Raw genomic sequence first — 248,483 nt, 5'->3', positions numbered from 1 at the left:
GCTCAGACAGTCTGTCTGAAACAGGCATCTTCTGATTTGTTCTGGTATTGAAATGTTTGGCTTATTTTGCAACAGTTGTGGTCAGTTCACTCCACTATTGTCCCATAAGGCTCAAGGACATGGAACCTCTTCTTACCTCCTCAGAGCATTCCTTCCCTGTGTCTGTGTGGTGGATAGCCAAGGGGTCCTTGAACTGGTCACAGCCCTGTTACTACAGCAGGAACTGAGAGCCTCTTTGATGCTGACGAGATGCTGCCAACTCTCCTGAAGCTCACTGTCCTGATGAAGATAAGGAGATACAACCCGCACAGTCAGGCCACTACTGGGGGGCATACAGCTGTTTCTTTGTGAGTCACACCAGGCAGCTCCTCCATTAACTTACCATCTTTTCCCAGTCCTCATGCAGCATGGATGCCTAGAACCTGTGCCAGGGCCAGCAGCCAAACCTTCTCTGCTCCTGCACCTGGAGTTCCCAGCTGCCCAGAAGGAGGAAGGCAAGCAGCTCCAAGGCTTCTTCACACCATGGCAAGAGGTGGCTGTAACTTCAGCACTGGGAAGGAGCATGGGATCAAATCCATAGTGCCAGCAAGGTGGTCAGAAAACAGAGATGAGCAGGCAGAAGAGCCAAACGAAAGGGTGGAGGAGGGTGTCAGGATGCTTGCTAGCAAGCCACAAGAAAGCCAAAAGGCTTTGAAACTTGTGAGGGAGGCCAGCAAGTTCCAATGCTGCAGAAGGACTGCAGCAAGAGCACCTGAAGGAACAAAGACAGAAACTACTAATCTGGAAGAAACAGTGGCCAAAGCAAGGCCAGAGGATGAGAGTCAGGGAACACACTGATGGGTGTTGGACACTCAGGGCACACAAGGTCAGGGACAAAAGACATAGAGAGGCCCATGTGCAGGAAAGAGTGAGGGAGCAGCCATTTCCTTGTTTCCCCAGATAGTGAGAGGTCTGCGTCTTGCACCCCAAAAACTTCTTTCTCATGTGCTCCTCAAAATGTCTGTGGATAGGAATTGGCCTGAACTAGGTATCTGCAGGGTGCAGCTCAACTCTGCTTTTAACATGTCCAGTCAAGACTTCCCCCGTCTCTACATATGCTTAGTGCAACTTGATCCTCAAGTCCAAGCAAAATCTTAGGGAAAGAGGGAAAGGGTTGTGTTTCTTAGATGTGAAATAATGCTCTTCTGTTCCTTCAAGGCCTGTCTGCACAGTATTGCTAGTGAAGCCCTGGGCATAGAGTAGAAGCTTAACGCTTTCACCACCTGTTCTGAATGCTTTGCTGTGAGATGACCACAAGATGGAGTGTAACCTGGGCAGACTGCTGAGGATGCTTGCAGCATGCAAACCTGAAGACCTGAAAGGCAGTTCAAGAATCTGCCCCTGGACATTTCTCAGCTGCTGGTGAGTGAGCCACAGAGCTGAGACAGCTTGCCTTCAACTTGGTCTGAATCATGGTCTGGCAGCTGGTAGAGTTAGGGCTGGACAGGGGCAGCTTGATGAGCTCTCTCACTATACTGCTCTCTGGGCACCCGTCTGTTTGTGCAAGGTTATGCAACGTGGCTTGCTGCAGAGTGAGCCTCATACAAGGAGCAGACAGAGACCGCTACCTGCCTAGAATAATTTTCTTACACTCACTGTGTTGTTTAGCTCTGCGTAGGCAGCTGATGAGCTGTGGAAGCCTGGAGGAGATCTCACTGTGTTGAGTAATATTGAGCCCTTACTACACAGGTGGTTCTGTATTTGCCCAGAATTTTAAAAGGCTTGCACGTTCTCAGTAAACACACCAAAAAGTCAATAAATGCACAAAGGTTAAGGTAGGGTTTGGTTTGCAAAGGCAGCTGCTGTCCCTCTGCCAGTCTGAGCGGGTGAATGGACGTGCTCACCCAAGGCAAAGTCTCTTGCAGGCTTGCATTTCCGGGATTGTGAGACAAAAAGCCAGACAAACGAGTTTCACAACACTGACCTTATGTGCCTTGGTAGTCAGGTACACCACCAGCATCGGGCCTGTTAGGAAGTTTCTCCTATGAGAAAGGCACTTGACACAACTGTGTGAGAAGCTTCTTCTCCCAGCCCCCTAAGCCCACCATGGCTGTTGGACAAACAGCAAACATTTCCCTTGGACCTCAGAAGCACACAGGACTGAAAACTGCACCTACTGCAGTGCAGGTATTGAAAACTGCTGTCAGTGACAGTGCTGTACTAGTTGCCGAATTTCCCATAGTGCTGCAGCATTTGTGAGATTCCCTGACCATCTCAGCATGGAGCAATTGGCAGGCAGGTGCAGAAGAGGACATTGAATGCTTTTTATGACTGAAGCTTTAATAACAAGTTGAGACCTACACATTTGTCCAACACATGACATCCTCACAAAGAATGGGTTGAAGAGATAAGGACTTCCTTGGTCTTTTTCTTCTGGTAGGTGACCAACACATCCTCTCACTCTTTGGGGGGCATGCTGTGAAGCTCTGTTCACCAGCCCGTAAGTCTCTGAAGGGAGGAGGGAAGGATTTGAATGCCCAGCATGGCTGCTGCCCATTGCCATCTGGAGGTTTGAAGTGCATGTGTTCAATATGTGCTTCTCCTCCTGGGGACAGGAACGCTGTGGTCCATAGTTGAGCTGGGGCTGCGGTGAAGGTGGCCGTGGTAGAGGTTGTTCCAGATCAGTCCGTGAAACACATGGGACCCCCAAGGGCAGGAATTGCTGGGGTAAGGAACCAGGCGTGTGTAAAGACTGGTCTGTGCAATGCTGTGTGTATAGGTGTAGGTGCATGGGGGTACCTGTGTGTGAATATATGTGTGCACACACACAGAGACACGATCAGGTTTGTGAAGTGCTGTGTGTGCACAAAGTGAAACAGTTTGAGGAACGGTGAAGAACAGGACGTGATGCTGTGTGTCCTTGCCCGGCACCTGTGTTGGGCCATCGTGAACTTGGATGTGGGATGGTAGAGATGGTGTTAATGTCTGTGCACAGGCTGAAACATGTGGTGCAGCATCTACAATGTGCTGAGGGTTGGGATTTGTCTTCCTTTCGGACCTGGTGTGTCACCCAGGGTGGTTTCCCCTAAAAAGGGAACCACTGATTCTGCTTGTGTTCTGCGTTAGTTGCTGGGGGGTGAAGACAAGATGTTCACGCACATAAACGTGCTCAGTGTTGAAACTGACCCTGCATGCAGCAAGGCTTTGAGAGCAGGGCTGGTCCCAGGTTGTGAGCTGAGGTGAGCAGGAGGGTTTCAGGTAGCTCTGACCCTGCTTTGAAACCACCTCCTGTGCTGCCCTGCCATCCGAGGCAAGAGCCCTTGCTGGCAGGTTTCTGCCACCATTATGAGTTGCCATTCTGTTCAGTGTCACAACCCCTGCTTCCTTCGTACCAGGAAGTGTTCAGATATAAAAATACATACATTTATATACAATGCATACAATATGTACATAGCTAGAAAGATATGTATAAACGCATCTATTGCATTTTGGCATTTTGATTTATACATAGATAAATTAATTATGTATATACTTATAGAGTCACATGCATTAAATATTTAAAATTGTAAATGCAAAGGTATAAAGTGGATAAACCTGTCTTTATTTAGAGCTAATGTAACAATTAAATATGAATAAAATGTAATTAAACAAATGTAAAAGGCAGATTCAGACCCTCCCCTTTGCCTGGCTTCAGAAAAAGCATTAACCTGTCAGGGGAGCACCTAAGAGTTGGCATGGAGAGGTTAGGACATGCCCAAGGGCTACGAACCTCTCTGAGGTGGCCAGCCTGTGGAGTCTGTTGTGTTGGTTTGTGATTGAAGGATGCAGGACAGTGTTATAAAGTGAGATGGTGGGCCTCTGGGATGGGAATGTGAAACCAGTCTGTTCTCCAGTGGGGCCAAAGCTGTCACACCAAAGCTGTGTGGTGATGTTGCTGCTTCCTGGACCCATGTGGGAGCTGCTGTGGCCAGTGCGATAGGAAGCAGAAGAAGGTTTGTGTGGAGGTGACAGGCTGCGTGTTCAGGGCCATGACTGCAGGCAGCTGCTGTTTACCTCTTGCCTGCCTTCTCTACTTCAGCATCAGTGTTTGTGGCTCTTCACGACGTGCTCGACCCCAGCAGCTGCCCCACTGTGTTTGGGTGAAGTGAGATGAGGGCCGGAGCTGCAGTTTTGCTGGGTTAGCAGTATGTGCTGGTTTTCAGCCGCCTTTGAGCCTGTCTAATCCAGGTGGCTTACCCGTCTGCTTCCCCATCGCTTCTCTTTGTGTGTTGTTTTCAGCCGCCCTGGGCCATCAGCTGATGGTGGGGAGAAAGCGTTTGCTGTTCCCTCATTGTGGCTGCGCTCAGTCCGCTGGAGCTGTGATTGTGGTGGTAATCCTCTGCAGGTCACTGGGCTGGCTTAGCAGTCAGCCTGGCATTGAAGGGAGATGGCAGCGGCTGCTGCTTCCGTGGCGGCATAGCTGTGAAGCGGCATGGAGCAGAGTGAGGGCTTAATCCTGCCGTGGGGCCTGCTCTTTCTGGAATAACCCCTGAAACCAGGCACCTGCAGCCCCTGTCGCCTGCGTGAGTCCCGTGTGTGTCAGGCCTGGGTGCCAGAGGGGAGGTGAGGATGCGCTCAGAGCGCTGGCGAGAGCAGCATCCGCTTCAGCTTTTGTGCCCGCGAGCGCAGCCTTTCACTGATGGCTGGTAGCGCTGTCTCATAACCACCCCGCTGCTGGCAAAGTGCCCTTTGCAATGGCCGTGCTCTGCTGGTTGTGCTTTTGGGAAGTTCCCTGGCGTGCTGGTGGAGGGGCAGGCGCACCAGGGATGGGGAGACAGCCTTGGGGCTGCCGGCTGGATGTGCTGGGGCTTTGCTCTGGGGCAAGGCTCCTGTCGAGGGCAGGAGACATTCCTGGTGTCCATGGGCAGTGGGGCTGTGATTGTAGCAGCAGCTGTGTGGCTGTGCCCAGGCAGAAAGTTGGGGGAGCAAAGAGGCAGGTGGTGATGGCAGCAGGAGCCCACAGCTGTGAAGCTGAGGTGGGCGAGAGGAGAGCAGTGTTAAGAGCAGTAAGGAAGATGGAGGAGCTGGCAGTGGCTGTGTGAGGGGTGGAGGGTTTGGGGGTAGAGGTCGGGGAGGAGAGAAGTTCTGCGTGGGGCAGATGAGGGGAGGGAGGCTGGGGCCCCAGCAACAGCGGGGAGCCTTGAGATGGGCCTGTGTGCATCCCAGCTCCCAACGACATGAGTGTGGACTAAGCTGACCCTGTTCTTCTGCTCCTGAGTAAGCTGGGTGGAGTTGCGGTGGAGAATCATGCCACCAGCTCTGTGCTCTGTTTTGTTGAGGAGGCTGCTGCGCAGACAACAGAAGGGCCAAGCTTTCCAGCTGTCCAGGAGATATTTGTTCTGCAGGACTTTCTACCTTAGCCCTCCCTTGAGCCAAGCACTGTGGGACCAAGCCCTCAGACCATGCAGACCCTGCTCCACCAGCTTCCCCATGCCTGTGCACCCAGGGGCCTGACCCTCGGACTGTTGAGGTCTTTGCTCCTCACTTCCCTCCAAGCTGAGGCCCATGGTGTCTCTCTTGAGGTCGTGCCATCGCTGTCCACCACCATGCCCCTGTGCACAGTGCTACAGGGCCTGGCCTTTAGCCATGGTGGGGTCTGAATTTCAAGCTCCTACTTGAATAGGAGAGCTACGAGTCTTATTCTTGAAGGCAAGCAGGCCTTTGCTACCAAGGCTGCCCCCAATCTTGGCACACCGGGACCTGGCTGGGCTTTGTTCCCCACTGCTGAGCACTGGGGCTTGGCCCTCATGGTGTGAAATGCCATGATCCCCTGTGCTGGGTGCTGTGGGGCCTGGCCCCGCTGGCACTGTGAGACATGGTTCCCCCAGCCTACCTCAAGCCCAGCACCATGGAGCCTGTGCCTTGGGCTGTCCTGTGTCCTTTTGCCGGCAGATTTCAGAGAGGTGAATTCCTTGTGCCAACATTTCCGCTGCAGGTGATTAGGTCCCTGTGCCCTTCTTCTGTGGGGCTGCTGGGGACAGGTGGGCCACCCCCAGCGCACAGCTTGAAAATGCTTCCTCTACAGGTATGTTCCCCTCCAGGGGGGAATGGCACCTGCAAAGTAACACCCCACACCTTGCTGCTCCTCCTCCCAGCATCACTGCATGCTCCTCTGGGGCTGGACCACCTCGCTACCCAACGAGACTCAGCAAGATCCACTGGTGACAAACTTTTCAGCAGCAACAGTCCTTGGCAGGGGCATGACAAGGCAGCAGCATTTGAGGATGCAACTGTGGGACAAGGCTCATCTGTTTCCACTGAGGTGCAGCCCTAGCACCCACTTTCTTTTTGGAGAGCGATCAGAAGTCCAGGACATGCTCTTGATGCTGCATTATGTCATGGCACAACTGCTGCTCCCAGCACAGGCACTGGGTATCTGGGAAACACCCCGAGGTGGGGATGGAGAAGCCAACATGGAGAACACAGCAGAGGGACCATCAAAGAAACCTCTGTAGACACTGGGAGAGAAGCCTCAGAAACCTGTGCCCTCAACACCCTACCTTACTGCCTTTTTTTCATCCCCAAATCGATGATAATTTCAGAGGAAGATGACTTTAGAAAAAATAGAACAAGCTTTTTTTCCTACATGAAAAAGCAGTTATACCACAAGCATCTTTGCACAACTATAGTACACAGTTTCTCTTAAAATAATTTTTAACCCACAGCAATAGCGCACGCAGTTGCTGAGGAGGGCTTCCTGGAAGCCTTTTCTTAATCAGATGAGGGCTTTGCTATCCTCCATCAGAACGCAAGAGGGCAGCAACCTCCAGTTGAACATCGAGTACAGTTAACTAGACGGCAAAATCATGAAGATGTGCCCAGCAGCAAGTGGCCTTGTTTGTATATAAAAAAGAGTTGCCAGAACTAAGGCCCCTGTTTTACTAATGTGATACTTTAATGACACTGCTTTGTTTTGTGCCAACACCCAGCATAAAAATTGTCAGACTCCTGGGAGGATATTTGTAATTAACAGAAAACAAAGCAGCTCCCTCTAACAGGCAGATGTGACTGAGACTTTGGACAGGTTTTAGCAGGCTATGGTTTAAAGTTTATGACCAGAGCTGCTGACACACTACAGTTACAAATTTAAAGAGATTGAAAAAAATACTATGTTCACTTATAACCCAAAGAAACCTGAAAAAACTATTAACATGTTTCTAGAGAAGAGCAAATATGGCAAGCCATTGTGCAGAGGAGCAACATAGGAGTAACAAGGAGTCATGGGAAGGGGATGGCTCATGAAGGTTTAGGAGAAGGATGGAGGTATCAGCAGGAGCCAAAGGTTGGGAAGCTGAGGTGGAAAAGTGCAGAAAAAAACCTCGTCTCCTGTTCAACTGAAGCAGTCTCCTCTCCTGTAACAGGGCTGATGGAGGCTCTTCAGCTCTGGCATCCCCTAGGTGAGGTCTGTTTCCACACCTGTGTTGCAGATCTGTTGAGACTCTGTCAGGCAGCCCCCTCAGCACACAGAACTTGTGTTGGGACAGGAAATATCAGGGTGCGGCTGTGGGGACTGTGGTATACGACACTGAGAGTCGTAGGAGATGGTTGCCAGCACCTCTGCTCCATGTTTTGTAGAGGAGGCTGCTGCAGCAGAGGAGAGAATGCCAAGCTGTCTTGTTGTAACAGAGAGATGTGGGAGCAAGACCTTTGGTGCAAGGTTGTGTAGTGGCCTTTGTGACTGGATTAATTTGTTTCAATGTGGCCAATTTCAAGCAGGACTGGCAAGATCCATCCACAGCTGATGCCCTTGCTGCTGAGCATGTTTTGTGTCTGCAGAGCTGCTGTAGTTGCTTGTGCTTTGAGAATTGGAGGAGGGAAAGCTACTTTGAGCTGGGAGGTCTGACCTCAAAGCAGTGCCCAAATGAGCAGGGGTGTGAGCAGCATCCCCAGAAATCCTGGGCTCACACCAGCCTCACAGGTGGCCGGCACAGACTCTGGGCCACTGATCTAGCAGTGCTGCCAGCACTTCCTGTGAGAGTAGCAGAGCATTCACAGCACAAATTGGCTGAGGGAAGCTCTGAAGGTGACAGTTTGTCTCTGCCCCATTTCCCAGTCTAGGGTGAGGTGCTGTCTATGTGCAGCTGTTCTGGGTGTGTTTTCTGACACCCACCCTGACACCACTCTTATTACAAGGGCCCCATATTAAGTTAGTACGCAGCATTTGAAAAGACTTCACCACCCAGAGAGATTTCCCACGTCCTCCAGGTACGTGTATTTTAGCCACTGGACAGCCTGGCTGGCTCCTATAACTGGATATTTGAAATATGTGCTAGGTTACAACGTGTGAAGGTTGAAAAGAAGCACACACAATGTGAAGAGCAGTTTGTTTTAGTGTGCCACAACACCACTAGGACCTGAAGAAAGAGTAAGCAGGAAACACTACTTCATTTTCCCCAGTTAACACAGGGCAATTTTTCTTCCATTTTTAAGGCAAACTAGTAAGCATAAAGCATGGTTAAATCATGAACACTTCAGAGTTGTGTGTTTTGTGGGTTGGTTGTTTTTTCTTGTGTTTGTTTTTTCCCCTCTACGTGAAGGTAAGTATTTTGTTTGCTACTCCTCTTTTCCCAGAATAGTAGTCCTGAACTGAGGTTTTTCTATATATGTCTTAAAAATGTGGTTGTAGGTGTTCTAGAGCTGCTGATTTGCAGGTCAGCAAGGAACAATAAGGTTCACCCTGAGATACTATGGCTAAAACAAGCCCTTCCCTGTTCTGCAATCAGTTGTTGAACAGAGTGGGGGGAAGGGTTACTGCAGCAGGGGCATCCCAAGTGGAGGTGTCAAGCTGATGGATCCCATCAACCATGAAGCAGGCCAGGAGCAGATGGGTCTTGGACTCCGGGGGGGTGGGCTGTCCACCCACAGCGGGGCAGTTTCCAGCTGGGTTCTGCTCCCCGGACAGCCCTTCCTCTTGCCCCAGCTGACTCCCTCCAGGCCAGGGTCTCTGGCGTCTTGCCCTTGGGTTGTGCAGACCACATCCACCACTGCTCACCCAAGCCAAGTACAATGGGGCTACACAATGGGCTTGTTCTCCACAGCCTGACAACACCAGGTCATGCGTTTGCGAAGGAGTGCAAATAGAGCAAGCAATTGCAAAAAAACATCTTGGAAAATCTGGATCATAATTGAAGTAACTCACGAAACAGAAGTGCTTAACACACTATGGTGCTATCACAGAAAGATTTTACCAGTTAGAGTAAGTGCTACCCACAGAAATAAGGGTTCTAAAGGTGCTTGAATGTTGCAGAGGTCAAACTTACAGTGTGTAGGTGTCATCCTAGAAACTAAAACCTATGAAATAACACTGCTACAACACAGCCACCCTCTCATGAAGCCTGACCCCATCTCAAACAGCAAGGCTACACAATACCTGTAAAAGTAGTGCCTAGCTGAAACTATGTTTCTCTTTGCAGAAGTGTATTTAATTCTTTTTTTTTTTTAAAGCATGACTACTCCACAAATATCCAGGGTAGAAGAGATGTTGTATTTTTCACAGACAAATTCTAGTTATAGAACTCTGGAACTTGTAAATAATACTTAGAATACAGAATGTCAAATAAGTGCAAAATGTACAATCAAATTAAACACAAAACACATATTGCAAAATATATACAGAATTGTTCTAAGAACATAACCGAAGGACAAACAGATGTTTAAATAATAAAAGTCCATCTTTTATAAATTATCTTTTTTTTAAACCAGTTAGTACACTAGGTATGTTACTTGTAGACAAGTTACCACAGCATAGTGATTTGCAAGGCAGACATTTAGAAACAAGTCACGTTATTAGAAGCCTGTTTCTGAGACCAATCCACAAGTAAATGTGTGATAAGTCATTACTGGTTTGAGGCACACAATGTGGAAACAGTTTTCAACCACTTCAATGCTTGTATTTAGGCTTTTATTCTGAGAATTATTAGGCAGATGCACAAAGAATAAACATTAGACAATAACTAAGCTGTTCAGTGGTCAGCTTACCTTAGCTTGTTGGGCCAAGAGGATTTATAACCAATGTATTACAACATTCACAAGAAATGCTATAAGACATCTTAAAGTATCTTGATATTAAATTAGCATTTCATGAAACTGTTTGATATTGGATGATTTAAATAACCAGAGGTGAAAAACAAAGTTATTTAAGCAATAGTTAAGCAATAGTTTGAGAAGAGTTAAAATGTCACGGATGGCCCATAAGTAGGAGGGACATGAAAATTTATAGTGAATTACAAACTCTGTGATGCTTTGCATTCAAAGTGGAGTTGCTCTCTTCCAATAATCAGAACTTGCAGCTTCAAGGTATTGATTGCTATTATCTACACCATTGCTAATTAAACTATGCCAAGGACAACTTGCTTTTGGCATGTTCAGAAAGCTTGAGTTATACAGCTATTGCTATGCTACAGATCCCCAAAATTTTGCTTTAAAATAGCAGTGAAGGCTTTATAAGCACCTAAATTTACACAATAAATACTCAGTAATTCTTCAAGCACCTCTTGCTACCCAATTTGGCAAGATCAGCAGCACAAAGAAAGGGATGCCATGGCGAGGCAAGCTGTTAACTGCTTGACACAGGCACATTGATTTGCACCTTCCTTCCTTCAGAAAGCAGAAGGACTGACATGGGACTCACCCTGTGGACAGTGGAGGGGACTGTAAGAGCCCATCAGTCACCAGACTTGGAACATTCCTGCACTCAAGTGCAAGGGCAGGCTCTCTGCTCTTTAAATGACAGTAATTTGTATGAGAGAAAAACTCTGCCTTCTACACCAGATTTTGTATTAGAAGTTGCTGCCAGAGGTGTACTATGGGATACACACAATATACATGAAGCCACATCTTCTGGAATCAAAGTCATCTCCCAAATCACACTTGAGCTGTGTGTGCACAGTGACATGTTAAATGGGTGTGTTGTTAGGAGAGCTCAGAGGGATAACTACTATCAGTAGTAACAGTGCCCTATTAAAAAATACTTTGGTTTGGGATACATCTTAAATATCTACACACATGTATTTCAAGACTTCAGACCAACTTCTTCACCAACACTGGTCTGCTTATAAAATATTCTCATAAATTACCTTCACAAAAAATAAAGTCAATCTTTCAAAAACATGTTGAATACAACACTCGTATCAGTAGAAATTCTGTCCTATGAGATTATGGCAGAAAAATCATCATCCACATTTAAGTCTCTCCAAAGGGACATAACCAGGAATCTAAACCAAAAGGCAGCTATTTCATTAATTGACATGGGAAGCAGAAACAATGCTTCCAAAACATGGAAAGAGTGCACTGTTTCGCCTGACATGTATGGGTTTACAATCAATAGTCACTGTCCTGTAAACACTGAAAATCCTGGTCTAATTGCAGATTAAGGTTAGTAATTTGCATTCATTTCACTGCATTCCATACATATAATGGCTACACTGTAAAAATAAAAATACAAACAAAAACACCCCCCAACAAAAACCAAACCATTAAATAGCAAAAGGAACGAAGGCTTTGAGTTGGATCTCTCCTACAAGCCAAGTGTCAAATCAGTAAATGTTGACATTATAAATAAAACTTTAACATTACTTTTATGCATTATAAAATCAGTCTAATAAACCTAAATCTTAGCAGCCAATTTGTAATTGTTTAAAAATATATATGAACTTTCAGCCAGTCAGCTATAAATACATACTGCAATGGGAGGAAGATACCATCTCTCATTCCCAAGCAGACTTTCAAGAACACAGTACTAGAGATGGATGGAGATTAAGGAATGCTGCAGTCAGAGGAACTCCTAAACAGTTGCATTCTACAAACTTGTTTTATCATTACCGGAAAGTGCATCTTTGTATCTGTAGAATCATCCCCATATTTACAAAAAAAAGTACAAACACTGCAATGTTGCCACAACCTAAGCCTGTCCAACCTGCATTTTATGTTAAGTGCAAAAAGTATATGAAGTGATACACATACTGGTGCATACAAGGTCAAAGCCTGAAAATGAGGCAACACTGTCACCATGAATCCAAGGTAGTTCAGCAGCTGGTGAGTCTTTGCTGCACAGCTGTTAAACAGCTGAAGTAGAGATTAATGAACAGTCTAAGCCCAACAGCCCCAGCAGTGTTTTAGAGCAGGATTCCATTCCCCCACTCACCACACATATTCACCACCACATACTCTTGCCTTTGTTAACAGTTTCAGCAGAAAGGTGGGCTCAAACGGCAGGAAGGCAGAAAAATGCGCAATTAGTATGAAGGTTGTAAGAACAGGTACCAGTGCAGACTGAAATACCTGTGCAGCTGAACATGTTGTGTGTTCAACATAAATCTGTAAGTGTCACAACAGCTCATCTTACCTTCTCCTCCCACAAAATGATGCTGTATTTGATAATGACTGTGCCACAGAGTCATATGCACACGTAAATGCTTAGCAATTCCAAACAGCTGATATTCAAAACAAGTACATTATTTGCTTTTTGAAGAAATGCCATCTGTACAATACTTGGAAGAGGGTAACTGTGAAGATTAATGAACAATTGTCTATAACAGTTCACTTAGTTTTGTTCCTTATTGAAGTCTTGCAGTGGACTATGCTACAGCTTCTTCTAGTTTTTAAAATGCTACAATAGCCATTGTCACTGATTTTAGACACACAGACTTGACTAAAATCTAAAAAGAGAAAGAAGAGCTCAAACTGTACACGTGCAGAGACTGTACTCTAAACACAGTTGTGCTTTCGCTATATTGCCATCATGTCTTGTTGGAAAGCACATGTCCACTAGAAATACATACAAGCTCTGTGTCCTGTCCAAAGCTGGTGAGACAAAGATCCAGAAGTGAGTGCTGTCAGGATGCTGTAACACAGCAAAACCTGTACAAGTAGGCACTGTGAAAGGAAACACATTATGGACTGTTTTTAAAGGTTGTGTGCACAGGTATGTATACACATACATGTGCACACACACATATAAATAAACAAGAAGTTTTGGCAAAATAACTCAATCAACGCAATGAAAACATCAGCAATTTAAACTATACAAATCAAGTGTAAAAGCCATGGGGGAAGAAGCAGCAAATTTTCTGAAGTAGCACCTGTGTCTCAGGGATGAGCCTTCGAATTTCAGTTCTCCTAACTGAAGACAGAGGTAATGTGTTCACCCAGCCAAACAGATTTTAACCAACTGACCACCTTCTTGTGTCTGCAATAGTGGGTATGTGAAATGCACCACGATTTTCAGGACTCTTCTCTCCCCCATGCTGGCAAAGCCTCGTGGGACACTAGCGAAAGGTCAGGAGCACGTCTCAGCAGTGGAGCTGCGGGGATGCTCGCTGTGCCTGCCGTGGTTTGTAGGCAGGGTAAATAGGCTGGGCAGCAGAGAGATGATGATGAGTGTGCTCAGGATAACAATGAGCCTGCATTTCCTCCCTCTCTAGATTATGGTCCCTGTGTCCCTGATGTTGATTAACATGTGTCTAGACAGAACGGAGCCTCTTCCCCTACACTTGTTATTGTATTAAAGCCCTTGGCTGTGTGACCACTAGGTCCTCAGGCAGTGTTACTTAAAGACTCAGAGAATCATTTATCTGCCCACTATCATGTACATTATACCGCATTGCTTTCTTAAATGTAAAAGCTAAGTCAAAATGTTTTATCTTAACTGCAGAGAGTTATCTCCTCTCTTCAAGGAAGTCTTACATACTATAGAAGAAAACACTGAGCCTTCTCAGATACTATGTATGATGAAAATGTCAGAAAAAAATAATATAGTACCAGAAATGGGAACACCTTAATAGAGGGGTTAAATGGTGAGTTCCTTCTTTTAAAAGGAACACATTAAGAAGGACTTGATGAGAGAGACCTTAAGTGCCAAGTGTGTTTTTCTTACGATACATTTTCATTCCAGTGTGACACTAACGTACCCAGACAACATGTGGAAACTGGTTACTGGAAATGAAAAGGGAAAGAAAAAAGAAAACTCCAAGCCCATCTGTCCTCCACCAGGATCCCCTCCGGCAGTTGAGAGATCGCACTCGTAGCTGTGTCATCATGCTACCACAGCACTACCCTGAGACACGCTCCTGCAGGATGCCAGGGATGGAAAATCCCCTTGGAACTATATGCCACAGTAAGGGGCCCTCTGATTAAAATACTGTGGCCGGGGAGTTTCATATTACTTCAGATAACAGATATTGAGCAATAGGGAGATACAGCCAAGCCATTATGAGCCAAGAACATGAAACACTGTCAGCTGCAGGCTGCAGAGTGATATATGTCTGGAAAAACAGTATGACAGGTTTATTTACTTGGGCTGTAGAAGACAGTCAGTCTTAAAGCTTACGCATGTTTTCTGTAATAAAAAGTCAAGTTTTGCTCTCCACTGCTGAGTCAGCAATTAGAAAGCAGACCATGCATTCTTTCTGCTGCCCCGAGGACACAAAGCAGTTTCTCTGGCTTCCTGGACAATTACAAGCAGCAATCTATTTCAGATTTCCTCTCTAATTTGTGGGCTTCATCCTGAGGGCCCACCCTGAAATACAACACTTCACCCTTCCTACTTGTAATGCTGGTACCAGGATACCAGAGGAGCTCCAGCTGATCCTTCATACCCAGGTTCTGAAACAGAGACCCTTGCCCTTAATGATCAAGAGACGATTTTAGCTTGGTACTATTCACACACTGTCTTTTTCATAGTTGGAGTGTAGTTTGCAGATTGAATAAAAAGATAAGTTGTAGTTCACGTGGTGGTACCTTTAGAATGCCTCTAAAATTAAATTAACAATTTAAAAAAATAACAGGCTTCACTGAAAACAGGAGTCAGTCCTCCACATGCATCTCTATTAGAGCACTAGGAACTCACTGGAAAGTAGAAAGCACAGGTAATGATGAGATATTGCTGAAGCTGGCACAGTGCTTAGAGTACAGGCTGATCAACAAGAGCCAGCAAGAGCTGCCTCAGCACACAATTGGCTTCAACACAAAATGGCTTTTGTGTATTTCAAAGTTACACTGAAGTCCCCTGAAGGTGTTTTTCTAGACACACTGGCAGGAGGAATGCTCCTAAAGCTGCCACTTGAGTGATGAATCCACGTCATACACAGCTGAATTCAGTATTACTGTGCAACAGTGGGCAAAGCAAGCCCAGTGGCTGCTAAGCGGGCTCTGTCCAACACAGCTTAAGCAGCTGCAGCCAGCAGATGCATACAAGTGGCAAAACCATGCGGCTCCCTGCACCAGAGCTGGCTCAGGGGGCCTCTTGCGTGTGATGTTCATCTGAAGTGAAAGGTTCAGTCATTGGAGAACCACAGTGAGATCAGACCAAGCAGAGATGTGAGTGAAGACCAACTATGGCCATGGGCAGCAGACGCAGTGTGTGACAGGACCAGCACGTCTGCTCCAGCGCCTGGCAGGAAGCTGTGAGGGAAGTACCGGATCCCCTCATCTTCAGCAGATGGGTGAGCACAGAGATGTGAAACTGGTCTCACAGGAGCTGACAGAGGAACAGCCTCTGCAGAGCACACACTCATCCAAGTGAGAAAAGACAGTCACTGTGTCCCTGGGCACACACCTGATACAAGCACCCACCCAAGGGCTTGAGAAGGCTGGTCAGGTAAGCGCGTTTTTGTGGCAGCTATCGCATTCCCAGTTATCTGAAGCCTACAGTATGTTACATGCACACTACAGGCTTCAACACCTCCTAAGGCTCCTCAGGGAAGCTACACTGCACTTCAGTTCAGCTCTAACATAAGACTGTGCTGATTTACTTAAGTGAACACCAAATGGTTCTTCTCTTACTGTAATTAGTGGTTATTCTTTTAGTCTTTGAGCATGCTGTTAAATTACAATCCAACTGTGAAAAATTAATGAAAATTAAACTGCACAAGTTAAGAAGAAAAGGCTGGTGTCAAAGATAATGGTTTCAATGATAGAAAATGATCAGTATAATGTAATACTGCCTCAGGTATTCTTGTTCCTTTTTTAGCAGCTACCAGTCTAACATAAAATTCAAATGTCTTTTGAAATAGGCTTTTACTGAATAATACAGGAGAAACTAAGCTGCAGCTGACAACTTGCTCTACAAGCTGTTTCCCCTTCATTCATACTGTCCAAATACTGTTGAAGTAAACTCTCTGAAATATTTTGACTCAGTTATTCTAGTACTTTCTCTCTTCACAGTGCACAGGGCTCCTTTTATAGAAATAACCTCTCCTGTGTTTTCTATTTTTCTCTTTACAGTAGTACTGTTTCAGTCGTGCTATTTGGACTGATCTAAGGAGCTCTCAGCAGCTCATGTCTTTGCCTTTTTTTGGTTGGTAGGCAGTAATTTTAAGGAACACATTTTCACTTATGGAACAATGCACCAAAATTTATATATGGAATTATTTTCTTAAAAAAAAAAGCTGGGAGAAGGAGAAGAGTCTTTGTGAAAGTAGATGCACGAATCTCAGCATTTTGGAATCTCTGTTTGGCCTCAGTTTCTATATACACGAAAAACTGGAGAACGGCTTACGGAAAATCAACCCAAAGTAAACATTTTGGAGGAGACAAGTGGTACGTAATAGTTATTTGTAACAATGAGGCACTATCTTTGAAAAATGAAGTAGAACCCAGTACTATCAAAATGTAATGAAAGGCACACTCATAACCCTCTTCACCAGCTGTCTGCACTCGGTTTTACTGAACTATCTCGGTAGTGGGTGTGCTGCATCGCTGCTGAGCGCAGGCCGTCACTTAGCGTCCTCCTTCAGACACTGACACGCTATCCACTCTCATCTCTTTCAGGCTTCCAGTTTTTTTCTGCTTCTGCTTGGATTTTTTCAACATGTGGACCTACAATGGAATGTTTTAAAAGAAAGTGAGTATTGCAGTATCTGTAGTCACCTATAAGCAGATCTAAGGCAACTAACTAATAAAAAAGTAAGATGCTGGAGCTGGAACAGAAGTACCCCACTATCTGAAGCACCTACCCTTATAAAGCAACAGTATTAACTGTTTTGGTTTTTTTTTTACATAAACATATATACACATGTATGTATGTGTGTATAGATGTATAAGGATATGTATGTGTGTGCATACATACTCATGTACATACATACACATAATATACAGATAACACTATTAGTCACTAACCTGATAGAAAGATAGAAATATTTGTCACTGGAAGGACAAGTTAGGTTTGTTCTTTTCTTTTCCCATCTTTCTCTCAGGAAAAGAACAAAGTTTAACATATTCCAAAATTTTTGAGGCATGAGCCTCTTTTTCACCCATTTTTCCTCTGCAGGGGCCACTGTTCTGGTAGCCCTCCCGGTGGGGCTACATATTCTCCAACGTTGCCTGTAGCAACAAATTTCTGTGAGTTAAGAAAACAACCTTAAGGTAGCAGACAAATGCATAGGCTGGTGCACACCAGCATCAACTACTGCAAAATGGTTACTGTGGCAGGATGCAAACCCCCCTCTCTCCCCCTCCCTCCTTCAGTATGGAAGGAGTGGGCACATCTCCCTCCCTCTCTGCTACTTGAAGCTAACAGCTCCTTTTGTTTGGCCCCAGAGCACCCTGGCCAGGGCCATTAGGAGAAGGGAGTGCCGAGGCGCCAGTGAGCCGCTGGGCACCTGCGGCCAGTGTGGGGGATGTTTGGAGGCTTCAGGGGTACCCACAGACAGTGTGGGGGTGCAGAGAAGCTTCTAGAGTGCCTACAGTCAGATCTGATCAGCCAGTATAAAAACAGGATTCTCGTCGAGACTCCACCCTTTGTCGCGGGTCTCTCGGAGCATGAGCAAGAGGCTGCTGCTGACAGCCCCCTCCCCGGGATGGAGACTCCGCTTGTCTTGCCGCCACGGGTGTGAGTAAAACTTCTCGCAGGATTGCGAGTGTATTTACTTTCCGTGCACATTTGCACGCGTACTTTCCGTGCTCAATATGAGCACGTGTAAAATTAATCCTCGCATAATCGTGGGTGTATTTTCCTCCCGTGGTTCCACATAAGCACGTGTAATATTCCGTACACATTTGCACATGTATTAACCCTCACAGGATTGCGAGTGTATTATAAATTTACCCTCGCAGAATCGCGAGTGTACACTTCCCGTACTCACTACGAGTACGTGTATCTCTTTGAAACAATCCCGCACCGTGTTCAGGCAAGCGTGTACTCCTCCGGGACTCAGGGACGGCTCCGGCATCGTTTTGGTGAAGCCATGTGCATGCTCACTGTGGACCGCCTGTTGTATTAGTTGCTGCCCCTTAATAATTTTCCTCAACTGATATCCGAACCTGTATTTAAGTCACTTTTAGAGCGCTAAAACCTTGTTTCTCACTGGTTTAATAAAAGTTGTTTTGGACCCTGTTGTCCCTTAAACTAACCTCAGGGTGCCTCCATGACAGTTACTTCACAACTTCAGCGTGAGCAAAGAAGTTAAATTCTTAGGTAGCTGATGTGTTTTTCCTTCTACATATACACTGAGATACCACGGAAAAACAGACACCATTTATTCCAAAGTATTTTCTCAGACTCCCCTCCTCCATTAATCAGTTTTCTCCTTTGCTGGTCTCTGACAGACCCTCCCTCCTCCAGCACTGCCAGCAGACGCTTCCTACCCCGCACACTGCAGTTCTGCCACCACCCTCACAACCGTGGTCTGCTCCAGGACACTGCCTGGGGGTCTCAATATAGGGGAAAAAATTAAGTCACTAGGCTGAAGCTCAGGGACTGTTTTTTTAAATACAAGCCACATCTGAGCCGGTGGAGAGGGCCCTCAAACCATGCTGTGTAGAAACTGCTGTGTATTTATCCAACAGTTACCACACTGTGCCAACCAGTTTCTTTAAAGTTAACCATCAGAACATAACAAATAAGCAAGAAAATATCGTAAGATCTACTGATGAACAAAGTCAACATGCTAAGACAAACATACAGCCAGTACCTTTGGTCCTGCAGCAGAAATAATAATCTGGCCAGGGGCCTGAATCCAGGGCTCTCCATCAACTTGAACTGGAATTGGCTTTAGGAGTGTTACACGAAAATATGAGCCTTGGGCTATGCGGATTCCTGATCGAAAACCACCTTGGACTTGACCCTGTTACGAAGTAAAAGCCAGAATATCAGTCATCGCAACCAACAAGACACACAAATATTAGTTGCACTTAAACTGAGTGGACAGAATTTTATCCTCACCTGATATTTTAAGTTTCAAGTAAAAAGAACCATTTAGGCATAATCTGGATAAGATGCCTTTACTGACACAGAATTAATCACTTAAGTTAGTGCACGAAGAACTCAGATACCCCTGCACAGGTTGCTGGAAGCAAAACATCTTCCACACAGAGGTAATTCGTTTGCCCGGGTTGGCCAGGGAGCATGCGCTCACAAAAGTCATTTGCTTTACACTTCCCCCCTCCATAGCTTAGTAAACACATTTTCAGAACACCTAAATATACACACAGACTTCAGAACATGTGAAACTCAAAAGACTAAAAGCACTTTACTAAAAGGGAGAGTTTTCCCAAACTCAACTCCATATGCATTTATACATATGTATATAAACTCAATACCATACGTACCTACTCAACTACAACTAATGGCTGAGTGTTAACTGTACAAAGTGAAGCACAGTGAACTTTCTGCTGCAACATTCTCTTGGGGAACGCGTACAGACACCAAACATGGGAGTAAAAACCTTAACATAAGATCACAAAACCAGAGCACAGGTTTGTTAACATTCATATTCCAAAGCAATGGGTACACTCCTTGTTGCTTTAAACTTCACAAATATTTTAAGGATCTCTACCAAACCACTTCTTCTAATGGAATGTTGTATAATTGTCTTCCTTAAAAAGATCTAATTACAAAACTGTAAATCTGCCAACACCAAAGGTCGAGCTGCACAAACAATTTGAAGCACTCACCTTCCATTTTTGGTGGTTGTATGGATTAGTTGTCTCTAGTAACCTGACCACATATACTTTTTCACACGCAGATTTCTTAAGATAGTGAAAGAAATATGAGGAAAAGACAAAAATAACCTACCATCCCACAGGACCACATTGCTAACAGCAGGCCACTGTAAAAATAGGTAATACGTGGAAGAATGAAAGTTGCAGAAATTGAGTCATAATATTCTTTGCAGAACTCGCATACCACCTGCTTCATGTAGCATTCAGATCAAAAGCAGCTAGCATCAGATCCTCAGAGACAGGTGTCGGAAAGCCTGTGGCAGGTAATTACACAGCCACATGTCTAGAAGGAATCTTTGCCCTGGCCGTGACAAGGTATGGCAAGATTTTTTGCAAATACACTAAGTGAAGAGTGGGTGTTTTTGTAACGTTAAAATAAAATCCTGTTTTCATACCATGAACTGTTTGGTTTTGACAACATGTTACCTGTTATGAGAAAGTGAGTGCATTCCTTTATATATATATGTATTTAATATATATGTAAACATGTATGTTTCTGGCCTTGTTTCAAAGCCTACTTCAGACACGAAGCCTTTCACCACACACTTTTACCAAGTTCTTCACACTCCTATCACTTGTTCTGATCCAACCACAGGTCTCTTCAGTTTCCATTCCACCTGCTGCAGTCTGACCCCTAAGCACGGATCCTGAGGGCACTCCAATAAACAGGCAATGAGAAGGCCCTGCAGGCCATGGACAGGCCTGCCAGCTGCAGCGGAACTCCCGACATCCCAACGTGTTGTTCACAGCCAGCCAGCGCTGGTCTGTAACCCATTCTGCGTGGTGCAACAAGTATCTGAATAAACAATGGTATATCCTTAACATAAATGCATACTTTTTAGGACTGCACATTTGCAATGCTCTGTTTTTACTGGGACATCAGCTTACCATGTGAACCACACCAGTCACACCCACAACTTCCAGCAGGCCATCATCGATGCGTGGCTTCTCAAAGCGGTTATCGCTCTCAGACCCCCAGAGATCGGCTCCGGACCCCCAGCTGCGTAGAGAACACACCACAGTCACCACACACAGACCCACCTGCCACGGGAACCCAGGGCGCCCTGCCCCGAGCCCTGCGAGTGGTGGCTGCTTCATCAGACTTGAAGAGCTGGACACTCTGCTCCCCACCAGCCGGATGACACGGCACAGCTTTCCTGCAACGCAAAACCAGGAAGGGCTTTCCTAAAATTTGGAAGAATTCTGAACAGATATTTTATGAGTGAAAGTGGGAGTGAAATAAGTAGTTTCCATTTGAAAGAAAAAGAGTAGGTAACAACATAGTAATTCCAAAGAGTTTCAGTTTGCTGGTTACATTTACAGGTTACAGATAAACTAACCCTTAGCTTCCGAGACTGAAGAACTCCTTACTCAAATCACTCGCTTAATGTTTTAGTGTATCGACTGCTCAGCACTAATTGTGACCTTTTTTTCTCCACAGCTCTCATGTGCAGTGCATACTTGTGTGTATGTGCAAGTACACATACATGTGGGCACATGTAAATATATATTTCAATAAAAAGCTGAAACATTTTCAGACTAAATAGAAAGAGATAACAGGTACTTTAGAGGTGAGGGTGTACTTGAAAAAAGTAGTATGGCAGCACTAACTATCTGCCAGTTTTGTGCAAGCACAAAACCTGCCTCTACCAGCAGCCCACCAAAGGCAGCCAGATTTCCCACAGATTTGCCTTCCTTTCTTCCACAGCAGTAACTCCGGTTCTCTGCAGCTGCCAGGGCAGCCCCCACAACCCCACAAAAGGTGCCTGAACTGTGGGTTTTCCACAGCTACCCGGGGAGCGTCACTGACTCCACACACACCGAACAGCTGGCAGTGGGGCCTGCACAGCTTTGACAGTGTAATCCTGGCTGTCCTTCACTGCAGAGGCTGCTTAGGCACCTGGTCTCTAGCATGCCAGAAAGGGTGTGCAAGCTGATCATCCTTCTACAAGTCATGGTGAAATCCAGTGGACCATTCAAATAGCTTGGGCGAGGGGTAAAATGGTAGTGGACAGAAGCCACAGGCCTACAACCATGCCTAAAAAGCCAAGTTTTACTAGAAAACTGCTCCAAAAGAAGTCTGAAGACCTTTGGTGATGAAATCATTCCAAATTACTGTTAGGACACGGAAGAAATAGCAAATGGATGGGGGTCTGCACAGGGAAAACACGATAGTACCATCTTTATGTGGAATGAGACCACAACTTTAAAAGAATCAGAAAAACTATGTCAAAATGGTAAGAATAGCTGGCTCCTGAGGCACCATGGCAAAGCCAGCAAGTCAGGCAATAATCAGAAATACCCAGTAACCACCACCTATGTAGCGTCTTATCTAACCATTTAACATTTTGTGCTCAAATACCAAGCAGCGTGTCCATTCATACAGCCAGACATGCATTCGCACAGGATCCTTCATCTTTTTACCTGGGTATATTAATGAAAATGAGCCCTTCTATACTTGGTAACTCCACCTCGTGCTGGTCCACTTGAAGCTTTATGTCTTTGTGAAGGTTTCTGGTATGACTTATCTTCTGCAGCCCAACTTTGACGTAAACTCCTTTGTTGTGAAACCTAAGAGCAGACAAACATCCTGTAACTAAAAGGTAAGGCCCAGCACAGCGCTTTCTCACACACACAGCAGTACCATCCTCTAGCAGGTATGCTAAAGAGATTTTCCATTTAAACCCTCTCCAAATTCTTCTAGCTTTACGCAAAAACAAAGCGTAAGCCACAAACTGCTACTTCATATAACTTTTACTTAAAGGATGACCTGTGCTGTCAAGGCATGCAGAGATCTGTGAAATTTTACTACAGAAAAATAATTCCTTCTTAAAGCACTGCCTGAATGCAATGCCTCTTTGAAAGGTACACTTCTGGGCTAAAATACAGGTTTTCGGTTTTTTAACTAAGAGCTAGAAGTCTTCATGAAACATTTTAAAATGTTTTCTCATGCAGTGCTAGAATAACTAAGGCATAACAACCTTTGCAAGTCTTTACAATTGCTAATTCATTTGAAATACACTCAGCTGTAGAAACTTAAAACATGCTTAATAATGCTAACCTGTGACAGAGCTCTAACATCTCTAATTTTAGAGCTAAAAAAGATGAGAAAGATTTTATGGCATCCCCAGAAATGTCAAAATATTTTAAGAATAGCATAAACACATTTGATTTAAACACTATTTTCTTCAGTAATGGAAACCTTTGGATACATGGCCTTCAGGGCAACCTTAAAATAAAAAGCATAAATTTCCATTATTTGACCTGACTAGCACATGGATGTCATTGGAATCCAATTCTGCAAAATCTCTCAAGCATTATGTCTAAACGCTGTAGACATTTAAGTGGGCAAGACAAGTTTAGCATGTGGGTTACAGTCAGCTCTTCAGACAGACAGTGCTCAGTGCTCCTAATTTACTACAATGGGAATGATTAGACTTATAAACTAACAGTTTTAAACAGCACCCAATTAAAGGTACCTGATGTAACACCAGTTAACACATGCTTAATGTATGCCTCTACTTCAGACAATAAGACGTGTCTATGCTAAGACAGGTTTTGTCTTATTCAGATACAACTGAAAAATAACAGAATATTGGTAGGAAACACTTTAAATATCCCCAAGAAGTATTATTTTCTGTTAAATGTAGAAGGAAGCAAGCAGAAACTGAAAGAACATGACACAGTGCCACAACTGCGCACACGGTCCTGCATTACGTGACTTCTAAGAAGCACTTAGGGATCATGCAAGTCCGCCGGATCCAGAGAGATTGGATACAGAACCCTGTGATGTGCAACCAAGGGTAAATGGCAGAGATTTCACCCCACTGCTCCATTCTTGCATACATATTCCATTCATATATGTTATTAGGACATGGAGACCAAGTAAGAATGAATAAATCAGTTTCTGTGATGCTACCACGCCAGTTCCTACTCAGTGGTTTTGACGGTGTCTGAAAGGTTTTATGAGTCAAACGGCCAGCCAAGCTTGGAAGGGTGATCTCTGTACACCCACCACTAGAGAGAATCACCACCTGTCTGTCTGTGCACATCTACGCGTGGGACGTGGTTCGGGGAGAAAGTGCCAGTGGAAGCTGTCAGACCACTGTTAGCATAAGCCACACAGTAGACACACTTCCTTGCCCGCTTGGGTAGAACGAATAAGTATTTGCTAAAGCAAACCCCTGGTTAGATAAATTTTGCAGACAGCAGTTTCACCACAGTTAATTAGCAAGGTGGGAAGGACGAAGTTGTCCTTGGAGCAGTCTCCAACACCTTACTTGTGCTGAAGGAAAGCAAGGTTGGCATTAGGTGAGACTCACTGCAGTCCCTGCTGTAAATGACACTGATGGGGATGAGAGAGGCGGGCAAGGTGTCACCTGCAGGTCACCTGTCCCCATGCAGCCAGTGAACCCTTGCATCAGCTCAGCTGAGACACTTCACAGAATCACAGAATGTTAGGGATTGGAAGGGACCTTGAAAGATCATCTAGTCCAATCCCTCTGCTGGAGCAGGAACACGCAGATGAGGTTACACTTGCATCATTATTTCTTGCCAAAATTATTTGGAGGGCTCTCTAGAGTACAGGTATTGAAGTAACATCCTACTGCTCACAGGAGTTCGGGGACTTGACCTACACAGCTCAGGAATCACTCTTTGATTTGTCTTTCTACAAAAGACGCACTACAAGTAGAGCCAACATTCACACACTACCTGATGGCTACATCCATAAAGCTACATACACCCTTCATGAGGGACGTTCAGAAGGTTGGACTCATTCTTCAGTTTAGCTGTGTATTTCAGAATAGATTAAGTTAAAAAGTGATCCCATATATGACCAGTTTCATGGATTATGAAGTAAACTTTTTTTTTTAAGTATTGCAATGTTGTATTTATCCTTGATAGAGCAAACTGAAAAAACACCTTTACTCTTAAGAAGTCCCACAGACAAGTCTCCATAGACTCAAGGAGACACCACAGTGTCAATTTACACAACCAGTTTAATAATCTCAGTGGTTGCTTTGAGCAGCAAGCACATCTGGTGGCCCAAGGAAGAAAGAGCATCAGTAACCGCTCTCCAGGCTTTCATGAAAACAAGGCAAAAAGCCAGTACTCACAAGCCATGAAGAGGCGAAGTGAGCTGATGCAGAAAGCCAGTCTTCAGAGCTCTTGCCAACTGCTGCACACCCAGAAGGGCAGGTTTGGGAAACTCTTTTTTGAAGGTGATGGATAAGAAATCTGTGTGACAGGCCTTTTAAAATGAACTGCAGTTTCCCATGAGCACTTATAGATGGCTAGGTAACACACCTCAGAAGCAAACCCCTCAGAACCACAGGACACACAGCATGGAAAGCTATCAAGCTAAACAAAATTACCACCATTCATCTAATTCTGCAATTCAACAAGCCCACCGCTGGGGGGGAAACTTCCACTACAGAAGCTAAGAGCTCCAACCAATAATTAGTGTCTGGGTGCTTTTATTAGGGTGATCTTACTGACTGGGAAAGAACTTTTACCAGGTTCACATACAGATGGCCCAAGAAGCAAAAAAATAGTAGCTGTTGTAGTATTTTAAACCCCACAACCAACAAATTCAACAACCAATACTTTCAAACCCTCCCCCCACCGAGAGAGAAAACAGCTTTGTATCTTTGTAAAACAATTCTAAACTTGCTGTAAATTGTGCAGAATATTCTCTCTGCCTAACCTCACATCCAGGAGACTGCCTGCCACAGCAGCCTCCTGCCAGCCTTGGATGGCACAAACAGGATGTGGTCTCTTCGGTAACAAACAACACTGAAGACTGCTCCAGCATCCAAACGACCTGTTGGAGAGCAGCGTAGGGGAAAGGGACCTGGGGGTCCTGGTGGACAACAGGATGACCATGAGCCAGCACTGTGCCCTTGTGGCCAGGAAGGCCAATGGCATCCTGGGGTGTATTAGAAGGGGGGTGGTTAGTAGGTCCAGAGAAGTTCTCCTTCCCCTCTACTCTGCCCTGGTGAGACCCCATCTGGAGTATTGTGTCCAGTTCTGGGCCCCTCAGTTCCAGAAGGACAGGGAACTGCTGGAGAGAGTCCAGCACAGGGCAACGAAGATGATTAAGGGAGTGGAGCATCTCCCTTATGAAGAAAGGCTGAGGGAGCTGGGTCTCTTTAGTTTGGAGAAGAGGAGACTGAGGGGTGACCTTATTAATGTTTATAAATATGTAAACCATGAGTGTCAGGAGGATGGAGCCAGGCTCTTCTTGGTGACAACCAACGGTAGGACAAGGGGCAATGTATACAAACTGGGACACAGGAGGTTCCATTTAAACTTGAGAAGAAACTTCTCAGTGAGGGTGACAGACACTGGAACAGGCTGCCCAGGGGGGTTGTGGAGTCTCCTACTCTGGAGACATTCAAAACCCGCCTGGACACATTCCTGTGTAACCTCATCTGGGTGTTCCTGCTCCGGCAGAGGGATTGGACTAGATGATCTTTTGAGATCCCTTTCAATCCCTAACATTCTGTGAGCCTGTGGGAACAGAGGAATGATGGCAGATGCCCTGATCCTTAAGTTTTACAGTGTGAAAAAACCTCACATAACTGGGCACTCAACAACCATCACTGCCTCAACGTACATTATTTCTACTGCCCTGCGATGCAAGTTCAGCACTAAATTCCCTGTGGGAATCCAATCACCACTGCACTGTGAGCTGCCAGCCACAGGTACAGAGTCCTGAGCGAGTAAAGGGACTCACCGCATGGGACATTTCTTGGTTCAGAAGAGCACTCAAGCCCATTGTCCCTCCAAGGACACCTGCAACTTCTGTAGCCACAACTGAAACTTCCTGTTCTGCACTCAAGAGCAGTCAGCTCACATGCCAGCAGCTGCTGCTCCTGGCATTAATTTGCCACTCTTCTTAGTTAATTTACTGAAAATGATTTTTAAAAGAGTATAACCCTTAAATACAGTGCCAATAAAGAAAGGACACGTATTTGAAGTGCTGCAGCTTTCCAAAGTCAGAGTAGTATATTTTAAAAGAAAACAAACATAACTCTTACACTATATTAATTTCACAAATAAATCTGGAACAGTTTTATACACTAGAACAGGCAGCGCTGTATGCAAACTTATTGCCTGGTTTTACTACCTATGATGTTTTTAATCCAGTGGACTGAAAACATAAACCTGTGCCTAGTAGAAACTTATGTACCACAAACAGTATCCTGTATTATTAATTTTTTAAGCAAAAAACAGAAGCAATGCCTGTAATGACAGATGCAACTCTACAAGATGGGTGGGACTATGCATCATTACACTCATAACCAGTCAGAAAATATTTTTGATAGTTAGGATTTGAATATTGCATAGTTGTAACTTGCCGTAATTCTCTCTGGCTACTGAGGAACAATTTAGAGGACATTTACTCACAAACATAAGGGAAAGTAGATAAAAACTGTTTCTACAAGGAATTACTGATTAATTGCACAAATGTGATTTCTTTTTCTCATCAATTTAAGTGATTATGGGAAGAAGAAAAAGTACTATTATTGATTATTCTACATGCCAGAAAGGAGGAAGGTCTCTCTCCACACCTTTGTAATAACAGTCTGACTTGAGATACAGATATCTTTTCTTATCCTGGTTACCTGCATGCAGGTGCTACCACAGCACTAAGGACGGGTGGGAAACGTACAAAGAAGTTCTGAACAGTGTGTTTATTGTTCACGTAGCAGCCCTGCCCTCTCCCCCGGCTAAAGGCTTTGAATAAGACATCTCCAGTACCTCAGAATCTCACTGAACTCAACATTGCAGTTATTGGCAAATAAGTATGTTGAATTATAATGACAGAGCTTCCAAAATGGCTTTGGTGCTCTCTCTCGGTAAAGGGAAAACAAACAAACCAACCAAACAACGAAAAAACAAACCCAAAACCAAAAAGAAAACCAAACAAACCCCCTGAATTCTGTGTCTATGAATTCATAGATAACTCAATTCCTCCCTGTGCCAGTTCTGCCTCGGGCAATATTGCCTGTGGACACCTGTAGCATTTCAAGTCCATCAGCCACAGTGTAAGCAGGAAGTTACACAACACCGCACAGTTTGGTTTCCTCAGGATTACCTGCTGTTAAATTTCCCTGGTTCTTCTTCTCGGGCGTGATGAAAGTCCAAGCTCAACTCTGCATCAATGCCAAGACCACAGTAATTGTTCATCTGTACAATCTGACCAAAAAAAAAAAAATTGTATGATTTCCTCCTCATGTTTCTAAATGAAGAGATTCCAAAATTTTTCAACAAAATTAAGCTTTGCAGATGATCCCTCCAAGTCATTTGCATCTTGACAGATTCCAGAAAACATTTTCCAGAAACACTGCACTAAAAATAAAGCTGTATAGACAATTGTTGACGTGTGTAGTCATCATTTCCAAAGTATCAGAAACTTCAAAATCTAATCTTAATTGCAAGTAACAAGCATAATAAGGCAGAAATAAAAACAACGCAGAAATAAAACCAACCCAAGTTCTCAAAGTGATTTTATGCAATTACTACACAAGCTGCTGAACACTTACTCCATCATTATTTTTGGCATCAGCCATGGGTTTATCATGACATGGCTCGGAAGACCCTTCCCCTTACCTTGGAAGGTGACTGACTTAACCCAGATGAGTGGAGAACTTGACTTCACCTACTCAGCTGCATTTTAAGTAGCTCTCTATATGCCAGTCTCAAGTTTCTACAGATTTCAACTATTTTTGCAATTAATTCTTGCTTTGCATACCAGTTAGTTCCACAGCTTTTCTGTCCTAGTCCTTGGCTCTAACACCCTTCACCTTAAAAAAGTAGATTAGGCACTCAGGGCAAACCAGCCCCTGTCTTACAAGTGAAAAACATATGGAACCTGAGCAACCTAAAACCTCCAAGTGACACATAATGCCTGGGATTTTCCAGCGACTTGACTAAAATCTTAGATAACTGCTACTATTATTACAATTTCCTACTTTTCTTTTGACACTCCCTCGTCCAATTTCTTTCTCAAAAGATAAACAGAACCAGGATTCACATAAAGCTCTGAAATCACCATCTACAACCAACGATTTTTATTTTTCCTAAACAGAAACAAGTAATATGAACCAAGGGACAAGGACTTCCACTCCAAAAAAATAAAACCGTTGCCAATATAAAACAGATGCCACATATACAGACATGCAACGGCAGGAAGATGACAGAAGGATTTACTGCCTGTAAAGGCCAGCAAGTCATAGCCATTTTTTAAACTGTTAAAGACGAGAGTACTTTTTTTTGGAGGGGGTGTGTGTTTTTTGGTTGACACTCCAGTGTTACCAGTGTTCTGAAATTATTTGGCATTCCTTCAAAAAGCTTTTCTTATTTGATAAATAGATTTCTTCCCAAGTGAAGCAAATAGGTACACCATTGCCACTCTAACCTTTTGATTAACCCTCTACCACACAGTTTTTGCCAAGCAGCTATAAAGTGTGTTCTGCAGCCAACCAGTCCTACCAAAACTGAAGCACTACATCCAGGCATGTGCTGTGTTCCCTAAGGAGCAGCTCAGTAAGGCTCAAGCTCAAAGATGGATAAACCATAAAAGATTAAACTACATTAAAATCTATCTCCTGATTTTTCACTTGAACAACAGTTCCTAAGAATCAGACCCAAACGGTGTTCAGCTCACCTTTGGAGGCTCAGGTTCTGCAACACCATTCTCTGCGCCTTCAACTGGCTCTTCTGCGTCCAAAAGGATAGTCCAGCGATCCATGAGAACGTCGTCTGCCTCATCCACGGAAACCAAGATCGAGTAGGGGTCCTCCCCACTGTATCCAGCTCCCCAGCGCAAGACCCTCCCCAAGTCATTACCTAACAACAATGAAGAACCCCAAAGTATGACTGCATTTCTTAAGTTAGCTAAAAGCACCATAAAGTACATCAGCCTTGTTCTACAAATCAGATCTCATTAAGGTGCTCCAAAGAAATCACGGAAGTAGTTACACTGGACTGAAAAGTTAACCAGCAGAAAAAATGTTCCAGCATTGTTGTGGCTGCACATGTGCTAGTATCACATGCATATATGCTGTCTCATCTGAAATGTTTTCAGAAGAAGTGATGGAAAAAACAGCTATGGAGTTGAGAAGTCAGGGAGCAGCTGAGTTCACCGGTTTACAGCAATGGCTGATGCACTGGTGGTTGACAGGAGGAGCACAGTTTGCCTTCTCCAGCTCCTGCCCACTCAGACATACCCGTACCAACACCCCTGCTGCTCGTTTTCCCTTCAGAAAGCACGACTGACATTTCCTTGAAAAGCTGACATTGCATACGGAGTCACGGCATCTGTACCGCAAATCTGAGATGTTTGCTGGCTGGATAAATAAAAATAAACCTGGGAGGCCTTCTGCCCTCAGGAGAACGGTGCTCGCTGTGATTCTCACCTGTTCCTAAAGGTAAGATGGCAACTGAAGGCTCTGAGCACACCAGCTTGTGCCTGATCTCCTCCAGCGCACCAAGAACCCAGCCCACGGTGCCGTCCCCTCCGCACACCAGCACTCGGAACGAGGGGACTTGAGAAAACGTGTGAAACCTTCATCGGGAAACACGGCAAAGGGGAAAAGAAACGTTACAACGTAGTACCGGAAAAGCAAAGCCTCTTAAAATGCTATTTAGGATAACACATTATTATTGGATTTTTTTCTTCCCCTTTACCATCAGTTTCTGGATCAACTTCAACAAAATGAATGGAAAACCAGGAACTTTTAGATAAAGCTGGTTATAAAGAGGGAAAAGCACGTTCTTCCAAGATTCTTCACAGCTAGAGGTTAATTCTTAATCACGTCCTTTTTCATCAAAGACACAGAAATCTAACTTTTCATAATTTCAGTGTGAACATCTATAACTCTCTAAAACCTAGCAGAGATGCTGATTAGTGATGTGTGGTTTTGCTGTTGTTGTTTTTCGTGTTGGTTTTTTGTTTGTTCTTTACTTTGTCATAGGACTCTTAGTACCTTTTCTTCTTCATAGTACTATTTTCCTGGTCGCTCTTACCTTTTGTGGCTTTTCACCCTACGTACCAAGATACCCTGCAAAGGGATTTTTATTTCCCACTGCACAAGGAGGAATGAACAAGTGGATGCACTTTGCCATGAATCTACAGAAGGATTCCATGGACAAAACAAACCGAAAGCATTACTGAGGTTGCAGCTTGAACTGCATTAGAAAGACAACAGAGTCGTGCAGTTCTGACAAAAAACAGTTTGTGCAGCTTGTTCTTCCTGCCTCCTGCATAAGCCACATTTCTCCCATGAAAGCTTTTGCTTTTAAGGGCTTGTCATGACAGGTCTTCGTTACAGCAGTTCTGAAGGAATGAGGCTATTCTGAGTAGACTATAACCATCACTTTCAATTTTATGAAGCTGGTAACAAAGCAGTGTTGATTAAATCAAGTAATGGATTCCTGCCTCCCTAAAAGCACATCATGTTCTGTTCCTTGTATTTAGAGATGTCGCAGCTGCGACCAGGCGGGCCCCGTTAATTCTGCAATTGTGGCCAAGTTTCAAGACAGAAAATTTTATTACACTTTCCTGTTAGTTCCCATGAAACTTCAGAGGAAATAAAAGCAAAAATGAGCCCTTGTTGGGCAATGTGACATTTCTCTTTCCATCCCCATTCAATTATAAAATCCGTTTATTTTTAATAATTGTTAAATCTGTGTTATTGAAAACTGCATATAACTTTCTCAGGATGGGACTCCGTTAGACTTCATACAAGCATATACATCAGGAACTACTCTCATTCCCTTTTCTTTAGAGAATCTCAAAGTTTAAATCTGTTCTCACAGTGAGAACCAGTCAGAAGGAGTGATCCGCTGCTCTGGTCGTTAGGCACACAAGAGAAGCAATTTATATCTTCATAACAAGTGAATCTGATCCATGCTTTCAAAACATAAGAAAACAACATACATAGAATAATTTAAAAAATCTGATGACTTACCCAGGCAGTGGGCCACCATTGGTGAGTTCAAAGACCTGATGTGGGTTTAGCAGCTTTCTAAAACTGTACAGCAGATCCCGACCCTTCAGACCACCACTTTTTGGATTCACAAACACAAGAAGTGGGCAGCAGTTCTGTGGTATCTTGGAAGCCTGAAAGACATAAGAAAAAGGATAAGCCGAAGCCATGGCTAGGCAGGAAAAATACTGCTGCATCTTGGAAGTATCTCCTGAAGCTTCCTTGATGCTCAGCAAAAAAATCCAGATTGGATAAATAAAAATACCGAATGTCCAGGCAATGGGCAGGTTGGCTGCTGATCTTGTTTTACTGGGAACTGAAGTTTCCTTAACCCACTGAGCCCAACGTTAAAGACAAAGGCACTGCAAGTAGTCCTTCCTACACATTTTCAGTAAACAGTCTACGCCAAAGAACGATGTGAGGGAAAAAGTACCTGCCAGTCATGCACAATTCAAACACTCTCCTTGCAAAGAGAACTCTTCCCAAAACAACTGAAACATTTGTCTTTTTGTGGTCGTCTTAGCTTATATGTGAATTTACAGGGACAAAACATCTCACAACAAAGGTGTTTGGGGCAGACACTGGTGTGCCCCTCCCCGTGAAACATGAGGCTGAAAGCTTCTTTTAAAAATTTGTAATCAGGAGGATTTGGTGTCAGTACCTTACGATGCTGAAGCTGCTGGGGCAAGGGCTCTCGAAGCACGGCCGTGCTGCCGGGAGCCCGGTACCCATCCTAAAACTGCTCCGGAGGGAGACACCGCACGTGGCGGGAGGGCTTTCCCAGGGTCCTCTGTGGACTGCACCGGAACGGCACCTGCAGCCTCACCAGAGGCCAAAGCTCCCAGCCACCAGAAGCCTCCACTTTGGGACTTGTTTTCAGCCGGCCCATAAACCATTCCATCAAACCATTTGTAAATAGTTCTAGAAAGATCAGAAAACACCAGTACACCTTTCACCGGGCTGTGGGGCAGGTACGGGCCAGAAAAGTCCATCAGGCATTTCAGTGAATGCACTTCAAAACAGAAACGTTTGCTCCAGTCCCTAAGTTGTGGTAATTGGTATTTACAAATTGGACAGCATTCAGGGAACAGCAATTTGTCACGCAGCTGACAGGATGGACTCAGGGAACAGAACAACAGTGCTAAATATAAGTCAATTTAGACAAGAATGATTCAGGGGGAGGTGAGGCAGCAGCATGACCGCAGCGTGCAAACATGCAGAGAGACAGCAGCAGCTCCAGAGGGGAGGAGACAGCACCCAGAGAGACACAGTGACACCAGAGAGCGAAGAACAGAGAAATCAGGACAAATTAATTAATAACCTTGTAGGGAAGCAAACTGTCGTGATACCCCAGACCATCGTCTACCTGTGAGCTGACGTGGATGCTTAAAAACAAACAACTGTTTTGAGGCTTCCCAGTATTTGAGAGACTTCCTCAAGTTTTGCTTTCCTGAAAGGGCTGGGTGCTAATCCTCTGCACGTCACACCCTGCCGGACGCATGAGGATACCCGCAAACACATAAAAATCCTGCTCCTGTGTGTCACTGCCTGCACGGGAAATGCTCTCTGCTACTCCGTGTGACCCGCAGGCACAACCAGAAAGCGCACTGGGAAGAAGAACACTTCAGCAGGCATAAGGTTGGTGGAGCAGGAACACACTTCTCCTCTTGCCCCTTCCTTCCTCATCCTTTAGATTTTATCAGAGACATTCAGTTTGAAAACATGTATGTTTTCTCAAAAAAAAAAAATTAGCCAAACAGGGTCTATTTTGGCTGACAAAGATCCCGAAGAGCCTCAAAACTTGGTTTTACTGCAAAGGTTTCACTGCTGGCAAAACCATGAGTTTGGCAAGACAGGGGCTGCAAAGCTGTCCACACAGCTTTCTCCAGAGGAACCATCTACATGCTACACTGTGAAGGCTGCTAGGTCAATACAGCCCTGGCCTGCATATTCAGGCTCTATTGGAAAATGAGAATCAATTATTTAAAATGCAGCCAACACACAATGAGGGTAATATACTTATTTCTACTAAGCACCCGGAACGGATATTTGTAGCCAGCAAAGGAAATCTAAAGAAAACAATACATGCCACTGTCACAAAAAGGAAGGACTTCTTGAGTTGTAAGGTCAACAGCTCAAGGATCCACACATCCCAACATGAGAAGTGGATTTCCGTGGATTTCCTTCCCTTGAGCCATTGCAGGCGTTAGCAAAAATAGCAAGCAGAGCTCTCCTCTTCCAGCAGTAAAGCCCTTCTCATTAGCCCATTAGTTCCTGCACCATTATCTACCATAACCCATTGTGAAAAGTCCTTTGAAAATCCCACAAGCAATTAAAGTCAGAGCAGCTCTGAAAGGAAACACCGTGTCCTGGGGGTTACAGGGAAAACTGCTCCCTCCCAGGCTCCCTGTTCAGCCGCCCTCCCTCCCCTGCCGGCCGCTTCCCACTGCTCCAACACTCTTTTACGACCTAAATCTCCAGTCAGCTCAGCTTTATGAACAATACATGCTACCTGAAACCTCAGGCTTGGTTCAATGCACAGAAACTTTCAGGGTTTAAAAAGAGGGGAGTAAGGGGATAGATAATACACAGAAAAAAAAATCAGTTCTGAAGCTCACAGTAAACAACAACTTTTTCAAAAAAGAATAAGACAAAAGACACGAGCCCATCATTCAAGTCAAAAAAACACCTTACTGAAATGTGGACAAAAGCATTTGATTACCTTCTCTTCAGGAAACCAGTTTCTAAAAATACTGGTTTTGGACATTTAGAAGTGACAAGTTGAACACATGTTTCACATTACTTGCTTTTACAGGCAAGTTCTAACGCACTGCATTTAAAACCAAATAACTAAAATAATTCACAAGGAACTTGAGGGAATCACACTGATTTTTGAGATGTGGTAAGCTCCAAGGCATTCAATAGCACAGCTGTGTTTCAGAAAGCCAGCCGAAATCTTACCCAAGTAAATATATATTGTTGTAAATATTTATTTACAGTTTCTATGAACCACCATCTAGACTTCCTAATTGTCAAGTGTCAATATTGAACAACAAGAAAAAAGGCGAAACATTTACCCTGAATGCTACTAACAAGCAGCTGCATAGAGAATGCCTGGAGCTAAGAAAATATCTGTATGTAGCGTGAACTGAGCAGTCCTACCACACAAACCATCCCTGTTCAAGTATTTTCTAATGTAAATCCCTAACTATACTTATTTAGGAGTAAACATACCTATGTAGAATGAGCAGAAGTATCCTAGAAACTGCTTAGCTTTACAGTGAACTTGCTTCCCATCATCACTCTTCATTAAACTCAAAGGAGCAAGAAACGCTGCTAAATCCCTAAATAAAGGCAACCTTCTAAGAAAACAACTGTTTTTCAGTAGGGGTTAAAAACTCTGTGACCGTTTGCACAGCAGAGCAAGGCTGCTGCGTTGCTCTAGGAAAGTACAGCTCCATTGCCATTACAGATGGCCATAAGGGCAGCACTCTTGGGCTGAGGAACTTTTTTCATCCCTTAATAAAGCCGCAGCGGGACGTAGGAGCGAGTTGGTTACTGGGCAGAAGGGGATGATGACTCACAGCCTGAGGACTCCCCCCTTCAGCCCTGGCTTCGGTGATCTGCTCCAGCAGTGAAATCTGCAGAGGGGTTTTGTGTTGGCTGCCGTTCAGGAAGGAATTTATTGCTGGTTTCTTAGAGACAGCTGAAGGAGGCCGTGTGATTCAGACACTCTGACGGTCACTGTGAATTGCTTAATTTGTCAGGATTAGCACAGTGCGGCTTCAGGCTGGGGTAAAACACTTATTAGCCACAATAATCCCCTTTCTGTGGGCTGTACTCTGTGATCACATCTCACAATGAAGCAGAACAAGGTGTCCTGTGCCACAAGCCTGCCAGCACGACAACCATGGGGCATCTTCCAGGGTGCTGGGCTGTCTCCAGGAACTGCAGGAACCTCCAAGAGAGCAGTAAAACACAACTTCTGCAAACAAGCTGTGTGCAGCATCTCCCACATGCGAGGACTCAGGATGCCTCAAGTACAACCGTCCTGCAGCCTGGCCAGAAAGGAGTCATTGCATCTGATGAGGAATGGTGTGCAAGGTGCCTCAATGCAACTGCATCAAGGCAGCAGCAGCTTCAGCCTTTTCTTTACTTTTTGGGGAATTATAGCAGCAGATGAAGGGTGGAAAGTAACCCTTCATGGTGTTTTCGCTAATGGGGGGGTCACTAAACTATCATGCTTTTAAGTTGGACACATTTGTGTAAGGAATTAATGGAATTAATGAAAGTTTCACCCATTTGAGAAACTCCCACACCTTTTCCTACCCTTAAGGAACTCACATACAATACATCAGAGAGCACCTGTCTGGCAAGTGGCTTAGTGATGAAGCCACAAAATCTTGTCACCTTTGCGCTGATATTGGCGTCATACAACCCTCTGATGATTTCCTTGCTTGCCAGTACTGCTCAAGGAGTTCTGGTAAACCAGCTTTCAATTAAAAGATCCAGCCCTGCCATGTCTTGACGTGCACCTAAAGAGCAGGACCAAACCACCCCTGCGAGTCCTTACTCACAGCAGCAGAGCAGCTGTGTAAGACGCTGCATTTTTTCACAGTTCAACAAAGAGAGTATTTTTATTTATTTGCATACTGTGAAACAATGAAGATTCTGATTAATTTCTTAAGGGCCCGAGACCATGAAACAGCAGAACAGATCAATGCACCTGATCACACTAATTGCTTGACTTTCTAATTAGCAGTCAGTACAAATGGATTCCACATTCAAACTTTTCAGCAATGATAAGAGGATGAACAGCTTCTGGCAGACCTAAACACGTCAGACAAGAACCGGACCTCCTCTTAGAAGGTGTAGGAACACAGAGTAAGTGAATATCACCTTGGGAAAACAAAGGACTATCAAAAAACAACGTAGATGCTGATTACCAATTTAGTTCTGTGGTTTCACTGAATTTCAAGGAGGGTTGTTTGTGTTGTTTGTTTTAATTTATGAAGCAATTTGGAAAAATCATTCATTAACCAAAACACTGTGGTCATTATCACTCATTCTTCTTCTGAGACTACACACTAGCCTTTCATTCCCAATTTCTTTGTATTTCACCCACAACAGGAATGTCAAACACAGTATAAATATAATATTGTTCTCAGTGCTTGTGTAAGTATTTCCTGGTGCTGTATTTAAATGGTCACTTATATGAAGTATAAACAAAAGCTAGCAGTATCATAAGATAAAAGGATAATCAAGATTGGAAAATACCTCAGGAGGCCATCTAGTCCAAATGCTACCCAAAGTAGGGTTAAGAATCACTCATTAGTTTAGCCTGAGTAATTAGTGAGCAGTGAAAGCTGGGTGGCCAAAGCACAGATGACCAACACTTGAAGTATTATTTAGGTTAACTCTTGGCTCATATCAGTGAGATGACCCAATATAAATAATACATGCTGCAATAGAAACAAGATGTATGTGCACATGTAGAGCCCTCTCTCCTTCTTACATATTAGAAATTCATGTCTAGCAATCCCCTGAACTGAAGTTTCTAAAAAATACCTTGCACCAGATAACAGATTAGCATTATCTGTATTTTCCTGGCATCAAGTTCACTTCAGACATATCTAGTGTCAGAAAACCAGACATACGTAATCAACAGAGGGGAGTATGTTCCACTTCACACACTGCGCACCACATTTAAGCTCACAATGCATTTGGCTAAAACCCACCAAAAACAAGCATCCTAAAGGACTTCCATCCTCATGCCGCCTTCTGTTTCTGACAACAGAAACTCTGAAACCTCATTTGGACGCAGGGGGATCTTGGTTTCTAAGGATGTCACAAAACACAATGCCTCTGCATGCATAAGAACAAGGCTCCCACTTTTTTTGGAGGGGAGATAGTTTTTAATCTTGCCCGTTTCACATAAGCACTGCCACTGGTCCACTCTGCTCATATACAAATTTGCTTTCAGAAAACTTTGACATGCAGAGGACTCTCCAAAAGGTAAAAGCAGGCATGTAAGGGCAACTACGGCTATTGAACATGAGACACTTCCATCTAGAGGTGTTTCACAGTTTCCACTAGTTTTCTGGTTTTTTTTAAGTTTTCACCCTTTAATGAAGTTCTAAGAAGCCACACCAAGACCCTCATTTCACTTCCCATAATGCAACTCCAAAAGACAGCAACCGCAAGATTACACAGCAGCTCAGGGCACGGTAATTGCTGCTACACTCTCTTTTGGACAGAACCTACATCATCTTGGTTAAAAATCACTTTGCTGAGTGAACTATTTCCCTCTTTTCACCCTGAATCTGCTTTGTTAACATGAAACCTATTATTAAACCAACTGATTCAGAGGAAAGTGATTTGTAACCAAAAAATTAATAAATTAGAATCAAGCCTAAATTTGTGAAAGGACTCTTGCACTAAGTCTCTCAAAATACTGTTTTCCTCTGAAATCCACAAAGCAGCATCTAAACACAGCCAAACTCTCCCTGCTACAGAATGGGGGAATTGAAGATAATGTAAATGTGAAGATTAGCAGTAGTACTTTACCTCATGGTTAGCAAGGAAACACATTTCATCTCCAAAACAAAGTTTTTGTAAGCATTTCAAGACACACCAAATAAAACCTCACCTAACTTTTTGATCACTGAAAGAAAAAGAAGAAAAAAACCTTTTGTTTTACTCCCCTGTATAGTTATTCCTGACAACTCAACCGTAACAGGACAAGTCACTTAACTCACAGTGGAATTTCATATACACGAAGTACAGGCCCTCAAGTATTTTTTTCATCGCACTACTTACAGATGCTCATCACATGGCTCCAAAGGGCCACAAAGGTAATAGAAGAACTGGGAAGCCGCCACATGAGGAAAGGTTGAAAGAACTGGGCTCGCTCAGGCTTGAGAAAAGAAGGCATAGGGAAGACCTTATCACCATGTTCCAGTATTTAAAGGATGGCTACGAAGAAGATGGAGACTCCCTTCTTACAAAGAGTCACACAGAAAGATGGGGGCAATGAGTACAAGTTACTCCTGAGGAGACTCCGGTCAGATACAAGAGGGAAATTTTTCATGGTGAGAATAATCAGCCATTGGAAGTATCTCCCCAGGGAAGTTGTGGATTCCCCAACACTGGACACTTTAAAGATTCAGCTGGACAGGGCGTGGGGCCATCTTGTCTAGACGGTGCTTTTGCCAAGAAAGGTTGGACCAGATGATCCTTTGAGGTCCCTTCCAATCTGGTGTTTTATGCTTTTATGATTCACTTCCAGAAAAAGTCTTCAGGTAGTTGTTTTTCTTTTAAAGACTTATTTTAGACTCAAATCCATTTCTTACCATAACTTCAGGAACCACCACAGCATTCAGAGGCTTGTCATTGACAGTTGTATCTTTAACTAGCATATATATCCTTTCAGCTTCAGAAAAGCATGAAATTTCGAGTACAACAGCACCTGTAAAGAGGCATCAGAACTATTTTTTATATTTTCTATTATTATTAGGAAATCAGTATCATCATATCATAACAGAAGTTTACTCAGGACATTTTCAGTAAAAGTTACTCTGCAACACTTGTGGTTGTTTGTTTTCAGTGATTTGGGCTGTTTTGTTTCTTAAGCCTTCATTCACACCCCAGATTGTTGTTGAAGCAAAGCCGTTTGATACAAGACCCGCAGCACAGAACAGATGCATGTTTAAAGACCTCCTTTGGGCTTCAGAAGCAGAGCCTATTTCCCTACTTCTGTCATAACTAACATGCTGTTCTCATAATATAAAAGTGGCAAAGGTATCAGGTTTCATTTTGTATCTCATCATTAAAAATCCAGTAGTTCCATTCACTGACAATATCTCAGTAAGAATTAGTACAAGCAAAGATTTGGTTTGAGAATCACCAAAATCTTCATGTTGGCTTAGGTCCTGTATGGGGAAGAAGGGAAGACAACAGGGAAAAATAAAAGAAAAAATACTGACAAGTTTGAAGTAAGACAATTAATGAGGAGGAAAACGTGTCAGGACAAGACCAAAGTGTATAATGGACAGCATGTGAAATGTAATCTGGTGACATAACCTGGTTGCAATGAAAAGTGAGAGTCAGGAAATTATCAGAAACATAAAAACACTCAGAAAATGAAAAAATACAAAGAACAATGAAAATCACATACACACAGAAACATCTACAAACACAGGAAGGTAAACTTGGTTAAATGAAGCTGTGACAGGATGAATATCACAAGAACAACTCTTCTGCATTGGCAAATATGAAAAGGAGAGGGGACATCTGAAAGCTTTATGGCTTTCCTTACGAAAAGTAAGTATTAACTAGCCATGTGGAGACTGCAAATACACAAAAGGAGCATATATCAGTCTTCAAAACCATCCTAGAGGGAGATTCATTTAGCAGTCATGTGAAAGTTAAGCCTGCCAAAAGACGTGAAACCTCTCAGATACGGACACCTAAACGTACAAAAGAAAGATCCCGCACTTTTACCAAATGCGGATCTCCACTAAATCACTAAAGCTGCTCAGAGCTGCTGCTCCTCCAGCTCTCAGAAGCTTTGTGGCTTCTCTGACCTTGCTGAAACAAAATTTGTGCAGCGAACACAAAGCAACAGATCAAAGGATGAATGTGGAGATGAGTATACTGACTTTCTTCAGACTTCAGGCACTGAATCCCCCCCACGTAACACTGTGCTAGGAAATAGTGACTGAAACAAGCCCATCAAGTTCAAAAGCAGTACCAAGTTTCAGTGTTTATAAGTCAAAACAAAGACAAAGCACTTGAAGGGTTTTTAACAGTTCAGTGCTGTTAGACTATTCAGTTGAAGTGCAACTTCAAAACTCATTTTTATGATGAGCTATTACCACTTCCTGCTACACGAGGCAGGAAGCTAAGCTTTTCTTTTAATAAGGTAACACTAAGCCACTGCTCTTCATAAATCCATGTTACATTTTATCTGAAGGGCATTTTGCTTATGCAGTAAGACTAGCACACTCAGATCTTAGAGCCTCTAGGATTAGGCTGTAGTTTTGAAAACACAGTTTGCAAGACTAGAACTTGTAATGCTTACCTTGTGCTTGATAAACATGTTTCACAGATACTACATTTGCTGCAAAGGATAAAAATATAAACACATAAAACCTTGGGTACATTCAGAGTAAATATTTAAAATATTTTTTAAAGTTACAGAAATATAAATATTTGAAGTTATACAAATATAGAGAGAACCTTCAGATAACGCTTCACTAAGTTTACTGTGCAAGTTAGAAAAGGTGATTTTCATAAAAGGCGACTATGAATTCTTTAAAGTACAATTCCTCTTAAAGTTACAGAAAAGACTGGGAAAAATACTTTGTTTCCTGAAACAAAAAGTGTGATGCATTCCTGACACTGTTTATAGAACACGCTGGTTGAAGAGTATTACGAAAAATCAATTGCACTTATTTGAAAAAGAAAAATAAATTCTTTTCACTGAGAGCTTGTCCATGTGTGTGTGCACATACTGCTCATACTTCTCTGTGACAAGGCACAGAGATCACGATCTGCACTGAGGAGAGCCCATGCCAAAGAAGCCAGAGGTTAACAGAGGTGAGGAACAATCATGCACAGGGAATTAAACTGTCCTGCCGTAATTTGAATGGTGGAAGGTATGTCGGTTCACTTTCTAAAGTGATGCTCTTTTGCACACACAGAAAATTGTATGGTCCCACTTAGCTCAAGTAATGTAGTAATAATTCTGTGAATAATGAGCGCTCACATCGCTCATGCAACCATGAGCATGTTAAGATGAATTAAAAAAATGCTGTGAGAGTACAAGGCAGACTGATTTTTCAAATAAGGTCATAAAACGTTAAGAAAAAAATAATAAAAAAGAGCAAAAGATGCTACTGCATTTTATTCTGTACAGGTGAACATACCTCAAAATGCACCTGCCTACTTACTTTTGATAGCTAATTCATCCTTGAGAATATTTGTGTATTCTTCAGGGGAAAGCTGAGGTGGAAGGCCACCAACAAATAAATTTACTCGTACAATTGATTCACTGTTTTCCACAATGTAAAATCTTGTTTGATTCATCTGACGTATCGAAGTCTACCAAAATAAAGAAAAATAAATGACGTTACATTTGGCAAAAAGATACCGTGAAACAAAGCCCCAACAGTTCTGAACTTAGCAGTCAAGGCCTCTGTGCCTAGAGAAGCGTGAAGAGAAACAAATTTCAGTCTGAGCCCTTGGATTCTCTACAGATCAGACAGCTGAAGGGGCAACTGATGACTTACCTTTTCTGTAAGAAAGGGGACTTCCGACTTTCTACATAAAAAGATCGTATTTCTTTTTCAGATTTACCTTTCTTATGTCCTTGAGTCTATTAAGAATCAGTTCCTGATTGTCCAAGACCATGCGCTGAACTGGAGACAGCAAAAACATTAATCATGTTTGAAAGCACTGTAAGTTATTATCAGGCTCAATTAAACAAAAACACCACAAAAAAATTTAGGGAAAATACGCAACTCTGCATACAACTGACATAAACATTAAGGAGCACGCAGACCTGGACTACTCATTATCCAACAGAAAAAACACGTAGCTGCTTTGAACAGTTCGATTTTGTTCACAGTTCTTAAACACCACCCTCCTTTAAAAAAGGCAGAAACAGTTTGAAGCCTCTCAAAAGACAAGCTCTACCTTGGTAACAAGCTGTCTGACGAACGACTTTAAAACTATCCCTGACTTTAAAAAAGACTTTAAAAAAAATCCCTGACAACTACAGTAATAACAAACTTCTTCATTTTATTAAAATATTAAAACAACTGCAAAAACTTACAGGTAAAGCTAGGCTGTAAAGAAGCAACATCGCTTCTGATTAAATATTTCAACATGATGGTGAAGTTTCATTTGTGAAGGCATTTATTGTAAAAAATTAATTGTGACTGTGTTAAAAGGGAAAAAAAAGAAAGCCAGAGGATCAGCTACAGATGTGCTTTTGGCCAATGCTCCTACACTTACCTTGCTTACTGCCCATAAGCACTTCCACCAATTTGAAATTCTGGAGACACTCCGTCTGACAAAAGATACAATGTGTAAATGTAGCTTCTGAATAAAATATAATTTTGCCAGATGTTTATATTAAATTTATATTATACACTGCACACACAGAGCATGGAAAACTAAACATTTTTAAATCAACCACAATGTTCTTTCCCCAACCCACTCCTCCCGAGGTGGGAATAATCTTTATTTTACACACTCATACGTCCACACGGGGCATCAGGCTCCCGTTGTCATCCTTGCAGCTTCATGGTAAAGGGGCAACTGTAAAGCACGGCTAACTGCATCTCGCTTCAGTGACCTCAACAAGGATATTTCTGGAGTGTCCTTCCACAGAAAGTGTGCAGGACTGGGAACGCAGTTGCTCTTTGAGAAGACGGCCCAGGAGCCAGGCTTGGCAAAAGCCCCATCTCCTGGTACACCCCGCCACCACTGACAGAATGAAACGCTCTTCACACGTGCCACAGGCCCTTTTCCAGACCGTACTGCCAGAGAACACCCACGTCCCTCACAGCCGGATGAGAAACGATGGCACGGCCAAGAGCTGAACCATTCACTAGGATTACTGCAACCCTGGAAACAAGTGGCACTCAGGGTTGAGTAAGTCTCTTGATTTTTGGCATTGAGACTCGAGAGGACAAATTATCTTGCTTCACATGTCATGAGCAAGGATGTTAAAAGCCTCAACTGCTTACATCTGCTTGGCCTGAAATCTGATGAGTGTCTCGGAGAGGATCTTCAGCACAGGAAAATTCTGGATATTAAAAAGAGATTTCCTGCAAGTGAATCTTCATATAGAAAAAGGAGAAAACCACCAACATCAGAGAAATTGCAATTGAGCCAGTGAATTAAGTCTTTTACAACATAAAAGTAGCTTCCCAAATAGAGAGGTGTGAAGATATTTCCCAAACAGAGTACCTTACTATCCTGTTTGACAGTTGCTTTTTTCAGATGAGACAAGACCTCAGATGATATTGTCCAAGTTTTGTCAAAAAGTCCACAGCACTTGAGGAAAACGACTGAAACCAAATCCTAGAACCACCCTATGGCGCAGAAGGAGCCACAAGGACTACGTAGCTCTGTACAGCTAGACAGAGATCTACCATTCTCACCTACTGCAGGCAGCTAGCCACCTGTGCACCTTGTCAGTGAGCACAAAAGGCAGTGGTCACCCTCTGTGACCACAGCTGTTCCCCGGAGGCGTGGAAGTGCGCCCATCTGCTGGTGGGCTCACAGTTCCAGCTGCTGAATGAAATGTGTCCGTTAACAGCTTCACAGCTGTGAGCCCAACTGAGACTGTGAGTGCCTTGGCACACTTACAAATTGTACTAAGACGTTTCCTAAAAGCCATGCTATCCTGGCACCAGCTGTAAGAAAGACAGGTAGAGTGAAAACAGATCATCTTCCAAGGAAAACCTGTGCATCCTCAAGACTACAAGATGTATCTAATCATTTCCAATGAGGTGGGAAGGAATGCAGATGGTAAAGAACGTGGGTGCTGTTCAGCCTTCAGTCCTTCCTTGTAGTCCTTGAGGACTACAGAGAAGCTGTTCGCCACTGTGGGGAGAAAACGTGTGTGGCCACAGCTTGAGTTCAAGCATGCCTGCACTGTGAAGGACAACAAAAAGGGCTTTTTAAAATATGTTAACAGCAAAAGAAGGATCAGAAGTAACATCAGTCTTTACTTGATGAGCTGTGACCTTACAAACATGGACATAGAGCAGACACATTCAATGCCGCCTTCACCACCAGTGATGGGCTCTGGAACCCCTGGAGCCCTGTGCTGGAAGACTGTGATGGGGGGGACGATAAACTCCTGGGCAACTCTGAACTTGTTCGAGACTGGTTAGTCCAGCTAGATGTGTGTGAGCCTATGGGACCCAATGGGATTTCCCCCGGGGTACTGAAGGACCTGGCTGATGTTGTTGCAGGATCTCTTTCCATTATTTTTCAACCATCCTGGGAGTCTGGAGAAGTCCCAGTTTTCAAGAAGGGTAGGAAGGAAGACCCTGGTAATTACAGGCCTGTCAGCCTCACTTCAGTGCTTCGTAAAATTATGGAGAAGGTTATTCTGGAAGTTACTGAAAAACACTTTGGAGACAACACAGACACCGGTCCCAGCCAGCACAGCTTCATGAGGGGAAAGTCCTGCTTAACCACTTTAATTTCCTTTTATGACAAGGTCACCCACCTAGTTGATCAAGGGAAGGCATAGTGAACGTGGTGGGTTTGGATTTTAGCAAAGCTTTTGATACTGTTTTTCACAGTATCTTTCTGGACAAAATGTCCAGCGCAGAGCTAGACATGTCCATAACACACTGGATGAGCAACTGGCTGATGGGTTGGGCTCAAAGGTTTACAGTAAATGGGGTTTCATCAGGCTGGCAGCCAGTCACCACTGGAGGTTCCCCAGAGCTCAGTTTTAGGGCCAGTGTTCTTTAATGTTATTAAAAATGATCAGGATGCAGGAATAGAATGCACATTGAGCAAATCTGCTGATGATACTGAACTAGGAGGTGCTGTGGACTCCCTCAAGAATAAAGAGGCCTTACAGAGAAATCTGGATAGGCTAGAGAGCTGGTCAATCACCGACCATATGAAATTTAACAAGAGCAAGTGCCAGATTATCCAGCTGGGATGGGTAAATACATACAAACTGGTGTGTGAAAGGCTGGAGAGCAGCCTCATAGAAAGGGATCTGGAGGTCTGGGTTGATGGCATATTGAATACGAGTCAACAGTGTGCCCTGGCAGACAAAAGGGCCACCTGTGTCTTGCGGTATATCAAGCATTGTCAGCTGGTCAAGGAAGGTGGATGTCCCATCCTACACTGCACCGCTGTGGCCCCACCTCAAGTCCTGTGTACAGCTTTGGGCACCTCAACATAAGAAGGACATCAGACTACTAGACTGTGTCCAGAGGAGGGTGTCCAAGATGGTGAAAGGTCTTGAGGGCAAGACTTATGTGGAGTGGTTGAGGTCATTTGGTTTGTTCAGCTTGCAGAAGAGAAGGCCGAGGGGTGACCTCATCACAGTCTACAGCTTCTTCATGGGGGACAGTGGAAGGAGAGGTGCTGATCTCCTCCCTCTAGTGACCACTGATATGACATGAAGAGATGGGATGAAGCTGCATCAGAGGACTGGACATCAGGAGAAGGTTCTTCACTGAGAGTGTGGTTGGTCACTGGAACAGGCTCCCCAGGGAAGTCGTGACAGCAGCAAGCCTGTCACAGTTCAAGGAGAGTCTGGACAACACTCTTAGTCACAGGGTTTAATTCCAGTTAGTCCTGTGAGGAGCAGGGAGCTGGACTCTATGATCCTTATAGGGAGCTTCCAACTTGAGATACGCTGTAATTTCGTTTGCAGAGCAGAGCAAAGAAGTGGGAGACCAGCACAAACACCCTAACAGCGGCTGCCAGTTTTGCAACAAGGTAAGGTAAGCAGTGTAGTTACACACAAGTGTATTTTAAATATCTCAAGACATAAACAGCCAGAAAAAAATATACTGCATGTCAAGAACTATTGTGTTCTTGCCAGCAAATCTGCTTGACCCAACAAGACTGACAGTAACTTCCAGCATGGAGTAACCAGGTCTACCATCAAGACTGCAGAAGGTTTTGAGCATCTTATCAGTCACAAGAGATCATCCACCAAATATTAATAAGATTTGCATCAGGCACAAATGGACTGATCATAATTTTTCTAAAGAGAAGAACATAGACACCCCACTTCAGGGTCACTCAGGTGGTATGTGGACATCCTTATGATCTTTCATTTACCTGCCTTCCAAGTAATGGAAGCACTTCTTCAATCACAGTCTGCGTAGTGCTACTCTTATTTACTCGTAGAGAGACGTATGCCATTCCCACCCTAGAGAGAAAAGAAATACTTATTTTAGGACCTGACCTATCCTGTGTGTGTCTTTTTTACCTAAGTGGCACATTTCCTGTGGAGGGTAGGCAGAAATTTGCATTAGCTGAAGATAGTTGTTCACTGAGGCTCATGGCAGATGCAGCATTAACCCCACAGACCAGCAAAGACTTTAATCTCAAGGAACTGGTCATTGTGATTGTAGCACTGCAAATTTGTTTATTTGCAGAGAATTACCTTCAGGTCTTTCATAAAATTTGGCAACGTAGTTGCATTAGTAAAATTAACAAAGGTTTAAATTTTATCCCACTGCTGTTAAGAAATAAATAGGTCACCAGCCAGTCTTGTTTCCACTGCTAAATATGCTTAAAATACATATTGTCTCGCTGTTACATGGAACAGATTTTTTTCTTTTTTTGTTTCTTTCTGTTTCTTTTTTCTGTTTTTTTTTTTTTTCTCCTATTCAAACATCAGAAGTTACACTGAATTCTTCCTACTTAATATTTATTAAAAAAAAATAATCAAGTTTTCAAGTGACATGTGTGTCATTATTTGTTTACAGATGCAGTTAATTTAAAGGTGCATCTTCTTGGCCAAACGCACACTAACAGAATGGCACAAATTGCATAATGTGTTCCATGCATTAAAGAAACCCATGAGCATGTTTCCAGGCATGGATTGAATAACATGCATATTACTCATTCAGAAAAATAAACAGAAGAGTCCTGAAACTCAGAAAAAGCTACATTTGCTGTTATTTTATACTTGTGGAACTTCAATGACTGAAACACACTGGACTAGACTACAGAGTACAAATGCAGCCAAGCAGAATAACCTCATGATAAAGGAGAAAAACACTCACTTCAGCCAGGCAGGATAAATTCTGATCACTTCCTCATCCTTTGGTTTGGCTCTGATGATCCAAGCTTCAGGAACAGATTCTCGGAATACCGAGCCCAAGTTGCTGTCCTCTGCAGCATCGTTCCTGTTGATAACATCATCAGACAGCAGCGCCTGCTGCGTGAAGGTCTGGAGCTCGTACTCCTGCTGCTCATCATTGATGTAGTATGCCCTCAGAGCAGACTCCTACGGCACAGCAAGATAAATTAACATTTTCCTGAAAAGATTCCGTGAATACCTGCGTAGCCATAGACATTTATAAACACCTTACTTATGCAATCAACTTTTACGGCACATTATAAGCGCAGAACAGTGAACTAATAGCAATGGCAAAAAAACCAACCAACCAAACAAAACAAAAGCGAAGTTTTGAAAACAAATTTTGGTGGAAGATACAAGAAGAAAGCTTGAGATAGTAACAATTTGAACACAGCCCACAGTATTTTTGTCAAGTGACAGTCATTTAAACTCCATAGATCAAATGTAAAAATTCAGCACCAGTAAAGCTAACCTCACTGCATGCAAAACTTACTCCATGAGGAAAATGGTAAATTACACTTGATTGTGCTCAGGTCTGCATATTCAACCTTCTTGCACTATGGCCACACTGAAAACTAGCGAACGTTTCAGCCACAGCACTGCCTAAACCCACACACCTGTGAAAAGGTAAGGGCTGTCCTGGCAAGGTGTAAGCAGTCACAGGATTCTATATCTATTACTGGCCTGTGCCCACAGCACCTCTGCTGACACAAACACTGCAGTGAATACAGCCCAGTAAGTCACGACAACTGGTACTAACCTGCCCTGGTATTGTAAGTAGCAGCCTGATAAAATGTGCTTTAAAGGTAAGTAGCACTCCTAAACAAATGTGTTTTCAGCACTGTACAAAATTTTCCTTGAAAATATTTGACATGCAGAACACTACAGATCCCCTTCAAAACTCCTGTTGACTTTGAGCACAATATAAAGAAAAAAATCTTAAATGAGCTGTAGGTTTCAGTGGTCAAAATTCTGATGTAACAGACTCTGCAGGCTCCTGTGCCAAGTCCTTTAGGACTCTGAGTCTTCACTACTCAGTTTTGCTGTGCAGCACCCCATACCCCTTCTGGGCTTTATTTCTGCATAGCACAGCGTGTCTGTCCAACCGAGTAAATTCAGATCTGCATAGAACATTTGATTTAGTACTGAGCCATGTTTCCACCCCAGATGGAGCACTGGAAAAGCCAGGGAGTAGCCACTATGCAACTGATAATTCATTACTTTCACGGCCAACAAATGGAGGTAATTATGGCATGCTTCAGTCTGCAAAGCTGATTCACTCAAGTGCAATAGTGGTGGCTGTCCATGATAAACGTCAAACCACTGAACACTACAGGAGAGGAGCAAGGTCTAAGGAGCTGATTATCCAGTATTGCTCACATCCGAAAAATCAGAGTTCAGTGTCACATGGGGAATAAGAATGGCTGTTTAATGTGTGATATGCTGTGGTCCCCCAATATGCTATATTCTTCAAGTGCTCAAAAATAAGAGCACTACATCAAAGTCAAATCACACTGTAATATTATAGCCTATTTACAGATTTTGTTCTTCTTGAGTTACACTTGTAAAACTGTTAGCTTTTGACTATTGTAATATATAATAATATGTCTCTTTATCACACTAGAATATTGACCTTCACCAGGTATCTTACCACAACTTCTTCATTTTTTGCAATCCTTGGAACTGAAATCAGTCGAAATTGATTGCGTTTCACTGCATCATTCCCATCAAATATCTTTAACGTTTGTTTACCTGAATGAAAACAATTATTTTATTTCAATAACACACCCCTCAAATCATAAGGCTACCTGAATAGGAATGCAGCCAATAGGAATGCAGTACAATGGACTGTTAAAAACTTGCTTTTAAACACCGAGCCATTTCTTCATCACAAGTTTTGAGGCTGAATATTTTTGTTTTGTTAATGTTCATTTAAAATGGGTACAGGAAGGAGTATTTCAAGGAATCGTAGTTTTATCCTGGCTTTTGATGTAACTGTTATAACTATACAGTTTATGTTATCACTTCTTCACCTTCACCATTCAAGACTGCATTTGTTACAGGCAAGTTCAACAACATGAAAGCTGGGACAGAGGGCCATCACCTCCAGAACAGCTCCCCAGGCACTGCCAATTCTGAGAGCATCCTTCCAAAGAAAGTCCTTAAAGTAGCCGGGTAACTGTACAGACAACAGGAGAAAACACAGGAACAAGAGAAAAACTAGAAGAATGAAGGTACAGCAAATGAACTACAACTCTTTGTTTGATTTGACTACAGCCTTACCAAATCCATGCTGAAATCACGGAGCACTGGTTGTTGCACAGACATCTGTGAAAGGGCGAGGAGTTACGGATTTCAGGTTCACCTTTCACAAAGATGAGTTAGACTCACACAGTCCACTGTATGACAAAGTTTCTCTCTTATTTAAGTGACTATTTTAAGAGCAATCGCAAAGTGCAACCAAATTCTCATAGAACAGGCAGTTTTTGAAAGGTTTTAAGAACAAATAATATTATCAGTCCAGCATACGTGTCTTTACCACCTATGGAAAGAAATCATCAGTCCAGACCAAAAAAGAGACTCCAACAAGAGAGACCTCGTGTCTTCTCCTGATTGCATCCTTATGAAGAGACCTGACAGGGTGTTCAGATTTGCACATTCTTTAATGTACTCCCCAGAGAGCCCATGCTTTATAACACACATGACTATCCTTCATGGACAGAATTTGCCCTTTTTATTCCATTGTCACTCTTTGTACAGCACAATGTTAAGGACTCTGATCTCATAACAAATCTGTATGCCTGCACTCATCATAAAGTAATAAAATCACTTAGAAGCTATCACTTGCAGACTTGAAATGTTAGAGGTCTTAACTGAAAGCCACGTACATCACACAACTGATTAATCATGCAGTCTGTTATTATGCACTGAAAAGGAGAGATACACCACATGCTGGAGTCTACTTCCTCCTTTCTCTTACAGCTTGGAAATACTTTGTAGTACAGCAGAAAGTACTGAAAGCCTTTTGCTCTCAAATAATACCGGTGTTTAGGTTCGAAGAACCACATTAGCAAACGAACAATTGTCACAGAAGGATTAAAAAGAAGAGCTGGAACGGAAGGAGTAAAAAACCCGAACTATTCCTAACTGGTGGCTGAAAAAAGCAAGCGAGAATCCCAGGCAGAAATGTGGAACGAAGCTGGAGAGGGGTCTGGAGAACAAATCTGATGAGGTCTTAAAAATGCCCAAATTGGACACAACCCTGAACAAACTGCTCTGGTTGACCCTGCTTGAGCAGAGGGTTGGCCTCAATAATCTCCACACTGCCTGCAACCTCAGCCATGCTGTGACTCTGTGAAGGGAAACCTGTATGATGGTTGTAAAAAGGAAGAGAGAGACACTAACAGAATAAATAAGATAATAGCATCACAGAATAATTTGAGTTGGAAGGGACCTTCAAAAATCACCTAGTCCAAACACCCTGCCACGAACACAGACGTTTTTCACTAGATGAGGTTGCTCAAAGTTGCATCCAACCTGGCCTTGAACACTTCCAATGATGGGGCATCCGCAACTTCTTTGGGCAACCTGTTCCACTGTCTCACCACCCTCATCATAGAGAATTTCTTTCTTATGTCCAAACCAAGCCTACCTTCTTTCACTTTAAAATGGTTGCCCCTTGTCCTATCACTACAGGCCCTGACAAAAAGTCTCTCTCCATCTTTCTTATACAACCCCCTCTGAGTACTTGAAAGGCCCCAGTGAGGTCTCCCCAGAGCCTTCTCTTCTCCAGGGTGAACAACCCCAACTCTCTCAGCCTGTCCTCACAGCAGAGTTGCTACAGCCACCTAGTCATCTTGGTGACCTCCTCTGGCCCCTCTCCAACAGGTCCATGTCTTTCCTGTACTTTCCAGCTCCAGAGCTGGACACAGGACTGCAAGTGGGGTGTCACCAGAGCAGAACAGAGGGGCACAATCAACTCCCTTGACCTGTTGGACACGCTGCTTTTGATGCCGCCCATGACATGACTGGCCTTCTGGGCTGCAAGCACACATTACCAGCTCATGTCCAGCTTTTCATCCACCAGTACGCCTAAGTCCTTCTTGGCAGGGCTGCTCTCAATCCCTTCATCCCCCAGCCTGTATTTACACCAGGGATTACCCTGACCCAGGTGCAGGACCTTGCACTTGATCTTGCTGAACTTCATGAGGTTTGCATGGGCCCGCTCCTTCATCCTGTCAAGGGCTCTCCGGATGGCATTCCTTCCCTCCAGTGAATCAACTGCATCACTCAGCTTGGGGTCATCTGCAAACTTGCCAAAGGTTCACTCAATCCCACTATCTGTCACTGACGAAGGTAGTAAATAGCACCAGCCCTGGTATGGACCCATGAGGGACATCACTTGTTAGTGGCTTCCACTTGGACACCCATGTGAAAGTACAAAGGGTTTAAGCAGAAAGCAAAAGAACTAAAATCCTACATCCAAGTGACATTGAAGCAAAAATTACTGCCTTTCTAAGTGGTATCTACAACATGACAAATTTTTGGGCTCCTGGTTTTGCGGGTCTCCTTCTGGCTCCTGTCCAGAAGAATGGAAGCACAGCTCTAATTTCTTCTTTCCTATATGACTACTCCTCAGGGACTCTTTCGAGACCAGTTAGCTGAAACCTTTTACAATGTCTGTTTAGGAAATACAATCACACAATTTCCTCATGCAATGTACACTCTATACAGCAAAGGAGAGTAAATTATTCTACTGGAGAACTAAGCTTGGGATATATTATATGATACACTAGAACTATTCAACTGTTTTAAAAAATATGACAAGTAGTATTACCAGGTGGATTTGGCTTCTCAGTTTTCCAACTATCAACTCAGTGGTTGTGCCTGTTGTCTATTTTTTTTTTTAGTCACAATACAAGGAACATTTTAAATATTATCAACTCTCACTTCTAAAGCATCATGGAAACTCTATTGCCTTTGCATTGAGACTACAGCACGTCAGAAAGTGATCTGCTCCTTTAAACCCTGCTGGATTCATGTCAGAAAAAGCGAATTGTTTTAGAAACAGATTTCTGTCAGAGTGACTTTAGCACAGACAAATTTTAACCCAACGACACACTGTGTCCTGGGGGACCTTCGTTAGAGCTAACAGAACTTGAGAAAAAACAGCAAACACTGGTTATTGACAGCACAGCCAATGTTCTGCATATCAATTTTTGTAACACTCTCATAATCGGTACTGTTTTCTCTAGCAATTAGAGAGTAGACAATCATCTGAGTATAAAAATATTCATCCAAGTTTTAGTACTTGTTTTCATTCAAACTGCCTTTGTATTCTGCTCTTGTTAAGATACTAACTGGCCCAAAAGAATCAATCCCTAGTAATTTTAACTGGAGATTTTTTAACGAGCTCTGCACTTCTTATGACCAGCCAAATGTTGCAAAAAGTTGTCTTGACTCTTAAAATAAACTAGTTTGCAAGGAGGAGTTTAGATCCACAGACCAGTAGCAACGTCCTAAGCTCAAGTACATTCCTTAGTTAAACACAGTATGCTCGGTCCTGCTTTCCTTAAAAGTAATCTGATTACGTGTCATACAAAACAAGCTCAATTTATCAGTGAAAAATCATGTTTAACTTTGTCACTGTATTCCTCACAGAGGTCACTCTTACTGCAGCCTGATGAAAGATGGCTTTCTCTAACATGAGCTTCTGGGGACACTGTGGCAGGTGTGCTTCCTGCCCACTGTTCTACAACACCAGAAACACCTCAGCCTTCTTGTGCAGAATCGATGGACCCTGCATGGTGACTCTGGTCACATACACATCTTGACGGAGTGCTGACCATCACGTGCCAACCCAAGGGGCAGTGGTTATGGTCACGTATACTCCTCGGCTGGGGGACAGGAATGACAGGGATCTTAGGAGATGAAATGCCTCGGTCAGGAGAAGTTTCTAGACACTGAACATATATGACCACAGAGCAGATTCAACCTAGGTTATAAATGGAGCCCTGCCAGAGATGCCTTTTGAGTCAGTCCTCTTCAGAGCAACGGGGCTGCAGCTGGGGACTCTGCCCTTAGGCTGGGACACCACCCAAGGACACTTCCTCGAGGACCAAGTGCCCTCATGTTTTTGGTGAGTGATCATACCTTCTGGGTCACCCTTGAAGGCCCTTGCCCTGTTGGCAAGTGATTATATATTCTAGATCATCCTTGAGAACTCTCACCTTATTGGTGTGTGTATTTGCTGGGTTAGCCTTGGAAGTCCCCATCTTGTGAGTGGGTGGACACACGTTGGGAGTCCTCATTCCAAAGTTGTGGGGCACCCCCCAAGCCTGTGTTGACCGTATAGTGATTAAAACCCAACCGCTACCCTGAACCTGTGATGTCTAACATTGTCGGAGTGCTGAATGATTTGGACAAACCTTGTTTTAGCTGGTTTTCCTGCTGCATGATTCTGGTTAGAAAAAGTTTCCAGTTTGCTACCTGTCTGTCTTGGTTTTGGTGTGCCTCTATGACCAACACATTAACAAAGAACAAACAGCTACTTATCTGGCCACAACTAATCATCCAGAAAAACACTTCCCAACTAATTCAAGTGTACATCCACAATATTAAAGAGGTGTCCTATGTCAGATTGATTTGTCTAACTAGCCTTGGAAAGAAGCTCAACTATAATCACTTGTAAAGTCGGATAAAGCTCTTTCTCCCTCCAGTTCCAACTTTTAAATATTAGAAAATTATTCAATTACAGAAGTGAAGTCTGCATACCACTACTTAGTATAAAAAGTCTTCCTAATATGCAATAGATGAACATAACAAACTTTGGTATTTAAAGGAGTTACTGCCTGTTTTATAATATCAACACTTGACTGCCAAATGTCTTTTATCTTTTCTTGCTGGATCAGACTAAACAGTACCAGGACTTTCTCCTGAAAAACACATTACTTTTTTCCTTATAATGGGATAAAGTGTTGGAAAACAAAAAAACAGTTCTTCATGCTTATGCTTTTCAAGGGGAAAACAACTACAAAAAGGTCATCTCCAGCATAATTTACCAAACTCTGGAATTTGACTTTGGAGGCTAAGATATCACGTTTTCCTGGGAAAAGGATAAACGGCATTTGATGAGTCCAAAGTTCACATCCTTTGACTTCCAAATCCCCACAGACAAGACACAGCTTCTGAAAAGACTTGGGAGCGTCTTGAGGCAGAGACAACAAAATGATGCCGTCTTGAAGACAGTCTTTCAGAATTCCAGATTCTTCCTTTCTCCGGCTGTTCCTCTTCCAGGAGAGCCATCTGCAGGTGTCACTTCTCTGAACTTGTTTTCATGAGCACCTCAAATTCCTCTAGTTCCAAGACAGTTTTGAAGCACAAAGCTGTGCTAGTAGCCACCCTCCCACACTGTTTGCCAACTCTGCACCCTTCTCCTTTAGAGAGCTTAGCTCCTTTTAGAGCTTCTCCAAGCACCTGCCACATGTATCACCACTTGGTCTGGTTTTACCTGCTTCACCCTCTAGCTTTAGGGCTCCAAACCCACTGAAGTCATGTTTCAAAGAAACATGTTATATGCTTAGTCATCTGTAAGAACTTTTAGCAGAATGCAATGTCCCTTTTTATGAAGGCTGAACATCGTCCTAAGTATCTGTAGCGAAAAAAATCCCCCAAATCCACACATGCTGCCTCTGCTTTTTCCAGTATGTTCCTGCTTGCAGAATTACAGTGAAGGTCTTATCCACACTGTCAGCAGGTTTGGGACAAGACGTAAGTAAGCGCTAAGCCAACAATTTGGGTCTATCTACTACAAGAACACTTTATCTCCCTTACTCGGCAGGTGATCAGCTATCAGAGCAGAGCACTGCCTGGCCAAACAGGGGCTGTGGAAGGACATGCTGTGAAAAGCAGGTTTGCTGACAGCACCGCAGCCCCCATTGCTCTCATCAGACTCCTCTAAAACCTCCTTCAGAGGGTTTTCTCTTGACACTTGCATTTTGTCCTGCAGAAGATGGGCACACGCAGCAGCGAACAGTTCACATGCAGCCAGTGAGTGCTGAGGGACCCGCACGGGGCAGAGGGACCCTCAGATTGGGACCGTGCCCACCACTCTTCATGTGTCCCTGTCTGACAAATGGGTTCCACATGCACATGGACAGAAATTCTGTCGAGCCCTCAATACACCTCCTGAAAAGTGTCTGTACACGCTTCCAGCAGGCTGCTATGGGAAACTGTACCCAAGCACCAAGACAAGCAGGATGTTAAAGCATGTTAATGCATAAGCACAGAAACAACCCAAAAGCATGGATGTCCACATCATTCTTAAGTATCTATGATTAAATTTTAACCTGATAAGCTTTGTCATAAGGACCCCTAAGGAAGGGAATAGATTAACACTAGCTGACAGCATTTGTGAATTTATCTCCATAGTCTTCCAGCAATGTTGCTACAGAACTACAGGAAAACTTTTTCAATCTTTCTTCTTGAAGAGATTTTCCATAAAACCACTTTACATTTTCACAAGGCAGTTAAAAAGACGTGCTCGCCTTCCCTGAAGTAGACCCCAACTTGTAAGAGACATAAAGCATGAGGGGTGATGAGATTCAGGGAGCAAGAGAGAAGCAGGCAGACTGAAAGGGAATCAAGCCAAAGGGGCAGCAACACTGGGGAGTAAATTTAGTGCTTAGGGAAAGATGGAAACTGGGAGAAACAAGCTGGGGAAAAGCACAAAACACAACTTGGTAAGAAGCGAGAACAATACTGGGAAATATCGAGTGTCAGAAAAAGCATGTGAAGGAGGCTGAAGGAAGGAGAGGAAAGGAGAACATGTACAAGGGGGAAAGTGAAGCAAAAGAAAAGTAATGTGATTTTTCAGAACACCCATTTTTCTTTTCCCAGTAGTTACAGGCAGTTCCCCCAAGAAAAGGAACTACACCACTTATCCTAGCACTTAAACCACTAGTTCACTCAACAGTCAAGCAGAACCCTGTTGTTTCAAAATACCTTCAAATGCAGGTGAAGCAAATTGTCTTGGGGGAACTGACACCAGGTACAGCAATTTAACTTGTAAATGGGTATCTCCTGAAGTACCACTGAAGAGAAGCTTTTGTGAGCAAAGAAGTTGAGGACATGGAGAAGCAACATCCCTCAACCACTGTCAAAAATGGATAAGCTTTAAAATAAAAAGAAAGCTGCCTAGGCTTCACCATACAGTAGTCAAGTACCCTCAGTTTTTATTGATTCCCGGCAAGCAATTAGGCAGAATTTAACATATTCTCATGTTCCCAGATCCCTGCAGACTGACACACAAGTAAGAACTCTTAATAACTCATTTTTTATTTCAAGAATTACTGAGATAGCTCCTCTGGGGTTCATTTGTTGCATGTATACAATAAACCAACCTTTTTTTTTTCCCCCTCTCCGCTAAGTCTTCATATTACCATGAAATAAAAGGAATTATTTTCAAAGGTTGCCTTTGACTTCTCGAGCTTGACAGATTACATCTGTGGTTGCATCTTAGCCAAGACCAATGAATTTTGTCTCCAGGAAAACACGAATAATCTGTGCTGGTTGAAACCTAGTCCAACATCGCATCTCAGACAGGACAGGCAATGCACACCCCTGAGAGGCACCCCGAAGGAGCACTTTTAATCCCTCTCTGTACCTCCATCCCCAGCTATTTAAGGTCTGTCATTACTGAACAGTTTTATCAGTTACATATTCCCACGATGACCAAGAATTATTTTAGTATGAAGATGGACTTTGGGGCTCAGGTCACTCCCCAGGCAATACAACTACCTATACTAATAAGAGCACCCATATGATGTTTATCCTACTATTCCTTTAACATTCAATTCTCCTCAAGTTAATTTTTCATTGTGTAGACAAGTCCTTAGAAGCTGGCTCATGTTCTCAGGCACAAGGATTTATAGTGCTGTTCCAAACCTGCTCTGTAAGTCTGTTAAAGCTATCATCTCAGAAAGTGTAAGGTTGCTTTTAAGGTCATTTTATGCATCTGGCTTCAGTATTTCCATAGGCTAAATTACACTGTTGACCTAATATATTTAAACTCCCCAAACTAAGATATTCATCTTCTAACTCTACACTTCACTCAAAAAACCTACTACAATAGCAAAGAAACAAAAGGGAGTGCAAACCACTAATTCAAATTTCCTTCCAATATTAATCTACAGATTTTGCAAGCTTTCCTACTGGCTTCTTTCCTATGTAAAAGCATGTCTTTACAAGTCAATATTATTCAATTTGTTCTGACTTGTTTTCACTGTTTTTAAAAATATGCAACTCTAAAGCATGGAGAGCTGGAATTAAGAAAAGCCACCATATTCTGGAATGTAATTCTGTTCAGACACTCCTGGGGGACAGCACGGAAACATCCCAAAAGATGTGGCAGAGCTGCTGAGTCAACACACAGAAGCTAATGAGCAGGTCACTCCTGACTCATATCACAGAAATGAGATTACCTAGAGATCCATAGAAGAGGTCCAGCACACTATAACCATGCCTCTGCCATATTTAATTTGACAGGTTATGAGTTCCCACACACAGAGGCACAGAAGCACAGCGGCTGCCAGGTGAACCCCAATAATTTTGTTAGAGAAGCTATCAGAGAAGCCAGGCCTGCCCTGGTGCAGGAGCAGCTCAGTGGACCACCTTACCAAGTGTGGAGGTTGCCCAGGGCATGAGGCTCTGCAAGACACATGGCTAGAGCATTCTGAGATTGTACAAGAGTTGTTAGGAGATGTTTAGGGGAGGAACCAAAGGCAGGGGCAGGGAGGGATCAAGGTGGTTTGGGGAGGAATGAGTATGGGAAAATAGAGGGATAAGGAGATAAAAGCAGCTGGTCACAGTTAAAGAGGTTGCTGGTTGGTGTGCCTGCCTGGCCATGTCCTGCACCTGATCAGCACAGTCTGTCCTGACTTCCCAATAAATGGTATTTCTAACTCTTCTTGCAGGTGTGGTTTCTACTGCTGCGTACATATATGTGCATATGGGTTCCAGGGTGCAGCAAATGAAACTCCTGCTCATGCTCCACAGGTCACTGTGGCCCATGTGTCTATGCATTCAGCAACCACAGTGACAGCTGCTGTGTGAGCACCAGCAAACATCAGGCTGGACTCACCAGCACGCAAGGTGAGTGGCCTGGGAGCCACATGTGTGTGTCTCTGTGAGCGAGGCACCCGTCAGAGATGACCACTGGAAGGACCAGGAGGTCCAGGATGACTGATGGAGAGACCACGGGGGCTGGGAGTCCACCAACAGACCCAGAGGAGAGAGTGTGTGTGTGTGTGCATATATGTATGCACACATACATTCACAAGGCTGCACACACAGGTATATCTAAACATATTTATGTATCAGAATATGTGTATGTATAGACACACACATTGCCACCACCAGACCTTCATCCTGCTTAGCCACAGAGGGGACAAGATGCTGCAGCAGCTTCAGCTCTACTGGGTTACCAGATTTGGAGACCCCTAATCCCTAATATCATTAAACTAAAACTTTCAAACTGTTTTTTTTTGGTGAATACTTTCTTTTTAGAAGACATTAGAATCACTTCCTACCTACTGAGCTTTCTAAATCATAGCAAAGTAACTGGGCTCTACACTGACTTCTGTTTTGCAAAAACGCATTATGGGGAAGCAATTTGTTTTAATGCCACTGTTCTATTTAAAACACAAGTGACAATTCTGCACGTGAGCCTTGAACACGTACCATCTACTGCTGCTTCCTCCAGTCCATAGACACACACTGTGTACGAACAAAGGACATATGAAAGTTTGTATCCTGCCCCAAAATTCAATAACTTTTTTTGTTCTTTGGGGAAGGCTGTCTAAAGCTGAACTGTTCCGTACCAGTACAATCAACCAATCCAGCTGAAGTATCTGGATATATAATTTGCTCTTTGACAGTCATAGGTAAGGGAAATAGCCATAGCTGGTGAAGTAAGGAAGTCCAGACACACAACCACGTATGTCACTTAAAACACTGGAAAAAGTGAAAGTTTTTTTAGATAGAACTGCAGGTAGTCAGAGCCTGATCCCATAACGAGGCAGCGTGGTGGTGGATCACAACTCACAGTCATCAAGAGACACCAGATTCACATTTTAAGAAGGGAAACAAAAGCATGCTTGAAATCACTTCCATAACTGAGTTAATTATTTACAGAGCAGAATTTTTTAAAAAATCCAAACAGCATTTGCACAATTAACCTACTAATTTTGTAAGACCTATAGTCTATTGAAAAAAAAAGAAAAAATATTTATTGATCAGAAATTTCATTTTTTACAACAATCCATGCAGCAAGCACCATGGTAGCAAGTACTAATATGGATATAAGTGATGAGATGCCCTTAAATTGTGGTTGGTTTCATCTCCTGAAAAGTAAGACTTTGGCTAATAGCAGCCCCAGAAAACTCCACAAGCATAAGAATTCTAACCATGTAAGAAGTAATGACCCTTATCTCAATCCTGATGCATAGGAATAAATATACTTCTACTACAACATGCCCAAGCTGAAAAAAAAAAACCACCACGTAGTGTCTTCAGTAAGATTTGGATCCAGCCATCTTAAAAGAAAAAGTCTTTGAAAAGACTTGCTGTTTGCCTTTTAAATTGTTTGCTTATCTACAGATTGTTAGTACCTTGCTTTCTTTTTTGATTACCAAGCTGAGAGGAATTATCTGTTTGACAGGATAATGAACGGATTGTCACTTATGCCAATCTATCAGTGGAAAACAGAGAGCAGATATTTGTCATATCATCAACATATGTGTTGGACCAACACTTCGTGCCTCAAATTGATACCTAGCATTAGTAAAATAGCCACTTAATATTTTTTTCATAAGGCAAAGCAAGATTATAAAAATAAAGACTGGAATGGGTGATTATTCACCACTTACTAAAATTCTGCTTACTTGAATCTGTTGAAATTTGGACATCTTTTGCTGATCCCTGTGTTGACCCATCAACATCATCATCTTCATCTGTGAAAACAGAAACATTTTAAGGAAGGACTCTTATTAATTTGAACTAGGAAAAAAAAAAAAAGTGGCTGTCATTCAGGGATGGTTTCCATCAAGGAAGCTAACACAAAAGAATGCAGTCAGAAAAGTACTCTTTCTTCTTTGGCCTATTTTGTGATAATAATCGGTATTATAAAACCAGCACTATGAAAAACCCCAGCTTGCATTGTCATGTAACTGCAGTGAAGGCAGCATACCTGAAAGTCCTTCTACTATTAGCTTTAATATTGCAACTACTGTGTTTCATCCTTTGTTTAAGCTGTGATGTTTGCCTATAACCAAAGTATATATGGTTTCCACTGTTTTAAATCACCAGATTAGTCCAGGAATTGCAATAACAGCTTTCCAGTTAGAAGCGTGGGTATTATATAAATAATTTCCATAAGTGAAAAGTAGATTTGCTGACACTCAAAGACAAAGAAATTACTGTGCTCCAGAAGAGGACTTCAACAGCAGCTCATTGCTACCAGTAAAAGCTAGGAGCTTACAAGTCAGATAATAGAACAGCCTGCAAAATCACACACCAAATACTCAGAAAAGATTACAATAACAGCTACTAACAGTTATGTTTGCTTCTGTGAAGACAACATCCTGGCTGCATTCTCATTCCTGACTCGCAGGTCCGTACAGGAAGACTGGTGCAAATCCAAACGCGACAGATTTTTCATGTCTAAGGGCAGCAGCAGCGTGCAATGTAAGCCAACCCAGTGTGCTGACCATGTAACGGCTTTCATACTCCTACCCATTGAAACTCCCAGTCAGTATTGATTGGGATGCAGGCAAAGCTCCCAAAAGATACAAACCAGGCAACACCTTTATAAAAACTATGCCTTGCAGCTGGGGGAGAAAGCAGGAAATCAAAGTACAAAACAAGAGAGAAAAAGAAAATAAAATCAGTTAAGACAGATTTTTCAGAGCAAGAAAGTTACTGGGGAAGTCAGAATCCTAACACAGGAAGACCTTCCAAGAATCAGAATTACGGCATGTCAAGAAGGGTAATCAGCAGGAGTCCTAAACTGGAGACCAGGTAAATGGCTGAATATTCAGGTAATGCTTCAACTGACTACAAGAAAGACCAACACTAATGTTTCTGAGCCGAGTGTTCCAAAATATAAAAGGAGGGTTGAAATATCTCCCTTGTTATAATTGTCAGATGAACAGCTCAAGTTTCAAACTGGAGAGGAATCTAGACAACATGGTCTTGAAACACCCTGAAATAAATGGAAGCTGAATGCCTTCTTGAATTTCACTTCAGACAAAACCAAATTAAAAGAGTAATAAGTAAACACAACAACAAGAAATGAAAGAATTCCTGATTGCTCCCAACCCTTCCTTTTTTCTAAGTTTAGATGCCTGCACAACACATTCCACAGAAGTGAGGACAGAGGTGCTAATTATCTTCCAACAAAGCTGAAATGCTCCTTGTTCTCTGGAAATAACCCTAATGGACACACAGTCCTGAACAAGATCTACCAACCAGAGCCTATGCTTCCCCCTGGAAAAGCAGCGAAAACTCCCAGGGCAGCTGCCCTGAGCTGCTCCGTGATCAGAGGAGCTCCCAGCACATCCTGAAGAGCGCCAGGGAGCTGCTGCACCTGTGACATGTCTTTGGTAGCTTTCAGCACATACCAAGAGCTAGTGCGTTTTTGAAAGAAAATGCAGGTGTGTTCTGTGAACATGGGTAACAAGAAGGAAAACCAGGCGAGAACGCTGAGCTCCCTGGATGCTGGGTGATGTGAGAATTAGTTTAAGGCAGAATCCGGGCCAGGGGAAAGACCTGTTTAGCAACGGTATTCGGTGCCTTTGGCAGGAACCTGCAGACAGCTGATCACCAGCAGACAACTGAGAGCAGCAAAACTCCAGCAACAGGTCTTAAAGCAAGACTCAGTAGGATTAACCAGTAGCCATGCATAGAGGCACCAGACTTGTACCTTAACATCAGGGACCTGGCTGCTAAAACAGGTGTCACGTGCCATCACTGGCTAAAGAAAAACAGAACAAAACACTTTATGTACAGCACAGCGCAAGGCAGGTACCACACCACAAATACTATTGTCGATGCCTTGCGCTGAGCCACAACTGTGGCCCATTGACCATGAAGAAAAGATGCCAAGTGCTGGGGCAGCTGTCAGGTCCCGAGGTACACCTGGAAACAGCGGCAGGAGGAAAGGGGAGCAACCCCACGGCTCAGCCCCTGCTCCCCTGGGGGTCAGCACCCCCCAACACGGGAGGACGTTGCCCACCACGCGACAGGGAGCAGGAATTCTCACAGGCCACCAGAAAAGAGATCTGGTGTTAGAAAAGAGATTTTTCAGAGCTTCGCCATATTTTATCTAGGTATAGGCAAGCTGAGCACTACAAAAGCACATTCTGGCTTTCTGAATGTGGTTTCTTATATATTTTTCACATCACATTAAAGCACTGGAAATGGTCCAAATTAAGTTACTGAGTATTTCCCCTTCCCTGTGCGTTTGTTTCTACCCACCAGATAAAGACTCATCTGCACTGCATTCTCTCAATTCAAAGTACAAGACATTCATTTTAAATAAGGGAATGCAAAAATATTATTACTTAAAAAACTTGTGTGCATAACACAAATTCGTACACTTAGCGTGTAGCCTAAGCTCTGAAATGGAAAACCTTCCCCTCCATCATAAAAAACAATGAAGGAAGAGACTAGAAGGCACAGGTACAACATTGGATTCTTCCACTCAAGGTGCTCTGTGCTCAATTTAGAGGTGATTTAGAAACTAAAACCAGAAAAAGTTTAAGTCTGACATATTAAAAAAACACAACACTGTTTAAAAGACACTCAGTAAACACCAGAAAAGTCACATCTGAAGAGGGTATTTTAAAGGTTTGTGATTAACTTCTGTTAATAATAATACAACCTCATCTTCTGTTAAGCCTTTGGGACACTTGTAAAATACCTAACAATACACCTGGATTAAGGTTCGTAATGAGTCTTTCAGCAAAACCAGGCTCATCCAGATTGTTCATTTCTGGTATTTCTTATGTTGGATGATTAAATGCTCCACGACTTTCAAGTATGTGCTGTACTTCACCTTCCCCCACCAACAACCAAATTCATTAAAAAGAAAAATAACTCACTAAAAAAAAAAACTTGCCCACCAACAAAAGTAACATAACTGCTCCTCTCCCCTTCACATTTTTCTAAGTCACTTTGGTGTACACAGGTTATTTAGACTTCAGGTCATGCAGTTTATGCAGTAGCAGGACTCCTGTTACAGCTTCTGAACAAGAGAATGTGTGTCTCCTGCTAGTGACCAAACAGCACCACCAAAAACCAACCTACCTGGTCAAAGCAGAAAGCTCAAGAACAACCTGTCAGGTTGAGGGAAGTGCAGTTGCAAATTTTTAACCTCTACAACCTACATTTTGCCTACCTTTTATTTGCTTTCTTGTTGCCAAGCACCAAAATAACAGCTTCACAAGAACATAATAATCAAAATGTAAGTTAGAAAATAGTTCAGCAGCTTAAAAAAAATCCTCTTGTTCCTAAAGAGCTGTTAAACAAACATGCACTCTAGATGGCAGCAGAACATTACCCTGCTAAACACATGATTCTCTTTCAGCAGGGAAATCTGAAAAGGGCAGAGGCTTAATCAAAGAGGCAAATAAAAATATCTGTATGCATGATATGACAAATAAAAACCAACATGTGTATCAGCAAGTGTTTGTAGCAGTGGTAACACTAATCTGCTAAGCAAATTTTTTCATTTTAGCTTCGCACTTTCTGCATGCTTACTGTTTAAAGAACAGTTTTCAAATTGCCCTGCACCACTACACAAAACTTTGAACTTTCTGCTCACAGTGTGCATATAAAAATCTCTACCCTGCCCCAGAAATAGCAAGAAGTTAAAGTACTGCCACTAAAGCCAGTGAAAATCGGCAATCATATGCTTCAGTGAAACACAACACTAGGCTAAACATGCTCATCAGTTAGTTGCATTTGACTTTGAAGTTTTTACCTGATTCTGTTTGCAAATTTTCTGATATTCGAAAACAATGCAGTTTGCTGAAGTTGCGAGAAAATAATTGCACACAGCTTGGAGGAAGAATCATATTCCTTAGTCTTCCAAAAGTACATTCTGGTGTGACGATTACATAGCAAGCAGCATGAGCCTATAAATAGAAGTATCAATTAAGGACTTTGTGAGACACAAAGGAAAATAAAATGTTTATAACAAAAAATGCACTGGAACTGGAAAACGCAGGCTAGGACATATATAGACTTTCTGTAAATCACTTCATTTAATGAGTGACCCATTTGTCACTCTAGATTTCCATTTGCTCCATTCAGTTTTTATACAACCCAAAATGGTCGTTCATATTGGGAAGAAACTCTGAGTACTACAAACCCGGCCTATTAAAAACTAAGGGTTTTTATACAGCTATGTGGAAAAGTTTAAAGTTTTGTCCTCCAACTCTGGATCTTCCATACAGATATCTACTGGGGGAGGTGGGAAGGTAGGCACGTTATATGGAACAGCTTGAAAATAGCAATATCCTCTTAAATAGCTGTTCTCACTTGCAGATTCAAAGATCACACTGTTTGAAGTTTTATTGCAAAATATGACTGGCTAGTTTCTGCCTTCATACTGGTGCGAGATCATCTGCCATTATTGAACAAGCAAACCTTTGTATGTGTGGCCATACAGCAAGTTACATTTGTTAGACTCTGCTCAAAAACAGCCCCTTCCGCCTCAGATTAAAAATATAGCCCCCATAATATTAACAAAAAAAGAATTCAAATCATACCCAAAATACTGAATAATTATTACAGAGAGTACCTCATCTTGCATTAAGTGGCAAATGAATGATTTGTAACATATACTTCTCAGTTCCTATCCCATCTGGTGCTTACTTTGCACTTTCATATTTAAATAAGATGTAGCATTAAGTGGGTGCATCAATTGTTATCTACACAGCAGAACATGTGTATGTGCAAAGCTGTGGCTGTCATGATGATTATTGAAGGGAAACATCATGTTGCACAGGAATTAGGCACAAATCATGTGAATGGAAAAACACAGAAACCAACATCAACATCTTAAAAAAACCCAACCAGCCACACAGGTTAAGATCTATTCTACACCAAAAGAAGAATAAGCATATTAGAATGCTAAGTCTTTGACCTTGCAGAATTCATGTGATTTGAAAGAAATTCTGATTTCACACAAAAAAAGTAATGGCGGACTTCTAAACATAAATCTAAAGTGATTAATCCCTGTTAAATTTTAATGCAACTGGATTTATACAAAGTTCAACTGTAACTTTGAGAATTGCTCACTTTAATGACTAACAGGGGAGGATTTAAAAAATCAGATTTTCCATCTATCTCATAAATACATACATATTTATATAAACAAATGTATAAATTAATTGTATTTATAAAGCATATATAAAGTACATTTATAAAGTGCACAAAGTATATTTATACAAAGTGTTTAAGTAAGTAGGTATACACATATATATATATGGTTCCCACAAATATATGCAACAGCACAACATACCAGGATGCCACACCATTCACATCTCATGCCAGACAGCACCTCAGAAGAGCCACAGGTTTTTTTGCAAACTTCACAACGAGCATTCGAAGAAAGGTTTCCCTCCCTCCAGTGGTGGTGGTAAGTGTCCTGGGGAACAGATCAAGACTTGGTGTTACACAAAACAGATACAGAAGCATCTTCAACCTATTTGAGAATCAGCAATTCAAACAGCTCTGAGGAAACAGCAACACAGACTAGGGCATTAGTATTTTCTTACTATGAATATGAACCTGAACAATTTAACATTTCAGTGAAAGAAGTTTAACAAACTTTCAAAAAAATTATCACATAGTGCTTTTTCTTCATGGTCCACCAAAAACAATATTCTACAAAAAAAATTATAAAATCCAGTATTATGCATGTGTTTTACAGTGTGAAGCTGGCAGTCTTGCCTCAGACAGACTGCAGGAAGCCTGAGGAACCTGATAATGTTTGCCAGGGATGCAATGCAGCCCACAGCTCAACATATAGGAAGAAAACAGAGTTCCATGTCAGCTTCCACAACGCCTTTGCCTGTCCATAAGCAACAAAACTGCTTTGATAATTGGCAGCATGCAAAAGAAAAGGCCAGAACTCTTCCCCCTCGTCCAGCCCATGCTTTTACACCAAAAACACGAGACCATTTTCTGCTGCAGAGGCATCCGCACTTACCTGGTCCTGGTGCCCATCCTGATGGCACTGCCGGCAGTCACTGCAAGCAAACGGGATACAGTCTGTGTGCACGTGTAGCTCACAAACTAAAAGCATGAAAACAAGAAAACTTTTTAAAGCTGGATAACCCCATTTTTTGCAGCTCCTCCCTCCCCCTCTCCCTTCACCCCTCCAATACTCCTCCACTACCTTTCGGCACCATACTTTCTGTTCTCCATGCTCTTCTCTGATTAGCAAAGATAGGCAATAAAAGAAGTTTACCAGCATTGTCCTGTGTGCTGCTCCATTTCCTCTGTGTTACACTGATACAGCAAATACAAGGAAAGGCTGAGCTAATTTTGCTCACAAGCACTTGCCATATTTGCTCCAATACAGGAAGTTAAATTTGTATCAACTGTTTGGCTTATTACGGCTTTGTCTCACAGTTCCACATGAACCCCTGCCTACTCCAGTGCAATTATGACTGAAGTCTACTTTGATTTAATTGAATCCAAAACAAGTCAAATGTTAAAAGCATTAACAAAGTTCTCCTGCATCCAAACATCACCAAGTCTGTAAAGTAATGGTCCTCCTGGAACAACACTCCATCCCCTTTACAAACCCTTTTCCAGACGCCTTTCTGCTGGACAGCCTGTCTCTCCACCCCGTCAGCAGAGGGACAAACGAGATGAGGCGGTTGGGGTCCCCAGGCAGGCGGGGTCACTGCCGGGGCCCCATCTGGCTCACTGGGACCAGCCGCTGACCCGCGCTGCACACACGGGCTCGCTGGGGTTTGGGAAGGGGCGCAACACGAATTGACATCAGAACATGCAAAACGACTGGAAGACATCATTTTAAGGGAGACTGCAAGCGTGTTTTAATCAGAAATAAACCCTTTTCATCGTCAGATGTCAAGGGGTTTGATTTTAAACATGACCAGAATAAACTGGTATGTTAATCTCAGAGATTTCTCCATGTTGTGTCTGCGTATGGTAAATCACCATTTCATTGTCGGCAAAGTAATAAACTTTTCAGCGCACTCTCTTAAGCAAGCTTAACGCTGTCTTTGAAAATAGCTGTTAGATACTGTAACTGGAAGAAGTTTTAGTGAAGCCTATAAAGTTTGGTCAAGTTTGGTTTTGGATAAAGTATCTTCATTACTAAAAGCTGACTTGAAGTATCAGATGTGAAAGAAAAGAGACGCTAAAAACAAACCAACCAATCACCATCAAACACAACAGCTAAAATGTTACACTGCAAAGGATCAGTCATTTTAAAAAAACCCAAACAAACAACTAAAAGATCTGAATGCCTAGCTTCATTATGGCAAGAGTTAGGAGAGTTCTCTGTGGACCTCGTAGGCAGAGATGTAGGAAAAAGATCCTCTTCTAGCTGCTTTTTAAAGATGTGTGTATACAAGTACCCTGGGAAGGCATCCGATTTTCTGTCAAATAAATGAAAGTAAGAAGCAAGCGTCAAATTCTTCTTTTTCTTTTTTTCTGTTTGGCTCACGCAGGTTAATGCTCCAAGCACTCCACTGAAATCTGAAGACCTGAAGGTTGGGAGGTGGCAACTGCACATTAGCCACATTATTGGAAAGTACCTTGAAAACAATATTAAATTACATAGAGAATAATACCTTATTTTGAAATCACTCTCTGGCTCTAGAAAGGCGATCAGCACTAACTCTGTCGTATTCTAACCCCCCAGAAGACCATGATCTGCTACCACAGCAAAGCGAAGCCTCCTTAACCAGGGCTAAATGAACCAGAAGCTCTCAGTACAAGCTCCCATGTTGTGTGTCTCCCCTGAGCTCAATAATTTTTACATGAGGTTTGACGTTGTCCCTCCTCTGCTCTTATTTCTCCACAGACATGGCAGGAATATTTTAGTTTTGCCAACTCAAACTAGATACATCGAGCCATACCCTCGCTAATGGTAAAAGTTTCTGTAAACCAAATTATGGCTTCAGAGAATTAACAAAAGCACTAGGGTTTTTATTGTTAATTTTGCTAACAGGGTCACACACTGCCCTTTGCTACATCTTGTAAGAATACAGAGCTTTTCCCCAGTTTAATTCACATCTGCTGCTTCTAAAACCAACCTCAACGCAGAATTGTTATGAAAACGTGTGCATGTCAAGGGCGGGAGTGTCACAGAACTTAACGGTTAAGATAGTTACCCCGCTGATCAGAAAGTTTTTAGTATTTAAAGTCAAATCAGAGAGCCTACAAAAAGAACTTCCATCTTTATCAGCCCTTCCATAATCTACACACTTCTTTAACTCAGAATGACAGATCTCTGTTCAAGCTAGTCACGAAAGTGCTGTGAATTCCTAATTGCCAAAAGCCAAGGTGGTTAATTTCAGGTGCATAAACTTGGCAGAATAACATTTAAAAGATTAACTGCCTCCCTCCCCAGTAAAATCTGCTGCTCCTGGTTGATGCTTATTAAGAAACTTTCATAAGCGACCAAACACTGAAAAAATGTTTAGGTTACTCCCTTTCTTCTTTTTTTTTTCTTTCCAGGCCCCCTTCTTGGAAAGAAAAGGGAGAGCAACTCCCACCATCCTGTGTCCAGGTTCAGCTGTTGGAATTCTACAGCAAAAATAGCTATCCAAAGCACTTACTAATTGTCAGCAGAATGTGGAGGTCAAATATTATCATTTTTGCTAATTAAGTGTACGTACTTATCTCACTAGGAGTTTATATACATGCATGCTCATTTCTGAGAACAGAGGCCCCATCACACATCCACAGTGTTTAGTGTGTGTCCAAAAATGTCAATAAAATGTATTTTATTATAAGATTATTATAAGAGGACACAGAGTCCAAACCAAGTTATTTAAATTATTTTAATAGTATATCAATTATGTCAATCATTTGCTTAGAAAAGGAAACTAACTTCATCCCAACCTTCTTTTCAATCTTAATTATGGTAAAGACGGTAAAGATTCCAGGAAAAGTTCTTTAAATTCCAATATCAGATGAGAACATCATAACCACCAGTAGACTTGTACTATTAGGTGAAGTAATTAGAAGTAAGGAAGAAAAAAAAAAATAAGAAAATTCAACATCTCCATCTGGATTTAAAAGCTCTACAGCTTAAAAAAGCTGACTTCTAAAACAAATTCTGGAAGTATTTTTGAAGAGCCAAGGAAGAATCTTGTGCATTTTATGAACCTCAACTGCCCTTTTTAAGCTGCAGTTTGGAAAAGTATCAGAGAAACAAATTGCAGACTTACTGGTATTGAAAACAGACAGCAAACAAGTCACACCACACAACGCAAGAAAACTGTTTAATCCGTGCAAGGAATGAAATTCAGAACCTTCACTAAACCAGAAAAAAAAACGTCCAGGCACTTGTAATACCTAAATATAACATGCAATTTCACACATTTCTTGTTTAAGAACACTTAAATGGAAATGTCTGAAAAAAATAAATATTTCCTTAAAATGGGTACAATGCTAATACAGTAGAACTAAAAGAGTAAGAATATGAGAGCAAAATTTAGAAAGCTTTAACAAAAATAGATCACTAAACCAAAGTTATTTTCAAGGGTTACGAGGACACAGCTAGTGAAAATTTTATTTTCAAATTCTCTGATTATCTCACACCACACAAGTTCTGGGACTTAAAGACAGATCATCAGAAAAGACTCCGTGGTATCTGCAGCTCTTTGACCATTCCTCCAAATCATCCAACTGACATGGTAACTATATTAAGTGATAATATTCCCACTAGTCAGAAGAACATTAGTTTAGATTTGCTATGCAATTCACCAGACAAACGCAGAAACAAAACCACTGCACCACTGTAAGTCTAAATGCCTTGATCAAGAAGAAATGTTTCCCCTACACATACACAGAGGTGACCATATTAAATAAGACATTATCTTCAGCATAACAGCAATTTTGAAAGCATCTCAAATGCCTACAGAATTGGTTCTTCTATCAGCAGGATCTTTTTTTTAAGCAGTTCACAGGTGATATTCCTTTAAAATACTAAATTCTATTCAACCTCATAATATCAATTGAGCAACAACTACTAGACATTCAAGACAGGGAGAAACAAGGAAGAATTAAGGAGTAGCCCCACATCAAAATCAGTCACCTACTCATGCCAACATATATTTCAGATAACAGTTCTGGTGTTTGAGTGATTTCTCTAATAACCGTTTTTTCAGAGAATTCATGTCTGAACACCCAGAGCAGTACTATTTTGACAAATAATATTTTCAAATAATATTGTGAAATATCTTCCATTGAACGCACCTCATGGCTATTATAAGCAACAGATATCTGAGACCAGTAACACAGACAAGTTATATTCCATTCTTTTGTAGAAAAGGGGAGGATTTGGAACCATGAATACAAGTAGGGTTTTTTTACCTTCACATCGAAAGGCAGGTGACTCTAGTGACTTTCTGCACACAGTGCAAAACTTTCTTTTGTAATGTCCTGGGGGCCCAAAACAGTGTGCAACTGGAACCTGCCAATGAAGAATGCATAAGACATTAGCCACATCATTAGCCACAACTTTCAAAGTGCCAGTTACAATTCACTGAAACTGCTTAATCATGCAAGACGGGACAATATATACAACATAAACCTAACTAAGCCTGAGAACAAATATTCTCTCCTCAATAGCTGTAACAACAGTTTTAGCAAGTGTATTTAGCAAGTATACTACCCACTTATCCTAAAAAGGTAAGAGTTTTTTCCTTGTTTGGTGATTTATAATGAAGACTGGCAGTGACAGTACCAAAAGAATAACAGATGAAAAGTGAAGAATAAGAAACATACTTGAGCTTTATCGTTGTTCCAGAAACCACTCTTCCTACAAGACGCACACTTTTGTTAAACTGACGTTAACATCAAAAGAAGAAGCATAACTGCGTCTTTAAAATTCTAGAATCAAATTACTTCCATAAAAGTTTGCTGTAACTTAGGTATTTAGTATTACGCATCTCACATGCCTTTCTTGATATGACAAACATATCAGATTTATCTCCTGGTTCTTGCATGACAAAATAAAATATATTTCTAGCAAAGGCTGACAAACTGTTATTTAGGTGTGAAATGAAATTAATCATCCCCAGTAAAGAGCTGGAACAATGATTTAAGATACAGTCACAGATAGCTTATTTTCCTCCCAGTTGTACTACTAAACAATCCTCTGAAGTTATTGAGCAGGATTTGAGTTTTTCTCCTTTTATATTAGGGTTTTCCTGGCAAGAATTTGGTGACCCAGAAAGTCACTTCCAGTTATAAAGGTCTAATTCCCACCAGTGTTTCTGCTTCTGGAAGCGTGTGGACAGTTACACTGAACAATCCCGTACTTCGAGCATGTGCTGTGCTATAAGCCAGATGAAGTTTTGCCAGATATAAGGCAAGGAGAAAGGAACATTTCTGGAAGTTTAATCACAAAAAATCACTAACCCCCAAACTGCAAAGCATATGGTTCCTCCAGTCCTCCCTTGAATTAATCCCTGGGAGGTATAGAAGGAAGAAGAGATATAGAAAATATGCCCACATTATCAGACGTGAACAAGATTGGGCACGGCAGTTGATCAGTCAGGCAGATCACCAGCTGGTTGCCCCAGCAGACCATGTTGTCTGGAGGAATCCTTGGTCCCTGGCTGACCTGGAAACAGCCTGGACAGACCTCAGGCTCCCCCACCACACTGGGCAGACAGCCTAACTACCATAAGCATTTCATATCGGTACCTCCAACATCATACAGTACAAAACTTGCTTGCTTCCAAAAGCTTCAAATTTGAACTTCAGTACAAATTTGGGATTTAAAAATACAAGCAAACCATGCTTTGGGGCCTGTCTCCCAGTCTCATCAATCCGAACAGGAATTTCACTCTCTGTAGCCCTCCAGCTCCAACTGACACAAAGTCATGGTTGGCTTACATTTTTTTTTTTTTTTATAATCAGAATACTCTAGTCACATAATGCATGTTTATAAAAATAATACACATCCTTGGGAGAAAAAGGTCCCGGAGAGCCTGGGGAACTTTAATCCAACTATCTCAGATTAAGTTCAAGGTTCAGAATCCATGCCCACTTTTCACAGTATCACAGTATCACAGTATGTTTGGGATTGGAAGGGACCTCGAAAGATCATCCAGTCCAATCCCCCTGCTGGAGCAGGAACACCCAGATGAGGTTACACAGGAAGGTGTCCAGGCGGGTTTTGAACGTCTCCAGAGAAGGAGACTCCACAACCTCCCTGGGCAGCCTGTTCCAGTGCTCTGTCACCCTCACTGAGAAGTTTCTTCTCAAGTTTAAGTGGAACCTCTTATGTTCCAGTTTAAACCCATTACCCCTTATCCTACCATTGTTTGTCACCGAGAAGAGCCTGGCTCCATCCTCCTGACACTCATGGTTTACATATTTATAAACGTTAATAAGGTCACCCCTCAGTCTCCTCCAAACTAAAGAGACCCAGCTCCGTCAGTCTTTCCTCATGAGGGTGATGCTCCACTCTCTTAATCATCTTGGTTGCCCTACGCTGGACCCTCTCCAGCAGTTCCCTGTCCTTCTGCAACTGAGAAGCCCAGAACTGGACACAATATTCCAGGTGTGGCCTCACCAGGGCAGAGTAGAGAGGAAGGAGGACCTCTCTTGACCTACTAACCACCCCCTTCTAATACACCCCAGGATGCCATTGGCCCTCTTGGCCACAAGGGCCCGGTGCTGGCTCATGGTCATCCTGCTGTCCACCAGGACCCCCAGGTCCCTTTCCCCTACACTGCTCTCTAATGGATCATTCCCCAACTTATACTGGAAACTGGGGTTGTTCCTGCCCAGATGCAGGACTCTACACTTGCCCTTGTTATATTTCATTAAATTTTTCCCCACCCAACTCTCCAGCCTGTCCAGGTCTCTCTGGATGGCAGCACAGCCTTCTGGCGTGTCAGCCACTCCTCCCAGCTTGGTGTCATCAGCAAACTTGCTGATAGTACACTCTAGTCCCTCATCCAAGTCATTGATGAATATATTGAACAGTACTGGCCCCAGCACCCACCCTTGAGGCACTCCACTAGGTACAGGCCTTCAGCCGGACTCTGCCCCATTGACCACAACTCTCTGGCTTCTTTCCTTCAGCCAGTTTGCAGTCCACCTCACTACCCGACCGTCCAGACCACACTTCCTCAGTTTAGCTGTGAGAATGCTGTGGGAGACTGTGTCAAATGCTTTACTGAAGTCAAGGTAGACCACATCCACTGCTCTGCCATCATCCATCCACCTCGTTATGTTCTCATAAAAGGCTATGAGGTTGGTAAAGCACGACTTCCCCTTGGTGAAGCCATGTTGACTGTCCCTAATGATCCTCTTATCCTTGATATGCCTTGAGATGGCACCAAGGATAAGTCGTTCCATTTCTTTCCCAGGGTTGGGAAACACAAAGTTCACTGTATAGTTCACATAGCAGTTATTAGCTCAGCTATTCTGGAAGTGTGAGAGCTGTTTTCTCACTTTAACTGCTACAAAAAGAAAAGTCCAATCAGGCTTGGTGGGAGAAGGTCACTTGCCCCAAATTCATCCTACGCTATGGGTTCAAGTGGAGAAAGTGACAACGAGAACACCTACGCGTGCATGGTCCCAGCCAGACACGACAATTGCAAGGAGTACTGCAAAGCCCCGGTGGGTTTTTTTCTGCACATCCCAACCTGTTTCCAGGTTTCGAGTGTCACCTTCTGCCTGCCATCTGCCTGTCCCAGAACTGCCAGAGCCCCAGGCACAGCAGAGCAGACATTCTTCAGCTCTGGAGTGGTGAACAACCTGCTCTGGACACCCCGCACGAGCACCCGATCCCCTCAGCAGCCAGATGTGAACCAGAGAGCTTTTCCTTCCCTGGCCATGACTCCTTCTGCTTTATCTCATACCTGGCGCAGAAATGCAGGGTTTTCACTACTGGCAGAGAAAGGCATGACAAAGAAGAAAATGACACTCCATAGATCGAAGGATGAAAGTAGAGTTTTGTAGAAAAGAGTGTTTCTTTTGGGAAATACTGTGAGAAAGACTTTGGTAGCAGTCTAACTTACTCAGGGTCTGACTGTACTTATATAGAAGACTCAAGAGGAGGAGACCAAGTCTAAATTTTGCAATCGCTCAGATCCCAGTGACAATACTGTTAAGTCTCAAGTCACTGCCAAAAAGAAGGGAACAGTTTGCTGATTGAAATTATTGGAGGGCGAGGGAGGAAGGAAAAAAAAAAAAAAAGAAAAAGTACTCCTTCAGCTTCTTCCTTTCTGGAACAAGCCAAAGAAACTTTGTTTATTACAACAGATCTTTCTAACTTGCTTTAGCAGTGACAGGTATAAACGCACCACAGAGCCTGGTGGGAAATGGGATGGGAATAAGATGAAAAAAGAGAAAAGGTAAAACAGCAAGTACAACATAATGAACTCACCAATTGTATCTTGTTTCTCCCAGAGCTCCCTACATTTCTTTTTCTGCTGAACAAGTCCCAACCACCCAATACAGTTAAAAAAAAATCAAAACTCAGACTGTGAAAGCCAGTGACGTAGCACACCAGAATATCAAATGTTACATATTATTCTTTAATTTATATCTACCTCTAAAAGTACAGCAAAGTACAGACACATAACATGGCCTACAAAAAGTTAATAATTGATGAGAGTTTAAAAGCACTTTTCCATACAACTACTTAAATTACTTTATGGAAACCACTAAAATCAATTTCCGCAGAAAAATACTGAAAATTTCTGCTAGTAATAGCACTGAATGACATCTAAGTGCCCTTACAGTATTGATCAGAAGCCCATCAACAGAAAGTATAGTGGTAACACTCCTGCATAAGCTCCAGAATGACTTTGCACTCATGGGCAAGGTACTCCTAGTTCCTATTTTGTTTCCTGCCATCTGTTAAGAAATCCAAAGCATTACAGAATGTAGCACATTTCTGGAAAAGTTCATATCAGCCTACAATAAAATCTGACCAAACAGAAACCTAAAACATAGATTCTAAACCCTCCAGTGCAACCTGTGCAAGTGCACATCCATTCCGCATCACACAGAGAGAACAGCAACAAACTGCTCTCAACACCCAAACTTTGGAGGAAAAAGAGAAGGCAGAATTTTTTTAAACAAAATTGTTTTAAAATTGTTCCTCATCCTGAAATGCTACAGAGTATCGAGCATGTGGTCAACCTCAGATAATGCTCTTCCACTCAGGTGGAATCACTATGTATAGAGCAGCCCAGCAACCCAAACCCTCTGGTTCACGGACAGAGTCAGGTCAGGTCAAGTCTTACTGATCTGCAGCCTTCTGGAGACCTCAGCAGGGAAAAATACAGCTCCAGCAAGGCCTGTTATTCACCCAGCTGCAGTCACTTTTCTACCAGCTTAGGCTGAAAGAATCTTTTAGCAGTAATGCTGAGCCAAAGACTTCCAGGCTCAAAGATGAATGACAGAAATACAGATATACCAAATGCCAGAGTGACAGCTGCTGTCTTGAGCAGTCTTAAAAAAGAACAGCCTACTAAAAACTTTTCCTAGGCCTGTGTCTAATTATTATGTTGCTCGTGCATCTCCTTCCCCATCACATCAGAGAGACTCGCAGGACTTTGTAAAACACACCGGAGAGTCTGGACAAGCAGGGCTGCAGGACCTGCAGTAGCGTGGGCTGATCAGTTTCTAAGCAGGAAAGGGTAGACAGAAATGAGGACACAAGCATTCTCACAACAGCCTCCAACGGCTGAGCAAAAGGAATTTAACTTCAGGTCACCAGTTTTCCATACAAAACCACTGTGGTGTTTTAAGGATAAGTACAACCAGCCTGGAAGCAACCATCTTCATGAAGTGCGCACAGGGTTAGTCACACGGGAACTTTCACAAAGACTGTCAACACAAAACCAAAAAACAAACCGTCGCTGATACAAAATAAAAGAACAAGAATATCTTGTATGGGTTCTGAGGTTTCCAGTGTAAATGTACTTCCTTATCTAATGTTCCTAAGGTTCACTCTGACATCAAAGCCTTTGCTCTAGAGAGGTAAATATGGTGATCACATCTGAATACATCTCATTATTATTCTGTTAATTAAGCACCTAGACCACACCCTCTCAGAAGCAACCAGCTTTGTGATCCAACTTTTCCCATTATTGACATATTTTCAAGTACTTACTTATTACTCAGTAATCAAAAAGATCCCTTTTATTTACTTGAAACCTCTCTGCTTTAGCAGCAAAAGATTTCTGCAACTTTAATTTATTGCATGCACTTGAATGCACTCTATTTCTACTTTTTCCTTTTAGGGACAACGACTGTCAATTCTTTTTCAGTTGTGCCCAAATCTTCTGAGCACTTAATACATCAGTTTGTGTTAAAATGCAACTTTAAGTACAGGTTCCATATGGACTTTCTGAAATCAGATAAGAATATAAAGTGACATGATGTCTCAACATATCACAGGACAGGAGAGATGGGAAAACCAAATACTTAGTTATCAAAATTTTAACTGTGCCTAATGCAAGGGAATAATGCACACTTACATATGCAACCTCACCATATCCAGAATTTTTTTTATCCATCCTGCAGATCTCTGTGACAGGCCATTAGACCTTATCTACAAGCTCTCAAGGACCCTTTGTGATGGGAACTGTACAGTGAATTCCATACCATTTCAAATCAGGAATATATGATACTTCTACTAGAAAATAAAACTTCTAAGAGCTTTCCACCGCAATTAAGAGTTGCTTGGACAAGCAATTTTTGTACTGGAAAGAGAAAAAGATATGCAAAAGACAGTCACTCACTTTTATTGCTACAGAGGAAATCAATGTCCACCTCCTTTTATCAAGATGAAGATTAAGAATTTAAAGAAACAAACACAGTGACATCCCATACCACTTCTGAACCTGAAGAGTAATTGATACAGCTATGGGGCTCACTTGGGAGTTCACAGGTTACCAGGCAGTGTGCATCAAGTTTCAACAGAGCATAATTAGTTCTCTCGAGTTTATGAGCTGGGTGCTGCTAGCCCGTCCCTTCAACCTCAGGGTTAAAGGGAATACCACTTTGGGGACAAAAAGAAGTAAACTTCAGTGCAGTGCCAAGACTACCAGCAAACAATTTCACACCTCATTTGGCTTCTAATTTATGCCATGTGGCTGCTACACTCCAAGCAACTGCCTTGCTGAAACAATGCAGGCATGAGTCAAGTGTTGAAGAACTAGAGATGGACCTTCTCAGTGAAAGTGGTCAGTGCTATCCAGCAAGTGCCCAGGTAAAAATCATAGAATCATAGAATAATGTGGGCTGAAAGGTACTTTGAAAGGTCATCCAGTCCAACCCCCCTGCAATGAGCAGGGCCATCTTCAACTAGATCAGGTTGCTCAGAGCCCCATCCAGCCTGGCCTGGAATGTCTCCAGGGATGGGGCATCTACCACTTCTCTGGACAACCTGGGCCAGTGTTTCACCACCCTTATAGTAAAACATTCCTTCCTCTTGTCTAGCCTGAATATACCTTCTTTTATCCTAAAATGATTACCCCTTGTCCTATCACAACACGGCCTGCTAAAAAGATCAGCTTGAGGTTCAACCATTGTTAAGACACCCTGTGAAGAAGCCCTCACACCAGCAAAGCCTCTTTATCATGGACAAATAAATGGGGGAGAGAGAAGAAAGAGCTCTTCCAAACTTGTTTTTATAATATATAATACAAGAGCGTGGAAAACATTAAGCATGTAAAAAGTCCCTTGGTTGATGCATGCCAAATATACAGTAATTTGAGGATTAGATATAACAATAATACAACAATCAGCTTATTCACAAACACTGCATTTCATCCCGTCTTCTATGACAGTCTGCTGGGAGAAGCAGTAGAAGTTCAACAAGCATCCATGCAGAATATTTTAACCCATGCTGATATAAAATCTCCAACACCTGCAACTACTATCAAGAAATGATTTTCCAAATTTGGATTCTGACTTATTCCCCTATAGTCTCCAGAACTCCCACTCAATCCAACCACATCAAATTCTCCTTCCCAGCTTGCCAAGCTCTTTCCCATTTGTTAAAATGTCTATGACACATTTGTAACAGCATTCCTTAAAAGCTAATTCTCTGAGGCAGTCACACAAAAATCCATCAGACATTTCTGATGGCTGAATAAGATTGGGGGATTTATTATTCCAAGGCAAGTGAAGTCGTGACCAAACCTTGATGGTCTTTGTCTCGCACTTTGTTGGAGCTTCCCGTTGCTTTGTGGGCAGGGAACAAAGGGAGGGAGAGAAAGTAAACAGAAAAGAGGTTGTGTTCCAGTACAGAAGTCCTTCAGCTGCAGAAAAAAAAGAGATGCTGCTTTTGTGTATACAAAGTATGAAGTGTCTAATACAGAATAGATAATCTGAAGGGGGGTTAGATGGACTTAAGCTAACCTGGGTATCCTTTTTTCCTCTCTCCTTTTTACAGTTCATGAGGCCCAAATAACCACCTGCACATGGCTGAATCTGGCAACCAGAGGAAGAGACTCAAGTCAACAGGCAAGGGCAGCACCTGCTTGTCTGAGGAGAGACACCTGCAAGCACCACAACCTTCCCATCCACCATGACAGCAACAGTACCCACCCTCTGAGCTACACAGACGAGTTTTATTTTTAGCACAGAAAGCTTCAGGAGAAGCTGATGACCTAAACCAGCATTTTTCCATTTTAGACAACCTGGCTTAAAGCAAAAAGCACACAAGAAAGTTTCATGAGCAGCCTATTGACCCCTCTTGAAGCAGAAATGTTTACAAACCGTTACAGCAATGTACCAACACAACAACAAGGAAAAACAAGCACAGGAAATGCCTAACTTCACTAAAACCACTTTTAATATACTCTCACTGCCATTTAGTTTTGAAGTAACAGTTACATAGAAAACACACACACATTTTTATGGCAAATCTAAGGGATAAAAACTTGTAACACAGCTTTAATTCCAGCCTAACAAGAGAAAATAAAACTTCACATTTCACAGCCAAAGAGGTTTTCACTGTTATTTTGTTTTTTCTTGGGTGTTGGGTGTTTTGAGGGTACGGTTTTTGGCCATTTTAAAAACTCTGTTTGGTTAGTTTGGTTTGTAGTCTTTTTTTGTTTGGTTTTTGTTTTTTACACATAGAATGGTTTGGGTTGGAAAGAGCTTTTAAAGGCCACCTAGTCCAACCCCCTGCAATGAGCAGGGACATCTTCAATTAGATCTCACAGAATCACAGAATGTTGGGGATTGGAAGGGACCTCGAAAGATCATCTAGTCCAATCCCCCTGCTGGAGCAGGAACACCTAGATGAGGTTACACAGGAATGTGTACCACAGCTCCCTCTGCACCCGTGGGTGCATCCCATCTGGACCCATGGATTTATGGATGTCCAGGTTGCCTAACTGCTCCCTAACCTCATCAACCAAGGCAAACTCCTCCATTGTCCTGCCTTCCTCTGTGGCCTCAGGGGTACGGGGCTCCTCGGAACTGCCTCCAGCAGAGTAGACAGAGACAAAGAAGGCATTTAGTAACTCTGCCTTCTCTGTATCTTCTGTCACCAGGGCACCCACCTCATTCATCAGTGGGCCTACATTGCCTCTGGTGTTAGTTTTATCTGCCATGTATTTGAAAAAGCTCTTTCTGTTGTCCTTGACCCCTTGTGCCAGCTTTAATTCTAACAAGGCCTTAGCTTTCCTAGTTGCCTCCCTACATCCCCTGACAACAGCCTTATATGCTTCCCAAGTGGCCAGCCCCTCCTTCTGTGATCTGTAAACTCTCCTCTTCCACCTGAGCTTACCCAGCAGTTCCCTGTTTAACCACGCAGGTCTCCTGGCTCCCTTCCTTGACTTCCTTCGTGTCAAGATGCTCTGATCTTGTGCCTGGTAGAAACAATCCCTGAACACTAACCACCTATCTTGGGCCCCTTTACCCTTTCCGATGGGATTTCCCCTAGCAATTGTTTGAAAAGGCCAAAGTTGGCCCTACTGAAGTCCAGGGTTGCGATTCTGCGTAGGCAAATATTCATGTGAATGTAGGGGAAAGACAGTTTGAATCTGGAAAAATTGCCAAGACCTTACCAGTGAAACAAATCATATCCCCTGCAAACCACTGAAACACAAACTTGTTCAGAAGACAGATCCATGTCATCCTGTTTTGAAACATGACATGGATCCAGTCTGGAATGCTAAATGCAGGTGACAATGACTAACAACAGTGCAAAAACCAAAAATGCTTAGGGCAGCCTTAAGACTGAACTCATCAAGAATGACCCGAGGCTGAATGCAGTTATGGCACGGTTGTGAGTCCGTGGGCCTTTACTTGACCCTGGTAAATAAACCCTACTCTCAGGAATAAAAGTTTCCATGAAACATCTGCTAAAAAAAATATTCTCTGACAGTTTGACTTGGTGTCAAATGACACACTCTGATGAAGTTTAACAACTGCCATCTTCTCTAGATGATTAAAAAAAAATCTCATCTCTGTAACACACTGAATATTGACATAGTAGAAGAAGCTACGAGAAAAAAAAATTCACCAGTGTTGCCTCCTGTGTCAGACCTTTTCACAAAGAGATACATTTAAATAATCTGAAAGGAGAGCGGGGAGACTAAGAAAATAAACTTTCCACACATTCTATAAACGATTATCATTTATTTCTTGCTCTGTTATGTTTTTAAGCAAATGCCAAGTTCAATATTTACTTGGACAGAGGCTGAATGCAAAACGAAGTCTCCCATATGGCAGACTTAACTTGCACAGCAGACCAGGATTAATGCAGTTTGGATGACCATGTCAAGGAGGACAACACTGTCCAGAAAGAACAGCACAATCCAGTATTTTCAAAACATAACTATTATAGCTCAACACAGATAATGCAGAAGACTCTTTGCAGCTAAATACAGCGACACTGAACTGCAAACAGCCTTGAGCACTGAGAACAACACCCAGATAAATTCTACTCCACAGCAAGGTTAGATTTTATGTGTAAACAATAAGCAATTAGATAAAATTCACATGTTGACGCAGGTGGAGAATGGGGACTGGCAAAAGAAGAAAAAACTACACTAACATCCACAACTGATGCAAGTAAGTTTAAATGCAGGATTTTTACAATGCAAAAGCAAAGGAACAAATACTATTTTGAACAATAATTTCAATTTAGAGCAAATATACAAAGAAGCAGTCGCAAATGTTTACAATTCTGACAGTCTGAATTAAATCAATTAAATCAGTGTGTCCCAGTTGGGACCCAGTACCATCCCCACAAAGGTCCTTGCAAAGATACCTGTATCGTCTGACTCATCGGTCCTTTTCCCATGACTGACCACCAGAGTATTGAAACCACAGTAAATGCTAAGTGTTAGTAACAGCATATCTCTCTAACTACATGTCCTTTTACTGTGGGTTCTAAGACTTAGAGCAATATTTCTTCCTATTTCATTGACAACTTTCTATGCATCAGACACTCTTCTGCCACCTAAGTTCACCTCTCAAGATGAAGAGCATGTGGGGAAGAGGAAACATGTGGAAAAGCCCAACAGCATTATCATCTAGATAAAGCAAATTTAAGAAGAACAAGTGGCTAATGCCACTCTAACACAGTTCCTGTAACTTGAGTTACATACTGTTTTAAGCCTTCCTCTCTGACCCTCCATGTAAGTTTCCACAACATAAAGGAACACGTAAAGCTTTTTAAGATACATAGAAGGGAACCAGCTCCCCTTCACAGGTTCCCAGGTCCACACAATGTGTTCCCATAAACATGCTTTCAGTCAGCGAGGTCTGTAATGCACAGGATTATGATTCTACAGCCATGTCTCATTTGACTTTTGCATATGGCTCCTTAAGGTATTTGTAGTGTTTTACCCTATTAAGTTTCTCATCTCCTTCTTCCTTTTTTCCCCTTTTCTGTCACCCTTTCCAAGGTGGATAATACACTTAGTTTTCACCTCAATTTAGCTTTGTAATACCTTAGTTGCATTCTATAATCTGCTTTAAAATTGATTAATCTTCCACACCCTTCAAAAGCTCTCTCTTAAGCATGAAGTCTTATAAGAGAAAAAGTCACAACGCATCTGAAAGCTAGTACTTCATTAATAACCAAAATAAACACATTTGAATTATTATGATCAACTGAAGTACTGCCCTCTGATTTTTTTGGCTTTGAAATTCCATGCTTTTAATACAATGACTTTATTCTCTGGACACAATAAACAAGCAAATTCTTAAGATGCAGCAATCAATAGAAGCCAAACATAGTCCCTTTGCTAGGCAGAAAAGCTTTAGCATTTTCCCAGTAAGATCTAATTGCTGTAAAAGTTTGGTGGTGGACAGAGTTCTTCAGTATGACACACAGTAACGTCTTCAGAGAGCACCGATATCAACCAGTCACCCCAGCCCATTATTGTGAGATTCTTTGGTAGTGACATGCAAGTGAGAACATCTAGTAATATTTAAAGAATGCAAATAACTGCTCTTCAAAGACGGACTATCCACAGCCACCCATAGCAGGGACTTTTTGAAGGAAATGTAACTTTGCCTTTGAGCAGCTATAAAAGCCTCAGTGATGACTCACACAATCGATTTAAGCATTACGATACTAACAAGTCACCACTGCACTACAACTTGTTCATTAGTGATAAATTCGTGCTATTACCCCAAGAAAGAGACAAGGCTGTGTGTGCTTACTCACCCTTACAAGGCTGGGAGCAATACACGAGCATGGTATCTTGACATTCTTGAGGCACTTTTCATGAGACATGAAGTTGCAAACTACGGAAATAAAATAAGAACCGTTGAATGAGTCTTCACAAACAGACGTTGTGAAAAATTAACAAAAAATCATATGTAGTCAAATACAATTAGGAACACATATTTCTAAATGCATTTGCTATCCACTAGGTTTGAGTACACACACGACTGTCACACTTCTTGCAGTGCATGAACTCCAGTTTGTTTTGTTACTAAGATGCCAGCAATGGAAAAGTAAGGAGAGTTTATCCCAATGCATTACAGGCCTATAGCTAGTCATGCCCTCCCACGCTCTCTTTCCATAAGCACCCAAATGAGCTCTTACATGTCAAGAGCTTTTGGACAGCCTGAAGTCCAAAATAGCTCTTTCATGTAGCCAAAGCAGATGGACTTGTTTGAAAGTGAATTCTCTTACAAGCTGGTGCATGTTACAGGAATAAATGGTACAAAAATATAGTATTGTTACACAGTGAACTTAATGGATGAGAGAGACTAAATTAAAGGTCACCTGTTGCATGCAGCTTTGAAAGTCCAGAGCAATCAATTATTTCTTTTACTGTGGAAGCTACAGGTTTAGAACGCCACCCAAGCTCCACAAAGCAGGCTTTCAAGCAAGATGGTGGTTGAAAAAATAATTTCTCATGGGGGTGATATTTCCCACAGCTTCTTACCATGGGTTTACATGCCTTTAAGCTGTGCAAGGAAAACACTGGATTCTTTATTTCGTTCCTATCACCTCACATTAATTAGGAACTAAAAAGCAAAGCCGCTATGGCATTAGAGTCCTCCTTCTTTCAGAATTATTCTGTACCAGTTGAAGCGTGAAGCCTCACACAGATGCTGCGGCCCTGACCTCCCATGTGGAAGCACAGACCTCTCCCTGTGCCTGGGCAGAATATCACTTGCCAGAGGCAGCTGCTGCTGTTCACCATAGGCTTTTGCACATCCCTGCTTTTCAGAAGCACACTGTACCACTTGCTAAGTTTCACCCACAGCTGAAAAAAATCTCACGAGCTTCAAGTTTCCCATCTGCAGCCCACTGCTGTTGCCAATCCTATGTGCTAGTGTCATCAAAAGGAGACAATTTTCCTTTTCTTCCCTGTCCCCAGCTCACTGACTTCTGATTTCACACCACTGCTCCTCCCATGCCAACTCAAGCATTAAAATCAAAGTCCACATCTCTGTGCAGCTTACTGCCAGTCCACGCAAAGCAATGTTTGCTTTATGACCCCTTTCACATTGGCGCTCATCTTAATGCGAACAGCAGGCAGATGTTTGTTTTTCATTAGTCTGCAAGTCAGAAAAAGAACCAGCACTGCAAGTCACTACTGTGTACAAACGTGCTATTCATCATCCACGGTTGAACACGGAGTGATTACTGATGAAAGAAAGTGGGAACAGAGCAGATCCAAACCTTCTGCTGGGTGCTATGAAGCATTATGTGCATCTTTTAGCTTGACAGCATTCTTGGCTAAATGGGGCAGATAAGCGGTGGAAACAGTGAATAAAGGCATGATAACGCAGATTATCAGAGCTGAAAACACAGATAGCCAACACATTTAGAGGTGGTCACTGTGGAGGAAGGAGCACACAGCCCATGAACACAGAGGAGACCAAAGAGAACAAAGCAGTTGTCCAGGCAGAGGAAAGATGCATCTCCTGCTCCAGAGAATAGGTACAACCCCACAGAGTGAACTGGTGAATTCTTATCACACTTACGCATGTTATCACAAGACGGATGTAGACAGACATAAGCTACTCTCTCCTTAGGTCTCCACAACATTCCTAGTAACAGTTTTAGGTTCCCATGGCTCCAGCCCACAGAAGTTGACAGTAAGAAGCTTCAAACACAAACAGATGGCCTTCAAGAACTTCATAAACAGGTGAGAGGTGGTTAAGGAGAAAGCATCAGTAACTAATGAAACTCTGTGAAATGGCACTGTTTTCCCTCATTTTTCTGATTAAGAAGTGGGCAGACTAGAAATGATAGAAGAGAGCAAGGTGCTGCAGACTGTTTCCAGAAATTTTATCATCTGCTAGAACGAGCAGGCAACTGAAGTCTCCAAGACCAGTATCTCCAAGTGGCTACCAGCTTTAAGTGCACACACAATAGGTAAGTTAATCAAGCCCAACACAGACACCTCAGGGAATTCAGAGAAGGCAGGTCTGAATCAGCTGATAGAATTGAGGCTCCTTCCATGGGCATGGACTTTGAGAGACAGTCTTCGTTTATTCAGACAACTCAATATATTACACAGTAACACTCCATTTTCTCTTTGTGGTGACGGAAGCAGCAAAACATGGTCCTGCATAAAGACAGCCTCTCATGGTTCTGCTGAGGAAACACCACATGGTATACAAAACTGATGGTTTCAGTCCAGCTTGAAAGGCTGGAGTGTGCTCAGTGCATCCTTTAAGCATTTTAAGCACTGACAAAAGGAAAAATATACTAAAGAAGAATTCAAACCAGGAACTTCAGACAAGTAGTAAAATGAAAAGGTAAATGAAGCCTTCAGACAAGGAGTAAAATAGGAAGGTGCATAAATGTTTTACTCGTTTGACTGTGTATATACAGAAAGACATGTAAAATAATGAAATTACTAAAATGTCAAGGGAAAGATTTAAGCACTTTCACAGAATCAAATTAAGGAGTATCAGGTGACAAATGGCAGGAGATCAATGGTGCCCAAACAGAGACAGTAACATTCTCTGTGGAAGATTTCCACACATTTTTCAGGAAGCATTACACACCCTTCCCTCTGCTTGTCAGAGGCCTCAGACTCATCAAGAAGGATGCGCTGGGGCTACCTGTCTTTTTCCTTTTTGTCCCACAAAATTCATCAGGGGGTGAGCTAACTCTGATTTTGCTTTTATTTTCCACATTCCCCAAGGAAAGAAAGAAAAAAATGTCAGCAAGTCAAACTGAAACATGGACAATATTGGGGGGGGGGGGAAGCCTAAATTTGTATCAATAGTCCTAGAGAAGCAATATAATTAAGCCCAGACTTCTGACAGCAGAAGAGGTTTGATGTTTTTAAGGGTGATCTTTCACCATGAAAAACATGCTAGAAGATACTGTGTGAAGTTTCAGGTTAAATGCAAAATTTTGAGGAAAAAGCATTTAAGGGAAAAGGAAGAGGACAGGCTGTTCTATTCAGATGCAGAGGATTTCTTCATACACCCAAACTCAGTGACAAGCTAACAGCAGACACATCTATGGATTGTCTAAGTCAAAACAAAGCAATTTCAATTGCAGCTTTCAGATACTGTATACAAAACTGATGGTTTCAGTCCAACTTGAAAGGCTGGAGCATGCTCAGTGCATTTTAAGCACCGACAAAAGTATCTTACAGCATTGACAGAGAGACAAACACTTGAGGTATATTTGAGGGAAATGGTCCCTCAACCTTCAAACTGGGCTTTGAATACAAGGTGTCTATATCCAGGCCTAAGCTGCATGAAGCAATATATCATCAAGGGAAGACGAACATACCCGATTTCAAGAGACACTGACAGAAGCCACAAAATTGTGTACTCACAGGTTGGGGGGACTTCATGTGGTCTCTCTTCGCACCCAACCAGGTCAGGCATAAAGCAGCAACCACATCTGACAACTTTCCCTTGCTCCTCTCCCCTACTCAACGACAAATGACTCCACTCATATGAAAAAATAAATATTCCCAATGCACAGCAAGAAGTCAGGCAGCCATCAGGCACCACAGGACATCTCCCTGTCCCCATCGAACATGAAACACGGCTTTATCGCAGTCTCTGCCCATAAACCTTCACTTACCAGGGTCACTTTCCCTATCACATTTTGTTTGACTTGGTGATTTAATAAAGAAAAATGCAATGTGTAGGTAGGGTAACTAGCAGTGAACATAGAACCAGTAACCCTCCAATACACACTTGCAAGGAAACAGAAAACATCTCTTTCCATCCCTTCCTAGGAAGGCAGGAGATAAAAGCTGGGCATCACTAAAACCCTTGAGAGCAAAGCAAAGGCTATTTACACCCTTCAATATGCCACACTTTGCCTATATTAGCTGCCTTCTCTCTGTCCTTAAGACAGAATTCAAAGCAGATACCGAATGTGAGAAGAAGAAAAAGGTGTATTATGTCCTGTACAGGCTCTAGCAAGGTATCAGTGTTCCATGCAATGATGGCTGTGTGAGAATCACTTACGAAATACCAAATATAACACATAATCCTCTCCCACTTTTGAAAAGACCACCCAGTCCCGAGCAAAATCCTAGAAAGTATTGAAAATTACTTTTCTCTCCTCTCTGAGAAGATACGCACCATAATTCAGTTTTGCTGTTTCTCAAACCTAAATTTATTTGTAAATTTATATTTTAACATGTTATATTTTATTTTAACTTTAACAATTGTATTCATAAATCTAATTTGACATTCACTAAAACTTTTAAAAGCAGAGATACCAAACTGCTCTCCAAGGAGGATCAAGGAATATAAACACAAAGCCCAAAACGAGTTTGATCCTCTCCTGGAGTGTGATCAGTTTAACAGAGGCTCACTGTGGATCTATTCACGTTTGCATTCTTAACCCCAACGCAATTCTCTCATTTCCTTGAGCACCCATTTTGAGCTTAACAAAAGCAGCTGCAAAGGAAATTGCAATTCCTCCTCCCACACTGTGTTCTCTGGATTCGTTGTCCTGCCAGTCACATTCTGCCCCTCTGCCTCTGGTTCGTACACCTCAATTGACTTGCACCAGTACTACAAGCAGCACTAACACTCTCCTTCTTCCAATAATTCCCTCCTGTTGGCTTCACTGCGGGGTGCCAGGACCCATGGGTTTTGCAGGACATGGTCTGGCACTAAAATAGGAGCCATCCTGCCTTCTCGTTGCCACAGGTCACACTGAGGACTCTCAGAGAGACCTGCGGCCACGACAAGGGCAAGTTCCTGTGCAAACCTTGCAATAAAGCGCTGGTGCAGAGCAGAGACACAGCAAACTTCAGTAACTCCCAAGAAACAACATGCTGTTTTGGCCAGCACTGGGAGAACTTCATATCCTGACACGAAGTGGCAACACCACAACTCCTCGGTATCATCTGGATGACTTGGCAAATAATAGTTCATTTTATTTGGCGTTATCTGTGAATGCTGTAACTCACTCGCATTTTGCTTACCTGTACAAATTGTAACTCCCAGCAAATGCCTGCCAAAGTTTCTTCTAATCTTTCAACAAAGGTTACAGATTACTAAACGACTTAGTTGACCAAAGGGCTTGTTCTTGGTTTTAAAACAAACCATTAGCTCAGCCAGGAACAGCCTAGTAACTCGGATTGTTTGCCCAGCTATCAGTACACAATACATATTTCATTTCTGGAAAAACTTAAGTGCAATGCATTAAAGAACATACTCAGCTCATTAATGTGAATATTAACAAAACTAAATGAAAAGCAGTAATCTCTGGGGCATCTTCTTAAATGTAAGACTTGAAAGAAGTCCCTGCTTCAGAGAGTCTACTGGACTGCACAGCCTGATATATGTAAGAGAACTACATAAATAAAAACTCTCTATAATCCTCTACAAAAAGCCCTATAAATTTACATAGATTACAGGAAAAAATTACAAGGAGGGGAGGAGGGTTACAAAAAAAAAAAATAAAAATAAAAGAAAGTGGCTTATTGAAGGTCTAATGCTGCATGGAACTCCTATGGACTCGACAGTAGCTCAGCCACCACTTACAGACAGTACACGCACAGTGTGAGTTTATATCATGGCACAGATGTTACTTTTGTGCCATTCCTTCCCATTCCTTTCCTAATACCATCTAACATTCAATTTGCCTTTTTTTGACAATGACACACTGAGGACATGTGTCCCTAGACGCATCATTACAACTTTACCTTCATTTCTTGCCTGATCTGTAAAAGCTGACTTGAGGCTCATCAGCTTTTCAGAGTATTTTCCCCCCTTTATACACATTAAAGGTTCTTCTGCAATCCTCAGCAGCTGATGTCCAACGTGAACTCTCAGCTCACTCCAAGCCTTTGCAGGGTGGCTGGTGGGCTGTTAATGAGAGTTGAGTACCATACAGCCTCCTGAGACATTGCTGCCACGAATCCACCTGCAGCCTTGCTTGGGTTTGTTGCTTCCCTCTGTCACTTTTGTCTGCCACCCAAGCCCAGGCCCGCAGGCAGTGTGGCTTTGTTTTAGCATTTCACACATTGTGAGTGCCAGCTTTCAGTTCTGGAGTACCCTCAGTTACATCTGTCTTCTGCTAAGATGCTCATAAAAAACAAGACAAAGAGAAGGCTGTGGTTATGGCTAGCAACACACTCTGGCATTAGACCAGCCTTTGGGTGGCCAGGGGAATGCTGTCTACATTTTCTTGAGTGCATGGAAATTGTACAGGACAAAACAACAGAAAAAAGCTTCTGCCAGATTAAATACTGGGCAGCTTCTTTTTTTCCACCAAAAGGTGTCTACAAGTGTTATGGATGATACCTATCCAAACATACATAACCTCCAAAAGGTTATCTTTAAAGAAAGATGAAACACGATAGATGGAGAAAAACAGACAAAGTCCTCATCAGGCATCTAAAATGCAACTTTACTCCTCTTACACTGAACTGGAATGCATCCCTATACTCACATGTAATTTAGGCTTAGAAATTTGAAGTATTCATTTTAAAAATCAAACACACTTAGAAATAGTTTCCTGGACCAGATGAAGGCAGCACAGTTATGTTCTCCAAATCAGCAGCTTTATGGCAAATTACACACTTTATCATAAAGGCCCAACATCCCAAGATTGTCTCTTCTTCTTTTTCACAGGACAACCTTCACATCAAATAAAACTTGTCTGTAATCAGTTTTTTCTTTTTACATCTGTACACGTATCTGCAGCTGCAAGAGCAACATTTTCTGCCCATCAAAGGGGGGTACATCTCTGAAAACACAGGACCGTGCTCCTTAACGCTTCCCACCTCACATTTCCAGACTGAGCCACGAGAAGGCAGCAAAAGGCCCCAATTGCCCCGAAGTTTGATTGTCCCAAAAGAGGAGCAGTTGTTTGAAGAGGTACACAAAAAGTCCAGCTCCTCCAAGGTGGCAAAAGGATAAGAGCATAGACATGTACCTTGTGGTAACTTAGGTCAGAGCCCACATTGCTGGTGGATAGATCTCAGAACGGCTCGTCTCATCTCCTGGCTGCAAACCCAGGGTGATGAGCATTGGGACTACAACTCTGTGGCTGTTTCTCCAGGGAAACATAGGGGTTAGGGGGACTCCTTGGGAAGATGACAGCACAGGCACTTTTTACACTGCCACACACCTGGTGCAACAGACCACCTGGCTGAGAAATCAGAGCCGCCAAGTTCATCAGCAGTCTCAGGGCAGCACAAACGTGCAGCCTCCAGCTTTGTGCCTCATCGCAAATGTGACTATGTTTCAAACAAAACAGGAACTACAGGAAGAATAATGGCTCATGCAATTTACTCCAGAGGGATAATTCACTCCAGTGGAGTGAATTTTTCAATTCCTTTTCAGTACTTGCAGTAATTTTCATTTTCATTAGCTCCAGTAGAAAGCATTACTGTTAAAGAGTGCAGTACATCTAACTACATATTCTGAAGAGTTAGGGTCAGACTCTTGCATGCTGTAAATCAGCACAAGTCCTTTCAGCTTGCTAAAGCACAACAGTCTACAGAAGCCAAGATTCTTTTACTTCAAGTCAATACACCAGATTATAAATTAAATCATTTAACATCTATCTTGTTTCTAGCAAGATGAAAGAACAAATTAAGGGTAAATTTTACCCTCAAAAACATACCCAGGCTTCCTGTAAAGTTCAGTGACGAGAAGAGATATCCATCAGTACTTCTAGGAACATAAATATTTCTTTTAAACATACACAATTATTACAAATCTTTGTTCCCTACGTCACCAACTTATATAAGGCATCAATAACCCAGAACAAGAACTATTTGAATTTGCTTATGCTATGTAAAGCCATTATTGCAACCTATTCTGCAATTAGAGGTATTTCCTCTCCCCAAAATCAGAGGTATGGACCCTTGAAGGACACCACTTGTCACTGATCTTCAGACAGACATTGAGCTATTGACCACCACTCTCTGGATGCAACCATCCTCCAGCTAATTCATTTATTTAAAGCCTGTGTTCAGCCTGGCTATATTTCTATTTGCCATACTGCAGGGCACGGAAGTAGAACGGACTGCAGCATGTCAAGAGGGTGGACCCCTCTTTTTTGTATAGGCACATCTACTAGGGTGTCAAAGTTTTCTGCTGGCTATAGTTATGACCTAGAAAAGCCTCTTGAACCAAATGGAGATGGCTACTTTTGCTACTGTGGTATAGCTTGCTTGTGAAGCCCTGGTAGAACTGAGCACACAGCACAGGTGCCTTTGTCATCTCTCCAGCTGTAGGTGCTGTAGCTTCACCTGCTTCACAGAATTCAGGAAATGTTTTTCTGACAGGTGAAGTTCTGTTAGTTCATTTGTACTGGGCTTCTTGTACCAGGGAAGGTGGAGAAACAAGACAGTTTGTTGTTAGATTTCAGAATATTTAGAGCCTTACTAATGAGAGAGTGAGGGTTCCTTAGGGTAGCCTGTGGGCTTTGTAAGGCTACCACCATTCAAACAAACCTACTTTAACCAAATCAGTGCTTTTATGATTGACAGTTCATCACTGAGCTCATTTGACTGTTTCACTATTCAGTAGCTTCTCTTGTTTTCACTTGATTTGTTGCTATGTTATTTCCTAACAGCACATCTGACATACAAATGAACAGGAATTCAAATGTGCTGCCTTGAAATTACAGAGCTCGGATGTTACAAAAACATTTCTTTTGGATATCTATGCCTATAAATAAAGCTTGTTCTCATGTAGACTATTTTGAAAATACAAAGTACAATACAATCCACACTGTATGGGGGTGAAACTTCTTTATTATCAGACAGGGTATATGCCGGTATCTCCATTTGAAGCAGAGGCAGCTATGGCTACTTAGTTGGCAAGACCAGAGGGGTCTGCACAGAGAAAGGACCTGGCAAGTACAAGTCATATATAAAGATGCTCAGTAACTATTTAGAAAACCTTAACAGGTTTCTCATTTCTTCTGGATTTTCAGAGGATCCACAACATGGTCTCATTGAACTGTAAGACGAGAAAAGAATGAATGTTTCTCACTGCAGTAAGAGGAGGCTGGTTTTAATGCCTGACATCTTAAACCTTTCAGAGATTTTTCCATTCCTGTCTGGCCGTTTTTGAAATGTCCTGGGAAGTCCAAAGCTTCCAGTGAGAGCTTTGCTGCTGATATTTAGCAAACATTGCACAACAGACTTCCAGACTTAAACCAGGTTGTGTTTTCTTTCTGAGAGAGCACACCAGTATTGCATACAGGTCTTTGCATGTTTCTGCTGAATTGGGAAATAAGCTGGCAAGTTCCACGTCCTGCATCCAGCATTCCTTTCAGAGAATAGTCACAGTATTCAGGCTGGTCATAGTCCCAAACAAAAAAGCCAAATGTGTCTGTGTTGGCAAGCTGCTACAATGGAAAAGGAGCTCAAAGCTGTGTAACAAATGTAAAAATTAGGTCCCACAACCTTCCGGTGAAAAAGTCCCACTAATTTCCAGTGAAAAGAGAACATTGCTTTTAAGTTACTCATTAAAATAGCATCTCCTCCATCAGCATGAATGGGCCTGTCTGCATAAACAGTCTGGTAACACCATGCTTTATATAATAATTTAAAAACATTGAGTTTTTTTCTTTTAAAAAAAGTTGTTTTCTCCAATCTATGACTACTTAGCCTGTGGACATTTCCTCAAAGCTATTGTCTACTAATTATAAATGGATCTCTTCAGTGAACACAGAGGCAATCCTACTGAGAAAAACAGCCTGCTTGCAGTACCCAGGACAACTTCAGAAGTGTGTGAAAAAGCCCCTAAAGGGCAAAGGCACTGTAGGATTAAGCCTGTATTTTGGCTTTTGTCATGTCAGGCGCATGCTATGGGAGGGCAGGAAGAGAGGAGGAAATAACCTACTTAGTTTTGACCAAAATAAAACTTTGTTTTGATAGAGTTAGACTGACTTGGCCTGAATTGGTGCTGATATGCCCTTTAAGTCCCACTGATTCATTGTTTGGAAAGTAGAGACTGTTATTGTTTTCTTGCATAACAGCTTTGAAGCTTTGATTTGCTCCCTGGCTTGGGTACATTTCTTGTTTGTTTTGCTCTGTCCATCAATAAGCAGTTGTCCTTCCTCTTTCTGTCTTTTAAATACACTGCAGCAGCTACGCCACCTGCACTGGGCATCCTTGCCACCGTGTGTATGGGTGTACTTTCACTAAACTAATCTGAGCAAGTCAATTCTTCCATGTTCCGCTCTTTTGTACAGTCTTCCTTCCCCAAGTGCTGATAATCAGCCTCTTCATAAACCAGTGCTGCTGCTTCATGGTTGCGAGCCCTGGCAGAACTGAGGTGGAAGCACCTTTATAAATGCTGGCAAACAAAACAGGAGTTTTGGAAGCCCGTCCAGGTCCTGGACTTAAGCGGTTTGGTTGGGGATCCACCAGAAGGCAGGGGGTCCTGCTGCGTTTCAGAGTAACCCTGGCGAAATGGCTGGACTAAACAAATGTTTGTATCCCCTTCTTCAACAAGAGGGGTAATAAGAGAACATCTGGTTTTCACATATTCTAGCAATGATTGTCAGTGGTCTTAAAAAAAGAGCTGTTTATTCACTTGCTGAACACTTTTTTTTTTTTTTTGGTGAGGGAAGGGGTGAGAATATCCCCTTGAAAGTCTAGGCAAGACTGGCCACTTTATGTGTTACTCATTGTTCTTTCTGTTCTGCTGTCAGTAAGTGCCCAGAATAAACCTCTTTTACCTGTTAAAATAACCAGCACCTTGCCTTGCTGCAGAAATAGCTGCACCTGCAGAAATAGCTGCAAAGAGAAAGGAAAATAAACAGTTCTTCATTGCTTTAGTACACAGGGCAAGACATGCTGGACATAAGTTGTAAAAAGGAAGGTTTGGTTTGGACATCAAGCACCAGGCTGCTAACTGTAAGGACTCTGGAGGACATGGAGTCAGCTGTGCTGAGAGGCTGTGGGTTGTCTCTTCTGGGTGGGTTTTCGCAGCAGGTTTGGCTGACGCTTGTCAGGAACACAGAAGGACAGACTAGCTGAGCTCTTATGGTCACTGGCTGCCCAGTTTTCTGTAAAGATTAATGTGTTACCTACATACTTTCATTACAGTTACTTCTGGGCCATACTAAGATTCATGTCCAAAGTAGTAAATATATTTGTATAAATTATTTTGACAGTCTATATATGTGGCACAGAAATAATACACTGTCTAAATTATAATGTGAACGTTTGACATCAGCTGAGCAGAGTTGTTACTACTCTATCTTTCTGCTTGGAATGAGTTTTGGTTGGCAGATGTGAGAAGGATGAAAAGCCCAATGCCTCCCCAATCACTTGGGCTCAGGAGAGTCCTCATCTCTTCCTTCCAGCCAGCGTCTTCTCAGGAGCAAATCATGCAAGACCTCTGAATTCCCAGAGTCATTTGTTTGGATAAATGTCACGACTTTTCTCTCAGCTGCTGAATTTACAGCATTCTCAGGCTTTGCATCTGGAGTAGGGAAACATTTTGTAATTCTAAGGAACATTCATGTTCTGAAGAATAGCTCTGAGACCATATTGGCATCAGCACTATTTAATATTGTCAATGACATAGTGGGATTGAGTGCACCCTCAGCAGCCTTGTGGATGACACCCAGCTGAGTGGTGCAGTTGACATGCCTGAGGGACAGGATGCCATCCAGAGGGACACGGACAAGCTCAGAAAGCGGGCCCATGAAAACCTCAGGAGGTTCAACGAGGCCAAGTGCAAGGTCCTGCACCTGGGTCAGGGTAACCCCTGGTAGCAATACAGGCTGGGGGATTGAGAGTAGCCATGCTGCTGGGTACTGGTTTCATAGAATCACAGAATGTCCTGAGTTGAAAGAGACACAACAAGGATCATCCAGTCAAATTCCTGTTGGACATGACAACCCCACAGTTCACAGCTGGTGTCTAAGGGCATTGTGCAGTCTCTTAAATACTGCATACTGAATACTTGAATTCTTCAGAGAAGAGTCAGCCCACTCACAACATAGAGTTGCACAGTGAGCCTGGAGGACATAGCTTTTGCCCTCTGACCACTGAATTTGCCTTTCCACTGCATGATTCTAGCATGGTAACACATTACTGTGAAGTTGCACTCACGCAGTAGCCACAGACCTTTGGGATGGCTGTGACTCTCCTCCCAGTGAGGAGGAACCAGTTAGGGGGCTAGCAGTCATACTCAGTGATGCTGAAGATGGAGATCCTGAAAAGAGATCACCTCTGAACCACAGAAATCTGTCTATCTGAGGGCAAACAATTAAGCACTCCAGTAGCATTTCTGTACAGGCCAGAGGATAAAGGTTGCTCATACAAACCAGATGCCAGCCCATGTAACAGTCGTGGCTTTTTGCCACGTCTTCCAGACTGCAGCCTTTATACAGATAGAAAGGGTCAAACCAGCTTGAAGCCTGACAAAAACTTCTGATCACTCACACTGTGCCTGCAATGAAAGGCTACAGCTCCTAACACCCCTGAAGGGAGAAGAGAGGTCTGCCAATGACACCCAACTCTACATTTCAGCAAGATGCCACAACAGTAAGAAGAAAATCAAGTACCAGATGCCACTACAGGCAAGACTCTTGAAGACCATTTAAAATCAAGTCTTTTCCTCTGGCTCTGCCTTAAGTTCAAGCCTCTTGCCTTCTGCTGCACATTGCCGTGCCATCAACTGAACCACAGATCAAAAACAGCAGCTAGAGCAGAGAGGTACAGGTCTGCAGCATCTGTGAAATGGGACAGCAGGGTCAGAGAGTGACAAGGAAGACCCAGCTGGACCACAGAACCACCTACTGCAGGAGATGCACACCAGTGTCATGAAAGCTAAAGACATGGTACTTAACTCCCTGCAGCTGTTGTCTGCAACCGCTTCTCCAGCTCGCTGACTTCAGGGGATCCTTTACAAAGAGAAACTTTGTCAATTGTTTATCAGCACTCTCCAGCTGACTCACAGCTACTGGTCAAAACAAAGAGCTATAACTTACAGTATTCACAACAGAATAACACAACAAAAACCACAAGGCAGTCTGACCCAGCCCTCAATTTTAGGGAAAATCCACCAAAACAACTTGACATTTACTGCAAGCATCCTTATAACTAAAACTTCATCACGCTTAGGGAACCAACATAATACTGCAGGTTTCCAGTCCCCATGTACGTGTCCTCCTGCATCACTACCACTGGTTGCCCCATATAGGACACATAACTTCACACATCACAATGTCAATGTCATAATTTAATAACTAGTTTCTGAAAATCCAGGTGGACAACACAGATGTCTCCTACAAAAATCAGTCCAGTTACCACTTATGCAATTTTTGACATATTTAAGCCAAATGGCTCCCCACTTATAAAAGAGAAATAAAAGCAGAAAATCTTTAGCTTTGAAAAAGAAGAATCTGAGTTACACTTAAACAAACAGGGCAGATCATAGCAGAATTTAATGCACAGTAGGACTTCATAAGCCATGTCGGCATTTTGGCAGAAAACTGTGAGGCTGACACATTAGCCTGGAATCCCTCACAGTACTCAAAGATTTGGAGACATTCTCAACACTACAGCATTCACAGCAGCACAATGTAATCCTGCTTCTATGGGCGTATCACCAGGACACACAAAGTACACTGCAAATGCATCCCGCACACCAAGAGCTTTGATGAGTTTGCTCAGTCCTCTAGGGGGGAAAAACCCAAGAATTCCCTCTAAAACACACATAAGCCTTTGAATGGAGCAAGGAAGTAGAGCCAGGCAGTATTTTATGTAAAATGAGTCTCCTCTGCTCAGTGATGTAAGCAGGAGGGTTGCAGGCCCTAGGAGGTGCGCCTCCTTCTACCTTGCCTCTTAAAAACCTAACAGAGAACAGAGAGACAGAATGAAAAAGCCTGAAGAGACTAGAATAAAAACAACTGCTAATCTTAGCCACAATCGGGCCCACCTACCTCCAAAGCGCAGTTGTGATTTTAAAATAAATGCTGAGTGCAATTAAAATGTAGGCCAAATTATTGATATATATAACCCCAAGATAAGTGTTTCTCTTTTAACTGGGGTAATCTCAGCATTATCTAGGGCATCTCAACACTTCCTATCACAAAAGAAAGAGTGAAGGGAAAAAAAAAACCACAACAAAAACACCCCAGTTGTCATGGCAACCTCTACCTCATTCCTATAGGGCTTCATTTCCAAGCTGCATCACAGACAGGCAAATATAGGATTTGAGTAAAAAAGAGCTGGAAAGAAAAGGGGGGGGGGGGGTGGGTAAAAAAGGTGAAAAAGCAAAGAAACAGGGTCCTGAGCTAGCTCAGCAAGTACATTCAGTATTTTCTTCAACGTGGTTGCTACGAGAATATTGACATAGTCAGTAAACTAAAGGCAAATGATTCATACAGTGGTGAATCAGAGGAAAATAAACCACTCGCAAGGCACTATTTCCAGAAAGGCTAGCAAACTGAGGGTGCTAGTTCTTAATTTTATTATGAATTTCAAGCATTTTAAAAAGATACCTGTTAAGAATGAGTGAGAATTTCAATCCTACCACTTAGGCTTTAGCTAGTTATGAGAATCAGGACTACAACTATCTTGAATTTTAGGAACAGTCTCTGTCACATAAGATTATGTATAATTCATAAAACATGAGCTTTTACATCTAGAGAACAGAAGCCTGTGGTGTCAAGTTATATACACCACTTATGAGTACACCAGAACTTCAAAGGTACAATAGCTCCATTAACAAAACAGTAAAATTCAAAATTTACTCCCAAGAAACTATACATTTTTCCTAAAGAGGGACCAAATGATCTCAAGGTTTTGTTTATTTTGGTTTGTTCTTGTTTAGTGTGTTTTATTTAACCAATCTGACTAGCAAGGCAAGTTCTTGTAGCACTTGCTCATAATATACTATGTAAGATAATCAGCTATTAACTGATACACATGAATTACCACTGCATGCCGAAAGGCTCTGAAGGCTTCCCATAAGACCATACTTTAAAAAAAAGTTACATTGAGCAAAAGTACTGAATAAGTGTAATCCATCTCCATTATCTTTCCAGACTTGGGAAAAGGAAGAGGAGGAGGATCTAATTTTTAAATAATCTACTTGCTGTTCCTGAAGAAAAAGTGCTTGAATGAAAAATACAATAGCTTCAAGAAATCTCAAAGCACTTGCCAGACAGGAGCTCCTCTGGGGCAAGAAGAAGTTAAGAGGAACAGAATAAAAGAGGTCAAAACCAGAATGGACACGATGATACTTGGCTGTTATAAAGGGTAGTTTTAACATTATGGTATTTTTACCTCCTACTTCAGTTTATTGCTGAGAAAGGATTCAACTGTGGAAGCGTGATAGTCTCAGGTGCTGTCGGGAACACATGGTACTGGTTAACTTCTCTTCTTCACAAGAGAAACGACAGGCAAATAAGTCAATAGCACAGAAACCAAAACAGAAATCTTTTCACTTATTTTTTTTTTAAGGTTATGCCTTTGCTTTCACACCTCCTAATTTGGGGTCACATGCTCGGTTTCTCACTCAGCATCTTCTGTTTGCAGAGTTAAGTCTCCTCAGCATCCAGACAGAGAGTTGGAGCATCAAATATAAATTGCAAGTGCCATTTTCCTCAAGTTTCAACCCCTTCTGGGATAAAGGGGTTGTCATTACTTATGGAAGAGCAGCCATGACCACCCGTGATAACTGTCCAGCAGCAAGCGCAGACACACTGCACACAGCTCACGTGTACACCTGCCAGCCACAACTGTGCCAGTGAGGTACCATGCCACCAGCACACCCAATGGCATTCATGGCCACACAAAATTTGTCCATCAACTGGAAGAAGTGTCTTGAGACTTTCAAACACTCTAAATACTTGTGAATATCCAAGAAATCTCAAATTTGCTTTTCCAATCCTCTGTATCACTACTATTTTGAGAAGAGGTTTAACACGAAAAAGCAGTTTTTCCGAGGTCATGCTACTGAGCCCATAACTTTCTTTCAGGTCCAAGGGCTTCTTTCTATAACACATACCTTCCAGGACTGGTAGTCCTCATGAGTTTCCCATGAAAATTTGTATGTGCAATGACTTACACTCATTCTGGCATCCTAACTAGATCCTGAAGAAAATCTTTCCTCGCACAAGAGGCATTTTGGTTCTGAAAGAGAGGATCCACAGTCTCAGACAGGTCTAGCCTTTTCAGTTTATGCTCAGATCCTTCCCTCATGCCCTCTTCATGCTCAGAGGAATCTTAGTAATTTCCTTGTATTCTTCTGCCTTCTTTTGCTCCCAACCACGCAATGATTTCAGCACTGACAAAGTATTTATGTCTGAAACACTAACAGAACTGGTTATGGAGCACTCCTACGCTTGCTGGTTAACAAGGTGTACCAGTTCTTATCTCCACACACTGTAGGGAAAGTACTGCAGAAAAAGGACAGACTCATTTCCTGAATTACATCATAACAAACCAAAACATTAAAATGTGACAGCTTCTGCTGAGGAGAAAGAAATGAAATGAGGAACAGATTTTTTTTTATTTTTTTTATTTTTTTTTTTTTTTTTGCTACATATTCTTGCATTAAAACTGGAAGTCCTGTTTCCTAGCCACTCCAATCTAATATTACACTGCAGAACAAGACACTGCTCCTATTTTAACACCGGAAATTCGAATCATTCAATTTCACCCAAGCACACCTATTTAGAAAGTATTTCGAATGTCTCCAGCAGTCTTCTGTACCTAAAACCTTCACGGACAGATTAAATTGTGGCCATACACCATAGTTTTTATTCTCACTTCTAGTAGCTTTAGATCTCAAACAATAATATGTTTACATGGCAAGTGGCACGGCACTTATATAATACAAGTGTTATTCGAAAAGAAGCCAAGCAGGTGAGCAATATCAGCATGTTACATTAATAATCCTAAATATACTTCCAAATAAATAACATATATTCAATTTAAAACAGAGAAAAAACTACAAACATACATAAAAATACAAATGCATGTGTCCTTCACATATATACATATATGTGAATATATATGTATGAATATAGAATCATAGAATAACTTTGGTTGCAAGAGATCCTTGAGGTTATTAAGTCCAGCTATAACTCAACTCTGGCACTAAATCCTGTCCCTAAGAACCTCATCTAAATGCCAGGGATGGTGACTCCACCACTTCCCTAGGCAGCCTGTTCCAATGCTTGATAGTACTTTCTGTGAACAAATTTTTCCTAATATCCAATCTGAAACTTCCCTCATGCAACTTGAGTCCATTTCCTCTCATTCCATAACTTGCTACTTGGGAGAAGAGACCAACACCCTCCATGCTACAACCTCCTTTCAGGTAGCTGTAGACAGCGATAAGGTCTCCCCTCAGCCTCCTTTTCTCCAGGCTAAACAGCCCCAGTTCCCTCAGCCGCTTCTCATCAGACTTGTGCTCCAGACCCCTCACCAGCTTCACTGAGGTGCTGGAGAGAGTTCAGAGAAGGGCAATGTCTTTCATGTTGAGGGGCCCAAAACTGAACACAGGATACAAGGTGGGGCCTCACCAGTGCTGAGTACAGTGGCACAATCACTTCTCTAGTCCTGCTGGCCACACTATTCCTGATACAAGCCAGGATGCTCTTGGCCTTTTGGCCACCTGGGCACATTGCTGGCTCATGCTCAGCCGGCTGTCAATCAACACCCCCAGGTCCTTTTCCTCCAGGCAGCTTTCCAGCCACTCTTCCCTGAGCCTGTAGCGCTGCCTGTGCCCCACGTGCAGGACCCGGCACTTGGCCTTGTTGGACCTCATACAATTGGCCTCAGCCCGATGATCCAGTCGGTCCAGATCCCTCTGTATGGCCTTCCTACCCTCCAGCAGATCAACACTCCCACCCAACATGGTGTCATCTGAAAACTTACTGAGGGTGCACTCAATCCCTTCATCCAGATCATTGACAAAGAGATTAAACAGAACTGACCCAAATACTGAACCCTGGGGAACACCACTTATGACTGGTTGCCAACTGGATTTGGCTCCATTCACCACCACTCTTTGAGCCTGGCCCTCCAGCCACTTCTTTATCCCTCGCAGAGTACACGAGGGCCATGAGCTGCCAGCTTCTCCAGGAGAGTGCTGTGGGAAATGGTGCCAAACACTTTACCGAAATACACAACATCCACAGCCTCTCCCTCATCCACTAAACCAACGGATCCACTAAGTAATATATATACACGCGTGCACACACCCACATTCTTCCAGAGCCAAGCAAATAAAAATATTTAAATAAAAAGAGGAAGTGAAATTAGGGGTTGACTGTACTCTGTTGAATAAGAAGCTTCCACAAAGGAGACAAAAGTAGGCAACAATAGGGTTTAAAAGGAAGAATACTGTGTTGGCACATTCAGAAAAAAAACAGCACACTTCCACTTAGTTCTTTATCACATTGTGATACACAAATGTTAGTTTTTGCTCTCTGCTTGGGAGTGTTTTCTGACAGCCTTCTCTCAAAACAGAAAGGTGCTATTAAACAAAAAGGGTAGGGAAAAAAATGAACAGGAGGTGATCAGCACATATTACTTTACCATTTAGAAAGGCTTATATGCTATACATACATCCTGTTCTTTCCCCACTGGAGCTGAGTCAAATTAAATAGATGAATAAGCAGAAGGAGTTAAAAACCTGTGTTCAGTCAGGAGTGTATGACCTGGTGGCAATTCCAGAGACATGGTGGGACAGCTCACATGACTGAAACGTGGTCATGGATGGCTATGTCCTCTTCAGGAAACACAGGACAGCCAGGCGTGGTGGTGGAGTTGCTCTTGACGTGAGAGAGCAGCTACTATGCATTGAGTACTGTCCGGGCACAGATGAGGAGCAAGTTGAGAGTGTATGGGTGAGAATTAAGGGGCAGGCTGGCAGGGGTGATACTGTTGTGGGTGTCTGTTACAGACCACCAGATCAGGCTGAGGAAGCTGATGAAACCTTCTACAGACAGCTGAGAGTGGCCTTACAGTCACAGGACCTGGTTGTCATGGGGAATTTTAACTTCCCTGATGTCTGCTGGAAGGACTACTCAGCCAACCAGCCATGGTCCAGGAGGTTCCTCCAGTGCCTCAACAATAACTTTCTGATGCAAATGGTGGAGGACCTGACCAGGAGAGGTGCACTGCTGGACCTCATCCTCACTAACAAGGAGGGTCTGGTTGAAGCAGTAAAGGTTGAGGGCTGCCTTGGTTCCAGCGACCATGAAATGGTGGAGTTCAGGATCTCGTCTGGCAGAAACCAAATAGCAAACAGAATTGCAACCCTGGACTTCAGCAGGGCAAACTCTGGCCTTTTCAAACAACTGCTGGGGGAAATCCCATGGGCAAGACTGCTTGAAGGTAAACGGGCCCAAGATAGTTGGTTAGTGTTCAGGGACTGCTTCTACAAAGCTCAAGATCAGAGCATCCTGACACGTAGGAAGTCGAGGAGGGGAGCCAGGAGACCTGCGTGGTTAAACAGGGAACTGCTGGGCAAACTCAAGTGGCAGAGAAGAGTTTATAGATCATGGAAGGAGGGGCTGGCCACTTGGGGAGAATATATGGCTGTTGTCAGAGGGTGTAGGGAGGCAACTAGGAAAGCTAAGGCCTCCTTAGAATTAAACCTGGCAAGAAATGTCAAGGACAACTGAAAGAGCTTTTTCAAATACATGGCAGATAAAACCAACACCAGAGGCAGTGTAGGCCCACTGATGAATGAGGTGGGTGCCCTGGTGACAGAAGATACAGAGAAGGCAGAGTTACTAAATGCCTTCTTTGTCTCTGTCTACTCTGCTGGAGGCAGTTCCGAGGAGCCCCGTACCCCTGAGGCGCCAGAGGAAGGCAGGACAATGGAGGAGCTGGCCTTGGTTGATGAGGACTGGGTTAGGGAGCAGTTAGGCAATCTGGACATCCATAAATCCATGGGTCCAGATGGGATGCACCCATGGGTGCTGAGGGAGCTGGCTGAGGTCATTGCTGGACCGCTCTCCATCATCTTTGCCAGGTCTTGGGAGACGGGAGAGGTGCCTGAGGCCTGGAGAAAAGCAAATGTCACCCCAGTCTTCAAAAATGGCAGGAAGGAGGACCTGGGTAACTATAGACCAGTCAGTCTCACCCCATCCCTGGAAAGGTGATGGAACAACTTATCCTTGGTGCCATCTCAAGGCATATCAAGGAGAAGAGGGTCATTATGAGCCACCAACATGACTTCACCAAGGGGAAGTAATGCTTGACCAACCTCATAGCCTTTTATGAAGACATAACCAGGTGGACAGATGATAGCAGAGTGGTGGATGTGGTCTGCCTTGACTTCAGTAAAGCATCTGACAGCGTCTCCCACAGCATTCTCATAGCTAAACTGAGGGAGTGCAGTCTGGATGACCAGGTAGTGAGGTGGACTGCGAACTGGCTGAAGGGAAGAAGCCAGAGGGTCGTGGTCAATGGGCAGAGTCCAGTTGGAGGCCTGTATCTAGTGGAGTGCCTCAAGGGTCAGTCCTGGGGCCCGTATTATTCAGTATATGCATCAATGACTTGGGTGAGGGAATAGAGCGCACTGCCAGCAGGTTTGCTGATGACACTAAGCTGGGAGGAGTGGCTGACACGCCAGAAGGCTGTGCTGCCATCCAGCGGGACCTGGACAGGCTGGAGAGTTGGGCGGGGAAAAATTTAATGAAATATAACAAGGGCAAGTGTAGAGTCTTGCATCTGGGCAGGAACAACCCCAGGTTCCAGTATAAGTTGGGGAATGACCTGTTGGAGAGCAGCGTAGGGGAAAGGGACCTGGGGGTCCTGGTGGACAACAGGATGACCATGAGCCAGCACTGTGCCCTTGTGGCCAGGAAGGCCAATGGCATCCTGGGGTGTATTAGAAGCGGGGTGGTTAGTAGATCGAGAGAGGTCCTCCTTCCCCTCTACTCCGCCCTGGTGAGACCACATCTGGAATATTGTGTCCAGTTCTGGGCCCCTCAGTTCAAGAAGGACAGGGAACTGCTGGAGAGAGTCCAGCACAGGGCAACAAAGATGATTAAGGGAGTGGAGCATCTCCCTTATGAGGAAAGGCTGCGGGAGCTGGGTCTCTCTAATTCGAAGGAGGCTAAGGTGTCACCTTAGTAATGTTTATAAATATGTAAAGGCTGAGTGTCATGAGGATGGAGCCAGGCTCCTCTCGGTGACAACCAATGAAAGGACAAGGGATAATGGGTTCAAAGTGGAACACAAGAGGTTCTACTTAAATTTGAGAAGAAACTTCTTCTCAGTGAGGGTAACAGAACACTGGAACAGGCTGCTCAGGGGGGTTGTGGAGTCTCCTCCTCTGGGGACATTCAAAACCCGCCTGGACACATTCTTGTGTAGCCTCATCTGTGTGTTCCTGCTCCAGCGGGGTGATTGGACGGGATGATCTTTTGAGGTCCCTTCCAATCCCTGACATCCTGTGATCCTGTGAACATAACTCAGTCACCTAATTTCAACAGGTACTGCAAAAACAATTCCACAAAGGGATTTTTCTGAGCCAGCTCAGGATGGTCTTAATTAGCACCAAGCAGCCTAGAAGGAAGACAGATGAGCTGATGAATACAGTGTTACAAACAACTCTGAAAGAAACCAGCAACACAACCAAAAAGCAAAGGTCATCCAGGGACAGCTTGATTAAAAAATAATTCAAAGTTGCCACGTGAGAAGAGAGCTCCAAAATCAACAAGAAAACCAGGTTACTACAGGATAGTAAGCAGAAAAGCAACATTACAGATGAATTATGAAGAGCATGCCATCAAAGAGGAGACATCAGACGAGCAACATGGACCCTGCCCAAAGAGAACCCACTGGAAACAACGCAGCAAAATTCCTTATCCCTGGACAAGAGGGGAGGGGGGAATCAACAGAAACATCCGTTACCAACTGCCAAGAGGTGAATGAAAAGTGAAAACCTTGCATGTAACCCACCATGGCGCTATAAGCAGGAAGCCCCACCTCAATATTATAACCTACACTTGGGTAATAAACACCCATTGTACATGACACATCCCTTGTTACAACGCAATTGCCCATGCAAAGTGACTGGCTAATCACTTTTTTTTTCTTTCACATGGAAAACCCTGGGATACTGTCTATCCCAGGTATTCAGGTATATCAGGTATTTTATTGAAATAAAAGCAAGATCACTACTAAAAAAAACTGGTGATGACTAAGACTGAAGGAGGACAGAGCAATCATCCACAGAGAGATGCATTTCTGAGTAAGATGTGCTATATACTCTCTTAATACAAACCTCCACATCTATAAAGACAGAATGCAGACCATCTCTAGAGAAAGAGGAGGTGTTACCAAAATGTACTTGTTCCCAAAAAGAAGTCAAACCTGAACCAAGGGGAAATACACAGCTACTGTACGCAAACATCACAGAAAATACGAACAGGCAAGTGCAGTTTTAAAGAAAACATTGTTAAATGTCTCAGTACAGTGCTTAGAAAGGATTTTATGGTGAAAGCCTTAGAGTTCAATGTCCTTTGTTTCTCAGAAAGAAATAACCAGTCAGGCATTTATCTCCTACACAACCATGACAAAGCATAAAAGGCTTTTCAGACCCTTAGCACAGCACTGCAAGAACTAGATCCACAGGAAACTTACCAGAGGAAGACAGAAAAATTTCACTGTGAGATGGGAAGAATCAGAGGGTATTAGACTAGAAGATGGCTGGGTAACATGTGACTATACCAAGTCTAAGCAATATGAGATGAAAGATCATCTAGAAAGGAAACCTGCAGAAAGCCAGCTGCAGCCACTCCAGGCCATGATGGATTGATGCACACCTTCTTTATTGCTTTTGTCATTTACCACTGAGTCAGGCTGAGGTGGTAACACAGATGAGATACGAAAGTGCTGTGCAAAGCCTGGTATTGGATTACTGGCTTTAGTACTTTCTCTAGTAAGTTATTTCCTACATAATTGAGTTTCTGGACTGAAATCTGGGATAACACTATCAGCACAAAATATAGCTTCCAGCTACAAAAGCTGTGTGCATCCTTGCAACGGTCCCTGTCCTTTCCTCTGCATCACTGATGGTGACAATGATATTATCCTCTGAAGCACTGTCAGAAGGAGACAAGGAAAAGCATAAATTCTCCAGTACAAAATGAATTATCCTCCAAATCCAGACCAGTTAGTAGGGTGCATCTTTCAGTGTGTCAGTCAAACCTCCAAACATTTCTCCCAGCATGCTTCAGCTTGACCAGAACTGAATTAAGTTTCTGTGACAGGTTTTCTTCTGGGGAGTGGGGCTTTATTTGTTCCTGGGTTGTCGTTTTTTTCTTTCTTTTTTTATTTTCTGACAGTCTTTGTGTTTGTTACCAAGATGGATTCAGAGTCACATAGCTCAATCTAAGTTTTAACTCTAAGTGACACCCACTCAACAACACCTCAACCACAAACGCACATTGCATCTCAACATCAAACATTTTATTGTTGCACGGAAAGGCCTCGCCTCTGACAAGGAAGCCACTAACGAATAAAGTGAGCAAGTCTTGAAAACACAAACCGATCATGGGATACAAGCAAGATTTCGCTGCGGTTTTACCTTTTTGCAGCTTTTGTTTTTTAGTTCAAAATGCAGCAAAAGCAAGCCAAGCTCATCAGAAGAAGGAAGAGTTTGTTTTATTTCTGAATGGCAAGCATGAAGACTTTCTGAGGAATCTGATACACCATGATCTTCCCTCAACACCGAGCTGAAGGGAACCAGCAGGGTCAAGGAAGTTCCAGCTGCCTGTGCCAACAACCAAACTCACCAGAGAGGATGAGAATTCAAGGGGATTGTTCCTCATTGCTTTATTCCCTGATACCATTTCCAAATCCCTGCAAAATCCCTGTATGTCAAACTCCCAGCTTTAAACTAAAACACACCTTCCCTATCTCACTCCAGTTACTTAGAAGAGTCTAAACGGAGTGGACCCCATTCAAAACATGTCCAGAATGTGCATTCCCATCAGAGATGCTGTCTGAACATCTCCAGGTTCTCCTGTACCACCGAGGCACAACACAGCTTGTCCATGTCTGGGCAAGACAGGCCTGTATGAATCACAGCAGCTTCATGGCTGTCTTCTTTAAATTGGAGATTTATGGCATAAACAGAACTCCAGTTCACCATGTACATTTTATTCTGGAAAAGCTGCAGTGTTGTCAACCAATATCTAAACCAAATTAGGACAGACAAGGGTTTCTGTGTCTTGGAATAAGTTTGGAGGTTCTCCTTAGAATACAAAGCCTTAAAAAAACCCCAAAAACCCAAACCAAAACGAAACAAAAAACAAACAAACACAACACCACCGCCCCCCCCCCCGCCCCCCAGAAAACCCTACAGAAACCACAGAACACAAAACTACCACACCAGAAAAGAAGGATATTTCCCAAAGTATTATTTGACTTAGTGCCCTCATGTCAAAACAAGTACCCTACCTCTTCAAATGACATTTCCCTAGTAGAAACAGACACAGAACATGTCAAAAAAGTCCCCTGACAGTAGCTTCTAATAAGTGCTATAATTAAAGATATAAACACAGATAGATAAATAGATAGATATAAACCACCTAAAAATAACTAAACAATTGTGTCAAAATTGCTAATCTACTTGCTTAATACTTAAATCCCCCACATTTTACCTTTGGCTAAAATAAACCAAATCAAGTTCACATTAGAAAGACTTACAGCACTGAAAATCTTTATAGGCCCCAAAATGTACAGATTCACAATTCTTCCTACATTTTTTATAAAATACTTTTAACAAAAAAAAAAAAAAAAAAAAAGGCATTGTGAAAATAAGTGAAAAGATACATCGAATTAAAATATCTGATAGTTATTTTTTAGTGTACGAAATTGGTTCCTCTGTGCACTACCAATAAGAACTCAACTCTACTTCTTATACGGACTTCATATATTTAGTATTTCTCATTTTTAAAGTGCACACACACATGCACAGAAATCCAGACACACTGACTATTCCTTGACAAGCCTCAGGAAATTTAAACCCACTCAAAACTAAAATGACCAGGCTTTGGAAAGCAAGAGCAATATAAGAGAGTCATTGTTCATGTTACAATCTAAACATCACTTATGCTTTCACACACACACACTTATCAAAGGAAGTGACAGCTACAAAGAGTAAAGTGTTAAGAAAAATAAAGACTCATTTACAAAGGGTTTACGGAAAACAAATCTGTGGGGCGGGGATGGGAGGGAGAAACAAAAAATAAACCACAGCTGCAAGTCTGACTGACTGAGACTACGTGCACAAAAGTTCCATACGGTGGCATCTTCAGACCCAACTAACCCACACAGAAAGACTAATAGCTTCCCTGAAAAACTGCACTCACAAAAATACCTTGCAAATCTAGCAAAAGAGCTGCAATTCTCCCCAGGAGAACCCCATCCTGGACAAAGCACCAGCAACAGCAGTAGTAGTCCTGAACTGGAGAGGGAAGCAGTGTCTGACTTCCAGAGGGATTAGATCCAGGACACTTTGTGCCTTGTACAGAGAGCATCAGAGCATCTCTTCTGTGCATTTTTCAGAGTTTATGTGAAGAAAATGGAAGGACCACTCATCTTGGCCTGCACTGCCAGAAATGTGAAGTAATTCATTATACTTTCTTATGGTTTTGCTACACAGCCATGTAAGCCAGGTGGGCATGTGTCCGCCTGCTGAGTATTTGATAAGTTTACTGTAAAACTCCACAGACCTGATCACAAGGCACCATTACCCCAAGGTCAAAAGCGCAATCACAATTAAAACTCAAATCCAGGTCATTTAGGCTACTCAAATAACGATAGGCAGAAGGTTGGTTTTTTTCCTTTCCTCCTTTCATGAATTGATGGAGTCTTGTCATTGGCGTGCTCAGTTCCCTGTAAAGTTTGGAAACTTTCTGTTCTGATCAAGATCAGCTTCAGGGAACATCAACACAAACAGCATGAGGAGACTGAACACGTTGAACCCACAGATTTGGAACAAAAATCACTGCAAATTCACCTAGAAAAGGGACACTCAATGGCTTGACTTTGAAGCCTGTAGGTGATTTATCAAAGTCCCAACAAAGACAACAGCAAGTCAGCTGTAATTACACATGCAATCCTAGTCTCTCTGGGGAGAAGACAAAGGATTTGCTACCAAGTTCTTCCTGTCTGCTGCAAACACTTCCTGCACTAAAAGCTGGGTGGTTTTGCTTTGGGTTTTTTTTTAAATTTTTAACCAGCTTGGCACTCCTAGAGATCATTCTTTAATTACTTTCTAAAGAACAATGATCAAACTCCATTAGTTAAAGCACATGTGACAAGCAGGTAGGTATTAAATGGAATTTACTTAAAAGTTTATTCAAGAAATCATATCAGCATTTATTACATTAAGTAACTCGGAAAGAATGAGCTGCCAAGCTATGCAACAAGGTACAAGGGTGTATGCATGGCTATCAAAAGCAGCCACCATCAGCAAATGACCTGTCAGGTATTTCTGAAATTTGTTGTTTAGCAGTAAGTTGTTGGAAAAGACAAACACAATGCTGAATATAGCTGGTTGAAAACAGAAGAAGGAATAAAAAAAAAAAAGTCAGTTCTTCACCCAAAGGAAGCACTGAGGTGCCAGGTTCCATTACAGGATTTTCCCCCCACTCTGAGCAGGTTATGTTACCCCTAATAAAGAGCATTTCTCTCTGTCTCATTACCCCTCACTCACACTACTTGTTTGGGATGGAGGTTTCAGATGTAGGCTTAAAAGAGGTACCCTAACAGGACAGCTTGCAAGTGGCTCATTAGCACACACAGTCATTAGACAGTTGTGCTAACAATCCTTATCCAAAACTCAGCCTAAAAAGCCAAAGGGGAAAAACAATTCCAGACCACAAAATGTCAGCCCAGTTTTCAAGCTAGGAAAAGACCCTAAATTCAAGTTACAGCTACGCACTATGTTTATGTACATAGTATTTGAATGGGAAAAAAAAAAAAAGTCAGACATCCTGGCCTCTCACATTTTCTTATCTGTTAACATATCAAAGCCACTCAGCTCTTCAAGTAACAAAACTCGCACCTGAATGCCCACTTCCGTGACTTTTAAGGCGGTGATATAATAGAAGACTATAAAAGACTAGCTTTGCGCATTTTCACAACTTACGGAATTTTGACTCGAGTTTGGGTTTTTTTGCTGTAGGCAGTGACTTTCTGCTATGCAGACAGAACGACAGACACATCACTCAACAAAGTTTTAAGGAAATATAAAATCATTCTTTCAGGCCTTTTTTTGAACCATACAGGAACATTACTTTAACCCAACTTAATCACACACCCTCTTCACTCATGGCGATGACAAAAGGCAGGAGCCACTCGAAGCACTGCAGGGTACTTGCTCCGCACCCACAGCCTTGTCTGATACCATCCGAACAATGAGGTTCTTGACCAGCCCAGCTCCTCCAGATGTGACTTGGAGATGCAACCCAAGCCAGGTGGGCTGCACATGCTCAAGAAGGCATTAAGGTGCTGTTTGGAGTTTCTGGGGGAGCTTTTTTTGAAATGGCACATGGACAACTGCTCTTTTCCCTACGACTTCATTTGGTTTCACTGCATCAGAACAAGCCATAATTTTGTCACCTCCAAGAACCTCCACTGCCACAGGGTCAGCAAGGCGACCCTGCAATCCCTTGTCCCCTCCCTGGCGCATCAGCCCAGGTTTAAAGGTTCAAACTCCATGCAGGTTGTGGGCTCCCCTGCTGCACTGGGCATTTTGGCAAATCATGGCCCCCACAGGATGTCTCCACTGCAGGAGACTGACCGGCTGGGGTGGCCAGTGCTCACAGAGATCCCTCCCGGGATGGGCAGCGATGGACCACAGCAAACAACTGTGTCAGGAGCAGGCAGTGCCACACCTCCAATTTTTTACTATTATTGTTAGAAATGTTATTATTACTACCAGAATTATTATTCTTATTGCAATTTACTATCATTCATTATTAGAATTATTATAGTTAGAATTAAAATTACGGTTAGAATTTATTAGAATTTGTTATTAATGATAGAATATTTAGTAACACTGTTGTTATAATTTGTTATTGGTATTTGTTACTAATAGAATTTTTAGTATTGTACTTTTACAATTTTATTTTTAGAATGTATTATTATTACTAGAATTTTTATTTTACTATTGTTAGATTTTTTTTTTAGTAGAATGTAGGTGTTTAAAAGACATACAGATGAGGTTCTCAGGGACATGGTTTAGTGCTAGTTCGGTTACGGTTGGACTCGATGATCTTGAGAGTCTCTTCCAACCAAAGTGATTCTATAATTCTATTATGGTTTCTACTATCAGGATTTTTATTATTGGAATTTAGTTATTTTTATTCGTATAATTTTTCGCCGTTTTTCCCCGCCCGCCCCATCCCGCCCAGGACGCGGCGGCCGTTCCCAGCAGGTCCCGCACGACCCGCACCCGCCCCAGCCCGCTCGGCGCCCGGCCCGGCCCCTCTCCCCGGCCGGCTGCCCCCTCCCTCCGTCCCTGCCCGCCGCCCCCTTACCCTCGCACTGGTAGCCGGCCAGCCCCCAGATGAAGTCGGTGCAGTAGTGGCAGAAGGTGGGCTTGGTGAGGGTCACCCTGCGGAAGCTGTGGCCCGGCGGGCTGCTCCCCCCGGCCGCCGCCGCCCCCGCGGAGCGGCCCCGCCCGCCCAGCACCGGGCTGGAGGCCGGGCTGCCGCCACGCAGCGAGCGCGCCCCGTCCGCCATGCCCGCTCCCCGCGGCGCAGCACCGGCCGCCGCTCTCCCTCGCTTCCGCCCCAGGCGGTGGCGGCGGCGGCGCGGGGCGGGCGGGGGCGGGGCCGCCCGGTCAGCGCCTCTCAGGGCGGCGCCGCGCTGCCCCCTGCCGGCCGAGGGGCCGCCCCGCCGCCTGCCCAGAGCAGCGCGCCCGCCGCGGGCCGCCGGCCCCTGCCCCGCTCTGGGCGGCCCTGGCGGGGTCTCGGGTTGTGCCAGCCAGGCGCACGGCGGCTCAGGCGGGCGCTGGAGGCGCAGGTGGAAGGGTGCTGGTGAACATCATCGAGGTGAACCCGCACCCGAGGGACGGGCGTGCTTCAGCGCCCCACCGCTGCATTGCAACCGTGATAAAGCCGCCAAGAAGAAACGCGGAGGCAGGGAGGAAAGACTGAGCTGTGAGAAGGTCTCATCAGACGCAGGCAGTGGGTTCTGTTTGCAGCTTAAAGCTGTGAAACCTGAAAAGGCTTCTGCTTTCTTACTGTGACATCGAAGTGGATGGTTTCACTACCCTAGCCTCACGCGACTTTGGAGTGCACAAAGCTCCATCTCAAGAAGTTTTCAGGTGATGCTCTGGGAGAAAAAGATGGTTCACCATAGATTTTGCCTTATGTTCTCAACATCTCTGTCTTTATGGGAAAGGATTTAGGGTTCTGCCTAGCAATTTCTCTCCTTTATAACACATATTTTTTGTCCTTTATGTTCACTTCACCTTCTTATGACTAGTTTTGAAAACATTTAGACACTGGGATGTATCCATGTTGCTAGTCTCCCCTTCTGCATCTGAAATGCCTGTTTCTTCAACCGTTATTGCATTAGGCAGTGTGGTGGCTGGAGTAGAGAAAGGAGGCTGTGTCTCGGGATTTTCTACATAGAGATGTATACTGTCCACATCTCCACTTGCGTGATTTGGTACTTCATATTAAATAAGAATCTGCACCTGAGGTGTTTGAAACAATGTCCAGGTACCTTCATTAAACCATGAGAGACAATAAAAGCGTAGTCTAGACTTTCACCTTTGACTCTGATTTGTTTGTATTTTGGTGAAGGGTTTAATAAATCACCCTGTTGTCCTGCAGACCAACACTGAAGTCCTTCTAAAATGTCTTAGCATCTTCTAGTTTCTACCAGTCTTACTTGACATCTCCCTTCCATGCTGTTAATATGACCACATTTATTATCACGAGCAAGAAGGATTCAACTAGTTCAAAGAGAAACAATAAAAATCACTCAGATACTACAGAAAGCACAGCATGTCTTTTTATGGTTGGAGAAAGAGTAAGCAGGTAGATACAAAAGCTTTGAAATATTTCTAATTGCTCCTGCCAACATGATTTAGAACACATACCTAAGATGCTAGAGAGCTTTACAGAGTCCCAGATACACAAGAGAGTGGGGAAGAGGGAAGCAGTGTGAAACTCTCCCTTGAAGATGTGTGCCTGCTGAATACAGTGAATGAGCCAAAGCCCTTGATGACAAGTCCCGTCCTCCACAAACTCAGCCTTGCTTTGGTCTTTGTGAAGATCATAGGCAAGACCTCTTGGAACACATTTCTGGGCACATGGAGAAGATGATTATGATTATGAACAGCCAATATGGATTTTACAAGGGTCAGTGATGCCTGACCAACCTTTATTGCCTTCCATGGCAAAATGGGTAGATCTGTATAGGAGGGCAGACCAATGGAACTTGACTTCATCAAGGTTAATGACATGGTCTTCCTCTTGTATCCAAACTGGACTATTATGGTCCAGATTGGGTGGACAACTAGATGGGTAAAAAACTGGCTGGATAGTTGGGCTTAGCAGGTAGCAGTTAATGGGTCAAACTTGAACTCTGCCTGGAGGCCAGTAATGGGAGGAGAACCTCAGGGATCTCTCCTGGGACCTGTTGCATTTAGCACTTTCATCAACAACATGGAGAAGGTGATGGAGAGCAGTGCCATCAGGTTAGCACATGACACCAAGCTGGGGGGGAACAGTCATTACAGTGCCACCCAGAGGGACCTAGACTGGCAGAAGAAATGAGCAGACAGGCAGGGTGGCAGCACTGTGGAAAAGGCCCTGGGTGTCTTGGTTGACAAGGAGCTAATGGGAGCCAGCTGTGCACCCAGGCAACAACTGGGGCCAACAGCATCCTGGGCTGTACAGGACCACAGGCAGTAGACTGAGAGAGTGGATTATCCCTGTCTCCTCAGCACTCATTAGAGTATTGCATCCAGTTGTGGCTTCCAATACTCAATACACATTGACAAACTGAAGCAAGTGTAGTGAAGGGCCACCAGGATGGTCAAGGTCTGGAGCACTTATGCTCCAAGGAGAGGCTGAGGGATGGTGAAGAAGCCTGAAGAAGAGGTACCTTCAGGGGGACCTCATAGCATCCCCCCAGTACTGACACAGAGGTTTTCAAGAAGGTGCAGCAAGTTGTTCTTGCTGGCTGGACAAGAGAAAAAGGGCAGAACTTCAAACAAGGTGTTCAGGCTTGATATTGGGAGAAATTTTTTCACTCTTAAGGCAGACAAGCAGAGGAGCAGGTTACCTGAAGAGCTTATGCCATCTCCATCCTTATAAGTTTTAAAGGTGTGACTGGATAAGCCATGGCCAACCTGATCTGACCCTCATGGGAGACATGGCTTTGAGAAGGAAAATTAGACTGGGTGACCTCCTGAGGTCACTTCCAACCTGAATTATCCCACAATCCTATGATTTAAGATATTACACTCAGTCATTTCAAATGTGAATGGACCTTAACCCGCGAACACACACACACACATACAAATATCTTCGAGATCTGGCTATGCTGTCAGCTGGTATGAGCTGACATAGTGCCTTGAGTTTTACCTCTGTCTGCACCATCTGAGAGTGCAGACATTCAAGACAACACCTGAATTCAGAGAGATTGCAGGTGCATTTAAATTCCTGTTGAACAGAGAGAAAGGGAAACAGAGACCAACAGAAGCAGCCTGTTTGCCATGCTGTCTGCTTGCCTCAGCTCCAACATAGTCTATCACAGTGCTTTCAAACAAGCTGAGTTTGACTATATAATGACAAAAGTTGCAATTACATTAGAATTGCTGGTGTATTTTTAGATGGAGTTCAGTTTGCTTGCTAGATTTGTTGTTTGTGACATTCCTTCTTGTCCAGGAGAGGAAGCCCCTTCCCTATCTGCTTAGCCCATGTCATACTCTCACCTAGCTATAGAGACTTTTTCTCTTGCTTTTATTCAATAACTTTTATACCTACAAAGCATCTTCCCTCACCTGTTCCGTTGGCCTGTCCTGCCTTTCTTTTCAACATAGACTGTCCTCTTGAACTGCCTTTCTTTTGTATGGATCTAACAGTCTTTCCCCTCTAATGAAACAGAGACCCAAGAGCTGGAAAGCTGAAGCTCATGTGAACAAATCTTTCCTATGATTGGCGAAATATACTGAACTGCCTTATAAGTGTACCAGAATTTGGCCCTGTTTCAAAGCCTGAGGAAGCAATCAATACATCCTTTTACAGAAATGTGAAAAAGCATTCAATTAACAAGTAATTCAGATACATTACTGTATTATCTGCCAGTGCAGGGTAGTCACAGGGTTTCCTTACTAGAAGTTACATGTGGAATGGTAGTTTTTATTGTTAAGGTGTAAATGAACATGTGAGATTTTGACTATTTTGTAGTATATGACTCCCCAGATACATATTTATATGCTGTAACACATAGACATGTGTGACCTATACTTCTTGTCTTTACCTTCCCTTCTTTATCTCTGAACAACCAGTCTAACCAGTCAAAACAACCTAAACCATCTGGTGATTGTCTTCAGCCAAGTCTGCCGCCACCCCTGCTTCCAGCAGCCATGGAGTGTGGCAGCAGCTGAAGATGAGCCACCTTTTGTATCTCACGTGTATAGCAAGGATGTGGTCCCAGACAGCGGAAAAGAGCAGGGTAAAGAATTAATACCAGAGCTGTCACATTCATATATGTGATAGATCACTAGCAGGATTTGATATCAGTTCCTGACTCAGACATGGTCATCTTAACTACAAGGTTTCTACTGACTGTATATCTGCCCCCGGGATACTCAACAAAAACCAGAAAAAAAAAAAAAAAGATAGCTGGAAGCAATTCCAGCTTTTGGAAGCAAATTTCAGCTATTTTATTTTATTTTATTTTATTTTATTTTATTTTATTTTATTTTATTTTATTTTATTTTATTTTTTCCCTTTTATCTTTTTTTGGTGTTTTGTGGGCTTTTTTGCTATCAAGGTGTTCTTTATAAGGAGGGCGTATACTGATCTCTAGGCAAAAAACAAGAATAGATAAGTCTTTTTGAAGAAGAAACAGCAGTTTCTGTGGGCCAAAGAGGATGGAGTTACATGCAACTAGCATAACTGTCTGCATTGTCACAATAGCAGGAAGCTGTGCAGCTAAAAGGAATATAAGAATGAAAGCAGCTAGCTGTTTCGGAAGTGTCAAACCAGAAAAACAGACAGACTAAAGAAACAGTTTGAGGTGGCTGGATTACAGCAAAGCATGCAAAAGAGTCACTAATGGTCAGAGTCACAATCGTAGTCACAGCCCTAGTGATGTTAAGCTGGAACAGATTTATGTCAAGTCAGGCAATGTTTGCCTCTGACAGCTCTGCTGGGACAGAATTATCGTGCATTTTAAGCAGTAGTCTGCCCATGGATAGCAGCATAACTGTGTGTCGAGGGTTAAGATTGCGGGGTGACAATAAAACCCTGGCAGATGTATTGTTAACCCCCTCTCCCCCCCCCACTTCGCCCTTTTTCGCCCCTCTCTCTCCCCCCTTCCCACTCAGGACAGGTGATCGGGAGGAAAAGGACAGAGAGAAGAGAGTTGGAAAAATTAACAATGTTTTACTAATGCTACTAATAAGAATAGAGAAAATAATACAAAATATACAAAACCATTCTTGAAAGTCTCAGCAACTGCAGAGCCGGCACCCGAAGTCCTGGATTGAACTCTGCAGCCAACCGGAGCTGGATTCAGTCTCTCACTAGGCCTCAGTTCGCAGGGACGACTAGCAAGGTCCTCTCCTAATGTCGGCCATAAGCAGAAGGGAAAAGGGAAAAAGGGCCGAGATCCTCGTGATCTTCCACTTTTATATGGAGTATTCACGTGAATGGAATGTTATACACAGTTGGTCAGTTTCTTGGTCACCGGTTTCTCGTCGCCCCTCTCGCGAGATGTCCATCCATGCTTATCAATAAGTTTGCATTCCATTGCTAGGTTTACCCAAACATGAATCTGGTTCTCCAGGAAAATGCAGTTAATATGAAGGCTTTAGCTGACAGGCAAAATTCACTGAAAGAGAAACTTGCTTTTAACAAAACCAGGACACTGTGACAAAGCTGTGCTAGGTTGCCTGGGTCAGGCTATGTGAGGGGGATCATCCTCTAGAAACTGTAGTCAACAGTCAACTTTGTATTCAGATCTGCTTTGGAACTTGTTTCAGATAACCCAATGTCATCAACAGTCGAAGTGTAATAAACAGTTCTAAGAGTTAGAGATGTTTGTTCATTAAAGCTTCTTAAAAGGAAGCACTCAGGGGTTATTGTGCAACATGGGAAGCCCCTGCCCTTTGTTATGCAATTGCCTTAAATGTTTGATCCTCTAAAGGTGGGAGTGGGGCAGGGGTAGGTGAGAAGATAGGAGATTGACCGCCTGACAACAGAGGACACGTTTGCAGAAAGAACGAGTGACGTGGTACTCTGAGCAACGAACCCGGACCCTAGAAAAAGGCTGGAAGACGTTTTTCCGGCGCGCGCCATTGGAGAAGCCAATCTCATGGCCGCCCAGCGCTGTTTTTGCTCATTGCGTTGAAATCCATCGGGAATAAATTTCTGTTATTCAAGTTAATTTCGAGTCAAAATTTATTACAATTTGGTGCCGTGACTCGGATGAAGGATATTCGGTGGCAACCCCTCTAAGGGAGGCGCCCCGCTTCTTTTTTTAAGCAGCCCTTGTGGGACTCTTGTCACCGGATCTTTCACCGACGAACATTCTATATTGCAATAAGCAAAGTAAATGCCGGCAGCCCCTTAAACTTTGTGCACAAAGACCCGAGTGAAGACGCAGGACGCGTGAGTATAGGCCGGTTATCCACTGGGTTGGGGCTGGGATTACTGAGATACAACGGAGGGTATCTCAGAAGATGGGACAGAAGAAAAGTAGGCATTCTGTTCCCATGGGAGGGGAACCGCAGGAAAGGCTTCCCCCAATTCCTCCAGATAGTCCGTTAGGATTAATGATTAGGTATTGGGATGATTACCCCTCTAGGCAGGGTAAAAGCAAAACGAAAATGATACATTATTGAATGGAAGTTTGGGGTGGTAAAGAGATCCATAGAGACCACCTATATTGGCCAGTTTTCGGATCATTTGAGGACTGGATCTGTCAGGCTTTAAACATTTATGTTAATTCAAAGGAGCCTTTTAGTTCAGAAAAAAGCGAATATACATTATTATGGATAAGATCAGAGACTAGGGTTAATCTACACCCGTTAAAAGAAAAGGGGGGTGATAAACATGGCCGCCAGAGAAATAAGTGGCATGAGGAAGAGATCCCGATGACACCCCCACCTTATGTACCACCACCGCCTCCCCCGGTTCCAGTTCCTAGCCCAGTCCCTAGTCCACCCCCTTCGGCACTGAACCCAGAGGGTTCAGATGATAACCAGTCCATGGGGCCTGTCATGCGTAGCAAGACTAGGCAACAGCAACAGCAAACACCAGGGCAACTATATCCACTGCGACAGATCGCAATGGGAGGACCTCAGGCGGGAATGGGATATGTGGTGGTACCTCTTAATTCCAGGGATGTTAGAGATTTTAAAAAGGAAATGGGGAGTTTGCTAGAAGACCCGTTGGGAGTAGCGAAGCGGGTTGACCAATTTTTAGGGCCCAACGTATACACGTGGGACGAGCTGCAGTCGATAATAGAAATATTATTCACTGCAGAAGATAGGGGAATGATCTGTAGGGCTGGTATGCGGATTTGGGATGAACAGCATCAGCAAGGTCCTGCAGCCAACACTAAATGGCGGCTGCAAAGACCCGACTGGAACAATCAGGATCCATTACATAGGGGTCATATGCAAGACCTACGGACTATATTAGTCCAAGGCATTAGACAGTCTGTTCCAAGGGGTCAGAACATAGGCAAGGTATTTAGTGAACACCAAAAGAAAGATGAAACACCTACAGAGTGGTTGGAATGGCTCAGGAAAAACTTAGAATTGTATTTGGGGTTAGACCCTAGTACCCCTGTGGGAGAGGCCCTGTTAAAAACACAATTTGTAGCTAGATCTTGGATAGATATTAGGAAAAAGCTAGAAAAATTAGGAAATTGGCAAAATCGTGGGTTAGATGAACTATTGAGGGAAGCTCAGAAAGTGTATGTTAGGAGAGAGGATGAGAAAGAGCGGAGGACTGTACGAATGATGGTTGCAGCAGTCAGAGAAGGTACAGCCCAACAGCAATGGAAATCCAGAGACCGAAGAGCACAGTACAAGGGGCCTAGTCCTAAGGCAAGACCTCTTAATGACGAGACTGTAATGGAACGGGGTGAGCCGATAGAATGCTTTTACTGTGGAAAGAAAGGGCACATGAAGCGGAACTGTAGGAAGAAAATGGCAGATGAGAAAATGTTTAAAGCGGAATAGGGGTGTCAGGGGCTCTTTTTGCTGGGGACCCAAAAAGGAATAGAGCCCTTGATAAAACTAAAAGTGAGTCCTCAGCAGCAAGAAATTGAATTTCTTGCAGATTCTGGAGCAGAACGATCTACCATACAAACTTTACCCAAGGGATGCGAGATATCTTCCGACACTATGCAAATAATTGGGGCAAAGGGAGAGCCATTTCGGGTCCCTGTTATAAAAGGAGTAGTTATTGAAACCAATTTCAAAATAGGAGTGGGAAATTTACTTTTTAGTTCCTGAGGCTGAATATAATCTCTTGGGACGGGATTTAATAATTGAATTGGGTGTTAATTTAGAAGTAACGGGGAAAGAAATTCGGATAAGATTATGTCCTCTCAGGGTGGAAGATGAAAATAAAATTAATCCTGAAGTATGGTATACAGAAGACTCATTAGGGAAGCTGGACATAACACCCTTTAAAGGTAAAATTTCTAGTCCAGAAATACCCATTAGTGTAAAACAATATCCAGTATCCAAAGAGGGCCGAAGGGGATTAAAACCAGAAATAGAAAGATTACTAGAAAAAGGCCTATTCGAGCCCTGCATGTCTCCCTTTAAAATGGAGACTAGTACATGACCTGAGGGAGGTGAATAAAAGAACCATGAGTTGATTCCCTGTAGTGGCCAACCCGTATACCCTCCTGAGTCAATTAGGTCCGAATGATAAATGGTATAGTGTTATAGATTTAAACGATGCCTTTTGGGCTTGCCCGCTTGATGAAGAGAGCCAAGACTATTTTGCCTTGGAGTGGGAGGACCCAGATACACATAGAAAACAACAATTGCGATGGACTGTGCTTCCCCAGGGGTTTACGGAGTCACCTAACTTGTTTGGGCAAGCTTTAGAACAAATTCTGCAGGGATATGAGCGCAGTCCAGAAGTGGTACTAGTGCAATATGTAGATGATCTCTTGTTAGCAGGGCAAGACGAAGAAGTGGTTAGACAAGAAAGTATTAAATTATTAAATTTCCTTAGTCTACAGGGCCTCAAAGTGTCAAAGACCAAACTCCAGTTTGTTGAGCAAGAAGTGAAATATCTAGGACACTATTTAAGCAGGGGGACCAAACATTTGGACCCAGAAAGAGTAAGTGGGATCTTGTCATTGCCAGCCCCAAAGTCTAAACGACAGATAAGACAAATATTAGGACTAACTGGATACTGTAGACAATGGATCGAAAATTATACAAATAAGGTAAAATTTTTGTATGAAAAATTAACACAGGAAAAACTGGTACAATGGACGGAACAAGATGAGGAACAATTTGATGGCATAAAGAATGAGCTGATAAATGCCCCTGTTTTGAGCTTGCCAGATGATACGGAAACCATTTTATTTGTTCACTAATATAGATGCAGGGACTGCATACGGGGTCTTGGCACAAGAATGGGCTGGACATAAAAAACTGGTAGTTTATTTATCTAAACTGCTAGACCCTGTTAGCAGGGGTTGGCCAACATGCCTACAAGCAATAGTATCAGCTGCATTACTAGTAGAAGCAGCACAGAAAATAACATTTGGAGGAGAATTGCATGTTTTGACACCACATAATATACGAGGGGTTTTGCAACAAAAATCTGATAAATGGATAACAGATTCTAGGTTGTTAAAATACGAAAGTATTTTAATTGAATCCCCTAAATTAACCCTAGAAATTACTTCCTTGCAGAACCCTGCACAGTTCTTATATGGAGAATCTAGCAAACAATTAACACATGATTGTTTGCAAACAATTGAAGAGCAAACAAAAATAAGACCTGACTTAGAAGAAGAGGAATTGTCAGAAGCAGAAAAATTGTTTGTAGATGGCTCCTCTTGAGTCATTGAAGGGAAACGTAAATCAGGATATGCGATAATAAACCGAAAAATTAATAAGGTCTTAGAATCAGGGCCATTAAATCCTGGGTGGTCAGCACAAGCCTGTGAGTTGTATGCCATTTTAAGAGCCTTACAATGGATCGGCATGGGTAGTGGAACCATATATATGGATTTGAAGTATGCATTTGGAGTAGTACATACATTTGGTAAAATTTGGGAAGAACGAGGGTTGATAAATTCCCAAGGGAAAAACTTAATACCTCAGGAATTGATCACACAAATCTTGCAAGAAATAAGAAAACCTAGAGCAACAGCAGTGGTTCATATAAAGGGACACCAGAAAGGCCTGAATCCCATTATTAGGGGAAATAACCTTGCAGACGAAGAAGCAAAAAGGGCACCTTATTAAATCTTAAAGGATTGACTTGTGAGCTGCCAGATCCAAAGAGATTAAGAGAAAATTGCCCTAATTGCTATGAGTGCTGGAAAGAGTTCAATGTAGACGCTATTCCCTGTTGTCTTGGGCTAAAAGATAGATAGTGTCCTAGCCGTCCACGCTCAAATATATATGTCTTCAGTACTGTAGAAAAAGAAAAGCTAACCAAACTAGGGGCAAAGCAGCAAGGTGAACAATGGAGATTAGAAGATGGGAGAGAAGTAGTTCCAAAAGTAACTGCAGTCGGTATAATGAACAGGTTACATGATACTACGCATTGGGGAACACAAGCATCAGTAGATCAATTTGCCACAAAATATGCTTGCATAGGAGCATATAACATAGCAAAACGTATTGTTGAAGGGTGCCTTAGATGTCAGAAAGTAAATAAACAACAAATAAGGAAACCAGTGCCTGGCGGAAGGGAAGTCACATACCGGCCACTCTCAAGAATACAGATTGATTTTACAGGGTTACCAAAGGTCGGGCGATACCGCTATTTATTGGTGCTTGTACACCATCTCCCGCACTTTGTGGAGGCATTTCCAACAACTAGGGCCACTGTTCATATGGTAGCAAAAATATTGTTAGAAGAAATAATTCCCCGATATGGAATAACTGAAGCTATCGATTCCGACCGGGGCCCACATTTTGCATCAAGAATTACTACAGAAATCTTTCAGGCACTAGGTACTGACTGGCAGTATCATACTCCATGGCATCCACAAAGCTCAGGAAGGGTCGAACGAGTGAATGGAGAGATATAAAAGCAGCTTACCAAATTAATGATAGAGACTAAGATGTCATGGGTAAAATATTTGCCCCTAGCACTGTTAAACATAAGGACCCAGCCAAGAACAGACCTCGGAACATCACCCTTTGAAATGTTATATGGAATGCCATTCGATTTAGAAACGCCACAAGATCACCCAAAAGTGAGTGATTTTCAGATGAAAAATTACTTAGTGAAGTTGTTGAAGCGAAGGAAATACCTTTGGGAAAAAGGGTTGGTGGTACAGCGTCCACCTCTGGACATAAAAATACATACCCTAGAACCTGGAGATAAGGTACTCATAAAAACATGGAAAGAAACATCATTAACCCCTCGATGGGAGGGACCTTATGTTGTTTCACTCACTACAGAAACAGCCATCGAACTGCCGAAAAGGGGTGGACACACGCCAGCCTAGTTAAAGGTCCAGTCAAGACTAACGCCTGGACTGCAGAGCCCACAGACGACCCTCTGAAAGTTAAACTATGGAAACAATAAATGGACTTGGGCTTGTTGAATCATATCGTGCAAGTACAAAAAAACGATAAAGTTGTTTATGAATATCCCATTTGTAAAACTCATAGAGTTAGATGTATTAATATAAGTTGTAATTGTTATCCTTTTTATATGCTTTAGGTCCATAGTGTGCTGAAACAATTGGTGGTTGCATTGTATAGACGGTATTCCCCTAGAGGAATATGCAATCAATGTTATAATATAGAATTAGAAGTTACAGATTTGGCATTGAAATCAAAAGTCGCACGAAAAAGAGATCCAACCCGACAGTCCTGACTGGCGGTGTATATACACCCACGAAATACAGCCTGAGCGGTTTTGCTCTCACCCTAATGAACCAACCCCTCTAAAATACAAATAACAAGGGTGTGCTGTAGAACTACCATAAAGAAAATACCATGCCACTCTCCTATAGTCAAAGACTATAATTGGGAAGCGTATAAACAAAGGCATGGAGAGCAAAAGCATTCAGGGTTTCCTGAAGAATATTCTTGCTGCCAAGAAGATGGTTTACCCTGTGGCTCGAAGCAACCGGGTCGACGGGCGAGGCAGAAGAATAAGAAACGGTGGAAACAAGAGCCTGAGTGGAACTATGCCAAAATATTGGCCGAGCTACCACAATGTTAAGTGGCACACCCAGGCACTAGCTAAAAAGCAAGGAGGAATGAGCCAGAGTCAATGCAGCCCAATCTGGTACACTATGTTGATGTTGCTGTTATTGCTGAGCCATGGAGAAACAGTGCGTAGACCGTATAAGTGGACTTTAATTCAAGCAGAGGAAAGTCGTGTGATTGAAGAAAATGTAACTGTAGGTGCACCCTCATTTAACGTAACCATTTGTGATTTATTAGGACATTTAGGTTCTGGGGAAGACTGGAATTTTTGTCACTGCAAACCTCCACATTAAAGGGGAAGTGCAGTATCAACTTATTGGTGCCCTAGCTCCAATCCAGGAAAGGGTATTGCAACTATCCTAATCAATACTATTGTGCTTATTGGGGTTGTGAGACAATCTCTCCCATCGCTTTATGGTAGTTCTGACCCAGGGAATTGCAAAACATTAGAAATTACAGTCTTGCAACCGCAAGACCAGGGGTGGTCAACTGGCAAAACTTGGCGTGTAAGGATCTGGGAGACTAGGACTGATTGAGGGACACTTATAAAGATACAAAAAGAACCTGCCTTAGAAGGGAAATCCCAATCAATAGGCCCTAATGCGATAATAACGGGGAAATTAGAGATAAATAAAACTTCTAAGATACTTCATATAACAATGACAGATAGCTCTGATATAGATGCATTTACACAATTGGAAGAAGTAAACCCACTTTGGACTCTAATAAATGCGAGCTATCAGGTGATTAACAAATTTAACAGCAGAATGCTGGTTATGCTTAAACACCAAACCACCATATTTCGAAGCTGTTTGACTCGGCAGAGTTGGTACAAAACCTGGTTTAGACAATCACCTTGGCTTACAACCCGCCTCTCTACTCTAGCAGGGCCGTTGATTCTCTTAATGCTAGTGTTGATGTTTGGACCACGTATTTTTAATAAAGGAATAGCTATTGTGAGAAGAAGGCTAGAAGCAGCACATTTATTATTAGTTAAAGCAAAGTATGAGCAGTTACCCAACCAAGATGATACTGAGTTATTTGTATTAAGCAGCCAAGAATTACAACGCTTTAATAAACAAATTAAGTAGAGAAAGAAAAGGGGGCAATTGTAATAAACAATTCTAAGAGTTAGAGATGTTTGTTCATTAAAGCTTCTTAAAAGGAAACGCTCAGGGGTTATTGAGTTAGAGATGTTTGTTCATTAAAGCTTCTTAAAAGGAAGCACTCAGGGGTTATTGTGCAACATGGGAAGCCCCTGCCCTTTGTTATGCAATTGCCTTAAATGTTCGATCCTCTAAAGGTGGGAGGGGGGCAGGGGTAGGTGAGAAGACAGGACATCAACCGCCTGACAACACAGGACACGTTCGCAGAAAGAACGAGTGACGTGGCACTCTGAGCAACGAACCCGGCACCCTAGAAAAAGGCCGGAAGACGTTTTTCCGGCACGCGCCATTGGAGAAGCCAATCTCATGGCCGCCCAGCGCTGTTTTTGCTCATTGCGTTGAAATCCATCAGGAACAAATTTCTGTTATTCAAGTTAATTTCGAGTCAAAATTTATTACAGAAGTACATTATGGGGGAAAAAACATAGAATCATTAAATCATTTGGGTTGGAAGGGACCTTCAAAGGTCATCTAGTCCATCCTCCCTGCAATGGCCAGGGACATCTTCAACTAGATTAGGTTGCTCAGAACCCTGTCCAGCCTGACCTTGAACATCCTGATAAATGTCAAAAAATCCTGTATTTTCATGGATAAATATCCTGGAGGATTTCCAGTTTAGAAGATTTTGTGGAATTCCAGGAGGCCTTTGATTGAGAACCAACATTCCCATGTTCTCTAGCCATAGGCTACTGATATCCATGAATAGGTAAAGAACTAAACTCTACCTTTATGCTTCAATAATAAAATCTAGGGCTGACAGATATCAAAGGATTGCCTTTGTTAAATATTGCTTGGTGGCTCCTCCAGTCTTTATATATATACGTATATGTAAAATGATGAGATATGTATCATGTCTCTGGACTGTTTCAAAAGATTTGCGTAAATCTCCAAGCTGCAGTAAACAGGGAGATTTTGTTCATGTAGGAATTGTTGCTCTACAGACTGATAACTGAAAAATGGAACAAACTACCACTTCTTAGATAAACTTCTCCTTTTTTTTTTTTTTTTTAATAGAGAAGTGCTACACCGATGACAACAGGTAAAATTCTAAAAGCATACATTTTCTATTCTTTGACAGGATTAGTAGAAAGGGTCAAAATGTAATGCCTCTGGAAAAATCATTTTCTTAGTTTTATACCAAGAGAAACATTTTGCAGTACTTGTTATGCTATAACCTCATTAAATGTGAATAATACAATTCCAGGGCAGGCAATACAGGAAAATCCTCATTTTTACAAGTATCCTGGCTTGGTAGAGATGTATTCTGTAAACTGAGCAAGTTTTACACTTTGTGTCTTCTGAACCTTTTGTGACCTTCTTGTACTCTCTGTATCTAGGGAGAGAACATACTGTGACAGATAGAAAGCCTTTGATACAACTGAGAAGTGCAAGTTCTGGCATGTTACCTTCAGTTTATGTACAGGATCAGATTAATTTTATGTGTTCTCAATATCACATCATATTTTTTTTCATTTAAGTAATAGAGTAAATCATATCAGTGCTTTCTTGACACTCAGTATGATGCAATCCAGTTACTCAACTCTTTCAGGAAGCAATTTGTTTAAAAGCAAGCTGCAAAAAAATAACAATAATATGGAAAAAAAAAAAAAAGCAGCCTTCAACATTTCTTTCTGGTGTGTTAGCATTATGTTCAGGTTGAGAAGGCAGACTTCAGGATGGGATTTTAGGACAGCTTGCATTTGCCTGGTGCTGTAGCCAGAGGAAAGAGAATGTGAAATAACAGAGTGTAGATACTCCTTTATTAACCTCCATGTGAATACTTACTCCCCAACTGAGTTCTGTAGCCTGGGTAAGTTTTCTTTGCAAATGGACTAAACTAAGGACTGCCAGTATAATTTTTAGTGTGGAACAAGATCATCCAGGCAGGTAGGACTCCAGTGTGGAATAGCCCTTTTGAGTCATGGCCCTCCAAATAACACATTTACAGAATCTCCTAAAATACAAAATTATAACAAGAGCTGCATCAGGCCAATTCTAGATGCTCTTAGGAAGTGGATGTTCAAAAAGAGGCGTAGCCCTGGTATATGTTGAAAGCACCAAAGAATTAAATCTGTCTGTTAAGGAGCTATTTGCATAGAGAACATGATCAAATAGCTCATCAGTGTTCAGTAAATTGAGTTGCAGTGGTTGTGGTCAGTTAATATATTGCACTGAAAAAACAAGGTGAATGGGATTTCACTAATGGAAATGAAGCACCAAGAGCTTGGTAGCATTAGAATTAACATTCCATAGTAAGTCCCATTGGGTAGATTGCTCTTGGCACAACCACAGGTTTTGATTAAGATCTGTGGAGAATGAGGCAGTCTGTTCACTGAGAGAGAGACCAACCATGGTGGTGCTATTTGCACAATGAGCAGTAGTAGCAGATTGCCCACCCTCTCGGCATCTAAGTGTTGTGCTAAGAAACAGGATAAAAGGAAACACCGACCTCTGTCTCCTTCACTGTGTTATCCTCAGCTGACATGTTCAGCGGGTGTCTTTTTGGGTAACGCAACCACTGAAGTAGATCTTAATGAAGGCTTAATTGTGTGGGAAGATTTGGACTGCTTGCAAAGGGGAAAAATCCACTTTTTAAACAGGAATAGTATTGCAGTGCCTGGTATGAGATGCTTTTAGCTCAATTTTCGCACTTTTGCTAGGGTTCAGGGTATATCCTTCATGATGCACTATTCTCTGCCCTTGGAGACAGGAAAATATTTCAGAGAAATATTCAACCTGACTGTGCCATACTGTGAGTGATCTCGTTTGGTCAGGAAGCCTTGGAAGAAACTTAGCGGAAGATTCTTGAATTCTGTCTGCTGCTTTTATTCATAATGTTAACTTTCTGCAGGACAACTGATAAATAAAAAAGCAAAGTACTAATACAAGCATCCTGGGGAAAAAATAGGCAATATCCGACTTCTTATTGAAAAGTAGTTAAGAACAGTTAATCAGTCATGTTCAGGCATAAAGATAAGTGAAATGTTATGAACAAACATAGCCTACCATTAGGGTGCAGCAAAGGAATTTCTACTGCTTTTCTCTGCAACTTTAATGATATTTGAGCAAATCAAACATGTATAGGCAATATAAAATACAGATCTCATTTCAATAAGCATTCTCCCTTGCTTTCTATAATGTGCCAGCTGTTCTTTACAGCTATGATTAAGCATCTGTTTTTGATGTGGTTGTCAAATACTTAATTTCAAAGTGACAAAAGAATGTTCCCATTTTCACACTTTGGAGAAAGTATTAGAACTTACATCAGAAGTTCTGTTGTGAATATGGGAATGGGTAATAACAAGAAAGAAAGAAAGACCGGAAGTTACAAATTTCAGGTTGAAACCAAGATTTTCTGTCACCCCCCATACTTTAGAGAGATTACTGTGATTTATTTCCAGATGCTTCCTTGTCCTTCTCCTCCTTTATCTCCATATATGCAGGAAGCAGAAAAGAATAGTGAGCCTCAGATGTCAGCTTTAGTGCTGAACCTGGCTCTGCTTTCCTCTCCATTCTGGAAGAAAAAGTTTGGCACAACCTATGACTGAATGAGCTGTCTAAGAATTAAAATGGTATTTTGCAAATAAGGCCTAAATAAGAACTGAAATTAATGTCAGCGGGTGGATTAAATATGCACATAAATGAATGACACCTAAGGAAGTGAAATATTCCCTGTCTCTGTTCTTTTACCTTTCATTAGTAATGTAGTAGGCTTTTCTTTATTATTAGAGCAAGACTCCATTTACAGAATCACAGGATCACAGAATGTTAGGGATTGGAAGGCAACTCAAAAGATCATCTAGTCCAATCCCCCTGCTGGGGCAGGAACACCCAGGTGAGATTACACAGGAATGTGTCCAGGTGGGTTTTGAATGTCTCCAGACTAGGAGTTTATATCCATTGCCCGTTGTCTTACCATTGGTTGTCACCAAGAAGAGCCTGGCTCCACCCTCCTGACACTCAGCCTTTACATATTTATAAAAGTTAATGAGGTCACCCCTCAGTCTCCTCCAAGCTAAAGAGACCCAGCCCCCTCAGCCTTTCTTCACACAGGAGATGCTCCACTCCCTTCATCATCTTGGTTGCCCTGGGCTGGATTCTCTCCAGCAGTTCCCTGTCCTTCTTGAACTGAGGGGTCCAGAACTGGACAAAATATTCCAGATGTGGTCTCACCAGGGCAGAGTAGAGGGCAAGGAGAACGCCTCTTGACCTACTAACCACCTGCCTTCTAATACACCCCAGGATGTCACTGACCCTCCTGGCCACATGGGCACAGTGCTGGCTCATGGTCATCCTGCTGTCCACCAGGACCCCCAGGTCCCTTTCCCCTACACTGCCCTCTAACAGGTCATTCCACAACTTCTAGCAGAACCTGGGGTTGATCCTTCCCAGATGCAAGACTCTACACTTGCCCTTGTTATATTTCTTTAATTTTTTCCCCGTCCAACTCTCCAGCCTGTCCAGGTCCCGCTGGATGGCAGCACAGCCTTCTGGCGTGTCAGCCACCCCTCCCAGCTTGATGTCACCAGCTGTGTCACTTGCTGACAGTGCACTCTATTCCCTCATCCAAGACGTTTCTTAATATATTGAATAATACTGGCCCCAGTACTGACCCTTGAGGCACTCCACTAGATACTGGTCTCCAACTGGACTCTGCCCCATTGACCACGACTCTCTGGCTTCTTTCCTTCAGCCAGTTTGCAGTCCACTTCACTGCCTGGTAGTTCAGACCGCACTCCCTCAGTTTAGCTATGAGAATGCTGTGGGAGACTGTGTCAAATGCTTTACTGAAGTCAAGGCAGACCACATCCACTGCTCTGCCATCATCCATCCACCTGGTTATGTCTTCATAAAAGGCTATGAGGTTGGTCAAGCATGACTTGTCCTTGGTGAAGCCATGTTGACTGACCCTAATGACTCTCTCTCCTTGATATGCCTTGAGATGGCACCAAGGGTAAGTTGTTCCATTTAAGTACAATTATTATTGACAGGGACTTCAGAGGACATATGTTAATGCAGAGCCTTTGCTAAGGTAATAAGATATGTCTCAGAAATTAGATATAGGAAGAAAAACACTTACCAAAGTTTTGTGCTGTTCAAGCGCTGCTAGTGTGCAGAGGCAGTGGGAAAGATGGCTCTGTGACGCATGATTTAGGGCCTAGGCGCTAATCTCCCAGAGGCTTACAGTCAAGTTTTGCACATTATTTTGCACATTGAGTCCCTCACTGCAGGGCTAATGTGTTGCCTGAGCAGTCTATAGAAGTGAAAAGTGACAGCATGACTCGGCTGGTGTAAGTCACAACAGCTGAGCAGCTACAACAGCTCAGATCTGATCAAGTTGAACTCAAGACTTTTGAGTTTTTAGCCAGCACAAAAATACTTCAATATTTGCTGAAAGAATGACGCTGAACCTTTTCCATCATTTATGGCTACTATATTAACCCTTAGAGAATCTACCCAGAAGTTAACCCATATTTTTATGATAATAGTATTCTTTAGTTACGAATAGTTTCCTACTCATTTTACCAACAGTGTAGGTCTTGAATGTCAACACATTTTCTTTCTGGCCCAGTTTCTTCTTTTTCTAACCTGCTTTTATTCTCAAAGCATTCCTTGCGATTTGTTCTCACACTCTTCATTTGAAGGATCATTACATGGTGTTTATTTTTCTAAACAAACTTATTGCAATTGACTTCAAAATTATCTCATTTGGACTGTAAACAACCACGACTGTTCTGACATCACACTTGTGTTCTACCTAATACCTTCAAACTTCATGTCAAACTGCTTTTACATAATTTCTACCAGTGACAGCTTTAAAACTTCCAACCCAGTTGATTCAGAACACTGCAACAGTGATATTTAATGTATCCAACAAATTTATATTTTATATTAACACTTCTCGGAAAAGCACTCAAGTCAGCATAACAATGATAATTTGCTTCATATCTTAACTCACAAAAGGCTTAATGGAATGCAGAAGAGCAGACTCAGCAATTGTTATCCTCTATCTGGAGTTGCAGAAAGGCACATTTAATGAAACATCTAGGCCTCCACCAACCTGGGTTGCTACAGCGTCTAAGACTAGAGACCACACTGATTTCAGCTGCATTGCTAAAGGTGGGTCACAAAGGTCCCCTCGTCTCTTTGAGTGTAACCGATGCTTGAAAACTACTGTTTCTTAAGAGGAAAAGGCACAGGAGTTTTCAAGTTTGTATGGTTTTATTCACTTGTGAAACCAGCACATCACTTCAGCTAAATCCACACATTTATGCAGATTTTGTAAGCTGTTCTTAAATACCAGTTAAACCTAACCCAGAATTTACTTGTATGTACACATCATTATCAAATCCAGAATTTTGAATGTGAATTTGTTCCCACATCAGAGCAAAAATGTACATTAAAGCAAAGACAGAGTTATTGTTTATTCTTCCTATTCTCCTAAGAAATATCCTTACCATTCAAGCGGAGTAACTCCTGAATTGTGAGCTACAAAAAAGAAATTCACCATCAACTTACTCCTTAGAAGTGAGAGAACTCACTCGAACAGGCCCCACAGAAAGTATGTAAACCAAGTTCTAGACGTCAGGGCGACTATAAAAAATTACTAGTCAGTACAGGGGATGGAAGGATAGTGCTGTAGTGAATGCCCAAGGCTGTGCACTGACCTGTCACCAAATGCACAACAGCAAGCATGTAGTAGGAAACAGATGCCTCTGAGGTAGGGGTTGGAGACTGTGTCAAGTTCTTTAGGCTGGTACTGCTACGAAGTGCAAACAGGCAGCTTAGGCTGGCCGTGTGATATACAGTACAGCAGCCTGGGCTCTAGGGCTTGTTTCTTCTACCAACTCTGTGTGTTAGTTTACTCGCCCCTTCATTCCCTTTCAGCTGTATCAGATGAATAACATTTTCTGTCAGAGTCCTGAGCTCAGTAGGAGTGTTAGTGCAACTGCAATACAAACTATGAACAGCACATATCCAGCCTGTGTGCAAGGGTATTGTACGTTGCGTATACACAAACACTTTAAAGAATACTTTGAGTATGGGTTGTTTTAGGGTGAGCATGCCCAAGACCCTAGTCCAGGTTAAAGGCCTCTACACCATTCCACTTATGTTGTGAAATACACTGGTGGCTAGCAACAACGTCTGCATTTACTTCAAGTTATATCATTACTCTTAAAGGAGACGGGAACTACCACTGCTGTGGTGCACACAGCTTTTCTTTCTGATGCTCAGTACAGCAAATATAAACTGATTCGAGATTATCCACTTCTGAAGAAGTTCTGCAAAAGTGTTTACATAGTCTGGTGTTGAAGGCACAGTGCTGACACTCCAGTGACAGCAGTTTTACTTGTCTCAGTCTCAATTTATGCCTTGATTTTGAGTACATAAACCTGTTTTGATCTCCCCTTTATTCAGTTCATGAGGCAGAGTCAAACAAGTGCTTTTATTCTGCATGGTTTCTTGACAGTAAACCCGTGTGAATTTCAATTTAGGAGCAAAATCAGGATATGAACTCCCAAGTCAACGCCCTCTTATTGGGTACTGAATGACATCAAGTGTCTGCTAAACCACATGTAACCAGTAGATGGCAAGACTTAAATCTCTGGTTTGATACTGAACCTAGACTATGAAGTTCAGTAAGCATTACTGCAATTATATGAATTGAAGAGTCATTTAAAGAAAGACATTTAAGTAAATCAGTGCTAAGGCTGGAAGCAAATTACAATGTTTATTATAATATGCTGACCGCAGAATTTCCTTTGGGGGATTCACAATCACCTAATTAAAGATAGAGAAGCATCAAGATCTTGCTTATTTAAATAACTAGAACCCACTTTGGTATTTCTAACTGTCTTTCTGAGAGATGCTAGATTCTCTTTTCAGATGTGTACTACTGTTGCATAGTGACAATTCTAACAGCTTAAAACAGCAGGGTGTATGTGACTGATGAGGAAATCTGAGCATGAACTCCTTTGTAAGCTGTCAAACAAATGTAGTTTCCCATACTCAGAACAAGCTGTTTGCCATAATCTGCAAAACACCACTTCAGCAATTCCCAGACTTGTTTGCAGATGGCTTGCTGGAGTGAAACACTTTTGCTGAGTGCTGGATTCATTTGAAAATTTTAGTTCATATCACACTCTGCAGAACATTGTATGTTGTAGGATGTACTCTTAGGTGCTGCTTGTGGGGACTCACCACTCCAGAGCAAACCCCCTCAAGTGACTTCATTATACCACAGATAGCCAGGAAAAACAAGGGGGCAGCTGCAGATTGTGCTACTGAGAGACACTTCTTAGGGATGATTACTTCAATGGGCAAACAGCTCTGGGTGCCTAGGCTGAGAGCTCTAGGTTATTGTCTCCTCATCATCCCCGTCCTAGCCCAACTGAGACCAATGGCAGCAATCCTGTGATTGCTGCAACCTCAGTGATCAGCTGAGATTTCATGGAGGATTACCACAACACAGAAGTCTACTACCTGCTGTACAGTAAGGCTTTATTGACTGTAATGAGCTGAAAGCAGCCCCCTGGGAATCCCACATATTTGTAACTTCTTGGTAGGATCAAAATGACTGAAACATGTTGAAGGGCATGACAGCAAAGTCAGCTAGGGATTAAACAGATGTGATACACTCCCTGGACTTCAAGGACACTGCTTGGTGAATAACCTCAAAGAACACTCCAGAAGGAATTCTCCAGTAAGACAGAAAGGACAAAGGACTGACACACAGTTCCTTATCTACTGTGAAATAATTTCATGAAAAACCCTAAAAAACAGGAAGTCACAAGCACTGGGATGCTCATGACTGCAACATGAAAGGCATTGTTACTCCTATTTGTGTCCATCTTTGGTGTGAGAAATGCAAGTCATTTCCTTTAACTCTGATTCAGCATAATGCATGATTGCCCAAGAAAAGTACTGGACATCTATGCAATCTGACTTTAAAACCAAGAACCCATTTCAGTAACATCCTCCTTACAAACAACGGACCTAATGTAGTACTCACCTCCTAGCAGTATTGGGAGAGACAAACCCCCAAACTTCTAATCTGCTAAAGTAGCCACACTATTGTAAACTCAAGCCCTCTAAGAAAAATGACAGCCTCAAATACTTGTGCTGCAAGTGCCAGCCTGCGATAACCTTCAGAGACCACTACCATAAACCCCTGAATGAACAGCCTATCTTCCAATCCCATAGTGGCCTCTGTTCTTACCTACACCAGCAGATGTTGCAGCAGTGCTGCCACTCTTTCTGTGGAAAGAAATCTTCCCTCCCACCCCCAAACTGCGGGGCCTTCCCCTTCACATGGAACAGAAAATACAAACCTTGCAGGTACTTACTGGGAGCTGATGAATGGATTTGCCATTTCTGTTGCTGTTTCACCAGTCTTTGCTCAACAGATTTTAGGTCAATCAGATGTTGCAGCAATAGCTTAGGTAGCGAGGTACGAAGGATTTAATCAGTGATTAAAAACTCAGTGACACACATGGGCCTTGGAAGTCTGTTGTTAGAAACAACAACAAAATCACAATTCTATTTTAAAAGGAAATGTCCAAAAGAGTTATTGCAGGACTTTATCTCACCAAGAGGAACATACCGAAATGCTTTTATTACTGTTAACTAAACATACACAAAAATAAAAAGTCCTACCAATTAATGAAACATCTAAAGCTCTAAAGAAAACACTGTTGTTTTAGAAATTATCTGGATTCGTATACCAATAGAGACATGTACTATTTTGTGGTGTTTTGAGGAAAGCACGGGCCTTCTCCTTTCACTGCCAATCTACAAATATGGCTTTGTTTTGACAATTTCAGTCTCATTAACTTCTCTGGGCAAAGGTTTGAGCAGAATGAATGTCCAGCTTCATGTCCAAGTTAACCATTTGTTAAAACAAGTCATATGTTCTAAAAACTAATTTGAAAAGAGTTTTTGAGTCTCTAAAAAGAGAACTTAATGCATATGAACTATGCCATGAGATATTTATGCTGAAAATGGATCAATCTGGAAAATAATTTGAATGATAACTCAAATATACTGTATTTTGTAGTTGACAGGACATTTAGATGTATCGAGTCAGAAAATAGTAGGTTTAACTACAGAGGGGTCCTGGAAGTCTTAGTTGTACCAGAAAAATCAGTAGCAGGTGTGCCAAAGCCAAGATTTCACTATTTAGTTAAAAAAACAAAACAAAACAAAACAACCTGCACAACATATATTGTTTACCAGACCCTGATATCTTACCACTGATTTTCCCTGGTCTGCAAGTTCCAGATGGACAGTGTGCAGGCAGGAGGACCTGCCAGCACAGGTCAGTGTGCAGGAATCCAACCTCCAAACGTCCATGAGAGCCATCCTGGGCATTTTCTCGTTTCGTCCTTCCTTCTGAGCAGAGCACAGCACTTGAATTTTTCCTCTTTGCATCAGCTTGCTCACCTGAGACCTGCTCCTCTGGAGCAAAGCCAGCAAGTAGCCCTCTTTGCTCTTAGCCTGAGCTTTCTTCAGGGAAACCCAAAAACATTACTGGTCTTCTTTTCCTCCAGCTCCAATTCTCAGTGGTTAGCAAGTCTTGTAGTCACTGGTCTCCAAGACCTTCTCCAGACTTGTATGACACATCTACAGTCCACACAACTCCCCTTTCCTATTTATCTAATGATTTTCCTAGAATTAGATGGTTTTCAACTTAAATTATTCAGACTCAGATGGTACACTGCTCTGTTGTGGGCATGCTGGACACTCAAAACCACTCCATAGCACTTGGCTCTGGGGGTGATATAAATCAGGTCCTCTAGGGTACCCTGTACTTTGATACTGTTCTTCAATATTGGCATCATGACGTTAATCTTGACCAGTTCACAAGTAACAGGCTGTTCTTGTTGACAGCCAGGCCACTGAGCTCTCCCACAGGCCCAGAGAGTCACCCTGAGGTCCCTCTCCTATTGCACTGCCATGAGGAAGCATTCCTGTGTGTTAGACAGTGTCCTGAAAGAATGAGAACCGTTCAGTTCCAGGTCCTGGCCTCAGTGATGTGACTCTTGGACCCACGGCGAAGTCTGAGCAAGTGTGCAGGTTGGCAGGGCATGGAGCCCTCATGGCATGGACCTGTTGGAGAGGGGCCAGAGGAGGCCACAAAAATGATCAGGGGGCTGGAACAGCTGTGCTGTGAGGACAGGCTGAGAGAGCTGGGGCTGTTCAGCCTGGAGAAGGCTCCAGGGAGACCTGTGGCAGCCCCTCAATACTTAAAGGGGGCCAATAAGAAAGATGGGGACAGACTCTTTAGCAGGGCCTGTAGCAACAGGACTAGGGGTGATGGTTTTAAACTAAAGGAGAAGAGATTCAGGCTGGACATGAGGAAGAAATTTTTCACAACGAGGGTGGTGGAACACTGGCCCAGGTTGTCCAGAGAGGTGGTAGATGCCCCATCCCTGGAGACATTCCAGGCCAGGCTGGACCGGGCTCCGAGCAACCTGATCTAGTTGAAGATGTCCCTGCTCATTGCAGGGCGTTAGACCAGATGACCTTTTAAGGTCCTTTCCAGCCCAAACTATTCGATGGTTCTATGTGCAAAGCCCACAATGGCCTCGGCCCCGCTGCTCTTCTTAGAGCGCTCGTCTCTGCCTCGGCCCGCAGCACAGACCTCGCCCGCTCCGGCCTCGGCCGCGGGGAACCGCGCTGCCCGCCCTGTGCGCAGAGCACAGCGCCCTCGCTTCGGCCCCGGCCAGAGGCGTCGCCCCAGGAAAACAGCGGCTCTGTGAGAAGCGAGTGCGGGCCAGGGCTGCGGGCATGAAAGGAAAGTCCGGCCGGCCAGCTGTCCGTCTGCCCGCCTCCCCTTGCCGCCGCCGCCCCCCCGGCCGGCCGCCATGCCGCCGTGGCCGACCTTGAGGGCGCTGGGGCGGAGCCAGCCCGCCCCCACCACTTCGCTCTCTGCGCCCGTCGGCCCCTGACGGTTACCAGCGGCAGCATTACTGGCGGCCGGTTCCTCCTCGCTCCCCGGTGAGTGTGGGCCCCGCCGGGGCGCGACCGCCCAGCTTTCCCCCTCCCGGTGACGGTGGCTCGGGCTCGTGGTGTGGGGTGCTGCCGGGGGCCCCTCGGGGGGAGCTGAGGCCGGTGCGAGCCCCGGCGGAGGGCGGGGATGGGTGGCGAGGCAGGCCAGGCCAGCCCGGCGGCGGCATGGAGGGTTATGCTGGCGGCGGGGCCGGCTGGCCCTGGCTGCCGGGTGGCGGCTGGAAGGCGGCGTTGGGGCGGCTGGTGCTGCGGGGCGGGCGGGTCCCTCCCCGCAGCGCCATGGCCCCCCGGCACCGTCGCCCAGCGGGCGCGGCTGCGCTGCCAGGGGCAGGGAGCGCAGCGGCCGCCAGGCCCCGGCTGCCTGGAACTCGGTCTGTTCGGCTGTGAACCTGCTCACCGCGGGTGCCGGAGTCACCTTCTCCCGAGATGGGGAAGAACAGAGTTGGCTAGAGGAGGCGCGCGGGAATGGAAGGATAAGTTGTACTGCCCTGTTCTCATCTAGGCAAAGCCTTTTCATTGATTTTTCTACTGGAACAGCTCCAGCTTTGTTTATTGATATTTCAGTAATATCTAAGTAGTAGAGGATAGTGCGTAGTGTACATATCAAGCACACAGAAGCCCTGCTGCGTTGCAAAAAAACTCCAATAAAACTGCAGCGTAAGTAGGTAAGACAGAGAAGGGATGTAATAAAAGCATTAGAAGGTGAAGCCTGTATTAAGGGAAAGTGACAGGGCTCGATAGCTTTGGTCTTTTGGGTGACAAAATCATCTGTTTTGCTTTCATGGCACAGACAGCAGGTGCACGTGCTCTGTAACAGTGACAGTCATGGAGGCTGTATGATGAACACATTTGCCTTGTAGTCTCACCTGGCTGAGGACTGTGGCTGTGGAGATGACCAGTGTCAGAATATGGATTAGGTATATATTCGGATTAGTCCCTGTATATCTTTTCAGCACGTTACCATGTTTCATAACCACGGTTCCCTCTTATTTTTTGACTGCAGGTTGTACTTTGATATTTGGTTTCTAGCTCTAAATCTAGCATAGGTGTGAGGGGGAGAAAAGGTGGAGAGGTCTGGGCTTCATTATTCTTTAGTATCAGCAGGAAACTTGGTCTAAACCAGTTGGAAATGAGTTAGTATCTCTGAGCACTCTGCGGTGTTGCTGTTGTTCAGACTGGCTTATTATCAATCCATAATACTGAAGTAAAGGAAGACCACCCTAGAGAAATATTAACACTGGTATGTTTACTTAGTATTGCTTTTGCTTAAAAGCAATTGTGCTCCATCAGAATGTCCTAATAAACTTCTGGGGATTGTTGCTTCTTCGAAGAAAGTAAGAGGAATTTAATGTGTATAGAGTAGGAAGTACAGCTGATTCTTGTGGCCTCCAGTATCTGTGGTGTATGTGTGAGGAGTTATTCAGAAAATTGTCAATACTTTACTTTTCCTTGACTTTGTAAGATATTGGAAATTCCTGGAGTGGTTTTTGGTGTATAAAGGAGCCTGATCATGTAGCAGTGCTTTGCGGATTATATCTTGTAGACTGCTGCTGAATTGAAGACTGTAGGGCTTCCAAACTGCATTTTTTGACATATCTCATTTGTAATTTGGTACCTTTCTTTCCCTTTGGCCAGAGGATAATGCACTCCCACTTTGATATTATTTAATGAAGTTCTTGTAGTAACGGTGGAAGAGTTGAAACAATAATTGCAGAAAACCACAGAAGAAATAGTATTGCTATTTAAGTAGTAAGAACAACTGAAAGTCTCTCACTGTAGGATTTCATCACGTAATAGCTGGAAATTATCTCCCTTCCTGGAGTAATGATCCACTTAATATCACTGGAAGGGTAAGAATTGAAGAGGGGTCTCTTTCTTTCTCTTCAAACAGAGAGAAGGTAGAGAGGAGTCTTAATTTGCAGTCTGTTCTGTTTGTGTGAATAGGAGGGAAGAATTTTTCAGGGTTCTTGCCTTGAGTGCTGCCTTAGGGAGTGGCTAGTTCAGAAGATTTCCTCTAGGTGTTTGGTACTTCCTCACAGGAATTGGGACATCCCACGGTTCTAGGGTCAGGCCTCAGAAGCTTGTGAAAGAGGGTGTTTAGCTTTGGTTGGGCTGTTCTTGTTTATTCATTTTGTTTTGTTTTTTTCCTAGCCTTTATGTGGAAAACTGTTCTGAAAAAGCTAGCTGAATTAAAGATGTTTTGTGGAAATTCAGTTTGCCTCCCCAGAGAGCGTGGCTAGTAAACTCTGGTAACAGCTAGTTGGAACTATGGAAATCTTATCAGATATGGACTTGTTCTGCTTGCAGACTGAAGACAGGGGTGTCTGAAAGCTGGATTCATCTACATAAGCAATTGAATAGCTGCTAGGATTGTAGGCAGCATTTTTTGCTGTGAGAAGAGTATCTTTTATTACTTCCAGAACACAAATTCAGGATTGTTTTGAAATGGCATGAAAAGTTAGGACTTTTCCCCTACTACGCTAGATTTATTTCACAACAGTAGTAATCTCATTTCTTCATCCTTGAAAGGACTCCTTCCACCTACGTATCTTTAACAGCTCTGAAACGGTTCAAATGGCAGATTGCACAAAAGGAGTTTCAGGGGTGCAGAGGCAGCAGTTTGCAGAGCTGGCACAACGGTAGTGGCGTGAGTAGAAGGCTGATTCACAATGCTCCCATTCTATGTCACCTTCCCATGCACATCTGCAACATTCACCTGAGCCTTTGGAAACAAATAGACCAATACCAGCATGTCTTTTATTCCTGCCTATTGAAATTGAAACCAAATTTCAGACCCAACCTTTGTACACACTGAGAGGAGACTCTGTGTTCAGGACTTCTTGCAGGGCTTCCATGTTACCAGTGGAAACGTGTTTCTGTGTGTTACACTGGATTTTTTTTTTTTTTACTAACACTGAAAGCTGGTTCTTTGTTAAAACTGGTCTGTGCTGCGTATTTTTATCGAACATTCTAAGACTGCTACCACGGGGAAATGAGCAGCAAGTTTGTACAGGGCTATGAAGTAGGTTAAAGTTCAGAGTTGCTTTTTCAGGGGAAAAAAAAGTAAAGGCTTCATTTTTCTGTGTTGTGCAGCCTCCAAATAAGCTTCTCTGTATTCTCAGGCGTAATACTGCTCATTTTCCTGCAGCATAAAGAAAATTAGTCTCTACTTTTTAACTAGGACACTCAGTGGTGGGTTTGCTGACACAGCATTCTCTTAACACGTACGCCTGCTTAATTAGGATCTGGATTTTGTTAACTGCAAGGCTAGACTACGTTCCAGAGGCTGTCTGAGGATACTAGATACATGTGCTTGCCTGGGCCACCCAAAGCTGGGGAGATGTAGGAAAGAGAATTGTTTTGGCTGTCCCTGAAGCAGTTAAGTGAGCTGAATGTTGCGGTGAGGGAGAGAGCATTTGGCTTTGCAGAGGGGTGACCTGAGGGAGTTTAATATCCACATCTTGGAACAGGCCACGCATCGGAACGGGCCACGCATCTGAACTTTCAGCTTGCTTGGAGTTGGAGTAACTTTAAGAGCTAAAGGGTTGATTTCACAAGCTTGATCTCTGAACTAAATCTTCAGTTTCTAAACGTGTAGTACAGCTCTGCTGACAAAGTGCAATGGTCAGAATGCTTGTGACAGCCTGTGAAATACACAGATTACAGGAATAAGCACATAGTAACCTGTCCAGTGCACTGGAAGTGTAGCACATTATGGCTCTGAATAAATAAATATTTTAGCATTGCAGTCAAAGTTTTAGACCTCGGGAGAAAGCAGCGAAGTCTGCAATCCGGAGTCCTGTTTGTGTTCCAGTACAAAGTTCCTTTTGAGTGTTAAAGTTGAAAGGGGCTCCCTGCAGCTTTGCTTAGAGAGTGTTTAAAAAAACCACCTCCTTTATGCATTACTGCATTTTCTTCCAGTGTGGGACAATGGTGTGGTTCATACCAGCAGAAGAGTTGCTCAGTCAACAAATTGTTCGTGGACTTCTCTTTAAGGGTCTACATGGAACAACGGACTTCCCTGCATAATGAAGAAACAAAATATTATTTCCCCAGTTTCTGTTAGCACTGAAATCTTGTCACTGACTGCTTTACAGCAATGCAGCACTGTATATTTTTTTATAGAGTGGCATTATCTGTCACAGGTAATTTAAATACTAAGAGCTCCTAATGTGCAAAACAAGAAACCTGTGTTTATTGCAACAGTAGTTGTACTCATCTGTTCTGTGCACATCCAAAAGTAGTTATAGCTCGATACATTATAAAACAAGACTCCGCTTGTTCCAGTAATGGTGTTGAACTCTATCCAAATGCTGGGGGCATTTGTGATTTTTTTTTATTTGCCATTTTTTGGGTGTGTATTTGTTTTTTGTTGATGATTTTGTTTATTTTAAATTTTTATTTATTTTTTCCAGGGTAACAAAGATGTTTTTCTTAGGCAACTTGGATATTTAAACTATTTGTTTTTCTACTGCACAGAAACCTGTTCTTTTTTTTCTAAACCGACTTGAATTATGAATGGATTTACTTACCCAAGTTTTACTACTGCAGTCACCCGACTAATGTGGGAGGAGTTGTCCTTCCATGTAAAAAATGCAGACCTCTGGCCAGATGCTTAGCATGGATATTTTCCTTCTTTGTATTTCAGAAGGGTAGTCATACACAGAGCAAGCTGCATTTTAATAAGACAGAAGTTCCAGCATGCTGGAGCTGATAGGAGATATTTCCCACGTATTTAGCAGCTAAGTACAGATACACAATGTCAGTTGAGTGGACAAAACTAAGGGAAATAATGTGGGAGAGTAGGAGGATGACTTATAATTGCAACGGAAGGTGGAAGATCAGATTCGGCACAGGTGGAAAATGTGTTTTCCAAGCAAGCCGTGAGTGTTCACGGTGTCCTCTGCCGTGTAACCGGGCGAAGGATTTCATCGTAGCAGTCCTGCCAGCTCAGCTCTCCTTTTCCCAGTTTACAGCTGGAAGTTTCTTCACAGATTTTCTTCAAGTACCAGCAAGTCTGAGCCTTCCCCCTTTCCTTGATGCTTGATAAAATATCATAATTGCTTTGGCTAAGTGTAACCTTTTCTAGTGTTTCTAGCTTCTGGTAGTGTTCAAATTAAACTATTCCTTTGCTAAGTGTGTTTATTGGTGGTGGCTGGGAATTTACCCACTTCCCTGGAAAAAGAGCTTTTACTATTTGATATCTGTTTTACTTAAGCTATTAGGTGTTTAGTTCTATTGAACAGATGCTTACAATGAACTTCTTGTTAATAATGTAGGCACCCTTGTGTAATTTGAAGGACAACTAAGAAACCAAAGATAGAATAGAAAAGGCAGTGATGGAAACATGTTCCCTTTCCCTGAGTGAGATGAATATGTCTGTGCTAAAATGCTGAAATGACTATGCCTGTTCTGTTCCTACTTTATGGCCTGAACCTCAAACAGAAGTTGTCTCACCCAGAGGTTTTTTTTCTTATTTTCCCTTCTGCTGGCCAAACAAAATAAATGTGTCCTTGGTTTGACCTCAGGCATTTCTGTAGTAGTATCATTATTAGTAATCAGGGTTATTTTGTCAACACTGGTGTGTACCACAGAAAGAGCATGACTTAGTATCAGAATGTATTTTAGCAGAAAACCACTCTATGTTCTAAGGTTTTTTTCTTGTTCTGGATAGTGAGAGATAAGTGGGATCCCCTGAGATCCCTAAAAAGCCCCAAAATAATATTATTGCTGGTATTGATCTAGTACAGCAAATGTGATGTTTTTAGGATTTTTTTTTATTAGTGATATGAAAGGGACTGTTGCTTCTGGTCTGATAGCTGTATTCATTTGCACCTTCACGCTCTCCTGCAGCTTTAAAGACTGTCAAATAATACATTAACATGCAGTCTCAAACAGCTCTGGTGTCTTCAGATTCCCTCTTATGTGGAGTGGGAGCACACCTTTTCCATCTCTAGCCTGCATGAGATTATTTCTGCAAGGGCTAAGCTACAGGATATATCAGGATGCTTTCCCAGTTCCATTCATTTCAGTAAAATTTCAGCATGTTGAAACTGTTCCAAGTGACACTGCTGCTTTTAAAGGTTTAAAGTAGAGTCCAGGACCCACAGTCAATCAAGAACGTGCTTCAAATCATACCTTGAATGCTGGACTGAGTCCTTCTCCAGTAGATGATGTTGCAATGTGACTGGTACTGTGTATATGTTGGATACTCAGAAAAGTTACATCAGCATAAGATTTGAAATCAACACATGCAACGATGTTTAGATCTCCTGTAATTTTTGTTGTAGCTGTTTAGAGTGATTTTGAGTTACATACTTTTTGTGGAAATCCACATCAGACTTTAACATGCTTGAATATGTTTGATTTAGTTGTTTAACTTTTAAGAGAAAACAAGGAAAGAAGAGGGTACAGACACGTTTTTCCTCTGTCCTTTGGGTTTGTGCGTAATTCCTATGTAATGATCATCAAATGGTGTGGTCTTCAGGCTGCAATAGAGATCCACACACACAGCACAGCCAGTGGGCATTTTTGCACTGATGTTTTGTTGCTAGTGAACATCTGAGCTCTCATGGTAAAAGCTGAGTTCACAGACCCACTCAATACAGATGAAGAGTTAGAATGTTGTAATATAAAACTTGCCAGAGAAATCTGAACCCTCCTGTGTAATACCTGTGGATACAGACAGTATGAAACAGCTGTTGCAGCTAAAGGAAGGAAGGCCAATGGCATCCTGGGGTGTATTAGAAGGGGAGTGGTTAGTATATCGAGAGAGGTCCTCCTTCCCCTCTACTCTGCCCTGGTGAGACCACATCTGGAATATTGTGTCCAGTTCTGGGCCCCTCAGTTCAAGAAGGACAGGGAACTGCTGGAGAGAGTCCAGCGTAGGGCAATGAAGATGATTAAGGGGGTGGAGCACCTCCCTTATGAAGAAAGGCTGAGGGAGCTGGGGCTCTTTAGTTTGGAGAAGAGGAGACTAAGGGGGGACCTCATTAATGTTTATAAATATATAAAGGGTGAGTGCCATGAGGATGGAGCCAGGCTCTTCTCGGTGGCCAACAATGATAGGACAAGGGGTAATGGGATCAAGCTGGAACACAAGAGGTTCCGCTTAAATTTGAGAAAAAACTTCTTCTCACTGAGGGTGACAGACACTGGAACAGGCTGCCCAGGGGGGTTGTGGAGTCTCCTTCTCTGGAGACATTCAAAACCCGCCTGGACATGTTCCTGTGCGACCTCACTTAGGCGTTCCTGCTCCAGCAGGGGGATTGGCCTAGATGATCTTTTGAGGTCCCTTCCAATCCCAAACATACTGTGATACTGTGATACTGTAAAGAAGCATTCGTTCTCTGCTTTGAAGGACAAATGTTGCATACACAAAAAAAGCTTCCTTTTTTTATATTTGGAAAGTTATGACCTTTTCCAAATAAATTTCCACCCTCCTGGTATTTGTAGTTAGAATTGTGCTGCGCTTTTGTGTCTCTTGGGGAGAGAGGTTTTTTTACTGTGAGAGAGAAAATGCCAGAAATCTGACAGGGTAGTCTGTGGTGAATTCAGGGCATACCCTGATGAGAGATGGAGCTACGTGGCACAGTGCTATGCATTGATGTAACAAGGTGAGGGTAAAACAATGTTGATAGTTAGGGAGTGTAGATTTAATGATGAGCATTAGTCTGAGCCAGATTTTCAGTGTTCACAGAATTGTAGTAGTAGGCACTGGAAGGGCTAAAATAAAGCTCTTGTTTGGTAGACTTTATACAAGTCATGCAACTCTTGGAGAAGGTTCCAGTGATGAGATTCTGCTTTTATTTTTTTTTAAACTCCCCAGTTTAATCATTTTTCTAGATTTCAGTCAGCTGAAACACGTGGAGTCCTATGTCTGTGTCCAGAATTGCACAAACACTAAAGAACATGTGTCTGGGATAACAGGAGAGGGGGAGTAGATTGTGCTGGAGCTGCTGCTGTTTTCCAAGGCCAGGATGAGCTGTGTGTGTGGGTGGTTGGTGGCTGCTGCCATTAGAAACCTCTTAATCTGTACTTCTGTCTTCCTGAGGGCCACTGTGTGGAATCCCATTTCCCATTTCTCCGTGCAGGCGGTTTTGAGGTTGTCAGGCAGAAGACTGCGTGTCCTGTGTTACATGTGATCAGCTACTGCTGTGGTCCTGCAGTGTTGGCTATGGGCAACCTGTGTGACCCTGTGGGCTGTGCCCATCCCAGGCAGACAGATTTTGGCTACCCTGTCTGCTAGCCTGCTTGCATATTTACATTTCAGTGCCTGCAAAACGTGAATAAATATTCTGTGCTGCAATCACAAGTTAATCTGTATCTATTGCAGTGATTACTTAAAAAATTTCGGTGTACTCAGTTTGCAGAGTACTGTTCCCTTGTGTCTTTTTGGCAGGTCACTGTCTTGAGTTCTGCACTGTGGCCGCTTGATTTATAATTTATCGTCTGGAAGTAGTAGTTGGTACGACTGAGGCTTCTCCGGCTCTGAGAAATTTGGTACAGCAATGCTGGAAGTTGGCATTTTTTCTAGATACTCCACCTCTTTGTGTGGATTTCTAAATGTCTTGCAAGGTTGTGACAGAGCTGTTCATATCAGCATGACCAGGCAGGTGAAAAGGACATGTGTTTAGGCCTTGGTCACCCACAGTTTGGCATATTTGTGTAACTCACTGGTGAAAGCAGATTTGTACTGAAGTATCTCATACTGCGAACTAAAAAAAGCTGTGTTCAAGGAAGAAGGTGATGCCTGGCAGAGCAATGGTAACAAGTAGATAACATGTCATAGCATCTTGAATTGCTGCTGTGGTTTGGCAAGACGCTGACTTGGATAGGAAATGTTACAGCTACAGTTTTTGCTTAGATGAGAATATGTGAACTGAGTACAGTGGATTCACTATGGTCATATCAAAGTAATGATCCCCTGCTTTCTCTGTGAGGGGATATCCCAGCATTTTCCATCTTCAGCTAGCCATAGGCTTTCCCATGACAAGTGAATATGCATAAAATGAAGTTCACAGCTTGGGAGGCAGAAAATAAAGCTCATGAGGAGCGTAGCTGGCAAGGAGAGGAAGGAAGCAGTTTATTTTGATCATGCTCAATCGTAGAAGCACAGAGTTTGCTTACAAGAGGAACAGCTGAGTAGTTCTTGCTGTTTAAAGAAGGTGACACCTAAAACTAGATGGGCTCACGTGCAGGATGTGTATCTGCAAAGCTGGGAAGGGGTACCTCAGAAAATAACTCGTGTTGTTTGGAACGTGAGAGGTGATAACTTGTGTTGGAAATGTGAGAGGTGATACATGTGGGGAGGGAGGCGCAGGATGGTATTGGCAGTCTGTTCATTTGCCAACCTTTCTGTCTTCCCTGGGCATTCAGCTTTTTATCTACAAACTTTCATTGTTTTACTTGACAGAATTTTTGAATTTTTTCTTACTTTTACAGTATCTTGCTGCTTTACACCCCGGGCCTTCCTTTGTCACCATTTCTGCTGTCTCTCCATCTCAGTCTAATCTCTAATTTGTTTGCCATCTTCAAAATTTGTGAAATGTGATTTGTGCTGGAATACTTTAAAAATCCTCCATAAATGTATTCCCCATAATAGTATTCCCTGAACAGTCAATGAGAATGACAGGTGAGATCTATTAATTAACTCTTCAGCCTCGCATTAACTGTTCTTAATAAATACTGGACTTTGTGCATCCCTTTGCACCAAACAGTCTCCAAGGCCTGTCAAAGGATGTGCATCTCACAGCTTGCTGGGGTTTTTTGTTTGAAAAACTGGGCTAGGGGAAGATAATGATACTTGAGTGAAGACAGAACAGTACTGTGAGAAGACAACAGATCTGGAAGTTAGACCTGTGATTATCTCTCTTCTAAAAAAATTTTTATCATGACTGGGAATATTGCCAGGCACTGGAAGAGAACTGTCATTACTGTTAAATCGTTAGCTTGTTCCTTGGCATATGTTGGCCTAAGCCAGTGCTCCCAAAAGAGCCCTGGGCGGAGTTCAGGTTTTAAGAGTGTCCTAGGAATTGTTCCCTTAGGCAGTTTGCATGCAGTTAACCTTTTCTGGACATTGAGAGATATTTCTAGAATGAATTTAGGCCCCTCTATGCTAGCTGGCCTTGATACTGGGAATATCTCAGGGTACTTTAACTTACATAAGTGAACCCTAAAAGTCCTAGGTACCAGTAGAATGCTCTGTCCAGCAAAACCCTAGGATAGCAACAAAAACAGATCTCAAACCAAAATGATGTTTACAGTAGAGTCCACTTTAATTTTTATTTGGTGGTGACCATAATGAATCTTTCTGAAATCAGGAGAGTTCCTTGTGTCTCTTGACAGTCAGGGTTTGTAATCTTAGTCTATAACACTTTCTGGCTCAAGTGAAACTATTGTGTTTTCTGTTTTGGTTGAATTGTTTTCAGTTTTGAATGTGAATTCCTGTCTGTTTGCTTTAGACTGATACCACTTAAGAAATGACACCACATCATCATGGTGGTTTGGGGATCACAGAGGCTCAAGGAACTGTCTATAAGCAACATAAAGAAGAGAATAATGCAGACATTGAACTTTCTTTTGAAACCATGTAGTGTATCCCTATTTTTCACAATGCTCTTATCTTCCTGCAGACCTTTTATCTCTGAGAACTTGTTACAGCTAGATTTGTAGGGGAAAGGGCATGACTAACACAGACTGTGCTGTACCTTTTTGTCTGGTACAGGCCTTGTACATGGGACAGATACATTGTGGGACTGTGGGACATACTCTGTATGCAGGAGAGGTGTAATGAAAATGTCTTTTATTTTTCTTTTGTGTTTTAGGGAAACCAAGGTTCTCAAATAACCATGAGCAACCCTTTTGTACACATTGTGGAGCCCCTGGACCCTAAAGAGCCTCTGAAGAAGTTCTTTAATCTGAGCAAATTGGAAGATGAGAGATACGGTATGTTGGCAGCATAAGGAAAGCATTTAATTGACATTGATGTACAGAACCTGAAGAGACGTTGCAACATTAGATGATATTTGGTCTCTGGAGGGAACTGTAAATTCAAAAGGTGGTTGTTAAAAAGAAAATGTTAGCAAAATTTTATTCTGGGAATTTAGAACTACACAAGTACTGGCAAGGTCACAGTAGTATTTTCTTAATATGCTGTACACATATCAGTCTTGTTTTTCCTGAGTGGATGAGGAGAACTAGGCAAAACCAAGAGTTTTCTCTCATACTGCCGTGCTACTGGAAAGGCTGCAGAGTACCTAACAGTGATATGACTGAATCATCCAGAAAGATTGTTCAGCTTTAAAAAGAGTAGTAGCTAGAAAATCCTTTCTGAGGCAGCTTCTTCTTTAGTTTCTCTGGCACTTCCTGAATGTACTTAGGCATCTTTTATTTGGCACTGGTAAAAATCTTACGATCTCTGCTGCTGACTTAGTAAATGAGTATCTATAGCTTAGAGCTGTCTGTGTTGGGTATTTTTTCTCTTTCAAAAAGGAAATAGGCAATCAAGAAGAATTCAGGAAGCAAGAGGAGGAGCATTTTCTCTGAATGTCAGCAACACATTGCACACTCAGGTAGTGTGTAATTGAGAAATCAATTAATTGTGAAAAGCAGAGATGAATCTTAAGAAGTAGAGAAATACATGTATGGTATTATCAGTTGATCATTCCAAGATTCCAAGATCGATAAACTACAGATTCTTTAAAGAAAAAAGGATACAATGCACACTTTCTACCTGAAAAATTGAATAACTTAGCAAACGAAGAATGGGGCAGGGAGCAGAGGGAAAAGATTTGTAATACGCAAAACCAACAACAAAAACCTCCAAATGATTCTGAATGACTATGTCCTGAGTAATAGTTTGGGTTTTTTTTAATGATAGAAGTAATGAGGTCTCACTGTGATTAAGTAACTTTTGTGTCTTGGAGGCCGTGTGTAGAAAGTTGAGACAAACCTGAATGTAAATATTCTGAGAAGAAACGAAACAGCTATTGTTACAGTGGACCAGGGGAGGAAGGACAGTGAAACTTTCATTTTTTTTTCTTCACATCCATTGCTTGTAGTAAACCTGTCAGGACTGGTCTAATATTTTGTGTCATCTTCTGTAACTATTTCTGTCTTGAAGTAAAAGATTAGCAGATGCACAGTCTTACACAAGAGACTGCCAAGACCACTAAAGCTGTACTTTCCAAAATGTCAGGTAGAAAATTATGTTTTTCTGGTGCATTTATATGACTGTATTCAGTGTGAAGAGTGAGAGAAAACTGCAGAGAAACAGGGTGAGCAGAACATGTTTTAGGTTATTAATAGTATTGCTGTGGAGGATGGAAGAGATGTGGAAAAGAGTCCCTTCAGCAAAGATGTGTGCTCTCTCATAGGGACTGAGATAATAAGTCAGCTCAAAGAATTGAGTGGGACAAATCAGTTAGCACTGACCTCCTGGGAAAGCTGGAGGCCAGAAAAAGGAGTCTGATAATTTGGGATAAAGCCTTGTGAGAATATGGGACAGCACTTGTGGACACGTCTGCCTCAGGTGTGGAACTTTGCACTTGCTGACATATGCCCTAAGGTAAAAACTGAATTTGTTTCTTGCCTCTTACCCATGCAGCACGCCTGCCGTTTTCTATTCGAGTTCTCTTGGAAGCAGCAATCCGTAACTGCGATGAGTTCCTAGTGAAGAAGGGAGATGTTGAGAATATTCTTGACTGGAAAGTGGTGCAACACAAGAATGTTGAAGTGCCGTTTAAGCCTGCAAGAGTTATTCTGCAAGACTTCACGTGAGTCTGATGCTCTTCAAAGCTAGCAAGGGGAGCCTTGAAAGGGCAGCAATGCTCAGCTTGGGGTGCAGGGGATAGCTGAGGGAAAGAATGACCATGAAATGTTTGGAAAGACCTTTTTCAACTTTCCTGGATGTGAGGCTACAGGCAACACTTGGAGACACAAACACTAATGATATTAATAAAAGCATTACATGAAGTGTTTCTGGGGTGGAGAAATAAATATCTTCATGACACTTTTCAAAACAGAGGGGAAGAAAATAGGATAGATAAATTGCATCCAAATAAGGGAATCCAGACTTTACAGGTTTTTTTCAGAATCTGAGAATCACAGAATGTTAGGGATTGGAAGGGACCTCGAAAGATCATCTAGTCCAATCCCCCTGCCAGAGCAGAATGTCCCCAGAGAAGGAGACTCCACAACCCCCCTGGGCAGCCTGTTCAGTGTTCTGTTACCCTCACTGAGAAGAAGTTTCTGCTCATATGTAAGTGGAACCTACTGTGTTCCAGTTTGTACGAATTGCCCCTTGACTGTTCATTGGTTGCTACCGAGAAGAGCCTGGCTTCATCCTTGTGACACTCATGCTTTATACATTTATAAACATTAATGAAGTCACCCTTCAGTGTCATCTTCTCCAAGCTAAAGAAACCCAGTTCCCTCAGCCTTTCCTCATACGGGAGATGCTCCACTCCCTTAATGATCTTTGTTGCCCTACGCTGGACCCTCTCCAGCAGTTCCCTGTCCTTCTGGAACTGAGGGGCCCAGAACTGGACACAATATTCCAGATGTGGTCTCACTAAGGCAGAGTAGAGGGGCAGGAGAACCTCTCTGCCCTACTGAACACCCCCATTCTAATACATCCCTGGATGCCATTGGCCTTCCTGGCCACAGTGCTGGCTCATGGTCATCCTGCTGTCCACCAGGACCCCCAGGTCCCTTTCCCCTACACTTCTCTCTAATGGATCATTCCCCAACTTATACTGGAACCTGGGGTTGTTGCTGCCCAGATGCAATACTCTACACTTGCCCTTGTTATATTTAATTACATTTTTCCCCGTCCAACTCCCCAGCCTGTCCAGGTCTTGCTGGATGGCGACACAGCCTTGTGGTGTGTCAGCTACTCCTCCTAGCTTGATGTCATCAGCAAATGTGGTGATAGAACACTGTATTCCCTCATCCAAATCATTGATGAATATATTGAATAATATATTCATCTCTCAAGTACTGACCCTTGAGGCACTCCACATACAAGCCTCCAACTAGACTCTGCCCCATTGACCACGACTCTCTGGCTTCTTTCTTTCAGCCAGTTCACAGTCCACCTCACTACCTGATCATCCAGACTGCACTCCCTCAGTTTAGCTATGAGAATGCTGTGGGAGACTGTGTCAAATGCTTTACTGAAGTCAAGGCAGACCACATCCACTGCTCTGCCATCATCCATCCACCTGGTTATGTCTTCATAAAAGGCTATGAGGTTGATCAAGCACAACTTCCCCTTGGTGAAGCCATGTTGGTGGCCCCTAATGACCCTCTTCTCCTTGAAATGCCTTGAGATGGCACCAAGGATAAGTTGTTCCATCACCTTTCCAGGGATGGAGGTGCAACTGACCAGTCTGTAGTGACCTGGGTCCTCCTTCTTGCCCTTTTTGAAGACTGGGGTGACATTTGCTTTCATCCAGTCCTCAGCCACCTCTCCTGTTTACCACAACTTAGCAAGATGATGGAGAGTGGTCCAGCAATGACTTCAGCCAGCTTGTTGTTATTGGGGGCATTGGGTGGTGTTTTTTCCTCCCCTTCCCACCCTCCCCCTGGGGCTTTTGCTCTTACCGCTCCTTTCAAGTCTTATTTATAACTCACATCATTATTTTCTAATATTATTCCAAATACATTTTTAACGATTTCTCTGCTATATAAAAAGTGAATGTCCATATTTTCCCAGAAAGGTGAATTGAGACTTCTACCTAATGGGCTCTGGGACTTGTTATTGCAGTGCGTTTAGTTCCCATGTGTCAGCATGTGGTAATCCCTGGCAGATGTGGAAAGTCAGTTTTCAGGTGGAACAGTAGCTTCTAACTGTTTTTAATACAGCATTTGACTTGCAAGTCCACTGTCCTTTGTACCTTTGTCCTCTGCCCTTGTAAGAGAGCTTAGTTCATCCTGGTAAGCCTCATGCTGCTAACCTGTTTATTTTATTTCTCAGAACAGTGAAGTATCTTAGTTGTTGCACCTTCTGGTTTGCATTTTCCCAATGGTTGGCCAGGTGCTAGAGACCCAGTATGGCTCAACTCCTAAAGACATCAGGAAAAATAGGCAAAGCCTCAGTTGAAAAAAGTGCTCGTTTCCTAGCTATTTTTTACCCAGTGGCTGTTGTTTAAAAAACTGGAACAGAGAGGAAGCCAAACTCCCAAGCAAATGTTGTTCCCTTTGTTACTGCACTTCTGTCGTGCCCCTTACTCTCCTGCTGTGTTTTAAAAATTTGCCTGTAAGTCTGCAGAGCAGCTGCATTCATGAAAAACGAGCTCTTGAACAGGCTTCTGAGGGGGCTCTGGAAAAGGCAGCTTTGGCAACTTTCCAGAAGCCATACAACAATTACATTCATGTGTCCTGGATTAGAATTATCAAATTTCCTGTATCTGGTCATTCTGTAATTATCCTGAGTTCTAAAACTGTAGATGGATGTTGTGCCTGTTCCTTTTTGATTGTATAACATTTGTAAGCTGTCAGAGTAACTCTTCTGCTCCCTCTAACCCCTTCCCTCCCCAAATCTAAGTAGCATAACATAGCATTTCCTATTTTCCTTGGAATGTGCATATCCTAGGACAACAAACTGCTTCAAACTCCTCAGCAACATCAGTTAATTGTGTCAAGGTTAGACCATTTATTCAGTTTGTTTTTGTAACCACTCGGGATTTTCAAGGTAAAATTCTGTGGGAGTTACAAAGGCTTTTCCTTCTTCTGGTATTGTTTCCGATATATTTAAAAATTGTAATAGCTTCCTTGTAATCAGGGTTGAAAACATAAACCTTCACTGCTTTGGGCTGCTCTTGCAGGAGTGCAGTGTTCCCAGTGGGTTACTGAGTGATGACAGATCCTGACGAGCACATCACAGGCAGCACTTTTGGTTTCAGCAGCCAGCAAAGGCAGACAGGCTGGTTTTGCAAGCTGATTGAAAAATGTCATGCTTAGTACATATCTCTGTAGAAGCTGAGAATATATGTGCTGAGAAACACCAGAAGCTTTCTTAAAATAAATATGGAAATGTGTGTGATCTGTTAGGTAGGACAGGTGTTGAATTGCTTGAACTTATGGTTACTAGTCCTTGTTTACTTGTGACTAAACTGGGGTTGGAAGCAGAGGATGGACAAAAGACTCATGTGCATTACTTTGACCCACTGTATAGTTTACATCCCTCACTTAGAAAAGAAGGCTTGATTTAGGGATTTAAAAATAGTTTTGGATGAATGAGGCATACAGACATACAGAAAAAATCCTGTTAACTTTTTTTCTGAGTCACTTGAAGTTCAAGGGCTTGCAGGATTGTCACGAGATATGTGAGAAGGCAGAAATATGAATGTTGGCCCGTAGCCCGGAAACATGCTATTTGAATGCCATTTGTGATACAAGGTCTTTTGTCAGTGATACATACAAGAATTTGTCAGTAAAGACTAATGGTACACCTTTTTTCTGCCTTTTATGTTTGTCCGATGATCTGCAAGGAAGTTAAATCCACTTCTGAAAAAAAAGTTATTCTGCAAAGGTTTTTTGCAGTCATGTCTGTTGTAATGCAAGAAATCCGATGCCCTGCTCTGCCAGTTTCATTTTAAGTGTGGAAGATATTATACTAAACAACCCTGCTTGTGGAGGAGATCCTCCTGTGCTTTGCACATCTTGAAAGAAATGACCCTTGCCTTAAAATCAGGTAAATAAACATAGCAAAGAATCAAAGAAAGGACGTTGTTTCCCCCTCCCACCCCCACCACTTCTTTTTTAAACAAATGGGGGAAGAGAGAGAGGGACAGAGCAAAAGAAGATAAACCAGTTCAAGGTCCCAGCGGAATGCTGACTACGACTAAGTTTCCAGATCCCCAGCCAAGCAAGTTAAACTGCTTCTGTTACTTGATGGATTTTTCTTTTTAGCTTTTAGCTTTTCATTCTTAAAGTGCTCAGGATATAGATACAGTTCTCTCCCTTCCGTTTTTCTGACTTTAAGTTCCCAAGGGTACTGTCTGAGTGATGATACCAAGTCTCAGGGTGAGGTTGTGGTTTGCTTTGTATGGGATAATAGGTGTCTGTCCTGCATCTCAGGATCTCAGTTGTGTTTGCTTTGTTGTTGTTTTTCTTTACCAAATTGTTTCACCGTGCCTGTTTGTCTTCTGTTTTAGGGGGGTGCCTGCTGTGGTTGACTTTGCTGCGATGCGTGATGCTGTGAAGAGACTTGGTGGGGACCCTGAAAAAATCAATCCTATCTGTCCTGCTGATCTAGTGATAGATCACTCTATCCAGGTTGATTTTAACAGGCGGTAAGCATAAAAAATAACTCTTACTTCTTATTGGTAGTAAGCTGGATCCAGTTACTGATAACAAAGGTTCTTCCACAGGTGATATTCTTGGTGTTTGAACTGTAACATCCAAAACTCTAACAAGTGTTTAAATTAGACTGGTGTATCAGTTGCTGTGAGTTAGATGGGGAATTTTGTTTTTCCTGTGGTACATCTTGCAGCAGCACAAGCTTGAGCTAGGTGTTAATAGAAACAGACTCAGTCCAGGCCTATGGGGATCATAATTTTCCATAATAATACTGCATTATTATTAGTTGCTCAGAAGTAGCTTTTTTCCACGTGCACTTTTTTGACCCTGTAGGGCTTTTTGGAAAGAATAAGCACAGTGTCTTCTTTCTTCCTTATTTATATGAGAAGAGACCTGACCGGCCCTAGCCCAGCTCTGAGGAACTGTTTGCTGGTTCAGTGCCTCCATGCAGAAGAGCACAAGACACCGATTATATATGGCCCCTATAAGTACAGGAAAGAAACATGATGCTGTTCAGTCCTCAGCCTGCTAAAAGGAGATGAGCACTCACTAGACCCAAAATGAAGTACAAGACCTCTGCACAGGGGTCTTTCTACACTCCGTGGTATCTAAACGTGGGCCTACGGAACTATTCTTCCAAACAGATCCTGCAGCTACATGTAAGGAAATCAGCAAGAAACATCTTCCAAACTCCTGAAGGTTTTTGGTCTGCAGTTACCTTGCCTACATATTCTATGTATTTATTGTTCTCTGTAGGAGGCAGTTTTGAAGCAGGCTGCTTAAGTTATAGCATTGCAAAGAACAAAATTCGAAGAAGGTGGAAATTAAAGAGCATAACGAGCACTTTCTCAATGCCAGTATTGAGAAGCTTCTTTAGAATAAAAATACTAAACTGAGCAGAAATGTATTACAAAGCTTGCTTCATAGAAGAATGTTGCCAGACAGTTTTCAAATATAACCTTTTTCTTACTTTTTTTTCTTTTTTTTAACTATAGACTAGTAAGGATACAAATCCTCACTGATGGCATTTCTGAGTTGGGAGGGAAGAAAAAGGGCCAAAAGATGTGGACTTACATAACTGTTGAAAATCAGCTCCCTTTAACTTTTTTTTTTTTCCTAGACATGCTGTATCGTAACATAGCATGAGTTTAGAAACAGATGCAAAATTAGAAATAATAATCTAAAGATTGTTCTCTGGGGTAATGAGTGTTCTAGCACTGATCTGTTGAACTAGAAACCTAACCTTTTTTCTTTTTAATTTGCATCACAGCATTTTTAAGGTGTTTGAGAAACAGTGTATTTCTTTCTGAAAAATATATGATTCCATCTTTACCACAGGACAAAATCAACTATTATGATTCTTTTTCTGCATTATCCATTCATTAACATCCATTTTATGTTATCAGTTGTATCCAGGACTTCATTAAGATAATTTTTGGTAACAATGACTTTATTGTCTCAGCCTTATTTTATTTCTATTAGGCTCATATATATATGAAGAGAACATTGCCCAGCTCTATGCTTCAGTTCTTTCAAACTCATCAGGCCTAAGTTAGGCAGCAGATTCAAGTCAAAAGTTTGTTAGCCCTGTCTGCTTTGAAACACAGGGGCCTCAGGCAGTGCTCTGTCATCAGTGATAACCTCTTTTTAGCTGAAGTTGCAGGGCGGTTGTGTTCCAGTTCCCTTTAGTGCTGTGCTGAGCGCTTCTGATTTAGGTGTTGGAAACTTCACATTGCTCCAACTTTTCCCAAGCTACAAGTTTTAGGGCCGCCACGTATATAATAAGCAGATTAGCACTCACAATTGAACCAGACTTCAGGTATTATCTCTTAAGATTACTGAAATCCTTTTTATTGGTTGCCAGCAGTTCACAGCTGCAGTGATTATTAAAAAGATGAGGTTCATCAGCACTAACATTAGCTAATAACTCTTCTTTTAAACTTTGTGCATATCTGACCAGACATAAATTTCAGGCAAGTCCTTATGGTTCTGACATCTGATCATTTTCACTTGCAGATCAGACAGCTTGCAAAAAAATCAGGACCTGGAATTTGAAAGGAACAAAGAAAGGTTTGAATTCTTAAAGGTACCGAAAGAATTAATCCTATTTGCATGGAGAAAAGTGCAATGAACAAAAGTTCTTTCAGTGCTCCTGTGCATTGACTTTTTTTTTACTCCAATTCCTTCTTTTTCAGTGGGGCTCTCAGGCTTTTAAAAACATGAGGATTATTCCGCCAGGCTCTGGGATCATTCACCAAGTGAACTTGGAGTACTTGGCAAGAGTGGTGATGGATCAGGACGGCTACTACTATCCAGACAGTGTGGTGGGCACTGACTCACACACTACCATGATAGATGGCTTGGGAGTGCTTGGCTGGGGTATGTGCTTGACCGGAGTGTTCGTGTATTGTGAATAGTCTGTTGGCTGACTAAGCTGTGTTTCAGACTCTGGTGAGCTGACCCTGGCTGGCAGGTTAGCCCCCTCCCAGTTGCTCATTCAATCCTCCTGTCAGCAGGATGGAGGAAGAGAATCAGAAGGGAAATGCAAGAAAAAACTCATGGGTCAAGACGAAGACAGTTTAATAAGTGAAGGGGATGGGGTGAGTGGAAAGGAAAGTAAGAGATGCAAAGGCAGTCAGTCACCATGTCCCACCAGCACACCAAAGCCCAGCCAGTCCCTGGGCAGCAGCTACTTTAGAAAAATTCCACCGGCTCCCCATGTCACAGTTCTAATGATGACCGTGATGTTTTGTGGCGTGGTATATCTATTTGTTCTGTTCTGGTCATCTGTCCTGCCTGTGTTCCCTCCCACTGTCTTGCCCACCCCAGCTTAATTGCTGAGGAGCAGAGTGAGAAACAGAAGAGACATTGACACTGTAAGCACTGCTCAGTAATAACTAAAATGTTGTGTTATCCACACTGGTTTGGTCACAGATCTAAAACGTGGCACTATATGGGCTGCTGTAAAGAAAAGTTATCTCCATGCCAGCCAGACACAGCATACAGACTAACCCCAAATTCAAGGAACCTGACAACTCTAAGAGACTTTATTTAAAGACTTTGTAACTGAGCTCCCTGTTCTGATAACAACCTCAGATGATTTCTGGTGCATGTGGTGGTGTGGGTTATTTTTGTTTGGTTGATGGGGGCTTTTTGTGTGTATGTGTTTTTAATTTATTTTATATATTTTCTATTCTGCATTTAAATCACAAGGAGGCAGGCAAGGAAAATATCAAATAAGACTTCTGGCAGCATCTTAGTCATTTGGGAAGGCAAGGGAGTTGAAGCATCACTGAACATCCATTTGTCCCCTAGTCACTTAGGTGCTTTTGAAGTGTTGCCTTATAAAAAAGCACTGTAAATGCCCCCTTAGATTGAAGATGCTGGGAGTTGAATCTGAGTGAGTTAAATATAGCCAGAGAGGCCATTGTGAAAAACAGCACTATGAAGTAAGTTCTAATACCAGTAGTCCGCAGAGTACTTGTTACAGAAATAAATACAAATAATTCATTTTTTTTTGCTTGTAGTGGCGAACCACAGTATTTGAATTATTGACTAAGTAAGTAGGTATGAAATGAAAGTATTTGCAATCATCCCACATATGGTAGCAAGAATTTCAGTTGCACTTTCTGTCTTCCTGTGACAGGACCCCTATTGAAATAGGTATCGTACAAATACAGAAGACATTGTGGTTTTTAAACAGCAGTTGCTAGTTTTTCACGAAGATGCTCATGAAGTTCTGAGTACCACATGTGATAGAAGTAGCACATTGTGTTTTTTCTACCCTACCTATACTAGTGTAGCAATATTGGTCGACCAAGACTTTCTATCAAGGGTGGAAGAATTCCTCCTGGCTTGAAATACAAATGTAAACAAGTTCACTTTATTTAGGACTATGACATCTTTGGGATAAGAGATGTCTCTTTTATTTTGTATTTGGTTGCTCCTGACACATGGAGCTGTCATTTAGGTATGATGCAACACCAATAGCTGCTTGGAGGAGTGTTTTAGTAAACGTAGCCTCATTTTTCTCCAGAATTTGAAAAGTATGGCTGGACGTAGTCCATACCATACATGCTCAAAGTGTGCACTCTTGGCTTCAGCATTTCTTGCTAGTGGCTGTTAATGCTGAGCTTGCTTCATGCCTGTCTGTGGTAACCCATCAGTCATGTCAACTAACTGGACTGTTTGAAAATGATTCAACACCTAGTGAAAGGAGTCACATGATTGGATCTCTAACAGAATTACCTCTTTAATTAACATAGGTATATCATTTTGCATAAAATAAATCGGAAATTATTTTTCAGAGCCATTATTAGGTTAAACAGAAAAAAAGGAGTAGTGGTTTGGCATACATAAACAACTATTGCACACAATTTGTTCTAGCTGAGTATTAATTAAGCTAAACAGAAGGTAGAAGAAGGTTTGAAAGTGGAAGATAAACACGAGAGGGACTTCCTACAGGCAAAAAGTTAAAAAACTGCTGCCTGATGCCAAATTGCATCATGGTGGTTTAGATTGCATGTGACTCTACCATCTTGATACTCTACCTAATTAAATGAGCAAAATGAAGTAGTCACTTGAATTACATTCCTCTAATACTGAAGGTGTGTTTACACAAAGATTCCCAGCTATACATGCCCAATCCCTGTTGCAACTTAATAGACATAAGGAAGATATTTCTGTCTTAACATGTAGCTTTTCTGTTAGTATTTTTAGAGAGTCTATACTCTTGACTCTAATAACCTTTCCTTCAAAATAACTTTTAAATTTTTGCTAAGAGTCAGTCTGCATACATTCACTCACAGCATGCCACATTCAGTGCTTTATCAGTCATTCTTTGTTTATGCTTGCATGTTTAAGTCATTAAATAAAACTTTCGCATCTGTTATTGTAAAAGCCAAGCATCCTCAGAGTTAAGTTACTTGTTACGTAATATCCTATCTAATGGCTGAGCAATAAGGAACAAAGTATGGAACAGAAAGAAATTTAAAAGCCCCACCTTGCAGAAACTGAAGCAAGTGCCTCTTTGCAGAAGGTTAGCCCTCGGGCTGTCTGCCTTCTCTCCCCTTTTGTAACTTAAATAGAGTAATCATCTGTCAGTTATACTTTGGGGGTTTATCTTTGGATTTTATACTCCTGTTGCATGCAGGTGTCGGTGGCATTGAGGCAGAAGCAGTGATGTTGGGCCAGCCGATCAGCATGGTGCTTCCTGAGGTGGTTGGGTATAAACTGCTAGGAAACCCTCAGCCGCTGGTGACGTCCACTGACATTGTGCTCACCATTACCAAGGTAAGGAACATGTCTACTGTTTTGCCATTATTGCTAGAAGCTATGCATGTTCTATAGGACAGAGCTACTGTACTGCATGCTTAGGAGCCTTGTTTGTGCCTCCATGTAGTCTTTTTGGACTTCTTTTAAGCTCGATTGCTCTTTGTGGGTTGGAATTAGTTTCACAGAAGCCATACAGACTAGAACAGAGGGCTGATACCTCGTGTCCTGTTCAAATCTTCATGTGCAGACTAGTTTTGGAACAACAGTGCTTGTAAAAGGATCTTGTTTCTCTACCACCTCAAAAGAAACATGATGACTTTCTTTTTGAAGTCCCCACTTAAAGTAAGAAAATACAGCACTGTAGAACCTGATCACAAACATAAAGTGCTGCAGTCTGGCTTCTGTGGTCTGCAGGTGATTGGCTCACATGTCATATGTTTATAATATATTTATTCTCTGTGGATTGTGACTGAATTAAGAGTATTGTATGGTTAACATTGATGTTGTTGGAGCTTAAAAATCTAGTATGCATGTTCACTGTGGAATGCTGTCTTTAGAGAGAACTTTCAGTTGGGAAAAGTCATTGTTGTTTCTTTTTTTTTTTCCTGAGTTTACCCAGATGTGTGTGTTCAGTCATTTACAGTTTGATTCATGTACTTGTGTAGCTGGTTCTCCTTGCTTCCCCATCTTTCTGGGTTTGCTGGCTAAAGGCTGCACACTGTTCTCCTCTCCTTAGAATGTCATATTGAGGAAAATACAGTTGTTCTAAGATAGACTCTAGTGTAAATGAGAGAAAGACCAAGTTTAGAAGGACTGCACCCCTGGGTTGTATCTTGTTATTGAAACTGTACATCTTTGTGTCCTCATCTTTGAGATTTAGTTTTCCAAAACTTCATCATTTCAAATGGCTTTAGAAACCTTTGATAAAGCTTTCTCTGAAGTTGAAAGCTGGATTTCGTAACATACATACTCAGGTCATTTGGTATGTAGCAGTGACACAGGTACTGTATTTTTATAACAGCACCTTCGCCAAGTTGGAGTCGTGGGTAAATTCGTGGAGTTTTTTGGTCCTGGTGTAGCCCAGCTGTCAATTGCTGACCGAGCCACCATTGCCAATATGTGTCCGGAGTACGGAGCAACAGCTGCCTATTTCCCAGTGGATGATATTAGCATTGGGTACCTGATACAAACTGGTGAGTGTGAGAAAAGACCATGAGATAAATGTGTACTTGAAGGAAAGATTCTGGATATATATGGTGTAGTCAGCAATGGGCTTGAATCAGGTGGAGCCGTCTGAGCTTGAGAGCTTTTTTTTTCCATACTTGCTTATTCAGGCTGTTTCTTGCTCTTATGGTCTATGTTTAGGAGGTTTTAGACTGTTTTGCAGCTAACTGCGTGCTTAGCCCTCCCGGAACCTAGCTTGTTCAGATGACAGAAGCAGGAACCTAAGTTTCTGTTCTGCAAAAGCCACTAAGTCTGCTCAATCGCATTGTTTCTAGTGAGTCTCTAATACTGTTGCTGAATGGCTCTTGTAGTGCAATGTACAGTGTGAACAGTGAAATAACCTGTTATGCATTTTTTCTATTTTTCTGTTACGTAGTAATTCCTTAGTTTCATGTGCATTTTGTTTTTGCTGTATCTGACTTTCACCTTAGGCCGTGATAAAGAGAAAGTTATGTGGACAAAAAAGTATCTTGAGGCTGTGGGAATGCTAAGAGATTTCAAGAACTCTTCTCAGGATCCTGACTTCACACAGGTTAGAAACTACACTGTTTTCTAGCTCCTTGCTTTATGCCCTGCTGTATTTTAATGTGACAATTACCTGTTTTTCACAAAAACTAAGCAGCAGTCAGAGGACTCCTTATCCTTTGGCTCAGTCCACACAGCTGTCTTAAGTTAGGGTGTAGTTGAATGAGTCAGCTGTCTCTTCAGGTGTGAAAACTTGGGCATTGTTACAGATTGTCTCTCAATTGAGCTCTAGCTGGTGCAGATTCTGCAATTCGATTCGTGTATTAATAGTTTTGAGAAGTCCAGTCCAGACTCAAACCACAGCTATGAAGATAGTGTGGGTGCTCAGTTAGTGTCTGTGTAAGCGTTGTCCCACTTTTACCCAGCAGCTTACTTTACTGTGTGAGTCAGGGCACGTAGAAGCTCTGTGTGGGAACCACAGACCACATAAGGTTAGGCATGAGGATGAAATTTTTTACAATGCGGGTGGTAAAACACTGGCCCAGGTTTCCCAGAGATGCCCCATCCCTGGAGACATTCCAGGCCAGGCTGGACAGGGCTCTGAGCGACCTGATCTGGTTGAAGATGTCCCTGCTCACTGCAGGGGGGTTGGACTAGATGGCCTTTGAAGGTCCCTTCTCCCTTCGAACTCGAACTATTCTGGGATTTGCAGTTTTCTGTGCAAGAAAATCAAGATCTTATTCTGTGTCCTGGAAACTCAAGAATATTCTGGGTTTTCTCTACAGTAAGAATTTGTCTTGCAACTTATGTTCAGGTTTGCATGACTATTCAAAAACCTTAGTAAGTAACGAAAGATGCAGCACACTATAAAACCAAAGTTGAAACGTGGATGAGGAATAGAAAAATATGATAATCTCTGTTTCATGATAGATTGAATGTTTTTGCTAAGGCCAAGATGAATAGTCTGCTTTTGTTTATAGCAGTACCAGGATTTCTTTGCATCATTGCTTTCTGAAGAGTACCCTGCTGCTAGCATGTAAAAGGACATAGTTCTCAAAATAATCTTTATTGTTTAGATGCTTTAGTCACACATTTGGTTTTTAGTAACTGGAGTACTTTTGAGAGCCATACCTGGGAGTTGGCAGTGTCTGAAAATAGAACTGTTCCTTTTGTTTTGATCTTTCCCTTCTGCAAACAAACATAAAGATGTGCAGACAGCCTTGGTTCATCAGCAGAAGTAAGCATAACCTGTGGCTTAACTGGCTTCAGCTTGTCATGAAGTGCTGAACCACTCTCTGTGCCTCTTGCTGAATAGGTTGTTGAGTTGGATCTCCATACTGTCGTGCCTTGCTGCAGTGGACCAAAAAGACCTCAGGACAAAGTCGCTGTGTCAGATATGAAGGAGGACTTTGAGACTTGTCTGGGGGCCAAGGTACGGAATAGAAGCTTTTGGGCATACAAAATAATGCATGCTTCTAAAAGTTGTGTAGTGTTCAGGAGCTATATTCTGTGTTGTTTGTTTGCCCATTGAAAAGTAAATGAAGATGTAAATGAGGATGCTTGAATGCAGTTTAAAAGATAACATCAGCAATGGGTAATTTAAAATTGGGGTGATGCTTCTTTTACATGAAGGTGTTCATGTTGTATTGAAGTAGTAGCTTTTCTGATTTTAGATCAGTCTTAGGCCTAACGTGGTTTTGACATACACTACTGCATGTCTCTGACTCTTCAGTGTTGGTGGTAGAGGCGGGAAAAAAAGACTTGTCTCTACATCATCCAGTCAGAAATGGTCATTGAAAGAAGAGCAAGATGTTAATTTGAATTAATATGCCCAGACACTTAAGTTTCCAAAATCAGTTTGAATCCTTACCTGATATGGTAACTGTCTGTGTTAAAGGCATTACAGAACCCTGGTATGTAAATCAAGAAACTTAAACTACAGCAATACCCAATATTTCTTGTTTTGTTATGTGTTCCAAATTCCAGTAAATGATCTTATGCTTTCAGAATTCCAAGCATAATTTTTCATGGTGTGAACAGTACCTTCTTGCTCTTTGGTTTTGCTTATCTTTTTTTCTCGTACTGTCAGGCTTTTTCTCTTGTCAGCTCTTAGTATAAGTTTGAGCTGTTTGATTTTCACAGCTTAAAAATCCTGTGTGTTACAGCTAAAATCTCAGGACTAAATCGTGTAACAAGACTATATATGGTTAAGAATCTGGAGTACATGGGAGCAAGAAGCATCTAAGCAATCTGAAAGATATATTCATGCAGGAAAAATAATAAAATATGTTTGGCTGCAAAGTCTGCCTCTTTTACCAGTAAACAGAGAATAGGATAGACCCCAGAAAATTAATTTTGTGTGCCACTTTGCCTGGCCAGAGATGCAAGCCTGCAAGCATAAACGTGACTGACAGATGCTCTCACTTGGGAAATTCCCAGCCTGTACTAATTTCCAGTAAAAATATTTACATTAATCACATACTTTCAATTCTTACTTTGTCCTCTTACAGCAAGGATTCAAGGGATTCCAAATTGCCCCAGACCGACACAACAGCGTAGTCAAATTTAATTTTGAGGGCAGTGACTTTGAGCTTGCTCATGGTTCAGTAGTGATTGCTGCCATTACAAGCTGCACGAACACCAGCAACCCCTCGGTTATGTTGGGAGCAGGTAAGTTTGCTTAGTGTGCAGTAGTTTCTCTATGGCTCTGGCTGTATGAACTAAAGACACATACAACACTGGTGTAATTCTACATGCACAGTACTGTGTTGTCATTTGAAGTGCTAAAACTGAGCTTAGTTCCTAAGGGTAGCAGAAGGAATTGTGGAAATTATAGCTAGAAATGTGGGTTGAAGAAAATGTATTTTTCCTGCACTGGCTCACCTACAGGGCAAGCTGGAGTTAAGCAGCTCCTCTGACACTTGTTCAAATGCATGGAAGCTCTTAGATAGAGCTGAGAAGAGGCTATTGAAAGTCAGAGCCACAAGAAGAGGAACAGTGAAGAATAGTGGGTTTAAGTCTGAAGGTGCTCTGATCTGGCAGCAGAGTACAAAACACCGACCCAGCTAGAGGTGTATGGAGTTGTAACAGCAAGAGTCTGAGGGCATATAAAGGGTGAGTAGAGGAGGAAAACTTTGTTCTCCGGGATTGCCATCTTTCAGAGCCTTGCTCAGGTCCATCCTGATGATGATTACAGAAATAGAGCTGTATTTCTTTCTTCTAAGGATCAAAAAGTAGGTTTCCTCCAGGCAGACTGTCTTTGTTCTGATCTATTACCTTAGTTCTAGGTGGGTGTATCTCTCAGTTGTGCCACCCACCTCCTTAGGATATAGTTTCATCAAGTGTTTGGCTCCCAAGCCAATGGCATGCATTTCTGTCTCTCTGTGTGGCAGCGGGGATGCTGATGTTTCAGCCCGTTTGACTTAATAGCTTTGTGGGTTTAAAGTGTAGAATGCTCTGCAGATACGAGTAAAATTGGTATATTGGATGCGTTCACCTCTACTTAATACACAGTAGCCCGAAGCACATAGTCCTAAGGATCTCAGATTTAGTGGGTACTCTTACCTTTGCTGCCTGTCCTTACAGTGGTGCCTACGCTTTGACTTTGACAAGGAAAGAAAAAGTAATTTTGTCAGTCTCCAGTAACTGTATGCTACAGTGTTGAGAATCTCTGAGATACCTACAAGAAAAGTGATAATTTGGCTTTCAGAATAAGGTTTAAATGGAAGTAAATGGGACATACAGTGCTTCCACACTAAGTAACCAAGCTAAAAGAAATCTAAAATATGAATAGTTTTTTCAAGCTACCACTGTATATCCGGTGCACCAAATGATGTGCAGGGACTGTGTGTCTGTGGGGATAGTGAGTGCATGCTGTCCTAACCTTGACAGCCTAACCTGACTTTACAAAGGTGTTGGATTAAGATTGCACAAAGCAATTTAAGTTCGCACATTTCATTGCCACATTTTAGAGTTTGACTTTGCATTCTTTCCAGAACTGGTGTTAGCAGGAAAACAGAAGTCAGCACTTTCAAACAAGCTGTCAGGCTCTCAGGTAGTAGGATGATAATTGTTCATGGTCACCTTTTCAAAAGTAGCCAAGAGCTCCCATTTCCACAGCTTGCTCTGGCAGCTAAGGAGCCTCAGCAATTTCAGAAATAGGACTGCTTTTTAAAATTCACGTATCTACCTTTAGACCTCTAAATCTATCAGTGTAGGCCTTCTCACACAACACTTAAAGGTAGAGGTCCTGTCTAGCAGAGCTGTCAAACAGCTGGCGAAACCAAACCCATTTGATGATGTTTTCCTTTTGGAGATCATGTTGCATCGAAGCAGAGCTGGTGTGTATTTTCTTATGTAAGTGGATTTGTGAGAGGGAGAATGAAGCGTGGGAACATGAAGTTTTGCGTAGTTTGCATAGCTGCTGCTGCTTTTATGACCAACCTGGGAAAGGGCTGGAGGGGGCTTGTTTTCTGAACGTTCATCTATGTACGGACAATTCATTTAAAAGGAAGAAATTCAAGATAAATATGGTTCTGGTAACGTACGCTCCACTAAAACATCTTTATGTTTTTTACAAAACCAGGAGTGGTACAGCAGCACTCCTGCAACAAGCTGTAGATTGTGAGACAACTTGTTTGTGACAAGGGCCAGAGTGGTGCTCTCGTAGCCGTCTGCTTCTGAGGGCAACAGGTCATACGTTGTCAGTTGTTTCAGCACTGTGTCACTAGGCCATCGTAAGTGAGAAGTTAACTGTTCTTCATTGCACTTTTTCGTGAGACACTTGTCTTAAGAGAAGTGTTCGTTTAACTGTCTGAGTTTTGAAGGCTACATGTTGCCCCAGTGTGACTGCATCTTGTTGAATGCAACTTTCCACTGGAGCAGAAATTGCAGACTGGATCTACAGTTCAACAGAGCACCTGAGCTCCAGCTGGTTTTTCTGGGATTAGTGCTGTACCATTTCATTGCTGGAAATGGAGCCGTTTCTGATTTTCAATTATTTGATGATACTTCTCTTAACCTGTTGATCCACCAAACTGTCCTGCTTCCAGGAAGAAAAACTGTGACCATCCTTTGCATTTTTCAGGATTGCTTGCTAAGAAAGCTGTTGAAGCTGGTTTGGCTGTGAAGCCATACATTAAAACTAGCCTGTCCCCAGGAAGCGGTGTTGTCACTTACTATCTGAGGGAGAGTGGAGTTATGAGTTACCTTTCCCAACTAGGGTAAGAGTACTTTTCTTACTGTTTTCCTATGGCTGCATAACTAAAAGCATTGACAACAAGCTAAGCAGTGGAATAACTATTTCTCTGTACAGCTCAAAAGATACGACAGGTACCCTATGACATGATCTTGTATGGGTTAAAGCACTGCTGTTGTGCTGGCTGGCTTTGTGCCAGTGAGGGAGAAGTCCTGTTGCCTGACGTAGCTTCTTGAAGACTCATGTTCTTAAGCAGGAAAATGAGTTGTTTTTCAAGAGTAATGGTTTTAAAATAGCATATAAGATGCTATGTTGTTGTTCATCTGGCTGGATAACACATTTCCCAGATCTTCATTCTGTGTTTGCAGATAGTTGCTGCAGTGATACACATTGAACTTCTCAAAAATGATGGTTTCAGTAGCAGTGAATTTCTTAAAACAATACATCTTCTGAAAGTAACCCTAGTCAACCGCTAAGGCTTAAATGTTTTGCTCCAAAGTAGCTTTTTCTTCACTGTTGATTTTTGTGCTCTGTCTAGGTTTGATGTGGTGGGTTATGGCTGTATGACATGTATTGGCAACAGTGGACCCCTTCCAGAGTCTGTTGTTGAGGCCATCACACAGGTATGCAGCTTTTCCTGTGCAGCTTCTTTAGGTAAGCTGTTCTCTGTTGTGTGCTGGTCTCAGCTGTGTTACACTGTGCACTGGCTTTTCTCAGCTGTGTGCCATGTAAATTCAGTCTGTATTCTCTTTTCTGTGGGAAGTGCTTTGGGATTGTTTGGAAGGAGCCAGTTCTGTGACTGTCCAGCCATTGATATTACAGCACAGTGTAGTTCTGCAGACCTGCTGGGTATGTGAGGTTTGCAAGCATCTCAGCTACCTTTGTCTCTAACTGTCTTGCAGGGAGACCTCGTAGCGGTGGGTGTGTTGTCTGGCAATAGAAATTTTGAAGGACGTGTCCATCCCAACACCCGTGCTAACTACCTAGCCTCCCCGCCACTGGTAATAGCCTATGCAATTGCAGGGACTGTCCGGATCAACTTTGAGAAAGAGCCTTTGGGTAAGACAGTGTCAGGATGCTTCTTTTCACAGCTTATAAACTAAACTGGGAGCAAGCCCTTCAGAAGCATTTGTCCTAGGGAGATGCTTCAAATGACTGAGTACCTCTGGCATACAAAGCATGCAGTTGTTAAGAAACAGCAGCAAGGAGTCTGTATGATGGAGACAGGAAAGCCAAGCCTCACCAGTATTCTGATTCCACAGGGGCATCTCTTTGGTTGTATCTGGGTAGCACTTATGAACAACCTGGTCTGGCAGACTTTCTTGGAGCAGGTGGTTCAGACAGACTACTCTCAAAGATCCTTTCCAACCTAAATTATTCTGGAAGGCCATTGGAAATCACAGAGGAAGGCATATGTACAGACAGCATCAAGTGTATGAGACCCTCTTCTGTCAGACCCTTATGGGCAAAATAAAGTGTGTTTCGTGAATGTTGACAAAGATCAAAGGAACATATAGCTCAAGAACACTGTGATAAACCTTTTTGTTCTTTCTCAGTGGAAAATTTATGCAACAAACATAACAATAACATTTTCTACAGGAGTAAATGCTTCAGGGAAGAAGATTTTCCTGAAAGATATCTGGCCAACGAGAAATGAGATTCAGGCTGTTGAGCGTCAGTTTGTTATTCCTGGGATGTTCAAGGAGGTCTACCAAAAAATAGAGGTGAATTAATCCCCTGGACAGTAGTTGGATTGATGTACTGTGCTATTTTTAAGATGTTAAATAAGCTGGTCTTGATGAGGAAACGAACCTTTTGTTTCTATTGCTGTTGCTTCTATTCTGACAAGTATTCAAATAAGATTTTGTGTGTGTGTGGCTTTTGGTTAATTAATTAGTTCTTACAGTCATGTCTTAAAAATTGCTCCATGATGATATTTTCATGTAGTAGATAGATTATGTGTTTTAAACAGTCATCTCAGGCGGATATTAGAAAGTGAGATATTCCAGCTTCACGTATGTTTTTCTTTAGCTGACGTAATAATCTTCATTTGCATTACTTAATAGCATTTACATCAGAAAAGAATTTGTACTTAGTAGTGTCTACCTTCAAGCCTTTCTCAGGTATTGAAACAAAATATTCTTAAGGTTTACATGCTAGGAAAGTTTAAGATTACTGAATTAAGAATTATGAAGTGTTATCTGTGTACATAATACAGATTGTTGTCAGAAAACTGGATGAGCAGCTCTTCTTTTGTAATGAAGTGAGGCTTTTCCTAACACTCTTGATAGATAGAATCATTAAAAACCCCGCCAAACATAATGTGTATTGTTGTAAGTATTGACCAAACTGCTTTAAGATAGACGCAAGGCTTTTGCTGAAGTTAAATTTGCAATTTTACACAGATTCTGAAGTAATTCCATTGCTTCTGAAAATGAATGAGAGGTTTTTTGTGTTTTTCAGACAGTAAACGAATCTTGGAATGCCTTAGATGCTCCTTCAGATAAACTATATAGTTGGAATCCCAAGTCAACTTACATCAAGTCTCCGCCTTTCTTTGATGGTCTGGTACGTGTATGTTTTCCTTTTGAATCAAACCAAATCAACCTTGACAAATGTTAGAGGTGAAGCAAAGCCCCTTCAAGGGGCATGGGAGCATCCATCATAGCCTATTGAGGCCTTGGTTCTCAAATGCTAGAATTACACTATTCTGTTCATTTTAATACAAAGGCATGAGTCAATCTGAAAATTTTAAGGGTTGCCTGGTACTTCAGGGCTTTTGGAAAGTCTACGTTTCCTTTTAAGCTGGAGTATTTTTAAATAGTCACAAAGCAAGTGAGGGAAAAGGCCAGGAGATGAAACCCACAATTCTGCACCAAATAGTTCAGTGTTCAAATTGCTGTTACAGCACCATTTAAAAGAAAATGCAGATGTTTAGGAATCCTGTATTTTCGTCTGTGTTCTTGCATGTATCACAGGAAGCCTCAGCTAATTTTTTTGCCTCATCTGTATTTTTCATGTATGAACTTCCTGACAGCCGGCCAGGTTGTCGTATTTTGTTCAAGAATATGATTTTAATAGTTTTTTTTTTTTTCTTCCTTGTATAAAAAAGGAGGCTTTATTTTGCAATTGGCACTTTTGAGAAAGTTAAAGGAATTCTGTGTCATATTATAATGATTTTGTTTGTATTTATGACGGTTTAGACTCTGGCTCTTCAGACCCCAAAAACAATAGAAGATGCTTATGTCCTGTTGAATTTTGGGGATTCTGTGACAACCGATCACATATCTCCAGCTGGGAATATAGCAAGAAATAGTCCAGCAGCCCGTTACTTGACCAGCAGAGGGTAAGCACTAGTTCTTGTTATAAATTTGGAAGCAGAGACAACCACAAGTTACCATGTTACAGGCACATGTATTTGCTCTCTGTTCACTTATACTTCTGTATCTTGATGGTTATCTGGAGAATATATAAAAGAAGAAAGGAAAGTATTTATTTCTCTGCTATTTCACCAACTTTCATCAAGTGTAAGAACTTGCACAGAGTGTGCATGTCTATTACACTGGAGAGCTGAAGACCTCTGTATGGGGAGAGGGAAATAAGGCAACTTTCAGGCTAGTTTTTGTAGTAAGTCTGTTCATAAATAAGGGAACCAGGATTTGTCTCTCTGTCGAAGCAAAATGACTATGGTCCTTAGTGCCAAAAACTGATTTTTTTACTCAGTCTAGCTTGTGCAACTGTTTCACAGATCTAGGCTATCAGGAGCTACAGAATATCCAGAATTTTAGATTTCAGCACACCTGCAAAAACTGGCAAAGCTATTGTGGTTGGAGTACAGACTGCTGTAGAATGTTCCTCTTTTTCTATGGTCAGCATGTCAATTTAGTACTCTGGTTTCAACTTAAGGCAAGACTAGGACTTTACAGATGATAGAATACTTTTATTCTCTGGTTTAGCTTTTCTTACAACTTCAGAGGTGTTTTGAGGAACAGCAGTGACATTACAAAAGATTTTCACTAGCCACAACAATTCTGGAGAGGAAATTGATTAAAACAGTGTGATCTATGGAGAACTAACTGCTCTGGACTCTTTGGCTCTCTGCTGTAATAGCTGCGGTTTGGATGTAGCCCAGTGCAGACAATCCAGTTTTCTGTCACATTGCAGCACATTTTCTGTTTACTGGTGTCTTGTCATTCCCGTACCTCTGTTTGCAAATGAACATTTTCTTCAGTAGTTCTAACTTACAGCAGGGTCTCTCACTGCCTTGCAGATGCTTAGCACAGTGGTGTCTCTACCTTTGTTCTAGATGCTATGGTAATATAAATAATGAGGATTTTCCGTAGCCAGCTATTAAGAAAAGAATTCTATTGCATCTTCTGACCTAGCATGAACTATGTCCTTGCGTCACTATCAGATACTGTTTTCTGGGGCAAGGGATGAGAATACTATGGAAGCTGCGTTCTGTGACCAAGCTGTAGGCACACTTCTATTTTTTAAAATTATTTTTTTCCCTTCAAAAAATCCTAAAAGTAGAAATATCAGCTAACTGAATGCTACTGCCATGATGGGAACGGTGTGCATACCTGCCTCAGAAATACTTGTTCATTACTTTATTTTTTTAAAGCATTGAGTGCTTCAGTTTAAAAATAACACAATTTGCTGTATTTCGTTGTTTTCCCTTAATAGCTTGACTCCTCGAGAGTTCAATTCTTACGGCTCCCGCAGAGGTAACGATGCTGTCATGGCCAGAGGAACATTTGCAAATATTCGCTTGGTGAACAAATTTATTGATAAACAAGGACCTCAGACTGTCCATTTCCCTTCTGGGGAAACTGTAAGTACCCTAAATTGAGGCTCACTGACAGTAGATTAGTACTGGCTTTTGTTCTTACAGCTTAGTTAATTTACTTAAATGCCTCTTAAGTAAAACTAATGAGGGGACAGGAGCTGTATTGCCCTAGGGAAGCAGGTCACACATCCCTACTGAACAGTGGTGCTCTCAGTCATATCAGTGGGGAGTATAACCACTGCGGAATGGTAGTGGAGGGTGCGTGTTTGTGTTAGGAGTGAGATCAGGCTAGAAGCCACAAAGCACTGTATGGTTAATAACCTTGAAGTGCTGCTTGGTGGAGGGTGTGGGCATCAGCTGTTTGTGTGGGGATGCTTTTTTCCTCTTTCTGTGGAATTGTGCTTCCACCCTCAAAAAGTGTATCAAGTGTTTGGCATTTTTATTCCAGCTGGATGTGTTTGATGCTGCAGAAAGATACAAGCAAGCTGGCCATCCTCTGATTGTGCTAGCTGGGAAGGAATATGGTGCAGGAAGTTCCAGAGACTGGGCAGCTAAAGGACCATTCCTCTTGGTGAGTGACTGCAGTAAACTAAAAGGAGAACAGTACTTAAAAGTTGTAGAATGTCCTGAGTTCGAAGGGACACACAAGGTTCATCGAGTCCAGCTTCTGTCCCTGCATGTGACAACCCCAAAATTGCATTCATTTGTCAGGAAGACTAGCTCATCCTGGGTAGCTCATTCTCACTTCTGGTAGCAAGAGCTATTTTGAAATCTCAGCTGCCTCCAAGAGCCACAGTAGAGTTGCAAAAGCCGAATATTAATAGCTTCTGTTCAGACCAGAAGCCTTGACTGATCTTCAGCTAGAAACCCACAAGGCAACACCAGAAGGGCTGGTTTCTTTACTTCTGCTTCCCATAACGCAGTAAACTTTGGATCTCCTTCCAGCTGCCTCCTTCAGCTCACTCATCAGGGAAGACAGAAAGTGTAAGAGAACAGTAGTATCAGTGAAAATGAAATTTAGCATTGCTTCACTGTGCAAATCACAGTGATGCTTGGCTGTATTGTTATAGGGGCCTAACAGAAATCCATGCACAGTGAAATATTTGTTTAATTTTTTGTCTGTCCTCTCCTACACTATTTACTAGCCTGAACTCTGATTGAACTTTCTTGGTGTGGAATTTGTGAATGCAATACTGTGTATTATTAAACAAAGTTTTAGGAAAGTTGGTGTTTAAGATTAGATTTGTCTTATGTTGTTGATGTGGTGGGTTTTTTGTGTGGCTTTTTGTGTGGTGTTGTTTTGAGTGGTTTTGTGTTTGTTCTTTTTGTTGGTGATGTTTTGTGTTCTGGTTGTTGTTGTTGTGTTTTTGTAGGTTTTGTTTGTTTGTTTGTTTTTCCAGTGGTGATTTTTTTTATCTTAACTGTATTAACATGTAAAAATGTAGAAATTAATTAAGCTGCATCCTGGAGCTTGTAGTGTAGGAATGCAACACTGAATTAGCAAGAGTTACAGAAATGACTAGTGGTGCTCTAGGTAAGACACATTAAAGTATACAGGATTCCTGAGAAAGCATATGCAATTTTTTTACAATCAGATTTACTATAAAATGTTTGGAAGTTAACATATAATCAAGTTATCCCAGGCAGTCTGCTGTCAGACAGTCCCACTGACTCTACCAATAACTGGTGGATGGAGGGGACCACAAATGTACCAGTTTCTTTCCTATAAGCACATAAATGCTACCCTGACCATAAATATAACTATACCCATTGTGTATTTTCCAGGGTGTCAAGGCTGTGCTTGCTGAAAGCTATGAGAGAATTCATCGAAGCAACCTCGTAGGGATGGGAGTGATTCCTCTGCAGTATTTACCTGGGCAGGATGCAGGGACTTTAGGACTCACTGGACGGGAACGTTACACGATTGTCATTCCTGAAAAACTAAAACCGCAGATGAACGTCCAGATCAAGGTATGAGGCACTTAAAGGCTGAATTTTCTGAATCACTGTAATTTAACTCAAAATTAACTGTCTCTTCAAACAGTGTCCTTTCATATGGAGTAAGCCTTTGTCACTTGAAAAAGGGAGAGTTGAGTGAGTGAAGGGGATGAAAACAGTCATTGTAATAAGGATTTGCTATGATGGGATATAGAAAAAGCATGCCCAAACTGTTTCATTTTGCACAAAGCAGTTCTGTATTTTGGACCAGTCTTTCAAAGTCCACTATAATTTTTTCTATCTCAGTTAAATGTTTGAAGCACAACAGAAAGTGAACTGTAAGTATTAAATAAATAAAACTAATTTATTTAAATAAATTTTTATAAAATTCATTGGCAGTTTAACAGACAGAATGTTGTACACTGCACCATTCAAAGTGAAGTCTAAACATACCTAACATAGAATCTAGTTAAACTTCAGGCCCTGTATTTGAAAGAGTGCTTTCTGTCTAGCTTTGCCTCCAAACCTATGTCTATTTTTGAAAAATACTAGCATCTACTATAAAAATTTGGTTTATTTTTGATTGGAACATCTACAAAACTGACTTAATCTAATAGCATCAAAGTCTGCTTTTTTCCTGTGGTTAGCAAAACAGTCTGCTTATTGCATGTTCATTTAATGCAAGTGATCTCCTTGGATTAGTTGCTAACAATAGTTTTTTTCTGTGTGCCTCATTAACTACCCTGAAATGGAGAAAATATAGATCACAAGGAGCTGGTCAGCTTATCAGTCACAGGTGAACATTCATCTGGAAGTACCTGACTAGAGTCCTGCATCTGGGCAGGAACAACCCCAGGTTCCAGTATAGGTTGGGAAATTACATATTAGAGAGCAGTGTAGAGGAAAGGGACCTGGGGGTCCTGGTGGACAACAGGATGACCATGAGCCAGCACTGTGCCCTTGTGGCCAGGAAGGCCAATGGCATCCTGGGGTGTATTAGAAGGGGGGTGGTTAGTAGATCGAGAGAGGTCCTCCTTCCCCTCTACTCTGCCCTGGTGAGACCCCATCTAGAATATTGTGTCCAGTTCTGGGCCCCTCAGTTCAGGAAGGACAGGGAACTGCTGGAGAGGGTCCAGCGTAGGGCAACAAAGATGATTAAGGGAGTGGAGCATCTCCCTTATGAAGAAAGGCTAAGGGAGCTGGGTCTCTTTAGTTTGGAGAGGAGGAGACTGAGGGGGGACCTCATTAATGTTTATAAATATATAAAGGGTGGGTGCCATGAGGATGGAGCCAGGCTCTTCTCAGTGGCAAACAATGATAGGATAAGGGGTAATGGGATCAAGCTGGAACACAAGAGGTTCCACTTAAATTTGAGAAGAAACTTCTTCTCAGTGAGGGTGACAGACACTGGAACAGGCTGCCCAGGGGGGTTGTGGAGTCTCCTTCTCTGGAGACATTCAAAACCCGCCTGGACATGTTCCTGTGCCACCTCACCTAGGCGTTCCTGCTCCAGCAGGGGGATTGGACTAGACGATCTTTTGAGGTCCCTTCCAATCCCAAACATACTGTGATAGAGGAGTCTTCAGTGAAACAGTGGTTTTATTCACTTCATACACTTGTCTTTGTGCTTTTCTGATTCCGAAATACTAGGCCTCAAGGAAAGCTAATGAAATTAGAGTTGCTGTTGTACCTCAGCCAGAAGAATGACTACAGAGAGTGACTACATCAAGGATTAGTATAACCACTTGCAAGGATGGTCAGCTTTCATGCCTTTAGGCTTATATCCACCATAAATATAAATGAGGAAGCAAATGCAATGCAAGTAGACTCCACACTGTGTTTATTATGGTTTGTTTTAAACCACTTTCCCCCTAAGCAGCTGGCTGTAGTCTACTATAGAAAGAAGTGCTGATGTCCAGTGCTTGTTCAATTTAGCCTTCTGTCAGAGTTTCTTCACGTGGCAAAACCATCATAATAATATTTATTTTGCTATGATGTCATGTAACATGTCAATGGTTCTGCTGTTTGAATGATCTTCTTTGACCCCAACAGCTGGATACTGGGAAAACCTTCCAGGCCCTTATGAGATTTGACACTGACGTGGAGCTCACTTACTTCCACAATGGTGGCATTCTGAACTACATGATCCGTAAAATGGCATCCTAATCAAAAACATTAAGTGAACCGTCCAGGTACAAGCCTGCTTCTGGTGAGCGCAATAAAACCATGGTAATCATAAATGTGAAAGCGTGAACATAAAGAGAACAGGTTTTTTGTGGATTATATTAGAAGGCTTGTTTACAATGCTGAATTATTCTGTGTATCAAGAAACTGGACATGCTTGCCCAGTTAAAGAGCATTTATTATTTGTTTTGTATGCTGGTTGGCTTGACTTATCTTAGAATGCAGTGCAAAAGTCATTAAAATACTACTGGAATCTGTGGAACTGTTGAAGATCATGTGCTGATTTCATCTATTTCGTCCATTTAGTTTGAAGTTAAATGCTGTGCTTATATCAGTGGTCCAAAAATTAACTGACAGTATAAAAATGTTTATTCCTTCCTGATTACCTGATATTGACTTGCTTTCCTATTCAGTTGACCAGAATTTGCATCTAACATTGAAATTAATTATTTAGCTGTTTATTAATTTTTAAAAATGTGAACTTTGTTGTTTAAAATCTAAGCCTTTGTGAAAAGGTGGACCTATTGGGGATACTATTTCTAATGGATAAAATTAAATTTATTTTTAAGAAGTTTGGTGTTTTTTGTCATGTTATCCTCACTACCGAGATGCAGAACAAAGCTTTGACTTTAAACATCTTTTATTTTCTCTGTAGGAGAAGAGTCATACAAGTCTTGACTTCTAATCTTTTAATTCTTTTTTCTTTAAAAAATGTGCATGAGGCAGAATGAATACAAATACTGTCAGATACTGGCAATCCTTTGTGATCAAACAGAATAACAGTGTGATGTACTTCCTTCTGTTTTGTGATCTCAAGGAGACAATCCATCACAATTTCAAGATGCGTGTCAACAACTTTTATGGCAGTTAGCAAACACTTGTTACAGCAATGTGTTCATTGAAGTCAGTGACTGCCATATCCACAATACCACGTGAATCTGTTTACAGTGACAACAAATATCCTCTTACTCAGAGATAAACAACGTTATCATACTAATTCTTACTCTTAATTCTAGAGCAACTGCCACAACAATGAACATAGCAGAGAAATCATTTCAAAGTAATCTCCTAATGTATTTTTAGTGCGGTCAGCTCCAGCTGTACCTGGAAAACAATGAAAGTAGTTCTGAAAGAAGTCAAGAGTCATAAGGAGGGGATAGAGATTTCACTGTACCTGCAACAGGTTATTCTTGCTTAGTCCAACAAACACCTCCTCTGTGAAAACTTGTAGAGTCCTGCTAAGGTGTTCCAGGGTCTGAAGCATCTCTCATATGAGGAGAAGCTGAGAGAGCCAGGTCTGTTTAGCCCAGTGAAGGCTGTTTGTGTACAAATACCCGGACGGAAGGCACAAAGAGGATGGAGCCAGGCTCTCTTCTGTACTGCCTAGTGATGTGACCAGAGGCAGTGGGTGCAAACTGAAACACAGGAGGTTCCATCTGAACATCGGGAGACACCGGTTCGCTGTGAGGCTGATGGAGCACTGACTGGAAGAGATTCCCGAGAGGTTGTTGCATCTTCATCCTTGGAGATGGTTAGATGCTGTCTGCATGTGGCCCTGGGCAAACTGCAGTAGATGACAAGATGACCTCTAGAGGACACTCCCAACATCAGCTGTTCTCTGATTCTGTGAAACATCTTAACAGAGAGCTGTCAATATGGCGAGAATCTTGAGCACTAGTTGGTAATAAATCTGCAACTTTGGGTCCAATTGCAAAAAAAGAATGCAAAGATTCTCAAAGACCAAGTGCTGGTGTTCTTCCCCACCCTCCCATCTCCACTGCATACTGAAGGCAGGCTTGTTGTATCAAGTTGAATTCTTATTAATGTGTTACCTCATCTGCCTTTATTATACTAATTTAAGCTCAACTGCAGAGTTGTTTTAGTCTGAAAACCTTGCATTCAAACAACAGGGAAAGACTAAAACTCCTCAAATCCCAGTAGTTATTACTATAAGCTGTGAAACTTCAGACTGGTTATATTTTATGCCCAGAGTCCCAAAGTAGATGGCCCTTTCACACAGCTAACTCATACTCAAAGGCTGTGATTTTTCCAGTAAAAATTTCAAAGTACTAAATTAGCCTTTTAAAAAATATTTTTTCCTAATATTTTTGGGGGGAGGCATTATCCAGCCATAAATAATCTTTATCCATTCTTCTCTGATTCATTTTTGGAAGCAGCTATTAGAACAGCAAATTTACTAGGTAAAAAAGTAAGCACAGAGTAAGTTACTGTAGGACTGATATTCAGGCTTCCTGTACAGTACGGACAGCTCTCACCGTAAAAGGCAGGGACCAGGATGGGACATGAAGTTGTTTTGCTTTTAATGCCGTAGTTTAAAGGAACACCATAAGTCTCACTGATTAAGGTTTAGGTAGTTTAAAGTAATATTTTTACTCCATGTTAGGTTCCTGTTCATGGTGATTTATTTTCTTCAGAGTTCAAGTTTTTCAAACACATAATTCTTCCACATACATATCTTACCACACTATGAAATGCATAAAGTGAACTGAAAATATGTTTGATCCTGGCTACAGAAATATTGAAGAGTGAGCTTGGTGAAGAGATGAACAATCAACAAGTGCTTTAAAGTGTATAGGTTTAACAATGTTTTATAACTGTGTCTGTAGCAATTCCTGTTTTTTCTGACCTAAGTCTGGGATCTGGGTAGGGACACTTGTTCCAGTTCTAGATCAGCCCTGACAAGAACTCTGCAGAATGAATATTTGCATCTTAAGAAATTTCAGATGCCAATTCCCGAGACAAGACATCAGGGTAAATGCTAATCACCATCTAAATTGAACCTTCATCTATCTCACAGGGCACTGCCTGTCCCGCTTGGGGCTTGTTCAGTTAAGCAACACATAGAAAGGTGTCCATTCTGAAAGTGCTGGAACTGCAACATGACAAATGTCCAATGATAGAAGAAAACTGCTACCATTTCAATGCAGAAGATGCCTCCTCCAGGAAGTGTCTGTGAAGCCCTACTGCTTTTCTCAGACTGTTGCAGAAGTGTTCTCTATTAAAGATGGATTTAAAAGATGCCACATCTTCCTTACAGAAAAGTTACAGGACATTTTCTCTTAATTTTCTGTATACCAAAAACGCCTAGAGCATTAAAAGTAATTTTTGAAAAGCTTTAAAAGTAGCTAAAATAGTGCTTTAAATGTCTCATGCATAAGCCATTTTGTCTGCAACCAGAAGTTACTGGTAACAAAGAGGATTCTGATTGGGACAGAAATGCTTGATGTTGTGGCCTATCACCTAAAACTAGATGTTTTGTTAGTCATTCAACTTGATTTTGTTTTTTCAGACCAACTTTATCGTAGCAGCAAAGATTAGGATATAGATGCTTAGGAGCATGTTTGACCATGCTTATATTAAAAAGTCTAGTGAAATGTTTCATTATGTGGCAGATTTCTTGTAGTGGCCCTACTGGCCTTTTTTAATCTAGCCAGATGCTGGATGAGGCAGGCCTAACATGTCAGGCAGCACAAAGAAAAATAGCTTTTTAATACATGGAAACATCTGCTATTTAGTGCAGTAGGGTGATACATGCACTAAAATGCTGAGTTTAGCTGGATGTTTCTTCATCATCAAAATTCTTCCAAGAGAGATTAATAAGTTTCCATTTCTGAAAATCCATTTGTGTCCTGGTTTCAACATCCTCTACTACAAAGCTTTTGATTTTGATCACGGGTAGATTGTCAAACGTCTTGTACTTCACTGTGATTCCCCAGTCATGGTGGCAGTCAGCATTTTGGCAATACATTTTGCTCCTTTTCTCAAAACAATCAAAACAGACTGGCTTCTTGTGAGGCTTTGTCATATAACGCTCCTTGAACGCATCTTCTATGACAGTGTGATGAGATTCCTGAAACAACACGTGCCAGAAGTGCTTAATAGTTGAAACACCATTCCTCATTTTTCCTGACATTCCTGCTTCCCCTCACAAATACCATTTCCCTGGTAAGGTGCCTCCTGTCATTTGGGAGGCTCACCTTCCAACCCCCATGGCTCATTGCTCTTTCACCCCCATTCATTAAATACCTGGTACAAGAAAGGCACAGACCTGGGCTTGTCAAAACCAAAATTACTATATACCACCAGTCACCAGCTTATATGTATTTGAACTTACTTAGCTTCTCTAAAAATCATGCTTGCAGTATTGGAGCCTTGTGCATAAAACTAACGGAGTCATCAGGCCAACAGGGAACTTGAGAGACTCCTGTTACCCGCTCATTCTGTTTGACCCCAGCTTCCCATGAGGGGTAATGCAACTACTTTCAAGTGGTAGCAAAAGTAACCCTAACATGGTAAACAAGTTACAGTTGTTATTTGTAACATACATAAGCAAAGATTTTAAAATGCAACAACACAAGTTGAAAGCATATGTACCATTTGTGCTGGAGTCTGAAAATGCTAGTTCCTGGAAATGCAACTTTCAGTAAATATATAGGCTGAACTATAACAGAACTCAGTTCGTAGGGATTATTTAAAATATTCCAAGAGATTATTTGCAGAGTACTAAGCAAAAAATCTTTTTGAAGGGTTTTCTGAACTCTCAGACCTATTTGCACAGGTACAGGTGAAAAGGCAGTATCAGAAAATGGAGTAACACTCAGAGGTGCATGTTAGATATCCCTTGTTATTTGTCAAAGAAATAACAAGCTTTTCACAAGGCTGAGCTATTCCCAGCTCCTTGCCTGTAGACCTTCCCTGTGCAGAGGGGTAATGGATTGTATCTACATTCCAAAAACTGGAAAAACAAGATATTTTCTTGATTAAAAAGGGAATTGCATGAAGGCAGGTATTCTGTAATGCTCAGCTGTGGCCTGAAGCCCCTTGTCACATCACCACTGTGCTTTTCAGAGCAGTACAAATAGAATAAGCTTCAAAATAACAAATCTAAGAACTAAAATAGGCTCAGAGTGCCCAGAAAAGGCTCTCTTTCATTGTCACCACTTTCCACATATAGAGTATTGGCTTCTTGGGCCTACAGATAAATTCAAGTTCAGAAAGAGTACAATAAAAATGTCCACATAGAAGCAATGTGGACTACCTAAAGAATGGAAAATAAATATTGAAGAATTAAAGGGCTGTTCTTGTAAAATCATGGTTTGCCTTGCCTTTCAAAACAGAAAACTGGCCCATAAGCTAAGGAGCTAAACAGTGCTTTGTACAGATAATTTTCAGTCAGCAGGAACAGTGGTAGAAAACTGCAGGAAGATGCCCAATCTTACGCTAATCAGGAAAGAAAATATCCAGCAGTTACACTAGTAGGTTATGTCATTGAAGATCACATGGTTTTCCACAAAATTCATCAATAACAGAAGGGGGTTTGGGAAAATGGAACTGATTCCTGTCATATCACATATTTGTACACCTTGGACACCATCACCTACCATCATAACATGCTACAGAAGCAGTTATGGCTGGTCCTGTGCTTTACTGATTTACTCGGGAATTTTTTTTCTGCTCCAATTTGCACAAAAAAGCCTACTTTCCACACTGATAAACAGTGCTGTTGATTCAATAGTGCTGACTTCCTGGGTGTTCATGGATGAGGTTTCCATACAGAGTCCTACCTTTATAACTCTGATGTCATCTGTACTGCAGGCATATGCTTTGCATTTTCCACACAGAAGATTTTTTTTCCCTTCCGCTCCCTTAGGTCTTGTTTCTTTCTTCCTGGAATCTCGTAATACATTTTCCTTCATTTGCAGCTCTTGTATCTTTAAAATTAAAAAATAAATAAAAGCATCATTATAAAATTCAAGAGAATCCCCAGTGTCTGTCTAAACATGACCCAGGCTATGCATAAGAACACCTAGGAACCGATTACTTAAAAGCAAACAAACAAAACATTGCTTGTTCTAGCAACTCATACCAATGAAAGAACGCGATATTAATAGTTTCTCATCTCCCTGTCCACTATCCCAAGTAAACACAGCAATATTTTTCTTCCAGTGGACAGAATAGTTACATTTTATTTCTAAGCTGAGAAGTTTATATAAATTCTACCTCAGCCTCTAAGTTTTTTCAAGTTACAGTACAGATGGCATTCTGCAAGCTCCGCTGTACACCCTATCCTTTCTCTGCTGGTCTAGCCTTGGTCTGAAACCAACACCGCAAAGACTTTCCTCATGTTATTACTTGGTTCTAGAGAGCCCTAGATGAAGGGCAATACAGGTTATGCCTCTAGAGCTGAGTATGAAAATTCCACAGAAGTACACACCTTTCTTGCGAATATTGTTTCATCCCAATTCTGTAGGTTTTCAATAGCTTCGTTCATCATTTCTTCTTTATAACAGTTATGTTTCTCATTCTCAACCACGTCTGCTCTGCTCGTCACAAGGATGCACTTGCTGTCTCTTGCCCTTCCACGACCTACACAGAAACACGTTTATCCTCTTTAGTTACTCTTAGCAAGATGTGCAAAATCAGCAGCTATGCCATAAAAGAGCATTAAGGACTTTCTGTGTGGCTGCTTTTGTTTCCCATGTTTGCATTCAGATAATGCTGCTTCTAAACTGCTCTGTCTTCTTTGATCACAAACCAGAACAAGATGCCCATTCCAGGTATCTTCATGGATGTCCCTCAGCCAGCACTCTGTTGCGAACTTCTCTGGCCTGCCTTCAGTTACTGTACGTTATCTCGCTGCCTTCTTGCAGAAACAAAAGCCAGAGGAGAAAAATTCATCTTGGTCTTGCTTACTAGTTTTCTGCCGTGCTAATTGGTGTCTATTAAAAAAATAAAATCTATCACAAAAAACCCCTGGGGAACTGGAAATACAGTGCTGGCAAGAAAAGAGATAGCAAGAGCAAGTACCATCTCTTCTACTTGTCTGTGCCTACTGCCTGCCTGCTTTTTGCTGCTGTGACAAAGGCAAACTAAGAGCTACAGAGATCTCATACCAGTTTAGAAGTATTTCAGTTAGAAAAAACGATCACGTTCACTTTTGAGCTCTCCTTCCCACAAAATCAAGATTGTATGTTATTTTTAAACTGAGACAATCTATTTTCTTTGCATTTTTAATGACTTGTTAAAAAGAAACACTATCCTTTCACCCATGAATATTAATTCTGGGCCAATTATTTCATTATAAAACAAAAATAAGAAAATCACAAGACACAAACCCTGAAAGCAAAGGACTAAGTACAATGGAGATCACTTCCCATCCAATTATGAAGTTAACTACTCAGGTGTATGATAAAATACTGCAGATGCACCCTTGAAAGACGTAAGCAGTTTCCTGACATTTAGGAATGTTGAACAGAAACCAGTATTTTATATGGCTCTTCATTTCCCTCTACTGGCCGTATTGTAAAATCACCAAAATTCAAGACTGAAGTCTTGACAGATTTTTTTTAGATAAGCCAAGGCACAAACAGGGTTTCTTTTTATTATGGTTTGTTTTGTTTTTTTGGTGGATGTTAGAAGTCTGCACATGTGGAGGTTTCAGGTGCCGGTGAGCAGCTGGGTTGGGAATAAGCCACTGGGCAGGGGAAGTTCTTCAGAAGCCAAGGAAATGCATGAAACTCCATTGCAGCGGTCCTTTGTAAATTGTCAGTCAGAACGATTTGTGCTATTTCTGACTACAGCTTTTCTAGCCATTCTTCTGCTTGTATGTAGAATTATCCACTTGAGGGATTAATTCTCAACAGTTCAATGACCTTGTGCAGCATTGCTAATTTGTGTGGCAAAAGAAAAGTAACACAACATCAAGGACTCTGTTCTGTGAACAGATTTTCATGTCTGGTGCCATCATTCATGTGGCTTCAGCAGCACAGAGGAACAACAGCAGGACAAACACATACTACTGTAGTATTTCCAACCTGACACTGAGTAGCACTTTGTCAATTTCTAGGCCAGAACAGGTAATAAGTTCTAAATATTACTTCTAAATATTACTTCTAAAGTAATAGCTCTGAAACTCCATACCTCTGACTTGGATCATTTTGGTGAGGTTACCGTCGTATTCATAGAGCACAACAAGGTTGCACTCAGAAATATCGATGCCTTCATCAGCAACAGATGTAGCAATTAGCAGTCTGCTGTCCTGGTCCGTTTTGAATGCATCCAGTGCAGCCTTCTGCATTGGGAGGGTCATACCTACAGTACCAAGAAACTGTGTCAGGAATACACAATGAAGAGTTCCTTGAGCAAGATACCTGCATTTGCTCTACTGTGTCCTTTTGATCTAGAAAAGCAGTTTAAATTTTATATCCAGCTGGCTGTGTGCTCTGCCCACTGAGCAGGAATTCCTGTTGATGTGCCGCAAGAATTGTCATCCTGGGAAACACCATTTCAGACACAACACCTTGGTGATCTTAATTAGAGAGACCAATACAACTTGGTTATTTTAAGCCCAGGCTAACTCTTAACTTAAGCCATGCATAAGTAATTTCAACTGTAACTCCCATTCTATCTTAAAATGTCTTTGTGCCACCAAACACAAAATAAGAGAGGGATCTGTAAAAGGAACAGGGAAAATAACACTAGAAGTAATCACAAGAAGCCATGACAGTGAACAGTTTCTAAACCTCTTTTGAACTAGCAAAAGAATTCTGCAGCAAAGGGTCACTGACAGTGTTACTGCTGCTTTAACCAAAGGTTCTGGACAGAAAAAGCAAGTGTCTCCTCAGAGCTGGTTGAAGGTCTCTCTAGATAAGGCAGAAAGCATTGCATAGTGTTGCATGACTTTCCTGTGTGTAAGAGCACAGAAGATGAACACAGGAAGAGCACAAACAATTTTACCATTGTAGCCACCATAGGTCTAGCAACTGGTATTCCTCAGTGCAAACGTGTGTACCTGTTTTGTGATCTCTTCCTCCATGACCCATCAACACATCTGGCTTTATGTGGCTAAGCAGAGGGTTTGCTTTCATCCACTTCTTCAAAGCCTGGAAAGCAAATCAGGGAGTTAGGTCCCTGTCCAGATGAAATGCTAATTTGGGATAGATAGGTAGATCCTGCCCCTGCTTGCCTATTTATCAAGACAACACTTCCAAGAACCAAAAACAAAAAAGAAGGTGGAATTTATGCGTCAGGAGGGAACGTCTGTTAATAGGTGAGAAAGCAAGGGTCATGCCATGATGCCAGATCCAACCATGCCACAACTGAACTCTACTTTTCCCACCTCTGCAATTTGAAGGCTGGCTAGAGAGTGAGCAGCCTTTCACTTCTAAAAAGTATGTCTTTTTCTCTTATAAACCAACAGATCACTGAATACTACATCTCTGGGCTGTAAAGGAAATGAGTTGCTATTTACAAACAGCACTCTCACTGTGCAATGAAAGTAGCACCTTCAAACTGCTCTTACATAGAACAAAACTCAATCAAGATACAGGAGGCTTTTACATCTATAATGGAAAATTGCCAGCAGATACTTGGTATTGTTAGTCTGGACTTCAGGCTGCCTGTTATTTCTTTTCTGGTTTGCAATTTATCCAGCCTATCACAGTATCACAGTATCACAGTATGTTTGGGATTGGAAGGGACCTCAAAAGATCATCTAGTCCAATCCCCCTGCTGGAGCAGGAACGCCTAAGTGAGGTCACACAGGAACATGTCCAGGCGGGTTTTGAATGTCTCCAGAGAAGGAGACTCCACAACCCCCCTGGGCAGCCTGTTCCAGTGTCTGTCACCCTCAGTGAGAAGAAGTTTTTTTTCAAATTTAAGTGGAACCTCTTGTGTTCCAGCTTGATCCCATTACCCCTTATCCTATCATTGTCTGGCACCGAGAAGAGCCTGGCTCCATCCTCGTGGCACGCACCCTTTATATATTTATAAACATTAATTAGGTCACCCCTCAATCACCTCTTCTCCAAACTAAAGAGTCCCAGCTCCCTCAGCCTTTCTTCGTAAGGGAGGTGCTCCACTCCCTTAATCATCTTCGTTGCCCTACGCTGGACCCTCTCCAGCAGTTTTCTGTCCTTCTTGAACTGAGGGCCCCAGAACTGGACACAATATTCCAGATGTGGTCTCACTAAGGCAGAGTAGAGGGGAAGGAGGACCTCTCAATACCCAAGGATAAAATGGGAGTTGGTACTCTCAGCTGATGAATCTATTTACAATACCCAGACACTATGATATCTTGCAGTAAATGTTTAAGAGCTACCAAAGCTAATGATGAGCAGCGCACTTACTTCAAGCATGAACTTTTTCTGGCAACAAGGTATTAGAAGGGAGAACAAAATATCATCCAGCCTAGATCCTTGATCCTAGGCAAGTGTGATATAGACCAGTGCATCAGAGGTGTCCAGGGTCACATGCTCCACAAATTATTTATTTTTTCTTTATCAAGAACACGTGCTAGGGCACAGACCTCCTCTGGGCCCACAGTAATCCCCCAGGAAACGTGTAAATACCTCCTGACGTGCAGTCAGTGATAAAGAAGAGCTGCTGGTTTATAGCACTTCCACATCAAAGCAAAAAATCTTGTAAAATGTCTTGTTAAATCTGACTTCAGACTTAAAGCACAAATCTGACAGCTTAATGATTAACTATGGCATATAGCAAGAAGAAATGATGAAGGACACCACCCCTGTACTGTTGTTTTTAGAAAAAGAAATTTAAAAAAACAACTTTTCCTTTATCAGAGCATCAGTGCTTAGGCAGATACAGAATGATAAATATTTCCTTAGGAAGATGAAATACATGCATATTTTTCTATTTCCAGATCAAAATGGGAAACATAATAGACGTGGCATTATATTTTCTCACTTCCCTTTTTAGGAACTTTAAAAATAAATGTCTTACAGCTACTAAGGCTCTTGTCTTAACAAAGAGAAGAGTGCGAGTCTGTGGGTTGTAGCGGTATGCTTCATCCAGGATGGCAGCAAGCTCTTCCAGCTTGGGATTCTCATTTGATTGATCCTTTGAAAGGGCAGTCAGTTCTGGTTCTTTCTCTGGAAGTAAACAGCAGTGTCTTGAATAATTTACTTTCTTTAATGCAGAATTCTCACCCAAATCTACTGTCAAATGCCACCCACATTCTCTTTAGCATCTGTTTTTATTTTCTATACCATTCATTCAGATGCAAGTAAAGAAAGCTATTGGTTAAACAAAACAAAATCCCCAGAAAAAAAAAAAAAAAAAAATCTGAATCTCTCACATTTTGTAGCAAACTGACAGAAGAACCTCTGTGACATACTGTGCATCAAAAGACAGCAGGAAAACAAACTCAGTTCTTGCAAAGAGCAGTGCTATTTCTTCTAGGGAACAACTGACAGTAGAGGGCACACAGCCCAGCGATTTAAAATTGCAGCCAACACTGCAACACACCAGACCACAGGCTGGTTTATAGCACACTGTTACTAAATCAGAAGTTAGAGAAGAGTGCAACCTCTAACGTTTAATGAGGAGGGCACAAGGGCCACCTGCTTCTTCCAGAAGCCTGGGATGTGTGCGGGAGCACTGGGTAGGGGAGGCCAGGGAGTGCCCAGAGCAGCGTGTGCTGCTGCCTTGGCTAATGCTGCCATTGGAGAATCATAGAATTGAATCACAGAGTAGTTTGGGTTGGAAAGGACCTTCAAAGCTCATCTAGTCCAACCCCCTGCAATAAGCAGGGACATCTACAACTAGATCAGGTTGCTCAGAGCCCCGTCCAGCCTGGCCTTGAGTGTCTTCAGGGATGGGGCATCTGCCACCTCTCTGGGAAACCTATGCCAGTGTTTCGCCACCTTCACTGTAAAAAATTTCTTCCTTGTGTCCAGCCTGAAGCTCTCCTCCTTTAGTTTAAAACCATTATGCCTTGTTCTGTTACAACATGCCCTGTGAAAAAGTCTGTCCCCGTCTTCCTTATACTCCTTATACTTCCTTATACTCTTTTAAGTACTGAAAAGCCGCAGTAAGGTCTTCCCGGAGCCTTCTCTTCTCCAGGCTGAACAACCCCAACATCTCTGACTTGTGGGGCACACCCTTAAGGAGAACACTGCCTTACCTCCAAGTCAGGCATTTAAGAACCTACTACAGCATCTAGCTACAATCACTGCTACATCCTCAGCTCCTGTACTGGAAGCTTGAAGGCCAGCAAGTAAGTTGCCCTCTGTCCACCCTACACTACATTCACACCCACATGGACACTAGATCTTCTGTAAAGTGCGAAATTTCTGGAGAAACAACCACACTTACTCTGAAGAAAACACTTGAATCATCTTACCATAAGCCTTTTTCTCCCCTGCAACTGTCACAGATACTGTATGAAATACCTTGAAATCTGGCTGTCAGCTGCTTCTCTAATTCTGTAAATGGTCCGTTTTTGACATTTGTGAAAAATTCAGTTAGGTAGGCTAAAGCATCTTCAATACGGGCATCTTCACTGATGATGAGAGCATCATTGAATTTCTGCTCAGAGAGACATACACATTTAAGCTTCATTTGCCATGGGACAGGTGATGAGTGCAAATTTTATTTAGCTCGATTAAGTATTACGAACTTGTGTTGTTCTTCCATTTGCATGACAAAGCAAGCATTACAAAGTCTCCTCTGCACTATACAGTTCTTAGAGAGCATCTTAAGACACAACTCTTACATGCCATGCTTTAGCTTATGTCAAATAAAATCATTAAGCTGAACTGTTCCTATGTGAACATATCTGGATCAGAAGGAACAGGACGGTTTCACTTCTCTATGGAAGGAAAGAAGATAAACACTTACACGCAGGTGCTCAGTGCAGATGAAAATGTCTCTGCAAATGCTGCTCTCCTTCTCCTTGTCTGCCAGCTGCAACAGTCTGTATTTCTTCTGTGTGGTAACTATCCAGTGTTCATATTTCTGCGTTCCAAAATCATTCTTGTTCATTTGAGAGATATCATCTAGTAAAGAAGAAGGAAACAAAGAGGTTGGAACCCTACAGACAAGTATTGCCTTTCTTAGGCAGCTGTATCCTCTGGTGGTGCTCATGTTCCACAGATCCTCCTCTGTAAAATTATCTTAAATACCTCTCAGTAGGAAACAGGAAACAGACCTGGTAAACAGTGGAAATAGGGATACCCAGAAGTATAAAGATGACAAAATACTTATCAGAAAAGGTGGCCAGGGAACACCTAAAAATAACTCTGAGCACATGCAGAGAGGCCAGAGAAAATATGAGAAGTGTCAGAGCAGCAAAAGTGAAAGTAAATTTGTACTGAAATGAAGAAATTGCAACATTCAGAGTAACACCATAACTGAAACACTTTTTGTTTTCCTTAACAGAGACAGATTCAGGTATGAAGCATTTGGAAAAACGCTTAAATAAGAACATACAGGTATCCCTCATTAATGAAATCCATCTCATTGAATTTTGAAAGCAAGCACTTCGGTAGTTCTGTTTCAGATTCTTTAAACATTCAGAAAGATTTGACAGTGTCAAAAAGACACCATTCTTAGCTGCAGGAAGAAGGTTGAAATCTAAGCAAAAATATTTATGATTATCAAAGTAATCACCTATAACAGGAAACTAGTCAACGTTTATACCTAGAATCTCTTATTTAAGAGATATAATAAGCAAAAAGAAAGGAAGGGGAATTAAGTGGAAAAAGAGTCACTGCTTTAGCAGCCATGAGGCTTCAGACTGATATAATCAAAGACTGAATCCCAGTTACAGGCATATTACAGTATCTTACCCAGTGAGTAGATCTCCCTCATCCTTGCCTCTGTCTCAGACATGAGACCTGAAATAATGTCTGCAAAGTGATTCTGAAGTCGCATTCTAACCAGTCTGACATCTAGAGACAAGAAGTGGAAGTCAGTAGCCTGAATAAGTAAGACATTTCCCTGGGCAGCACAGAAAGTCTTCGTATGGTGCTCCATGCAATCATAATGATGTTTATAGTTAATGAGCATTATGGTTGCACAGAAAGAAACAGCCCCCAGTCTTCACTGGCAGAACTGCACTGGCTTTCCTGCCTTGATAAATAAAAAACAGAGACTGTGGAGGTCAGCAAAGAGAAAATTTGCCCAAATGGGCCCTGTGTCATTGTGGGGCAGCAGTGAAGTGCACACTCAAACTCCTTTCAAGCCAGAAGGAAGCAAAGATTCAGTTTAGTTTTGAACTTTTTACTTCACCTGACAAAAGGAGAATTGGATAGCTGCCTTAAGTACTTCGCATCTCAGAAGGGGAAAAGAAAAAAAAAAAAAAACAAGGATTCTTACCTGTCTCTGGTTTGTTTATGAATCGCTGCAGTTCCTCTTTGTTCTCTCTGACAGTGGAAATGGCCTGTATGTCAAGGTAGGAGCAGAGGGTACAGATGTGCTCTTCAGTTGTAGTGATGTCCTTGGCATTACCAACTCCAACAGAAGCAGTTAAACCTACAATCTGCACACACATATTAATAGCAATGATTGCTTGTCACAAACAAACAAACAAACAGAAAACCCAACTAAAGATGCTGTTACCAATTGTCAAGTTGTCACTGTCTTCAAAAACAAAGAAACAAAACAGGCAGCTGAACTAAACATGAGTACAAGGACTAGATCTTGAGAGCCAAACCTTGTCCCCACTCGTGCCTTCTTTAAGGCACTCAAGCTTAGAGTATCCGAAAATAAATCATCTACCTACTTAAATCTATAACCATCTGTATCTGCCAGTGCTCATCATACAAAGAAACAGCAAACCCACCCCCAGAACTGTCCTCTGCGCTCATTCAGAGATGTCTTCTCAGCTGGACCAAAACCTCCTGTCAGCAGAGGCAGTGGCCCCATTTTGTTTTTGCAGAAGACAGCAACAGAGAGGTGATAAGGAGATTACTAAATTCTGGGGAACATGCTTTCTTCCCAGCCCAATAATCCTGTTTGCTGTCAAGGACTCAGATCTCTGTCATGCTTGATCCATCCTTCTTGGAAGCTGGGGGAAGATGCAACATGGGAAAACAGCCTGGAGGTGTATGAGAAGAGCAAAAAGGTGTTCCAGATGCTACCGTTTCAATTTGCAGCCATTTTTAAATGGGAGTTTGAACTGGATTAACACAAAAGGCTTTGCTGACTGCGTTGCGAAATACATTCTCTAATGTTTCCACCACTGACAGGCTGGACCTTACCTGTGGCAGCTGGTTTGCAGAGGAGTCAAATTTTTGTTCCAGGTATTTGGTCATTAACACATTGTAAGGGTGGTTGCCCGTAGTGTTGTGGCATTCATCAAATATCATCAGAGTGAAGATGGAGAGGGAGCTAAGCGTTCCTTTCTTGATGGTATTCACAAGAATCTGAGGTGTTAGCACAATGATGTCGCTGTCCTGTATAACCTTTTCTACAGAGACATTTGCAACTATTTCACCACAAATTCCTTGAACAGAATATCTAGGAAGAAGAGGCAAAAGGTAAGGTATGAAAAATGATGTCTTGCAGGGCAAAAAGAGCTAGAAGGATGGACTTTTCAGCAAACTTTAACAGTAGTTACTAAGTTCAAAATGTCAAATTCTTTGGGCTGGCAGTTTGACCCACAGAAGTTGAGGAAAAAACTGCTGACAGTGAGTAACTGTATTTTCAATTCCCATTAAATAAAATATATTCTGTTTGAAGGGTAATAGATTTGTACATTTAAGCTGCATCTTTCAGTTCACATGTAAGGTGTATTTGGGGATGCTGTCCCTCATCCCTTTTCTGTATATGTCTGGCAGCATGGGACTGTTTTCTGTCCAGCAGCCTCATTTTCCCATAACTATAAGGATTCATGGGTGGATATGCAGTAATTAGTTCCTTCAAAATCAGAAGCTATAGGTTGTTGATACTTCCCTAAGAAATTTTCAGTCCTGTCTAAGAGGTGGACCCTCATTTTCTGACTACAAGTTGAAAAGCCAAAGAAGTTTGGGTCCTTCCATTTGGAGAAGACTCTGCCATTTGAGAATGCCAAGAGGAATCCCACTGCTGCTTCCTGGAACTGCCTCATTTTTGGAAGCACAGCAGAAAGGTGTCTCAAGATAGAACACGCTTCACAGTGGCACACACACACACTGGTGGCAAGCACAGGTATACCTTGGCCATGTCCATAGGTGCTGCACAACCAGTGCTTAAACTCTCCAAAAGCAGACTTCAGACTCTCCAAAACAAAGTCTACCGTAGTAACTTGCCATTCTCACCACTAGGAATCACCCTTATGGCAATGTCAAACACTTTTGTCACCAGTAAAGCCACTACATTCTGCCCTGGGCACAGTTGGCCTAGAGAGCAGTTAATTTTCCATGGAATTACACTTACCCACTTCTTCCAAAATGCTGTTTGAACACATTTTTCTGTTGTTCATACACTGGCACTTTAGTTGCAAGAAAGACAACTTTCGCCTTTTGTCCTGTGGGCATGTTTTGGAAATGGTGTTCACAAATCAGAATCGCCACAAAAGTTTTTCCAGATCCTTTAAACGAAGAATATGAAAGGTAAAGTATGAAAAGGCGGTATTTGTAAGCAGAAGCCTGTCTGGTATGGATGCCTTGTAACAATAGGGAGCTGACGAGGGAGCTGTACACATCCAGGCTATCTGGGGAGAGAGAGCTGGCTGCTTACTCAGGTGGACAATCATCTTTTTCTCTCTCACAGTCTCAGTTTGTAAAGACCATGTGGCAGTCACTGTGAAGGAAAATCCATGGGCAGTTTTAAGTTCACAGTATCACAGTATCACAGTATGTTAGGGATTGGAAGGGACCTCAAAAGATCATCTAGTCCAATCCCCCTGCTGGAGCAGGAACACCTAGGTGAGGTCACACAGGAACATGTCCAGGCGGGTTTTGAATGTCTCCAGAGAAGGAGACTCCACAACCCCCCTGGGCAGCCTGTTCCAGTGTCTGTCACCCTTACTGAGAAGAAGTTTTTTCTCAAATTTAAGTGGAACCTCTTGTGTTCCAGCTTGATCCCATTACCCCTTGTCCTATCATTGTTTGCCACTGAGAAGAGCCTGGCTCCATCCTCATGGCACTCACCCTTTATATATTTATAAACATTAATGAGGTCACCCCTCAGTCTCCTCTTCTCCAAACTAAAGAGACCCAGCTCCCTCAGCCTTTCTTCGTAAGGGAGGTGCTCCACTCCCTTAATCATCTTGGTTGCCCTACGCTGGACCCTCTCCAGCAGTTCCCTGTCCTTCTGGAACTGAGGGGCCCAGAACTGGACACAATATTCCAGATGGGGTCTCACCAGGGCGGAGTAGAGGGGAAGGAGAACCTCTCTCGATCTACTAACCACTCCCCTTCTAATACACCCCAGGATGCCATTGGCCTTCCTGGCCACAAGGGCACAGTGCTGGCTCATGGTCATCCTGTTGTCCACCAGGACCCCCAGGTCCCTTTCCCCTACACTCCTCTCTAATATGTAATTTCCCAGCCTATACTGGAACCTGGGGTTGTTCCTGCCCAGATGCTGGACTCTACACTTTCCCTTGTTAAATTTCATTAGGTTATTCCTTGCCCAACTCTCCAGTCTGTCCAGGTCCCGCTGGATGGCAGCACAGCCTTCTGGCGTGTCAGCCACTCCTCCCAGCTTAGTGTCATCAGCAAACTTGCTGATAGTACACTCTATTCCCTCGTCTAAATCGTTAATGAATATATTGAATAATATTGGCCCCAGTACTGACCCCTGAGGCACTTCACTAGATACTGGCCTCCAACTAGACTCCGCACCATTGACTACCACTCTCTGGCTTCTCTCCTTAAGCCTGTTTGCAACCTACCTCACTACTCTATTCTCTAGACCACACCTCCTCAACTTAGCTGTGAGGATGCTGTGGGAGACTGTGTCAAAGGCTTTATTGAAGTCAAGGTAGACCACATCCACCGCTCTGCCATCATCCGTCCACCTTGTTACATTCTCATAAAAGGCTATGAGGTTGGTCAAGCATGACTTACCCTTGGTAAAGCCATGCTGACTGCCCCTAATAACCCTCTTATCCTTGATATGCCTTGAGATGGCACCAAGGATAAGCTGTTCCATTACTTTCCCAGGGACAGAGGTGAGGCTGACCGGTCTGTAATTACCCGGGTCCTCCTTCTTGCCCTTTCTGAAGACTGGAGTTACATTTGCTTTCCTCCAATCCTCAGGCACCTCTCCCGTTTCCCAAGACTTGGCAAAGATGATGGAGAGCGGTCCATCAATGACTTCAGCCAGCTCCCTCAGCACCCGCGGATGCATCCCATCTGGACCCACGGATTTATGGATGTCCAGACTATTTAATTGCTCCCTAACCCAGTCCTCATCGACTAAAGCAAACTGCTCCATTGACCTGGATTCATCTGGGGTCTCAGGGGCACAGGGCTTCCCAGGACCGCCTCCAGCAGAGTAAACAGAGACAAAGAAGGCATTCAGTAATTCTGCCTTCTCTGTATTTTCTGCCACCAGGGCACCCACCCAGTTCATCACTGAGTCTGCTCCTAGCATGTGCTCCCACACCAAATCAGACCGTGGCACAGGCACCAGGCACTTTCGGCTTCCATCCACCCCATGCAGCCTTGCTCCTCTCACATTCCCTTTCCTTCAGCACTCATCAGGCTCACTGTCCAGGCCACCTGAAGTTCTTCTGTGTCCCTGCCTCTGCCACCCCACCTGCCTCTCCGGGGCTCCGGGGAGAATCAGGATAGCTACATGGGAAACAGGCAGAGAGAAAGAGCCGATTGAACTCTCTTCTGCTACGGAACTTCAAGCTCTTAACTCAGGCCTGAGCCACTGCAAAAGCTCCCTTGCTGTTCTGGTGTTGTAGGCATTGTATTACAGAAGACACAGGAGTCTCAGGGCAACTCACCCTACTTTTCTTTCAAGTTCCAAGCCAAATTTCACAAAGATCCACAGAGATCAGAGAGTGATTATAACTCAGAAATTCACACAAGGGAGTGAGAAAGCCAAGGTGAAAATACAGAAATCTGAATATAAGCACTGAAATGCCAAGAGTTAATTCTGTCTTGCTCAGTCTCTGTGCTGCACTTGTAATTTCAGGTTAGATCGGGATCTACTCCTGCAAGGAGGACTACTTTTAAATAAACATCTGGAAAAGTCTGACTCAGTCTTTACCATTTGCTATCCTTCATAGCCCTCTCCACGAAGAGAATTTTTCTAAGAAATGTGGTTTTTTACCTGTGGGAGCACATATCAATGTGTTCTTCCCATTGATAGCAGGCTGTGCAAGTTCAATCTGGTAGCTCCGAGCCTCCTTTGGTTCATAAACAGCTGAAGACTGATAGGTCCCTTTCAGGAGAGAAACATGGTTTTGTGAAGAACGTTGTAATGCATGAAATGTATTGTGCCACATACAGTTGCTATCTAAAATGATAGGCAGAGTCCTCACAGTGTACGCAGAGCATTCTGATGACAGACCTTTTAACTGAACATGCACACCAGACAATAACTTTGTGTAGATTTGATGGAATACTTTTGTTACTGTTCGACTGTGCTTCCTAAAATGAACTAATTTCAAGGTCTTGGCTGACAACTCTCACCCCAACTGGTCTTCCTCAACTCAGAGAGCAAACACAAAGGCTTGTTTTACCTCAAATATATGCCCAGTATTCCTTTTAGCCTTCTGCTTTACACACTTTGGAAGTTTATACTGTCTTGAACTGTGGTCTTGTGAGAGGGTTTGCACTTATGGAATAGGAAACAGAAACCACTGGTGGAGCAAAATTTGCTGTACAAGACATGCCAGCCACTGCACAGATCCTTCGCAGTCACATTCAGCTCTCTAAACCAGCTAATACCAGGTCACATGTGAATTAATAATATCAGAGAGAGATGCATCAAAAACAATCTGGTGTTTGAAGACATTTTTGGTAATGATGTGCTGACAGAACTTTGCACTAGAAATGTGGTAAATGAGGGAGAACCTCTAACAAGTGCAATGCCCAGCACAAGATTATTTAAACATTAAACCAGAAGACAGCTAAATGAAGTTAGGGACTCATACCAGCTTCTCAGTACCTTCCTTTGTGGCACACTGCTACAAACTTCCAGCTACAAACTATTTTAAGTTGCTAAGTCTCACCTGAAGCTGAACTGACATTTTCACTGAGGTTATTGTCACATTCTGCTTCTTCAGAAAATGTCATCCTGATTTCAAAGCTGCTTTCAGAGGCGTCTGCCATTTCACCGTCAACATCTTTGCCACGATCTGTACAATCCCCAAAAAAAAGGCATGTTATTGATCCTTGTGATCTTAAAATGTGTTTGCTGGGATGACAAGGTAAAGGAGTTTGTTGCTAGCATGCAAAGGCTACATAAAATGATGGTGCATCCAGGCTCCCTTTCAAGTAGCATGTATAGCACTGACAGGGTTTAGAAGATGCACATACTCAACACACATTTGTCTACCCCTTAAAAATCAAGGGAGATAATAAATTGACAGGAAAGGTATATGTGTTTAGTAACAAGATTACAGATTTAACACAGACATTAACCACAAGCATGAAAAAATACTTAGAAGTTCTTCCTTTCCCCCTACCCTTTGAAAGGACCTAGAAATTGTAAGACTATCTCCATCCTGTATTTTACATGATAATCAACGCTTGCTAAAATTTTCTTTGGCTCCTTAATTATTACCTTCTCAAACAACTGTCACTGGGATTTGCATGAAGAGTCTCATTGCAAACAGAACATTTCACAAAACACTGCTTTTGGAGAGGGAGAAAGAGTACATTTGCACCCTAAACCAGCTCCAGAAAGCACACAGTATCCATGATTAACTTCTACTGGCAACTCTTCTTAACTACTGGCATTAAAATTCATCCAATATGGAGAACTTTTCTTCAGTAGGCTAACATCTTAAATTTTAAAAAGGGGTTTTATTTTTAAACAATAAACCATGTAGTCTGATTTTATGCTTTTAAATTAGCCTAATTATAAAAAAAAAAAAAAATACTGTCTGGTAGAATAGAGAAAGAGCATCATAAAAACAATTTGCAGTTTACCTTCTCTAATGCCCCACAGTTCACTTGCATTGTAGTATCCTGTGTTATCTAGTGCCAGCTGAAGGCTTTTCGGCCAGTTTTCCTTGTCCGATCGACAGAGGCATTCAATGAGTTTAGTTATCCCAGCTGCTTTGCTTCTGTATTCACTAATCTGAACACACAACAAACAGAAATTGCCGTAGCTTCTGAGTGATCGAATCCACTGTTCTTTAACTGATTCTGTTTTGATTTGTTTTGTTTGATGCTGTGCTGGAAATACCACTATTTTTCTCACAGGATAAAAGGTTTCCAATAAAATTCAGTTATTTGCCTACTACTGCTGCCATTCTGCCAGCCTAGGCGTACACTAAACTTAGCTGGACTACATCAACAGGTAGGTTGTTTGCTTAAGTATTCATAAAGTGTGAAACATCGTGGGGCTATTCTGTAAATTTTCATCTGGCAAGGTCCTTGTAATAAGCCATGTCTGCCATAAATCTCAAAGGGCAAACTGATTTTAAAACATCCCAGAATAGCAAAATGCAAAAGTATAAAATTTATGGTATTTGGTTAGATGCAATAGCTTTCCAAAGATTGTGTATCTCCATAAAAACATACCACTTTGAAGTTAAAATAGCTGCAAACAGTCCTTCTAAGGAGTCACAAGGAGTGCGAACACCTCACAGACTCCTTCACACAGCATCAATAACTCATTATTAACCAGTCATAAATGATGAGTGATTGGTACTATGACTTGTTATCAGTCATTGATAATGACACTGAGCTAGAACTGGGTAACAGTACAGTGGATTCATATCCAAAGGCTATGAAAATATTGTTGACTTCTGTCATAGAAAATTTACCTAATGACATCAGACCAGAAGTTTGATTCCACCCTACAAGCATCCCTTTGGAGGCTGTAAAAAACTCAAAGAGCCACCCACAGTTTCTAAGGGTTGCCATAGACTATGTCAAATCCCAGGACAGACAGGAATCAATTTAGGCAACATCTAAAAGCCACTTTGCCTATTTCCTTCTGTATTTTTAGGAGCACTAAAGCAGAATAAACACTCCAGAAAACGGTCTATTTCAAAGGCATAGCAAAACACCCATTTCACTGTAATGTGGCACCTTCCAGAGCCCCTGAGGTCTCTTCACAGGAGTCTGGATTCCCCAAAGATATACAGCTGAATGGTGCCAGTGCCAAAGCCACCCCATCCCACTGCCCTGCCTGCAACCCTTTCACATGTCACCTTACGCACTGGGCCAGGGGGTGAAGAACAAGACGTGCAGGTGTCACAGACAGTGCTGCTGTGGGAAGCTGCTGCCACAGAATCACAGAACAGTTGGTGTTGGAAGAGACCTCTGGAGATCATCTAGTCCAACCCACCTGCTAAAGCAGGTTCGACAGAGCAGATCACACAGGAATGTGTCCAGGTAGGTTTTGAGTCTCCAGAGAAGGAGACTCCACAACCTCTCTGGGCAGCCTGTTCCAGTGCTCTGTCAGCCTCACAGTAAAGAAGTTTCTCCTCATATCCAGATGGAACCTCCTATGCTTCAGTATGTGCCTGTTGCCCCTCATGCTGTCGTTGGACAGCACTGAAAGGAGCCTGGTCCTATCCTCTTGACACCCACCCTTGAGATACATATAAACATTTATGAGATCCCCTCTCAGCCTTCTCTTCTCCAGGCTTAACAGACCCAGTTGTCTCAGTCTTTCCTCATAAGAAAGATGCTCCAGACCCCTCATGATCTTTGTAGCCTGCCACTGGACTCCCTCCAGTAATTCCAGTAACACCACAAAGCCTGCTCTAAGCAGAAAAAACTCAAGTCCCTGCCCAGGGGACCATGGCTGCCCATCCTCCCCACTGAGCAACCTGAGGGATGGGAACCAATACACCCCACAAGTGAAACAGCCAATACCTCTCCACAGTAAAACCAGGGAAATACAGGGATTTTATAGTTAACCATACCTGCAGGATCTCATCACACTCCCTTTCTATCAGGCAGCTGTTCATGTAGGGCATGAGTGCTACTGGATCAACTTCCAGCATTGTTGCTTCTATCCGCTTCAACAGCTGCCTGTACAACTCCAGTTTTTCCAGTTTGCTGAAGTCCCAGTTTTCAATCGCTTCTGCTAGCCCAGTATAACCTTTCAGAAAAAGAAACAAATTGTTACTATGAATTCAATCTCTAGCTAGAATAGGCAGGAACAATCTAAACAACAACAACAACAACAACAAAAAACACCCACAAAAACAAACAGAAACAAACAAAACCACAAACAAACAAAAACAAACAAAAACCCAACACTTTCTCAGCCACATTGGAGAAATGAAAATTATTTTGGCCTGTAACTGACAAAAATCTAGGTGAACTGCAAAAAATTTTTATAGATTAAGTGACTGTTTTCCTTTACAGCACTTGTGTGTATAACATGAAAAACCCTATGGTAAAAGATCAGTAACACTTGCAAAAAGAAAAAGAGAGCTACACAATATCATAGCTCACATCACCCAAGCAATCAAAACAACCCCCTTCCTTTGATCCATACTATACTTGGAGCCCTGCGGGCCCTTATGGTCTTCCACAGGATTTCCCAGAGCGCAGGACACCACTCAGACACCACCTTTGATCCTCTTTTCTTTGATTTACCAGCCCTTAGCTTTTTAGTCCTGTCCTTGGCTCCACCCTCCTTCAAAAATCCTTATCATACAGGGCTCAGGTCAGTCCCTGGCTGAAAGCAAACCAGACACCTGCAGCCCGGACAGTCAGCAAACATCTGGAAACACTGTGCTGGAACAGTGGTGGGGAATCATATGTAGAGGACTTGTGTGATTTGCTGTGTAGGCTCCAGAGGTGGAAGAAAGCACGTCAAAGTCCCGGAGGAAATGTGGGCAAAGACAGGGAATCTACCTAACTTTTTGTTTTCTTTTGGAGGAGCAGGAGGGAAGTGTGGATACTTACCATCACAATGTCTTTTACCTAATTATCCCCTGTCTCTGCATCTGCAAATACAAGAGTAATGCTATACTCTAGTCTCAGACCCAATTCAGACGTATTGGGATAGCCCTCAAAATCAGCATGTTAACTTTTTCAGATTTCTGCTGCAGATACATCAACCTAAATGCTATTAACATGTTCAAGGAAGGTATTCTGGCAATTCACAAATTAGGACTATCACAGGCTTTGGACCTAGTATTTGCTTTAAAGGGAGGGTGCACTACATCCCAGTGGTAAGAAATTTTGTAATAATTGCTCATGGAGATACTGTAACTATACATATTTTATAGTGAGAAAAAGAAAACAAAACTGGCTTATGCTATGAGATTTTGGGGTTCAAGATATCTAAGAAACCACCAACAACAATCTATGATAGAACCTACACGTATAGAGGAAAGCTGGCAATTCCCAGTCATTGTACAACTTCAAAATCTCTTCTGTCACATTTTGGAAAGGAAATGACATTAGGAGGTCACACATCAAACAGTCATAGTTACCAAGGAACAATAATTTCATTCACAAACTATTAATGGTTACTTACTTCTTTACACATAAGACTTCCAAAGCCTTTGAACAATTTTTAAAAATCAGTTCCCAATTTAAGACTTGCTCCTTGAATGAAGTTACCCCACACTATCAGTTAACCCCCATGCACACCCTGAAATGCATTTAGCTTTCACTTCCAGAGGATTTAGCTTTTTAAATTATATTTAGTGAGAAAAATGGCTCTTACTACTCTAAACGCTCTGAGACAGATAAGCCTCCTGTCAATGATGCTTTATTCAGCATCCCTTAATCTTTCCTTGACTCCGTCCATAACTGGAATTGTTCCAGCTGCTTCTCAGGTGGGTGTTTCCCCATGCCTTTGAAGAGCTTTATTTCTACCCTCTCTCAGCCTACTTTTTCCTACCGCATATCATCTGATGTGACAATACCCAAGGATAACAGAGCGATGCTTCACATCCCGGGTGTGCTGGGCTGCCCAGCTGAAGCTGCGGCTGTGGCTCTGGCAGGGAAAAGGGGAAGCGGAGGAGACCACGCTCACGAGTGGGAACCCACCTGCTGCAGCCAGGGCGTCCAGAAAGCCCCGGAGCCAGCCCTCCGCCTCCAGCTGCAGGATGATGTCCAGAAACAGCGCGGCGGCCGCCGTCACCCCCTTCTCCTCCTCCTTCCGGACTCTCTCCTTCATCTCTAGCAAAAACCCGAAGCAAGCACAGAGTGAGGGAGGGGACCAGACGTGGCGGCGGGGAGGCGGCAGCTCCCACCGGCAGCGGGAGGGACGCGGGCGCAGGGCCGCGCCGGGGGAGCGAAGCCGCTGCCGGCCCCTCACCGTCCGACAGCCAGTCCGACATGTTGCTCAGGATGTAGACGGGGTTCAGGCTCCTCTCGATGTACCGCCTGTAGCACTGCAGGCTCCTCTTCTCCTCCGCGGTCATGGCCAGGCCGGCTTTGAGCCGCCGGGACCGTCGGCACCCGTTACGGTTCGGTCACGATCCGGTCACGGTCCCGGTCCCGGTCCCGGCTCCGGCTGCGTGCGGGGCGGCGGCGTCGCGCAGGCAGCGCCGTGCCCGAGCTCCGGAAGAGCTGGCGGGGAGCGAGAGAACCCGCCTCGGGCGGGGAGCAAGCGGGAAACAGAAACTTGAGGCCCGCGTGAGAATGGAAACCGAAAGCGGAGGAGGAGGCCGGGCCGCCGGGGGAGACAGCGAGACGAAAAGCGGTAAGCATGTGCGCACGCACACTGTTGCATAACCTGTGACCAAATGTTTGTGGTGGTCAAGATGGGGGAGAGCACAGCGAGGTAATACAAATAAAGGCACCGCTCGACCCCTCTACCCTTTTGCCACCCCTTCTCCTCCCCCAAACCCTGAACTAGATTTACAGTCTGCATCCTGGTTTTTGAAAGACTGAAAAAACAATTCTGCAAATGTAGGCAAGAACCCTACATGCTCTGAGCAAGTGCTTTCCCAGCTGCTGCCATTAGTATAGCTTGGGAATGTCAAAATGAGAAGATCTGTCTGACCGGCCTCTAGAACGGGAATGAGCATCAAAGCTCACAGAGGAGGCCGGCAGGTTACAGAGCTGAAAGCACCCACAGCTCAGAAATGCTGCTAAACATGACAACTCCATATGCAAACCTCCCTCTAACTATTAATCTATAGAGTGGGTTTATCCAGCTGTTTGCAGCTTCATAAGTCTCATATTCAAAGAGACAACTAACAGGTACTGGCCCAGTTCAAGACACTTGCTGTCTAAAGCCATGGCAGCGCAAGGCCACTGAGAGATGGGCTTCCACTGAATGGGTGTGTGGAAAGAGGCAAAAGAAAGAGCTACCATTATCATCACATTTTCTATTCTATTCTGGTCCGTCTGTACTCTCAAGTATTTAGTGTTCCTTCTTCACTTTGTCTTGAGTCTTTTTTTTTCTGTCTATCCCACCTGGTTCTAAAGGGATTATAGGAAATCTAGTTTGAAACATTCTCTGTACCACCATGATGTAGTGTAGTTGGCCATTGTCCTCTCAAAGGCTCCTAGGATAGGAAAGATCTGCATTTGGGCCTTTAGTATTAACCCTACATAGTGAAACAGACAAGGAAAATGTCACACTCAGCTGAAGGATATCCACCCCTAACTGGGGAAATGTCAAACAACTGAGAAAGTACAAATGCTATGGCAAGAAAAAGATAGATGTATAAGCCCTAAATGGCAGCATCACTTACCTCTCCATTCTTTGTACTTCCCTCCTGTGTGTCTCTCCTGTGCTGTGAACAAAGCAGGAGATCCTGGACCTCACTGTGCCTGAGCTCAGCTTCCACAGAAATGTACATCAGCTCTCAATTACAGAAGAACAGAAATAACAGCTGGTGAGTTTAATATTAAAATGGGCAGACGGGTTAAATTTTTTTTTATCATGCCTTGTGCCCCCTCAGGGAAGCCTAGATTTCCTAAAACCAACAGCTCAAACCTTCTCCTCCAAACCCCTCAAAACTATTCTTCTCCTTCCTCCCACCTGCAGACCTGATATTTCCAGGCAGAAACCTGGGCCACCTTCCACCTTAGCTCTGTGCATACCCTAAAGAGCCACATCTACACAGTGTTCATCCAGCCTGCTGCTGTAAGAAGATCTCTTAGGGCTTAATTTCCTTGTGTGTGAGAGGGTGTGTCAGCCTTCAGACTAGCCACCCAGCTCACCCTGCCGTGTGCAGCTATCAGATGGGCTGGTGACAGACACAGCAGAGAGTGATTTCTGCTCAGCAGACAGCTTCATGTGTGCCTGTTGCAGCTTTCACTCCACCCGTGACAAGTGATTTTAGCACTCAAGCTCCATCTAGCACAGAGAGAGCATGTTTGGGGACTCAAAAATCAGTGTTGCAGCTGGATACGAAAGAAGCTGCTGTGCGGAAACCCAGTCCTTCGTCTGAGGGCAAGAGGGAAACAATCTCCTTGCCTGCTGCTTTGCCAGCCTTGCAGGTTGATGCACTGCTCTCAAACAGATCTGGCACAGGAAAAAAGTACCTGCATGCAGGAGGTGGAGTGACACCTGCTGAGCAGGGTGGTTCCAGGCTGAGTCCTGCAGAGAGTGAGGATCGGTCCCACCAGGCTGGAGATGCACCTCGTGAAAGCAGGTGGCTCTCCTGGGCTTGTGTCTGGCTTTATGTGTGCAGGGCAGCAGCACAGGGAGCTGGGCTGTGGCCTGTTGAGCCTCTCACACTCGTGTCTATTGGTGGCTGTTTTGTGCTGCACTTGTGCTCAATGTCTCGGCACTGCAGTGCCAGCAGTAGGTTGCTGTGGCTGGGAGGCCGCTGCATTGTGTTGCATGAGAACAAGCCACAACTTTGGCAATGCCTTAACCTGCTCATGCTGCTGTAAGTCATGGTGCTGAGCAGTTTCCTGGAGATCTTTCTAGGTCAGACTGTAGGAAAAGTGTTAGTTTTTCCCTCTGAAACTCTCATGGTGCTAGGAAGGATGCCCAGGTGGTTCCTAAGGCATCAGAAAATTAAGTAAAAATGCCTACTGAATTTCTTAGAAAGTTTTCAGCTGAAGATCATCCGTCATCCCTAAAGCACACTTAAGCCTTCCATTGCAAAATAATTGTTCCATACATCAGTTAAAACAATTTTTAATGCATTTTAACAAGTACTGTTAAATACAATCTTTTTTGTAAGCCATTAATGCTTTCCTTCTGCTTGGATAACTCCTCTGAGACTCTTGGTAGATATACTAACTGGCCAACAGTTAAAAACAAACAAAATAAATGCAGGTGTTTATTGAAGCTCTATAAATACTCATAGAGGTGCGTCCACTCTTTTTTTTTCCTCTACTTGGAACAACAAAAGCAGCTTGACAGTGTAGTGATTGCTGAATGCTCAACAGCCCTAGAGAGGATACAGCTTTGTGTCTGTAGTCTTGTAACAGCTTATGAGCACACAACTTAGCTCACACAAATGCTTCCATGGAAGAGGATGACTTATGCTGTTTCCCCAAAAATACGACAGAGTCTTATAGTAATTTTTGCTCCAAGACTTATTGCTTTTTTTACACATGTAGCTGCCTGGACACTACTTAAATTGACTTTTTAAATTAACAGTAACTAGGGCTTATTTTTGGAGCAGGGCTTATATTTTGAGCATCCTCTAAAATTCTGAAAAATCATGCTAGGGCTTATTTTTGAGGTAGGTCTTATTTTCAGGGAAATAGGGTAACAGGCAGAAAGCAAAGTATTTGCATGACACATGTTGATGCACCCTGCCTAAGAGCCATTTTCAGTAGTTACAGGGGTTTCACCCAACAGCCTCAGTTCAATGGTGTATTAGGGAGAAAAAGGGAAAGGTAGCAGACATAAATCCTTTGCACCAACTTTTTATGCTGATAATTACTCTTCTTGACACACATTTTCGTATGTAATACAACCAGCCGTAGCTGGGAACTCCATAACTTGTTAATGGAAGAAAAATTCGAGTACCAGGGCAGAAGAAAAACCTCCTGCCCTCGCAAATCGACATAGGGCAGAGGCGAGCCAGGATGGACAGGAGGTGGCGCTCACTTTCTATCGGCCAGGGGTGTCCAACTAATTTTCACCGGGGGCCACATTGGCCTCGCCGTTGCCTTCAAAGGGCCGAATTCGGCAGCCGCGCCGCCGATGTGTCCCGCGGTGAAGATGGGTCGGACACCCTTGCGTAGGTCTTTCCACAACACAACACGAAATGTATAAACAAAAATGCTTTAAAACGTTGTACCGTCTCAAGTTATTTAATCGGCAACAAAAAAAGCCTAAAGCAGACCTTGAAGTACAATTTCTGACCAAACCCAATGTCATACTGTTCTTCAGAAACTGAGATTTCTGCTGAATATCTGCCGCATACATCCTAAGTGTCAGGTACTGGATATTCTTGATCAGAACCCCAGTCAGCCTTTCTCAGGACTTGTCTGAAGCAGCCACTTTCGTAGTTAACCCTTTCCTGACTTTTTTCCTCCAGATACTCCTGTAAAGTTCCAGTGAGTTATCAGAGGTGAGGGTCTGCCCCATAATATTTTATTACCTTGCCTTTTCTCATTGAAATTGAGGTGAGAATCAGGCCTGAAATCAAAGTGGGATTTTTTTGTTTGTTTTTTTTTCCCCTAACTAGACCTTAGACAGCAAAAAAACACTGATGAAACTCACTAATATGTTGCAATTATGGCAAATACAAACCTTAATAAAGGATAGCAAGAATAAATAAATACTGTATCAGAAAGAAATGTTGGTAAGATTTTCCCTTTGTAGATAAAATATGAGAAGTTTGTAGTTTTATACAAGGAAACTTGCAATCCAAGACACAGTTCAGTACTATAAGGGGTTAAGTGAGTTCTGCAAATCTTTCCCGTACTGCTCAAAATAGGGGGAAAAAACCTATATTGATTTATTAATTTCTAAATCAAGTGTTTCTGAATAATTAAGGAAATGGTTCTGTTCAGAAACGGTATATACAAAGGAATAGATATATACTCTGAGTAAAAAGTACTTAAAGTGGCACGAAGGAAATAATTACTTGGAAATATGACTTAGATAATATTACACATATGAAAAAGCTAAATATCTTAATAGAGAGGCCCTACTAGGAGCTCACAGCAGAAATGAAAAATAAACCGTGGACTTCACAATTAGAAACTTTGAAATGTCATTCTGATACTTCAAGTTTGACAGACCAAACAGAATCTAGATCCTGGTGTTCAGAAAATACATCTTCAGAGCTTTGTGAATTCTCTTGTAATAGATACCCAAATCACGGCAGCCAGCCTTCCTAATGTCTTCTCCACATCTTCACTCCAGTTCCTCAGCCTTGAGGTTAGCTGTGTCTCCCCTTCTCAGCCCTTCAGATTATTCCTGTAGATGTAGATCCCTGAAAAATGGAAACTCAGTTTTTTGGTGTGTTTCTATAGAGTGACAATATTTAAATAAATATTAGAGGGGCTAACTTATCTTTAAAAAGAATAAGAGTAACGATTTGAGGAACTAGTGTGAATCAGGTTAACTTAGTTCAACTTATTTGGTGAACAAATACGCTTGAATAAAACTGAAGAAAATATTTTCAGAAGTCTCTGGAAACTAGCCTGAAAATTAATCCTGATCTGCCTAAATAATTTGAATAGAGCTAGATTTAATAGGTGAACCGTTCAGCATTTTTAAATGAAACTGGCTTAAACGAGTACTTAAAATCTGTGCTCATCAGTAATGAGGATGATTACAAAAATATTCCAATATTTACCCATGGAACTTGCCAAGGGAAAAAACAGCAAGGGAAAAAATACAGAAACAGGTCAGAAAAGATCAGAGACAAGATATATTGAAAAGGTGTAACGAAGCATTTAAAACTGCTGCTATTCAAAAGAGAATTCATCTGAAATGTTCAGGGTGGGCAATAAGAATTTTACACATTCTGCAGCCCAGCATTTGCCTGCAGATGCTTGTAATTTGTTTAATCATCACACCACAAACATGCCATCTTCATTTGGATTCCAGCTTTTTGCGGCAACATACCGCCTGCTCAGGAAAGCTCTGGCTTTGCTCTGGTGAAGTCTCTGCTCATTTCAGCATTAGTGATGGCAGCAGCCCCTGCAGAGGGTGCCCAGAGTCCTCTTCCACAGCTGAGCGGGACAGTTGCTCCTCAGGTTTTGTAAATCCAAGGGAAGAAAACACCTGATCAGCAACAGAAACATGCTGTTGGAAGGAAGAAATTCCTCCTCCAGCCCTGTGTCTTGCCAGCAGAAGATCGTTTTAGCAGTTTGAGAAAAGCAGGCTTTGTAAAGCTTGCAGTATAAGAAAATGATTTTTTTTAAACTGAGCAATGGAAGTAGAAACCTCTTCTTTTGTTGGAATACAAATACACTCTTACACAGATAAATATGTTTATTTTAAAGGCTTCTGATATTTTTAATCTCCATAACCAGGGAGCAGCCAGTATAGCTATGTGGCAACAGTGCCTGAGTCATCCTATTCATTTTCCTATAAATCACATTTCTGTGAGCTTAAACTTTGCTGTTGTATGAGAAGATGTGTTGACTGAATGTCAGAAGCCTGGCAGCATTAATGAGTTGGTTAAGAACTAAGTATTTCCCATGTGTTTCATGTTTTTGGAAGCCTCAGGAGACTCTTTTCTGTATGTAACATTGGTCAGTCTTTGGATCAGGTACTCAAATAGTCTGCAGAGAAAAGGGAGACTGCTGGGGAGCATCCTATTCCATGTTCCTATAAGGCAGATAAAAGCAGGAGAAGAGATAATCTCTTTTGGATACTAATTCATGTAGGTGAGTTGTATATGCTTCTAACGCATTGCCTTGGGAGTCCATGCCCAGTTGCTCTGTCTCCAACTTCTTTCCCTTGTTTCCATGGTGCAAGTGGCCTACACAGCTCTGTGAAACTGCTGGGGTCTCATGGCAGTTTATTAATAGGGCCACCAGAGTCCAAAACACATGTTGATGGTCTGATCTTTCTTTGTCCTCTGTCTTTTGTGATCTTCCACAGAAGAATTTCCTTGAACCACAAGGCCTTTAAGACTTAGCAGCTAGTTGCAGATGCCAAATGAAAGTGTAGGATGAAGGCAATCAAACAACACTGCCTCTCAGGTATTACTCTCCTGGCTTCCAGCCACCTGCACCTGGGACTTCTTTGCCAGAGATGGCATCTCTATGTTTTATAGTATTTAATGGTGGTGGGTTTTTTTTGTTTGTGTTTTGTTGTTGTTGTTTTTATTTCTTTAATGAACTTGTCTAAAGCTCTTGAAACTCTTACTACACGGTTTCATTGTTCACAACGTTTTGTGGCCATCACTTCCACAGACTGACAACATCTTGTGGGAAAAATGGTTTAATTCCCTTTTGAACATGACACCTTCTGGTTTCACTTGCTCTTCCCTTGTTCCCATACATGAGAATTTTATTTTTCTTTTTTTTCCATCCTGTTCCTGGTTTTGTAGATTCCTACCATATTCATTCCTTATTGTCTACTTTTTTCAACCATAGTCCGCTTTTCCTAGGCAAACAATCCCCAAAATCTGAGCTTTCCTATTGCCACTCTGAGAACTTGAACAAACATGTTTTCTTAAATGCGGCTTCACCTTTTTGTAATGGGGTGAGGGGTCAGACCAGCTTACAGCGTTCAAGAGGCAGGCACATCATGGAGTTGTACAAAGACATAATGAAATTCTCTGCTTTATTCTTTACTGTTTTTCTGCTAATTTCTAAAATCCAGGGTGGGGGGTGTTGACTTTTTTCCTGGACACTTACCTACTTTTTTCATGTTGGTATCTATTAGGTGAGAGATCCTGACATTCTCATTTAGGTTTGGCATTCAGTCACAATTTGCTAGCCCTTGGCCCTGCTCAAACAGGGCGCCTGAGCAATCCAACTGCTTTCTTCAAGAGAAGAAAGACTGCACCTTGACAGCACTGGCAAACTGGTGTGGAGGCTGCTGGCCTGTGCAGATACTCACCTGTGCACAGAGGTAGGGGCTGCCAAGGCTGCCCTCCCTGGGCAGCCCTGGAAATTGGGCATTTTTTAGCTCCCACATACTACAGGAGCAGGGAACACAGTGTGGCTCCAAGGTGCTCCTCACTCCAGAACTCCTGGTGATGTGATGTTTGTCAGGTATCGGTTACAATCACTATTATCAGCAAGGCACTTGTAAGTGCAACTGCTGAAAGAGCAATGCAATGAGATGGGGCCAGGTGTTTTTTGTAAGAGTTAGTTGAAATAATATGACATTAGAAATCCCAACATGCACATCAGTCTTTGGTTTGTTTACATTTCATCCTCATGTCATGATCTAACACTTCACTGGGACCTCACAAGACAGGCAAGGGAAGTGCACAGAAAAGGAGATTCCACAGCAATTTATCATCCTGGGCTTACTAAAATGTTTCAGTATTTTCCAATACAAATTGCAAAGGAAGCCTGCTGTGAAAAGTTTTATGTTTGTTTTTGTTTGAAGACCCAGTTAACTATTGTTTAACCTTCAGAGGTAACAATGACTCTATGCCAACAGAGAGATGCTCACTGTTGGTGTATTCTTGATTGGAAGGAAAGCCAAGCCAGGATAAACTAAGTTTACTTCCTCCCCCATGCTGTACACAGCCATCACTAACAACACAAAGCCAAGTACCGAGATGCAATGGAAACTTCAGGCTTTAGACATATTTAAAACACCAGACATGGTATTTTTTTAAATTCATTTTTTATTATTTTCTTGTCCTAAAATGGTAAAGTATAAACTATTTAACTCGACTGACAGATATCATACAAGGATTTATGTTTTCTGTTAGTGGCTTTCTTTGGGGATGCTGCAGAAACCTGGAGAATTTCTTAAATTAACTTAAACCAACTAACCAACCAACCAACCAACCAACCAACCAACTAGATTTATATTCTTATGACCACTGCAATCTAAGCATTGCAACACTGATTTGTAAATATTGTATAGTAGCTATATGTTGCCGTCCAAATAAAACACATGGACAACTGTCAGCATAAAGAGTGATGAGAAAGTGAGTCCAAAGATAAGGATTTTAGATATATTTATTGAAGTCTAGCAAAACACCATTGTGAATACTTTCACTCAAAATAAAATGTCTTTGATTCAATTTATTTTAACATACCTCAGATCTAAAGAAAATAGGATTTAACATCAAATGAGAGTCCACACAGAGGTTTAATAGCCAAAGGTTTGAGGAATTCACCTGAAGTAAGTTCTGCTCAGTGCCCCTGGATACTTACTTACACTTTCACTGAGCATAAAGCTGAATCTGCTTAAGTCAAATCGCTTGTTGATTTTCTTCATCTTTTACCTTTTCTTGCCTGTGCTAGTGCTATTTATTGCAAGGTCCGGCCATTTGTCTTCCACCTCCCCTGTTTTCTCTCTTCAAGCTACACCTACCTTTTTAATTAATTCTAAATCTTACTGCCTCACAAATTCCTATACATCTAAAAAGCTTTCTCCAGGGTAATTGTAGGCCTGCACTTCTTTTTTTTTTAATAAGCACAGGAAGTTGTTGAAAATAACCATAATTTCCCAACATTTTGCAAAGAGTTCACAATCTGTTACTGAAATGAAACTTTTAATACAAGACCATGCTTAGTAATATTAAGGTTATTGCAGTTTGATGGAGTAGTTGCAGAATGACTTGCTGTTGCACAGCTCTCTGTTAAACGCTGCTACTCTTTATGATCTCATGGACATGCAGCCATGCAAGTCTTTGCAGGAAGAGGGGATCTGGTTTAAAATTTCTTCCCCTGTTCTAACTATGACATAGTTTTGTGATTTCTCTTTTAACAAAGATGGGGTAAGTGAAATAACAAAAGTTTGGAGCACAACATATTTTGTTACTTCATATGCTGTTTGAAGGCAGATTTCTAGAGGAGGTTACTTTCAGAAACTCGGTGATTTTGTTTTCATTTTATAAAATGGAAACCAGTTGTTCTTATTGATTCAAACCAGAATCTTCTTGCTAAAATTCCACCTATTTCAAAGTTGACATGAATCACATTAGCTGTTCAAGAGTTTTCCCACTGAATCTAAATAAGAGAGATGAAGCACAGCACAGAAGCAACAATGATTTAGTAAAGAAAAACAAATATATAACAACAGGTGTAAATACCTCCTCCAGTTAAATGTGTTCAGGTTTTGCTGAGATGGCAATGTTAAACAGAAAAAAGAACAACCCAAGACACAATTTATTCTTCAGATAGCATGGTATAAGCTGAGAGAAAATTAATTGTTGCTTTAAAAAATGTGCTTTTTTTTGCAAAATACAATGTGTTATTTGAAGGGCTGGTTATCTTCCTTTTGCGTCCCTACTTCCTTCTTCCTTTTACACCCTTTGTGGTTAAATTTTCCCATAGGTCTAAAGCAAATACTCCAGGTAAGCCAGTACAGCTCACATCTGTCCTCAGCTTCCCCTGAAGCCCAGAAACTCCAGGGACAGCAGGACATGATATGACACTTGACGTTACATGACCTACTTGTGGCATGGGTCAGCTGTGGAAGGTGCGGCTCACTTTCAATGTCTAAGGGCAGGAGTGAAAAGTCAGGTGATGAGACAGTCCAGTGCCCTGGGCATTACATAAAAAAGCTCAAGGAATGGACTGAGAAAGTAATTGCTCCATGTTCTTGGCACAAATCAATGCCAGTGAGTTTGGAAAAGCAGGCAGGAGAAGAGACAGCAGATAAGGCAGAAAGGATTGTAGTTAAGATTTGCCTCTACATGACTGAAAACTTGCCTTCTCTTGCAAATACCAACTCAGTTACATCTGATAGCTTTGACTAATCTCAGCCTACTGCACAAAGGGTGAATACTGCTCTCTATGGAAATACACAGGGTATTCTTCCCACCATGGTTTTCTGAGTGTCCCTCTTCCTCAGTAATTGTCTGCTGTCCTTCAGGTGACGGTTATACAAAGAGTAACCTTCTTTTTTTTTTTTTTAGGTACGACATCCTCTTTCCCTCTTTTACAGTTTGATATTGACAGAATGCTCAGCGGGGTACAGGTATGCTTCCCAAATTTCTCAGAAAACATACACACATCTAGTGATGCAGGAGAAGCATCGGTCGTCTTGTTCAGTTTCAGGTTAGCACATAAGTAAAATGAGTTTGGAGGCTAAAGCATGACAGCAAAATCTCTGGAGCTGCTACCTACTTCATGTACCTGCAGGTACCTGCATACACTTTGAAGGAATAACATCTGGGAATATTCTGGAAGAGAAAAAAAACCCAACCAAACTCAAACCTTACCATTTCACCACTTTGGTGTATTTAACATTTGAAGTAATATCTACATATCTTACTTGGGCCACTAGAATACAAGGATGATAATGTAATTTTGTTTGGTAAAAGTAGAATTATAAGCTGTTCATCTCTGGGCAAGATATAGAGGAAAAAGCAGAATGAAGTTTCAAAGCTATTATATATAACTGAGTAATGTTTTACCATGTTTTATTTGTCTCTCCAAACAAGTCATGCTAATTCCAACTCAAACAGATTTGGACTTTTTCTACACATGTTGTTCATTTTTTTGTTTTACTAGCAACACTAGTGAATTCCAGCCATTTTTAGTAGTTGCTTTAAGAAAGAAGGAGAAGGAGAAGAAGAAGAAATAGAAGAAGAAGAAGAAGAATAAAAGAGTATGCAAGAAAAGAGTATGTGACAGGCACAACTCTGTAATGGGAAGAAGGCTGACCATCCATCATCAGGAACTTTTTCTGGCCTATTCCCTCAACTCAGTGTCTCAAATGGAAAAAAGCACCCAAATTCTGCTGAAATCCAGTGGGAATAAGGCACCCACCAAATTACCTTGAAAATCCGCTCTGTAACTGCCTTTTTTTAGCAGTGAGAGTGAGGGGCTCATTTTGCAAATGACCTTGTCTGAAAACCAAATTTAAAAAAGAAAAAAAAAAAAGAAAAAAGAAAAAAAGGACAGACTGTTGATCAGAAATAATGCTGTGCCAGGATGTGTGCTGGGCAAGTAATGTTGTCTCACAAATCACACATCCCCTGTACCACATCTACCTGAAGTAAGCCAGCGTAAAAATTACTGAAACCAAGTGGAACAACCATTAGCTAAAAATGACTTTGTGACAGCAAGCTTCTTCAGTGGCTGGTTGGGTACATTAAGGATGCACCACGTTTACATGACCACTATGAAACAAAACTCTGATTTGCATTGCCGGCCTAGCTGCATTGGGTAGGTTACCCAGCTGCCTCTGATTAAGTAATCTGTTTTGCAACATTATATGACTGAACAGACCCTTAACTGTATGATTTCAAAAATATTTTTTCATTTCATAAGCCCTCACTGCCAGACTGTTAAGAAATACGATGAAGATAATGCCTGCTTTACTATGCTGTCGAGGACAGCCGTGTAATTACTGGCTTGGTAACCAGCAGCAGGAAAATACAGCACTACTCCAGTCCCACAGCAAACTTTAGTGGCATGAAAATGCTAAAGTTTCTTTTTCTTCTTACAAGTTGTCAGCTGCAAGGAAAGTATCCCATTGTGTGCACACTACCTGGACAATGTAAATAAGCTTTGTGTATGCTGAGAGTAGTACTCCTTAGAAACACTTAGGACGTATGCTTTTGCTTCAAAACAGGCTTCATATTGTGCCATTGAGACAACCACGGAACAAGAAATTGAACAGATCTTGGCAACTATGCTTATCCCTCATGGTAAAGGCAGGACATATATACTAAACAGCACTAAGTTCAGGTTCTTACATGACAAACTTTCTATACATTACAGACAAAAATCTGTAGAGCTGAAGTTTTTACTCTGTGGCATCTGGAAGACTCCTAAGCATGCAGGTTGAGACATAAAAAGAAAAAAAAAAAAAAACAAAACTAAAAAACAGGTAAAAAATAAATTAATTCTCCCTTGTTGGGAGGGAGAATTGTTTCCTTCAGCTGCAGCATTACTTCTGATGCTATTGCTTCCACATTTCCAAGAGCCCAAGTACCCACATTTCATGTTAATCTCAACCAGAAATATAATTATTCCAGAGCGCTGATCATTGAGTATTTCTTGAATATTCAATCAGATGTAAAGTGGCTTGGTTTCATAAATGGAAGCCTATTTACTTTTTGATCCAAATCATTTTCACAACACTTTCATATCACCTCCATTTTATGAAGAGGACACTAAGGCATAATTAATGCCCAGAGATAAATGTCCATCTTTTGCACTCTCTGCCCTTTCAGTGTCTTGCAACAGTCATGCCTGTGGACAGGGGTAAGGTACTACCTGTTGGGTGGCCTGTGCTGCCACAGGTAGTTTGTGGCAGTGGTGGAAGCGCTTTGTTAATTCTCTTTCTACCAATTTAACCATCTTCTTCCGATATAAGTCAACAAGGAATGCAGTGTACAGCAGTTGCCCCCCCCCCAAATTTTATATATCAATGAGCCTATGAAGTCTAAAAGGATTTGTGAATTATGTATCTCTTCTGAGAAAGCTGCAGTTTTTCTTGCTGAAATGTTGATCTTCTCCTGACTATTCTTTGTTACTTCCTCTGTACTTCTTGTTGAGATTTAAAAGACAAAATTCGATGAACGCAGTGTACTTTGTGTTTCTGGGTGAAGAGCCCTGCAGAATTACATTCAGTGACACCTGTCTTTTGCCCATCAATTGTGGAAAAGTCACATCAAGTCTTTTACAAATACACTGAGTCTTAATTTGGAGACTCCAAGTGAGATACACATCCCACATCTTTTGAAGAAGGTCAGCACAGAAGAGCTGGGAGTTCAGTTTCAGCTCCATTTCAGGTCTGTATCAGCACTTCTCTTCTTTCAAATGAATGGCACTGGTGAAACCAATGAATGACACAGACCTAAAGTAAGCATAACAAAAGAACGAATTGGGTTCACAACCTTTACTTTGCAGACCAATTGCCAAAGTCAATGGAAATTTTAAATACGGACCTTTTTTGACAAATGCAAAGCCATAACTATGTCTTCATCTATGTTCAGAGCTGCAGACAGGACTACAAATAAGACACAAGGAAAATATCACACACAAGAATTATCCCAAGTTTTCCAACTCTGAGATTACTTTGTAAACCACTGGAAACTTCAAGAAAAAACCCCTATATATTCCTAATTTGTCTATTGTTTGCCTTAGAGGCTTGAGTGGCTCATCAGTTCCTTGGTCACCTTAAATGACCACTTCTTCTGTCTCCATGTCAAAATTGTAATGTGGAGTAAACACTTTGTGTAGGGGAGTTCTAAGAGACTGAGACTGTTCTAAAAAAAAACAAGTTTTTTATGCTCAGCCTGACTTCATTGGACATGACAAGATACAACGAAAGCTAACTCAGGTGAAGGTGAGAAAAAAACTGATCTTAGTTTCTTGTAATTACATATTCATATACTAGGTCAAGATGCAGAGCAAGATGATAAGACATAAGCAAAAAGATGTTTGCAGCAGCTGAAGTAACAAGACATTGCTTGTTCGTTTTTTTCTTTGTCTACTTTATCCTACAAAATTAGGTGAATGTTATTTTATTTCTTTTTTATATGTTAGCCTAATAAATGCTATTTGTTTTTTCAGGACAAGACATAGTGGAGCAGGATTTGGTTGTGGGTTTAGAGGAAATTTTAAAATGAGTGATCTTTTTAGCGTCTCCATAGGTAAAGTTTGGTCTTGGGAAATCTGTGCTGCAAGCTTTTACTGGGGAGTGTAGCTCAGTTGAGACATGTTTTTTCAGAGCCTCTAGTCAACCTAAGAAAGACGTGTAATAGTGTAGGTTTGAACAGTCCTGCAGATGGATGTGTTATAAATTTTAGTAACAGTGAAATGAAGAGCAAAACCAACCAACCAAACAACAACAAAAACACTGGCAGTAAGGAACCTGATTTTAACAATAAGGTCAAATGGAAGAGTTTATCTAGAGAAGAAATGGGTTTCTCATTACCCTGAAGTCTTTAAACAAAGTTGGATGTCTATCTCTGAAGTCATGTTTGCAGTTTAAATAAAAAGTATTTGTTGTGAAGGGAAAGTATAATAAGTGGATTGCGTTTTTCATCCTTCATTTACAGAATGTCAGACTAGAACAGCTCAATGATTTTTCTGGCCTTTGCATCCAGAGCATACATAGTAGCCGTGCATTTATTAAAATAATCAGTTAACTGTAACCCTTTTGGTTATAATTTGGTGTCTGTTTAACAGGAAAATTTTAATTTGCAAGGTAAGATGGAGCAGTGTTCCAGCTGTTGAGTACGAGAAGTCTTAGGATGAACAGAATGAGCCAAGACATTTTGGCCGAGACAGTAGGTTAAATCAACTCTATGTGGTTTTTGAGTACTCAGGTCCCCTCAAGAGCCAATTCTGATGTTTTACATCTCAAAAAACAAAAGCACAAAAAAAAAAACTCTAGGAAAATGTAATGCCATACCTTTTCCTGCCATAAAAAACCAATTTAATCCTGCAGAAAAAAAAAAAAAGAAAAAAAAAGGATAAATTTTATATGGGATGTATTTTTTGAAGGAAAGCCATGCTTGCTCTTGTTTGTGCTGAGCTGGTTTGAAGGCTTACTGACACTCCTGTCCTTGAGTCATGTTTTGTTTGACAAGTTGACATAGATTACACGTTCCAGAGTACAAAATTTTTGCTAATCGCAGATGACGAGGATGTCATTCCAACTAGGAAGCCTCCAGCAATATCTTAGTTTTCTTAGTATGAATGGACACACTGTAGAATTTGGCCTCCTGCTCCTGTTCATTTGTACAACAGCTCCAGAAACTGTACAAACATGTGGCAAGAGACAGATGCTGTCCTGGAGAACTTATATTTTGAATGCACAGAGCAACGGAGATTGGGAAAAAGGCATATGGTGAAGAGTTTTCAGGTGTTATTAGGTAAGATAAAACATGAGCTTGATTTAGCCCAGCATCCTGTCTCTAACACAATCTTGTGCCATTTCCTCCAAAGGTGAAAGACTAGCATGTCAGACAGCTCTGTGACTTGTCCAGATCTCTAACTGCTAGATATCAGACAGGTCTGAGGTATGCCATTTACATCTCTTTCAGATTTGCATCAGCCTTAAATATTGGTATCTGAGAGAATGTAATTGTTCCAGAGATGTCCAGTTCTGCACTGAAGCTGTGAATTTTCTCTCCAGGCTGAATGCTTCATAAGACTGTATGTACACAGCTGGCATGAACCTCAAAGTAGTGGTTCTATTTCAGGTCAGATTCTGTTGTCAGACTCATAGGTGAAGGGCCCAGAGTTTAGAATTTGAGATACTTGCAGGTATCTCAGCAGACTTTTTCCCTGGTTTTCTCTGTAGGGTTTTCTTACATCTGAACCTAAATCCTACAGTTTTCTTAGTGATGTTTTAGGCAACTTTCAGTGTAAAATAAAATACAACTATTCCCCCAGATTTCCATCCTATAAGTCAACTGAGAGTTAAGGAATATGGCCATATTTTATCTGGAACTGGTATTTTTAGACTGCTGGTGATAATAAGCACCCTTTTGTGTCTTTTATAAAAGTATTTTACAAGAAAATGCCTAGAATTACATTTGATAGACTACTATATCCAAGTGTTATAAAAGACTACTGGAATAGGTTAAGAACAATGAGATATAACAAGAATAATAAGAACTACTGAAAATAAACAGAAATTTTCCTTTGTCAAAAAGAAATTTCATTTACCATTAAAGAAAGAGAGGCAAGTAGCTAAACATCAAACAACAGACTCAATCACATGAATCACTTACAGCCACTAACTGCTGCACTTTTTGATCATTACGAAGTCAGCACAGATTTTCCCTTAAACCACGACTGAAATACTTTACTCCTCACATAGGGTGTGGTTTAATGTTTTCAGTGCCAACAACAGCAAAAATTGCACCCATCAAGGATATCCTCCCCTTTCCAGCACCTTCCCTCAGTCTTCTCCTTTCCAACCTCACTGATCAACCCACTTCTTTCTGAGCCCATCCCTCAATCCTCTGCTTTCCAACCCCAACCCTCGATCTCCCCCTTTGCAACCCTGTCCCTCAATCCTGGTGCACCTTGGGAGCTACAAACCAGATCCTGCCTGAAGAGGAGGGGGATCCAAGGTCTCCAGCACAGAGAAGTGCCTGAGGGGGATGCACTACCCATCCTGGCTCCAACCCTGACAGCCTGGCTCTCCCCCACCCACAGCTCCCACTTAACCCACACTCCTCTCCCACACATCACACCATCTCACCTGGGACCATACAGTGAGTCCTGAGTGTTGGTGTATGCTGGTGCAGACAAAGACACTTGCATTGCTCCTTGCCTCAGCACACATCCTAATGATAAACACCAGGTTTCAGTTTCCAAGGCCTTGGGATAAGATGCTTCATTAAACTGTAGATTTTACTGGTTTTCTAAACAGAAAAGAAAATCCTGACAAGTAGGTAATTTCTGCAGGTTGCATCTATATACAGATTTTGTGGCAAGTCTGATGTTGGATGTGAAGACATTGAGATTCTTAGAGTGAAAACATGAGTGCAAAACATTTGTTGGCACCAAGGTGCTTGGTTTGTCACTCGGTTTAGCACAACCAAAACTCTTGCTATGGTTGACAGTTCCAACCAGCAGTGAGTTTTTAATAGCAGTATCTCTTCTACCTGTAACTCATAGGCTATAGATTCATCATTTCCTTAAAATAACATCTTAATAAATTAGCTAACTACACAGCTGTGACAAGTGCAGCAAAAGCCATACATCTTGACAGTAGTCGCGTTACATGCTTCATCACCACTCTACCACAGTCACATTTTTTACCTTTTTACCAATTACTCTTCTTTCCTCTGTCATGTACCCACTATTTATCATCTGTAACAGTTCTAGGGCTTCAGCAAGAGGACTGTCTGCCACAGCGAATACCCATGTTTAGCTGTTATTGCCATAATACACAGTCTAAATTTTGCTTGAGATATACGTGACAAATTTGACATTTTTGCATAGCAGCCTTGTGGGTTACATACCAATCCTGTGTGGCCCTGGATTTTTTCATCCCCACCAAAACCAAACAACTTTATTGTGAATTAAAGGCAATAGCATTAAAATCAGTTTTAAAATTTGTATGCCTGATTTAATTTCCATAGTTTCACTGCCTGTCATCAGATAGGGCAGCTGAAACTTGACATTTCAGCTTTTGATCAGGGACCTGTGCCACAAACCACGGAAACCTCAATTTGACTCTGGAGAGAGACTAAAAATCATAGGCAGCTGTTTTCCCTGCTCTGATAGCCCAAACAAAGGGCTGTAAAGTTCACTGGGGAGCTTCACAAAAGCGTTTGACATGGCTTGTCATTCAAACCTCACACAGGCTGAGCCAGAGCAGCTTGTGGATTGCAGTGACAGGGTGGTTAAGGAGCAGCAGGTCTTCCTTGGGTAATTGCGTTTCCCTTCTTTAACTCAAGATGATATTAATAAGAACATGCAGGAATTTCAGAGGCCTTCTTTGCATCATAGTAGTCTTTTTCAAAAAGGCTGCTTGCAGGCTGATGTGTCTGTTTAAGGACTAGACTGGTTCCAAACACAGGAGCAGGGCTATGAGGGACAAGGGGATCTGGCAGCAGGTGAAGTTCCTACCGGAGCCCCAGTGCTGTGTTCTCATCCTGGATCTTCATGTGCATCCCCACCTCACTCTCCAGGGATCCTCCATTCTTCACACCGTCTTTCACTGTTTGCAATGTGTGCAGACCCCTGCTCAGGCCCTCCATGCCTAATGCAACGAATGTTAAGTACACAGGAGTAAGTGTTTCTTTTGCACTGAGATCCAAAAGAGCTCTTTAATGATCCTGAGTGCATAATATTATACGTATGGTGAGTAGTTAAGAAACATTAACTATGAATATCAATACAAAATTAATTTGGTCTGTTAAGTCCTTTGCATTTTGTGTGGAACACTTGAACTCTGTATATTCTCCTGAGAAATGTTTTAGTAAGTTATGCTGTAACTCCCCCTGGTGATCAAGACTTGTATCAGACCCAGAAGTCAAGTTAATAGCAGATTTCTGAGCATAGTTTTGCGTCTACAGAATGAATCTAAGCTGATATTTTAAACTACTGATTTTCATCATTTCCTCAATAACTGTCTGCTATATACAGAATAATTAATTAGTAAAAATTAATTAAAATGGTAAAATAAAATAATTAAATGGTAACTAATGTAATGTGAGACCAGATGCTAGATTCCATTGTATCAGGAGAAAAGCATAAAGGTTTCGATGGAGGACAGCACGCAAGGAGGGCTGCAAGCCCTAATCCTTCGTTACAGCAGAATGCATGGGTGTGCCTCAAAACAAGATGCAGCACCTGGGCTAGGTGCATCACAGCAGTACCTAATGTCTCACTGGAAGCCTCCACCCGTGGAATCCTCACAGGTCTCTGGCTTCAAGACAAGGCTCCAAAACAGCATTTGGATAAACATTGTTGTTCTCCTTCCTTGGTGACTCCATTTGATACTATTGAACCTTCACTCAAGTTAACCTGTAGCTTGGTGGGTTCTCAGTTTGCTGAGTAAATCCCAATATACAGGCTGTCATATTTTCAACCTGCAGTCTGGTGTCCCTTTTGCACACAGTCTTGCTTACCACACAGGTGCTTTTTGGCTAAGTTTCTTGCAGATCAAGTGTTCTCACTATACTGAAGTCCACCTGCACCCATGAGAATACGTGGGTCCTACAGACAGCATAAGTAGAGCAGATGCTCAGTCAGCAAACACAGACTTCAAGTGCACTGCAGTGCCACTACCATTACAGTCACGTACAGCCACTGTTTTGTTTGCACCAAACTGTTGTTCACACAATAATCCAGTTGGATTTGGTGGATAAAATCTGCTGCTATACAAGTCAGTGGAAGCCCTGACAGCATCCTCAAGGGCAGCAACACTTCACACAGACTGTTAGTGTCACTGAGTTTGTCTGTGTGTATAAACAGAACTGTGCCTGTTTGACTGTTCTTTGGGTTCTTCCTTGAGTGAATGAATGAAAAATGCTTACACTGAACAAGCATACTACATGCTTACCCAAACATGAATAGTTTCAGAAAAGTAACAGTCTTCTATTGCTACTAAGTAAAACAATAAATATTGTCCATTATATCTTTAACTGCACAATTTCTTTCTTATATAGCATTATTTAAAAAATTGCATGACACCCAACTCTTGTCTGCTAAATGTTTCATTTATACAAACTTTAAAATCAGTGACTTGATTGCAGAGTTCATGAAAACCCCTGTTGTTTCTCCATTTTCTGACTTGTATCCTGTAATAGAGCAATTGGATAATTAGAATGTAATGGCTTACAGGAGAGGCACAACTTTGACATGCAGCAAGAACAAACTCTACAGCTTCTGTTATGAGAAGCTGGAAGCAGAAAATTGCAGATGTCAGCACTGTCTGCTTCTTTCATTATGCAAATGGCAAAACTTTTTTTCACTTCCATGCCAAGGTCAAAAGATATTTATTTGTCTGAGGTCAGATATCCTCAGTCAACTGTGAAATACTCAGAACTGGAAGAAAGTTAGTCATATGTCAATAACATGTTGGACTTTCAATTTTAGTACTACACTCTAAACTGTGAAATTCACTGCATTATATTCAGCTTGGTGATGTATGCACATGGGTAGTTTAGTCTCAGAATATAATTTTCCTCTTACAGTGGTATGAAAAAAATAAATCAGTTTTTAGTGCCAACATGTACAGGAAACTCTTAATTCAAATCCACAGATTATGGTAAAAGGGTTTTTTTTTTAATCTTAGAATCATAGCTTATCTCAAGTTGGAAGAGACCTATAAAAATCGTAGAGTTCAACTATCTGAAACTAAACCATATGACTAAGAGCATTGTCCAGACTCTCCTTGAACTCTGACAGGCTTGGTGCTGTGACCACTTCCCTGGGGAGCTGGTTCCAGTGACCAGTCACCCTCTCTCTGAAGAAGCTTCTCCTGATGTTCAATCTGAACTTCCTCTGGTACAGCTTCATCCCGTCTCCTGATGTTCTGTCACTGGTCACCAGAGGGAAGATCAGAACTTCCCCCTTCACAGCCCGCCTTGAGGAAGCTGTAGACTGTGATGAGGTCACTCCTCAGCCTTCTCTTCTCCAGGTTGAACAAACCAAATTACCCCAACTGCTCCTAGCAAGACTTCTTAATTCCTTTTCCTTTAATCCATGTACAATTTCCCACTTACCTTTTACATTCGGTGATTTATGCCTTAGTTGAAGCCACATCTACCAAACTATGCAATGCATTCCACCCGATGGTACATTCAAACCTTCAGCAAACACAGGTATTGAGGGGATCTGTCCCAGGAAAGGATAATATTGCCCTATTCTTGCCAGAAACCATCAGCAGACTTATGGAAAATAGAAGTCGATAATCTTGTAGCCATTTAATTCAGTAAAGCAGATGCTCTTTTATCAGATGATAATTGACTAGTGACCTGAATCAGTACCTGGACTTAATTGCATGCTATGTTGTTCAAATGTGGCTGGTTATTCCTTCATTTTTTATGCTGAGTATCTACATTTTCCCTTTGATATCCATCAAGGGATGGTAACAGGTTTTATCTCTAAAGTGCAAGGGAAAAAACTCAATATGTCCAGAGCTGTCGTCAAGTTTTGTGGTTTATTCAGAGCCAAGAATTTCTTCAAAAGTGGGAATTGTTGTCTCAGCATCTGTGCTTGAAACATAGTAAAAGTGCTCAGGGTGGAAAGTAGGAATGAGTCAGTGGATAGAGCACAGGATGACTCAGGTGGCTCTGACAAGTCCTTTAACCTCTGATTATCCTCTCAGGCTGCCTTTCCCTGCTGTGACACCACTGACATCAGTGGATGTGCCCCGGACCTGCAATCAAAGCAACAGGACAAGAAGTCCCAGGGTTCCTCAGCAATGACCAGCACCATGGTGTACAACCCTGAGAGTGTTCATCATTATCCTCCAATAAAATGTCTCTCTACAAACACAAGTGCACTGTTCTTTTTAAATAATGTACCCAGCAACTTCTCATGATTCCTGAATTCCCACATATCCTACTGCCCAGTCATTAGAGCGTGGCTTACGGAAATGCCACAGCATGAAGGCTAACTTCCCCGTGAAAAACAGAGTGCCAGTCTATTAAAACGTGTAATTTTGGTTGTGCTCACTAGGTCAATTCTGTTCTTTTTGGCGCATTTCAGAAATAGGTAATCGCTTTATTGCCCAGAGAGGTGGTGAGTGCCCCATTCCTGGAAACATTCCAGGCCAGGCTGTATGGGGCTCTGAGCAACATTATCCAGTTGCAAATGTCCCTGCTTATTGCATGGGAGTTGGACTAGATGATCTTTGAAGATCCTTTCCAACCCAAGCTATTCAACTACTCTATTGTTCTATGATTCTAATTCATGTTCACAGTGGTCTGCTGGACAGAAATCTGTGATATGTCATGGACTTGGAAATTAGGAAACCAATGGTATCCGCTGGTCTCAGTGGTTTGTCCACACCTGATTGTAATTTATCTACTAGGCAAGGTCCTTCCCCCAGGAAACAAACCTGCGGGCACAGAAGACCTGAAAGACCTGGGAGGGAAGACAAAGCAGCAGCTCCCTCGCTGTCCTGCTCCCATGGTGCAGGAACTGCCTGCCCAGGTCTCATCAGGGATGAGGGCTGGGAGCACACCTGCACTGTTTGGCAAAGGCACTCCCTGAGGTCACGGCCTGCCCACAGGTGACTGACCTTCTTCCACTGGGAATGTGATTAAACAATGAAATATTTATAAAATTTTCATGTTTAAGGTACTATGTTGCTCTTGTAGATGCTTCTGATGAGTATGTATCCCACAGCAATGAAGCAGGGGTCTTCTTCAAATGTAATACTTCTAACTACCCTGAAAAATGTTTGAAGTTATTTTCCAGACAGCATAGGTATCTTGAACTGTGAATCCATGACATCACTACACAGAGCTCTTGCTCAGTCACATGAATATATAACTGTACATGGGAAAATACCCCCTCACTTTGTAATTATGTAATTACAAGAATTATTAAAGTGCTAAGTGAAATTCATTGAGTTTTAATGGAAAATTAAATTCAGGAGTCAGTTTGCTACACTTCTGAGAAAACACATCCAGAAGAAAATATTGAAATATGATAAATCTGATCCTTTTGGCTAGTTTGTGGCTGTAAAAACCCTTTTGAACAAATTATGAAGCCCAAAGTAATCAGCTAACAATTTCAAATGTCACAAAATTGGGTGATAGAGTAGCGTGTGAAGGAGAAACGGTTTTTGTCAGAGTTAGGGGTGGATCAAGTAGCAGTTTATGCTTATGGCAGCACACCAAACCGTTAGAGCATCCCTGAAAAATGTGCGCTGTAGTTCAGAGCGGAACTTCATTGCAAAGCTCAATTCCCATGCAATTCTGGGAAAACAGCAGTTTTGAATTATGTTTGTCAAAATAAGCTGAGTGATCAAGAGGCCAAAGTCCAGATTTGGTGTAGAACCAGACAGGGCACATATTGAGCTCTCAGAACAGACTTCTGACACCTAGGTCTTAAAACCTCCATCACACATTTTAGAATTTTTTAGGTTCTTAATTCCTTTGACAATTTATTACTAGTGTGTTGAGTGTTCTTTTATATTACTGTGGTTAATCTAAAATCATAAAAGTTAGTTTAAACAAAGATGTATTTCACGGAATGACAGAATGGCTGAGATTGGAAGCATCTGTGGAAACTGAATAGTCCAGTCCCCTGCTCAAAGAAGCACCAACCAGAGCAGGTTGTCCAGGTCTGTTTCCACTCAGGTTTTGAATATTTCCAAGGATGAAGACTCCACAACCTCTCTGGGCAATCTGCTCCAGTGCCGAATTACACTTACAGTGAAAGAAGCATTAATTGTTTTTAAGTGAAATTTCCAGTATTTTACTTCATTGCCTCTTGTCTTTTACAGAATCTGGCTCTTTACTTACATCTCTAACCAGATATACCTGGAAATACTTTATTTATTTCTCTTGGAATCACAAGGAGGAAAAAAAGCATGTTATGGGACATTTTTTTGTGAAACATTACCTCCTTTTACCATTTGTTGTTTTTTTCTTTTTTTTTTTTGTTTGTGTTTGTTTGTTTGTTTGTTTGTTTGTTCCAATTCAGAAGACACTGTAACTACTAAGGAGTGCTTAATATTTCATTTATATTCCATTCTTTGTTCATCTAACTTTTGGAAATCCAAGTCACTGCCTTTTGCATGGTTGTATTTAGACAGACACACAGAGATTCTGATCAGTCTTCAATTATTTTTTAGAATATACATCTATCCTGTGTTATTAAGCCACACACTGATAAGACCAATCTCCAAATATGTGGACTTATGAGATAGAAAATTAACATAAATCGTGTTTACATTTGTCTCACTCGACAGAAAAAAAAAAAAGGAGGCCACCTCTGATTTTCCAGAGGAATGTATAACCAGGAACATTTCACTCTTTAGGTCAGCTTGTCCGTGGCCTGTGTTTGTGGACCTGCACAGAACCACCAAGAACAACCCAAGAGTTCAAAAGACAAGAAGTGAAGTTAGTTTCAGTACCTTAGGTTTGGAACTGCATTTTACCAGGGTGTGAGAGGAATATATGGGGAAATTATGAATACAGCAGAAGAGACACATTTTGCAAATATACCTAAAGCATTTCTTGGAGCCCCATTAGTATGAGGAGTGAGAAGCTTGCAATTTCATTGTCAGGCAGGGAAAACATACTGCCTCCACTCTCTCGAGCAAAGTAGTCAAACGATGCTGCTATGTTTTACATCCTCAAATTCCATTATAGCTTTTCTCTTTCAGTCTCTGTTGGCAAAATAAGATGTTGCAAGCTGATTTATAAACAATACTCCTTGCATGGATTAAGTTGTCCATTTTTCATTTGTAAGATTTATCCATATTCTGAATCCTTTATAAAATTAAACCTCATTTTGGAATTGCTCAAATCACAGCTGGCATATACATATATAGCAAAATATCTCTTTAAGGCCTGTTAAAATATCTTATGAATTCAAAAAGCTGTTTCAAATTCTGACCACAAAAAAAAAAAAAAATTAAACACCACTCAAACAATTTCTACTTTTTCAAGCAATTCTAAACCCAGCATATTGATGCTTAAGTAATGCTATTGTTGGTAATTAATTTATAATGATCAAATTCTAACAATATATTCAAAAACATAACAAGCATAACACCTGCAGGTGTTCTGGTGATTTACAAAAGCAAAAAGTGGAAAGATTCAGTGACTGATGTGGTATGACGATATAACCAACCAGAAGTCCAACAAAATTATTTAAAATATTATTTTCCTTGCTTGTCCTAGTACTTTTAATTTTATTTGCTTACTGTGCTTTCTCATGGTCTCTTAAACTTAGTGCAAGGTATCGTAACTCAGACTCACAAGTGCATGTGTCTTTCACATGTGGTACTGATAATGAGGTGATTAATGCATGTGCTCACAATTAGAGTGCTAAATTTCCACTACCATAATAACGTCTATAAGCCCCATGAAACAAGCAGAAAGAAATAGATAAAAAAGAGAGAAATTGTGTGTGGCACTAAAACTCTCTCTCTTTTTTTATTTTTTTCCCCAGTGAAACTCTTTATCAGCAAGAGCCCTGCACTCAAGTTGCCACCAAAAGAATGGTCATAAGAGGTCAAAAACCAAGTCTTAGACCAGCCTCAAGCAGCCTAGAAACATCTAAGACACAATCCTGCACTAGTTCTGTACCTTTTCCTTTAATAGGTTCTCAGCACAAGAGTTTAGCCCAACTGCTGCCAATTGCAGAAAGAAGCAGCAGCCAGCAAACTCTTTTAGGAAACAGGCATTAAAAAGGGCTGCTTTCCCTTTTTGACCACAGGCCTAACCTTTCTCAACAATAACTGATGCTCACTTGAATTCAGGTTTGAGAAAAGCATCTGTGAGGGCCTGATGAGTTGGCCCACACCCGAGAATATCCTGAAGACCTTCTTTGGTGCCACTCCTAAAATCTTCCGAGTCCAGATTTGCAAACACATAATAACCTATCTCCGTGTTTTTCCCATTTCTAGAACTGCCCTAAGCTCAACCCATCAAGTAACCTGTTCACTCCAGAAGGGAACATGATGGCTTGTTAAGAGCCATGAAAGGGATATGGCTCCCATGCCCACACCATCCCACCGTCACCAAGATACCTTCCAGCCCTTTATTGCCTCTCCCCACAGTCCTCCCTTTCAAAAGAGAAATAGCTTACCTATAGTGAGCCATTTCAGTCCATGTCTGACCATTGCTCAGTGATCTTAACTAGAAACAGCCCTGAATTAGGGTTGCCTCCACTTTTCAGTGCACTTTAATAACACAGACTGTAATACCAGCCTTAGAATTTACCTGCCATGCCTACTGAATTGGAAGAGAGGGCAATAAGGAAACAGCTTTTTGGTAGGAAATGTAAGTGGACCCTGCTCTCCTCTTCCCTTCATGCCTTCCCTCTACCTAAGGTGGCTGCCAGTCCTTAAGAACATCTTAGCACAGCCACCTCCTCCAACAAGGCATCAAGACTTCATAATCCCAAGTCCGCTGTGATCAAATCACATCACTTTCCCAACCTTAATCTGACTCCACCTTGTAAAAGTAAAATAAATTATCCAGGTTCATGCTTTCTCGCTCCCCAAAAATCTAACCCTAAAGTTCACCATGTCCTTAACCTTAGAGAAATAAACCAGCTGTAGCTGCTGACGTCAGCAGTGAACAGTCAGGGGAAGCAGCTGCACAGCCCGTCAGCCTCCTCTCCTCACTGCAGTTACTTCATCTCCCCTTGAGGACCAGAACAATTATCTCATTCAAGTAGCACTCGTGGATGGAGTTTAACCCTGGAGCACCAAGAGTGAGGCTGTACAGACAGCAGGAGGGTTGAAATCAGCTGGTACCATCCATGGCCTCATCACAATTCACCTTTTGAAACCCACTGTGACCACAGAAAATTGGGGAATTAACCACCCTTTGAAGAGCCTGGTATAAGTGAAAGGTAAGCATGGCCATGGTATATGGGAATGGGAGAGGAAGCCCTCAGCGTGCCAGCCAGTGCAGCCCACGGGCAGGGGCAAAAATGGAATCAAACCACACCCAACACAGCTACCAACAGCTGTGTTTCGTGGACGCTAGAAGCACAATTCTGGTGTCTCAGCTGGAGCTGTCACCGAGCCCCACTGCATGGTCAGCAAGAGATGCCCTGCAGTTCCCAAGAACACTACAGAAAAGCCTGTGAAGATGATCAAGAAGATTCTAAAAAAGATGCAGATGTACCACCTGCTGTGCTGATGATAGCAAGACACTGCTCAGGACCTACCTGTGCTTTAGCCTCTGTCCGTCTCTTTCCATCACTTCCTTCCAGGCCCTGGGATAGCAGAAGGAGCTCCTGGATGAACAGCCAAACTCACAACGTGGTCCTGGGATGATCCATCTTCTGGATGGGAGCTTGCAGGGTGCCACAGGAGGCACTTGGGGACATTTGCAGAGGTGGGGTGAAGTGTGGGCAGCATAGCAGGCTGCAAGTGGATGTGAAACAGTAGAGCATTTGCAGCACATTGGCTACAAGTTCTTGTACTTTAAATGTTGAGAGTCCTTCCAAATCAATCACGAAAACTCAAAATCCTTTTATTTCTATGAATTAACTAAATAGAAGAAAAAAACAGATTACGTCCCTTTTACAGGAGGTAAGACTTGAAGAAAACCTCCAAGTACAACATGTCTTGCAAAATAAAAGAAAAAAATATTTGGCCCCATGGCAACACCAGTTACGGTTCTAGTACACTAGCAGACAGTAAAGCCTAACATCAGTAACAAATACATCCTGCGGTGAGTAACTGGGTGAGCGACAGTCATTTAAGCTCAGTTTACACACCCACTGAATTACTCCATGACAGCTAAATTGGAAACTTGTCTCCCTGGGGCTTTTCCCTCCCTTGTCCTCAGAGTAGTTAAACTTCTCCTCAAGATCACCTGCTGGATATGCCTGTCTTCCCCAGCTCATTATCTACACAATGAAATCGGACAGTTGATTTTACTGGTCCAGGTGAATGCCTTGAGTTGCAGAGGATGGATTTTTGCAAGCATTTAAGACTGAACTGGCTCCTCTTTAAAAGGTGCTGGACCTTCAGAAAATGTGAAACAAGAGTGCAAGATCAGTGTCTATTTCTCATTTATCTAACCTGTACATCTTTCTGCAATTTCTATGCTTCTTGCTGAACAAAAAGAAAAACCAACCAAACAAAACTAAACACACACACAAAACACCACCAAAAAAACCCACAAACCCACCAAACCAGACAACAAAAAACCATGAACAAACCAAACAAACACAACAACATAACACCATAAGCACTATAAAAACAGACACAAGCATGCATGTGGATTTTTCTATCGAAGATTAAGTTATGTATGGTTATCTCAGGTATGAGCAGAATCAATCCCTAAGTGTGTATTGCTGTTCGGTTCAGCATGATATGCAGAAAGCTTTATACTGGAGAGACATTTGTGGACATGCAGGTATCAATCTGGCAAAGATATATGCATACAAACAGTGCCATGAAATTCAAGGAGGCAAATTGCATTATAAGAGCTTTCCCTTACACCAAGAGTGCTCAGTTTATTGGGACCAAACTGCTAACACCTGTCCAGTCTTCTGAAAATGCCATTAAAATGCTCTCAAATCAACTGTCCTCCAGTTTCGTGTGGGTGTTTGGGGAAAACAGGAAAGAAAAAGCATGCGACTGCTTAACATAATTATTGCCAGGGACTAACAGAGAAAATTGTTTCACATGTCATTAACTAAGCACATAAACTGTGTAACCTCATCTAGGTGTTCCTGCTCCAGCAGGGGGATTGGACTAGATGATCTTTCGAGGTCCCTTCCAACCCCTGACATTCTGTGATTCTGTAATTCTGTGAAACGGTGTGTGAGGATTAAAACACACACACCACATGACTCCACTGTTTTAACTGTTTCTGAAATTTCCACACAGAGACTGGGAGAGGTTTAGGGACACCATCTAGCATTGGCATTTGCAAAATGCACAGTGTGACCCAACCCAGGAAACCATTGTGGGACAAGTAGAGAAGAGGTAGCAAAAGTTACCAACTCTTTTAACTTCATCGTTCATCAGCACAAGGTGTAAAGTGAACAACCTGGATTATAATAAATGGCACATACCGGAGCCCATCTTTCCAGGAAATGAGAGACAATGCTGTGACAATTTTAGTGCTCATCTTCTAGCAAATCAGACAGAAGCCTGGCTTGGACAGCTTTGTTTTCTTAAGCTTTGTGCTTACTTTCCAGACTGGTCTCGATGAAGTCTTTGGTTTAAGTATTAGAGTTTTCCCTCCTCTTTAGTTACATTACTTATCAAAAAAGAAGCAAGGAGGTTTGTTTTCATGATTTCTGAAGACCAAGCATTAGAACAGCATCTGAATGCATGCAGACTTCACAGCTGAGTCTCACATGACCTGTGTATTTCATATGTACAGAAAGCAACCACTATTACAGCAAGAGATGTCTTTTTCCCAGCTCACAGCAGATAACAAGTCTGGCAATATCACTGCTGTCCGCTACAGAGACCGTGGAGGGTGCCATCTCAGAGACGCATGCCTGTACTGTCATTACTTTACTAGCAGAGAGGTCTGAGGTTCTAAATTACTCTTTTAGAAAGGGAAATGAGCCAAAGCAGAGAGCCCCTGCTCCTGTGGGACTTCTGGGTAAATGCTTTTGAGGTAAATCATACCAGTATCTCTCCACAGACTGGAAAAACGCTGTGATTTCCTAGACATCTCTGTCCCAAGCAGTCTTGAACAAGGACACAGAAAGGCTTAAAGCCACACCATAATTCATGCCCTCCATAGTTTTATTTCCTTTGTCAATATATGTATATTAGACCATCTCCCTCAATCTGTCCTGTAAGGCAAGATGCTCATGACCAGGGAATTAAAAAAAACCCAAAGGTCAAAATGAAAAAGGAACTGGAATTATGCATTATTACATAATTCCCCAAGGGTTTTGGAACTCTTTCCAGGCACTCTAACACTATCCATAGTCTAAAGACAAGCAGTCAAGAAGATAATGGCCCGGAACAAGCCTTCACTAGCAAGCATCTCAGACAGAGTTCAGCTCTGTCACTACAGAAGTCTATACAAGGTATTCAAACACATATACACAGGGCAACAGAGATTGTGCCGTGCACATAGCAAAAGGTGATACCAAGCCAAACAGGACAGTCAATGACAAATGCATGAACAAGAATTCTTTGCAGAAAAGATAAATAACTAAATAATAAGTGAGCATTATTTCAGGCTCTCTCATTCCTTAGCTATATACAATTAACTCTACCATAATTTCACGAATATTTTAGCACATAACTTTATTTTTTTTCTAATTTAAACATACAGAATTCAGGACTCAAACATAAGAGGAAAAAACTCATCTTATTATGAACTTAATTAAAATCTGACTTGTTAAGGTTAACTTGGCCTATTCTCAAAATGTGCCAAAAAATAGACATTTAATGTTTGCCACTTTTATTCCTAAATATGAAAGTGAGCATTTAATTTCTAATGTTTATCTTGATATATTTCAAGCAGGCTGCAGTGAGTTTCAGCCCTTACAAGGACAGATTTTCATCTAGAATCAAAGTTGCTATCTTTCTTTCATTTTCAAACCCCTCATATTTTAAAAAGTTAGGTGTGATTGTAGACACCTATGTGTTATTCAAGGATAATGAGTGAGTTTTTACACAGCTCTCAGATGGACTGCAACCATCCTTATACTGCTGAAAAACTGAAAGATAATAATTGTGTATGCATGCAGAATTTCTTGGTTTTTAACTTGGTAGCAAAATACTATGAGATTCATTGGGGAAAAAAAAAAAAAAAAGGTCAAGTTTAAATTTAGCAAGGAGTAAAACCAGCATAATACTATAGACATGTGTACTTTTAGAGATGTGGTCAGTCCCACCTACATCAAACTTCAGTGGGGAATGGACTTCTCCTTTCATCATGATTTAATCTTTTTTTTCCAAATACGTAAGCATATAAATTGTACACTTACATTTTGCCTGAAAGTGCTCTCACCTCTACTGGGTTGTAAAAACACTGATACATTTTTTTAATTTAAATATTAATTTACTCTCATTGTAACTAATAACTTTCTCAAAGACAAGGCTGAATAGGTTAATAATTTGAAATCTGGAGATGTCATGGCCTCGTTAATGGTATGCAAGATAGGTTCTGCCAAAGTTTATGTCTGTTTCTCTTTCCATCCTGATATATCTGAGACAGAACACTGTCTTTCGGCAGCGATTGAATATCAGCATTTCCAACATGGTTGTTGGAAAACAAACTAGCAATTACCCGCTACATGTGAAAATACCTTCTCTGGGTATGGCACTCTTTTCTACTACACTTTAGGGAAATGTATGTAAACATGTCATTTCTTTTAATGGCGTGGTGAGCCATAAGAGACAGGGCCATGCACTCCAGATGCATAGGTGGGAGACTTGTGATTCCTGAAACCCAGAACAAACCTCAGAACTGGGCTGTTCTCCTGCTGTATTCAACCAAAAAACAGCCACAAATCCACACTGAAGAACAATATCTTCAGTTTAGCTTGAAATATCTGAGTGATTGAATACTTTGTCCATAAGGAGGCTGATTACACAAATATATCTCAAATAGCACACTCTGACCTATCTCTAATTCCTTTTGTTGTAACATACCTCCCTAACTTTATTTTCTCCTACTTATCTTGCTAAAAAGTACTGTTACAAAACTACGAATTCACTCTCTTGTATGGGAAAAACTAGAGCCTTTAGCTGTACTATGAACGCTACTTTAAACTTTTAAGTGCAATGAAGAAGCTGGACACATTTGTCAGCATGTAAAATGCTTTGATCCTTGTTTTTCTGCAGCAGACTGGGAAATCCCCATGAATAATAGGAAAGGAAATCTAGGGGTTTCCCTGAAGATCAACAGGCTGCCTGAGCCTCATCTAAAGTACTGTGCAACAGGAACGCTAACAACAGAGCTGGGAATAATATATACATGTAAGGGTGGTTTGGTTGATATGCCTAGGCTAAGCTTTTGCAGGAAATTAGTAATAACTAACACATAGCTCTTCAAGTGAGGTGATTTATCTCTTCTTGTTCTCTACCACATCCAAGGAACAAGAAACCACAGGCAATACTTAAGTGGCTTTCAGCTTTGCATGAAGCAAACAAGTGACTGGAACAGACCTGGACAAAACGTTCAAATAAGTTGTCACTTCATTAGAAAAAGAAGTAGCACAGGGAGAAAAACCATTCACAAATCATAAGAAAATTTATCAAAATATATCTTTCAAAAAGCATAGGATGATTTTCTTTAAACTTCACAACAATTTGCTTTTCAGCATGTGTTCCATTTGGAAAAGGTTCACATTTGTTCCCCTTTTACAAAACAGAACACTGGTACCCCTAGTTTTGAAAATACTTTTTTTTTTATAATGTGAGCTAGAAAAATAAAAATAAAAGTTTAAATAGTCTACAAAAACAGGTAGTTCTTGGTCTGCTTTGCAGAAAATAATTCTGTTTCTGTCAGACTTTGGTTAATTACTATTGCTTGTTCAGTCAGCAGTTCCTCCCATTCAGTCAGCATGACAAAAGTGAATTAATCACCCAGCCCTAACCTGGAATAACCTCTGTAATTATTTTTTTTTCTCCCCACACCTAAATGCAGTGATCCATGTCCTGAAGAGGTGATAACTGGTTTTGCTGCATCTCCCTGACTTCAGGCACCATGAATTCTGGATGTCCTTCAGATTCCCACTGAAATCCTGCAGAGGAGTGACAGAGCCTCCACCATGCCATGTGAGTCTGCATTTCAAGCAAACATTGTCTTTTCCCTGACTGAGCAGGTTAAATGTCCATAGGTAAAGGGATGGAATATTGTTGCCTCATACTATTGTGAGGCAGACAGTATCTGATAAAAGCAATAAAAAGATGTATATGTTACAGACAAGATGGCATGAAAACAAGAACAGATGAGAACGCCGAGTGTGGCATTGTACAAAAGACTGTTTGTTATATGGCTATCTGAGGACTTGTGCCAGTAAATACTGCCAAAAGCAAAACCAATGTAATGGGTGAAAAAGAGTTCAGTCTGTTTTGCCTAGCTTCACCGACACCAAACAAAGGTCAAAGACAGATGACACAACATCTCAGTCATGAACAGTGCGTAATACCTGGTTTTTCCCGTGCCTCCACCATTTTAATGGAAATGCCCCCTCAAAACAGTGCTATGGAAAATAAAGAGTACACAACTGGCCAGTAATAACTGTGTCTCAGTCCTGATGCAATTATCATTTTAGTATCCTACATTGAACAGATTTGAAATAAAACAGAAAGTAATTTTTGGAAGTAGCATATGCATTCTTAATCTGTCTGAAGGCCACACTCATTGTGTCCCTTTCCCTCTCTGTCCTTGAACATGCCCTTTTGTGCAATGGCAAATATTTGAGTGTGTTTTGAGAATCCTGCTGAATCAGGATCCCCAGCAAGTGGAGATGCCCCATTTCTGCTTCAGGACACTAGGAAAAAAGATAAATCATACAGTTTTAGATCGACATAAGAGAAAACAACAGCAGGTATTAATCTAACACACTGCAGGCAGTTTTCTAGTGTTTTGTACTCTTATTTGTCACCTTAAAATTTCTTTAATCAGTTATTTCTTTTACTTTCTTCTCACTTAAGTGTCTCTGTGTCTGAACCTAGCTTCATGGAAGTCAACTATATTTTCCAAGTTTCTAGACATTGTGATGTCTAACACCTAAGTTAATGACAAGATTTTAAAGCTGCTAAATTTTTTTCAGTCATCTGTTGCACCAATTGACAGAGCATTAATAGAAATACCATTTTATTATAAATTTTAGAAGTTCATGCAGTTAAAGGATATATACACCATATTTTGAAATCCTTCTCATAAATACCTTTCATGTTTGTTATCCTCAAGTCTTATCTTCCTCAAAAATCTACTGCCATTTAACACTCAGCCCACCATTGTTCACTTTCATAGACACTGGACTGTATATTCGTTTTCTGTGACCTGTGTGTTCTCTCACATGATATTCTACTTCCTTCTTTACAAGGAAATTGATCCATAACTTCAAAGCATGCACATCCATATGTACAGAAATAGGCCTGCCTTCACATCGTTGTTTGGCCTTGTCGATGTGGAAGAATTCAGGTCTCCGGGTATTATCTTACACTATGCAGTGGGAATTTACGAACTAACCGCAACAGACTCTGATTCATCTTTCTATTGCTGAAGTTCACATTCCTCTCTCAACACCTGAAAACAACATTCTTAATCATAAACCGAACTGATTTTCACTCAGACACCACATGTAAAAGTGGGAACTTCACTGTTTTCTTTCCTTCACAATAACCATGTTGGCTTGGTTTCTTATCTCATGCTCAGTTCGCATTTTGCTGAATTTCCTTGAGTCCTTTCTGTGCTCTTACAGAGTGTACATGGTGCTGACTCTGCTCATCTTTTTGGACAATGTACATCTCATGCAGCACTTAACTGGACTCCCAGATCTTGCTCTGTGCAATGTATGAAAGAACATGTTGGAGGTGGCATTTTGCAGAGGAAGACTGGTGCTGTAGGAAGGCTGAAGAAGAGCCCGGATAAACAATTTGAATGGTGGAAAGGAGAGATATCTCCAGCTGTGGGAACTGGTCAGACACCTAGGAGGAATTGCTGGAAAAGGCAGAAGAAGGAATTGATGTACTAATGAATTTGGTATGTCTAGTGAAGATAAATACTTTAAGGTCATGAGGAGGACAGAAGATCCAAATCCATGTGGAGGATATGCACAGCCGTGACTGTAGTAGGACTTTCTATATTTAACAGAGATACAAAGGGGGTTTAAAAGGGATTCTTAGAGGACCATGACCAAATACAGATTAAAGATCACTCTATAGATGAAGATTAATTGGCTATAAGAAGGAGAACAGCAAGGTCTGAAAAAAAACTTCAATTGAAGTTTCACTTTGGTTATTGACAGGAACATCAGATGCTCTCCAGGTAGCATGTAATAGTAAGAAATGCAGAAATTAAATGCAGCTTCTGCATCCAGACCTATCAGTCATGAAGGCCGGAGCAAATTGCTCTGAAAGAAAGAAAGAAAAAGAGCTTCACCGTTTTTTGCTTTCTTGAATTTCCCCAATAAAAGTAGGCTTCAAGCAGAAAGTTAGCTACAATACCTGCCTGGTTTAGGAAATATGGAGGGACAGGTATGTCTGAGGATGGATCTCTTCTTAGATAGCTCTGTTCTTGATGCCTATCACTTCTAATGCTCATGAAAGCTATATGGATTATTTTTTTATTTGATATCCTATGGAGTTCAAAGTGTAGTGTCACTGCTAACACACATAAAATACACAAATAGATTAAAGAAAATAGAGGTCTTAAAAAACCAACTTTCTGCTAAGGTAGCACTAACCACATTCCATCAAAAGTCTGAGCTACCAGCACAGATATTGAAGTGAATGGCCAAGTAAAACAAAACAAAGCCCACAAACAAACAAAAACCACCAAACAAACCCACAACATGACATGCATACATACATATGATTGATATACATGTATGTACACACTCTGAAGAACTTCTGCTCTGGTTGACATGCCTTCAAAATTAGTGGGATTTTCTTATTCCTACATACTCTTAATTTAAAAAAACATGAAATTTAAATTTTAAGCAACACTTCCCAACTGCAAGGCATGTTGTGAAAAGCACCTTTGTTGGTAAGAGGAATCTTACTGTGAAATACATCCTTCAAAATAAATGGGACTTGATATGCTATGGGATCACAAAATGTACAAGAATGTGAGCTTATTAGAACTACCAAAAAAATGTACTCTCCTTCTAAACACCTATAACAACTTCTCCAGAATCTCTACATGAGCTGGCAACTGGTACCAGCTTCCAACTGTTAATGATAAAATCCTAAATGGTGGGTTGCAACCTCTTATTGGCCAACAGAATTGCGCAGTCATGCCATTCACTGCAGGCACCTACTGTGCTTTATGCCATCTTGCTTGTAAGGGAGAAAGCTTAAAGCCAAATCTCATTTCCCCAGTTTCAGCAAGACCCTTGATGTCTGTAATTTAACCTTGTAAGGTTTTTCACTAGGAGAAAATTCACAGAAAAGAAGAATATCCTCCACAGTTATTATTTCTTAGTTATATAAGAAGTCATAAAAATATCGGTTTGGTAGAGCTGGGAACAAAAAGGAGCACAGCCAGCACATGTGAGCTGTTTTGGACAGACCAAAGGTGGCATAGCTCTCACTAATCTTTGAGACTGTCAACAAGGAGGACAGTTTTGAGAAAACATCATGATTTGATCTAATGTTTAGTGAACCTGAATCAAATATTCGCTCACTCAAATCGGCACACAGTCAGGTTTTCTAAGTCTGTTGAGGCATTCTGTTGCTTAATTTCCTACAATGAAACAAGTTTCATGTAGTGAAGAAAGCATAAGTTATGTTTTTCTCCTGACTTCACTACTGGAAAGAGAATATAGGGAAATAGATTGTGCAAAATAGGAAGGAACTCTGTGTTTTGTGATTCAGAATGAATGGCAATAGAATATGACAAGTTAACCACAGTCCTTACACTGATATCAAAGGCATTCATTTTCTGTCGTTTTGCTTATACTTTAAATTTTTCCAAAAGGTAAAATAGATTGCAAACCACTTCATGTCAAATTTCTGGCCAATGCATGTGATGCAGGTGATTAGCAATGACAAAATATTTCAGATAGTTTATAAGATTGCAAAAGTGAATTTTTAGAACAATGAACAACTAAGGCACTGAAAATGTTGCTGTACATTTCACGTTCATAAGGCTCTGTGTGGAAAATTAAGTATTTAGTTACAGTTCCTAAGGTAACCGAAGAAGACTCTAATGCAGCACATGACCAGTTTTCTCTGGATGCTTTGGGAGGTTTATGGAGAGTCCCTATCAAATTCAAGAATGAATCAATATCCTGTAGAAGTCTGTACGGTCCTCTGTAGTGGAATCCAAATTACACAAGACCCTGGGTTAAACAGAGTTCAGCTTCTTGCCCCTGGGAAATGCTTCATACAAATTTTTGCCCTTTTCCAAATTAACCATCTTTTAAGTTTCTCTTCCCTAAATTGCTGGTTTCAGAATTAAAATGAAACACTGCCCAAATAAAAATCAAAGGGTAGTCTGCCATTTTTACCTCAGCTGAGACGAATTTCACCAACTGTACTTAACTTTGTTATTACTAGTATTTTATTGGTTGCAACTCTCTTCTTCATTGTAATTCTATTTAACCAAAGACTCTGGATGTCACACAGATGTTCAAATAAATTATATTTTACTTTATTTGAGATGGACCTCATTTATGTCCTATGGCCGTAAAAAGACTTGGCAGTCTTTTGTAACCCTCTCTTCTTTCTAAAATCAGTAGAATCTCTAATCATATTTTCTAGAAGTGATATGCATTCTTATAGTTACTGATAAAACAACTGTCAAGACAAAGGTCACGTGGAGAATATGCTTCTTCTAAGGTACACTATGCAAAGAAAAAAAGTTACTATTTCAAACTACAACACACCTTTCAACACTGAGTAGGTTATTGGTCTTATTCATATGCTAAGAGACTCTTACTTAGATAACACAGCACACAGTAGCTTTGCTCCACACTCTAATTCCCTGGACTGTGTTAAGTTGTTCTGAACACCTGTATAGCTGACAAGACACAACAGAGCGGTGATGTGGCCCATGCCACCGCTACACTGGCCCAGCTGTGTGGTCCTTCAGAAAGTTATTGTTAATGCTGGTGTGTCTGTGTGCTTGGGTAGGGAAGAAAAGGGTGCACGCACACATTCTCTAGTGAAGCGGCAACTTGGTTGCTATCTGTAAATAATCCTTTTAAACACGGGAAAAATATCATAAGAACATCACTCCAAGTTCAGCCTACAAACTCTTTAACTCATCCTTCAAATATTACACAAACCTTGGTGTTCCAGGCACTTCCTAGAATTCAGATTTTCTCTAAATTTTTAGAAGGTCTGCTTCTGTGGGATGAAAGATCATTGAAAAGGCTACAAGACGGTTTCATTTTTCTACATAAACTGACATACCACAATTCTCCAGTGTGTTTTTTCAGCTTTACAAGCCTGGTGGACTAGCCAGCAGTAATTAGTTCCAGGGAATTATTTTATGCCTTTTTTTTCCTTTTTTTTTTTTTTTTTTTTTTTTGAGTTTTCTCAAAGGGCACTTCCATTCACTCAGTGTGTGTCCCCTCAGGCAAATACACCCCAAAAACATCAGTGACAATGTTTTCCTCATGCTCTTTTGTGAAATAGTTTTGTAAAATTTTCAAAATCCCACATAGTGATGGATTTACCCTATACAAAACAGAAGATTAAAAAAATCTTAGTTTAAATTCTGCATCCCCTTTGCCCATTTTGTTAACATGCTCTGTCACAACAATTCGACAAAATGGCAGGATTCTTAATGCTCCCTAATTTCAGCAGGAAATAAAGACAAAGAAATCAAAGGCAATTGCTGCAAACCACCTTGAGAAAGCACAAGAAATCCACATCACTTTGGGGAAACATATTTGGTTTAGTCCACTTATGTGTCATTGTGGCACTAACTGAAAGTGGGTATAAATGGATGTCTTCTGATCACGTCTTGTGAGATAAGGTGCACCTTGACAGCTACTGAACAGTATCACACAGTGGCACAGGTCTGCACATCAGTTCAGTACATGGACAACGATTCAGGATGAGTCCCTTGTTTCAACGAGTCTTGTTTTCTGAAACTTACTTTCTTCATCTCATAAGGAGAGTCCCCTTCTACCAACCAGTGACACTTCTGAAAAGTGACGCACCTGCAAAGCAAGATCACAGAGGACCTTGTGCACTCATAAGACCTTCACACAAAACAGTAAGCCTACAGGAGAAGAAAAAAGCCATCAGCAGACATTTCCTATGAAATAATGAACTTCCTTATCATTTTATTTTCAAACTGCTGCATTTCATGGTGTCTGATAATCACAGAGAGCCCTTCTCCTCTCAGGATACACAAACCACAGGATTCCGATGACTCACACCGAAAGAGCTTTCAAACACACGGAGAACGGAAGGGCATGCTGTTTGTGCATTAAAGCTTCCTGCCAAAGCCCAAAACTAAGCATACATAAATATATTCAGACAAAGTTTTAGCAACAATGAGAAATTCACCTCACTGTAACCCTTCCAGTGAGACAGTCTTGCCAATCTTATGAACTGCCCGATTGCATCTTGTTTGCCATATGCTTCCTTTTTGACAATAACAGCTGAAAGAAAAACATCTGTGAAACTCTTGTTTGCACACGAAGGTGCAATATTGACTTTTTGATGCAAGGATGTAACACCTCTCTTGACTAATAGTCAGCAGAAAAGGTTACTGGGCTGAAATTTTGAGTGTTCTTTCGACAGGACCTGTAATTTATTATATCTTTATATGACCTTTATTTCAATAAGCTCCTAATTGGTCAAGCTCTTGGTCTAACATCAACAGTATATTAAAAAGTAAAGTGAAGTTCTCTATCCTTCGAACTATAAAGATACATCCTACAGCTGTAGCAGCATCTCTTCTGCAAGTAAAAGTACTGAGCTCAATGAATGCTCTGTATGCTATAGGAACCCTTATGGAGAAACCTTGAGCAAAAAAGTTCTGCTGATACCAAATATACACAGGGGCGAAAGTACAATCTGATGCTGTTGCTGTCAGTAAAGTCATCTAGCCTTTTCCACAGTGCTTCTCTGGAGACATGCCATTACACTCATCTATTGTTCTACACCTAGATAGCACTACAGGAGAAATAATGAAGTCTGTCCAGCCACATCTTTCTCAAAGCGAAGGCCAAGTATCTCTGCAGTATTTATGTCATTGAACTTAGGTAATTTCTCAGGCCATGGCTTGGACCTTGGTGGAAATGAGTCAGCAGAAACTCAGGCAAAATAGAACAGATAAATGTGAATAGTTTGAGAAACAATAAACTTCAGATTCAAATAAACACCAGGGGCCAGCAAAAGACCTTCATTCTCAAATTCTTAAACTAGATTTAGTTAATATTCTGTTCAAGAATGCCTGCCTTGAGGCAAAGGTGTGAATGACAGTGATGCAAAGCTCTAAACTGCTGAGCTAGTCCTAAAACTGCAGAGCAAGACAATAAAGCATTTATTGAGGACCTCAAGTTTCGCAACCCAAATTACACTCTTTGCAGCTACAAGTCCCCTGCTTTTGGTAATTTGAAGTTAATTTGTGTATGCTGCAGTCCCCAAATCTAAGATGCCAAGCCCTAACTGACTGCAGCTCCATTAATGAGGACAGAGGTAGGAGCTATAGCACCCAGCCTAAAACCTTTGTACAGGTAGAATTTCCTAATGGGGCAGAGCAGTAGGGATCCTAAAAAAGGGGACTGGTCATTTGTGGGGTGGGATGATACACATTTGTTGGAAACTTCTGGGTGGCTGGCAGGAACACTGTGTGGATAGAGTACAAGCATTGAAAGGGTACGCTGAGGACAAGAGGCAGGACATCTCACACTTTAGAGGATTATAACCATCTTCTTTATCAACCTAATTCACAGCCCCATTATTATTGGTGTGTGGAAAGCAGATGACAGCAATTTCTCTGGGGCAATGAGTACATCCAGCACTTTACGCTTTTGTCACAGAGAATTCCTGTGTTCATTCCTCTCCTGTCAGTTGCATTGGCAGCTGATGGAACTGCAAATGGTGCAGCTTTTTATTGCTCTTCTCCTAAGATATCCATGTAACATTCAGGAAATATAGAACACCATACATGAAAGATTTAACGGGTTTTTCTTGTTGCTTTTCTTGCTTTTAAATCTTTCCATTCCATTCCAAGTTATTATGGGATGTTCCTTTTCCATGTAGATCTAGGCATATTTTGCTGCAATTACCGCAAAAGAGCTATAAAGGACCTTGAAGAAAATAAATTTTTATGAAGCGTAGTATTGTTACTGGAATATTTGGTTTCTTTACCCTATTTGTGTTAAGCTCCCATCCAAACTATTCTCTATGTGGAAGTTTTCCCAAGAAACCAAAATCATAACCTGCTTTTCATGTAGATAACAAAAAGCAATTGGTGCAGAGCCAGCTGTTAGTTTCCTATTTTCTATAACCTATTTGGTAGTTCAAATGTGCCTAGACCCTCATGCAAAATTAGATCACCAAAAGAGAACAAAAAAAATTAACATGGGAAAAGCTTAGTTTTAGTGGAACTAAAATTAGAACACTTTGCTTTATTAAATAGGGAGACACTAACCAACTAGGCCAGTCTAGAAACAGAAAGATTTATATGCATTTCTTCCCCTGCCCACTGTGTCTCTGGAGGCAGATCTTTATGTTTGGTTCCAGCCAACTCACTGACTTTTTGAGTAGCAGTAGATTATTCCCAGTGCCCTCTAGGAAATTCCCTTTTCTATCCCTCTGACACTTGGACATTTGGTCCCTACCTGGACAACAGCAACCTACATTACTTTTTCTTCTAGGGGGCTGAAGCCAACCCCTTCACTTCTTAATGGAACACAATATATCACTGGAAACACCTAAGCAACACAAACACCATCCATCCCACGTTCATGTTGGAAAGCATACTGAATTAAGATGACAATAAACAAGGACCAAGCATATCTAGCCTGTAAAGCCAAAGGGAATCACTCCTGTCATCCAGCTAGCCTCTTAAATAACATGGATCACCCAATTTCTCTGCGTTATGTTTTATCTGACGAAAGCAGGTTTTTTTTCTTTTAAGTACCAAATTCCAAATTAAAACTTTCAGCTGAGGAATCTGCCACACTCTTTAATACTTTGTTCCTAGTTAACCTTTCTGCTGTAAATCTGTACTTATTTTCTCATCCTCATTTGCCTTGGTTCATTTGTCATTCAGTGGTTCCTGTGATATTTTCATCCACCAGGTTTAAGAGAAAAATGTCAAAGGCTTGCTCACTATGTGAGTGCTGACAGGCTGTGATCAAATAATGTCCTAATTTCCTCTTTGGTAAACCAACTACTTTGAGTGTCCTAGTATGGGACATGTTTTTCAGGCTGTTACTCATCCCTGTGGCTTCTCCATGAACCCTCTGTACTTTATCAATATCTTTAATCGTATTGCAGAAATAGTTGCATCTGTGGCACACATCAGGAAAAAAAAAAAAAAACACCAAACCAAACCAAACCAAACCAAACCAAACCAAACCAAACCAAACCAAACCAAACCAAACAACAACAACAACAATAACAACAAAACACCAAAGCCCAAACATTCATTTCCACTTAATGCTTCCCGATAGATTTCTTAAGCTATTTCAACACTGGCATTACAGAGGGAACTGATGGAACTTACATACCACACACAACTGTCTTGTCACTGGTTCCCATTTAGACAATGTCACCTACATTCTCACCCTGAGCCAACATACACTGTTGCACTTGTCTGTATATTTAAAGCAGACTGCTAAATCCGTAATGTCGTCTCTTCACAGTTCAGTGATTCTCCAATATTTGTCTTATGCAAAATTTACACTCTAACAATTTAATTTATTTTTTCTAAGTAATTGACAGAAGTGTCAAACGTGTTAGACTTAGCTAAATGTCTCCAACATTGGACACTTCCAGGATTCAGCTGGGCAAGGTGCTGAACCATCTTGTCTTGACCATGCTTTTGTCAAGAAAGGTTGGATGAGACCACAGCATCACAGAATGTTAGGGACTGGAAGGGACCTCAAAAGATCATCTAGTCCAATCCCCCTGCCGGAGCAGGAACACCCAGATGAGGTTACACAGGAAGGCGTCCAGGCAGGTTTTTAATGTCTCCAGAGTAGGAGACTCCACAACCTCCCTGGGCAGCCTGTTCCAGTGTCTGTTACCCTCACTGAGAGAGATGATCCTTGGGTTTCCTTCCAAACCGGTATACTCTGATTCTATGATTAATGGAATGTAAACGGGAAAAGCATTACAATTCCTGCTCCAAATTTTATAAAACTGTGATAATCTTCAATCTGCATTATTAAGTTTCTGAATTTTCATCTTTCATTTCTGACAAGTTTTTTTGTTTGGATATCTCTATGTGCATACATCTGTATGCAAAGAGTCAGCCCAGAAGTCTTTTGACTAAACCTTTTGACAGAAATAATGTTTTTTGTTAAAACCACATTTCAAAACAAGGCCCATATTGGTAGGATTTTTTAAGTGTTGCATTTTGGTAGTGTCAAAACTTGCCATTGACATTTTAATAAAGGAAAATATGGTCTTTCAGTTCAAGCCATTTTCTGTTATTATCTAAGGGATGTCTAGAAACCTTAGAAGAGCTAATATCAGAGCAAAATATTTTAGTATCAAAAATGCCTCAATTTTTTTTTAAAAACAGTCAATCAAAGGTCCTTTCAAAGTGTTCATTCCTGTGGGATATTTCAAAGGTTTCTTTTCTTTCATTCTCCTTTGAAACAGACTGTAACTGTGAAATTTCCTAGGAAACAAAAAATACCATACTCAGCCAACTCTTATATTTGCACCTCGGTCAGTTTTCAAAGTGCTGTGGGCAGGTCACAAGGATAACAAACCCCCAGATGCTGCAAAACAGGAAGGAATTGTAAAGCATGGTAGCAAAACAATGACTCATGCGGATGCCAAGCATATGGGATGGTATGATTCACATGCCTTATCGTGCCTGTTTGCAGAACAACACCATCTTATGAGGGCAGAGAGACTCTCTCCAACAGCTGCCCACTTCCAGTCACAAACAGGACATAACCGCTAACAGCAACTGCAAATAACACAGAAGAAAAGCACCGTTTGATGTACAGTGCGCATTCCTGTGCAACCTGTAACCCTGTTCCTCTCCAGACCTCCTCTGGTTGTACCTCGGCACCTTGCAGAGGTACAATCCAGCAGCACAGCGATGCTTTCTCAACTCCAAGCGCTGCCAGGCTGCTGTGAAGACCCCACCAGATCCTCATCACCTTCCTTGCCTGGAGGCTGCATGGAGAGTCCAGAGCTAGGTCAGAGAAACCAAAATAAAACTCAATAGCTATGTTTTTCACCCCCACAGGACCAGCAACCTTACCCCAGCCTTTCACATCTGCAGCATTTTATGTGGGTGAGCAAGAAAGCCAAGGGGCATGGTCTAGACAGGGAAATTTGAGCTGCTCCCAACACCATGTGTACTTTGTGATAACTCCAGCCTAGCTGATAGGGCCTTTTGCTTGTTTTTCACCTTTCTTATTTCACAGCTCCTTTTTCCACTCCACAGTACACTCAGAGGCACCACAGTCATCTCTGTCTTCCCACAGATTACCCCCTTCAGGAAAGCAGGAGACCTAGGCTCCTTCCTCCTCCTCCTGCTCTTCATACATGCCTGCTTGAGTTTTCCTGACTGACAGTCTCATGATGAGACCCACCTGAGTTCATGCATGCAAGTCCTGCAAAATGTGCAGGGCAAGAGTTACTGTCTGGAAAAAATTTCACTGCAGCTTGTGTGTAACCCTACAGGCAGAAAGAGTAGGTATAATACGCTGGATAAAGCCAGCATAGTGGGAGATTTATAGAGTCCATGCCTTGCACTGGTACTGATGGTGTTGGAAGCAGAGGCCTCTGCTCCTCACAGAGATTTTCAGGTGACCAGTGTGGTATCTCATGCCAGCACATGCTCAGCCCACTGCTTCCTTTGGTCTTAGGAGGCCTTTTTCCTTTCTCCAGAGCCCTGATGACATAGAGGGACCTCGGCCACCAAAGGGCTGGAGTATTTTTCCAATGAACATTTACCTCAATTTCTTTTTTAGGTCAGAGGATTTGCTCATGGATCTACTTTCTGCATACAGAATAGGCATGGTGTCTCCATAGCAAAGAAGATGATTGCCAAGGAGTAGTGAGGCAAAGGGGGTTTGGTAATACAACTCCAGGAGCAAAGCACATCTTCCCAGGGTTTGCAGAGCTCTGTGCTGAGTACAGTGTACATGCGTTTATCAGCAAAGGTCCAGGGAAGACAGCAGTTATTTACAGACCATGTTATCAAGTTCAGTGCTGATGAGGAAGTGTGCGGGAGGCAAGGGGTAGCAAAAGTTCCTCTTTTCACAGCTGGCCAAGCCCACCAACCTCATGGAGACAGAACTCTGCCCATTGATGTAATATTTACCACAGAAGTGCTACTTGTTGTAGTTCTGCTCAATGCCAGCTTTTCTCCCTGGAGGTTGTTCTCACCAGCTCTCAAAACTTCCTCCACCTGAAAATTTTAACATTAAGCCCACAACACAACTAAGTAGCCAAACCTGCTTTTTGCTGTTGTTGGGGATTTTTTTGTTTGTTTGTTTTTCGGGTTTTTTTTGAATGGCAATACATTTTCTTGTGTTTTCCACTGTCCGCACACTGTGTTTCCTCCTCCTTCTTTCAGGGTTCCTATATCCACAGAGATCTGTGAAAATGAGTCCCATTACTATTGCCATGTGCTTAAAGCAATTTCAAAAAATTACGCAACAGGTAGCTCCAGAAGATAAAAGCAGCAAGAGTAGAGACCCACTTTTAAGACTCTCCCCTCTGTATCACTGCAAAATGATTGGTTTCAGATGCATGCTTCTTCAAGGGAAGAAGGGAAATCTTGAAATGAGTAACTAAGGCTCACTGTCATCAGATCATACACGTCTCTACATACACAAATAGTTGCTAAATATTAAAAATTTTTGCTAAGTTACAAAAGCACTGTCCTTCAAGTAATTATCTTATAAGAAACTTTTAAAGGTCTCTCCACTTTTTTTTCCCAAATGCTTCTTGTGTTCACCCAAGTACTTAGATGTTTGCAATGAATGAAACTCTGCCGAAGGTGAAGTTTACATCTAGGAAGACAAGATTATTGATTCCAATAAGTTTTGCAACAATAGGTCAGCTCAAGGTTCAGACAACACGTCCATGACTGACTTTTCAAAACCTCTGCTTCTGTTGGAACCAGAAAGTAATGCAAGAAAAAGTATTACAGTAAAATTAACCAAACATCTACGTAAACATTGAGTTTCAGTCATTTTAATGTTTGGCTGAGCATCTGACCGTATGCATATATCTGAAGAGCTTCCTAGTTATTAATAGTAATCATTGTTTAGAAATAAATGTTGTCTTGCAGCTATACTTTCTGTGAATAATGAGGCCACGGGCAATTTTAAGAGATACCTTCCATGATCTCAGGAAATAGCCCATGCATTTCAGAAGATAAGTGGTTTCAGAAGCATTACAGATTCAGAAGCACTACAAATTAATTAATAGGTCTAGCCCTTGTTTCTCATAGTGAGATTCAAAGAATGACCTCAGTAATTCAGGCAAAAAGAAAACTGAGGACATGCAAAAAAAAGCCCAGTTAATTCACATAATCCATACTTAGAGATAGGTCTAGCTTTTTATGGGCTTTCTTTGATTTTACAAATATTACTACACACCTGTCAGAGCAGCAGCCCTAGGAATATATTACATGTTCTGACAAGTCAGAAAAATATTTTTTAAAGCATTATCCCTGAAGTAGCCAGGAAAAACAAAAACAAAGCAAAATGAAACAAACAAACAAGCAAACACACAAACAAAATCAAAACCAAAACCACACAAACATCTTCCTTTCTTGACAATTTGTGCTGAGACTTCTTCTCACAGTATAAGTCTGTTTTGTATATTTTATTGTAAACTAGTGGTAACTACCTTTCAGCAACTGCACTGCATCGTATGCCCTATAGAAAATACAGGTGTAAAAAATCTCAAGGCTTAATATTTGCTTAGACTGGCATAAAACCAGTAAAACAGCTTCAGGGTCTCAGCTGATCTGTATCAGATTAAATTCTGGACCACACAGTATTTTGTACGATCTCACGTTTATGATCGGATAAGGTGAGTGCCATCAAGGAATGTCACTAAACATGACCGCATCTAGGACATAGCATGGCTGGGTTGTGACTCAGCTTAAACTGCACCTTTTCCTTACAAAATCAAGACTTAGAGGTTGCTGAGGGTGAATGGTCTCACTGAGAAGGGACTTTTTTTTTTTTTTTAATAAAAACAAACATATTGACACTCGTTGCAATGCATCTGCACCAGCAGGTGTCTGAGCTGACAGAGAAACATCTTTGGTTGTAGTAGCCAGACTGGGAACCAGGTCATATGCTTATTCATTGGTGAATATTTACAGGGTGAAGCCTGGCTCAAGGCATGCTGACTTCAGTGAAAGCGTTCTTGCTGTCTTCACCAAGTTTGGAATCAAATCTGGGGCTGAGGAGAGAGGCACTGTATGTACAGGTCCCCATTGGGTGGGACTACGGTCTTAGCTGGGGCATCTCAATTAGGTAAATGTTATTGTTAAACAACATTTACACATAAA

At 42.0% G+C, this 248,483-nt stretch overlaps 3 protein-coding genes and 1 long non-coding RNA gene across 6 annotated transcripts; 1 reads left to right on the top strand and 3 right to left on the bottom strand.

Moving 5' to 3' along the window:
• Window positions 1–9,481: 9,481 nt before the first annotated feature.
• DGKQ (diacylglycerol kinase theta) lies at window positions 9,482–112,789 on the bottom strand. Of its 2 annotated transcripts, none has more exons than XR_010469014.1 (23): window positions 112,520–112,789; window positions 83,771–83,850; window positions 71,470–71,569; window positions 67,100–67,185; window positions 66,410–66,535; window positions 64,865–65,018; window positions 60,765–60,833; window positions 49,475–49,575; window positions 47,747–47,970; window positions 46,794–46,884; window positions 42,975–43,029; window positions 42,315–42,376; window positions 41,909–42,059; window positions 41,038–41,076; window positions 39,308–39,423; window positions 31,938–32,089; window positions 30,384–30,532; window positions 29,633–29,814; window positions 28,061–28,161; window positions 22,381–22,527; window positions 20,998–21,113; window positions 18,927–19,079; window positions 9,482–16,833 (listed from the first exon to the last, which is right to left on the bottom strand). XR_010469014.1 is itself a non-coding variant. In XM_065046266.1 (23 exons), exons 1-23 carry the CDS (start codon window positions 112,722–112,724, stop codon window positions 16,735–16,737), a joined length of 2,754 nt encoding a protein of 917 aa, XP_064902338.1. In that variant the 5' UTR covers window positions 112,725–112,787; the 3' UTR covers window positions 9,482–16,734. The 2 variants fall into 2 exon arrangements, 1 of the variants encoding a protein (XP_064902338.1); XM_065046266.1 differs by lacking the exon at window positions 20,998–21,113 and adding an exon at window positions 20,845–20,956 and having other exon boundaries at window positions 112,520–112,787.
• Window positions 112,790–117,576: 4,787 nt separating this feature from the next.
• On the bottom strand, window positions 117,577–137,607 carry LOC110364744 (uncharacterized). The gene is made up of 3 exons (XR_002423718.2): window positions 136,029–137,607; window positions 135,125–135,285; window positions 117,577–118,061 (listed from the first exon to the last, which is right to left on the bottom strand). It is a non-coding gene; the product is annotated as an uncharacterized LOC110364744 (long non-coding RNA).
• An 11-nt stretch (window positions 137,608–137,618) lies between these two features.
• On the top strand, window positions 137,619–176,738 carry ACO1 (aconitase 1). Its single transcript, XM_065046264.1, has 21 exons — window positions 137,619–137,777; window positions 148,616–148,736; window positions 150,397–150,565; window positions 154,952–155,089; window positions 157,113–157,182; window positions 157,292–157,475; window positions 160,249–160,388; window positions 161,392–161,563; window positions 162,026–162,126; window positions 163,375–163,491; window positions 164,570–164,729; window positions 167,146–167,281; window positions 167,795–167,879; window positions 168,159–168,315; window positions 168,856–168,980; window positions 169,720–169,824; window positions 170,460–170,602; window positions 171,943–172,090; window positions 172,494–172,616; window positions 173,831–174,016; window positions 176,036–176,738. The coding sequence occupies exons 2-21, from the start codon at window positions 148,640–148,642 to the stop codon at window positions 176,147–176,149; spliced, it is 2,670 nt and encodes an 889-aa protein (XP_064902336.1). The 5' UTR covers window positions 137,619–137,777; window positions 148,616–148,639; the 3' UTR covers window positions 176,150–176,738.
• Window positions 176,739–176,789: 51 nt separating this feature from the next.
• Window positions 176,790–201,580, bottom strand: RIGI (RNA sensor RIG-I). 2 transcript variants are annotated; one of them, XM_065046262.1, is made up of 18 exons: window positions 201,341–201,580; window positions 201,070–201,201; window positions 198,981–199,159; window positions 197,029–197,179; window positions 196,107–196,232; window positions 195,203–195,313; window positions 192,347–192,500; window positions 191,191–191,449; window positions 190,307–190,469; window positions 189,778–189,879; window positions 188,828–188,985; window positions 188,380–188,515; window positions 186,929–187,077; window positions 184,980–185,070; window positions 184,109–184,279; window positions 182,403–182,554; window positions 181,753–181,899; window positions 176,790–180,038 (listed from the first exon to the last, which is right to left on the bottom strand). In XM_065046262.1, the coding sequence occupies exons 1-18, from the start codon at window positions 201,444–201,446 to the stop codon at window positions 179,739–179,741; spliced, it is 2,787 nt and encodes a 928-aa protein (XP_064902334.1). In that variant the 5' UTR covers window positions 201,447–201,580; the 3' UTR covers window positions 176,790–179,738. The 2 variants fall into 2 exon arrangements, with proteins under 2 accessions (XP_064902334.1, XP_064902335.1); XM_065046263.1 differs by lacking the exon at window positions 189,778–189,879 and having other exon boundaries at window positions 176,842–180,038.
• Between the last annotated feature and the right edge of the window lie 46,903 nt (window positions 201,581–248,483).

This window comes from Columba livia, chromosome Z (genome assembly GCF_036013475.1).
Source record: "Columba livia isolate bColLiv1 breed racing homer chromosome Z, bColLiv1.pat.W.v2, whole genome shotgun sequence".
Taxonomy (NCBI): domain Eukaryota; kingdom Metazoa; phylum Chordata; class Aves; order Columbiformes; family Columbidae; genus Columba; species Columba livia.
Note: the sequence above shows the minus strand (reverse complement) of the source record. Positions and strands in the feature narration are given on the sequence as shown.

What these genes read in the sequence shown, in the direction of transcription:
- DGKQ (XM_065046266.1), bottom strand. Translation starts at nt 112,724, where the DNA reads ATGGCGGACGGGGCGCGCTCGCTGCGTGGCGGCAGCCCGGCCTCCAGC. An exon ending in GACTCAAGGACATAAGAAAG is followed by an intron (nt 42,060 to 42,314) that starts GTAAATCTGAAA and finishes TTATTTTGGTAG; the next exon opens with ACTTCGATACGTCAGATGAA. An exon ending in AATGGTGGCCCACTGCCTGG is followed by an intron (nt 30,533 to 31,937) that starts GTAAGTCATCAG and finishes TTCCCGATGAAG; the next exon opens with GTTTCACACGTTTTCTCAAG.
- ACO1 (XM_065046264.1), top strand. Translation starts at nt 148,640, where the DNA reads ATGAGCAACCCTTTTGTACACATTGTGGAGCCCCTGGACCCTAAAGAG. An exon ending in AGGATCCTGACTTCACACAG is followed by an intron (nt 162,127 to 163,374) that starts GTTAGAAACTAC and finishes CTTGCTGAATAG; the next exon opens with GTTGTTGAGTTGGATCTCCA. An exon ending in AGATGAACGTCCAGATCAAG is followed by an intron (nt 174,017 to 176,035) that starts GTATGAGGCACT and finishes TGACCCCAACAG; the next exon opens with CTGGATACTGGGAAAACCTT.
- RIGI (XM_065046262.1), bottom strand. Translation starts at nt 201,446, where the DNA reads ATGACCGCGGAGGAGAAGAGGAGCCTGCAGTGCTACAGGCGGTACATC. An exon ending in ACTGTGGGGCATTAGAGAAG is followed by an intron (nt 196,233 to 197,028) that starts GTAAACTGCAAA and finishes GGGATTGTACAG; the next exon opens with ATCGTGGCAAAGATGTTGAC. An exon ending in AAACAATATTCGCAAGAAAG is followed by an intron (nt 181,900 to 182,402) that starts GTGTGTACTTCT and finishes TTAATTTTAAAG; the next exon opens with ATACAAGAGCTGCAAATGAA.